The sequence below is a fragment of the Notamacropus eugenii genome, chromosome 7 (assembly GCF_028372415.1).
Source record: "Notamacropus eugenii isolate mMacEug1 chromosome 7, mMacEug1.pri_v2, whole genome shotgun sequence".
Taxonomy (NCBI): Eukaryota; Metazoa; Chordata; class Mammalia; order Diprotodontia; family Macropodidae; genus Notamacropus; species Notamacropus eugenii.
The window spans coordinates 162,167,888-162,456,245 of record NC_092878.1 but is presented as its reverse complement, the minus strand read 5'-3'; the positions used below and the strand labels follow the sequence as shown (position 1 = coordinate 162,456,245).

The 288,358-nt window shown below is 40.8% G+C and overlaps 1 protein-coding gene across 11 annotated transcripts; it reads left to right on the top strand.

The window, feature by feature from the left end:
• Positions 1-79,036: 79,036 nt before the first annotated feature.
• On the top strand, positions 79,037-285,581 carry BLTP1 (bridge-like lipid transfer protein family member 1). 11 transcript variants are annotated; one of them, XM_072625201.1, is made up of 88 exons: positions 79,037-79,238; positions 83,375-83,460; positions 106,942-107,061; positions 109,600-109,716; positions 111,814-111,892; positions 114,625-114,689; positions 118,230-118,416; positions 123,393-123,474; positions 123,895-124,088; positions 128,551-128,630; positions 129,480-129,630; positions 130,504-130,660; positions 131,152-131,230; positions 133,517-133,608; positions 135,261-135,378; positions 147,119-147,274; positions 147,546-147,643; positions 149,447-149,625; positions 149,741-149,847; positions 151,703-151,911; positions 154,144-154,371; positions 155,501-155,638; positions 159,828-160,004; positions 161,668-161,796; positions 163,346-163,465; positions 165,420-165,700; positions 168,188-168,438; positions 174,036-174,294; positions 174,552-175,386; positions 176,399-176,469; positions 177,134-177,307; positions 178,593-178,713; positions 182,050-182,196; positions 182,659-182,783; positions 183,239-183,438; positions 187,077-187,274; positions 188,290-188,501; positions 190,835-190,986; positions 193,195-193,345; positions 193,522-193,674; positions 195,125-195,365; positions 196,146-196,294; positions 199,031-199,250; positions 200,125-200,283; positions 201,555-201,730; positions 207,541-207,716; positions 211,679-212,385; positions 213,094-213,339; positions 214,636-214,729; positions 215,931-215,981; positions 217,618-217,824; positions 219,610-219,845; positions 222,845-223,089; positions 224,504-224,609; positions 227,988-228,085; positions 228,438-228,623; positions 230,738-230,906; positions 232,220-232,431; positions 232,842-233,040; positions 233,865-233,924; positions 239,693-239,919; positions 240,291-240,491; positions 240,682-240,812; positions 242,339-242,462; positions 246,678-246,787; positions 247,605-247,695; positions 248,427-248,489; positions 250,990-251,243; positions 253,918-254,133; positions 256,463-256,643; positions 256,937-257,033; positions 258,909-259,070; positions 263,470-263,609; positions 264,518-264,719; positions 266,164-266,364; positions 267,069-267,248; positions 267,870-268,007; positions 268,821-269,078; positions 272,240-272,390; positions 272,862-273,019; positions 273,426-273,618; positions 273,837-274,054; positions 275,426-275,677; positions 277,857-278,060; positions 278,819-279,013; positions 279,767-279,901; positions 283,201-283,366; positions 284,842-285,581. In XM_072625201.1, exons 3-88 carry the CDS (start codon positions 106,950-106,952, stop codon positions 285,056-285,058), a joined length of 15,186 nt encoding a protein of 5,061 aa, XP_072481302.1. In that variant the 5' UTR covers positions 79,037-79,238; positions 83,375-83,460; positions 106,942-106,949; the 3' UTR covers positions 285,059-285,581. The 11 variants fall into 11 exon arrangements, with proteins under 11 accessions (XP_072481302.1, XP_072481298.1, XP_072481304.1 ...); XM_072625197.1 differs by having other exon boundaries at positions 159,825-160,004; XM_072625203.1 differs by lacking the exon at positions 215,931-215,981 and having other exon boundaries at positions 159,825-160,004.
• The last annotated feature ends 2,777 nt before the right edge of the window (positions 285,582-288,358 follow it).

The following is a 288,358-nucleotide window of genomic DNA, read 5'->3' as shown; positions in this document are numbered from 1 at the left end:
CACTGAATAGATGTTCATTTAATGAATGAATGAATGAATGAGTTGCACAGATCCTCCCCCTCCCCCAAAAATGTCCATACACATTCTGTAAGCAGTTAGTTATTAACTGGAGTAGATAGTCCTATCCTAGGTAGAGACGTGGTTGTTCAGAACATAATGAAAGCCTGCATAAGACATTTTATTCTAATTTCTTTATTCTGGGGAGAAAGGCAAGGTTACCTGAAGATTCTGGGTTTTCCCAGTGAGAAGTGTCTATTTGATGTCAGTGGTAGCAACATGAGGAATCTCTAAATTGCATATGTTCTTTAGGCTCTGAATGGATGAGTGGATGACTGCTGAGCACATAGATGTTAGGATATCCACAGCTGCTCTCTCTCACCCTCCACTTCCCCATAAGGATTATGGTGGCATGAGTCCATGAAGGATTCAATCACTTCATAACTGAAAGTACAAAATCTTAGTCAGGCACCACAGGGGTAGGAAAGAATGGCTAATTATGAAGGACTATAGTGATAAAAAGAAAAGAGAAATCTTGCTGGAGTGGTTTCTGCAAAGTCATCTGCCATGAAATCTGCTGTTCAGATCAGTGGATTTTTATGATATATGTATTTTTCTGTTGTTCAGGCTTGCAGCACTCCCATGGCCCATAACCCTCACCCATCCCCACCCCCCACACATACACACTTCCGAGCTCTTGGCACCATGATCAGAAATGACATATTTACTTAAGCCACTTAGATATGCAAACAACTAGCCCTACCTCAATTAGGGATCATGCTCATTCAGAACACAATAGAAATGGGCATACAAGAAAGCATGGTGTTTTCTCAAGACCTGGGTCTGAATCCTGACTCAGACCCTCTCTGTATGCCCTCTCTTACCTGTACCTTCATTTCCCCTTTTGTTATTCAGTTATGTCTGATTTTTGTGACTCTATGAACCATCATATGTCGATGGGTTTTCTTGGCAAATATACTGGAGTGGCTTACCATTTCCTTCATTTTCCCTATCTATTCAATTTAGGGGTTGGATCAGATCAAGGATTCCCAACCTTTTTTAGTCCCCATATCCCTGGAAAGAATCTTTTCTCTGAATCTGAGTGTAATCGAAAGGAATTACGGACTGGGCAGCACTTTCACTTTAGGTTCGGATCTTAAGATACAACGGCATGCATTCAAGCAAGCTTAATAGACAATTAAGTTTTATCCAACAATACTACAAATAGTGAAAGTTAGCAAGTGTATGCATATAATCTAATAGATAATAACTAAATCAGAATAGAAAAAAGAAAAGAAATTCTTCACCAACTAGGTGGAATTTCATCACCTAACATGGTGATGAAAGCTTCAAAAGGGGAGGGCAGTCTGTAGGGTCCTGGCTGGGAAAATCAGAAGTAGATGTCCCCACTTCTGAAGCAAAAGACCTTCAAAGATCCTTCTCCCACTCAGTCCCTTTATACTTGTAGCTCCAGGGAAAGGACCATAGAACAAAGAAGAAACTTGGCCAAAGTTACAGATGTCTATTTTGATGTATGCACTCAAGGACTGGCCAGATCCTTGAGGACATACACTTCCTCTGTTAAGGAGTTTTATCTTAAGATAAGGCTTTTCGCCCCAACTACATGGTTCATTATTTCTTCCAAAATTTATATCCTGCTTCCTTTGGCACTCCCGGTTACACATATCAACTTTAAGTTACATTCCTTATGTCAGGTCATGTGGCAGTCATGCAAGGGGCTGGGGAGAATCTTCTCAGTTTCCCCCACACTGAGGTTGACTGATCACAGAATCTTGGAACTAGAAGAGACCTCTAAGGCTCTAGGCCAGCAGCAGCTGGTGAACCAGACTATGCCCAGAGAGGAGGAGACATATTTAAGATGACTCCTCAAGTACCCCTGCCTTCTAGCTCATCACCTCCATGAAACCCACCTCATCATGTCCTATCCAAGACTTCTCAACCCCCCACAGAGTTTTTGATGTTGATTCTTCTTTCACAAAGAGAGGTGACATCCAATGATAGCATGAGGGTGATATCTTAACTTTCTCATGAGCTGGACTTAAATGAGGCAGAGCCACACAAAGTTGTCAGCCTCACTCTTTCCTTTAGAGTCATTGAAGCCCAGTGGCAAGACAAAAATCAAGGCGAATGGTGATGGCCATTGCAATGGATGACCTTGGTCTTTCTAAATTAAGGTCTTTGCCAGGCCTCAGTTTGTCTGAAGCAACACTAATTCAATAATTAAGGGCTAGGTAAGAATTGAAACAAAAAATAGACTAATTTACCATCACAAGAATATCAGTCTGGGAGAGGAAGACCCTGAATCTTCATACCTTAGACTTCACCAGCTCCACAAACTATTCAACTCTTATGCTAACAAACTGGGAAATTCTTCCCTCTGACCATAATTTTCCGTTTATCCCTCTCTCCCTCTGTTTTGCTCCTGACAAACCTATTAGGATCATAGATTTAGAGCTACACCTTGGAGGTCATCTGGTCCACTCTCCTTTTTTTACACATTTCTGCCTAATTTATTCCTCTAATATCCCTGACAACATTGGTCAGTCAATCTTTAACCAAAGACCTCTAGTTAGAGGGTATCTACTGCATCACAAAGCATCTAATTCTACTATTGGATAGTTTGAATTGTTAGAATTTATTTTCTTCTCTTATTTCAAGTCTCTCTACAAAATCCTAGTTCAGTTCTCTGAGGTCAAGCATAGCCTGCTCCTTTCATGGGGCAACTTTTCAGATACTTATGGACAGTGATGGTATTTTCTTGAAAATTCCTTTCTTTCTTTCTTTCCTCCTTTCTTTCTTTCTCTCTCTCTCTCACTCTCTCTCTCTCTATCTGTGTATTGGTTCAAATTTACAATAAAAAGAGAGAGGACTGATCCATTACAGGAGGAGCTGAGAGCTAGTGCCATGGGCCCAGCAAGGTGATTAGGTTGGGAGAAAAATCTCCATCACCGGTGGAAGGGAGGGGATGACCCACCAGAATTCCGGGATGTCTAGTCCCAGTTCCCTATTGGGAAAGGGAAAGGTGAAATGAGGAGCTTAGTTTTGGGAATGAAGTAATTAACATTTAGTAATTTTTTTAAAGTTTCCTTTAAAATTTTAAAAATTTCTATTGATATGAATCATATCACCTTCATACAATACCTTCATTTCCAAATATGTAACCCCTTCACTTGCCCGGTGAATCATCCCTTTTAACAAAGAATAAAAAGGACAATTTAGCAAAACTCAACCTCACATCAACCAAATCTGACAACTAGGGATGTGTTAGGGTCAATTCATACTGGCCCTTAAGAGCTGATTGTCAAATTTTCAGTATGAACAGTTACACCTCAGAATTTGGCAAACACTATATAACTCAGGGCTTAATTTATTGCTTTGTTAATTGTCTAGAGTAGACTTCAGTGATGGAAAACAATGTCACAGATTAAGCTTAAAACTGTGTTGTGTGTACCTTTTTTCTTCTGGAGAGACAGTTATTAAGCATTTACCAGCACACCGCTGAAATGACAACCTACACGATGTTTTGTCTCTGCAGTCCCTTGCCTCTGCAGCAGGAGGGATGGACATTTTTTCTCATCTCTTTTCCAAGGTCAAGTTTTATTACAATTACACAACATTTAGTTTGAGGAAAGTTTGGGGAGGGGGGGAAGGGGTTGTTACATCCATTTATTTGGCGGTCGCTGTGCATATTGTTTTCCTGGTTCTACTATTTCATTCTGCATCAATTCACATTAAGTCTTTCTTTTTAAAATTTATTTATCTTTAACATTCATTTTTAAAATGTTCAGTTCCTAATTCCCTTCCTCCTTCCTACTGCTCTTCCACTGAGAAGGCAAACAATGCTCCATCTAAATCCTTCCATGCTTCTCTGAATTTTCAGTTGTCATTCCTTCAGAGTAGTGCTAAGTCATTATATTGTATCCCTCCTCACAGAGATAATCAGGAACTGGAGGTCTGGGAAGTGGTCAGATCACTGGTGGATTTTGCTGGGAGATCTTCTGGTCCTCGTTGGATTTGGGGAGAGTGAGAAAGTTCCCCCCTTGTTGCGGAGGAAGGACTTCAGATTTGAAAGGGATGGGGAATGGTAGCTATGTGAGGATTAGTTGATGTGGGGACCAGGAAGAACCCTTAGATCCTTAGGTCAAACTCTTTCATTCCCTATTGACTGCAGTGCCTGCAGGCACTAGAGGCATCACGATGTGTAGAAAGAGTCTGGAGCCTGCTAGTGCCCATCGGACAGGAAAGCAATGGTTGATCACTGGTGAAACTGGCTTGGGATTCCTCCCAGAGAGGAGTAAATACCCAGTCACCTTATATCTCACTTCATCTGACTCCTGATATCACCCATCCCAAAAGAGAATAGGGTAAGCAGGGGGAGAAAGCCCATGCCTGGCTGCAAACAGGGCAGTCATTTTTCAGAATTATCTCTTTTAGAGTTTTTTTTTTTTTGCTTTTTCCTGTTCCTGGCATTTGAAACTATATTAAAATCATATCATTAATTAAAAACCATAATCAAATATAGTTATCTTTTATATTAAAGCCATATAGCAATCAAATCTTTACTAGTTCTATATACTCAAATACAAACAGAAAGATTATAAAGGGAAGATGGAAGCCCAGGGAGGAAGAATTCTGGTTTTTTGAGGGTTTGTAGATCTAATTTGGATTCTCACAGTGAGTACAAAACAGGCCAGGGGCTACTACTCGGGGCCAGTATTAGTATTCATCAAGGTTTGTAAAATACTCTATGAATATCATCTCATCTGATCCTCACGACAGCCCTGGAAGGTAGACGCTATTATTATCCTCATCTTAGAGATTCCTTGCCCAGGGTCATACTGCTAGTGTCTAAGGCAGAATTTAATCTCAGGTCTTCCCGACTCCAAGGCTGACAGTATCCACTGTACCACTCTACTGCCTTGGACTCACATATTTAATAGAGATGAAAGTTTAAGAGAGAGAAAGAGAGAGACAGACAGACAGAAAGACAGAGACAGACAGAAAAAGACAGAGATAGAGGTGGAGAGCATACTGCTGAAACGGCAGAGCATCTGCTGGAAGAGATAGGAGGTAGTATGCGCTGGAAAAATTAAATCATCTTACCACCATCTCCTCTCAGAGTCATATGGAGACAGGCCAAAAATCCTGAACCCAAGATTCGCCTTACACCCCATACTATCAGCCCTGTTTCCAGCCCGGCCCTGACAGCCATCACCAAGAGGAGCCTATGGAGGAACCTATGGAACAATCCCTATGGAGAATGAGTCTGCCATCCTCCCAACGTCAACTATGTACCAACTGCCTCCACTGGACAGGTAAAGCCCACATGCACAAGGAATGTTCATGTCTCCCAGACCACTAAGCCTGGTCTCCACTGCCAGAGGATGGGAGAAGTGAAAAAATTCCAGGCATAGGCAACCAGTGAAAAGGCAGAGTTAAGAGATGGAGTCTCATGCAAGCAATAGCAAGGAGACCATTGTCAGTAGATTCTCAATGTGGAGGGGAGGAAGGTGAACAGGAAGGGACCAGCGTGGGAAGGGCTTTAAAAGCCAAACAGATTTTCTATTTACTCCTGGAGATAAGAGGGAGCCACAGGCTTCTCTAGCTTCTTTGGAAACTCAGGTCAAATCTCCCTCTTCCTCCAGCCACTAACACCTGCCTCTTGAGTTATCTTCCCATTTACCCTGCGTGTATCTTATATAAACAGCTGTCTGCACGTGTCTCCCTTGTTAGACCATGAACTCCTCAAGGGCAGGCACCAGATTTTTGCATTTCTTGGTATTCCCCAAACCTAGCATTTAGTAGGCACTTAATAATTGTTTGTTGGCTGATTATTTCCCAGGTTTCACTTGAGTAAGTATAGATCATCCAAAGAGAAATTTATGATAGATCTCTGGAGTAAAACCTGAAAGTTTACTGGAAGTAGTGAAGGTCTCTCCACAAAGGGTTAGCTGAGGCTAAGCATGCTCACAGAAGATGTTCATCTTTTCTCACTTGACCATGTCTCTAATTCCAGGGACTTTTTGTTTCATACAGTCATTAACTTAGCACGGAAGATTCCATTTGCAAAGGCTCAATGAGGCTTAGGACATAATCCTGTGTATTAAAACCTTTTAATGAGAGCACAGCATTAGCCGATCTATTCAGTGCCAAAAAGAATTAGTTGTGAGTATGTGATTTGTTTGTGGATTAGAATATCATTTGGCTGATCATTTTAGCAAATGAAACACTGTAGCACATCAATCTTTTCAAGGCAGATGGTGATGAAAGGTCATAAAATCATCTTACAGCCACATTAGTGCTGAAAAACAGCGTAATATTGGTGAAAGAGCAGTTGAGAGTCAGAGGACCTCGGCTCCAGACAGGATGATATGGGTTCAGATCCTTCCTCAGATGCTTATTGGATGTGTGACCTAGGGCAAGTCAATTAACTTCTCTAGGAATCAGTTTTGTTGGACTCTGACTTCTAATATTCCTTCCAACCTTAAATCTATTATCCCATGAATCATTATTAAACTATTATTATTAAAATAAAATATTACTTTAATATTAAATTTAAATTATATTACTATTAAAATTTATTAGCTGTGTGACTTTGGGCAAGTCACTGTATGATTCTGATGTCAGTGCCAGGCTTAGGTGCCAGGAACCTTCCTTTCTGGGTCCTCATTAGCTGTGACTGTAGCACCTGCAGGGGCATCCTTGGTTGTGTTCCAGGGAGGTGTCTGAGGGCACTGGGTTACAAGTGCCACTATTCCCAAGTGTCTTGGGTTCCGGACCTAGGCTGTCCCCACTGGGATCTCCAGGGAGAGGGTGGCCAAGGTGTTGGTAGTGCTTTATCTTGCCTGACACATGCTCCCTCCAGTCCTTCTCTCACAGTACCTTGCTGTTGCTTCAGCCTGCCCCATGTGTGGTCATTGGTTGACACTTAGTGGGGATGCCTGATCCCTTCACAGGAATTATTTCCTTTGATGTTGTCTGTAAGGGCTGTTCTGGAAGAGAGACCAATAAAACCTAATCGATAGCTCTCCTTGGGATTTCAACTAAGATCTATGAAAGTCTTAATAGGCCCCATTATTTCCAGTTTGGAAGCCCCTATGGCCGAGTGGAGAACATAACAAAATGAGAAGGGAGAGGTGCCAAATGGTGTTTTCTTGACTCTAGTAAAAGTGAGAGAAAGGGAAGGACAGACAGTGAGTGTGTTGTAGAGTGAATTGGGAAGAACCCTGGGGCAGGTTTTGGGAACAACCTGGCCTCTGATCCTGACAATATCTGACAACATGAGCTGTGTCCTTTTCAAGTCACAATTCCTTCTTTGGCAAAATGGAGACACTGCCATTTGTAACTAACTCACAGGGTTGAAAGATCTGCTCTTACTGAGGACAGGGCATTGGAATATTTGGACTGCCTGAGGGAAAGACCTGTCTCATATTTGTATGTGTGTCCCTAATGGGTGTCTGGCACATAGTAGGTACTTAAACAATGGTTATTTAATGAGCTTGAAGGTCACACTGACAAAGAATCATTTGAGTTCAAATTTCTTGTCTTCTCATCATTCCTATTTCAGATGCAGCAGGAAAAAGTACTGTAGAAAGGGGAATAGGGAGAAGAGGAAGGAAGGAGAGACAGAGAGAGAGACACAGAGACAGAGAGAGAGAGAGATAGAGAGAGAGAGAGAGAGAGAGAGAGAGAGAGAGAGAGAGAGAGAGAGAGAGAGAGAGAGAGAGAATTGGGATGAGAAGTATAAGTCATCAAGGAGAAAAGAAACTAGACAGAAACCTTCCCTATGGGTTGTTTCTCCATTACAATGTGAGCTGTCAGAGAACAGGAACTGCCGGACTCTTCTATTTGTATCCCCAGGGTTTTGCACACAGTGAGTATTTAATTAGTGTTTTTCCCCTTCCTTCCTTCCCTCATTCCTCCCTCCCTCCCTCCCTCCCTCCCTTCCTTCCTTCCTTCCTTCCTTCCTTCCTTCCTTCCTTCCTTCCTTCCTTCCTTCCTTCCTTCCTTCCTTCCTTCCTTTATTCCTTCAGAGTCAGTCTGGTATTTTTCCTCTTTCCTTGTATTCCCAGCTCTTAACACACAGTGCATGGAACACCAAGGTGCTTAATAAATCATTGTTAACGCTTGACTTCCTTACCCCAAACACTCCATTTTATCCACTGCAGCCACCTAAACAAGGCGGTAACACCTCCTAATCCCTGTGTGCTTTGTCACCATCTTTCTCTGCCCAAATTCAGGGAAGTAACATGATTAGTTCAGCAAACAAATTAGCCTCTACTTTGAGCTTTAAATAGATAAATTCTGGACAGTGGGGGATGCTAAAGGCTCTAGTAGGAGACCATGGTAAGCAAAGAGGAAGGGATTTCTATCTCCTCCTCCCAGTGCATTAGGCCGTGGTGTCTAGAAGCAACTTGCCCAGAGGGAGATACCCTGTATGGAAGAAATTGCAAGTCACCTGTGGAGGAGCCCCTTGTAAGAGGAAAGAGGGAATTTTTTCTGCTCTCCTCCTTCCTTAACCATTCAACTTTGAAGGGGAATTTGCTGCTCCATCAGTGGGGAACAGCCTCCAGCAGGGGGCAGAGACTCACACTCCAGATAGACACAGATACAGTGAGAGAGTCACCTACAAGAGGAGACAGATTCAAGAGTGTGACCACTGGCAGCAGAGAAGAGTCAGACCCAAGGGCTAGGTTCAGGCCTTTTGTTGGATCACCAAAGTATATCCTGGCTGGCCCTGTCTCCCTACTGTGACTCTGACATGGGCTTCCAGGGCCTTGGATGCTAGTGGATGAGTGCATGAGGACTGGCCAGCCCTGTCTCCTTATGCAAAAAGCTACAGAAACTGGCATTGCCCACTGTACTTCCAACAGGCCAGTCACAAGATCCTGCTGGCTGTAGATAATAGTAAGGGTGTAGATAATAGTAAGGGTGTGTCGGCTTCCTCTTCCCCTACAGGCTCCTGACAAGAATCGTGTGTATGTATTCTTGGGTAAGATGGAGTGACTTTCTGCTTTCTCTCTCTCTTTGGTTTCCTTGGTCAGTTTTCCTTTTGGTGCCTTTTTAGAACTCTGCTGCCATGTTTGTTGGTGAGTTGGGCCCCTCCTGGATCTTCCAGGAACCATCTTCCACAGTCTTTTTTGTCAAAGAAAAGAAGGAAATTCTCTATAAGAAGTTGAAATGTGATCATGTGAAGAGGAAATGCTGCATGAAGCAAATGTTCAATCAAAGGAATCCATCGTCCCCTGTTTCACATGAAGAGGTGACCCTTCTCCTACCCAGGTTAATCACTCTGCATTCACTCTTGATCAGATCCCTTACCATCTTCTCCAGCAGACCTCACCCTCTATCATACACACTCTCATTAATCTTCAGTGTCTTATCTACTGGAAGCTTCCCTACTGCCTACAAATATGCCCATGTCTCTCATTAAAAAAACACCCTCACCTAAGCTAATTATCCCCATCTATCTCTTCTCTTTCATGACTAAACTCCTTGAGTTTACATCTACAATGGCTTTTTCCATAATAAACCATCTTTAGCCTGACTTCTGACCTCATCATTGGATTGAAACTGCTCTCTCCAAAAATACCAATGACCCCGTTATTTGTCAAATTGTATGGCTTTTTATCATTCTTCATGGTTCCTGACTGGCACTTTTGAACACTCCCTTCTCCTGGATCACCTCTTTAGGTTTCTTAACACTCTTCACCTTCCATTTGCCCGATAGGTGTTTCTCAGTTTCTTTTGCTTTCTCTTACTTCAGGTCACACCCATCAACCATAGGTGTCCCCCGAGAATCTCTTCTGAGCCCTCTTAGCTTCTCTGAAATGATCCTACTTGGTGATCTCATCAGTTCCCAAGGATTTCATTATTCTGTCTATAAATATGATTCTGAGATCTATTTGCTCTGCCCTAACCACTCTCCTGACCTTCAGTCTCACGTTTCCAGTTGGCTATTGAACATCCCAAACTCAAATCCAAAACTGTACACATTATCTTTACCCAAGCCCTCTCTTCTTTCTAATTTTCCTTTTATAATCAAGGGCACCATCTTCTTTCCAGTCATCCTTGACTTCTCATTCTCCATCTCATGCCCCCATATCCAATCTGTTTTCAAATCTTATCATTCTATCTTTGTAACATCTCTTGTGTATGCCCCTTTCTTTCCTCTTACCCTGCAATCACTCTGTGCAGGCCCTCACCACCTCATACCTGGACTATTGCAATAGCCCACTAGTCGATCTCTTTGTCTCAAGTCTCTCCCTACTCTAATCCATCCTCCATTTGACCACCAAAGTGATCTTCCTAAACCAACCATGTTACCCCCATGCCCAACAAATTTCAGTAGGTCCCTGTTGTCTGTAGTAGCAAATATAAAATCCTCTGTATTTCATAGTTCTTCGTAATCTGGGCCCTTTCTGCCTTTCCAGTCTTCTTCTGCTTTGCTCCCATCATTGTACTCTATGGTCCAGTGACAATGACCTCTTTTCCTGTTCTTCACATACGATTCTCCAAACATTTTCTCTGGTTCTCCCCCATTTCTGGAATTCCCTCCCTCCTTATCTCAATCTTCTGCCTTTCCAGGCTTCCTTCAAGATTTAGCTGAAGTCCCACCTTCTGCACTCCCACACATGGTCTCCCCACACTTAAGTGCCTTCCCTCTAAGTTTAGCTCATGTTACACAGTTGTTTGAATGTTCTCTCTCCAATTAGAATGTGAACTCCTTGAGGATAGGCTCTGGGCTCATGTTTTTGCTTTTCTTTGTATCCCTAACTACTTAGCACAGTACCTGGTGCATAGTAAGTTCTTAATAAATACTTGTTGGCTGACTGAGTTGCAGGATGACTGAATGATAAGCACCTGAAGCAAGAAAAAGAGTCCAAATAAAAGACTAAGCCTGAGCATGTTAACTATTGGGGATGACCGTGTTCTTTATACTAAAGGGCTAGACAGCCTAGGTCTGAAAATCTCCTACTGGGGAGACAAAAACCTCAGTAACCAAGACTCTGAAGGAACAAGAAAAGAGGAAACTTTTTTTTCTTACTGGTTCCCAGACAAAGGTTTCCTCTAAAAGTGCTGAGAAGAGGTTTATGGACTAAAAGAACATGGCGGCACCCACTCTTCCCTTGAAGATCAGATAACCAAGGATTTCAGCTGAGGCTACTAATGAGTTTCACAGCAGATCAGTGTCCAGAAGAGCCATTCAGTGGAGACTACAAGACCAGTGAGAAGGAAGCCCAGTGGGAGCAACACTAGGTTATGTGTAGAAGACATTAGCAACACTGCAGTGTCAAAGCCTTGAATTTTCCACCCGCAAAGGTGTCTTGGTCATGCATGCTCCCTATGTGTGCACCCTGGCTGAACATACTCTATTTATGTGCCCCTTCACACGTACAGTCCAGCCACCAAGTGTTCTCTACTTGTGTCCTCTTTCCACCGATGCCATGTGTTTTTGTGGGAGAGTTCACCATAGGAGGAAATGTTTTTGTTGCTACTATGCCATTTACCTGTGATTTACTATGAACTAATTGTGTCCTCTGACTGTTTATTAAATGCTAACACATTGGCTGGGGCTCATGAGCTATGATTTTAGGGGATAAAGACCCACACAGTGACCCACACACTGGGGTCACTATTCATAGTGGACCTACCTTGTGAATTGGAATGGGGGGGAGGTGATCCCAGGTGTTATACTTAAGAAAGAAGTCTAATGTTTGTTTCCTGTGCCTACCACCTGTGTTAGTCAGTAGTAGTGATCACTAGTAATTATTCAAAATAGTTTTATTTGCCTGAGGTGAGCAAAACCCACAACAAAGCCAAGCCAGGTCAGAGTTTTGCATTAGATAATCCAGCTCACAACTGGCTGATTTTCCTTTAGTAATCAGAATGACAAGAATTCTTCCACTAATATTTGACATTATCTATAAATAGCTGTACAGCTCCCCAAGTCATCTGCTTTTGCATTCTGTGGTATCTGGTAACTGCTGAGGAAGAAAGGAATGACTTTCCTCTAGTGCTGATGAGAGGACATAATCTTGAATTCGTGGTCTTGGTATCACAACGTATAGAAATGAATCTATGAATTCTCACCATTAAAAAAATGGAGATGTGCCTTACTACCTCTGGGCATCTGGCCACTCACTCTTACATCCAGTATTCTCTCTCTTGCAAATGCAAATCCCAGAGGATTGATCGGTAAAGTACATTAGCTTATCATAACTTTCTGAGCCTGCTGCCTCACTTCTGAATACTGAAGTCTGTTCTCCTCCACATACTTAGCTAGATTTGTCAAATAGGCACATCTGTTGGAATAATACCACTCAGTGATGGACGTAATTGCCCACTGGTACATTATCATACCTAAAGGTACTGTAACCCGTAATGAGTGGCTCCACTCCAAAGCGTGGCTTTATTGTTTTTCTAATTTGCTATTGCTTTGGTTTGTCCAGATAATTAATAATAATAATAGCTAACATTAATATGTCACTTGAAGGTTTAGAAAATGCTTTGTATATGCTATATTATTTGATCTTCACAACTCTACGAAGTAGGAGCTATTATTGTTCCTATTGTACAGATGAGGAAACTGAGGCTGAGAGAGATTACCCAGGGTCACAAAGCAAGTGTCTGACTCCAGGAATCTACCCATGATGCTGCCTTCCAGTGCCCTGTGCTTAGGTGTCATAGAGATAGAAACACAGAGATAAAAACACAGGTTAAGTGGCTCACCCAGAGTCACACGCTAGTAAGTGCAGGAGGCCAATGTCCCTAGTTTTTATTTTATTATGTTTCTGGTTTACAGTCTGTTGGTGACTGAGAGTAAAGACACTTGAATTCATAAATCTTATTCTATTGAGTAACTGATGTCAGCCCTTAGGCCTTTAGCCTCTGGCTCATAACTCACTCCAACGTTCATGACTTCCCTTGATTATTAGCAGACTGGAGGAATTTCCTATGAAGATTTCGGTGTGCTCAGATTCCATGTTTTCTCCTGCTCTTTATTATCTGCTTTTCCAAGGATCTCTTAATCAATATAATGTTTATTTAGAGCAGAGATTCTTAACAGTGTTTGGTGCAACTATTCTGTAGAGCAATTTAGAACCTTACCCCAAAGACTATAAAACTGTGCATACCCTTGGACCCAATAATGCTGCCACTAAGTCCGTACCCTAACGAGATCCGCTGCCTCACCAAAAAAGGATAAAGGACCTACTTGTACAAAAATATTTATATCAGCTCTTTTTGTGGTGGCAAAGAATTGGAAACTGAAGGGATGCCCATCAGTGGGGAATGGCTAAATAAATTGTGGTATATGATGTAATGGAATACTGTTGGGCTATAAGAAATGACAAGCAAGATGCTTTCAGAAAAACTTGGAAAGAATTACATGAACTGATGCAAAGTGAAGTGAGCCAGTGCCCACAGTAACAGCGATATTGTATGGTGATCAACTGTGAAAGACTTACTTATTGTCAGCAATACTGTGATCCAAGACTATTCCAAAGGACTCATGATAAAAGATGCTTTCTACCTCTGGAGAAAGAACTGATGGAGTCTGAATGCAGATTGAAGCGTACTTTTTAAAAATCTTTATTATTCTTCTTGGGGTTGGGTTTCTTTTCGTCTTTGTTTTCTTTCACAGTATGACTAATATGGAAATGTGTTTGCATGACTGCACATATATAACCTATAACAAATTGCTTGCCTCCTCAATGAGGAGGGAGAGGAGGGAGTGATGGAGAGAATTTGGAACTCAAAATTTTTAAAAATGAATGTTAAAAATTGCGTTTACATGTAAGTGGGGAAAAAATAATTTTTTTAAAAAACAGCATTTGCTGACATGGACCTCTGTCAATCTGACGAAGCCTTACATGTCCCTTCTCAGAATCACACTTAGCTGCTTACGTTAAGATTTGAAGGAAATGCTCAGTTTCAGGTAGAGAGTAATGAAAATAAAGATGTCATTTTGCCCATCCAAGTTCATGATCCCCCGAAATCTTGGAAGGTCTCTGGATACCAGGCTAAGGAGTTGTGTCTTAGACTTCAGGAGAGATACATTTCTATCAGTTTCTATCCATTTTGAACAAAAGTACTAATCTGAGGTGTAGTTGCCCCCTGCCCAGAAGGGCTTCTAAGGGTTTTTGGCTTTTGCTTCTCCAAAGGGAATTTTTAATTACTTGTACTTTTTGTATTTGGTTTCTGCTCAGTGGGATGCAAAGTAAAAAAACACACTGGATTTAGGGAAGGAGAGAAGGAAGGAAGGAGGGAAGGAAAGGGGGAAGGAAGGAAGGAAGGTGGGAAGGAGAGAAGGGGAAAGTAGGAAGGAAAGGAAGGAGGGAGGAAACAGGCATTTAACAATTACTTATGTGGTAAGCACTGTGCTAAGTGCTTTACAAATATTATGTCGTTTGATCCTCAGGACAACAATGGGAGGTTTACAGTTGAGGAAACTGAGGCAGACAGAGGTTAAGTGACTTGCCCAGGATCACACAGCTAGTGAGCGGCTGAGACAGAATTTGGATTCAGGTCTTCCTGACTCTAGCTCCATTGCTCCAGTCATCGCACCCCCTCTAAAGCTGCGACAGAGTTGTTAATGACTTCCCCAGGTCACACAGCTAGTGTCTCTGGCCACATTTGAACTCAGATCCTCCTGAGCCAGCCCCAGAACTCTATCCACTGCCTCCAGCTAGTAGACTCTGATTCAAAGTCTAAGGACCTGGGTTCAAATTCCTGTTCTGCCTCATTCTCTGTGTGACCCTGGGCAAATTATTTAACCTCTGTCTGCCTCATTTTCCTCTTCTATAAAATCTGGGGGAAGGACCAGACGACCTCTGAGGTCCTTTTTGGGTCTAACTCATTTTTGTAGGCTGGGTTTGCTTTTCATCTGATTTCTCCTTCCCTTTCTTCTCCCGTTAGTTGTTTTCCATTTTGCCATTTGCTTTGGTTCTTGTTTGTTTGTTTACTTGTTTTAATTTTTGATCACAGATTAAGGCCTGGAAAAGACTTTCCGTATTTTACAGAGACAGAGTAACTTGCCAAAAGTCACTTAGGTAGCATAGAAACCCATCCAGAATTTTCGCCCTAGTCTTGACTCCAAACCCAATTCCCTTTTCACTTGCCGCCTGAGAAACAGTGGGATAGTGGGGAAAGGAGGGGAACCATTTGAGGGAAGATGGGATAGTAGAGGAAGACATCTCAGGGATATGAGATGAGGATGGAAGAAGAGAGAGCTCTCAATGAGTAGCTTCAGTTTTTCAGGGAAGTATGAGGTCAGAATCCTCACATTAGCTTATGGTACATTGATATTTCTTAGGATCAGACCTATAATTTCCTTGATATGGAGAATTTCTGATGAGGAAACTCCTTCTATGGATGTAGGTTGGCATATGTTCTGTAACTAATAGCCTTGGAGAGTTGCCTGGGCACTGAGTGGTCAACTAGCTTATCCAGGGTCAGAAGTGGCACTTGGAGTCCGATATCCCTTACCCTGAAGCCACTTCTCTCTATATTATGGCAGGTTATCTCTCAAACATTCCATATGCCTCACAAAGGCTAGATTATAAACCAGATTATTTAGCCAATAACTTCAAACATCTCTGGGGCCCAAAGCTCTCCAGTTTTTGAAATATAAGTCTCATTCATTCTCCCATGGAGAAGAGTAGATAAGGAAAGTCAAAGAAGCTAATTCCAGGGGGCAAGTTTTTTTCTACCTATGTAATTGTACTCCTGACCTTTCCAATAAGTATACCAGCAGATCCAAATTCTCAAAGGGTCTTTGAGACTCATATAATTTTTCAACAGGAAAAAAGATAACAGAATACTAGAGACACATTTAGTCAGTTTCATTTTTGTGACATTATGTCAATCTCCAAAGAATTAAAGTTCAAGATTACCCAAAGGATAGTGCAGGGGAATTTGGGGAGCATGAACAGGCTGCCCTGGACTTGGAGTCAGGAGACCTACGTTCAAATTCCACCTCAGACACTTAATAGCTATACGATCCTGGGCAAGTCACTTATCCACATCTGTAAAATGAGAAGATTGGATTTGGTAGACTTTAAGGTCTGAGCCTACCATCCTATGAAATGAAGAATTATTCAGGAGAAGTAGCATAAAAGGTGTCCTCAGGAAGATATATGGTCAGAAATAAAAAAGAGAGGGGTAAATCATATAGTGAGAATGAAGGATAACTGCTAGATAGCCACAAAATATCAAGAAAACAGGAGACAAATCCCCAGCACTAGTGGGCAAGTAGTGGAAGATCTATAGTTTGACATGGACAAAAGTTACACAGAAATGAATGGAAGGGAAGAAGGAGGGAAGGAAGGAAGGTAGGAAGGAAGGAAGGAAGGAAGGAAGGAAGCAAGGAAGGAGGGAAGGAAGGAAAGAGAGGGAGGAAAGAAGGAAGACGTATCCATAATTTGTTTAAAATACACAGAAGAAAAATGTTTAGAAGGAGGAACAAACAAAGAGGGAAATTTTGTAATAAAGTTAGGAGAAAGAATGTGTTAAGGGGAATGAGGAATATAAGTTCTGTTTGGATGTATTGAATTTGAGATATCTATGAACATCCAGAAGGAATGTCCAGCAGATTCTTAGGAATACAGAACTCAAGAGAGAGACAAGGGTTGTATGTAATGACCGAAAATGAATCGCTAGCTGAAATTATTTAACCCATTAGAGCTGATTGTGATGACCAAGAATGAGAGTATATAAAGAGAAAACCCAGAAATGGTATTTTGAGAGGGGAAAAAATGAAAAAGAAATAAATAGCTCAGAACAGAAGGTGGAAAACCTTACTCAAGTAGAGGACTCTTTGTAAAAAAGAAGAGATGAAAACAACACAATTCCATAGGACAATAAAATAATAGAATAAAATTGGAAGATTGAAAAATAGAAAGTATGATGTATCTACTATGAAAACCAACAACCCTGGAAGAAAGATCAAGGAGAAGTCATTTGAGAATCACCAGATTCCCTGACAACTATGGCCAGACAAGAAACTCGAATCTACAGTTCAAAAAATTATGGTGCGATGGTGATGGGAGCAGGAGAGGCTGGCCGTTGGGTGTCCCATCTTTGAACATGTATAGTCTTTTGCTGCTGTCCTTCCTTCTGTGGAGGTTGAGCAAGGCTTCTTCTGGGCAAGTTAATGGACACTCCTCCATAGGTGTTCTACGGCTGTATTCTGTCTGTTTACTCTAGGGTGAGGAAAGGCTTCTGATTAGCTAGTGAGCTAGAACTGAGACTCCCATGAGGCAGCTCAACCTTTTCTTCTTGAACTTCATTTCAGCGAGGCAGAAGAAATGTTGTGGACTTCTGGAGGTGGCGGGAGAAGAACTTGGAAACTTTTTCACTGAGAGGCACTGTGAAGCTGGGGAATGCTTGGCCTTCCGTACAAGCTTGTGACCTCCTGTTTGGATCTTCTTTCTCAGGTGCAGTGCTTTGTGAGATCTCCAAAGGTCAGAAGTTTATACCAGAGTTTCATGAAGCAAGCTACTAGCACAGGTTCAAGGATTCAAGTTGCCAGTGATTTGACCCAACATAACTTTAACATGTATAGCAGAAAAAGACAGTGACTTTTCTATCTGCTGTTTTACATTCAGAAGTGAATTTGGGGGAGCAAATACTTTGCAGCAATTGATCTAAGTTTGATCCCATTTATCTCCAGTGACCAAGGTGGTGGAGGCAGAGTATTATTCCCCAGATGAAAAAGATGTGTTTCAACTTTTCTTCTTGATGTACCTTCTCAGTAAATACACCTTTACAAAAGTTGATTGCCAGTAACTAGTTAAATGATACTGAAAGTACTGGTCATTGTGTACTGAGGTAGAGACTTTAATACCCTTCTCTCCTTTTTGGTAATAATAGCTAGAATTTATAAAGTGCTTTAAGGTTTGCAAAATGCTTTACATATGTTATCTCATTTGATCTTTGCAACAATCTGGGTTGTAGGTATGATTATTATTCCTATTTTTACAGAAGAGGTAACTGAGGCAGACTACCTCCTCTCCCCAAGGGCTCCACGATACACAAAAAGCTTAAGAACATTTGTTCTGGACTATGACCTCTCTGCAAAGAGGTAAGAAGCATGTTTCATTATTAGTCATGACTGGTTAATGCATTGATCAGAATTCTTAAATCTTTCAGTTATTTTCCTTTACAGAGTTGTACTCATTGTACAAATTGTTCTCCTGTTCACTTTGCATGAATTTGTATTGGCCCACGTGGCCAGCCCAGGGAGTATTCATTCACCCAGAGTTCCCTCAGACACTCCTGGAGACCGCAAGGACTTAATGGCTCATCACTTTGACCTTGGAGGAACGATCACCTTTCTAGCCACTTATGCCCAACTGGTAGCCCGGTGTTTAAAAGATTTAGTGATAAGTCACTATGTCCTTAGAGGCTTTGAAGATTTACCGAGTACCTCTAAGAAAATGTTCCTTGGAGTCTATTATAGGTGAATTTAGGCTCGTTACATAAGTCCTCTCAGGTTTCTCTGAATTTTTCCTTTTCATCATTAATTATAACCCAATGATTCTCCATTATGTAACATAACATAATGTGTCTTGTCACTCAAATTGACAAACAACCACTGTTTCCATTTTTGCCACAACAAAAAGTGCTGCTATGAATATTTTTATAAATATGGGTTCTTTCCCTCTTTTGTTGAGCTCTTTAGGGTATAATACATGTAGTATTATTACTGGGTCAAAGTGTTCGCATAGTTGAGTGATCTTTGGGGTGCAGTCTCAAATATTTTCTAGTATAGTTGGGGCACCTTATAGGTCCACCTCATAATATATCCCACAGCTCCTGCAACAATTTTTGTTATCCCTTTTTGTGATCTTTGCCAATTTTATGGGTATTTAATTGAAACCCAGAGTTGTTTTAATTTGCTTTTGTCTTATTATTAGGGCTTTGGAACATTTTAATATGGATTTTAATAGTTTGTCTTTCTGCTCAGATAACTTGCCTTTCTTTTTTGAGAAAGACTTGTTCATATCCTTTGAACATTTATCTACTGAGGTGTGGCTTTTGTTCTTATGTATCTGTGTCAAGATATATTTGTATCTTGGATGTCAGACTTTTATTGGAGATATTTGCTCCAAAGATTTTTTCCCCTCAATTCATTCCCTCCTTCCTAATTCTAACAGTTTTGATTTTTGTTTGTGCAAGAATTTTTCAATTCTACGTAATCTAAATTGTCCACTTTATCTCTTGCGATTCTTTTGGCCCCTCATTTGGTCAAAAACTCTTCCCTCAGCATAGTTGTTCTCTATTTGTTCTTCTAATTTCTTCATGTCATAACCTTATCTATCTAGGTTACATATTCATTTGGAACTTATTGTGAAATATGATATAAGATTCTGCTCTAAGCCTGTTTCCTGCCATGCTGCTTTCTAGTTCTGCTAGCAGTTTTGGTGAGATTACAAGTGCTCAACTCAATAGTTTGAGATTTGGGGTTTATCAAACACGATGCTATTGGGTTTGATTACAACAGGGTTTAGCTCATGTTTGCTTTTCCCTTCTTGGTGGATAACATAGAGCACAGACAACATTCCCTATCTAGTTCCAATCTGATACATAGAAGCTTGTTGAGCCTACTGTTGGTGTTGAGGAGCTAGGGGTCTGGTGCTGTGTGGTGACAAGGAGTCTTCTGATTGGCTTACGATCCAGAAATAGTGATGTCTCAGGAGTCACAGAGCTGACATTAAATACAAAAGAATCAATAAATAATATTTTAGCTTCTTTACTGTTACTTGATGCTTCTTTTCCATGGCAGATTTCAAGTGAGGAGGTCTGCTGTGAGTCCTAGTTTCAGAAGAGAGGTTGTCCAGATTCTTCTACACACACACACACACGCACGCATGCACGCACACACATACACAGAGATGGAGAGAGACAGGGAGAGAGACAGAGAGAGAGACAGAGAGAGAGACAGAGAGAGACAGAGAGAGAAAGCCATCATTTTCCCCCTCTCTTTTCTTTGCTTTCTTCAACCCTGAAAAACAAAACCACATTCAGACCTTGTGCTTTGTCTCATTCAATTCCTTCTGTGACATTTGAAGACATTAGGATTCCCAAGGGATAGTTGGATCTTTTCTTTGTAAGCCCTTCATTATCCTTTAGCCCCTACAAATCCTTTCTTGGTTTCAAATCTGCTATATTTGCATTTCAAAGTTTCCATTCAACTCTGTTCTTTTCATCATGATTGACAGAAGCTCTCCAAATGTATTCTATTAAAGGTTGTTTTCATATATATATATGCAAGAACATACTCAACTTTGCAAGGCATTATTTTTTATTACAAGCCTTACCATTTGTCTTTTGGAATATTGTGTTCCAAGACATCCTTTCTTTTATTATATGCATAGCTAAGTCTATGATCTTGTCTGTGGTCCCTGATCTCTTGCTTTTTGACTGTTGTGGATTTTGGCCATGACAATCCTGTGTTTTGTAATTAAGTATGGGGGTGTCTTTTAAGAGATGATCAGCCATTTCTTTCTGTTTCCACTTTCCCTCCTTGTGCTAGAAGAGCCAAGAAGTTTTCTTTTATAATTTCTTCAAATGTGGTGTCCAGAAGATTTTTGATCATAGTTTTCAGGGAGTCAGATGTTTGATGCTTCATAGATTATGTCTCCTAAATTTTTGTCCGGGTCAGTTGTTTTCCATATTAAATACATTGCACTTTTTTTCTATTTTTTTTACAATCTTTTAATTGTATTCTAATATTTAGTGTCTCATGGAGTCATTGAGTTTCCTTTGCTCCATTTTTGTCAAGAGGTCCACTACTTGAGTGATGATTTCTGTCTACTTTTCTTAGTTATTTCTTCTCCTTTCATTTCCTCCATCCCAATTTTCAATTATAATATCCATTTATATACATTATTTTATTCCTTCTACTCCCTCTTGTAATCCCTGTTGCAGAGACATTTATTTCTTTCAAAGATCTGCTTGTAGTTGTTGTGGGACTAATCCCTTCGTCTGAGTTCATCCTTTTGGATTCTCTTGTTTCTAGCGATTCTTCATTGTTTCCATGTTTTCTTCTGTTTACTCATTTTTAAAGTCTTAGTCTTTGGATTAGAATTTTGTGGTTAAGCAGTCTCTGACACTCTGGATTGGGTTGGTCCCACCCTTCTCTCATTTGGATGCTAATTGTGCTGCTGAGATACATGGTGTAAGACGTCGTGTTATGTCTCAGTTCTTGGCTTCTGTCTTAGTCTCCTGGTTGTCCACTGCAATTTCTCAGCTAAACTGGTCTCTATCTTCTTCTCCCAGTTGAGAATTAGTACTCTTCTGTGACCTTGATAGGGACAAGGAGGATGTTGAAGGTCATGCTGGCATCCGTCCCTTTGCATGTCCCCACTTGGGCAGTGCCAGGTACTGAGCTGGCCCTATCTCATGCAGTGACTCTGAGGAGTATACCACCTGTCCCTATCCCCTTTGGGAGGGTTATCTCGCACTTCTATTTTGAAAGGTTAGAGTGAGGATCTGGCTTCAAATCCTCAATTATTAGAGCTCATGGTGGTTTTTAACTCACTTGTTCAAAGCACGGACTGGATTCAGGTCTATTTGTGGGAGCTTGAGCCAGTTTTCTACTATGGTTTCTCTCTCTTACTTCACTGACTTGTGTGTATACAAGAAGTCTTGTTGATTTTCCTGGTGTCTTTCCTCTCTCTGCCTCCAATGGTCTTTTTATGCAACTTAAATGGGATTGAATACTTTATTTGTTTTTCCAATCAATAAACACTTTATTAATATAACATAATAATTACATTATTAACATAATTTATTAATCAATTAACATTCATTAAGCACCAATTATATGTCAAGTACTGTGTCAAGCACCAGTGATAAAAAGAAAAGCAAAAGATAATCCCTGTTCTCAAGGAACTCGCAGTCTAATGGGGGAAGGACACAGTTTAATGAAGAGTTTTGGCTTTCTTCATCATTGGTCTTTCTGGGGTCCTTTTCAGAGTTTACTGAGATTTATGTGGGAGAGCTAGCCACCTCTATAGTCTTTCACACCATTATCTTAATCAGAAATTGGAACCCATCACTGGGGATCCTCACCACTTCCTCCTTCTAGATGAAATTAGGTCCAGAATTGTAGTTCCTCCTATTTCTTGTTGGTTCCACTTTTTGTAGGGTAAAATTGCTGTTAAGAACATCCAATAAGAGTGGAGCCAAGATGGTGGAGTAGAAAGATCCATATACTCTAGTGCTGCCCCCACTGCCCACAAAATACCTGTAAAAAATGACTCTCAACAAATTCAAGAGCAGCAAAAGCCACAGAACAGCAGAGTGAAAGAGGTTTCCAGCCAAGAGTAACCTGGAAGGCCGACAGGAGAGGTCTATCTCATGGGATGCTGAGCAGAGCACAGCCCAGTCCTGGCCACACAGCACTGGGAGGAACAGGATGGGAGCAGGCTTCCAGGGCAGAATTCCCAGCAGGGAGGATCCCAGATCCCTCAACCCACAAGCAACAAAGAAAGCTCCAAAGATCAGTGTGGGAGGATGTTCCCAGCAGGGCAAGAGGGAGACTGGGATCCCCCAGCACTAGCCCTAAGTGGCAGCAGTAGCAGGAGGTGTGTAGCTATGCTGGACCAGGAAGCAGACTGGGTCCATTGTCCAGGCAGCTCAGCTTAAAGACTCTGGGGGAACTGAGCAGCTGATCTGAACCTCAGCCATCAGTGGCAGCCCCACTCCTGGTGGGTGGAGGGATTATACACACACACACACACACACACACAGTACAGGTTGAGTTGAATCAGAAGAGATGATATCTGTAAAAAAATAATAAAATAAAAATTAAGGGGTGAGGGAGGAAAATACTGGGAGGAGAAAGGGAGAAATGGATTGGGGCAGGCTATAACTCATAAAAAAGATTTTAAAAATCCTGTTCAATGGAGGAGAAAAGGGAGAAGATGAAAGGGGAAAAGTGAAACTTACTCTCTTCACACATGGCTGAAGGAGGGAATAACATGCTCACTAAATTTGGTATGAAAATCTATCTTATACTACAGGAAAGTAGGGGAGGAGGTGACAAGTGGGGTGAGGGGGATGATAGCAGGGAGGGCAAATGGGAGAAGGGAGTAACTGGAAGTAAACACTTTTGGGGAGGGACTAGGTCAAATGAGAGAATAAAAAAGGAGGGGACAGGGTAGGATGGAGGGCAATATAGTTAGGACTACACAACACGATTATTATGGAAGTCTTTTGCAAAACAACACATATGTAGCCAGTATTGAATTGTTTGTCTTCTCAGTTGGGAAGGGGGGGAGGGAGAGAGGGAGGGAGGGAGGGAGAGAAGCTGGAATTCAAAACATTAGAAACGAATGTTGAGAATTATTACTGCATATAACTGGGAAATAAAAAAACACAGGTAATGGGGTACAGAAATTTATCTTGTCCCACAAGAAAAGAGAGAAGATGGGGATAAGGGAAGGGTGGGGTATGATAGAAGGGAGGGTACATTGAGGAAAGAGGTATTAGAATGCAAGGTATTATGGGAAGGGGGAGGGGAGAGATGGGGAGAAAAATTGGAACTCAAAATTTTGTGGAAATGAACGTCAGAATCTAAAAATAAATAAATAAAAATTTTAAAAAGAGAACATCCAATAGACTAAGAATTGCTCTGTTCTTGGCATGGAGAGTGCTTGAGCTGATGTCTGGATACATCTTCTCACTGAAAATTTATAACTGGTGGGCTCTCTTGAGTTTGTTCAAGCTGGCTCCAACACAATCCTGCCTTTAGCCCTGACCTCGGGATTTCTTCTCATAAGTAAATATCTTCAATACACAATGCTATGTGCTTCCCTATTTTTTGTCATCCTGCTTCTTTTGAACACCCTCCCCTCATGTTTCAGTCCTGGGTCCCATCCTACCAAGTGAGGTCACATTCTCCTCCTTGCATTAGTATTTCTGCTTCTTTCTTGTTAACTATATTTTGTGCATCTGGAGTTTGCAAATGACATCAACAGGAACAGTCACATTGTGAGCTTAGCCAAACACAAATTTTTGTACCTTTTATGGCCATTATCTACATATTATGATAAGTTTATAATGCTGATTACAAAGTAGTGATGAAAGAAGAGGAACTACCTTCTGCAAAGAAAGATTGTCCAGACTATATTAAGTACCAATAATAAACTGAAAGAAAGGACAAAATTAACTTGGGCTGGAAATATTATTTCAATTTTCATTTTAAAGCTCCCTAGAGAAAAGTTGAAAATCTCCCTTGGTAACTCATTGCAGTCACTAAAAACTCTCAGTGAGAGGAAGTTTTCATCATATATTGAATATAAGTTTCTCAAGCTGCATAGTAATTGATTACACTGGTCTCTGTAGAGATTTAGATAGCCAGCATTCCCTTTGAAAGGACTATTCATCTGCTAACCTTACAATCAAAAGCTAAACTAAGTAAGGACTTTTAAAAATAAGAAATTTAATTTCAAAGAGGTATCTCATGTTCAGTTAATTTTAGATAGAGTTGGTATTATTAGCCAAGTTGGGTAAATTGTGAATTGACTTTCTCTCCCTCTCTCCTGCCCTCACACTCACAATGATGACCTCTTCAATCCATAAGCTCCTAATACCATCCACATGAGTGTACAAAGAAGCGTAGAACTGGAGATAAAGCAGATGGTTTCCTACCATCTGAAGCTTTACAATGCCCATTGGGGGAAAACGAGGAAATTGAGTTGTCAGGTTTTTGCATCCTACTTGTCTTTCAATTCAAGCTCCAATTAACCATTCTAAACATACAGGAATGATTCCTTAAAGATCTTTAAAGACTTCCCAAGATCAACACACCTCCTCACGTTTCCATAACCTCCTTATGAACTTACAAAGTCCTCAATGAGTCCATCATAATTACCAACCAGGCAGCTTTGTGAAATTAATTGCCCAAGGCCCAAGCAAATTGTTGGCAGCAAACTCACCTCCTCCCCACCCAACTTTTTCTGAAATTGTCAAGTAGAACAAGATTGCTCTGGCTCATTCTCCCACAATCAGACAGGGTACATCTTCCCCTTTGGTAAAAGGTGCCAAGGAGTTAAGAGTTTCTCTTCTCTACTGCCATTGGCTTGACCTTCCGCCAAATTGTGTTCCACCTTCCATTTTTAGCCAACACTGACTAGCGCCCAGTTCCATTTAACCAGTTACATGAACTAATCTGCACAAAGGATTTTCTTCAAAGATATAGCAAAAACCAAGATACATATACTTCCCACAATTTCCTATAACATCTCAGAGGCACACTCTATCCTTTTCTACCTCAGTCTCTAGGAAGAGTGGACTCACTCTTAACAATGGCTCTACATAACATTGGTCCCACCAAGCTCATATCAACTGTATCATGACTGCTGGATGAGTTCTCCTCTTAGCTACCACTGGGATGGGTCCCAAAGGTCATTCCCAAAGTCATTCCTTGCTCCTCAAGGCATTAATGCTGAGTCAAACTCAGGCTTTGAAAAGCCTGGACATCAGAACACCACCATAACCTTACAAATTTGAAATCTCTAAACCAGACCTGCGCAACCTGTGGCACACTAAAATATCTCAGGCAGCCCATGAAACATGCAGAGGAAAGCATCCTCTACATTTCTCATGGGCTGCCCCCAAAATCCTTTGGCATTCCTGCCAGCTGTAAGGAGCTTATGGGCCACAGGTGGTGCAGGCCTGCTCTCAACCCTTCACCTGAAATGAAAGAGCAAATGCTGAGACAGACAGAGAAGTCAGGTCTGTATTCACAGGGACATGCCTGGCATCGTCTCTCATCAGATGTCACCTTCAAAGCAGACAAACCAAGAGCAAAGCAGTCAAAACGAAAATAGGCAAGGCTGACTCAGGTCTTTTTCAAATGCCTCTGAAACCAATTAAATATCCTCCCATTCACCCTGGGTTTAGCTAGCAAGAACCAGTTACACGATGTCTAAATATAGCCCAATACCTCTCCGAGGTAATTTCATCACAAAGCACCATTCCTCTCGGAGAATCATGCTACCCAGCTTCTCTCACGTCCAGGATTTGCATCGGCCAAGCACACTAATGGGCTCTCCATGTGTATCAATCCCCCATTAATCAGGAATTCTTAATATTGTCAGTAGCCTCACCCCATACTGTATGGGTTGTTCATTAAGACTAAACTGCCATGGTGAAAAACTAGAGACCAAGTGGGTGTCCATGAACGGTGGAATGAATGGATAGAAGGTGGTATGCAAATTGAATGAAAAAATAGTACATGGTATCTTTATATGAGGAATGAATACAAGCAATGAACATGAGGAATGCAGAGGGGCAAGGGCTTGAATGAAGTGATACAGGGTGAAAAAAGCAGAACCAGGAGAAAAATATTTTTAAATGGCTTTAATCATGTAAATGAAGAAAAAGTCAGCTTGTATGGAAATTTTCAGGATGTTTATGTAGCTTTAGAGTCTTTTAAATGTTCGTAGATTAGAGGGAAGAGAAAATTAGAGATCACTTCGTTCAAAGTCAACATGGATAAATTGTTGGAGTTGGCTTCTGGAAGATTTGAGTTCCAATTCTGCCTCTAACACTAGCTATGTGACCTTGAGAAAGTTCTTTAATCTCTTTCAGATTCAGAGTTTGTTTTTCCATTTATAAAATGAAAAAAAGCATTCCTGCAGTACCTAATAATGATAGCAAGAATTTCTATAGTGCCTTAAGGTTTATAAAGTACTTTCATTTGTTATCTCATTTGATCATTGCAAGAAGCTTGAGAGGTAGGTGCCATTATTATCCCCATGTAACAGATGAGAAAACTGAGACTGAGAGAAGGGCAAGTGAATCCCCCACAGTCACAAGGGTAGTGTTTCAGGTAGGATTCAAAATTAGGAGTTGCTGACTGCAAGTCCAGTACTCTATTCACTGCTCCATCTAACTGCTTCTGTCCACTATGCCATCAAGTACCTCACTGGGTTGCTGTTTGGAGGCTCAAATGAGACAAATCTAAAACACTTAGCAAAAAAAATAATACGGAAATGCCAGTTGTCATTATTACCAGTAAGGAAAAGCAAACAAATGAAAGAACTTGTTCAAAGTGACCCAAAAAGGCGAGGTGGATTCAAATTAGGAGTGTCTGACTCCATGTCCAATCCTCCATGGAGCCATGAGGGGAAAATGGATGCAGACTGAGGAATAACACTTTAATGATGAAGGTCTTGAAAGGTGGAGTGTCACTGAGAATCCATACACTGAGTCACAGAGTTAGTAGGCATTTCATGCCACTTTACCCTTCCCCAATATTTAGATAACAACATTTGCAAAAAACCCATTTAATTAACAAGTATAGATGTCCAAAGACAGCTGAAATAAATGGTTCCCCAAACCAGTAAGGCATGGAACTCAAATGCAAAACAAAGCAAGCACAGATTAGCTGTCCCCAAATGCTTTTTGGTGGTAGTTGAGGTCATAAATGCCAAGTTTTCTATGGGGCTTTTCCCCTGTGATATTATCTTTAAGCAGTTAAAAGGGCCTATGAGACTTTTATGTAATTCTAAATATATTCAGAATTCATAAATAAAACTTTTCTAAAAATAGCTTCAGCTCCCAAAAAAAGTACAGGAGAAAAGAATTCTCAGTATCTTAATAATAGACCTTGAAACTAGCTAGTACCAAGAATTTCTTTCTTAAGGAGTTCATTCCCTGAATCACAGTCTCCCATGACCTCAATCCCTTGGCCTCAAAGCTGGGGACTTCAGTATTTATCCTAATATACCCTCAAATACACCTGGCATATAATTTGTCCACTTCTTTTTCAGATCCCATCATTTAAACCCTAGAAATCATCATTACCCCAAATTCTGCTCCATTGTTGATCTGCTTAGGTCTCTCTGATCTCAAAAAAAATCCTCTAATTTGATGCTAATTATCCCTTCATTGTATATTTACTCTCAATTTCACTCTCAATTTTCACTCCATCATGATCCACTGGTTTCTCCTTTTGCAATTTGGTTTCTGATTGCACTGTTTACCCAAAATTTATATGCTTTCTAGAGCAGCTTGGTGGCCCCCATCCTGAAGTCAGGAAGACTCATCTTCCAGAGTTCAAATCTGGTCTCAGACACACTAGCTGTGTGACCCAGGGCAAGCCACTTCACCCTGTTTGCCTCAGTTTCCTCATCTTAAAATGAGCTGGAGAAGAAAATGGGCAACCACTGTAGTATCTCTGCCAAGAAAACCCCAAGTGGGGTCATGCAGAGTTGGACATGACTGAACATTGAACAAATTCTCTCTCAACTGGTAAATCCAACGGTCTTGTCTCAATTCTCATCCTACTTTCCCTCCCTTCAGGTTTTGACAATGTTGGCACCACCACCACCCCTTGTTCTCTTCTTTCTAGACGTTCATAACACTATTATTTCCAGGTCATATTTCAGCTTGTCTGACTACTCCTCAGTCTTTTTTTTGAATCCATCATTCACCTCTATATGTAGGTGACCCATTCAGCTCTGTTCAGGCTTTTCTGTTCTCTATGTATAAACCCTCTTTTTAAAATCTTATCAGCCCCCATCTGTTGAATGACTATCTCTACATAGTTGACTTCAAATCTATGCATCCAGCCCTAATTCTGATCCTGAATTACAGTTCTTCATTGCCAGATGACTACTGGATATTTCCAGTTGGAGAGCCCATTGGGAACTCAAACTCCTCATTCCTCCAATGCTAAAATGCAAGTACTATGCTTCCCATGAAGCCTTTTCTGATACCCTACTCCCACCCCCATCACTCATTACTAATCATATTGCATTGAACTACTTTGCATTTACATGTATTTGTTTTCTCCGTATTTATTCTGTATGCATTTACATGTGAAATTGCTGTTTCCTCCATTAGAATGACTTAATAGCTAGCATTTATAGGTACCTCTGGGAGCTATTACAGTTTCTAGTTCCATAACAAGCCATCAAGCAAAGGGCAATAAAAGAAGTCACAAGAATTTTTTAGTTTCCCAATGCATATAAAAGTTATGCTTATGTTATACTGTAGTCTATTAAGTGTGCAGTAGGTTTAAGTCTTAAGAAAAGTATACATACCTTAATTAAAATATACCTTATTATTATAACCTGGGAAAACTTCTGTCTCCCTGGGTCATGAGGGGGTGTGGATTTCATCACACAACATGCCAGGAGAGCCGTCAGTGCCTGCTACCAGGCAGCACCAGGCCTTGGGGGCATCTGAATCTGTGTGGTGACTTCCTGAGCTCTCAGCCCACAGTTGGTAAGGGGGTTGCACCACTAGTCAGAAAGAGATTACAGGGCTGGCGCTGAGGCCAGGACTCCATTGCCTTGCCCATATGAAGATCTGAGTTGTAGTCCCAGGGCAAGGAGGAGAACCAGTACACTAAAGGTCCTAGATGCAGGGGACCAGGGATCTTGGTCACACTTTCAGGACAGAAAACAATGCTTGTGATTGCTCATAGACCACAGCACAGGTCAGAAGAGCTGTGACCATACTTCTCCTTAAATCGTACCACCTCAGAGGAACTGAAAACTTACAGGCCCCCAGTACTGGCTCTAAAAACAATAGGACAAAAAACTTGAAGCTTGGGAGGGTGCTCCTTCCCCCTCAGGAGCAGAGTCCAACTTTAACATAAAGTTAAAAGTCAAGAACTAGGCTGGGGAAACGACCATAGAAAGTTACTACGGTGACAAGAAAGATCAAAACACAAACTCAGAAGAGGACAATAACGTCAAAATGACTACATGCAAAGTCTCAAAGAAAAATGTGAATTGGTCTCAGGTCCAAAAAGTATTCAATTAGTACTTTCTACTACAAGTAGAAGTACTCAAAACAGATTTTAAAAATCAGATGAGAGAGAGGGAAAATTGGGAAAAGAAATGAAGTGATGCGAGAAAATCAACATTTTGGTAAAGGAAGAACAAAAAATACTGAAGGAAATAACACCTTAAAAAAATAGGGGAAAAAATGGCAAAAAACCCAAAAAACAAACAAGAAAAGAGGCACCAAAATCCCGGGAAGAGAACTCATTAAAAAGCAGAATTGATCAAATGGAAAAGGAGGTACAAAATCTCACTGGAGAAAAAAAAATCCTTAAAGCTTAGAATTGGGCAAATAGAAGCTAATAACTCTATGAGATATCAAGAAACAATCAAACAAAACAAAAGGAATAAAAAATAGAAGAAAATGTGAAATATCTCACTAAAAAAACTGACCTAAAAACAGATCTAGGAGAAATAATTTAAACATTACTGAAAACCATGATCTAAAAAAAGAACCTAGATACAATATTTCAAGAAATTAGGAAAACTGTCCTGATATCCCAGAACAAGAGGGTGAAATATAAGTTGAAAAAATCCACCAATCACCTCCTGAAAGAAATTCCAAAATGAAAAACTCCCAGGAATGTTATAGCCAAATTCTAGAACTCCCAGGTCAAGGAGAAAACATTGTAAGTAGCCAGAAAGAGACAATTAAAATATCATGGAGCCACATAAAAGGGGGTTTCTTTGATTACAATGATTAGATACTATCCTTGGTTAAATGCTTTTCGTTCTTAGCAAATCCACCAGAGTGCCTTTGGCACATCACTTCATATTTACAATTCTGGAATGTTCTCTGCTGTTCTGGGGAGGATCAAGTTCTTTCAAGTGCCTTCCAAGTGTACTTTGTACTAATGATAATCAACAGTGTATATATGGTCCAATTCTTTATAGGCCTACTAAATGCCATTAAAGAGTGCCTAACAGTCCATCAAATAGAGTTCCTAAATAATTTACAATTTAATTGTCTTTAGGGAAGGTTCAGGTCTACAATAGCCAGGGTGTGGAGGGTACAGTCAATCTTAAATACAAAGTTAGGAAGATTCAACAAGCAAATGAAGTTTTATAAATCTTATTATCTAGTACTGCCTGCTTTGTACTTATAAATGATTTTCCCAAACCAATCAACTAGCAAAAGAAATTAAAACTGAACTACAAGTCAAGTCAATATTAATTAAGCACTTTCTGTGTGCCAGGCACTGTGCTAAATACTGAAGATACAAATAAAGTTAAAAACAAACAATCTCTACTCTAATGGAGCTCCTGGTCTAATGAGAAAGACATGTAAGCAGCTATGTAAAAATAAGAAATAGATAATCTCAAGAAATAACTAACAAAAGTGAAATATAGAGAAAAAGCAAAGGGAAATATTAAGTTTTCCCTTTCAGTGAGAAACTCTGGTCCTAAAGGAACTTCTAGAATATGTGGTGCTCTTCCAACAGGATTAGGGACCTGAGGTTGCCTGGAAGTCAGCATCTCACCTAAGGGTGAGAAACCAAATGTTCTGCTTTGGAATTCCTTCACAGGTCCCTGTAGCCCAGAGAGTAATGAATATATTTTCACCAACAGATGTCACACCAATGCACAGAGCAGTCTAGATAGAGGTCTCTCAAGAAAATCTCTCCAGAGGCCCCTGCAATACATAAGAGAGTCCACTTTCCTCTAGTAGATCCCTACTTATGCAAACAGCATTCCAATTAGGGGGATCAAAATCACCTAGCAACAGGACAAGAAGATTTAGTTCAGAAAGAAAGCAAACAAATTCAGATGAGACCTGAACATAACTCTCAAAGGAAATTAAACACTTGGAGTCCTTTAGAATTAACCTGAGAACTCTGGGTGCTCGAATGCTTGGTTGGGTGACCTTCGATGGACAAGTTCAAATGCAGGAACTTCATTTTGCTAAATCAAAATGATTTCCTTGGTGCAGATTCTGATTGAGTGTGTATCCCTTATTAAGGCTAAGTAAATCTTCTTTTGTGAACTAGTGAATGACTCTTAATTCCTCCTCATATCAAGACAGAACTACTAAGGAACTTGCTTGAGTCAGGTTTGTCTTACAACAATCCCCTAAAAGTGGTTATCTAGTCCCTCCAGGGATGGGGAATCCAATACTTCCCCAGAGATTCAAATGAAATAAATCTCCCCACTACCTCCATACACCTCAAGCATGATTTGAGGTTCCTGCCTTTTTTTTGGATCCTGGGAAAGACTGTCTCTTCCACTCCTAGAGATCACTTGTTTCAGAAGATGGAACAGGGAATTTAGGTAATTGGATCTATAGACCCTGGTGACACTTACTGGCTGCCTTCCCCTTTTTCCTCTCCATCAATTGACTAGAGGGCTGACTGGGGTTCACCTTTCCTGGACCAGCAATAAATTCCCAAAAGTTCTATGGTTTGGTCATTCATATTAATTAAAGAGGTTTTTGCATTCATTTATTACTGTTCAAGGTGAAGCCCCTTTAAGGTTAGAAGTACAGCCATGAATCACTGTAAGCTCCCAGACACTAGGTGTAATTACAGTTTTTATGTACTCAATTTTGTATTCACATTCCAGGAAAATCGTATTCATCTGGCTCTTTTTATTGATCACTGTGCATTGACATTGCTTTCAAAGAGAAAACGGAAATAGTAAAGATACATTATTAGTGGATGGGTGCTGACTGAGTCAGTCCATTCGGACATAGCTCTTAGGCAGGTCCTGTAGATGGGCAATGAACTGCGGTTGGAATTAAATCAGAGCAAGAGATAGGACTGGCTCTTAGCCCTCCTTCACTCAAATCAAAGTCAACTACAAGTCATGTCATCATTTCCCTGATGTCATGGTCCTCTTCGAAAACAAAGGACAAACACACCAACAACAAAGTGCTTCCAGGTTCTCCCTGGCCCAGAGCCCACTGGAAACAACAACACAAGCTTAGAAATGCTAGAATCATGGAACACCACAAACTCATTTGGGGAATTAGGTTTGTACCAGACCATGAAGGGACCTAAAGCACAATGGAAATGTACATGATATGCTTCACAATCGCCACATCTCAGAGTTAGGAAGGAGCCTCAGCCACCATCTAATCCAACCTGCACCTGGCAAAGAATATGTACTACAGTATTTTTGGGAAATGGATGAATGAATGGATAGATGGGTGGATGAATGAATAAAAAAGTATTTATTAAGCATTTTGTGTGCCATGCTGTGCTCAGTGCTAGGGATACAAATAAAAATGTATGACAGTATCTACTCTAATGGATCTCATATCCTATTCTACAACATACCTCATGAATAAATGATGAATGAATGAAAACGCTTTTATTTAACGCTATTATGTACAAAGCACTGTGCTAAGTGCTGGGGATACAAGACCCCCCTAGATAGTCCTTGGTCTCAAGTAGCTCATGTTCTTATGGAGCAACCTTTGATTAATGAGCTTTGATTAAAATCCCATTCCATTTTGGGACAGCTTTCATTGTTAGCATCTCTCTCCTCAAGAGTCTCTTGCTTTGGCCTTCTTTGGAAGGTGTTTCCCATTGGTATAAAATTTGCCTTTTTATAGTTTCTATTCATTGCACCTCCTTGTTGCTGTCCTTTAGAGTCATAATCACCCTTTTAAATATGTGAAATACACCTTTTGTGTTGCCTTCATCCCCTGAAGTATATTCTACAGATTAAAAAACCTAGTTCTTTCAACAAATTCTCATTGGCATGAAGTAAAAATTGCTTACTGTCCTTATTATCATCATTAATTCATTCAATAAAATTCATTAGGTGCTACTTCTGCTTTTGTCTCCTCTGGACACGTTTTAGCTTATCAGTCTTTTATAAAATATGGCACCCAGAACTGACTCCAGATGAAATCTGATAATGGCACAGTTAGTGACACTAACACTTCCTTATTACTGAATACTACACCTCTCTTACTTGTATCTAAGGCAACATTGGCTTTCTCAGCTGCCGTTTCAAACTGTTCATTCATCTTGAGTTTATAGATCACTAAAAACCCCATGCATTACTCAGATAAATTTCTGTCTAGGCACACAATTCCTCATCTGGAGCTTATAAAATTGAATGTTTTTAACCCAAGTATAAACAGTTACCTGTATTGTCATTAAATTTCAGCTTTTAAATATGTCCCTGTGTTCTAGCTCAGGAGTCAGCAAACTATGGCCCACGGGCCAAATTGAAGTTAACTATCTGCCTTTGTGCTGCCTGGAGCTAAGAATGTTTTTAAATTTTTAGATACGGTCCGTAGGCTGTAGTTTGCCAATATCTATTCTAGCAAGTGAAGATCTTGTTAAATGTTGACTCCCATGTAGCTTATTGGGTATTCTCGGTCTGGTACCATCGAGTTTGATGTCTGTGAAAGGAGGTTTGCCTAGATTACATCTGAGGTCCTGGCCCTAGGTCTGTGATTCTGTGATCTACAGATTGGATAGCATATCATATATGGCATTCCTTTGTCTGAGTGAATGAGCAAAGATGTTAACCAGCCCAGGACCGAGCCCAGATGATTGGAGCTCTGCACTGGAGACCTCTTTCCACGTTGACATCAAACAAATTAACGACTACTCTTTTATTCTACCATTAAAGCAGTTCCAAATCAAACTATTGTCTAGCTCATATCTCTCCCTATTTTTTAAAAATTAATTAATTTTATTAATTTTCAGTGTTCTACAATCACTATCATATAACCTAGATTATTATTTTTCCCTCCCTCCCCCCTACTTCCTCCCTCCCTTCCTGAGATGGCATACAATTTTGTATAGGATCTACACATACATTTCCTATAAAATACAATTTGACTATAGTCATGCTGTATCGAAGAATTAAAATGAGTGGGAGACATCATCTAACAAACCAAAACGCAACACACACACACACACACACACACACACACACAAATGATCTGTTACATTCTGCAATTGAATTCCATAGTTCTTTCTCTGGTTGTGGAAGGTACTTTGCCTTAGAAGACCATTGGGAATTTTTTTAAGTCCTTGCATTGCTATGAAGTTCTAAGTCTACCAGAAAAAGCTCTCGCACACTGTGGTCATTGCTGTGCACAAAGTTCTCCTGGTTCTGCTCCTTTCACTCAGCATCAGATCATATAAGTCCTTCCAGGCCTCTCTGAAGTCTTCCTGTTCATCATTTCTTGTGGCACAATAGTACTCCATTACATTCATATACCATAATTTATTCAGTCATTCCCCAATGGATGGGCATCCCCTTGATTTCCAGTTTTTGGCCACCACAAAGAGTGCTGCTATAAATATTTTTGTACATGTGGGACCCTTTCCCACTTTTATAATCTCTTGGGGATGTAGTCCTAGAAGCGCTATTGCTGGGTCAAAAGGTATGCACATTTTTGTAGGCCTTTGGGCATAGTTCCAAATTGCTCTCCAGAATGATTGGATCAGCTCATAGCTCCACCAACAATGAATTAGTATTCCAACTCTCCCACATGCTCACCAACATTTATCATCTTCCTGTTCTGTCATGGTTGCCAGTCTGATAAGTGTGATGTGGAACCTCAGAGTTGTTTTGATTTGCATCTCTCTAATCAAAAGTGATTTAGAGCATTTTTTCATATGACTATAGATAGCTTTAATTTCTTCTTCTGAAACTTGCCTGTTCATATCCTTTGACCATTTATCAATTGGGGACATATATTCCACAATAATAGTAAGAAGACTTCAGTAAATGCTTTGCTAAAATTGAGGCAAATTATATAGACTGCATTCCCTTGATCTGTTATCAGTGATGACTTCTGTACCAAGAGGGAGTGAAAGACCTCATCAACAGCATGCATGATGGTAAAAGAAAATAGGTTGGTCATGTAGCAAAACAAAGGCTAACAGGTAGACATCTCAAGTGCTTCATTAGGAGCCAGGAACTATGAAGAATTCTAGACGAGGACCTCCAGGACCTTGGAGAGCTCCTCTGAGGGGCTTCATAGAAGGACATGGAGAAAAGCTGCCCAGGATGAGGTGTGGATGGGTTTACCTCTGCCCCATTAGAGGAAGTGCCCACACCGATAAAGTCATGGAACCACTGAAATATCAATAATAAGCCTGTAGAGCACAGGTAGAAAGGAGTATGGTGCCTGTCACTCCTTTATCATGCTAGAAGATTGGTCTCATTTTGGTATGATTTACACAAAAATTTTACATAGTCTTTAAGCTTCTATAGTTTGCAAAATAGCTCCAGTCTACAGATTTAATACTATTGTATCAATCAACCACATTGTGCAATAAAAAGAGCACCAGGCTAAGACTGCAGAGACCTGACTCTCCTGCTCATAGTGATCTTGAGAATTTGTATGGTCTCTTTGATTCTTAGTTTCCACAACATGAGAAAGTGGCCAGATGTTCTCTAAGATGTGCTTCAATATAAAGATGCTACCCTTCTAAGATTCTGCACAGTTATTATCTCCTCATGTTTTGAGCCCAGAAAGCTTCCAGATGGCTACAACAAAGGGCAAAAACCATTCTATTTCGAGCCAAGGGTCCTCAGCTTGGAGCCTGACTCTGCCTCTTTCTATCTGCCTGACACTGGAGAAGTTTTTGTATCTTTCAAGCTTCAATTTCATTGACTATAAAGTGTGTATAACTGTTTCATCTTTCTTATGGAGTTGCTGGAGGAAAGAACTTTGTAAACTTTAAAAAATAATAGAAATGGAAATAAGAATTCATAGTTGCCTGACCTTGGACAGATGTTGCCTCATCTGTAAAGTGAGAATAGTATCTGCCTCATCTTTTTCACAAGGTTCTTGTGTGGACCAAATGAGATCACTAGTATTTGTGCTAAAAAAAAAAAAGCACTAGAAAAGTTGTAAAATTATATACAAATGTAAAGGGTGATCCTTCAGAGTAAGAAGAGCAGTGGAGTGATAGTTCAGCTCCACTCTGCTATACTTAGGCCACATCTGAAGGACTGGGTTGTTTTCTGGGCACCATGCTTTCGAGCTGGAGTGCATCCAGGGGAGGACAAATGGGATGATGAGTTCTTTGGAAGCTGTTGTAAGAGGAAGAGCTGAAGGAATTCAAGAATTCGGGCTATTGTTTGGTGGTTGTTGTCCTTCATTCTATAAGAGGACTAAAATGACATTACTATGTTGGGGTCAAGGCACCATGTGTCTGACTATGGCTGATCATCCCAATACGAGCTTAGAAGGGTCTACTACAGGTCAAGCATAAATAGTCCATATGAACATTTTGAGTGGAGATGTCTCTAAATTTGTATATCTCACGTTTCTTTTGAGCTACTGCAACTTTGCTTTGCTCATAGAGCACAGTGCTTTCTTTGATTTGAGTACAGTGTGCTGGGTAGACAGGCAGTGTCTCCCATGTCTCACAATCAATTCCAAAGTTTCTGGGGAAAAGAAGAGATGAGTGTATGGAACAATGTTTGTAGATCCTCAAAGTGCTATTGTGTGCAGGTTTCTTCTGTGGAATTTTGTAATGCAGAACTAGAACCAAAGAAGGAGATTTTGTTCAGCATAAAGAAGAATTTCTTAATCTAATCAAGAAGGATTTATTATATATTTACTTTAGGAACAAACAGATTTCATTTCACAAAGAAATAGTAAAGTCTGACAACAGGTACATGGTTAAATTTGTTGAATATAACTAGAAGTGGTTTGTCTTTGAACAAAGCCCATGAAACAGCGAAGATCCAAGAATTAGAGGTGCTCTTTGGGTAATACTCACATGACTTCCATTCACAATATGTTGGCAAAGAAGCAGACTAGAAGTGATTGGAAGGTATGGATTTGTTTATAGAAAGAACTGTCTGTGACAGCAATTCAGAATCAGGTCATTGCCCCCAGAAATTTCAGAAAGATTATCTGTAAGAAGCCTGGACTTAATAGTCAATGTGAATTATGCAAATGAAGTGGAGGAAACTGTGTGATAGAATTGAAGCAGGATGCAAAAATCTTTCAATGACTCACCAGAAGATGAGCTGACATCCCTATATTCATTCAACTACAGAAAGCAGTCATTTTATCTGCCTTGGCATGAAATATGAAGGAATACTAGCAGGATAGGGAGAGCTTCCAACCATTTTTATCTGAATCCTATCAGAAAAGAGCAGCAGAATGAGGTAGCTGTGGTGATAACAACATAGGGTTTGGACATCACTAACATATCCAAACCAAAATAGAAAGAAAAAGATTGAGAGAAGTCTTCGGGATAAACTCATCATGGATTTTCCTGAAATTGCAAACAAAACCAAACAATCTTTATGTCCAACAGTTGGGAACTAGATGAAATGAACCTTGTCATTCATTAGCCAAGGAATGGAATAGCATTGCCTCATAAGAAATGACAAATAGGAATACGACCAGATATATAGGATAACTTCCTTTCATAGTGATGCAAGTATGGAGCAAAAAAAATAGTCACAATAATATTGTACACACTGATTGTAATAAAAATACCAATAGCAGCAAACTCCGATATTGTACACAGCAGGAAAAATAGGGAGGGGACACTAAAGCAATAAGGATATTATTTTGTTGAAGTTTATATCTATATCTATCTATCATCTATCTATCTATCTATCTATCTATCTATCTATCTATCTATCTATCTATCTCTCTATCTCTGTATATATTATATGGGTCTTTTTCTTCCTCTCAGTCTCTCAACAGCTGTCATAATTTTCTCTCAACAGACTGATGTACTTTTGGAATTTATGGCTTGAGGATCAATACAATTTAAGAACTGGAAGGAGCATTAGAGAATATTTATTCAACCCTACCTACATTCACCTGCCACCCTATGGATGAGGAAACTGAATCTCAGAATCATAGGTCACCTGTTTAAGGTCACACAGGCATTAAGAACCAGATCTAACATGCAAAGTCCTATCTTTTGCTTCCAAGTCACTATGCTTTCACTAGGTCTTGTTTTATTTGGGATTTGGGGGCAATATTTGTTTTAATGCTGGCTACTAAGTTCATAACTTTATTTCTTTACTACTTTAAGAAGACAAAAGAAAAGGAGTCGGTTTCGAGTTAATATTTATTAGTTTACTATGTGTCAGGTAATGTTGGGAGCTATGCTCTAGTACAGGCTAAGATTGTCTCTCCTCTGGAAGAAGACAAACGAAAAGCTCAGCTGAGTGATGTAAGATGTACTCGATACCAATCAGATGGTTCAGGAAAAAGAACCTTGGATTTGAAATAGAATCCAGGTTCAAATTCCAATGTCTCCACCAAATTTAGGCACGTTGCTTAACCTCTCTACCTCAGTTTCCTCATATGTAGCATGTAAGATTGGGTTGTATTTCCCAGTGTCACATCTGGTGCAATTGATCACCCAGAATCTGAAGATTTGGATAAACAATTCTTTTAATAAAAGCATATTCAGTAACTCCCACCCCAGATGAAAGTGATCTAAAAGGGATTAAAAACAGTAGACTATCATTCTATTAGCTAGATGGAACAGTGAATAAAGTGCTAGACCTGGAGTCTTCAGACACTTACTAGGTTTGTGGCTATGGGCAAATCACTTCACTTCTCAGCCTTAGTTTCCTCCTCTGTAGAATGTTGACAGTAATAGCACTTACCTCCCAGGGTTGTTGTGAGGATTCAATGAGCTGCAGTTTCCTAAGTAGCTTTGCAAACATAAAGTCTATATAATTGCTAGCTTACGTTTTATAGCCCCCTTCCTCAAAGGGGCCACAGTTGGGTCCCAGATCAACATATCTGTGAGCAAAATTAACCCAAACTACCCTAACTCTGCCCCACAGGAGCATCTGTTGTGGAGCGGGGGAGGCTACCTCAGGTTATCCCACTTCCACTAATATCGTGCCCCAGAAGAGGCGCTAAGGTCCCTTTCAGCTCTAAATCTATGACCCATGCTTTCTGGCCTACTTTTTCACAGTTCCATCAATGTTTACTCTCCTGCCCCCTAGAAGTGTGTCTCTCATAGAACTTGTGCAGGAAAGTTCAGGGCTCTTGACCCCACAGCTTATGGCTTTCTATGGCCCCACAGCTGGTCCTTCTCAACTGCCACCATGAGCCAGTGCTGCAGTGGTGTGTTTGTGTTCAAAGCACAGAAACAGGCAGAAAGATCTGAAATCCAAATTCACATCCTCTAATTAAATAACCTTGATAATGAACCCTGTTAATCACATGGAGTGCAAAGACAGATACAACCCACACACATCCAGCTGTAAATTGACTGGAAGTGGTAATTGGGAGGAAGAAAGTGTGAAACTCCCAACATGCCTCAAAGGTTAGGAGTCCTTAAGAAAGATAGAGATGTATCAGATGAGTCTCATTCTGTGAACCCTATCATATATGACTTTTGAAAAAGAAATATACCATCTTCCACACCAAGGGCCCACTACCTGACAGAGAACCAACTTAAGTCTGCAACATGTCTCCACCTTTGGGTGTTGGTTATACCCTAACATTTTAGGAAACTAAAAGAACATTTTTTAATTAAAAAGTGAAAAACGCATTCATATATTACTCTGATAAATGAGAGGTGTCTGAAAGTCTTGCAGTGGAACCATATGTCCATATGTCACTACCCATAACTGGACAAGGGGAGTCAAAATGGAAAGTCTGTTCTTAAGCAAAGAGGTAAATTTCTTGATTTTTGTCCCCTCTTGCCAACACCAGAATTATAAAGGAGTCCCCCTCTCATCAATTAATGAACATTTATTAAACATTTAGGTTGTGTCAAGCCCAGTGCTAGGCAGTGAGGATATAAACAGAAAAGTGAAATAATTCCAGCTTTCAAGAAGCTTACATTTGTAGGGGGGCGTTGGGGTGGTGTTGGGGTGGTGATATATTTACAAGTTAGGGGTTCCATTGCTCATACAAAAGTTGACTGAAATATTTCAGGTTATAGGCAAGAGAAGGTGATCCCCCAGGAGTTCAAGGATGCCTCCATTGTCCATCTCTATAAAAGCAAAGGAAATAGATTGTCCTGCGACAATCACAGGGGGATCTCTCTCTTAGTCACTGCTGGCAAGATTCTTGCTAGAGTCCTCCTTAATAGGATGATCCTTCACCTGAAAGATGGTCATCTACCTGAGAGCCAGTGTGGCTTCAGAAAGGGCAGAGGAACAGTCAATATGGTGTTTGCTGCCCAAAACTCCAGGAGAAATGCCAGGAACAGAGCAGAGGTCTATACGCAGATCTGACCAAGGCTTTTGATGCTGTTAGTCATGAGGGTTTACAGAAAATTATATCAAAATTTGGTTGCCCAGAGAAGTTCATCAGTTACTGTACGTCAATTTTATGATGGCATGTTTGTCTGGGTTCTGGATAGTGGACAATGCTCTTGTGCCTTCCCAGTCACCAATGGAGGAAAACAAGGCTGTGTGCTTGCTCCCATAGGCAAGTTCTACTTAATTTTTTCATTGCATGTCTCCCTCTGGATGAACTGTAACAGCTTTACATGGTAGAAAACCAAGAGCATGACCTACTTTCTCCAGGGTTCAAAGTATTTCTGTGAGTCTCTATCCCTAAAACTATATAACTCATGAGCCCCCACAAGTGAGCTTCCCTTTAATAGTCATCCAGTAGATACAATTAACTCATAGTAAGAACAGTAGTTATAAAACAATTACCCCATAAATCTGAAATGTAGCCTCCCATAAATATACGCAGTGTTGATGGGATAAATACAAACTCAGAGTATACTAGTAGTAAGATACACAAGTAGGAAACATCTCTAGTACTGCAATTCTCTTCTCACAGTGTTCTCACCCTGCCCCACCCCCCACCCCAGTGGGTAGACTCTTTACTGAGTAAAAGACTGAGCTAGGCTCTTTGGTTTCCTTCCCCTCCACAGCTCAATTCTTGACTGTTAGAAGTAGCAATCTCTTGAATCCACATTCAGACGTCCTGCTCCTTAACGTTCCTTCCCACCCTCCAATTCTGCCTTTGTGTTTTTCTTTCTGCTTTATTATGGATATAGTGCATCCTATGGGGCAAATAGCTCTGTTGAAAGGCAAAGAACTCTCCCTCCCCGTACTACCCTGTGATGGAGGAAGGGAAAAACCCAGCATTTCTTAAGCACCTGCTGCATGTAGGAATTGTACAAAGTATCTTACAAATATAGTCTCATTTGATCCTCATAACAATCCTAGGAGGCAGGTCCTATCATAATCCCCATTTTACAGTTGAGGAAACTGAGGTAGAAGAGGTTAAGTGATTTGTCCAGAGTCACCTAGCTAGTAAATATCTGAGGTTAGATTTGAACTCATGTTTTTCTGACTCTAGGCCCGGCATTCTCCCTTTTTCAAATGCACTTGACTCCCACAACTGTCTCACCTCATTCTAGAACTTGGTAGATTTAGCTTTATAAAGACCTCAAAGGATGTGGTCAGTCCTGCCAGTCAGTGGCGAACTCGCTTACCAATTCAGAGAAGTTTTTAACAGTTTGAAAAAGGGTTTTATACTTCATGAACATATTAATAATTACCTCTGTATCTGTCCTTTGGAAGTGGGTGGCCAAATTCCCCTACTATACATTTGTTCCCTCTTTAATAGTCATCATCTGTAATTTAAGGTACTAAAAAATCTCCTGAGCCCTGTGTGCTTTGTAAATCACAATTACTCATATGCACCATATATTCTATTTATTTGTTATTCTCCAAGACAGTATTCCATGCACTATTTTCATGCCTTTGCCCCAGTTGTACTATACACTAGGAACGAATTCCCTCTCATTCTCGTCTCTTATAACACCTACCTTCCTTCAAAGCTCCATTTAAACACAGCCTCTTGAATAAGACCCTCCTTTTAGTCCCTCTTCAATACCCCATGCGTCCCAATCCCCATATCTACCAAGTTCTGAATTTCTTTAAAATCAGTCCAGGTGGCCCACATCCTATATCTAATATGGGATTGAAAGTTTTGAAGTGATTTGTTCCCTCTTTGGGAAATCAGAAGCAAACAATAATATCTACTTTTGATAATTGCTGCTGCCTTCAATGATAGCTACTTATATGCTGTGTAATTTCCCAATATCTATGGAATATTCTTATCTGCCAGAGAAAACTATAAATGCTGCCTAAGGAACAATTTCATCATTTTGACTTACAAAACAATGCTCAAATGGTTTGAAGGTGAAAAACAAAAGAGAAGTCAGTGATTTGGTGGCTGCTGAGGCAGCGAGCATGTCCAGTTTCAGCCTTGATCAAAACCATGACCTTTTTTCTCCCTACCAAAAACAAAATTTGGTTGTGTTCTTGTTATGTTGACTGTTCTCTCCTTTTCTCTTTTAATTAGGCCTGGTTTTGTTTTTGCTTTGTCTGAGATCAGGATTGCTACACTGTGTTGTTTTACTTCTACTGAAGCATGATATATTTTGCTTCTCTGTGTGTATCTCTCTGTTTCAAATGTCCTTCTTATAAACATTATGGTTTTTAATCCATTCTACTCTTTGCTTCTGGGAAAGTTCATCCCATTCACATTCACAGCTATGAGTACTGTGTCTTTCTCCCTATCCTATTCCCCCTTCTCCCGTTTATGCTTCTCTCTTTCCTTTTTCTCCTTTCCCTCCTCATAAGTGTTTTGCTTCTGACCACAGCCTCCTTCAGTCTTCCTTCCCTTCTATCACTCCTCTTCCTTTTCTTTCCCCTTCCCCTCCTACTTTCTATAGGGTGTGTATTTGTTCTTCATTGCCAAAGAAGACCATGCCATCAGAGAAATAATATGACTTGCACCTGACTTTGTTTTAAGTGAGGGAGGGTTGTGCAGGTCACCAGCCTCACTTCTCCTCCAGAGGCATCTGAATCCAGTGACCAGATATTCATCAGGATTACTGGAGACAACCCAGGATGAGGCATTTGGGGTTAAGTGACTTGCCCAAGGTCACACAGCTAGTGAGTGTCAAGTGTCTAAGGTGAGATTTGAACTCAGATCCTCCTGACTTCTGCACTGGTACTCTATCCACTATACCACCTAGCTGCCTTTCTATAGGGTAGGATAGATTTCTATAGCCCAGTGAGGGTGTATGTTATTCCCTCTTTGAGCCAAATCCAATGAGAGTAAGGTTCAAACAACGCTCACCTCCCTGTCTTCTTTCCCTCTACTGTAATAGGTCTTTGTGCCTCATCATGTGATATAGTTTACCCTTTTCTGTTCCCTCTTTTCCTCTTCTCCCAGTAAAATCCTTTTTTGCATCTCTTATTTTTTATCATCACCTCAAAGTCAACTTATACTCATACCCTTTGTCTATGTATACTCTTTCTAAGCGTAATAAAGATACAGTTATCAAGAGTTACAAGTATCATCATCCCATATAGGGATGTGAACAGTTTAACCTTATTGAATAACATGGTTTTTTTTTTCTTTCCTGTTTACCTTTTTATCACTCTCTAGAGTCTTATATTTGAAGATCAAATTTTCTGTTGAGTTCTGATCTTTTCATCAGGAAGATTTGGAAGTCTCTCATTTCATTGAATGTCCATCTCCTACCCTGAAAGATTATGTTCCGTTTTACTGGGTAGTTGATCTTTGGTTGTAATCCAAGCTCCTTTGCCTTCCACAATATAATATTTCAAGCCCTCCAATCCTTTAATGTAGAAGCTGCCAGGTCCTGCATAAACTTGACTGTGATTCCTTGATATTTAAATTATTTCTTTCTGGTTGCTTGCAGCATTTTCTTCTTAATCTGATAATTCTGGAATTTGGCTGCAACATTCTTTGGCATTTTCATTTTGGGATCTCTTTCAGGAAGTGATTGGTGGATTCTTTCAATAACTATTTTACCCTCTGGTTCTAGGACCTCAGGGCAGATTTCCTTGATAATTTCTTGAAAGATGCTATCCAGGCTCTTTTTTCATATCATAGCTTTCAGGTAGAACAGTAATTCTTAAATTATTTCTCTTGTATCTATTTTCCAGGCCAGTTGTTTTTCCAATGAGGTATTTTACATTTTCTTCTATTTTTTCATTCTTTTGATTTTGTTGGACTGATTCTTGATGTTTCATAGAGTCATTAGCTTCCACTTGTCCAGCGCTAATTTTTAACAAATTGTTTTCTTCAGTTATCTTTTATACCTCCTTTTCCATTTGGCCAATTCTGCTTTTTAAGGAGCTCTTCTCCTCAGTGAATTTTTGTACCTCCCTTTTCAGTTAGCCAATTCTACTTTTTAAGGAGTTCTTCTCTTCAGTAGATTTTTGTACCTTCTTTTCCATTCGACCATTGTATTGTTTAGTGTTAACTGTTCTCTCAAAGGCCTAGCCACCAGTGCTAACAGTAAGGTTAGTAAATGCCAGGGACTGTTTAAGAGGTTCAGATACAATGGTATACACTATGCAAATTCTATAGTGAATATATAATTATATTCTAGACCCAAATGCCCCTTGCTGGCCATCACACCTCGATGTGTATTGTCTCCTTCCACTATAATGTAAGCTCTCTAAGGGCAGGGATTTTTTGTCCTTTGATATTTGTATCCTTAGAGTTTAGTTAGGCTGAATTCTTTTGAACAAATCTAGATCTCATCTAGGCTCATTTAGAATTCATTTGGGGGCTCTCTGCAGAGTCACTCTGTACAAACTCAGATGATTTCCCCAATGTATGATCTCACTACCTACCTCTACTCCAGAATACTCGCTCTCTCATCCCTTCTGAGATTTTAAATATACTTACCTAATCTCTTCATCAATTTTCTCTGCCTTCAGCCTATCCACTCTTCAATCCATCCTTCATCCTGTTCCTTGGTGTTATCTCAATGCACTGTCATGATTATGTCATTCCTTTACTCAAAAGCTTGTCCATAACTCCCCACTGTTCAATGAATATAATGTAACCTCCTAATTCTAGAATTAGAGGTTCTCCACAATCTGTCTCTAAGCTCCTTGCCCAGTCTGGTTCCACTCTACTCCTCTTACTTAGTATGTTTCATGTTATAGCCAAATAGGACAGCTCTTTATTCCTTTTTGCTATTCTGCCCTCTCTTATTTCTATGAATTTTCTTAATATTATCATCAGTCTTGTAGAAGGTCTTTCCTTTTTTTAAGGGTCAAATCAGATGCCATCTTCTCCATGAGGGTTTTATTGATTCTGTCTCCTCTCCCTCTTCACTTCTTCAAATGAACTCCTTTCCTTAAATTTTTAAAAAATTAAATCTTTTTTTTTAAAAAAAAACACAGTTATTTTCTCTCCCTCCTGTTTCCCTCTCCCTGATAAAAAAAGAAAAAAGAAAAACAAAATCCTTGTAACAAGTATGCGTGGTCAGGAAAATAAATTCTCACATTGGCCATGCCCAAAAACTCATGTGTCATTCTGCATGTTGAGTTCATCACTTGTCTCTATCAGGAGTTAGGAAGCCTCCTCATTCAGTTCCCTGGAATTGTGGTTAGTCATTGCATTGATCAGAATTCTTCAGACTTTCATATTTACTCATTTTTACAGGATTATTGTTATCATATATATTAGTCTTCTGGTTTCCACACACTTCACTCTGTATCAATTCACGTAAGTCTTCCAACTGGAATGGAACATGTCCACAGTGCCTCAGACACTGTCTCCACATGAAGCATAAACATTAGAGATATGATTCTAGAAGAAGTGGGATGCCACATTAGGGGAAAAAACCTTGGAGCAAGCATAGGCATTCCTTAACTGCTTCTATTGGCTGGTCACAGCTTGACTGGCTGTGGAGGTGTTCAAAAATGCCCATGAGCTTCAACTAGTGTCTCTTTGTCTCAGTGCTCTTAGGGGATCTATTAAGGGAATCAACTTTATGAATTTAAAAGGTCCCAGAGGATCCTCAGCATCCTGCCTTTCCAGAGCTCAGGTTTGCATTCATATCTTGAGGAACAAGGATGGACCTTCAAGAGTGACCTTTGGGACCACAGGCCAGCAGTAGCTAAGACAAGAAGTTGTTGAGCATCGATGCTGCTTCTGGTACCATGTAGGTATGGAGCTAAGTTGCATCTACCAAGACCATGATGGTAGGAGAGTGCTCACAAAGTACTGGGGGAGGAAATATTTGCATTTTGTGGTTTCTGTATCTTTGAAGTAAATATACCCAATGTTTAGGGTATAAATGGACCTGGAGTGCTACTTCAAGGCCCCTAACAAAAGAGGAAGGAGGGGATGTAGTCAGTGAGGACTTGAGCCAATGTCAGTAGAAAAGAGACCTCCATAAATCCTCACAGTACCCTGGATCCCTGAGGGGTGAAATGGTTTGTCTAACCCTGAGAGAGTGGGGCCAGAGCATATATATATCAGGTTTCTTTGAAATTTTATATATAACACTTAGTCTCTAATTCTATTCGACATACATTAACTAATCACTCATCACATTCCCAGGCAGCTAGGTAGCATAGTGGATAGAGAATTGGGCTTGGAACCAGAAACTCATCTTCATGAGTTCAAATCTGGCCTCAAACACTTACTAGCCTCTTGATCCTGGGCAAGTCATTAACACTGTTTCTCTGTTTCCTCCAGTAAAATGAGTCGGAGAAGGAAATAGCAAACCACTCTAGCATCTCTGTCAAAAACAAAACCAAACCCAGATGGGATCCTGAAAAATCAGACACAATTGAACAGCAAAAAAAAATGCCATAATATATGGCTGGTACTAGTATGGACCCTCAAGCAGATGACATTTTATCAGAGCATTCAACATGAACATAGATAACTGAAGAAGTCATTTGAGAAGGAAAGAAGTGCTAACAAGCAGGAAAATCAGGGAAAACTGCAAAGAGGAGATGGCTAAACCTGGAAGGAAGATAAGAAGAGGAGAAGAAGGTGATCTTTACATGGATCTTATTCTTCCTTGGGTCACAGTTATTTGTGGAATTGTCCTTTCTCCCATCAGACCACAAGCTCCTTAAGAACAAGGTCTGTGTACGTCTCTGGATGTACCTTGCATCTACCTCAGGGCGTTAGGGGCTAACCCTTTAGGATTAGCATGGCAGAGTATAAAGAACACTTGAGCTGGCACTGGGAAACCTGGGTTCCAATTTCACCTGAGACATCATAACCTTCTCGACACCATGCCACCTCTACTGGGACTATCGCCTTCCCCTTATACTCAGAAGGAACATGGAATCCGGTCCTGCTCTCCTAGCTCTGAGTTTGCTTTTTGCTGTCTTTCTGGAGCCCAGGCCTCTCCCTCTCCCAGTCTCCTGTCTCATTTTAGTAATAATAATAGTACTTTTATAATTTATATAAGGCAGATCTTCTTGCCATCAAGTTCAGCATTCTATATGCTTTGCTATCAAGTGTTTTAAAGGTAGGGACTGTCCTACTGCTTAGCACAGTCACTGGCACACAGTAAATGCTTAATAAATGCTTGATTTATCTAGCTAACCAGCAATCTAAGTAGCTGTGCAATCATGAGTAAGACATTTAACCTCTCCTAGCCAGTTTCCCCATCTGTAAAATGGGAATTTAAAAAATCATCATGCTACTGATAAAAGTATTTTGAAAACCTTAAATTGCTATGTGACTTAATTATTTTAATTCTCTACTAGGTTAGGTCCATGTGCCAGGCCAGCTGGCCTGGCAGCATTTAATCCTTGTGTCAATGGGTGGCAGGTTTTCAATCATTAGCTTAGCTGTACCCAAAGCCTAAGCCCACAGAACCATGAAAACTCCCACAGATAATCCCTGTTGGACTTGGCTGTGTATATAGGTGAGAAACCCACAGAGCACCAGAAGTGGAGCGGGAGTGCTTTACGGCAGGTCAAAGAGGGGCAGAAACAGATGCCAGGGAACATAACTTGTTTTCAAGTAATAGCCGCTTACCCCCAAACCCAGGGGTGCTTAGGTAACTTCAGAGCCAGATCAGTCCTACATAAAACAGGCATTATTTATGGGACTGGTCCGATGGAATGGAGCTCCTCCTCAGAGGCCAGCTCCAAACCCCTGGGCCCCCCAAACCAACAAGGACAGACACAGGCTGGACACCATGGCCTCCTTCTCTCCCAAGTTCTGTCAGGCTGGGGAGCAAGCCCACATTTTCTAGTTTTCTGCTTTTATTTTGTTCAAAGAAGACATACAGTCCTACCAAGAAAATAATCATATGTGAGAATCTAAGTCTCCTCCAGCCATGAAAGAACCAAGGACATGTGGAAAAGCTATGCCCAAGGGAAAACATTCCTGTTGGGTTCCCAAAGGCAGAAAAGTCTTTGAGGTTACTCCTCAACCTGTTGCTCATAGAGAAACATAACTTTTTGCTGGAGGTTCCAGCCTAGGAGAAAGAGCAGTGCCTCAGGAGTCAGAGGACCTGGGTGTTATTATCTCTGTGAGCCCTCGTCAAGTAATTTCATTACTTGGGCCTCACTGTCCTTGACTGTCGTTAGGACCAGCTCTATGTCTGTACCCTGCTAGGTCAGGATAAATGTTGGAACAAAATGAGACCCTCACGAGTCTTTGAACAGTCAATAAAAGGTTTACTTTACCCTAAGGGGCAGGTAGGTGGTGCAGTGGCACCAGTGCAGGAGTCAGAAGGACCTCAGTTCAAATCTCACCTCAGACACTTGACACTCACTAGCTGTGTGACCTTGGGCAAGTCACTTAATCCCAATTGCCTCATCCTGGGTCATCTCCAGTGGTCCTGATGAACATCTGCTTACTGAATTCAGATGGCTCTGGAGGAGAAGTGAGGCTGGAGAAGTGAGACCTGCACAGCCCTCCCTCATTCAAAACAAAGTCAAGTGCAAATCATGTCATTATTTCTCTGATGGCATGGTCTTCTTCAGCAATGAAGGATGAACACACACACACACTTTATCCTAACAAAGCAGGATACACAAGAGAAATCCAGTGAGACCTAACTTCTCCAGATGTGGCTTCTCTTGTTCTCTGGAATATCATCTGGTCATCAGGGCAGGATAGGATGACTCAAGTGGTCTTCAGAAATCTACCAAGTCAGAGGGATCCCAATTCTATGTGAGGGGGACTTTTTATACCCTTTGGTAGGTGACCAGGAACTTTCATCAAGGTTCTAACAAGTCCCAGGGACAGTTTTGTTGCATTTTTAGGGAAAACTGATCCCCATTTCTGGGGAAGAGGGAGCCCTGATCCTGTCACATCTGTGCAATGAGTCCATTACACTGGATGACCTCTGAAGCCTCCTCCAGCTGTAACCTATGGCCTATGACCTTTAAGTGTTCCATGCCCCATGAGAGAGATTTCTTCTGCCTGCAGAGGAGCAGTGATTCACCTAAGTGGCCTTTTCCATGTCTAATAATGATGCCTATGGCTGTCGCATTCTGCTCCACCCACTTTTATCCAGTCTCTTGGCAACATGGTATGGTAGGAGATTCACTGGATGTAAGGTCAGAGGACCAGGGTCCAAATCCTAGCTCTGCTTCTGTGACCCTATCTGGGCCTCAGTTTGCTCATCTGTAAAATGATGGAGGACAGACAAGATAGATTTACAGAACCACTCCCTCTTTTAACAGATGAGAAAGAGCTAGAGAGGTGAAGTGATTTTAAGTTACCTTCAGATGCAAAATTCTTACCTCTTGATCTGATAATAGAATTTGATATATTAAACCTATCATACCCAATGCGCTTGAAACCAAGAAAAACACTGGATACTCAGATTCCTTCCCTTCTCCTACTCTGCAGGTTGCCTCTGTCTATAGCTACAGTCTCATTTCGAGTGGATTTAGTTCTTTGCTTGACCTGCGGGCAGAGTCCTTTCTTTGGGTGGGATCCATGTTGAGAAGGGGGAGCTGACAAAAATAGCAGAAAAGCAGCAGTTCTGCACCTAGTCTGTCTCCCAGGAAAAGAAAGGGGGAAAGAGTTGTTCTAGGAAGCCAGAGGAAAAGGGAATCAGACAGGAGAAGACAGCCAGGCCAAAGAGTCACCATCAGAAGGCAGGAGGGATAATGGAAGGAATGAGATGGGGAAAAGAAATTGGCAACAACAAAGAGTCCGGAAGTAGGAATTTTCAAAGTACAGGAGGCAGGAAGTCTTAGTTCAAGTGGACAAAAATAGCTACCTTGGAAAAAAAATCAGAAAATTGACTGGAAAATTCTCTGTAGGGAAAAATGACCACTCAAAAGAGACCTTTTATATTATCAAACTTGATAAAGGATCTGACCCAAGGCAATCAAACAAGGCCATTATATACAAAGAATTCTACTAGGCAGTGGGGATACAAAAACAAAAGAAGCAGTTCCTGTCTTTAAGGAACTTATACTCTAGGGGGGAAAGTTACATACACACAGGGAACAAAGAAATATATGTATATATATATACACACACTCATATATAGATAGAAAGATAAGATGGATGGATAGGTAGATAGATAAAATTTTCAGTAAGAGAGGGGTAAAAATTCACATTATCAGGAAGGGCTTCTCACAGGTAGTGACATATGAGCAAGACCTACACTGAACTATGGCATACAAATTAATGGGAAGAAAATTAAGGTGTGAAGAAGAGTCTTCTTGAGACTGGGAGGAGGACAATCTCTTTCTTTTCATTGTAGATCTTCCTGGGGAAAGCTCTTTTCCTAAGCCACTTTCTACAACTCCCTTGCTCCAGATCTGTTCTGCCAACACACTTCTTCCAAAGACCTTATCATCCAGCTAGGGTTTATCTATGTCCTGAAAACTTTATAGTTCACCTCTTATTTGAACTATTTCAAGACACCCTCCCCCCCTCAATTAATCTCACTGTTTCCAGGCTTCCTCTCTCTTCAATTTATTCTTTACACAACTGCCAAACTGATATTCTGAACATACAGAATTTACCATGTCGTTCCTCTCCTCAGAAATCATGATTGGCTCCTCTAGGGTAAAATACAAATCCTTGGCCTGGCATTTAAAGGTTTCCACAACCTGGATCCTACCCAAGGTGTGCTGGAGCAGGAGGGGGAAGCCAATTATTAAAATTTCAGTATGAGCGTTTACACCTCAGCAACCGACAAACATTTCAAATCAAGGCTTAATTTAGTTTTTGTTAGTTGCCTAGACTTTAAAAAGTGTTAATAATGCAGATTAAACTTAAAACTTAACATTTTCCACCAACCCTTTGTTAAACATTTACCAGTAAACTACTGCTCTTACCTATCATTCAGTTTTATGTCCTATTATTCTCCTTAACAGACTCTGCATTCTAGTCAAACTGGTTTTTTTCCACATCATTCTCTTTCGATAACATTTCATTCCATTCCCCTTCTATGTCTTTGCATAGATGCTCCTTTGCATCTAGAAGCTTATCCTGCTCACCTCCATTTCTTCAAATATCTCATTTCCTTCAAAGCAGGACAATGTACCCTATGCGGGGTCTGACTGGGTCTGTGCTATGTGCTACCTTAATTACTGACAACACTAACCTTCATCCTCTTCTAATTATTCTTTTCCTTATTAATTCTGTATCTGGCTTCTAGGCCAATAAAGGGACATGTTCTGATATGTCCTCATAAATTAATAGAAATTAATAATTTCTGCCATCAAGTAATAAGTTAACTCTGAGCCCCCACTTAGTTTATAAATTAATTGGAGAAATGCTTTTTTCCCATAAACTTCATTTGTTTCTCTCTCAATATCAAACTGAAGTCCCAGAGTCTTAGTCAAATCAGCGTTCCGAGCCATACAATTTATTAGCAATCTAAACAAAACAATACAACATTTTTTTTAAGAGGAGAGTGGATTTCACAAGTTGTCTTTTAAGACCCAGAAACCAAAGCTATCATTCCTTTAATGAGAGAAATTTATCCCCAAAGAAGTTAAGTGATTTATCCAAGATCACCCAGGAGGATGATGATAAAGTTAAGATCAAAAATCGCCGGCCTCTCAGTTCTGAGTACTTTCTACCATACCAATGTCAAGAGGAATAAGAAGTCATCACGAGAGCAAGTTTTCTGGTTGCCTTAATCAATTCACAGCTCTTAATAATTCATAATCAAGACAGAGAGTCACTGTCCTATATTGTCTCTATTAGGACTAAGGAAACTTCCAACTTTCCTTGGAAGTTACCAGTGTTTTAAAACCAAGTATATAAAATCTCATGACGATTATATTTTATTCAACAATTAATGCTTTCATTAAATTGTATTTATGTAAAGATCCTTTCCTAAGTGACGCAGGCATAGGTTGAACTTGGATGATCCCCAGGCTTGGGGACAGTCAGGGACATCTTAATTAAACCATTAAAATGAAAAGGATAGAAGAAAATAGGAAGAGAGAAATTCTAATTGTACAAGTAAGATTTCACAGTGCACGTTGAAGTTATAAGTAACTGAGGCCAAAGAGGTTCAGTGGTTTACTGACTATAATCTGGCTGGGCCTCGATGGCACGGGATGATCAGATTACGCTTTAGTCAAGGAAGGTCTGGTTGTGCACTGTTAATTCCACAAATGAATTTGTTGTTGTCCAGTTGTTGTAGCTGTGTCTGACTCCTCCTGACTGTTTGGAGTTTTCTTGGCCAAGATACTAGAGCCAAGATACTTACAGATGAGGAAACTAAGACAAACAGGGTGAAGTGACTTGTCCAGGGTCATACAGCTAGCAATTGTCTGAAGCCACATTAGAACTCAGGTCTTCCTCAGTCTAGGCCCAGCCCTCTATCCACCAAGCCAACTTAGGTAATCCACACTAATTTCCCTGGATTCCTCCAAGTCCCAACTAAACCTCCATATTCTACAGAAATCCTTCCCCAAACTTCTCTTAATTCCAGTGTCTTCTCTCTGTTAATTATTTTGTATTTGTCCTCTCTATAGTTAGCCTGTAGGTATTTGTTTGCTTGGTTTCCTCCTATTACCTTGCAATCTCCTTCAAGACAGGGACTGACTTTTGCATTTTTTTGGTATCCCCAGCAGCCCCGTGCCTTGCAAGTAATAGGCATTTAATACTTATTAATTCACTGATGCTTTCACAGCTTCCTGTGACACTTGGGGCGTGATAGTACTGTAAGCAGCCCGCATCAGCTAGAGTACTGGCTTCCTTAAATCCAAAGGAAGGCAATGTGTCATGACATTTATCAACCAACAAGAGAATGTAGCACATAACATGTCCACTAGGTGGCACTCTATTCCAGCCCCGCTAGGAGGTCTCAGCTGAGCCCCTCTGGCACATGTGCAGGAAAGTGCTTTCTACCCTCCTGATTCCTAACAGGCTTGGTCACCTGTTACAGTGGTAGGATTCAGAAGTTAGCTGGGGGATAAAAAGGAAAAATTGCTTTAAAATATAAGAAAATGGATGGTCTACACCCACTCTACCTCCACGTCTCACGCTGTTGAATGATCATCACTTTCATAAAGCACAGGTGTCCACTCATTATATTGTGCCATGGTTTATCATTGCAAAAATGCAAGAAAAGCTAAGTGCTTCTCCAAGTGCTTGCCACCCAACGCTCTCTCATTTCCCCGCCCGCTTTCCCTTTCTGGGGGCTAGAGATAGACATTCCTGAAACATTTTGTTTTCCTGCCGTGAATCATGGAAAAGTTGAAGGAAAGACTGAGTGTCTGGGAGCATATCACAGGATCAGCTCTGTGAATAAATCAGGCCCAGGGTGAGAGGAGAGGCAGGCAGCTGCCTGTACTGAAGGCAGCTCAGGCCTTGGGACCTTCCCTGAGCTGATCCCTGATGGCCCCCTCTCTGGGTCTAGAGAAGGGTCAACTCCTTTCCCTTCCTCTCGGGTCCCTGCCTTCTGCTCCAGAGTCTAGATAGAGAGATAGATCACAGTGGCCCCCAGTCCCTGCACAGGAAGCTCTCTCAAAGGCCTGCCTTTTCCATCTTTATCTCCAACAGCAGCAGCAGCAGCAGCAGCAGCAGCAACTTGTAGGCTGGTCTCATTGCAGTCTGTATACTCATCCGCAGGCCATTGTCTCAAGGGGAAAAAAAATAGGCAAATCCAACATCTTCACCATTTCCCTACTTCCAGTCACAAGGTTTCTTGTCTCAAAACAAGCCGGCAGCCCCTATCATAAGCCTTCTGAAGTGGTCTGTCAAAGTTGTTTTCTTATGCATTAGATGGGGGTTTGGGAGAGTAGGAAAGGGGCATGGGAAGGATGGGGCTGGCATGCAGAGTGTGATGGTGCCCAGGGAGGAGAGCTTCAACTTTAGCTGCCGAAAGACTCAAAATCACAGAGATTCTTTAGTGGAGCCATAGGGCAGCTGATTGTCATAGTAGCAGTGGGGATGTTGATTTGTTTACATATCCCAAGCAAGACGTGGACAGGGAGGGGTGGTACATGCATGGTGGCAAGGTGCGCATGGTGATTGCCTGGTCCTACCTGAAGGTCAAGGCAGAGATCTGTGGGATCCCAGGCCCTGACTAGTGTTAGAGGGAGGCTGAGTGTTCCTGGTTGTCATCCTCCAATTCTCAGCAAGATCAGCTCTGTCTTAGATCTTGCTTGAGTATCGAATAGATTATCTTCCACAGTCTGTGAACTGGTCCAATCATTCTGAAAAATGTTTGAAATTATGCACATCTAGCACAGTTCCTCGAGGCATTATTCAGCTGACAACACCTGTCTTTTATCTAGTCATTGGTATTTTCTAGATTTCCCCTAATGTCTCCATAGGAGAAGTAGCTGACCCAGTTCTCACTCAATCCTCAATGCCCCCACCTGAATGTCCTGACAAATGCTGATAATTATAGAACTCATTATAGTTAGAGAACAAAGTTCTACGTGGTTTCCCTAGCAAGGAGGGAAGTTAAAAAAATAACCAATTCATAATATGAATTGTGTATAGAACAGGTCACATAGAAAAACAATGACAACCGTGCGTTAACAAAATGATTTACACAGAAATCAGTACCTTGATTTATTTCTACTGGCATAATCACCTGGGAAGCTAGTATTCCAGCTTCGTTGGGACATGAAAGTTCTTGCAGGACTACTAATTAGCAATGATAACACCGTAAAAACAAACAACTTTAAAAGCCTTAAGAACTTGGATCAATGATTAACCATGATTCCAAAGGATTGATGCTGAAACATACTGCTCACCTCCTTACAGAGAGATGATGGACCTCAGGGCACAGAAGGAGACACGTACTATTTGGACGTTGCCAACATGGAATTTTCTTTTTCATTTGACCGTGCATTTGTTATCAGGATTTTGTTTCCCGCACTCACTCCCCCCACCCCAGTGTTGGGATGAGGAGGAAGAAAAGAAAATTGATTTATGTTCATTGAAAAAAATCAAATTTAATAAAAAAGAAATTTAAAACTAAAAGCCACATTATGTCATTTAGTTGGCACTGTCCAAGCAGTGTAGCTTGGTCTTTCCTCTGACTCTCTCTCCAATGCTAACTCTCCCCAAGGTGCCAACTGATTCGTGGCAGCTTAGCTAGTCTCTTCTCTTCAGTTCATGGGGAAAAGGCCAGGACCTGACCTTGCAATGATCATAAGGTCATTGCTAAAGGAAAGAAACACAGAAGAAAGGTAAAGCTAGCCAGAGACCCTGGGACAAGCAAAACAGGTGTAGTTCACGTGGCAAACATGGCTCAGAAAGCCGTGATGTTGGGAGAGAGAAGAACCAGACTCTATCCCTAGCTGAAATCACATCTTGTCACCTGGAAGACTTATCTAGAAGGCCATCAACTACAAACTGCCTCTTCTTTCACCATGTGTAGAACTGCATCATTGTGCTTCCTGGTCAGCAACCAGGCAGGGGATTCTCACTGATTATTCACCCTTGGTCACAAATTGCCCCGCCCCTCCTTCCTCTCACCACATGGTCCACTGGAAGCAGGAGGAAGATATTTGTCCATGCTCACAGTAAAGGGGTAGGATAAGAGAAGGACCTCATTACACTAAAAACAGTGACTGTAATATCCACGCCTTTTGACCCTAAGATCCTAACACTACGTGTATATGTCAAGAAGATGAGTGTTTTTTAAAAAAAGGTCCTATATACACAAAAATACTTATTACAGCATTTTCTGTGGTAACAAAAACCTAGAAACAAAGGTGCTGATGCAATCCATTCTAAAAAATGATGACCGAAGAATACAGAGAACTTTGGTACAAACTGATGCAAAGTGAGGTCAGCAGAACCAGGAAAACATCATACACAATGACTGCAACAACGTAAATGGGAAGAACCAGAACCAAAATAACCCAAACTGAATGCTGTTAAGTGATGATGACCACGCCTGGCCCCAAAGAAAAGACAGAAGGTATACCTCCCATCTTTGAGGAGGTGGGAGATGAAGATTGTTGAATATTGCAGATAATGTCAGATAATGAAGGGTAATTGGTTTTCTTGAACTATTTTTTTCCTTTTCTTCCTCCCTTCCTTCCTTCCTTCCTTCCTTCCTTCCTTCCTTCCTTCCTTCCTTCCTTCCTTCCTTCCTTCCTTCCTTCCTTCCTTCCTTCTTTCCTTCCTTCATAATAAGCAATATCCCTCTGACTGCAGAAGAGGAAAAGAGCGGTTCAGTGGAGAGAGTGTCAGCCCTGTAGTCAGGAGGGTCTGATTTCAAATCTGGCTAGCTTGTGTGACCCTGGATAAGTCACTGAGTTCTGTTTGCCACAGTTTCCTCATCCATAAAAATGAGCTGGAAAAGGCAAACCACACCAGTATCTTTGCCAAGAAAACCCCAAAGGGAGTCACAGAGAGTTGGACATGCAAAATGACTAAGCAACAACAACAGATGACATCTAAGAAAAGATAGCAAGAAGATAAAATTAAAAGAAAGAATTTGTCTCCTAGGTTGACTTGGGGGTCCTTTGGCCCTGAACTAGTGCATGCTCAGTAGAGGAGGAATGAAAGAAGGGTAGGGGGTGATCTCCTGGTCTGAGGTCAGTGGAGTTCTGTCTTACCACCCCTACCACCCACCTCACTGATTGTTGCAAGGATTGAATAATAACATGGACAAAGGGCTTTGCAAACCTTAAAGCCTTATATAAGCCTCAGCTGTCTCTCATTTCAATAAGCCTTTATATTCAGTCCCTACTATACATAATTTAAGGTGCTGCAGGCACGGTAAAGACAAAGATGAAAGAAGCACCGTGCCCGTCACCGATCTTGTCATCACCTCATCTTTTTCAATGGATTTCCCATAGAAATGGTCCTGGGACAAAATGATATGCAGTTATTCTCTTACGTTCAATATTCTACAGACTATTTATTGTGCAAGTGGGTTAACATGACTGATTTTTATAACTGAGAAATGAAAGTATTACACAGGCTTATGGAAAGCACCATCAGGACAACTGCAGTAGTGAGCCAGATGACAAGGATGACGTTATGTACTTCATCGTGTTATCACCTGGTTTTGATTTCTTCTACTAAGTTTCTGGAAATTTCTTTGGCTTGACTGTGCATATTTGTTATAAGGGCTTTGTTTTTCTTCTTTTTCAGCGGGGGAAGTGAGGTGGGAGGAGACAAAACAAATACTTCATAATTATAGAAATAAAATTTAGTTTAAATATTGTATGCCCTAAAAAATTATCTGTACCACTCCATATTTTATTATACTTTGCATCGTTTCTACCAGTTTCTTCCTTAAGCTGTATCAAATAATAAATCTGGGTTCCTTAAGGATAATCTTTTTGTATTTTCTGGTGGAAATGTCCTGGATCCCTGTCAGAAACCTGATCATTTTTTCAAACAAATTCATGTGGATGTTGCCCATGGAGTCTTTTGATTTCGCATTTGAAGTGCAGTCATCTGGAGGAAAACCAATAATAGCTACGTTCAACAAATGCTTATCTGGCCTCAGGAACTTATTACTAGCTATGTGAGCAAGTCACTTCCGCCTGTGCCTCAGTTTCCCCATCTGTAAAATCAGCTGGAGAAGGAAATGACAAACCACTCCAGTATCTTTGCCAAGAAAACCTCAAATGGGGTCACGAAGAGAAAGACACAACCGAAACAAACTGCTCTCTTCCTTTCAGAAGAATTTTTTTAAAGTTGCTTGTCATGTGCTCTGACAGCTTCTATCAGTTCTGTTCCTCTTTTTCTTAACCAGGAACTGTTCATCTTGTTGTAGGTTGGTTTTGGGGGGGGGGGGTTGTTTTTTGGAGCAATGAGTCTTATGTTTCAGTTACTACTGAATGACTGTTTGGACACTTTCTAAATCCATTTCTGTCCATTTTATTTTCCAAGAATGTTCGTTCAACCTCATCTTTCATAGGTATTAATTAATGTGTTCTTCCTGTTGATCCTTACTTTTTAGGAAGCCAGCCAGTAAACCTCTCAACATACTCAACCATTCTCCTTGTGCCTTTCTCAGAGCATATTAAGTATTTGTAAGTATTGCTTTCATCTGCTGCTTCAATCTGACCTGTGGGTTCAAACTCAAAACCATCAGTCTCAACTTTTTCTTAGGATCCATTAAGAATTTTGTGTTTGTCAAGTCCAGACAGTATGTAGCAGTGGATAAAACACAACTGTTAGTATTAATGGTCTTGCATTTGAATCCCAGCTCTGATATATTCTACATAGATCACTTTGGATAACTCAATTAACTTTCCGGGAAGTCCATCCCTTTATCTATAAAATCAGATTTCTCTCTTTTACAGAAGGATCTCGAAGGTTCCTTTAAGTTCTAGATCTATGATCCAAATGAAGTTTTGACATCATTGGAGAACATTTCCAACATGGTGATTCTCTTTATTCTCATTTTTTTCAATGAACGTTTTCCAAATAGAAATGGTCCTGGGACAATTCTGCTTTTTTATAGTTAATGTTCTATAGACTATTGCACAAATAACTGCTTTTTGTAGTGGAATAAAAGGATTAGGATATAAGTTCATCATTTCAGTAAGATTGCCAAAAGTATCCTTGGTACAGTTAGAACAGAAGACTGGACAATAAGGGTAGCATTTACCATATTCCATTTCCATTTCTCTTCTGCTGAGTTTCTATATTTTATTATTTTCTCTAATTTAATTATAAAATATGTTTTATGGAAATACAAGTATTCTATATTGAGTAAGATTTTCATTCCATGCAACTTGGAAATTAGTATTTCTAAATCAGTATGGCACATCTACTAAAAATATTGCAATCCCTTCTGTAATTTCTGATGGTGATGATCTGGCCCTGAATTGCCATCATAAATCCCTCAGTTTCCATAAACAAATCCTCATGACTTAGCCAGTTATTAGATGTTTCTATATTGATACTCTACTGAATGAGTTCATGAGGATGTCAACCATGAAGGGCTTTGTGGTTCCATAGGTGGATCTTGGTTGTTTCCTAGGCTCTACCCAAAGGTCAACTACTTTTGTTTACATTTGGCATATCCAAGGTCTACTCCCCAGTTTTGATTAGAAGCTAGAGTTTGTCATCTCCCTGGAGATAACTGTTTTGTCATTCATTTCTGTACTGTTCTTCCCCCAGGAACAGCTAGGTGGTACAGTGGATAGAGCACCAGTACAGGAGTCAAGAGGACCTGAGTTCAAATCTCACCTCAGATACTTGACACTCACTAGCTGTGTGATCTTGGGCAAGTCACTTAACCCCAATTGCCTCATCCTGGGTCATCTCCAGTCATCTTGATGAATATCTGGTCACTGGATTCAGATGGCTGGTGACCTGCGCAGCCCACCCTCACTCAAAGTCAAGTGCAAGTCATGTCATTATTTCTCTGATGGCATGGTCTTCTTTGGCAACGAAGGATGAACACACACACACACACACACACACACACACACACACACAAGTTCTTCTCCCAGCCCAAGCTAAGTGTTCTTCATCCTCCTTCTTTCGGGGTTCTCTCATTTCAGACTCCTCTGCTTCTCAAGTCTTTGTAATAGAATTTCAAGTGATGATGAATTGCTCTGTCCTTGGCACATCTTTCACTCCACATAATGCCTTAATCTTTTGACTTTTGCTTCCAATGCCAATTAATGGAAACTAGAATCTCTGAGATTTTTCCACTTTATGCATTCTACATCCCTTCTTGTCATTTTTAATTAGGTGATCTAACATTCACATTTTCTACTGCACTCACACACTAGATGTTGATAGGGTTTTTGAAGACTTCCAGTTGTTCTCTACAAACACTTCAGTCATGCTGTTATTTGACAGCTATCCTTGGTGTTATTAGCAAAAACTAAGCTTAAAATATTACTAAACAATTAAATTAATGAATTAAAGTTATTAGCAAAAATGTCTTCCTTCTTCAGATTCTTACCATGACAGCAACTGCAGCATAGACTATTGCGTACAGGTACTGAAATGTGTTTACATTTCTTGGCAGATATTATGGGGCATAGGAACTGAATTCATTCATAATGATTTTAGCAGATGGCAGCTGCTTTTTGTTTTAAAAAAATTCTTTGTTTTAGTATAATTGATCTGCTGGTTAGAGTCATGCTACCAAACTCAAATAGGACTTTTCCGAATTCCAGTTTAAATATACCCATCTTCTTTTTCAAGATCCTTTGCTACTTCATTGTTGTTTAGTCATCTTTGGTTATTAGACATAATTTCTGGAGTTTATATCAAGTAAAGAATTTCAATGACTTCAGGGTGTTTTATTTTTCTCTCTTCAGATTGTGGTAGCTCCTCAATTTTGCCTTAGTTTTCTTATCTGTAAAATGGGGATAATAATACCTGTAGCAACTACTACTGCAGGTTTGCATTGAGGCAATCTCTTTATAAATCTTGCAAAAGCACTAAAATGTGGACTGTTATCATTGTATCTGGTGAATCACAAAGGGAAGACCCAAAAGAAGGGGAAACAGTGAGAACTAGAAGCAAAGCCCCACAGGGAGCTCACAGCATAAAATGTTTTTAACTGTGGGAAGCCAAAGCATCAGTTCCTGATGTGATATACATAGTGTACCCAGCATGTAGCCTGCTAGAGGGGAAAAGAAAAACAACACTGGTGGAAAAAAACCGGAAAACGACACAACTCTTAAAATGGATTTAGCTGCCATGTGTGTAAAGGGTGTAACTACACTAGGGTGTGTTCTTTTGCTGAAAGGACTCCTACAATCAAACTGTGATTCACAAAGGACAATATTGGCCAAGGTTTCTTCAGCTTCCTCTCCCCAGAAATGCCCTCTTAAAAGCAACTGGAAGAGACCATTCTTCGATGATTCCCAAGGATTCAGGGATTTTGTTAGCAATAGCAGCCATGGCTGTGTATTAGAGGAAGACTTTGGAATATGTATAATCAATGCTGTGAAAGTGTACAAGGCAGACAGCAGTTAGCACAACCACTAACAGTACTCAGTTTATCACCCTGTGTAAAGGGCTGATTAATAAATACTGGAGCCTAATGACGCATCAAAATTCACAATAGATCATTTTTGATGGCAGTAATGGGAGTCAAGGTTAAATTCATTTTGTGTATGATTTTTAACAAAATAAAAACCAATAAAATGATTGTAAATGAAACTACTTCCATCTTTTATGTTTTGGAAAAAAACAATTTATATTAATGTTAAGAATTTAGCAAAAGTAACACAAATGTTTTGTTCATTTCCATTTCTCCTTTTTAACTTTTTTCTTCCCTATATTTTTTTCAGATTTGTTGCAGTTATTAATAGTGTTTATAAAATTCTTCTGATTCTGTTTTCTTCCTATGTCTCCCCACATTTCTTCATATTCTTCACCCTTATAATTACTAACAGTGCAATGAGAAGCAGCTTAGCATGGCAAATAGGGAGCTAGTCTCAAGACCAGGAAGATTTCTCTTCAGTTCTCACCTCTGCTCCATACTGGCTCTGAGACCCTTGGTAAGTCATTTGACCCCTCAGCACCGTAGGCAACTCTCTAATATTCTATGTTGCATAAAAAATACCAAACTGCATTGGAAGAGGGAGTCCTTCACCTGGGAGTTCCCAATACTAATGAATTCACAGATTCAGTTGTTATTCTTACAATGCAATAATATTCAATTACTTCCAATGAAATTCTGCTTTCATATGTAATAGGGGAGATGATCAAGGTATTCCTGATTAGGAAGTTTTCCCAACCCTCCAGCTGATGAAATTACAGAAGATAAAAGGTAGATACCAGAGAAAATATATTAATGGACCAAACAGGTGCAAAGACAAAAAGACTTGTCTATATTCATTACCTTTCCATTAGGTGTGAAAAGTCTCCATCTAAGATGATGGAATTAGAGGACAACTAGTCAGTGAATGGACAAAGATTGGCCACACACCTGGTGACTCTTCAAAAAACTGAGATACTCTAAGACAGGGATTCTTAGCCTTTTTGAGTCATGGACACCTTTGTTCCTCTGGTGAAGCCTTTTGGACCGCCTTTTTCAGAATAATGTTTCAAAATGCATGAAACAAAATACGAAAGATCAGAATGGAAACCACAAAAGAAAACAACTATATTGAAATAGTTGTAATAATTTTTTTTAAACTCCACAAGTTCATGGACTCCACATTAAGGATCTCATCTCTAAAAAATCAATTAGTCAAGATGGAAAACTGTGGCGTATGACCTCAGGAAGCAGAGAAGAGAGCCAGTTATAAAGTAATTCATCCCTTGAGAAGGAATAGCCCTTTGCCTCTTGGCAATTTACGAATTTCTTTTTCCTCCCTCTCCCTCATTGGTCATGGCCTCTTACAACAGAGCTGCTCATCCAGCTGGGAGTTGGACCAGTAACGAAAATAGGTGATAGTCTTGAGGAGTATGACATGTATGAGTTCAGAAGAGAGCTAACCCTGATCACTGTGAGTAGAGCTACAAAAAAGGAACAGGGCTAGGGAATCAGCTGAGTGACCTGCCCAACAGAGATATCCAGCAGGAACAGCATGAAGACACCACAAGAGGAAAAGGAAATTGGGGCTCTAGAGCTCAGGAGTGTTGACTTAGTCAATCATGTGTTCCCTAAGTATGTGCTTCTCTACCAGTGTACTCTAAATGTGTGCCAGTGTTTTCCAATAATAATAGTGTTTGTGTGTGTATGTATGTATGTACACAGAGACACATTCATATATGGCATACATACATACAACACTTTAAGGTGTCCAACATGCCTTAAAGATGTTATTTCATTTAATCATCACAATTACCATGGGAAAAGGTACTAGAATTATATATTAAATTTTACACATGTAGCAGACAGGGTCTAAGTGACTTTCCAAGGGTCCCACAACTAATGAGTGACTGAGACAAGATTTTAAGTCATCTCCCTGACTGTGGGTCCAGTCATTTATCCACTGACACTAGGTGAAATAGTGAGAGATGAAACCCCAGCTTCATGGGTGGAGTACCTTAGATCTAGTGTTCTTATGATGGCATTTTAGTAAATAACTACCGTGGGAGCTAAATGCATCTGGGGGCTGACAATTAACAGCATACTGATAGGAGTTCATAAACTATAACATTCAACATACAGATTAATAGAATACTTAAACCTAAGGGTAGTAGCCTTCCTTGGAACCCAACTTATGAAGATAGGTTGTAGTATAGTCACAAAGGAGACAAAACACATACACCACCATTTGTTTAACTATTCCCCAACCATCAAATACATGAACTATTTCCCTCCAAACAATGCTTCTGTGAATACTTTTGTTAAGATAGGACCTTTTCTTGCCAATTATATGCACTTTTATAATACTCTGGTCGTTTCATATAGTGTTCCGTTGTCTGCTCTCTCCTCTCCATCTGTTTATATAGGCTTTACCATGCTTCTCCCAATGCCTCCATTTAGAGTTTATTGTGGTATATGGTATAAGAAGTTGGTCTAAACCTGCTTTCTGCCTGTTTGCAATTATCTCAGCGGTTTTGTCAGACAGGGAAAAATTCATCTAGAAGTTCACGTTTTTGTGTTTGTTCAACCCTAGACTTTTCCATTCTGTTGCTTCTGGGACATGCTTTTCTAATCTATTCTAATGATCTTTTCAATACTGGAGTTTCTATACTCTTCTGAGAAGTGATACACATAGAAATGCTGATGATTTTTTTGCATTTATCAATTTTGATAAAATAATGATTAATTTTTTTGTTGAGTCTTTTGGGTTGTGTAAATAAACCACTACATAATCTTCAATAAGATAGTTTCACCTCTTCTTTGCTTAAACTTCTTTGTCTTCCATTGTGATGTGGATTGCTTATTTAAAATTATATTGAATAGCAACGATGAGCATGGCCAATCTTATTCTTAGTGAGAAAGCTTCTAGTTCTCAATTAGGAGAAATGGGCTAGCTTTTTAAATGCTTTTATGATCTTAAGAAGAATCTCTTCACATACTTTTTAGGTTGTTTTATAGAAATGTCTTATTTATTAAAAATATTTTCTGTATCTGATATAATAAATTTTATGATCTCTAGTTATGTATACTCTGATTTAGTATACTGGTTATTTTCCTAATATTGGATTATTCCTTCATTCTGGATATAAATCCTAATTGACCTTTAATGTATTTTCTGTATTCTATTTACTAATATTTTACATAGTATTTGGTATTTTTGCATAAATGTTCATTGATAATGTTGGCACATGGGGATGTTGACCCATAGGTCTGTCGTGTCCTTCCCTGGCTGAGAATCAGGACCACATCCAGTTCACTGAGAGAGTAAGTAAAGACTTTCTCTGTTTATGAAAACTATTTAAGGAGTATAAGAAATACTTGGGTTTTGAATGTTTAATGTATTGCCAATGTTCCTGAACCTGGTATCTTTTTACTTATTCATTTCTTCTTCTCTCTCTTTCTTTCTCTATATATAATGTATATATATATATATATATATATATATATAATATTCATCCATTTCTTTTATATTCTCAGTGTTGATGGCATATAAAGATGTATAATAGTCTCCGATGGTTTCCTTTATTAGCTCTTTCATTCTTTACTTCCTTTAGATTTTGATAATTTTATTATCTTCTTTCCTCTTTTTTATTAAATTTACTAATGGTTTTTCAATTTTATTATTCTGCAAAAACCCTACATCTTTGTTTTACTTATTAATTCAATTCTTTTCTTAACTTATGTAGTAATGTCTCCTTTGATTCAGATAGAATGTTTTTTCTGCTTTTGTTGTTATTCCTTTCTTCCCTTTTCAAGGTTAAATGACAAATTTAAACCACAGACTCATCAGAGGATCATAAGTGCAGAGCTTGAAGGAATCTTGGAGTTGGTTGAATTCAACTCTCGTTTTCCCCCTGAGGAAACTGAGGCCCAAACTTCAGGTGACACCAGTAGCAGTAGCAGAGCCAGGATTTAAACCCAAGTTCTCTGAAGATATATTCACTTTTCTCTCCACTGCACTTCAACGTGCTGTTTTTCTTGCTTATATAAGAAGGTATCAAGGCATATACAGTTACAGCTGAAACTGTTTTTCCATAGATTTCAATATACTGTGTTTATGTTATCATTCTTCTTCATATAATTCGACATGATTTCTTTTTGTAAAATTAAGTTATTTTATTGGTTTTCAGTGTTCTACAATCACTTCCATATAGCTTAGATTTTTCCCCCTCCCTCCCCCTCCTTCCCCCTACCTCCCCACTCCATCCCTGAGACAGCATACAATTTTATATAAGTTCTACACATACATTCCTGTTAAATACATTTACACCTTAGTCATGTTGCATAGAAGAATTAAAATGTATGGGAGAAATAAGAAAACAAAACAAAACATAATGCAAAAGAAAATGGTCTGCTTCATTCTGCGATCAAATTCCATAGTTCTTTCTCTGGATGTGGAAGGCATTTTGCCTCAAGAGTCCATTGGGAATTTTTTAAGTCCTTGCATTGCAATGAAGTTCTAAGTCTACGAGAAAAATTCTTCACACCCTGTGGTGGTTACTATGTACAGAGTTCTCCTAATTCTGCTCCTTTCACTCAGCATCAGTTCATATAAGTCCTTCCAAGCTTCCCTGAAGTCTTCCTGTTCATCATTTCTTATAGCACGATAGTATTCCATTACATTCATACACCACAATTTATTCAGTCAGTCCCCAATTGATGGACATCCCCTTGATTTCCAGTTTTTGGCCACCACAAAGAGAGCTGCTATGCATATTTTTGTACATGTGGGATCCTTTCTCATTTTTATGATCTCTTGGGGATTCAGTCCTAGAAGTGGTATTGCTGGGTCAAAGGGTACGCACATTTTTGTAACCCTTTGGGTATAGTTCCAAATTGCTCTCCAGAATGGTTGGATCAGCTGACAGCTCCACCAACAATGAATTAGTGTTCTAACTCTCCCACATCTTCTCCAACATTTATCATCTTCCTGTTTTGTCATGTTAGCCAATCTGATAGGTGTGATGCGGTACCTCAGAGTTGTTTTGGTTTGCATCTCTCTAATCAATAGTGATTTAGAGCATTTTTTCATATGATTATAGATAGCTTTAATTTCTTCCTCTGAAAACTGCCTGTTCATATCCTTTGACCATTTATCAATTGGGCAATGACTTGTATTCTTGTACATTTGACTCCGTTCTCTATATATTTTAGAAATGAGGCCTTTATCACAGACATTAGTTGCAAAAATTCGTTGCCAGTTTTCTGCTTCCCTCCTAATCTTGGTTGCATTGGGTTTGTTTTGCAAAAAGTTTTCAATTTAATGTAATCAAAATTATCCGTTTTGCACTTCATAATATTTTCTATCTCTTCTTTAGTCAAAAATTTCTCCTTTCTCCATAAATCTGATAAATACACTATTCCTTGCTCCACTTATTTGTTTATAGTATCAATCTTTATACCTAGATCGTGTACCCATTTGGACTTTATTCTTGTGTATGGTGTCAGACATTGGTCTATGCCCAGTTTCTGCTGCACTGTTATCCAGTTTTCCCAGCAATTGTTGTTGAACAGTGAGTTCTTATCCCAGAAACTGGGGCCCTTGGGTTTATCAAACAGTAGACTGCTAAGTTCATTGACTACTGTGTCTTGAGTACCTAATCTATTCCACTGGTCTACTCCTCTGCTTCTTAGCCAGTACCAAGTGGTTTTGATAACTGCTGCTTTATAATACAATTTGAGATTCAGTAGGGCTAGGCCACCTTCCCTAGCATTTCTTTTCATTAGTTCCCTTGATATTCTGGACCTTTTATTCTTCCAGATGAATTTTGATATTATTTTCTCTAGCTCTAGAAAATAATTATCTGATAGTTTGATTGGTATGGCACTAAATAAGTAAATTAATTTAGGTAGAATTGTTATTTTTATTATATTAGCTCGGCCTACCCATGAGCAACCGATGTTTTTCCGATTACTTAGATCTGCCTTTATTTGTGTGAAAAGTGTTTTGTAATTGTGTTCATATAGTCCCTAGGTTTGATTTAGCAAATAGACTCCCAGCTATTTTATAGAGCCTACCTTAGCTTTAAATGGGATTTCTCTTTCTATCTCTTGCTGCTGGGCTTTGTTAATAATATATAGAAATGCAGATGACTTTTGTGGGTTTATTTTGTAAACTGCAATTTTGCCAAAGTTGTTTATTATTTCAAAAAGTTTTTACTTGATTCTCTGGGATTCTCTAAGTATATCATCATGATTTCTATAGTTGATTCTTTAATCTGATAAATATTCAACTTGTCTCACTCCAATGCTTCATTGTAGCATGGAAGTGACCCTGGACTTCTGAAGCTTCTACCTGTGGAACTCAAGCTCCGAAAGATTCTACCATTGGTGAAAGGCTCCATGGATAACAATAATATGACTGAATATGATTTCTGATGACCAGACCTATTAAGTACAAAAAAGACTTGCTGCCAACAAGCAGGCCACTGGATAAGGAATTCTTTGGTACGGCAAAGTATAAAAGAAAGTAAAATGCAAAATGGACTTCTGTCTTGTACAATGGCATTGGCAAAGTGGGAGAAAAGGGGGTAGAGGATTTTTTTTAAAGCCACAGTTTTTTACATCATCAATAAATCTCAATTTGACAAATGCCTTTCTAAATAGGCAGATTTAGGGTTAATCCTAACCCTAATGGGTAGACGTTTGGCCTTGAAGGCAGGAAGAACAGGGTTGAAGTCCCACATCTGATACATACTGGTTCAAATTAATCCTCAAGGCATGTTTCTTCTATCTGCCTAATTGAATTCTTAGCTTTTTCATATGTAGGCATTTTCTTACACATAGAATACCTCCGTTTTTTACAGATAAGGAAAGACTCAGAGAGGCTGAGTAACTTAACCACGGTTACATACACAGTAAGCACTCAGTCAGAGGCAGGACTGAACCAGGTCTTTCCTTATTGCACACCCAGAGCTATTTTCCCCAACATGTCCTCTTAAAGTACATTTATAAGACTGTATATTATACGAGGAAGAGGCCTCAGCAGCCATCAGTTCCAATGCCCTCATTTTACCCAGAAGCCAATTAAGACCTAGGGACATTTAGTGACTCTTTATGGTCACGCTGGTAGCAAGCATCAGGCATGGTGGGACTGAGCCTAGGGCTTTTTGTTTAGTGGAAGGAAGTTAAAAAACAAGAGGCTGCATGGATAGAAATGTTGTTATGAAAGATGCCAATTTCCCCCTGACAATCAATATATAAATTGAAGATTTTAATACCATTATCACAAATTTGACCATGCTAGCCCTTTCATGGGGACAATTGGTCAATTGATTTAATATCCACTCCTCCTTACTGGCTCTGCTCTTAAATATTCAGACTTCTTTTCCCACCATTCCCACCTGGAAGATTTCCCCAGACCCTTTCTCTGGTTAGTTCCTCTGGGAATTTGCATTTTGGAAACTTGCATTTTATGCCCAAATTAGCCATGTCCTTTCTCCTTTATTCCTCTCCCAGCTCTGCGTCTGCCTCTCTGGACTTCCTAACTTGCCATTTTATGTGTTGTCTTGACCCCTTGAGGACAGGGGCTGCTTTTCTTTTTGCTTATACATTTAGCCCAGCACTTGGCACATCGTAAATGCTTAATAAATTTTCATTGACTTCCATTGGATTATGAACTACAAGACCCTGATTTTTTTTCCATCTCTTAGTTTCTAACATATATTCTAACATGAATTAGAGTTCATTATCAATGAATACATGCTTGCTGAAGTGAAATGAAATGCATGAGTAGGTTCATCTATCAGCCATGGTTGCATTTTTTATGCCAATGACCAAACACTGGTGTTTATGTGGGCACTTGTAAAAATAAAGGTCAACTTTACTTCATTACTGTGATAAAAATATTTATACTTAACTTTTTCTATCTGAATTGTGTCACTGAGAATGACTGTTGGGGGTCTTTCTAAATGATTCATTGGGAACTTAGCTCTAACTAGCAACAAAATCATTCAAACAAATTTGACAGATGAATTTAATACATACAGTGTATAAAAAATAATGTGGAATAAAGCATTTATTGAGCCCTTACTATGTGCTAAAAGCTGGAGATACAAACAGACAAGTAGAACAGTCCCTGCTCTCATGGAACCCACATTCTAATGAGGGAATACACATATAAAGGTTTCAGCTGCAGTTCAGATGGTAAATGTTCCATTGTCCTTAGGGGGAAATGGCAAAGCAGAGGTTAACGCTTTTTTCTTAAGAGGCAGCTAGAGGTAGGTAGGCAGCACAGTAGACAGAGCACTGGCCCTGGAGTCAGAAAGACCTGAATTTAAATCCTGCCTCAGACACTTGCTAGCTGTATGACCCTGGGTAAGTCCCTTAAGCACTGGTGGCCTCAGTTTCATTATCTGTCAAACGGTGATAATCACGGCCTTTACCCCCCAGAGTTGTTGTAAGGATTAAATGAGATATCTGCAAACCTTAAAGAGCTACATAAATCCTAACTATTATTAATATATGCAATGTCCAGAGAAGACTGTCTTCCAGTTAGAAAGACCCAGGTTTCAGTCCTCCTTCAAATATGTAGTGACTGTGTCTTTCCCCATCCTGTTAAGCTGGACTAGTCATAGAGAACCGGAAAAGCTTTGAACTTGCCTTCTGTAGAGCCTTCTTCACAGAAGCTCCATATTTACTGTCTATCTTTTGTCTGAAATGGTCTTCTAGAGGCTTTGTGTTGTTTTGTTCCCACCGTACACTCCCCCAGTTGGCAAGCAGGACTTTCAGGTTGCTCTGGGTTGTATCAAATGGATGATAAGGGAGAGAAGGCGGTGCTCAAGAGCCCTTTTGCTTTTCACACTCTGGTAGTAGTAGGAGTATTGGAAGAGGAAATGGTTTTGTCTGAGTACACACGATTAAGCACTTCGTCGGAGAGGGGTTCAAGTATTTTCTTATCTGCAAGACAAGGCTTGGACAGCATCATGATTCAGCCCCCCCACTGTAAGAAAATACAAAGGATAATATGCCTTTCTTTAGCCATATCCACTGTCAAGTGGAGTGGATATTTAAATCTCACACACTGATTGATGGGGAAATGTTTATTTAACAATTCCTTTCCATTTGTTTTTCTCTGTTCCATTTATCAGCAAGAAGGGAAATAATTATATGGGGAATATCCTCTCCCTGCTTATCTTGAATCTGAAAGTTATAACTGAAATGCTCATGAGAATTAGAACTGCTGTTGACAAATTTTATTATTTCCTATACTATGGAATATCTCAGTAGTAAAAGGAAATGAAAAAATTCAAACTTGTAATTATGGATTTTTGCTGTTAATATTAGGTATTCTTAACCTGGGATTCATGAACTTAAAAATTTGTGTTTTAATAACTGTATTTTAATTTAATTGGTGGATAGAGCACTGGAATTAGGAATATCTGAGTTCAAATTCACCTTCAGAAACTAACTGTTCATCTGTTATGTTCATCTCTTTCTGCTTCAGTTTCCTCATCTGTAAAATGGAGATAATAATAGCCCCTAACTCCCAGGGTTGTTGTGAAGATCCAAATGAGACTGTGTATAAGGCACTTTGCAAACCTTAAAGCATTTATATAAATTCTAATTGTTGCAATTATTATCTTATTTTATGTATTTAAAAATATAATCAGAAAAGAGGTCTCTAGGCTTCACCAAATAGTTAAGGGGGTCCATTGCACACCAGCAGTGTGTGAGTGAACCTTGAGTTCCATCTCATCTCTGTCATATACTGGTATACCCAACACAAGCTCCTTGATCTCTGACTATACACAGAAGAGGACATGCTGACCTGCACTGGCACAGACAGTTTTCTTATCTGGAAGTTCCCTATGCCAATAAAATGAGTGCAATTCCTATTCCCAATCACAAAAGAGCCTACGTAAGTTCTTCCTAGTGAGGCCAGTTACTTACTGAGAAGGGCATGCACAACTTGGGCTCAAAGTTGATTAGATGACTAGTTTATTGCACATGGAAAATGGTCTGGACCTTCACATATAAAATGGGTATCGCATTGATCATCTTTTCAGTCAGTATGAGAGGGGTTAGAGCGAAGGAGAGAATTTAGAACTCAAAATTTTTTTTTTAAAAAAAAAGGTTGTTAAAAATAAAGAATGACCAGAACATATTTTTGAGAAGAGAGAACCACACACTGGTCACATCAATGAATCACTAGCACCTACTTCTCAGAGTTGTTATGAAGGTCAAGTGAGGTCATGTGTAAGGTCCTTAGCAAATCTTAAAGCATTTTATAAACTCTAGATATTGTGATTATTATCTTATTTTATGTATTTATTATCAAACTAAAAAAATGGTCCAAACTTGAAGTCAGAGGATCGGGGTTAAAATTGGGCTGATATGTAATCTTGGACAAGTCACTCCTGCTTCCCAGGACTCAGTTTCCTCCTCTGTAAAGTGAGCAGGCTGGACTAGGGGACTGATAAGGTCCCTTCAAACTCCAGATATATAACCTCGCCTGTAAGCAGCATCCATTCAGTTGAAAATGGGCATAGACAGACATAACACATTTTTAAAAAGGAAAACTCCCTATAAATGAATGTAAATCAGTTCTGCAGAGCCAGGACAGCATGTCCTGAGTTCCAGGTGGGCACAGAGGGAAGGCAGAGTAGACAGATGGCCAGACTGGAGCAGAGGTGGCTGAGCAGGTGGCTTCCCTCTGAGACAGCATAATGGGAAAGTGCAGGACCAAAGACATGAGTTCATGTCCTCTCTCCATCACTGGGCAGTTGAGTGACCCTCAAGAAGTCACCCAATCTCTGTAAAATGGATGTTAGCTTTAGCTTTTTCACAGGTGTCATGAATTCAAAAAGGAAAATACATGTGAAAGCACTTTATGATCATAAAGCACGTTCTAAGTGTAATGAGCATGACCCACATTTTGTCCTTTCCTTAGGCTCAATACACTCGTCCTCTCATGAAGCTGATCTGACTTCCACGGGCTATTCATGGGGTGCTCACATTCGTTTCAATCATTTGTTGCCTTATATATTTGCTTAACTGCTTCATATATCTTGTTCCCTAAGTCCAAGGCTGTCCATAGACTTCTTTGGTGTTGCTTGATCCCCAATGCCAAAGCAAGAACTCAATAAGTATTTGTGAAAGTAAAATCAAGGAGGCATGTGTGACGTAGTTGGGTGGGGTGGGGTAGCAGGGAGAAGGCACTGACTTTGGACCCAGATAATCAGAGTTCAGAGGCCAGATCTGCCTAGCTTGTTAGCTGTGTGGTCACTTCCTCACTTTGGACCTCAGTTCCATCATCTGTGAAACAAAGATGTTGGGATGTCAAATCCTATGATGCCAAGGAGAATGGAACATTGAGTATTGGAGCCTGGCTCTAATGCCAGCATTCTCTTAGGTTAGGTTTGATGATAAGATCCAGTGAGGCACTCATACGTCATTGAACATGTAATAAAGAGGTTTGCTTTGCCTTAACACAGCAAGAATGTACAACATGAATATAGTGGCATTTAGTTTCCCTGGACACAGTTTCCCTTTGTCTCCATCAGGAAAGGTCTCTGGCCAGTAGGTCATCAGGGTATGGTGAATCATGCGTTTATAGACAATGAACTGAGAGGTCTATATTCTATGTCACTCGGGCTTTTTTTGGATAGAGCACTGGGCTTGGAATCAGAAAGACTCATCTTCATGAGTTCAAATCTGGCCTCAGACACCTACTAGCTGTGCGATCCTAGGCAAGTCATTTAACCCTGTTTGCTTCAGTTTTCTCATCTGTAAAATGAGCTGGAGAAGGAAATGACAAACCACTCCAGTATCTTTGCCAAGAATCCCCCACCCCATCCCCACTATGGAGACATGAATCATCACATGCAACTGAACAGCAATGGAATTTATTGATGTCAAACTCCAATAGAACAGAAACAGATCCCTGTGGGTCACATCTTGACTTAAAAAACACAAACACTGCTTGTTACATTTTTATTTATTTTGCTAAATTTTTCCAAATTACATTTTAATCTGGTTCAGGCTACATTTGGGAGTTTTGTGGGCTGGTTGTGATCCATGAGCCATGAGTGTGATACCTCTGCCCTAGGTGACCAGGAAGCTGGGGCCAATCAGGTCCCAGAATCTTACTCCTGTGCTTACTCCATATTTGTTGGGGTGTGGAGAAGCTAAGGCCAATGAGGCCTTGAGGGTTGCTTTATCTTCTTTTAGGTAAAGCCTCCCCATATTGTGGGTGGGAGGGGAAAAACTCCTTCCAGGGAAATATGAGTCCTATCCCATCCCATCCCTTTGTGGCAAGGTCCTAAGGGTCTTCTAGTGAAACTTGCACCATTCAGCTGCTTATAGGGCTTTTACCAGATAATCCTCGTGGCACAGGTAGGAGTAAGGGGAAAGGGCAGACAGAATCAAACAAAGCAAAAAAGTGGAAGAAAACAAAACCCAGAAATTCTGAGTCTTTCTCCTTGCCCACCCCACCCCTCCTTTGGAAGGATAGTCTCAAGTCTTTTACAGGAAAGTCTTTCTGGCAAGGACAATACTAAAGGAAAATGCTCTTTGGGAGGCAGAACACAGACTTCTAATCCGGCAGAAGTCCTGGGCTGGGAATTCCGAGGTGGAAGAGAAGGAGTACATTCCAAGCATGGGGGAGAGTCAGTGCAAACACAAAGGTGAGGAGAAATATAATGCTATGAGTGATTAACAGTAAGAAGACAAGTCTAGATTGTAGAGGATGTGAAGGGCAATAATGTGTGGTGGGAGCCAGGCTGTGAGATGCTTCATATGCCAAAAGAATGAGAAGAGAGAAGGAAATGCAATCTCCTTGACACAGGCGCTCATTCCAACTTTTTCATTCTATCAATGCCCTAGGTCTACCACCATGATAAAAGACTTCTCAATCTTCTATCCTTCCATAGGCACCACTGAAGCACCTCTTTTGCCTTACTCTTACTTTATGACCAGTCCACTGACTTTTCCAATGATACATTTTCTGGATAATCATTTAAAAGAATTTTTCAGTTCAGTCTTATCTAGACATTTTTACCAATTTGATTTAAAATTTCAAACAAATCCTCCCAGCTATTTTCCCAGTTCATCACTTTCATTATACCTGGAGATACATAATCTTCTAATATGCTTCAATTGTTCAGTAGATCTGTGTTTTCATCTGTGGGGGTTTTCAGGATTGGTGCAGACTGAACATCATACACACTTTCACACTTGGTACAATTCTTGTTCGTATTTTTCTCACAGATGCTCCCCACCAAGAAGGTAGTCAATGTACTGGAAGCCTTCCCATGAGATTTTAAACATTCTGTTAATGACCTTGCTGCCTTCTGTTATGGCTCCATTGTTTCTGAGTCCTCTGAATTTTAATCCTTTAAAGATTGAACTATTTCATAATTGGCACTGATATAGGATCACTAGAAGCATAGTTCACTACACATTGATACTTCAACAAATCTGTGGTGGGTTTGTTTTGGATACTATTTCCAATGGTGCAAATTTAATTCAATTTAACAAGTATTTATGAAACAATATCCGTGCAGTGTACTGAGTATTGGGAACACAAAACTAAAAAAGAAAGAAATAGTCTCTGTCCTTAAGCAGTTATATTCTACCAGAGATGATATTCTATTACAGGTCTCAACCCTCTATGCTTTCTTATCCTATGAGATTTTGTTCATGTTCTCCCATAAATTCTCCAGAGGGTGTCTTTAATAGGAGTGCATTTTCCAGACCCTTGAATTCACTTGTCAACTCATCTTGGAAGCCCTAAAATCCTCAGTATTGGAAATCTCAGTAGGAAGTATTTACAAGCCATCACTCACTGCCTTCTGATTTTAGTCCTCCCATTGGCGCATTCTTCCCAGAAACTCCATTTGGGAAAGGGTCCCTCATTCCCCAGGCTTAGCCAGCACACCTCAGCTGCCTCCTGACTGTGCCTGTGCATCCTTTCTCCCATTGGTTCACTTCCCAGAACCTCCAGTTTGGGAGTGGCCCCCAGCTCCCCATTTATGTGTTCTCCTTCCCCCTTAGACTAGAATCTCGATGAGGGCAGGGCTGAGCTTTCCTTTGGCTTTAATTTATACTGCTCACCCTTAGTGATATACTGCCTGTCACCTACTAAGTACTTAATAGATGCTTGTGGACTAATTAACCAGATTTTTTTCTCCTAACCCTCATTATCTCTCCCAAGTCAATCACTGAAGGGGTGGTTTCAGCTGTCCTCTCTTCTCTCTAAGATAATAATCTGAAGGGGAGATTATACCAATCCCACATAAGGGACTGCTGTATCATTTGGAAGCCCAAAGATTGCTTAATCTTACCATGAAACAAATAAAGATATTTATTTGTTAGCTAATCAAAAATGCATACTTAAAATGTAATATAAGCCTTTATTAATCCACAATGCTATCCACATGGATGCATATTATATATAAATAATTATACATATAGGAATCCATAAATATAATTTATACCTATATATACATATGTAATATAGTTTTACTTTGGCTAAGAATTGTTTTTTTTCCTTCTTTTCCCATAGAAAACCATTAAATGCCCTTTATCCCAATTCAATCTGTCCATTATACCAGGGGTTTTCCTTTGGATCTCTTGATATTGTATGATAGAATGCTGGGGCAGCTAGGTGGTGCAGTGGATAGAACACCAGTGCAGAAGTCAGAAGGACCTGAGTTCAAATCTCACCTCAGACACTTGACATTCACTAGCTGTGTGACCTTGGGAAAGTCACTTAACCCAAAATGCCTCATCCTGGGTCATCTCCAGTCATCCTGATGACTATCTGGTCACTGGATTCAGATGGCTCTGGAGGAGAAGTGAGGCTGGTGACCTGCACAGCCCTCCCTCACTCAAAAAAAACCCAAAAAACCAAAATCAAGTGCAAGTCATGTCATCATAACTCTGATGGCATGGTCTTTTTCGGCAATGAAGGACAAACATACATGATAGAATGATGTTCATAAGATTACTGTAGTAGCACAGGGCTTACCAGGCCAGTTGAGTACCTTAGGTTCTATATTGGAATGAAATGAAAACACTCACAGAAGATCTGACAATTAACAAAAGGAAATTCACTTGGCTATAGCAATAGAAGAATATTCAGCAAGGACATATAACAAGGGTGCCATATTGATTCAACTAAATTCTGTTGCTGTGTCTCTGTACCTTTCATAGCAGTCCAAAGTTGGTTTTTGTACTCAGGCAACCAGGAAGTCTTGTCGACAGTCCGGGTGTTTGTTCCCTGAGCCAATTAAATCTTAATGTCAGTTACTTTTCTAGGAAAAACTAGTTCAACCTGCCTGGACTATGACATTAGGATATTGGTTCACTACAGTGCTCCATTGGTCATCCTTTAGTTTCATTACCATGCCTCCTTTCCCATGCCTACATTACTCTAATATTCTGGATTCCACATCTCCTTGCATTTCTTCATTGATTTATTACAGTTTACTCATGCCCACTGTGAACCTACTGGGGCTAATTATTATTGCTAACTAGGTGCTAAGTGCAGCTCTTTCTACCTACTGCAGGAGGATGAATGCCAAAATTGATTGTTGTTCAGTTCTTTTTCGACTCTTCCTAACCCCATTTGGGATTTTCTTGGCAAAGATATTGGGGTGATTTGCAATTTCCTTCTCCAGCCCATTTTATAGATGAGGAAATTGAGGCAAACAGGGTTCAGTGACTTGCCCAGGGTCACACAGCTACTAAGACTTTGAAGCCAGATATGAACTCAGGAAGATGAGACTTCCTGACTTCAGTCCTGACATTCTATCCACTGCACCAGAGTGCCATCAGTGACCATTAAATATTGATACTCCAGTTACGATTCTAGAAGAACTTGGGGACTAATTTTTTGTTATATGAAAATCCAATAGAAAAAATTATTTTGAATTTGATATAAAACAAACAAGGGGGAGGAACTAAAGTTAAATATAGCTAAAATTATTTGAAGGTCAAATAGTTAAGAGAGTGCTTGGTTTTTCCTAGTATATCATAAGACAAATATAACTTCTTTTTTAAGGGAAGTTTTTTAGCTCTGTTCAGATTTTGCTGGCTTGGACTCTGGAGTTACAGGTTTCCTGAAATGGCTTGGCTTGTTTTGTACTCATGCACATTGAGCAACTCCCTGCTAGGATGACATCAAACACCTCAGTCACCCCAAGCAAAAGTGGTTGGACTGGATCTTCTCCTGGGAAATACTGGATAGTGATGAGAGAGGCTAGAAAGCGTGACACTTCCTCTGGTGGATGGCAGATGATTTTCTAATCTTGGGGTCAGGTTAGTGCACCCAGCAAGAAGTCAGCAGACTCTCCATATAGACCCGACATCTGGAATTAGGAAAGTACAATCCACTACACAGTCGGGGATAGCTTCTTAAACTTCTGGCAGATCTCTGGGTCTCAGCAGACATGAAGGGGGGTCATCAGCCTCCGGACTGGACGCTCCTAAAGGAATCTTGGCAGAGCAGCTCTCTGCGCCTTGGCTTCTCCGGTGAGCGTGGTCTCTCCGGGGCAGCGCCAGGGCCAGCGGGCACTGCCCCTCTGGGCTTCTCCTTGTGCCCCGCACCTCCCTCGGTCCGCGGGGCTGCTCGGAGCGCCCTGGTCGCTCCTTCCCGGAGGTCTTTGTTCAGGACTCTGCCATCCCACCTGCGGCCCTCGTGGCTTCGCCCTTCCCTTCTCCGGCTCCTCTGGCAGACGACGCCCTGATGCCAGCCCGGGTCTCGCAGCCAGGAGGTGTGCGAGCACACTTGGACCCGGGTCCTGCTGCCTCCGGGCCCAGACCCGTCGCCCCCTTTCTTGTCCTTGCTCGTCGGTATGGGGAGGGGCTGGAGCTCGTGCTCTCCAGCTTCTGGGAGGGTGTGGCGAGGGTGCGCCAGCGCTAGGGCGGAGGACGCTCACGGCCGGCTCAGCCTCCCTCGGCTCACCCAGACAGCGCGGCCCCGCCCCCGACAAGACCCCGCCCCCTCTTGGGCGGCTCCCGCCCCTAACCCCGCCCCTCTGCGCGCGCAGGCCCCGCCTCCTCCCTGACGCAAGCTCCGCCCCCGGCCAGCGCGCCGTGGAGGGGCGGGGCTTGCCTCTGCCGCGGCCGCGTCAACGACTGCGTCGCGAGGCTGGCCCCGCCCCTCCGTCCACCTCCACCGGGCTGCCGTGGTCGCCGTCATCCTGGCCTCCTCCGCCCGCCCCCGCGCTGTCAGCGGCGGCCCCGGGCGGGACCGGGAGGGGCCGACGGGGCTGGGGCCGCGCCGTGCCGGGACCGAGGCGGCGGCGGGCACACGCATACCCAGGTGAGGGGGCCGGGCCGGGCTTGGTCAGCGAGCCCACGGACAGCCCACGCGCGCCGGGCCGCGCCGGGCCGAGCCGGGCCAGCCGGGCCGAGCCGGGCCAGCCGGGCCAGCAGGGCCAGCCGGGCCGGGGGGAGGTGTGGGGGGGTGCCCGAGCGTCGGGGCCGCAGTCGGGAGGCGTCTCCGGGGCAGCGCGGGGGCGGGGGCGCGGAGATGGGGGAGCGTGCGCGCGGCCTTACCTCGCGCTCGTGCGCGTGCGGGGAGGGGGCGCCTCCGCTCCGGGCCTGGTGCGCGTGCGCGCGGGCAGGGCTGGGCCCCGCTGGGGCCCTGGCACCCCGCTGTGCGGAAGCCGGCCCCGCGGGCCCTTCCCGAGCGCCTCACGAATGAATGGGGGCAGGGAACGACATTTATTGAGCGCCTCCTGTGGCCACACCGGGCACACAGCAGGCGGCTCATTATGGCAGCACCTGTGGCCAGGTGCCCGCGCCTCGGCTTCCCCCTCTGTAAAATGGGGGCGATAACTCTTAGAGTGCCGTGAGAATGCAGCTGTGATCGTGATTAATGTTGCGTCCTTGGGGAGGCAGGGAACGGACCCCTCCTTCCTGGGGGCGGGGGTCCCTCTGCCCACCCCCCAGGGTAGGGGCGGGGACCCTCTGCTCACCCCCGGGGTGGGGGCGGGGACCCTCTGCCTACCCCCGGGGTGGGGGCGGGGTTCTTCTGGCCACCCCCGGGTGGGGGCGGGGACCCTCTGCGCCCCCCCCCCCCCCCCCCGTGTGGGGGCGGGGACCCTCTGCTCACCCCCGGGGTGGGGGCGGGGACTCTCTGCCCACCCCGAGGGCCTGGGGGCGCCTCCGGATCCACGTGGGGCAGGTAGCAGGCGTCGCCCTTGCACCTGCTGCCTTTTCCTAAAAATAAGCCCCTGGTGATGACTGATGTTCTTGCATCCCTGCGTCCCCCCAGAGCATCCCACGGAGCTTAAAAACCTTTTATTAATTCTGTTTATTTTCGGGGTTCTATAGTCACCACCCTGTAACTTAGATTTCTTTTCCCTCCATCCCCAAGACGGCATACAATTTTGTATAGGTTCTACACATACATTCCTATTAAATTTATTTTCACCATAGTCATGCTGTGTAGAAGAATTGAAATGAATGGGAGAAACCATCTAACAAACCCAAACGTAACACAGAAGAAAACGATCTGCCACATTCTGCCATTGAATTCCATAGTTCTGGATGTGGAATGAAGACCATTGGAGATGTTTTTAAGTCCTTGCATTGCTATGAAGATCCAAGTCTACCAGATAAAACTCTCCCACACTGTGGTCGTTGCTGTGTACAAGGTTCTCTTGCTCCTTTCACTCAGCATCAGATCATATAGGTCCTTCCAGGCCTCTCTGAAGTCTTCTTGTTCATCATTTCTTATGGCACAATAGTACTCCATTACATTCATATACCATAATTTATTCAGCCATTCCCCAATTGATGGGCATCCCCTTGATTTGCAGTTCTTGGCCACCACAAAGAGAGCTGCTATAAATAATTTTGTATTGTGGATCATTTTCCCATTTTTATGATCTCTTGGGGATACATCCCTGGAAGTAATATTGCTGGGTTAAAGGGTATGCACATTTTTGTTGCTCTTTGGGCATAGTTCCAAATTGCTCTCCAGAATGGTTGGATCAGCTCACAGCTCCACCAACAACAAATCAGTGTTCCAACTCTCCCACATCCTCTCCAACATTTATCATCTTCCTGTTCTGTCATGTTTGCCAATCTGATAGGTGTGATGTGGTACCTCAGGGTTGTTTTGATTTGCATCTCTCTAATCAATAGTAATTTAGAGGATTTTTTTATATGACTATAGATAGCTTTAATTTCTTCCTCTGAAAACTGCCTGTTCATATCCTTTGATCACTTATCAATTGGGGAATGACTTGTATTTTTGTACATTTGATTCAGTTCTCTATATATTTTAGAAATGAGGCTTTTGTCACAGATACTAGCTGCAAAAATTCTTTCCCAGTTTTCTGCATCTCTCCGAATCTTGGATATGTTGGGTTTGGTTGTGCAAAAACTTTCCAGTTTAATGTAATCAAAATTATCCATTTTGCATTTCATAATGCTTTCTATCTCTTCTTTAGTCAAAAATTCTTCCCTTTTCCATAAATCTGATAAATACACTATTCCTTGCTCCACTAATTTGTCCATAGTATCAATCTTTATACCTAGATCATGCACCCATTTGGACTTTATTCTTGTGTATGGTGTCAGGCATTGGTCTATGCCTAGTTTCCGCCACACTGTTATCCAGTTTTCCCAGCAATTTTTGTCAAACAGTGAGTTCTTGTCCCAGAAGCTGGGGTGCAGAGAGCATTTTTTAAGACTGAAAAAGAAAAGAGGACAAAATCCGTGTAACTGATCAATACATGGACAGTCTGAGAGGTACCTGGTGCCCCTGCCGGACCTCCAGAGGCAGAGGCAGAGGGCGGGACCTCTCCTCCCACCTGTTCCTGGAGCCAGGCCTGGCCTCTGCCAGTTGGCAGCTTTCACTTTGATTTCTGGTGTAGCCTCATTGTCTCTCTCTGCTCCGTCTTTGTCATAGTCATCGCTTGGGTAATCCTGCCCCAGCCCTTGGGCATCTGCTCTGCTTCCATTTCTCTGCTGCTGTGCTGTCTTAGGCAGCCCCCTGGGGATGGGCAGATTGGGAGAAGTGCCCTGGTAGTCAAGATTGAGATTAGCTAAGAAAACAAGTTCACATTATCTTTGCTGTATTGCATTTTTATTTATTTTGTTAAACATTCCCTAATTCCCTTTACATTTAGTTCTCCCCCTCACTTGGGAGTTTTGCTTTGCTTTGCTGCACCTCTGATCTATTTCACCCCCCCCTTTGCTCATTGGAGGGAAGAGGATAAGCTTTTATGCAACACCCACAGTGTGCCAGGCACTGTGTCAACTGCTCAGATGCATGCTATCTCATTTGTTCTTCACAACAACTCTTTGAGGTTGGGGCTGTTAGTATCACCATTTTACAGATGAGGAAACTGAGGGACACTGAAGTTAAGTAACATGCTTAGGGTCACACAGCTATGAAGTGTATGAGACTGGGTTTAAATTCAGGTCTTCCTGACTCCAGGCTCAGGCCCAGGATTTGAACCCATGTTGTCTGCCTCTGTATTGAGTGTTTTTCCTCTGTACCACATTGGGGCTCTAAGTTACCAGTGTTTTCACCAACCAGATCACTCGCAGAAAGTACCCCATGTTGTTGACAGTCTTTTACTTGGGATGAACACAAGATGTTTTGCTTGATGTGATGGTAAAATCCCCAGGATCTTTTCAAGAACCTTTTTTTTGAAATTGTACCCTAACCCTCCTTTTTGATGTGCTTTAGATTCTGATATCTCTTGTAGGGGGAGGTGATGTGATTGTCCTAAAAGGTCAACATTTGGTTTTTCAGGGAAGTTGAATGAGTATTTCCTTCTGGAGAATAGTGGAAGTTTTTGGGCTTGTTTTGACTGTGATCTGGCAGCACTGTGGCATTTGCTTAGCAGGTGACTGAAATCCTTGTAAATTTCCTCTGGAGAGGAAACATGACACTTTGGGTTGAGCTGCTTCCACATTACATAAGGCAGTCTAGATGCAAAGTTGCCTTAACGTAGGGGTTCACAGATTCCTTTGGTGGTCTGAAACCTGTAGACCCCTTCTCAGATTCATGTTTTCAAATGCGTAAAATAAAATACATAGACCTGCCAAAGAAGCCAGTTGTTTTGAAGTAGTTATTAGGTATGTACACATACGTATCTATATATCTTTTTTTTTAATTTGTTAGAGTCAGAATAGCTTCAACATGTAATGCCAGAGTACAAATAAAAGAATGTAAGTGAAGATAAACGCAAGTATTCTTGTTTCCAAGCCCCTTGAATAGTCAGAGTTGAGAAAGTCTAGTGGTAGCGTAGAGGGGAATTTCCAGTTTGGAGACCAGTTGGAAAGGCAATCTGATGGTAAAATGGAGCATATATACATGATTTCCCACCATCCCCTCAGTTCTTCTTGATTCAAGCTTACTTCATTTGAAAATAAAGAAGATTTCAAAGTAATAAGATCTTATGTGACTGGTTAAAATTCAGTTCTCCTTTTCAGGCCGGTAAGGATGACACTTGTAAAAATGACCTGAGAAGAAAAGGAGAAGGAAGAGGTTAGAACACGCTGACTTGGAAACAACTTGGGTAAATTTTTTTTTTTTAAATACTCTTTCATCTCATTCTCTGTTAAAGTTCTCATGAAGGAAGTGGACCAACCCTGTGAACTTGTAACTTCCTCAGGCTTTGCAGTCCTTCTTGAAATAGCTCTAGTTGTTAGCTGAAGATAAAATGAAGACCTCAGACGTTGTTTTGCTCAATCCTTGACTCGATGACATTTGACCCGCTTTTGAAATCTAATTGCCTTGTTTGGCCTATGTAGGGATCAGGATAAAATGGTCAAGAGATGAAGCAGGCTGGGGTGGGGGGGGGGTGGGGTGTGGATCACGTGCGGCCCACCCTTGGACTAGTCTGCTGTTAATGCTATGTCCTCTTACCAACCGGTGTCTAGTCTTTCCTGCTTCCCCTTCACTCTGTTCTCTTCTAAATCTCTCATCTATGATTTTTAAAAAGTCGAATCACGGGCTTTGACCTTTGTACAATAATAATAGCCATCAATAATGACAACACTGTAAATTGTAAAGATAATTTTGAAAGACCTGGGAACTCTGTTCAATGCAGCGTCCAACTTCAATTCCAGAGGATGGAGTGAGGAGAAAGCAGGAAAGATATGTGTAGGATGGGAGAAGGAGAGAGCGTCAGCAACAAACATCAGACCAGTTCACTTGGTCTTTCAGCTATTTCATTCTTAGCCATATACAGGCTTTCAACAAAGCAATTAGTGTGCTTAAATTAGTGCTCTTAAATTTTATAAATTTGGGTTTGGGTAAACTCCCAAGTATTTGGCAGAGACTTTTTTTTCTTTTTTTTCCGCTATATGTTTTTATTTTTTTGAATATTTCCCATTTACATGTAAAAAAATATAACTCATTTAAAAAAATTTTTTGGTTCTAAACTCTCTCCCTCCTGCGTGTCCCTCCCCCATCCTTGAGAAGGCAAGCAATTTGGTGTCTTTAATACGTGTGAAGTCATGCAAAACATTTCCATATTACCCATAGAGATTAAACAAAAAGAAAGTATAAAAGCCTGCTTCAGTCAGTATTCAGAGTTCATCAGTTCTCTTTCTGGAAGTGGATAGCATTTTTCATCATGGGTCCTTTGATTTGGTGAATTGTCTTCAAAAATATGGGAAGTAGTGTCAAAGATGCCTGTTAAGAAGGAGTTCAGTGCCAGCAGCATTGGCAGATGTAGAAGGCTGAGGACAGTTTTTCTCAAAAGTGAACTTTTAGTCATTAGTTTTAAATCTTACATGTATGGTAGTTGTAATGTTTCATCAAAGCTATGTGTATTTCTCAAATACCACTTAAGAAATATTTGAATTTTTAATTTAAGAAGTCATGATTGTGAATACTTGTTTTTAAAGTATATTTCAAACTATTTTAGTTAATCAAGGAAGCTATTGTAATAATATTCTTATATGGGAGAAAATGAAATAAAATTAATATAAGGGCATTTGTAAACTTTAATATGTGATATTTAAGGGAAGGTGATGAAATATTTTGCAGGGCAAATGAGCTGAAATGTCTCAATCCTCTTGTACACTTAAAATACAAATGAAAAAGGTTGAGAGAGAATAAGGAGTATCATCTTATTAACAGAAAGAAAAATAAAAAACTGGAGCATGGTGAGCATTTTTTAATTGTTTAATGTTAGAAGAGAAGAATAGAAATTAGAAGTGAACTGATCTAAATACTAGGTTACCTCTAAAAATTAATCATCTATGAATGTAATTAGAATTTCCTGAACATCAGATACTTGAATGATGAACACGGAGTCATGCTGCGCACCAAGTACTACACTAAGCATGGGACACATGCAAAATATACGTTAGTTCTTGTCCTGGAGAGGCTCTTGTTCTTTTTTTTTTTTTTTTAATTAATTTTTCTCTTCAATCCACCTTTTCTCCTTCTTGGTTACTCTCTCCCCTCTTCCCTTGAGGAAGAAAGAAGAAAAACAGTCCTTATTATAGACATGTGTGGTCAGACAAAACCAACTCCTGCATGGGCTCATCCAAGAAAAAAATCTATCTCCACTGCCCTCTGAGGCCTTCACCGGGCTAGCATGTTTCATCATGAGTCCTCTGGAATTGTGGTTGGTTACTGCATCGAGCAGAGCTCCTAAGACTTTAAAAACTGTCTTTACAATTTGCAATATTGTTATGGTTAGCTATTATTGTAAAAATTGTTCAAAGGACTTACATTCTAATGGTAGGAAAAACACTCGTAGAGGTGTGGCGGCCTTGGAGGGCACTTTGGTCCAGAGTGTGGCTGGGTTGGGGGTTGGGCTTCTAGGGCCATGAATCAGCATTGTCAGGAGCAGTGGCCAAGTTGCTAGGACCAGTGTTTATGGTTCGAGAGTCAAAGAAGGGAGGGGGTGCACTCTCCCTTTGTGGGAATTATGGGAAGGAGGCTCTGTCCTGGGCCCTCTTCTCTTCTCCCCTGCACTGTTCTGCTTGGTGATATCATTAATTCCCGTGGATCAAGTTTTCATCCTATAGCTTTTTGTCTAGCCCCCAGCTCTCTCTGGATTTTAAGTCTTCCATCTCCAGCTGCCTCCTGAATGTCTCTAACTGGGTGCCCCATAGATAGCTTATACTCATCGTGCTCCAAGCTGAGCTCCTTTTCTTTACCCCTAAGTCCTCCTTTCTTCCTTAGCTTTCTTATTACTGTTAGGGGCACTGCCTTCTTCCCAGGCACCCAGGCTTATTCTTAACTTCTTCCTATGACCCCTCACTTTCTCATTCCCCACATCCCATAAGTTTTCAGGTGCCATAATTTCTACCTTTGAAAACATCTCTCAAATACACCCTCTTCTCTCCTCCAGTGCTGCCCCCTGCCTGGTGCAGTCCTCATCCCCTCCTGCCTGGACTGTTGTAAGAGCTGCTGCTCGGTGTGCCTGCCTTGGGGCTCTCCTTGCTCCTCGAACCCCCTGATCATCAGATGACTGAGTGACCATCCTGAAGCTAAGGCCTGACCACATCACCTCCCTGGTCAGGAAGCCTCAATGTCTCTCTGTTAACTCAAATCCTCTGTTTGTCATTTAAAGCTAGTTTTCAGGCTTCTTTTACCTAACTCGCTTTCCTCCATTCCCCCAAATACTCTACAGTCTAGTGACACCAGCCTCCTGGCTGTTCCTGGCACATAAAGTTCTATCTCCCACTTGTGGGCATTTTCCTGGCTGTCCTCCTCACCCTAAATGCTCTCCTTCCTCATCTCTGCCTCCTGGCTTCCCTGGATTCCTTTAAGTCTCAACTAAAGTCCCACCTTCTGCAAGAGGCCTTTCCCAGTCCTTAATCCAAATGACTTTCCTCTGAGACCATTCCCAGTTTATCTTGTGTGTGTCTCTCTGTGTATATGTTCATCTTACTTGTACATATTTGTTTGCATGCTATCTCCTCCATTAAAAACTGTGTGCTCCATGATGGTAGGACCTTTTTTTGGTGGTGGTGTTGGTGGTACTTTATTTGTATCTTCCCAGTGCTTAGCACAGTACCTGGTGCATGGTAGGTGTTAATTTGTTGACTTGACTTGGCCAGAGAAGAGGAGTTAAAGATCATGGTCAGGGGTTTCAGGCCCAGAATGGTGTTCCGTGCCATCCCTACCATAGACTAGAGGAACGTCTTCTCTGGAGTCTGTTCATCTGATTGCTGACTACCTGTCCCAGAAGACTATTTCACTTTTTTAAAGACCTTCATTGATGTTTGCTTAGTCCCTTCAGAAGCAGTAGGCTCTCGTTGTCCTTATTTTGAATCAAAATTGCTTCCTCTGTAAATTCCACCTGTTGGTTCTAGTTCTGCCCTCTTGAGCCAAGCAGACTAGGTGAATTTCTTTTTGAAGGGGGGATTGGATTGAAAAAATTATTAGCTTTTCTTTTTTTAATATGAATTTTCTATTCTCCTTTTATTTCCAGAAATTTTTTTATTATTGCAAACATGAAAGTTGGCAACAAACATGAATGTTTCCCCATGCAGTTAAGGGTAAAGAGGACTAGTTATAAAAGTTATTTTTCACTATTAGCTTTTTGAAGTATTATTTCAGCTTTAACCTGCAGTGTTGTTAGTTGCAGCATTCCAGTGTTTATCTGTATCTCTTTCTGGTCTGCAGTGATTCATTGGCACTCTTTTCTTTTCTTCCTTTTTAATAGCATTGTCATTATTTACTTTGTGCTTCGCTTCTCCTCCGTTTCTCCCTTGCACACCCCACACATATCCAGTCTGTTGTCAGCTCTTGTGTGCATCTCCTTAGCTTCTCTGACACAGACCTGTGGTCCTTTGGTGGCCCTGGCTCCCGTCATGACTGAGCTCACAATCAGGATAGGGCTCCTTTCCTTGGAGATTCCCACCCATCTACTCTTTAGATTTTGTTTGCACCTAGTCACTTAGGTGAGGACCAAGACAGTATGCCTTAACTTGTCTTGTATCCCTAGAATCCAGAGCAGCACCTGGCATATGGTAAGAGCTTAATAAATGCTTGTTGACCAATTTAGAAGGTAAAGGCTGACAAGACAGACTCAGACATGGCTCTTTCTGAAAATGCATGTCTCCGTTTGCACCTCTGGTCCATCACCTCTGCCTTTTGTGGTTGTTAGTGTTCAGCCAATGAGATCACATGAGAGAACTCATGGAGGGCTCTGTCTAAATCATGGCTATTAGTAGCTGCTATTATTAAGTCTTTCACAGTTGTTTTCCTTTGCAAAGCTAAAGTCATTCGACAAACCAAGTATTTATTAGGCAGTGTATAAATTGTTCGGCTTCTGCTCATTTCGTTCTTCATCCATTCATACAAGCCCTCCCAGGTTTCTCAGAATCTGCCCTGTTGCTATTTCTTTTGGCACAATAATATTCCATTATGCTCAGATGCCCTCATTGGTTCGACCATTTTCCCTATCCTGGGCACTTCTTTTTGTTTCCCATTCTTTGCTGTCACAGAAAGTGCTACTGTGGTCTTGTAAACATGAATCTTTTGTTTCTGACTTTGATAAACTCTTTGAAGGGGAGTTGTGGTTTTGCTAGATCAGAGGGTATGCACGTTTAGTGACTTTCTGGGTGTAGTTAGAAATTGTTTTTCACAATGGTTGAACCATTTCAGCTTCACCAACAGTGTATTAGTGTGCTCTTTCCCCAACCCTTCCATTCATTGTCATTTTCCTATTTTTGTCATCTTTGCCAGTTTGATGAGTGTGAAGTGGAGGCAGAAAGTTGTTTTCTTTTGCTTTTGTCTTATTATTGATGTGGAACATTTTTGCATATGTCTTTACTGCTTCACTCTGTTCTTTTGATATCTACCTGTTCATATGCTTTAACCGTTTATTCACTAGGGAATGATGCTTGATTTTATATATATGTATTAATACTCTGTGTATCTTCTTGTATCACTTCTTTATCAGAGAAATTTGCTGCAAATATTTTTTCTTTTGTTAACTGTTTTCCTCCATTGATTTATTTGTCAAAAGCTTTCCAATTTTATTGCAATCCAAGTTGTCCAATTTTTCTCCTGTCTTCTCTCTTGCTTGTTCAGTAAAGAACTCTTCTTGTATCTGTGGTAGTGAGATTTATCGCTTTCCTTCCTCCCAGTTTGTTGGTGATATGACCTCTTGGTCCTGGGTCCACTTGGAGTTTATTGTGGCTATAATGTGAGATTCTGGTCTAAACCAGAGATTCTCAACTTTGAGTCCATGAACTTAAAGGATCTCTGGTTAGATTTCAGGAGACCTGGGAATGGAAGGAAAAAATTTACTTCTTTATTTTCACTAAAAATTTGTATTTCTTTTATTTTTTTAAAAGATATCCTGAGAAGGGATCTACAGTGTTCACCAGATTGCTAAAGAGGTCCAGAACACAACAACAGTTAAGGGCCTTTGGTCTAAATCTAATTTTGACCAGGCTCCCACTTTTCCAAGAGATTTTGTTTGTTTTTTGCCAAATAGTCCTGATTCTGAGTTTTGCTTCTAATCTCTTCACTGATCAACTTTTTTTTTTTTTAAGTGGTAGCAGGTAGTTTTGATGGTTAATGCTTTGTAATATAGTTTGGATTCATCTGCTTGCCCAATTTTTTTTTTCATGATTTCCCTTGAGATTCTTGGCCTTAACTTTTTCACCAGATGAATTTTGTAATTTTTTTGTTGTTCTATAAAGTAACCAAAGGTAGCTTGATTGGTATGGCATTGAATATATAAATTAAGTAGTAGAACCTTTTTTTAATATAGGCTGTTGGCATGGCCCAGCCATAAGCAATTAATTTTTACATATAGTACTGTTCCTGGAGTCAGGAATACCTGAGTTCAAATTCTGCTTCAGACACTTATTAGCTGTGTGATCCTAGGTGTACTTTAACTTTAGTCTGCCTCAGTTTCCTCAGCTGTAAAATGATAATCCTAATGGTAATCATAGCAGCCACATCCCAGAGTTGTGAGGATCAAGTGGGATAATAGTTATAAAATGCTTATATAGTATCTGATTCATAGTAGGTGGTTAATAAATTAATTTATCCATCCTTCCTTCAGTTTGGTAAAGAGTAGTTCTTATGCTTGTCTTGGTTCTATGTCTAGTTTTCTAGATATTTAATACATTCTGTCATTATTTTGAATAGAATTTCTTTTTTCTTTATTTTACTGTTGGTTTTTGTTCAGAATGTAGAGAAATGACAATATAATAATATTATTACAAATAAATAAAATAAATTATAAATAAAATAGTGATTTTGAGAGGAAGAGAACAAGCATTTATATACTTCCTACTGTGTGCCAGACCCTGTGTAATGTGTTTTACAAATATTGTCTCTTTGTGGGGGGGGGACTCATTTTTGAAAAGTTACTTTAATTAAATGATTGTTTCATTTTATTCTTAAGTTGCATCTCTTATAAGTTGAGAATTATTGAAGTAAACTGAAGTAAGAAGGGATGAGAGAAGATTGGAAGACCTGTCATCCTTTGGTGAAATTAATCCGCAAAGCATACTGTACCATACAGATACATTGGAAATAGCTTTGTTCTACAGAGCCCTTCTTTGTAATGGTATTTTTAAAATGCTGATTATTTTCTGAACACTTGCCTTAATGGAATTTCTGGATGCCTTAATGACCTAGAACTCGAGATTTGTTAAGGCACATCTATTTTTGTTTTAATAGAAAGTGCAGCTGATTTGTCATCCCCAAACCTGGTCTGTTTTGCCAAGGATTGTGACGACATCGCTCCCCCCAGACTCTCCATCTCCTGACTGAATGTGACCTGGCTCTCCCCTACATTAGCAGCTCACTATCACCCCTCCTTGCCTCCCTGGCTCCCCTCAAATCTCAGCTAAAGTCCTCTCTTCTGTGAGGAGCCACTGCCTCTACTTTACCTCTCTGTCTTTTGTGCACATGGTTGTTTGCATGTTGAGTCCTTTAGAATGCTGGGCACATGTTGTAGGTGCTTAATAAATGCTTGCTGATTTGATTAAGCCGTGAAAGATCCAGATTAGGATCCAGAGAGGCATGATGGTTCATTCAGAATCATGGACCTTTCATGGCAGAGCTGGGAGTATGATGCAGTCTAGGAGATCCTACTTGATTAAGAACTCTTTGAGATACCTTTGTTCAGATTTTTAAAAAGCAGCAACCACTACTGTTTTGTGAATTTACACTCTGAAATAGATGTTAATGTATTTATAATTTAAGAATATGTATGAAGGTACAAATTATTAGGGGCTATCCCTATTATGTTTTGAAAGTTCAAAATTAATGTTATACATATTTTGAGTTGGTCCCAGATGAAAATTTCAGAGAGATTAATCTACTTTATTAGGTCATCTCTTTGACTGTCGTTTGGCTTTTCTCCTGGGCAGTGGTTGACATCTTTTTATCTTTTTTTAGTAGATGGAGTTTAAAAATCTTTGTTACATGCCCCAGAGATTTCCCTTCCTCCCCAGGCAAGGTGTGCAATCATTTAATGTGCAGTGACCAGATTTTCTAGAAAACCTCATTTGGTTATGCTGCTTTAGCCTTTCCTTTTTAAATAAGCCATGTTGAAGTTGGTTTTTCTTTCTCCTTCCTTATGATTTCTAGTTGTTTTCATGAGTAGCAGTCAGATCCTGGTGCTTTAGCCAAAAGATAAATTTTATTTTCTAATCTTATCATTCGATTTAACTACCTCAGTGCTTTGCAAGTAAATCCTAGGTGTTCCATAGGATTTGTATATTAATCATTTTGCAGCTACTTGAAATAAAACTTGATTGAAGATTGGCTAATTTTTCTATTATAAGTTCTATAACCCCACCACATTTATTACCATTACAGTTATGGGCTCTATGTGATGAAACCATTTCTGTCTTGCAAAACAAAGCTGTAGTATTCAAAACTATTTGGTATTGACTAGGTAAGCAATGATTGTCGTAACCTTTTGTTTGATAAATTGATGTTACTGACAGCTGGAATAAAGTCTACCTATCTGGTTAAAGCTGCTGGGAAAACCCTGAATGAGAAATGAGGCCCACACCAGCACCTTTCTCTTACACCATGTACCACAATAAATTTCAGGTTGATTAATGATCTAAATAGAAAAGACAACATCGTACAAGTGTGAGAGGTGACAGAAGAAGAAAGTGGCCCAAGGGGTATCCTGCCTAGTTCTCTCTGTGGGAGGGATAGAGGTAAGCTGTCAATCAGTTGGCGTTTATTAAGTGCTGTGTGCCAGTCACTGGTTTAAATGCAGGGATACACATACAAAGAAGGACTTCAGATCACCCCAGTCATGGATTTGAGTCTGCTTTTGACAGATAGTTCTCTGTAACAGATTCCATTGCTGCCTGTGTCATGGGTACCACCCTCTGTTCCCAGTTGGCTCTTCTCTGTGGAAATGAAATCGCTGCTTATTCGTTGAGCTTGTAACTTACACGGTCACACTAGCGAAGCTGAGTTACGTTCCCACTCTGCTTGTTGTTTCTTGTCTCGTTTTTCAAAAATTTTTTAAACATTTTAATTTAAAGTTTTGAGTCCCAGATTCTTTCCCTTTTCCCTCCTCGCTGTCCCCGATTCAGTAAGCAGTGATGTAGAGGTTATACGTGCGCAGTTATGTAAAGCGCATTGAGGCTTAGCCATTTTGTACACGAAGACTCAAAGAAAAGAAAAATGAAGGTGAGCAAAGAACAGCCAGCTTCAGTCTGCATTCAGTCAGTATCAGTTCTCTCTCTGGAGGTGGCTAGTCGGCTTCGGGATTGTCTTGGATCATCGTGTTGCTGAGAAGAGCTAGGTCGTTCACAATTCTTCATCAAACAAACAGTTTGGCTGTTACTATGTACTTGTGCTATGTACCAGATTCTCCTGGTTCTGTTCATTTTACTACACATCAGTGCGTGGAAGTCGTTCCAGATTTTTCAGAAATCATCCTGCTAGTCATTTCTTAAAGCACAATAACATTCCATTACAATCCTATACCACGGCTTATTTAGCCATTCTCCAACTGATGGGCCTCCCTTTGATTTCCAATTCTTAGCTACCACAGAAAAGAGCTGCTATGAATATTTTTGTACAAATACATCTTTTTCCCTGTTTGAGGGGGGTGTCTTTGGGATGTTGACCCTCATGCTCACTGTTTCTTAACCTCAAATATCTCAACATCCCTCTGCATGTACACCCAAATCTAGAGATTTCAAGGAGTGCTAGAATCAGCTTTTATTGCTATAACTTGATCAGGCAGTAGAATGTATTTAAGCCCAGGAGGTCAGGGACTGTCTTATCTTAAATTTTTTTTTTTTAAAGAAACCTGTATCCTCAGGGCCTGGCATATGGGGGTTAAATGCTTATTGATTGATTATTTTTAGACCACCTTTTTTTCCAGCATAGAGCACATAAACATTAAAAGTTGTAAAGTCTTATTCGCATCTATAAAACAATGCTAATATATTAAAATCTCATTTTATTTCATTTTTAAAGTTTCAATAACAGTAGTAACCAGAAATAAGCTTTATCTACAGTTCTGGCCTTTTCTAAGATGCAAACTCCCTCACATCTGCTAAGAATACATCTTCATTTGTGTGTCCGTTGGCACCTCAAACTCAGCATGTCCAAAATTGTTCTTCCTTATGATTTCATCGCTATCTGTGGCTGGCATAAACCTTTCCTCCAGTCTCATATTAGAAACTTCAGTGTTTAACCATTTTTTCACCTCTTTTCTCCTTCTCCAATTTGTTGCCAGTTTAATTAAATTCAGCAATCATTTGTTAAAGGCCCAGTGTGTAGAAGGAAGTGTACTTGGGATAGGGAGTGACAAATACAAAACTGAAATTCTTGCCCTTAAGGAGCTGCCATTTTTAGGGGGCTATGCAATCTGTCTATAGTTAAGTAAATGCACGATGATTTGAGGAGGAAGACTACTAATTCAATTAGGCAGCCAGTGTGTGTGCCAAACACTTTGCTAGATAATCCTGCTCTACAGGAGTTTATATTCTCAATGGAGAGACAAGAAATACATGTGAAAATATACAAGAATAAATACAAAATAAATACATGGTAGTTTGGGGGGAGGATACATGCCTTTGGGTGAACCAGGAAAGTCTTTTATATAGAAAGTGGCATTTGAGCAGTGTCTTGAAGGAAAAGAGGGATTCTGCAAGTGGGAGGTGAGGAGCAAATGTTCTCTACCTGCACTTCTTAAACTGTGAATGGCTACCCTATATGGGTTTGTTATCCACAGTTTAAGAAGTGCTGAAAGGGTCACGAGTGGAAAAAGTTTGAGAAGCCCTGGTCTAGACATGGTGGACGGCCATTGCAGAAGCACTAGGTGAAGACCTGAGAGGAGGCCAGTCTAGCTACACATAAAGAGAGGAAGGGGAATGTCATAGGATGAGGCAAGAACGTTAGGTTGGAGCTGGGGTGTGAGGATCTGGAGATGCCCCTCACAAGAGTCTCTGTTCTGTCCTACAGGCAGTAGTGTCGGAGCTTGCTGGACAGCTCCTCAGTTTCCAATTTGGGGCAACCACAAAAAGAAACTAGAAGTCCTTTTGTCAATATCGATCTTTTTTTCCCCCTCTTTCCTTTGATTTCTTTGGGGCATAAAACTGGTAGTAGTAATACAGCTGAGTCAAAAAGTCCTAGTTCAGTAACTTTGAGGGCATGGTTCCACATTGTTTTCCAGAGTGATCGGACCATTTCACCGCTCCAACAATTTGTCATTTTCCCTTTTGTCATTTTTGCCAGTTTAATGGCAAAGAAACCCATCGTTTTTGGTGGGTTTGAAGTGGAACTTTAAGGTTGCTTTAATTTGTATTTTTCTAATTATTTATAGCATTTTTTCATGACTTTTGTTAAATTTCTTTTGTCCATTTATCTATTGGGATACCATTCACAATGTAATTATTTGGTTTGTGTCCTTATATTTGCCCTTTTATATCAGCATACCATTGCATGTCGTATGTACCAATATACACAGAAATCAGAATTCTTTAGAAGCTGTAGTGGCAGAAATAATCCTGGTCAGTGACGCTTTGGTGAGCCAGCCATAAAGAGGGAGATACATGGTCACCGAGGGTATTTGCTCATGTGATGGAGATCCAGTGCAGAGCCTATATTGAGGAGGGATCACCTGTGTGTAGTGGGCTCTTCCAGAATGCTCTTGTTTTGGGATGACATTGTGTTCTTTGCACCAAGCCCCAAAGATGTTCACAGCCTCTTAGAAAAGATTTGTACTTACTCAAAAGGATTTGGTATGTCTCTCCACACAGAAAAGAATCAAATGGATCAAGAATGTCAGCGTACATTTGAATGGGCCCCCTCTAGTGTCTGTCTGTCAGTCTGTAAATCTGAGAACATAATAAATGGAAGGGAACTGAGCTCAGGAGTTGGAAAGGAGACAGCAGACTGACTTGTTTTCAGGAAGTTGCAGAGCTCATTTATTGTCCCCAAGCTTCTCATGAAAGCAGCATCCCATCTTTTCAATACGAGCATTTTACTGATTCTGCTGCATGGCAGCAAGATGTGGACACCACTGCCTCCTAATAGCTAAAGTCATCTGTCACAAAGAGACCCATAGAGAACTGTGTGGTGGTGTGAGGAGTGAGGATCTGTGGATAAGAATAGGAGTGAGGTCACTGTCGAAGGATTGTGTGACAGGACAAGAAGATGGATTGGTCTTGTGGCAAAGGGCATGCCAGCTGGACAGTCAGAGTAGTCAGAGTATTTCACTGTTACCCTTGCAGTGATGGAAGAAATTGAGGAAGGGTTAGCAGGTTTTATCTCCCTAGTAGAATGTCCACTTGAGTGCAAAGAATGCATTGTTTTTGTATGAACCTGGGTGACTGGAACGACTGTGTTGCGTTTGATAGAAATTGGGGAATTAAGAAGAGGAGAAGCTTTGGAGAAAGTTGAGTTCTGTTTTGGACACTTTGATGTTTCTGTAGGACATCCTGTTGGACATGTTTGGTGATGTGGGACTGGATCTCAGGAGAGAGGCTGAGGCTGGAGTTGTCTGCATAGGGGTGATGGTTGAATCCCGGGAGATAGATGAGATGACTGAGAGAGTATGGAGAGAAAGAAGACAAGAGGACCTAGGACAGAAATCGTAAGATGGTGACCTGACAGAAGGGACTGAGAAGTGGGGGCAGGATGAGGAGGAAAACAATCCAAATGGAGCATCTTGAAGAAAACCTTGGCAGGAGAGAGGGTCGTGGTGAAGGATGAGGATATCTTTATGAATCCTTCAAAGTTCGTTGTCCATCTGGGAGAGAGAGAAAACCCAGATTGTAGGGTTTGAGAATTGAATGGAGGTGGAAAGTGGAGGAAAAGGATGTTGACAGCTGGTGCTTTGTTGTCCGTCTGGCTCAATCTCTGTCTCCTGCTCAGCTTGGGGCCCGGCTTGTTCATTTACACTGTCTGGGGTAATTGACATTTTTCATTTGCGTTATGGGTCAAGCTCTTTTCAGTGATTCTCCATTTCTTCCAGGAAATGGTGCCATATTCCAAGGCTCGATGCAACCCAGAGGAGACTCTGGAGGACCTCACCATTCTGTGCTAGAGCTCTTAGATATCTCTTTTAGTGGCAAACATATATCTTCCTGTTTTGTGCCTTATGTCTTTTGTTCTATCTTTCAAGGAATCTTGAATAGCTTTCCTGTTTAGATATAAGGCATCTTATTGGAAGAGAGCCTTGATGTAGGTACTTTGTTCTACTAAATCGAATGCTTTTTCAGAATCAACAAAGAAGCACAGTGGGGTCTTGTTTTCTTTACATCTCTGTCATTTGTGCAGTAGTAAAGATGTGATCCATTGTTCCCAGCTGCTTGCGAAGGCCTCCTTGTTCCCTCTTACGTTGTTTGTAAAAGCTTCCTTGTTTTCTATTACTGAAGACAACCTTACTTTGTATAATGAGAGCACATAAAGATTCTGTATATGTGGCAAGTATTTATTTAAGTTGATAGTGATGTTCTTGGTTGCCTTTTTTCAGTTTTATTTTCAAAAATGTATGTTGGTTATTACCTGGTAAAATACTTAGGCGTTGATTTATTGATGGATTATTTATTGGTTTGGCATTTTAAGAATTTAGTTTTTCAGTTTCTGTGTAATTCTGTGCAGTCCTTTAATAATAGAATGTTAGACTTGGAAGACAATTGCTTGGCTTGATCAAATCCCTCGTTTTCTGGATGAGGAAGGTGTTGTCCAGAGGCAGCGATGTGCATGGTCGTGCCACACCAGAGGCCAGGTTTGCTTGAGTCTCAGTCTAATGCTCTTATTCCATGCCCTTTTTGAAAAACAGGTTTTTAGTGGCATCTTCTGCTTGTACTTTGCCTGCATGCCCCCTGCATTTCCTCTGCCTCTGCCTCTCCCAGTCATTCCTTATAACAAAAAATGGTTTTTAAAGGGGATTGAGGAGAAAAAAGTCAGCAAAACCCATTAGTATATTAAATTCCTCTGGTATCATCTTTAGCACTCCACGCCCATGCGCCTCCACATGCACATGGGGGCTGCGGAAAGCATCTTTTTGGGGGGCAAACTAACTCTTAATTTCATGGCGTTCAATTTCAGTTTGTGGTTGTTCTGTTTACCTTGTTGTAGTCATTGTTGTAGTCATTTTATAGATTGTTTTCCTGACTATCTATCTTCTTTTGCATCCATTCATGGAAATCTCTTCGTGCTTCCCTGTATTCATCATGTTCATTTTTTTCTTACAGAGCCATAATTTTCCATCACATTCTTGTACCACAGTTTGTTTATTCCCTAATTGATGGAAGTGGCTTCTGCTTTGTTTGCAGTTTTGCAGCCACAGAAAATGCTGTTCTAAGTAATTTAGTGTATGTGGAGCCGTTATTTCTGTCCTTGACTTTTACTGGAGTATATAGCAGTGAAATCTCTGGTCAGAAGAGTACGGACATCTTGGCCACTTGCTGTCTAGGCTGGTGCCTGTTTGTAGCTTTGTCAGAAACGTGTCTAAATATGCCTGTCTTCCCACAGCCCCTCCAGCACTGACTGCTGTCTGTTGCTTTCTTGCCAATTGGCAGAGCCTGAGGTAAAACTTCAGTTTTGATTTGCATTTCGGAGCATTCTCTCAAATGGTCCTTAATAACTTGTATTTTTTCTTTTGAGAACTCTTTGTTCAAACCCTTTGACAGCATCTTTACGCTGGGTCTTGGCTCTGGGTCTTAAATATTGTTTGCTAGTTGTGCCTGTTCAGTCTCAGACCCTTATCAAAGACATCTGATACATTTTCTTCACAGTTGATTATTTTTTTCCTTATCCTAGATGCATCAATTTTGTTGGTAGAAACTTTTCAATTTAATATAATCAAAATTATGTATTTATTCTTCTGTAATTGCCTTATTTGATTAAGAATTCTTCCTGTCCCTGTTGATGTGAAGGGGATGACCTTCAGATACCACATCGTATATCAATTTTGAATTGATTGTGAAGTTAGAGGTTAATCTAAGCCTGACTTCTTTCAGGCTGCTTTCTGGTTTTCTCAGCAGCTTGTATCACACAAGGAGTTCTCCCTTAGATAATTCATGTTTGGGGTTAATTGAACACTGAGTTACTGAGCTCGCTTTTTTTTATTCTTCCTTGTCTTCACAGTTTCATTGACCTTCTTTACTCGTTTTTAGCCAGTACACTTAGTTTTCATGATTGCTGCTTTAAAACATCATTTGAGGTCTGGAAGTACTATTTCCCTTTCCTTCCTACCATATTTTTTAATTATTTCCCTTGATAATCTAAATATTTGGTCTAGCTTTGTAAAGAATCCTTTGGATTTTTGATTGGTAAAGCATTAACTCTATAAATTAACTTCAGTAGTATTGATGTTTTTTTTAATTGGCAGGGCCCAGTGATAAACACTGAATGTTTCTCCAGCTATTGAAGTTAGTCAGTCAATAGCAAGCTTTTATTAAATGCTTACTATGTGCCAGGCACTGTGCTAAAAACCGGGGATATAAGGAAAGGCAAAAAACAAAAAGAAACCAAAAAACCAAAACAAACCCAGTTTCTGCTCTTGGAGTTCACAGTCTAATGGTAGGGACAGTAGCTACATAGAAACAAAATACAATTTATGAGAAATTGGACATAATCAGCCAAGGTAAGTCATTAGAATTTAGGGGAGCTTGGGAAAAGCTTCTTGTACAATGTCTGATTTTAGGTGATACCAGATCACAGAATACGTAGGTGGGGAGGATGGTATAGGAAAGCTGGAAAGGTAGGAGGAAATCAGGTTTTGAAGGACTTAGAATGCAGAACCGAAGATTTTCCATTTCCACTGGAGTTTACTGAATAGAGAACTAGCCTAGTCAGACCTGTGCTGGCAGGCTACTGCTGTTCAGGTTTGAGAGGCAGAAGTAGGGGATGAGAGCAGCAGGAAGAAGGGCCGCTGAGCTCCTGTAACACAGTCCCATAAAGATCTGGAAAATATGTTCAACGGACTCTTGATTGGGAAATCCAAGGGGTAAAAATCCTAGTGAGTTCATTTTTCAGCCCAGGTCAGTCAGCATAGGGAGAAAGAGAGGTCTAGGGGCTGGTCAGGAGCACACTGTGCCAGACACCAAACATTATATTGCACAGGGACTGAAAGAGGACCAGATTGTACATCAAGGGAATCCCCAGGGCCATGAGGCAGGAAGAGGTCTTGGGGGTCCCTGAACTAAGGCAGCAGCCAGGTTGCAGCAGAGGGTGCTATCTGGCAGCCCTATTACTCACTCCAGAGTTCCAGATTACAGGATCAGAGCATACCAAGCAGGGCACCTGTGCGTAGGCGGGGCAGAGAGCAGTGAGCCCAGTTGTAGTGCCGTGTACCGAGGAACAAAAGCACATAGCACCTGTGTGACTCTGGTGTTATAGCCTCCAGTTCAGGCTGAAGCTTGCAGTGGAACCATGATAGGAATCCCATACCAAACGAGAGCTTGTGGTTTGGTTCTCTGAATCAACAGAGCTTCCCAGGTGACTAGTAGTGGCTAAGTCTAGCAACAGCTGACTGAAACATACAACCAAGGTCAGAATGACCTGAACTTAGGTTAGGAACTTGTAGAGCATGGACTGCAGGGCAGGCAGCAGGCTTTGTCCATATCATACAACTTTGGGAACCTGAACCCTGAAAGCTTGCAGGTCCCCCATCCTGAGCTGATCCTGAGATCCTGGAATAGCACAAAGCTCAGCCCAGGCAGAGTGCAGCCCTGACTTAAAGTCTAGATTCAAGAAGCAGGCTGGAAGAATGAGCAAATGAACCAAAAGAATCCCATTTTAAAGAGCTGTCATGGCAACTGGGATACAAAGCAGGGTAAAAAACAAAATGAAAAAACATAAACCCGGAAGAAGAGCATGATTCCAAAGTATCTATAAGCAAAGCCATAAAGGAAAATGCAGTTTGGGTCCAGGCCTAACCAGAATTCCCAGAAGAGATATGAAGCAAGAGTTTAAAAAAAAAACAACAACCTTAAAAACCAAAAAATGGGACAAGAAATGAGAGCCATGAAAGGAAGCTGTGGCAAGAGAGCTGACCCAGGAAGATAACTCTGAAATAGAATTGAGCAAATAGAAGCCAATGACTCCATGAGACATCAGAATTTTAAAAGTCAGTTTAAAAAGTCAAAAGCTTAAAAATAGAAGAAAATGTAAAATATCTCATAGCAAAAAATAATTGACCTGGAAACCATAAAGGGAAGATAATTTAAGAATCATTGTATTATGAGACCTTATGACTAACCGAGGAGCCTAGACATCATCTTTCAAGAAATTATGAGAGAAAACTGCTGTAAAAATGGAAAGAAGCTCTTAAATGAAAATTACCAATAATATTGTAGCCCAAATTCAGATCTTCTTGATAGTATAGCCTGAATTCAGAGCTCCCAGACCAAAGCAAAAATCCTACAAGTACCCAGAAAGAATCAGGATCACACAAGATTTAGTAGCAGTGGAGAGCTTGAATAATATGCTCCTACAAAAGGCAAAAAGATGTAGGTTCACAACCAAGAGGGATTTATCCAACAAAACACTATAATCCTGCAGGGGAAAAAATGGAAATATGAAATATATGAAAGAGAAGACTTCTAAGCATTACTGATGAAAAAGCTAGAGCTAAGTAGGAAATTTGACATGAACACAGGAGCCAAGAGAAGTATAAAATGCATAAAAATACATACATGAAGAAATGATAGATGTGGGCCCCTCAGAACTTTATCATCATTAGGTATCATAAAGGTAATCTAATTAGAGAGAGGACTTGGGAATAATTCTCTTATGTTTCGATAATCTTTTTTTTTCTTTTTTTAAATGATTTGTTTTCAGTTTTCTACAATCACTTGCATATATCTTAGATTATTTTCCTCTCTCCCTCCCCCTTCCATGATGGCATGCAATCTTATATAGGTTCTACACTTATATTCTTATTAAATACATTTTCACCTCATGTTGCCTAGATGAATTAAAATGAATGAGAGAAACCATGAAAACAAGACAAAACATAACACAAGAGAAAATGGTCTGCTTCATTCTGCGACCTAGTTCCATAGTTCTTTCTGTGGATGGGGAAGGCATTTTGCCTCAAGAGTCCATTGGGAATTTTTGAGGTCCTTGCATTGCTGTGAAGGGCTAAGTGTACCAGAAAAATTCCTTGCATACTGTGGTTGTTGCTGTGTACAAGGTTCTCCTGCTCCTTTCACTCAGCATCAGTTCATGTAAGTCCTTCTAGGCCTCTCTAAAGTCTTCCTGTTCATCATTTCTTATAGCACAACAGTATTCCATTACAGTCATATACTACAGCTTGTTCAGCCATTCCTCAGTTGATGGGCGTTCCCTTGATTTCCAGTTCTTGGGCACCACAAAGAGAGCTGCTATAAATATTTTTGTACGTGTGGGACCCTTTCCCATTTCTGTGGTCTCTTTAGGATTTTTTGATAATCTTAAAAGAAGAATGGAAAGGGAGGAGTAAGGAAGAGAGTATTCTCTGTGATAAAATTATCTCACATAAACATAGTACAAGTAGAAGTCTATATAACGAGGAGGGCTGGAGAGAGTCTCATCTGAACCTCATTCTTGTCTGAACTGGTCAAAGGAGGGAAGAATACATAGGCACACAGTTGAGTACAGAATAGATTTGGCTCAACAGGAACACAGGAGGGAAAGGGGGATAAAGTCTCTGCATATATGGGACAACATCTAAATTCTTAAAGGAAAAATAAAATGAGTAACAGGGAGAAAGAGTAAAACTGTAATAATGGGGAATCTTACTTGACCGCTTCAGACTTAGATCAGTCTAACAACAACAGAAAAGTAAACAAAAAAGAAACTAAGGATCTGAATAGAATTCACAAAGTTAGATACATAGACCTTTAGAGAATATTGAATGGTAATCAAAAGAAGTACCTCTGTTTCTCAACTCTGCATGTCACTTTTACAAAAATTGACCATATATCAGGGCTTTTAAAATCCCACAAATGCAGAAAAGCAGAGCTATAAATGTACCTTTTACTGATCATGATATAATAAAAATTTATTCAATAAAGGGTCTTTGAAGGAAAGATTAAAAATTAATTGAAAACTAAATCATAAAGAATGGGTGGGTCAAAATCATGAAAATAGTAATTTCACTAAAAATAAGGACAATGATAAGACAACATGCCAGGATTTGGGACGCAGCCAAAGTGCTACTTTGGAGAAGTTCTGTCTCTAAATGTTGCCATCAGTAAAAAAGAGAAAGCAGATTTATTGGATGTGCATTAAAAACAACAAAAGCTAGAAAAGGTTGCCAAATGCGATTGTGCTGTAAGAAATGATGAAAGGGATCACTTCAGAAAAATCTAGGAAAACTTGCATGAATTGAGGCAAAGCGAAGTGAGCAAAACAAGGAGAGCATTTTATAGCAACAGCAACATTGAGACAATTGTGAAAACGTTAGGAATTCTGGTGAGCAAACTAAGCACAGTTGCAGAAGACTCATGATGAAACATGGTGCTCAACTGCAGATGGAAGGCTGATGGAATGAGTGCAGTCATTTTTGGATGTGGCTAATATGGGAATTTTCCTTTTGCTTGACTATACGTATTTGCAACGTAAATCTTGTTTTTTCAGTAAATGGAAGAGGGAGAGAAAGAACATTTGTACTGGGAAATAACAGAATTGCATTTTAAAAAGTAAAAAAATGAAATTGTATTTTAAAAAATAGCCCAGGCTTGAAGTGATAAGACCCTGCTCCAGGATGGTGGCAGTGTTAGAGGAGAGAAGGGTGCTGTGGATGTGAGAGTTGTTTTCAAGGGTAGAGATGACAGGATGTGACAACTGATTGGATATTGGAAGTGAAAGAGGTTGAGAACATGACACGTAGGTTGTAAACTGGGATGAGGGAAGGGCCCTAGAAAGCGATAGAAAATTTAGAAGGAAGAGTGTTTTTTGGGGGGAAAGATGATGATTCAGTTTTGGACATGTTGAGTTTAAGATGTCAGTTGGGCATTTGAGATACCACAAAATTAGAGGTTAGGGCTGGATAAGTAGATCTGAGAATCATCTGCATAGAGATGATAATCAATTCCATAGGTTCTAATGGGATCTCCAGGCAAAATATGATATCACTTGCTTGTCATCACCATGATACATCAGACTGCAACAGAGTTCTGTCCTTTATAAGCATTTGAAAATGCCACTAGCAGTTAACCCACTCACTCAGACTTTTAATCACCCACAGGTACAGACCTGAAACAAAGTGAGAAAAGAAACAAAGACTTCTGGCTTGAATTAAGCAAAAAGCTGCAGCATGGGAGGTGCCCCCACCAAGAGACCCCTGACTTCAGAGCAGATGGTAGCAATCTCTCCCTTAGAGGGTAAAACAAGAAAGCTCAGTTGGTAGTCATTGTACATCACATAGACCCCAGTGACCTAGTGGTCGTCCTACCTGCCTTGAGCTGAAAAATGAGGTTCCTTATTATGTTGTCAAAGGTAATAATTATCAAAAGTAAAGCTAGACTGGTTCATATAGTTCATAGAAAGACCTGCTTAAGTTTGTCTTCATCAGAACCAATTATAATGACAGATAGGATGAATACATCATCACCGGGATGACAGCATTGTGCGTCAGAAATCTGAGACTTGTATTGCCAAGCTGGAAAGGGTAGAAGCTAAGCAGTTTGCTACCAGACTGAGCTAGATATATAGGGGCAGAAGAAGAGGCCCAAGCAGAGAATGCTATGATTACTGGTTGTGACCTAAATGAAGAGGATTCTGTAAAGGAGGCTGAGGAATGGGAGAGGAGATGGTAGCAAAGACAGTGTCAGGCTGCAGAGTCAAGTGTGATGAGGACTGAACCATGTGATGGCTGAGGGGCCGCTCAAGTTGTTCTTCATTTCTTTGAGGAGCATTTTGTAATTGAATCTTTACAAGTTTTGAGTGTGCTTGTAGATTGATTCCCAGGTACTTTTTTTAGTAATGAATTTTTATTTATTTTCAACGAAAATTTTCTTTCTAGTATTTCCTTCTAGATTTTGTTATTATTACATAGATACGATGTTGTTTTCTGGGTTTATTTTGTAGCCTGCAACTTTACTGTAGCTATTCATTGTTTCAGTTATTTTATTTTGTGATTTCTTAGACTTTTCTAATTAAATCATCTTGTCATCAGCAAATAGGAATAAATTTGACTCCTCTTTACCTTTTACCTTTAACTTATTTTCCTTATTGCTATTGGTGGCATTTCTAGAACTATGTAAAAAGAAACCATCAGTGGAAAAGTTATACACCTGAAGTATAATTAACCCTAATAGCAGAGAGGATTAACAAACTGAAAATGGCTTTTAAAAATGATAAAGCCAGCAAATAAATGCCAAATAGATGCAGAAGAGGTCATCTGGAAAACAAGAGAGATAGAGAAATCAAAAACCAAAAAGACTAGAAAACTTATAAACAAACCTATAAACAATTTATAAATCTCCAGGTAATTAGGTTTAAAAAAAAGAGGTCAGAAAATCAACAAAATGAGGTGAACTCATAGCAAAAGTAGAAGAAATAAAAAGAATTACCAGAACATCTTGTATTAAGTATATGTCAACAAAACTTGGAACAGGAAAGAAATGGAAATTTACCTTGAAAATATACAATATTCCACCTAACAGAACACTAAATAAAAATCTTAATCTGACCTCAATAAAGGAAATAAAAATACCTGTAAAGGAACTACCAAAGGAAGGAAGGGAACATGGCCAGATGTATTTACAAGAGAGTTTTATCAACTTTTAAAGAACAACTAACACCTGTAGTATGCAAATTCTCAGAAATTGAGGAAGTACTCATGTGGGATCGAGTTTTGATAACTAAGCTAGGGAAGGGTAAAACAGTGATTGAGAACTTTAAGCCAAAATCATTAAGGAGTAATGATTCAAAAATTTTAAATAAAATCTTGACAAAAGAATATGGTAGTCAATTTTTAAAAAATGATTTATTATGACCAAGTTGGATTTGTACCAGTGATGTGAGGATGTTTTATTTTGAGAAAATAACCAACCTAATCATGTTAAAAACAACATCCCAAACTATATATGATTATCCAAATAAATGCAGAAAAGAGCCTTTGACAAAGCACAACAGTCATTGATGCTAAAAACTCTTTTAAGTATAGGAACTTATCAAGCTTTTTCTGTGTACAAAACACTGTGCTAGGAGCCAGAAAGGTACAAGATTTAATTAAGATGGCAAACTTGCCCTGATAGGACTTGTATCGAACGAGGTACATAAGGTCCCAACAAAGATAAGATAATAATACAAGATAACTACACTAGAGAATTGTAAAATAGAAGTGCTCTGGTGGTTCAAAGGGGAATGCCATTACTTAGAGGGTTTGGAATGGGAACGTGGCCAGATGAGCTAGAGAGGGTGACATTTGAGTTGGCCTTTAAAAGGTGGGTGGGAATTCAGCAAGTAAAGGAAGGGTAGGGAGGGGGAGAACATTTCAGGCATGACAAACGTGGGAAGCCTAAGTGTAATAGCATGAAAACCTGTTTGGGTGGCAGGGGGTTAGTCATTTTAGTGAGAGGCTGGAGTGTATGAAGGAGAGTAGTAATAGATTAGGCTAGAATAATGGTAGGGTGCCAGGCAGAGGAGTTAAGAATCAGGGATTAGCTTTTAATAAGCTGTTACTATTAGAGTAACATTCATACAGTGCTTTATAAAGTACCACCATTAGATCATCACAACAGTCCTGTCAGGTAGATAGTATAATTGTTATTATTTCTGTTTTATAGGTTAAAGATGTTCTAAGGCTCAGAGACATTCAGTAACTTGTCCAAGGTCACAGATGTAGCATCTGATGGAGCCAAGACTCCCCCCAGAATTCGGACACCAAGGCCAGTGTTTTTCCCACCACGTTAATCTTCCTCTCAAAGATACTAAAAACAAGTATTTTGAATTCTGTATCTTGATCCACCACTAGTTTAACTAGCTAATCCATGTCAAGTCCGTTTGTCTCAGATTACATCAGAATCCCTTTTTGCCCAAAGATCTCAAAGCACCCTTTAAATTTCTCCCCAAACAATCGTTCCTATTTGGCAGCTATTCTTTTGGACTTAATTTAATTTTATTACTAATTAACAAAACTGGGTGATTTATTTTATTAGCTATTTTGGTTCACCTAGCATAGTACTTTACTTGTAGTAGCCTTAGTAGCTTAATAAATGTTTTTTGAATTGCTTTTAGTAGGATTAAAAACACTTGGCTTTATGAAGCATCCTGTGACAATTTCTTAATGCTGCTGATCACGCTGTCATCTAACTTGTCATCCTGCTTTGTGGCTTTGTAAGAGAGTCGTCTTAATGACTGAACAGAACATGTTTTGTGGAAGTTGACACAGCATTTGCCTAAGGCTATATTTAAATTAAGATTGTGTTTGTGGGTTTAGCAGTAGTAATACTGCCTGTGTATAGACAGTCTACTTTCTTTTCTTTCATTTAGAACCTTTATAATATTCACATAGTATTCATGAAGAAAAACAAAATGTGATCAAATATAATTGTCTGTTTTTTTCTTCCATGACTTCACTGACAGCTTTAGTCATTGTGTTACTAAACTGTAAAACTTTGAAATCCTTTAGCCCTATAGATGCTGATTCTCACCATGGATCAAAGGAAAAATGATAGCTTTGTCCCAAGTATCACCCAGTTGGAAGATTTTCTAACAGAGCATAACTCCAATGTAGTATGGCTTCTTGTTGGTGAGTGAAACTTGTTCTGTTTTCCATGTTTTCGGTGCGTTGTTAAATGCAGGGAACACATATGCTCAGGTGTTGTCATTTTTCTCTTAGCTAAATCATTGCTTGAGGAAACGTACTTTAATTCTTTTTTCATTATGCCTCTTCTGAGCAGACTAGCTGACTCCAGGAGTGCTCACGGGTGGTTCTGAGAGAGGGGGTGGAAGAGACTCTGCCAGGTCCTGTCTTACTGCCCCCATTAAACTGTGAGGGTAGACTGATAATACCAGAAAGTTACCCAAGTTTTTCTTTGCAATCAGCACTTAAATCCACAAATACAATTCATGGAAGACCAATGAGTAGTTCTTCATGACTGTTTCTTTAGAGCAAGAAACGAATATGGCAAAATATCTGAGCGACTTTTAATTTGGGAAAAATTTAAATTAGATTTGGATTTGGGGCTAAAAACATTGAAGTGGAACCTTCTAGATTAGTGACTAGAATAGCTGGCATTTAAATAGTATTTTCCCTGACTCAGGACCTGGCTAGGTCAAAAATTGATACTGGGTGTCTATAGATACAGTAATGTGCTTCCCTCTGATGATGTATAATATGCTACTCACTGTCCCCATAAGGCATTCATACAACGTTTATGTACAATAGATGCGTGTAGTTAGTATGACACTGCAGGTTATCATACTTACCAGTGTATCTGTCATGATCATCCCATATTGGTTCTGTAAAAGCATAATCTTAGGCTGTACAGTGTCAGAGGAGCTGTAAATATTCTTAATGCAATACCATTTAATAGACTGATAATCAGATCAGTATCACCATTGCTATGGTGAGACAGTCTACCACCCTTTGGCTCTAATCATAATCCCTATGAATCCACTCCTCTCCCTCATACTTCAGTCAGTCAGTCAGTAAACATTAAGCACCTATTATGTGCTAGGCACTGTGGATATAAATACAAATTAAAACAGACATCCCCTTCCCTCAGGGAGCTTCGAGTCTAACGGAGTAAAGACAGTATAAAAATGGAGGCTTAAAAGGTGGAGGTAAGGGTAAGGCAGGGGTGTGAGGGGAAATGGGGAGAAAAACCCTCCAGGAACAGGGGCAGAGGGGACTGAGGACATAGGAACATCAGACAGACTCAATCTCACAGGAGAATGAGATTTTCCTTGATGCAGAAGTTGAAAGAAGTGTAAAAGCAGCTTGGCCTGTGGGAAATGGGGAGAAAAATCCTCATCAGTCAGTCAGTAAATGTTTAAAAAGTACCTCCTGTCTGGCAGGCACTATACAAAGAAAGTCAATAAAAAATGGTCTCTGACCTCAAGGAGCTCATAATCTAATAACATAAATAATAATGATAGTAAAATTATCATCATAATCATGTAAAATTTTACATTAAGATGTAAAAACCATCCTTAGCTTGTGAGCCATAAAAAAAAAATGGCAGGAAAGTTTGGCCCACACATCATCATTCGCTGACCCTGGCGTGCACATGCATGTGTGTATGTGCGTGCGTGCATGTGCACGTATGTGTGTGTTCATGCTTTGTTGCCAAAGACCATGCCATCAGAGAAATAATGACATGACTTGCACTTGACTTTGTTTCGAGTGAGGGAGGGCTGCGCAGGTCACCAGCCTCGCTTCTCCTTCAGAGCCATCTGAATCCAGTGACCAGATATTCATCAGGATGACTGGAGATGGCCCAGGATGAGGCAATTGGGGTTACGTGACTTACCCAAGGTCACACAACTAGTGAGTGTCAAGTGTCTGAGGTGAGATCTGAACTCAGGTCCTCCTGACTCCTGCACTGGTGCTCTATCCACTGCACCACTTAGCTGCCCTCACCCTGGCCTAGATGGCTGCTGAAATCCCTCTCCAGTGATAAAATTCTGTGATGTTGTGCTTCAAGACGTCACAAATAAGAGTATGAACTATATTTTCATGGAAGGAGTAGTCACATTAGAACCCCACTTTCACTGCCTTGTTCTATGACATTTCATTAAAAGTAGGTTATTAGCTAATTACAAAACTTGGAGTACAAGGCAACCTATATTTAATATAGGTAAGTTTTTAATTAGGCTGAAGTTGCTCTTGTTTCTGGCCATTTGGTGGTACAGCCTGTTGATTAAATATCATGAGAAGTTTCTTTTTTTGTTTAATGGTGGCAGCCTACTTAGGAGAAACTGTTTGGGATTGATGCAGGGATCTCGGTGTGTGGCTGCACAGAGGTAACCAGGGCAGAAGCAGCTGGGCAAGAAAAGGAAAGTGAGGCTGTGAGAGAAGACATTGCCCAAGGCTGCTCTCAGCCTTTTGTTTTTCCTGAGTAATCTTTGAAGGAAAGGGAAAGAAAAATAGAAGCCAGAGTCACCACGTGGTTCAGATGTCCCAGTTATTAAATTACATGCAAAAGATGACCACAGCAAAATTAATTGAATTGCTATTCTTTTAAATAGCTTCTTTTTTTTAATTAACTCTTTAATTGCCATGTACAGTTGAAGGTAATTTAAACCAAAACACATGAAAATCTTGTGCATTTTTTCTTCACAGCTACAATTTTGTCCTGTGGATGGATTATATATCTCACTTATTACAATTCCCGGAATGTTGGACTTATTTTAACATTAGTTCTCAACAGATGGTACAAGAATGGCTACATCCACATTGGTAAGTCCTTGAATTGTCGTCTACTTCTGTGACTCTTGGCAAGTCAGTTACTTCCCATGGCCCCCCTTTTCTCATCTGTAGAGTGAAGGGCTTGGCCTTGGCTGCCCCATCTCACTTTAAATCTTTGATTCCTCAGTCTGTTCCTTCTACTCTTTCCCCAACTCAAAGTATATTTGATAAAACCATACTTCTTTCTGTTTGTTTTGAAATTATACTTACTTTTCATAGGGGTCGGACTACTTCCTTGGACTTATTCATACACAGCACACTTTTTAGTGGTAGTCATCCATCCCTCAGCTTCTAGATAATTCACTGGGGTAGAGCCACTTAAGGTTCATCCCTCCTCCTGTTATTATGATTTGTTGTCCTTGAGAGAATGATAGAGAAGCAGGCAGTGGGACCGCTAGACAGTGGCAGGCTAAGACCATGAGCAAATAGCATCTAGTAGAAGAGATTAGGGTGGATGTTTGTTTTCAAATTGAGAGAATCTCTGGATGATTGTGGAAGTGGTCCGAGTAGGTCTTCAGGATGTAAGGATTGAAAGCCTGCTCTCTGGGCACTGATTAACAAAGGAAAAGGTGCTCATTCTGTGGCTAATACAACTAAAAAACTTCCAAATTGTGTTTTAGAACAGAGAAGCCAGGACTGAGTCTAGGTTTGGTGAGAGAATAAAGAGCCCCTATAGAGAATCAGCAGAAACATAATCTGGCAGAGCTGTTTTCTTGAAAATTTAAATCTTTTGTCCTTTGGAAAAACTTTTTTTTAAATTGCTCTTCTAGATCTAGAAATTAAAGTGGTCATGATTGAGTCAATTTTTTATTTTTTAAAAATACTTTTAGTTCATACATTTTATTATAAAGATTTTCTGTTTTAATGACAACTTCAGAAAAATTAAATCTCTCTATACTATATTCACTGTGTAGTAAAAATTATTTTAATCCAGTGTTTAAAGTTTTTATGGGAGGAGGGGGTGGTTCTTAACCGCCCTGTTTTTTCCTAGTTAAAATCTTGGGTCACCTTTTCTTTTCGGTGTAACTCAAAGCCCTAATCTGGTGCCTCTGGTCTCAGAGTGCATGCCGGTGGAGCTCAGGTTCTCAGCAGCGGCTGCCATGCTGGAAAGGTTTGTGTAGGTCTGAATCAGCCTCGTTAGGAAAGATTGCTCAGCAGGTCGGTGCCTGTTGAATGAAGGCCCCTCTCCCAGACCAGATCTAAGCTGGTGCTCTGAATACTTACCCAAAGAAATCATGGATGGATGAGGCATGAAAGTTAGTGACGGTCTCTGTCTTAAGGGAAAAAAATGGAGAAGCATATCCTCAGTCCTAAATGATTGACTCAGTGAGCCTCACTAAGGTTTTGCTAATTCTGCATTTGAAATAATTCTAGTCTCCACTGTAATTTCCTGTGCATAATTTGTATAGAAAATAAAGATGATGATGATTATGAGCAGCAGTTGGAAGTGATGAGAAGCAGTCCGAGGGAGCAACACGTCCTCACCATCATTTAAATAGACATGAGTGCGCAGCGTTGTGCTGTAACTGGGAAGGGCACTGTTATCTGGGTGATACAGCTCGAGAGCACGAAAGGACATTAGGAATCATCTTGTCCGACTCTGCATCTACATTACAGATGTAGAAACTGAGGTTCCGGGGTTTGACGTGACATACATGGCCCCAGTCATTCATGGAGTTAATGGGAGAGCAGATCGGAGCCTGCTTTGGGCCCGTTACTCCCCCTTTGGTGTGCCTTCTTCTTTCCATCCACTTAAGCAGGTTTGGTTTTCAAGGATTTTTATGAAAGGACATTCTTAACTAGTTTAAATTTTAATTTCTATACATGCTTAAGAAAGTAATAGATCTGAATCTCTTTGAAAACATGAAATAATTTGTCTTTACAGTAATTCGGATTTGCATTTCCAGTTCATCTAAATTGGTGAAATTTTTGCTGTTTTAAAACTTTAGTAAAATAGGAAAGGAGATGAAGTAATATAGAAAATAAAGAATTTATTTTGAAAGCTTTTAATGTCTTTTTTGGGGGGGAATCGTAATGAAGTTACATCCAAAAGATGACTTTTTAAGTTGGCCTTTTTCCTTCCAACAGGTTCATTTTCTTTCTCTGTCCTTTCTGGAAAAGTGATGGTTCGAGAAATCTATTACATCACAGAGGATATGTCTGTTAGGTGAGAACCTTTCTTTTGAGGCAAAAATAAAGGTTTTTAGCTTTGAATGATGACTTAACATAAGTCCCTAGCTGATGCTTTTGTTTCCTTGTTCCATTGTTGTATTAATAATCATATCTCATTGGACAAACTGAATTGGATCATCGTATTCTTGACTAACTCTCTGAGACTTCAATATCCAGATCTTTCACTCTTTAGTAAGTAGAGCTGCAGCTTGGAGGGTTATTAACTCTCTGTCAACAAAAGTAATTTTAATGTAAGAAGTAAAATGTTATTGATATATTTCTGAAAATAACAATTAATACATATTTAGGGAATCTCTCTTCTTTTTAAAAGCTTAGACTCACAGCATCCCCCTTGGAGAAACTATTGCGGAGTTTGGTTAGTCCCCACCATAGCAGGACAAGAATGCTCCAGAGCATTCCTAAACTGTTCCCTTTAACCTCCTGAAGCAGTCCATTTTGCTCTGGACAGCTCTGAGAGTCAGAAAACACCATGTCTTCTGTTCTCCAGCAACTTTCAAAACATGGACATTCAACAATCTCATTGACCTTCTCCTGTGAAATCCCCATTCTGTTTCAGAAAAACCCAATAAAAACTCTCCTTTGTTTTACACTTCTTATCCTCCTGCTTCCATTTTCTTGTAATGACAGAAACCTGTCTGTTCCTGGGTGACCCTGCATTCCAAACCATGCTTTAAAGGCCGTCACCTTCCTCCATCCCCTTGACTCAGTGGGCCCAGAGGAGTGAGCGAGCTTCTGGGGCTTCATGCTTACTCCCAGGGCCTCTCTCTTTTGAGGGTCACTGGTCTAGCTGCCTCAGGCTGCTTAAAGAGCAAAGACCAAAGTGAGATAGCAAGACCTGTACATAATATGAATACACATAATATGTGTATTCAGCACTTCCTTTATACCAGACAGTGGAGATTAGAAATACATTGAATGAAGCAATCCCTGCCTGCCAAGAGCTTATGTTCCAAGGACCGATACATGGTAATTTTTGGAGAAGGGCTCTGAAGTCTCAGGGATCAGGAAAGCTTTCATCTGATAACACTTAAACTGAGCTTTGAAGTAAATTAGAAATTCTAAGCTAGGGAGGTGAGGAGAATGTGCATTCCAGGCATGGGGTATAGCCAGGACAAAGGCCTAATGACTGGAAATAGAGTGTTGTATGTGGGAGACCAACTTGGTGGACCCGAGTGAACTGAAGGGAAATAATTAACGTGTAGTGACACTAGAAAGGTAGACCACAGCCAGATGGTGAAGACTTTCAAATGCCGAACAAAGGAGTTTATATTTCATCCTAGACATAATGGGCACTGCATCCCTGCCTGCCTTTCCTAATATTAAGTGCACCCTCCATTCCCTTGAGGACTTGGGGGAGGGGTGTGTCAGGCATGCTTCTTGTAAGTCCTTGCTGCCTCCTCTGGGTCAGGGAGCAGTCTTCAGGGGAGTGCTGGAGTTTACTGCGTCGTGGCCCCAGACACCTTTGACCACTCAGCTGGTAGAGGTACTTTGGGAGCTCTTGCAAGGGGCCAGGTGGGGAGAGGCAAGGGCCCCAGGGCAAGAGATGTGGTACACCAGCCCGAAGCCCAGAGATGAAGGAAGGGTCTTTACTTCTGTGGGCTCTGAACACTCTCTTCACAACAACCCAACCCTAAGGAACAAGGAGAATCTTGGAACATCTCCTGGTGCCTAGAGAGGTGATACAACTTTGTGAGGGTCACATGACAAGCATGACGCCAGGGTTGGGTCCAACCAGAAGCTTGTTTGGGAGTTGTAAGGCATTTTCTTCAACCGTATTTTCATTCTGATTAGGTTCTCAGTCAGTGGGGCGAAATATTCTATTGAACCTATGATGTGTTTTAATTATGGTATTAATTAATTAGACTGTAGAATATAGCCACCATGTGTACCAGTGTTTCTTTGGAATCTTTCAGACTTGCCATTTGGTATCCTAGGAACATATTATGTCTCTTTTCACACTGTTATGCCATTGTAGCTTTAGTAATAGGATCACAGGTTCTTCCTTCCCTTCCAGGCGTTGGACGTGGGGCCACTTGCACATGGAAGGGTCTCTGGTAGAGATGAGGTGCTTGGTGAGGGTGGAAATGAAGGCTTTGGAGGATTAGAAGCAGGGGTTTGGCCTTCTAGTATATGAATTAAGGGCAAAGGAGGTAGCAAGATGAGAAAGGGTCTGGGGGTTGTAGGGAATGAGTTTGTCATCTCTCCTTTCTCTTTTCACCTCTCTTTCCCCTCAGAATGCCTCCCTCCCCCCATTCCTTCTTCCTCACCTCTAATTGTCTGCTCTAAATGCCAAGGCTGCAGGAGCAGAAGCCACAGGCATTAGTAAGACAAGAATGTCCCATCCTTTTCCCTGCCTTTCAGCCTCCTTCTCCTGTAACATTTGCCAAACCCCTGTTCCCAATCTCTAGGACGGAGTGAGGAGCAGGGCTGACACATGGGGTGGTGAGGCTGGCCATGATTGGAGGAAGAGCGGGGCTAATTGAACAAGGGATGGCAGGACCTGCAGGTGGGTAGGTGTAGTGGCGAGGAGGAGGGACCTCCCAGTGGTGGATTGTATGTAAGGGCCTTATGTAGTTTAGAGGTGTCTCAGGTCAGTGTTGCCTGTTGGCACAGTTAATTGTGGGTTATATTGAGGTAGGCAGCTTCCCAAATGTTTGTATGTCTATAAACATCTGTATTTATATATTTGTCACTTATCTTATTTAGAATTCAAGATGGATTTATCATTTTTCGGTGGTGGAAAATGTATAACCCCAAGCAGAAGCAACATGGTGAGTCTTATCATGGCTTTCTAACTCCTCAATTCTATTCCATGGCATATTTTGAATTATCAGATTTTATTTTTTATTGAAGTATTTCAAATTGGGTTATGGATAGCAATGTTAATTCAAAAAACAGATGCAGGGCATTTTGAGTAAATTAATGTACATTCTTCACTGTTTTTAAGAGCTCTCTAATGAAGCATTTAAGCAGAAATGTAATGTGCCTTGCTTTTTCTTTCCATTATAAAACCACATACAATAATTTTTTCTCCTTTTTTGAGAATATATACATATATTTCTATGTTTACTGACTAGCTGAGCATTAAGAAAATTGAGAAGGTCCATGAGAAGTGAAGGAGCCTCGCGGGACAGTCAGAATGCTTGGCGATTAGCCTGGCAGGGCCGCCAGTGACTGGAGTAGACCCCTTGCAGGGGACTTCTGGGTAACACAGGCCTGGGATACACTTCAGGGAGGAGAACTCCCACTGATCCATTTGAATATAATTATCATAAAATTGCAAAGAATGTTAACATTAATGTATGTTTTTAAGATCACATTTACATTGCATGTTTTTTCAAAACAAGAAGTTTATTTTAGTTAAGGGGAATGAGCATTTATATAGTCCCTACTGTGTGCCAGGTGCTGCACTAAAGCTAAACGCTTTACAAATGTTGTCTCTTGATCCTCACAACATCCCTGGGTGGTAGATGCTGCTGTCATCCTCAGTTTTACATTTAAGGCAACTCAGGCAGACAGGCTAATAACTTGGCCAGGGTTACACAACTAGGAAGTTCATGAGCCTGGATCTGAGAATCTAATGACATCACTTGTTTGCTTTATGGAAATTGAGTTCCTGAAAAAGTAGATTGGGATATACTGTAGACAATAATGCAAGTTGCTGCCCTTCTACTCTCCAGATTCCCAAGCAGGAGGGTAATACAGCTATAAGCAACTCTCTAAGACTGGATTAACCCTGAGCTTGACACCCTTCTCCCGCCTTCTCTTCTTCTCATTTTCCTTCCTAGCATTCAGAGGAATGAATGGTAACTGCTTCTCACATCTTAAACCCTTTGTAATATGGCCTCTCCCTACCACCACCAAAGTCGTGGAGAGAGGCCCCTTTCAGACCCTCCCAGCCTCCTGCTCCCACCAGCCTCCTGCTCTGGCCTTCCTGCTTCCAGTCTCTTTTTGCTCCACCCAGTTGCCAGAGAGATTTCTGAGTCATGTCTAACCACGAGTCCTGATGCTTATGAAGCTGCATGGATTTCCTATTCCTCTCTGATCAGATGGAAGATCCCCTCCTGTGCCTGTGGGACCTGGCTGCCTCCACCTTCCTCAGCTTAATGCCAGTCATTCCCCTGCCCATGCTGTTGGGATCCTCCCACGCAGTATTCCATCTCTGGGCTGCCCCTGTGCTTGGACTGCTCTCCCTCCTGACCGCTGCCTCTTAGATCCCTCACCTTGTTCTCTGCTTTGGAGCAGGACTGCCTCCTGTGTGGTCTTTGCTGCCTCCTGCAGATCACCCACCGTCCCAGACGTGTCCTTATCTGCCCTTCTCCCATCTCCTCACCTGTGATTCCACTCTCTGGACCGTATCTCCAGGACTCTGCTCCCCCTTCAGTCCCTGCCTTTGCCCTCCCTCCCAGACACCCTCGTCTGACAAAACAGATCGAATCAGACACAGCGTATGGAGCCTGGGCTGGAGCCGGGTGCCCTGAGCTCAGATCCAACCCTGACACTAGTTCTGTGACAGTGCCGTCTGCCTTGGATGGGAGGGCGATGGCACCAATCTCCTGGTGTTATTGTGAAGACCAAGTGATATAACAGCTGCAGTAGAGTGACAAACGCTGTCAAATCTAAAGTGGGCGTTGAGTCAAAGACCTGCAAGTTCTTTTCCCCTCTTTGATTTTTATTTGTTGTCAATTACAGTTTATTGACTGGACAAAATAACATTTTTCTTTTTATTTCACTACTTGGCATTTGGCCTCAGACACGTACTAGCTGTGTGACCCTGGGCAAGTCAGTCGCCCTGTGTGCCTCAGTTTCCTCCCCATAAAATGAGCTAGAGAAGGAAATAGCAGACCACTCTGGCATTTTTGCCAAGAGAACCCCCAAAAGGGTTTGTGAAGGGTCGGACTGAAAGTGACCAAGTAACAGAAATGGCCTGTTGTCTTCCATAACAGCTCGAGAAGATTTTGAATGATTTGGTCAGAAACTGATAGACTCTTAAGGGGGGATATCATAATAAATACCTCTACGATTTTTATTTCATTCGCTATGGTGACAAACAGGGCAGCGCATAATAGTTTCTAAATGAACATATCTTTAGTGTCATTGGATGTCAGTGAATTCTGACAGTTGGATAGAAGTTATAGAGATAAGGCACAAAAGAAAGTAAACCTACTTATGTAAAACAAGGTGAGCACATTTCAGAAAGCACTAATATTCAGAAAAAACCAACCATGTTTGTTTATGTATACATGATTTTCCTTTTTTAAAACGTGTAGCTCTTCAACTTATAAAACTATTGTACCTTCCATTGAAAAAAAGGAAAAAAGCATGACCCCTTGCTCTAAATGTGGGGAGTCAAGCAAAACAAATCTCCAATAGGTCATGCCCCCAAATCTCTATCTCATTTCTGCATCCTGAATCTTTGACGCTGTGTGTGTGTGTGTGTGTGTGTGTGTGTGTGTGTGTGTGTAGTGAAAAGAGGTTAATCCTGATATAATGCAGCTACAAGGTTGGGAATGCAGACCACTTTGTTTTAGTGTATGAATCTCCTACTTAATGTGCTTTAATAAGAAAGAAGTCTGTCTTTGGTTAATGTTGTTATTTTGCAAATTCAGTAAATGCAGCTTATTGTTTTTGTTTTAATATAAATTCATGAACTGTTAGGTCATTCAGTAACTAGACCAGGGAAAATGCACTTAAAATATTTAATAGTTTTGCATGCCAGTATTTCATGATGATACCTATTTTCTTTCCTGCTGACTTTTTAGAAACGTTTTTGCAAATGTGAATAAATCTTTTTTCTCTTTAAGTTATAAGTACTGGGTTTGAGTCCTAGCTCTACAGACTGGTCAAGGGGCATGGGCAAGTCACTCAACTCCTTGAGCATCAATTTTATTTTCTCATCTTTAAAATGGGGATAATGCTTACACAGTCCCCCTTACAGGGTTATGAGGGAAATGCTGTGTAAACCCTAAAACACAAGAGAAATGTGGGTTATTATTGTGTAAGAGTGTGGATGTGCAGTTTTTGTTTAATTCATCTCTTTGTCTGGACCTCTAATTTCATTGAATTCCTTGTGAGGAAGCTCCTTTTACTAATGCATATTGAGAACTTTTAGAATTTATAGTCTTAGAGAGTCTCGGGTGGGTAAGTGGTTAAGTTCTATGTTCTTACAACTTGTATGTCAGATGGGGGATTTGAACTCAGGGCTTTTGAATCTGAGGCCAGTTTTCCTTTGAACCCAAGTGTTAAATAAAATATAAAAAAGGCATTTAACTGAAAAGTTTAATTCAAATACATTTTTGTGCTCCTTATAGATCCAAAGGCAGAGACTAGATTGTACATAACAGTGAATGACTTTGAATTTCATGTCTACAATCGTTCTGATCTTTACGGACAACTTCAAGAATTGTTTGGTTTGGAGCCAACCATAATTCCATCCAAAAAAGACAGCGAAAGAGTGCTGGAGAATGGGAGAGAGAGGACAAGGTCCAACATTGAAAGGTTCGAGGCCATACATTAAATTTTATTAATCTCCAATGCCTTTATCACAGAATTTCATTGAGTTTTCATTTTATTTGTTTCTATTTAATTTATACTTTGTGTTTTAAATTGCCTCTAGATAATGTGGTCTGAAACTAAGTTATATATAGATTGAATATAATGTCACGTTGGCTTAAGTAAAGCCACAATGTGAGTTATCAAGTTTCTTGTAAATTTGTTCTTAGCATGAAGTTTTTCTTTACATTTTAACCTTTAATTTTTCTCTTTTCCTTTTTCTCTTTTCGCCCCTCCCTGCAATTCTTTGTGATTCTACATGAAGTTTGAGTGAATTTCTAAGGGTTTAAAGCTGTCCTGTAATTGTTGAACTATTGTTCAGGGCATAGTTGAGCTGTTGTGGTTAGTGCATTGATTGAAGGCCTGTGCGTTAAATAGGTACTTCTTGATTGATTGATAAATGACATGAATTGTTAGACATGAATGCTACGGACCTGAAAGTTTGGTTAAAGGAGGCAAACAGGTGAGATGATAGGTAAATTCGCATTATTTATTTGTTTAAAGCTAGCCAAGCTAGTGAACTTGTACGTACAAGGAAGCATCCAAGTTATGCTTCTGTGTGATGAGTTCTGACTAACTGATAAAGGAATTACCAAACTTAAATATGTTTTTGAACAAATCCCAGCTCGGCATGTCTGTGTCACTCAAATTTATGATCTCCATATGTGTTTAACCATATTATGAGAAGGGAAATTTCTTAATTGAATAGGTGGGAAATACAGTAAGATAAGAGTGTTGACAAAGTGTCAATTGAAATTACGAGCCAGGATATCTGTGCTTACTTTACCATTAACGTGCCATGGCATAGTATGTGTCCACAAATAAAAATAAAATATTAACTAAAAATATTAAGATACAGAAAAAGTTCTATTATTCAAGATAGTGTCTCGGGTTAAGGGTCTCATGCTTAATGGCAGGAGGAAAAGTGCTTTTAAGTTAGCCCATCTGGCCTTGTTAACATAGGAAGAGATATCCTCTGAGTTTACTCAGAGAGCAAAGAAAGAGCTGTTAGGTCCAGGCTCTTCTGCAGGTTGATTAGTTCAGGCCCTTGCCCTTATTGAGGTTATTAAATGATTATCAATACATAGCATGATTTTAAAGAGAAAGAATTATTGATAGTTACTGCTTAGTTTATTTAGAGCCTGGCATCTTCTCTCAAGTTTTAGGGAACTGTCTCAAGAAAGTATTTATATTTTTTGCATTCCAGAGTGAAGTCTTGTATTTTGCAATACCTTGGACTATCTTTGACATATAGGATTTAGAATGGAAGGATCTTAGTGGTCATCTCGTTCAAACTCTTCATTTTCAGATGAGGGAACTGAAACCCAATTTCCCCAAATTTAATTGTTAGTATATTAAAAAAATATTAAATTATTAGTTACTTTAACATGTATACTACACATAGAGTTGGTTGGCTTAATAGATAATCTATAATGGATATGGCACCCAGCAAAATGCAGATAGCTCAGGAAAGTGCCATTAATCTTTTTCTGGCACCATTCAATGATAAATAATCTCTTTTTATTCTTAATTTATGTATTTTATTTTATTCTTATTTACATATCTTTTTTAAAAAGTGTTTTTATTGATATTTTCTGTTTCTTACATCAGCGTTGTTATCCTAAGTATGACCCTCCGTACCGTTCTCAGAGTGCCGTTCCCATATCACAAATAGCATTTTTTCTTTTTTGAGAGTCCAGATGTCATGTGTAACACTGCCAACCTCCCATCTCTACAGAGTGAGGGGTGCGAGGGGTGCTCTCGTATCTCTGCATTCAGGTCTTTATAATTTTGTTACGTTGGCTGTATTTGTTGGAGGCGGTTGTTGTTGACATTGACGGTGCTCTAGTCATTGTGGATGTTGTTTTCTTGGCTCCTCTGACTTGACTCTGCATCAGTTTATGTAGATCTTTTCATGCTTCTCTGTCTTCATCACATTTGTCATTTTTTATAGCCTAATAATATTCTTTTATATCCATGAACTACAACTTGTTTAGCCCTTCTTTAAATTGGTGGGTATCTACTTTGTATCCAGTGCTTAGCTCTCACAAATATTTTGAAGTATATGCAGACTTTCTTCTTATCAGTTTTGCTTCCTTGGGGGTATAAGCCCAGTAACACAGTCTCTGGTTCAAAGGATATAGATGTATTAGTCACTTTATTTGCGTAATTCCAAATTGCTTCCCAATATGGTTGTACTAGTTTCACAGCTCTGCTAGCAATGTATTAGTGTGCCTATCTTTCCATAACCTCTCCAAATATTACTATTTTTTTTGTCAGCCTAGCAAGTCTGCAGGGTCTGCAGTGAAATCTCAGGGTTGTTTTGATCTGCACAGCTTGTAATGTTGGTTATTTGGAGCATTCCTTAATGCATCTGTGTATACTTTGCAATCCTTCTTTTGAAAACTGTCCATATCCTTTTATTTTTTATCTATTAGGGAATGGCTAATAGTCATATATATTTATTAATTGTTTATATAGCTTAGAAACCAAACTTTTATCAGAGAAATTTGATGTAAAGATTTTTTTTTTCCCGTTTGATCATTTCCCTTCTTGTCCTAGGCACATTAATATTGTCTTTGCAGAAGCTTTTAAGTTTCAGATAATCAAAGTTATCTATTTTGTCTTTGGTAGTTGCCTCTGCCTCTTGTTTGGTTAAGAATATATCTACCTATAGTTTTGAGAGGAACATGATCTCCCATTTTTCTGTAGTAGGATCTTTCGTGTTACGGTCATATGTCTATTTAGAATAGATTGTGAATGATAGATATTATAATGGTAACTTGGAGTCACTCCTAGATTTTAAAGTCATTATAATCATCAATATCAACTTTAGGGGTACTGCTTTAGGACTTGACATTGTGTAAGCCTTGAGAATGCTATGGGGTCCATGACATTGCCCTCTGCTCAGAATCTTAAAATGTGGTTGGGGTTGCTGAATGATTGGTACTGGAAGTGAGACAAGTAAAGACTATAAAAGTTCATGGTAATAAGAGAGCTCTTGGAATTGGAGAAGATTTCGTAGAGGAGCTAGGTTGGTAGAGATGGAAATAGATGGGAAGAGGTAGATACAATAAATGTTAGGGAGGAAAAGTAAAAACCTAGGTCACCAACTGGATGGATATCTGGAAAGGTAAAAAATGAGAGTGATAAGGTATAATTTACAAAAATAGGGAAGTCTAGGTGTGAGTCAATTTTGGTGAAAGAGAGCCCAAGTGCTGTAGGTTTAAGAGTCATTTGTGTAAAAGCAATAGTTGAGTGAATGATAACTTTTAGGAAAAGTTATAGAGGTCTCAAGGGTGAGACCTTATAGGACGCTCACATTTTGGGGGCGAGTGAAAGAAATAAGACCAATGGAGGATTCAGGAAGTAGGACAGGATGGTGAAGCTAAGGGAGAGATTTCAAGAAGGTAGAGGGTAGGAGAGGGTCTGGAGAGGCAGAGGAGAGCCAGAGTTAGGGAAAGGCCATTGGCTTTGGCAGGTAGGAGGGCTTCTTGGTGACCTTAAGGAGAATGGTTTTGGTAGGTAGAAGCCATATTACACAGGGTTTAAGATGTGAGTAGGTACTTGAAATATTATTTTGGCATTGAAAGGAAAAAGAGAAGTTTCAGGTAATAATTTTTTAATTTTAGGAAGCACTTTTCCTAAGCAGAAGGGAAAAAACTATTGTGAAGGGAAAGATTAAATGTGTAGTAGAGGGGAATCCCTGAAGGAAGGTCAAAGTACTGCTTGAGAAATTCCCCTTGGAAGTTAGCAGAGAAAGTTTTCCTCTGGAAAAGAAGAGGGAGGATGGAGGATAAATGTAAGAATATTGTTTAATGAAGGGAACTTTGTATGTACAGAGAAGAACTGAGATAGAAAATTACTAACTGCCCATGTTTTGTTGTGTGGTATGTACAGTAGTTCAGTAATTTCATTGATAGGACCCGTTTATCTCTCAACCTTTCTTGTATGCATATAAGAGTATGTATAAGTACACACATAAATGTTAAAAAAAGAATCCAAAGCACTTCCTACATTTAAATTTATGTACAAGGGCTTGCCGTAATGAAAATAATAGTAGTTATTTCCTAACTTCTCCAAAGAATCTCTTGATTGAATTGTAGAAATAAAACAAGGTGGGTTTATGCTGAAGGCTTAATATTTTGAGTTTTAATATTTAAAGTTCTCCTATCTGAAGAGTCAAAGCTTGTTCATTTGAACATCAGTATCATTATTGAGATTACTGAGAGTTTACATGTAAGGAATATCTGTCCTGCATTTAATCTTGACATTTGACCTTCACTGAATTCTAGATTTTGCTTTTAAAAACATCATGTGGGTGCCGTACGCTTTTATTTCTCCTCTCCCATTTTGTTTTCGTTGTATTGGAGAAAACCTATCTTAGCATGAGGTGCTTCTGTGGCTTAATGAGCGGTATAGCTCATTGATGACTCTGAGCTGTGCTTTAGGATACCAGTTTTTCTTGTTGATCATTTGCATTAGGTAATTTGTGTCTTTATCATTCTTTACTTAATAATTTGGGCACTCTTATTACAGACTCTTCTGTAGTAATGAGTGTAATGGTAGGTTTAATGAGCAGTATTTGTTTCCTTGATGCATACATACATTTGCCTGAATTTTTCTTCTGAAAAATTGGAAAGAATAAATTAAATCACTGTATTTCTTCCCTTTTTCTTTCTTTTGGTCAGAGGAGAGGAGAAAATAGAGGTGCGTAGCTATTTACTTCAGCCTTATTTTGTTTCCTATTGCTTTCTTATAGCTAGGTTTGTTTGTGAAAACGTAACTGGTTTCCAAAGAGTACCCAAGTTTGTCTGAGTACCTTTGTGACTAAAATGTGAAACTGGAATACTTTTTATTCAGTCTCTCTCCATTTTTCCTCAAAAGCTATTTTGACTTAGTCTCATGTTTTTCCTTCTCAGAGTTAAAGTAAGAACAGAATCTCAAGATCCCTCATCCTCCTGGAGGTCTCTTATTCCAGTCATAAAGGTCAACGTGAGCACAGTAAGCAAAGTATAATATGAAGCACGTGTTAATGACACAGGATTGTTGTTTGTGGTGTTTTCAGGCACAGTTTTCACTTAGAAAATTACAGTAATTTCATTAAGTGGTAAAGTGTGAAAGTGAGTTCTAAAATAGCTGTCTATTTTCAGCACAAATTTATCAGCTCTTACTGATCGGATGTTCCCAAGTATTTAAGGGACTGTAATTTAATACTTCAGCATCACTGTCTGACAAAGAGGATCATTAAAGTTTGTTTTACATTCCAGAATAATTTCCTTAGATAACAAAATAAAAACTGCTTAGTAGTTTGGTTTTCAGAGTGGATTGTTTTGGACAAATCTGAGGAAATAAGATGGGTAGTTCATTGCCAGATCAGACTTTGAACATTAATGTGAAGCCTTTTTTGGTCCATCTCTTTAGGGTCGTTTGGCATTTGGGAACCATTACCAACCACAGACTCTCTGTATTAACTTCGATGATGCTTTCTTAACGTACACTACAAAGCCACCATCTAGCCACCTTGACCAGTTTATGCACATCGTGAAGGGAAAACTGGAAAACGTTAGAGTCATGCTTGTTCCCAGTCCCCGATATGTTGGTCTTCAAAATGACGAGTAAGAGTCTTTTTAATACTTCGTTGGTATTTTTGCCCTAGCGTAGGCTACCATCTTTCTGAGGCTAGGAGTTCTTCTTTTGTTGGACAAGTGACCATTGTGTTATCTTAAAAACCAGAACAGCACTGCTCTGCCTTGCTGGGTTGTTGTGCATGGCCCCATTGTGCTCCTGGGCCCTGGCTTGGGACTCTGAAGCTGTTTTTGGTCTAAGCAAATGGAGAGGTTCCCTTTGTACACCTTTCCACTATATGCCTACTCCTTGCCAGGTTCCCTGCAGCTCCTCATTATATCTCATCTGAGCTGTGGTAGTAGAGTGTGGATGAGTGTCGTTGCCTCCCTTGCCAAGTCAATATTCACTACTTGTTGAACTGTCTTCCTGATAGTATACATGACTCAAATACCTTCAGCCATTTACCATTGCTGATGGCCTGGCATCAGTTGACTTTCATTGCTGTATTTTACCAAGAAGGACAAAATAGGAAAAATGGTGATGGAAGAAGAAAAAGTAGAGGCAGATTTCAGTTCACTTTGAGGAAAAACTTTCTAGCTGAGCCATCCAGAAACTGGACGAGCTGCCTCAGGAGGCAGAAAGTGACCTGCCACTGGAGGATTTCCAGCAGAGAGCAGATGATCTTCTTTTGGCGAAGTGCAGTGTCTCTCCAAAAATAATTCCTGCTTAAGAATGAGTAGGACTTGATTTATTCCAGGGCCTGTTGCAACTCTGTTAACATGAATCTGTTTCAGAGACAGTATATTTTGGTCCATCCTGTTCTTTACTACCTCCATACATTTGCACATGCCATGCCTCATTTTTCTGCCTTTTGAAATCATCACCTTTTAAAGTCTAGAAGTCCAGCATAAATTCTTTTTCTTAGATGAAGCATTTCCTAATCCTTGCTACTAGAAGTAATCTAACCCTCCTTGAATCTGTCTTGCTGTGAGACCGATCACAGACTCACTTGTAAATGGAATTTGCAAAACTTCAGAACTTTGCAGAACTCTGTGATGGTTGAGTCTGACTGTGACCCAAATGGTTCCTGTCTGTCACACACTGGACAAGTAACTTTTCAGGGGGGGCATCTGCTGAGTCCAGGGGCCAGTCTGCTCTGTCTGTTTCCTTAATTTACTCTTTCCAGCATCCACTTATCATGCTTAATTCTGCCCTCAAGAGCCAAATGGGCATTCCTAGGCCACCTTCCATGTCATTAACCTCTAAGCATCCAGCAGAGCCATTGTGTCTTCCTAAATTTTTTCTTCTACAGGCCAAATATCCTATGTTACTTTGCCTTGGACTTTAGTCCCATCACCATTCTGTGTTCTCTGCTCAAAGCCTCCCACCTTATCAGTTACCTTCCTGTAAACTGGTACTGAAAGCAGAATATAGGATTGCAGCTGAGGTCTGGCCAGGTCAGGGGGCACTACGCTATCAGCCCCTTCTCTCTGGAGTCTGTGCCTCTCTTTGGGCAAGCCCAAGATTGCACATGCTCTCTTAGCTGCTTGTTATATCCCAGCATATTGTTGGCTCACTGAGGTTATGGTTCACTATCATCCCAGATCTCTTTCAGACAAATGTTTAACTAACCAGGTCTCTGCTGTCTTGTTTTCATAAAGCCAGTTTTTAAAATTCAAGTGGAAAGAATTTATTTTTGTAGTTATTAAATTTACCTTATTCAATTTATTCCAGTGTTACAGCTTGTCAGGCTCTTGTTGGATCCTAACTCTGTCATTTAGAGTGTTAGCTTTTCTTCCTAGCTTTGTCTCATCTGCAGATTTGATAAATATACTGTCTGTACATTTATCCAAATTATCTATAAAAATAGCTCTTGATTCGTTGATTGACTTTTAACTGGTATAGGGCCAAGCACTGATCCTTGGGATCAATCACAGTGATTACTATATAAATCCAGCCGTTCCACTGGTTTTAATTCCAGCTAATGGTGTTGTCCACTAGGCCACATCTAAAACTTTTTAAAAACTTAGGAATGTTGCATTTTGTTTATTAGCACTTTACATGATTGCTTTTAGCATTTTCTACCCAATTCCATTCTGAGATCTCTTCAGCTTTTCCACACAAGTAGCTTGAGATATTTTGTCAGATCCTTTGCTAAAATCTAGTGTACAAATCCAGGGCAACCAGGTGGCATTGCAGTGGGTAGAGCACTAGGCTTAGAATCAGGAGGATTCATCTTCCTGAGTTCAAATATGGTCTAGCTGTATGACCCTGGGCAAGTCACTTCACCCTGTTTGCCTCAGTTTCCTCATCTGTAAAAAGAGCTGGAGAAGGAAATGACAAACCACTCTAGTATCTTTGTCAAGAAAACCCCAAATGGGGTCACAGAGAATCAGACCTGACTGAAATGACTGAACAACAACAAAAGCACATAAATGTAGGCATTCTTCTTATCTACTAATTTAGAAACTTTTATCAAAAAACAAAATTAACTTAGTCTTAGTATTCTTTCAGAAGCCTGCTGGTTCTTTATGATCTTTCTTTTTTAGAAGTTCACTCATTATCTATTCCAGAATTTACTTGGAAGAAATTAGAGTTGTCAAACTCAGTGGCCTATAATTTGTTAAATCTCTTTTCATTTCTTGCAAAATTGGGGCATTTCCTGTTTTTTGGTCCCGTGGCACCTCCTTTGTTCTTCAGTATCTTTTCATCTGTCACTGGCAGAGACTCATTTTTTCCATGACTTAGGAATGTAGTTCCTTCTGGACCAGATCCCTTGAATTTATCAAGAATCTATAGAGATGCTCACTTACTGTCTCTTTACTTAGCTTGGTTAGATGTTTTGTCCTTTACAGGTCAACATTTATTTTCCTTGTCAGAGAAGTCAAAAGCAGAATAAAACTTGAGCCGCTCTGCCCATTTCTGTCATTGCCTTTGTGACCTTCAGCCAATCTGGGGGTCTCTGTCATCTCAACTGTAGAGCAGTGGGGAGAGACTCGAGGCCCTCTGAGGCCCCTTTCAGCCCTAGTCTGATCCCATGGTCTTTCTCTGTTACCAGATAGCATTGTTCCATCTGCCTCCAGCAGTGGCTCCATCTTCGATCTCCCCTGATAGCTGAAAAGAAAGCAGACCTCCTTTTGGTCTCATCCTTAGCATTCCTTATTCAGCCTGTCCTGAACGTTTAGCTCTCCTGATGCCATTCTTGTAGCATCATATCGTACTTTTATATTCATTATTTTTACCTTTCCGTGCTCCCATCTCCTGTGTACACCTTTTAAAAATGTAAGCTGAGTGATTGGTTGCTCATGTCTCTGTGATTCCACCATGGTCTCTTTAGATAATTTCGTGACACACACCCCACACCCTCACATTGGAACTCACTGTGTTCTGAGGTGGTCTGTTTCTTCTCAGTGGAATCAATGTAATCTTCCTACTCCTGCTTGTGTCATCGTTAGCCTCAAATCTGGGAAGTGGCAGGGGACAAGGCCATTTGTGGGAAATCCAATGGCTAGTTCACTTCATCTGTGTATTAGGAACTGCCATGTTGGTTCATAAATCGATTGTCCTGGCCTCCCAAACCCACAGGTGGCCAGATAGGACACAGTTTAGATGTTGAAAAAGTTGAGTAGTGGGCTGTACTCTTTAATTCTCTTTAATAATTGATCTTTTTAGTTAAAATTTTCAGTATCGTTTTTTATTGCTAGTACCATTGTGGAATTATTTATTGCAATGAGAAATTTTTTTTCCCATAAATTATTTTTTAAGGAGTGTATCTTTTTTTTGAATTAATTTATTTGTTTTCGGTTTTCTACAATCACTTCCATAAGTCTTGAATTTTCTCTCTCTTCCACTTACCTCCCCAAGATAGCATGCAATCTTATATGGGTTCTACACATGTATTCTTATTAAATACATTTTCACATTAGTCATGTTGCATAGAAGAATTAAAATGAATGGGAGAAACCATGAGAAAAACCAAAACAAAACATAACACAAGGGAAAATAGTCTGCTTCATTCTGCATTTCAGTTCCATAGTTCTTTCTCTGGATGTGGATGGCATTTTACCTGGAGTCCTTTGGGAATGTTTTTGGTCCTTGCCTTGCTGTGAAGGGCTAAGTCTACCAGAAACAGTCCTTGCTCAACGTGGCGGTTACTGTGTATAATGTTCTCCTGGTTTTGCTCATTTCACTCAACATCAGTTCGTAGAAGTCTTTCCACGTTTTTCTGAAGCCCTATTCATCATTTCTTATAGCACAGTAGTATTCCATTACATTCATATACCACAGCTTGTTCAGCCATTACCCAATCGATGGGCATTCCCTCGATTTCCAGTTGCTGGCCACCACAAAGAGAGCTGTTATAAATATTTTTGTATATGTGGGATTAAGGAGTATATCTTGCAGCACTTGAAATATCTTTTTGAATTGTTCTCACTTGAAAGTTAACAAAAAATTAGTGCTTTTCTTTTACAAAGGTTTACTTGTTTTGTACTTTTCCTTCCCTTTTTTTAGGCCCCCAAGATTAATGGGAGAAGGTTTTGTTGTGATGCAATCCAATGATGTTGACATTTACTACTATATGGATGAACCAGGTAGATTGTTACATGTGAAAAATGAGAAAGATTGGGAAAAGGGGATGCTTCGGGAGGGGTGTCTGATGGTTTGTTATGTTCTAGGGAATTCCTGCTGATAAGCTCCAGTGCAGGCCATTGTATTGGGCGGTACTGCCACTATAGTGCAGATGAGACTGGAGTCCTAGAGAGTCACGCCTAGTCTTAGAGCTGAAGTGATTTGTGCAGTCTGAGAGTCCGTGTGTATTAGAAGCAAAACTTCAGTGCGTGCACGTCGACCCCCCTCTGGCCCTGGTTGTCTGCACTGTGCTAGTCTCCTGTAGAAGAATTTTGCATCCACTTTAGGAGTTTTACCTGTATTGCTATTTATCTTTTGCAGAAATTTTTTTAAAGTCTGTTTTTCTTTTAGAATTTCAAAATCTGTAACCAATTCAATAAAACTTGTTAGACACCTGTAGACTAGCCCCTTGTGGTTTGATTAAATGTCTTCTCATTGGCAGATTAGAAAAGACAAGACAAAAATTTCTTTCAGATGTGCCACTTTCTAACGAGTACCCCAAAATATCTTGACACTTCAGTTTGGTGGAAGTGAGTGTTCATAGATGGTGAAGTTTTTCAGCACTGCCCAGGCATCAGTTTTAGAAAAATCTGCTTTTTGCTGGTCTTGAGCCTCGGAAAGGCTTGAAAGTTTAGTGGTCAGTTCCCATTACAAAAGAGTCATTTTTATTTCTCTGTTCTTAATATTTTGATTCAAGATAAAGGATGTTAGGCCAAGCACTATATGTTTACAATTTCTAAATACTTAGCTATGGGGAAAAACTTTGATGACTATTCTAAGTAACTTCTTTTTTATTGCATTCTGCAACATAGGCCTGGTCCCAGAAGAAACTGAGGAAACTATCGAGGGAGAAATGAGCAGTGAGAATAGTAAATTGCAAGATTTGCCTCCATGTTGGGGATTGGATATAGTTTGTGGTAAAGGAACGGATTTCAATTATGGACCCTGGGCTGACCGACAGAGGTACTTGAGCCAGACTTTGCCAATATACCATTCTGTTTGTGTCAGCAAAAATCTGCCCCTTGCAGATTTTGGTGGCCCCCTTCGCCTTTTTGGACTCCCCACATTTCCTTCCCCTTTTCTCTTTTGTCTTCCTTGGTGGGATGTCAAGTCCTTGAAGACAAAGACTGTCTTTGCCTCCCCAGTACCTGGGACAGCGTCAGTGCTTGAAGAGCTCTGCTTGACTTGAGCCCCTAAGTCCATGTAGGGAGTCAAACCCGGGCTGATGGAGACTGAACTGCGTCTACTGAGAGTTGTAGGCCCAGAGCTCCAGTTTCCCAGCCCTAGGTTCAGTGTCATTTTGTTTAAAGGTATTAAGAGTACCTTCCATAGATTTTCTCCGTTAACCAGAATTTGGCACACGTCCTCTTTTGTGCTTTCCAGCAAATAAACAGTTGGTATAAAATGGCATCCTCGCTTTCTCTGAGCCCCTTCAGTGGTTTGTTTCTCCAACCCTAAATGCTTTGGACAAGTCTTCATTTAGAATGCAGCTTGAAAATAAGTAGAGTACAACACAGCATGTTAACATGCTCTAAGTGAAAAACTGGCTGCCTTTGCCTCTTTGGGTCTGCCTGTGCTCAGCTTCCCCATGCCGACCTGCCTCACGTTATAGCACATCCAGCGTGCCCTGTGTAAGTGTGAACATTTGAAAGAAAGATTCCTTGGTGCTGATGGGAAGGACTCGTGTGACATAATGGGGACAACGTGAATGCTTCTGTCGGATGTCTGATAGGTTAATGGGTTAGGAACCATCTTGAGAAATCAAGGGATCTGGCAGATTTTACCCTGTGGTCAGTTTCTTTTGAGTAATGATTTATTGTTCCTTTTATTTTATAGGGACTGTTTATGGAAGTTTTTTTTCCCACCTGATTACCAAGTTATGAAAATTTCTGAAATTGCTCAGCCAGGGAAACCGAGGCAGATCCTTGCTTTTGAGCTGCGGATGAATATCATTGCAGATGCCACGATTGACTTGTTGTTCACAAAAAATAGGGTAAATGATGGAATGATATCTAGCAATATTCATGTTGTACGAGAAATTGTTTTGTAAAATGTTTCATTATGTTTACCAGTAGTATTTGGCCGTGTCAGAACAACCCATTTTCATTTGTGCAGTTGCGGTTGTTTCATAATAGGAGATTGCATGTTTTTCCTTCTCCACATGTTTAGTGAAACAGCAGTTGCCTGAAAGAGATGAAACAGTTTGGAATAAGGATTTCTCATCTATTCCTCCAGTTACCATCTTTTACATGTGACTTCTATGTTTAGGGTTTTGTCTTCACCTGACCTTTTCCAGAATTTCTCATGGGTCCGTTGTGAATTTGCATTGTTCCAACTTGCATTTTTGGCATCTTGGAACAGGTTTTTATTTTAACTTGCCTTTTTATTCCTATATCTACTTTCTTGTGTGTTATTGAACTTTGAAAAACTTGAGACTTTGTTATAAATAATGTTTTATTCTCCCTGCCCCCTTTTTTTTGATAGGAAACAAATGCTGTACATGTAAATGTGGGAGCTGGGTCATATTTAGAAATCAACATCCCTATGATAGTTGGGGAAAACGGTAAGCTAAGATTTTATTCTTATCTTCAAATTAGTATGTAAGCGGTAGAGTAATTTTTGCTGTTGAGGGTTCATCAAAGAAATCTTCATTGTGTGCGTTTAAAATATTTTCATATTAGCATCAATAGTTGTAAGTGTTTTGACACTGTTATTTTAACATGATTATTTTGGCCCTGTTCATCACCTCCTTTTGGATACTTGATCTTTCCTCGATTTTTGAGACCTTACCTTGTCTTATCTGAATGTCCTTTTTTCAGTTTTTTTTAGCTGGACTATTATCCTAACTGTGGGTTTTTCCCAAGTCTCTGTCCTGGCCCCTTTTCTCTTTTCTATAACTTCCTGATGATTTCATCACCCTCCCTATATAGATTCAATTATTATCTCTATGCAGATGATCCCCAGATCTCTCTGTCCAGCCCAGTGTGTCTCCTGGCTTCCAGCCCTGCACATCTCCACTTGGATATCCTGTAAGAATTCCTGAATCTGCATGGAGCCTGACCCTCCTCTAAACTTCCTATTTACATTGAGAGTCACTGAAGTTCACAGCCTCTGCTCTTCATTCATTCTTTACTTTCCCATACATAATCAGTTGTCATGATGGTCTGGTTTTTCCTCTTCAGCAGTAGCTCTCCCTACTGACTTTTCCTTTCTAGACCATGACTTCTCACCTGATGATTGCATCAGCCTCCTCCCTGCATTGACTTCTAGACTTGGCTCTCTCTGGTCCAGACTTGGTTGAACTGCCCAAATCATGTTCTTCCAACGTGGGGGTTTTGTTAGTGGTTCCCTGCTCAGGGATCTACTGCAGTTTCTTTTTGCCTTTGGGCTTAATTACAGATTCCTCCTCTTGGTGTTTAACCTCTTCCATCCGTTGACTCTCGGCCTACCTTTCCAGGCTCGTGGTCCTTGTGGTCCACGACTTCTCACAGATTCCAGGTTCCTCCCAGACTGGCCTTCTAGGTCTTACTTGATCTTCTTGGACAGCCCCTAGTTGTCCCTCCATGCCCTGAACACATCTCTTCCTTATCGCTTTGTGCCACAAGGAATCTTCTGAATCTCAGTGTTAGAAGTGACAGCTAAGTGTCTTATCTGTGTATGAGATGTCGTACCCTCACAGTGGCGTGTAGACTCCTTGAGGTTTGGCAGCACTGTTTTTTATGGTTGTCCCTCTTCCCAGTGCCTAACACATGGCCTTCCACCTGCTGAAGGCTTTCTGTGCATGCCTAGCAGGGCTGTATTAGGCTTTAAACCCTTGGTAAGCCTACTGAGGAGCTGTAAACAGTGTTTGCTTATGTATGAACAAGCATAAGAATTCCTAAGCAGTATTGTATTTCACTTATAATTCACTTTATACATATTAAAATGTAAAGCCATATGACCCTTGTCAGTAAGGTGTACACTTGAGGAAGCCCAACTTTCAGGCCATCAGAGCACCATTTTAACATGGTATTGTTATATCCTAAGCAGTGTCTACATTGGCTTTAATTCTGTCTGAATTAATATTATCTCCTGGTTTTTATATATTTGAAGTCTCTATTAGCTGGTACCTATTAAATATTTTCTCTTATTAAAGTTAGGTGACTTTCGGTCTCTTTGCTTCATTTTATTGCATTTATATTGAGAAAAATATTAATGAAATTCAGCACTGTTGTGATGAAAATGGAGTCCCATGCTCTCACTTTTTGTATTGCAAGCCAGTCTTTTGAATCTAGCACAATACAGTGGCAGCTTGTATTTTGAAGTTGGATTTCTTTGAAGTGGTCCTGACTTCCAGGGCCTTTAACACTGGTTAAGTCATATACATAGGGTAAAGTGATTAGGACAGCTAAATTCACATGTAAGGTGATGAGTTCTTTTTTTGGTCAGGTTGAGTTTAAGATGCCTCCAGGAGAGTTAATTTGAGGTACCTAAGAGGTAGTTGTTGATGTGTGAGTAGAGCCCAGGAGAGAGATTAGGACTTTATATATGTATCTGGGGATAGATTTGCAGAGAGATAATAGTTGAATTCATAGGAGATGATGAGATAGATCACCAAGTGAGATGGCATAAAGGGGCAAAAGAAGAGGTTCATGAAGAGATTCTTAGGGGACACCCAGGTGGGGCCTATGACTTGGATGAAGATACAGCAGAGATGAGCAGCAGACTGTTAATCTGCCCTGGTTACAGACTTGGGTTGTTCTCAAGATTTAATATCTAATATTTAATATCCCCAGGTTGATGCTTTAGTATGATAAGCTAAAATAGGGACAACTTGAATTCTTGGTAATTATTGTCTTCCATCTAATAGGTTATACCCCTGCAATTAAAGGACAACTTTTACACGTTGATGCTACCAGCAGTATGCAATACCGGACCCTTTTAGAAGCAGAAATGTTAGCAGTAAGTCCTTAGTACACGATACTGTGCATGCATGTGTGATATACAGAATTTGCTTTAGGGCTGGGGTTCTAAGCATGTGTCTTGGACCCCTTGGACCGTTTGATGAAGCTTATGGTCCCCTTTCCTTCACAGAATAATGTATTTAAATGCATAAAATAAAATGCATAGGATTATAGAGGAAACCATTTTATATTGAAATACAGTTATCAAAATGTTTTTTAGATTACAATTAAGAATCTGATTGAGATTATCTTGAAGAAGTCAGAGCAAGAAGGCAGTAATCCTCCATTAAGGGATTACTATTTGCTGGGCTCTGTGCTAAGCACTCAGCATAGAAATACAAGCCACAAAGAAAGATAGTTCCTTCCTCTGAGGGGCTTACATTCTAATGGGGATAATACATAAAAAGGAGGTGAAAAGTTGGGGGAGGTGAGGTGAAAGGAGAAATCATACCAAAGTTTGGAGGGTCAGAAGCACAAAAGGGAGAGGCACGAAACTTGGCCAGACTGGGCCTGGGCCTGGTCCTAACATGGAATCCTTGAGTGTGCCAGTGGAAGCCAGCTTGTGAGAGGCATGCTTCAGAGTCTTCATGGGAAAGCTGGCTTGGATGGGGAGAAAGGGCTTTAAGAATTCCTATTAATTCCAGATCTAAGGAGTGTTACTGGGGGCTGGTACCTGTGCATGAACCCCTAGACCTGGCCGTTATCCTCTTCAGTAGAAGAAATGGAATCCTTGTGCACTGGTTCAGTCACAAGCACACAACTGTTTCTCATTGGGATAGAACTTAGATAGTCACCTGAAGGCCATTAATGCTGATTTTTTGCTTACCAGGATTTAAGTTGCTACTTTATGTGACCAGACCAAACTCTGATGTGATGATGAAATGATCTTTTTTTTACTTGTTTTTTTGTAGTTTAAAAAATGAATAGTGTTGTGGGGGGATTTTTGTTTGCTTCGTAAAAATCCTTGTGAGACACTTAATGCAAATAGATTCTAGAAGAAATACCACTACATAGATAAAATACTACTTACACAGAACAAGATATTGTCATGTAAAGGTACTAAGAATTTTGTGGTGCTCAGCTGTGTGTCATGATCAAATGATGTCTAGAGGTGGGCATATTATAAATACATCGTGTAGCCATGATTGGCAGCCCGTGTGGACAGCTAGTGCCATGAGAGAGCAGACCCTCACCCTCTGGGGAGGCAGCCTTTTGTCTTTGCGCGGCTGCCATTCTTTGACAGTTAGCTTAGAGTGCTGTGAGGCTGCCGTGGCAACGTCAAGTGGGATCGCAAGTGTCGCTGCTCTGCCTTCTTCCATCCTGGTGGGGAGTGAGGTCTCTGAAGGAGGCTGCGAGCCTTCTCTGCCACTCCAGATGACCTCCCTTTGTACTTGGTCTCCAAGTTTGGGGAGTGCACTAGGACTCAGCATTAGGAATGAATAATTAGGATCAGTAAGCTCCCTAAATAAAGCAGCAAGTTTGGACCTTCAGCCACAGGAAGTCCGAGAAGGTGCCTAAAATCCTAGAGGTGCCTTCTGCTCAACTCAGCAGGAAAATAAGTCTTAATGACTCACCATTATACATGATTGACTCTTCATTTCTGATGCTGTTAACACATTGTCACATTTTAAGCTCTTACTTGGTTCACAGTTCCATGTCAACGCCAGCTATCCCCGAATATGGAATATGCCCCAGACCTGGCAGTGCGAGCTGGAAGTGTATAAAGCAACTTATCACTTCATCTTCGCCCAGAAAAACTTCTTTACAGGTAATTTATTTGTCTCAGAATCCAATATAAATAAATAAACATGATTGCATTTGGCAGGTTTTGTTCATCGTAGTTTATTTGCTTTTGCTTTTATGTGTTCTGGCCCCAAAGAGAAAAGTCTTTTAAAGATCCTTCTCTTCCCTAACCCAAGAAAAAGAAAGAAGGTTTAAAATCAAGGGACAGCTTCACTTTGCTTGGTACTTTGTTTCAATAGGAGAAGTAATCTGTGCTGTCTCCAGTGTGGAGATAGCAATAAGAGTCCCCAGTTTCCAGTGGTATTCTGTATCATTCAGTAAACATTTACTAAGGGCCTCCTGTGTGCTGGAAATACAGATGCATAAAAAGAAAAATAGTCCCTGTCTTCAAAAGAGCTAAAATCTAATGGGAGAAGATAACACACAAACTTACCAACATGGGGGCATGGTGGGTAAGTCAGAGAAGTCCCCAAATAGTGCTGCCAGGTGAGAAATGAGGATTTGTCTAACCTGGGCTCCCTCCTTAAGTGGAGGTTTTGGAGCCCATGATTCCCCATTCCAGTCAGAGGGACAGAGGGTGCCAAAGGGTTAGAGTCCCAAAACTGATGGGATCTTGCAAGATAGTGGCAATTTCCCCCAATAATAAGCTTCCTAGAGCCTGGTAGAGAAGGCGGGGTGCTGTCAGTTGAGAGGGAAAGAGAAGTGCCAGCATCCAAGGGGCGGGTAAAGCTTGGATATTCCATCTCATTTGTGTAGTTCACTAGGAGTCTTTATTAATTTAATCCAATTTATTATAGAATGTGACCCCCAAGGTTAAATGTCAGAAAATGAAACACAATCTAAATTGAAGCAAAAGATTTGTATTATCTGTTTTTAAACTTGATTGTCTGAGTCCATTTTCCATTCCTTTCACTTAAATAATTGAGTTGATGCTTTTTGGGAAAAAAATATTTTATTTTTCCAAGGTATATTATAAAGGTTTCATAGTTCATGAATATAGTACCATTGAGTGCTTAAAAAACATAAAATGAGAATATTTCTTTTATTCTATATTGTTAGAGAAGCAAAACATTTTTTCATTTCCAGTAATACTTTTTAGAATGCATAATGTACAAGCTTAGAATTATAGTGAAACTTAAGAACACTTTGAACTTAGTAATTCACCTCAGTTTGTTATGAATAATGATTTTTTTTAGGCCAAAGGAAGCCCAAATCTTACAAGCTGTTTTGTCCTGTTTATATGGTTTCTTGGGGCTAGTCTAGATTCACTCTTCATCCATTTGTGTGCCAGTTGTGTGGCTTCCATCCATTTGTGTGGCTTTTTTTCTATCATATGTTAAACAGTTTCTGAACTAAATTTAGGCTAGGAATCTTAGGAAAACTATCAGTCCTAATGGTATCACTGATCCTAGGTCATTAGACTTTGTAGGATTGTGAATAGCTTAAATCCAGTTTCTTTTTGGGAGCTGAGGGGTGCCAGATGATTAAGATATGTCAAAGTGGGAGGAGTCATTAATAAGGTTAAAAGAATGAGTCCTAAGAAAGGTGTGTACAGGTAGAGGTGAAAGTTTACTGGAGCATTAAGGTTGTTTTTTTTAAATTTATTTACTTATTTTAAGTTTTCAACATTCATTTCCACAAAATTTTGGGTTCCAAATTTTCTTCCCATCTCTCCCCTCCCCCCACCCCAAAACGCCAAGCATTCTGATTGCCCCTATCACCGATCTGCCCTCCCTTCTAACATCCCTCCCTTCCCTTATCCCCATCTTCTCTTTTGTCCTGTAGGGCAGGATAAATTTCTATACCCCATTACCTGTATTTCTTTCTTTTTTTTTTTTTTTAAGATTATATATTTTATTTGTAAAAAAGTGTTTAGCCCAGAGCCCAGTACATACTAGGAGCTTAATAAATGCTTTTGAAACACTTTAAAAAATTTAAGAGACATAATTTCTGGGTAATTGGTCATTAATGGTCTCAAATGTCGCAGGCAGTCATGGAGTCAGCCTCATGACTTACACACTCTTTGAAAGCAGAGTGTTCCTGAGGGTGGCAGAGAACAATTAGTGAGAGTCAGACTTCACAAAGAAAAGTGAGCTCGTTCCAGTGAGGGGCTAAAGGTGACATCATGCTGCTCTTGGCCAGAGAAACTCTCCCTATACTCAGACCATCACCACCACCACCCCCAGCCCTGGCCAATCTAGACAAAGGATCTGTATCCCCAACCCAAGACTGAGCTCGTTGGGTAGAGTAGCAGTACCCAGGAGGAAGAGAATGTTAATCCAATCTTCCATCAGCCCTGTCCTTGAGAGATTGGGCAAGGAAATAGGACACGGGGGAAAAGCTGGGGTCTCTCCAATTTTAAAAATGGGTTATTGAGATGAGGGAGAAATAATAATTTCTCTCACTTATCCTCTCCCCTCTCCCTCTGAAGTAAAGTGATAGATAGCTTCATATCTATCTATATAGTAAAATTATAATCAGTGCAATGTATAACAAAACAGGATGATCTAGAATCAGATATGCTCTAGAAAGTCTGGAGATTACCTGTATTTCTTGTTTCCCAGTTGTATGCAAGAACAGTACTCAACAGTTGTTCCTAAAACTTTGAGTTCCAACTTCTCTCCCTTCCTCCCTCCCCACCCATCGCCATTGGGAAGGCAAACAATTCAATATAGGCCACATATGTGTAGTTTTGCAAATGACTTCCGTAATAGACATGTTGTATAAGACTAACTATATTTCCCTCCATCCTATTCTGCCCCCCATTTCTTCTTTTCTCTCTTTTGACCTTGTCCCTCCCCAAGAGTGTTGACTTCTAATTGCTTCCTTCTCCCATTACCCTCTCTTCCATCATCCTCCCCACCCTGCTTATCCCCTTCTACCCCACTTTCCTGTATTGCAAGATAGGTTTTCATACCAAAATGAGTATGCATTTTATTCCTTCCTTTAGTTGAATGTGATGAGAGTAAACTTTATGTTTTTTCTCTCACCTCCCCCCTTTTTCCCTCCACTGAAAAGTCTTTAACTTGCCTCTTTTATGAGAGATTATTTGCCCCATTCCATTTCTCCCTTTCTCCACCCAATATATTCCTCTCTCACCCCTTAATTTCATTTTTTTAGATATGATCCCATCCTATTCAACTCACCCTGTGCTCTCTGTCTCTCTCTCTCTATATATATATATGTGGGTGTGTGTGTGGGTGTGTGTGTGGGTAATCCCACCAACTACCCAGATACTGAAAAAAGTTTCAAGAGTTACAAATATTGTCTTTCCCTGAAGGAATGTAAATAGTTCAACTTTAGTAAATTCCTTTTGATTTCTCTTTCCTGTTGACCTTTTCATGCTTCTGTTGATTCTTGTGTTTGAAAGTCATGTTTTCTTTTCAACTCTGGTCTTTTCATCAAGAATGCTTGAAAGTCCTCTGTTTCATTGAAAGACCATTTTTCCCCTGAAGTATTATTATACTCAGTTTTGCTGGGTAGGTGATTTTTGGTTTTAGTCCTTGTTCCTTTGATTTCTGGAATATCATATTCCATGCCCTTCTATCCCTTAATGTAGAAGCTGCTAGATCTTGTGTTATCCTGATTGTATTTCCACAGTATTCAAATTGTTTCTTTCTAGCTGCTTGCAATATTTTCTCCTTTACCTGGGAACTCTGGAATTTGGCCACAATGTTCCTGGGAGTTTCTCTTTTTGGATCTCTTTCAGGAGGTGATCGGTGGATTCTTTCAATATTTATTTTGCCCCCTGGTTCTAGAATATCAGGGCAGTTTTCCTTGATAATTTCATGAAAGATGATGTCTAGGCTCTTTTTTTGGTCATGGCTTTCAGGTAGTCCCTTAATTTTTAAATTGTCTCTCCTGGATCCATTTTCCATGTCAGTTGTTTTTCCAATGAGATATTTCACATTATCTTCCATTTTTTCATTCTTTTGGTTTTGTTTTGTGATTTCTTGGTTTCTCATAAAGTCATTAGCCTCCATCTGTTCCATTCTAATTTTTAAAGAACTATTTTCTTCAGTGAGCTTTTGGATCTCCTTTTCCATTTGGTTAATTCTGCTTTTTAAAGCATTCTTCTCCTCATTGGCTTTTTAACCTCTTTTTGCAATTGAGTTAGCCTGTTTTTCAAGGTGTTATTTTCTTTAGCATTTTTTGGATCTCCTTTAGCAAGCTGTTGACTCACTTTTCATGATTTTCTTGCATCTCTCTCATTTCTCTTCCCAATTTTTCCTCCACCTCTCTAACTTGATTTTCAAAATCCTTTTTGAGCTCTTCCATGGCCTGAGCCCATTGAATATTTATTTTGGATGTTTGGGATACAGAAGCCTTGACTTTTATGTCTTTCCCTGATGGTAAGCATTGTTATTCCTCATCTGAAAGGATGGGAGAAGATATCTGTTCACAAAGAAAGTAACCTTCTATATTTTTTCCCTTTTTTTGGGCATTTTCCCAAACAGTTACTTGAGTTTTTGGTCCTTTGTCAAGAGTAGGGTATACTCTGGGGATCTGTAAGATCTCATTTCCTCCAAGGTGACACAATCTAGTGTGTACAGTGGTCTGGAAGCAACCAGAAACTTTTGTGTCTAGAATCTTTGAGTAATAGAGTTTCCTCTCCACAGCCACTTGGCCTCTAGTTCTACCAAGCCGTCACTGAGGGCTGAGATTCAGATAAGCTGCTCAGTTCCCCCAGGAGCATCATGTGGGGTAGGAGCATTAGGGCTGCCACACAGGGCTAAGGTAAGGATCAGCTGCTCACACCCCCCAGGGGCTTTGAGATCCAACAATGGATGCAGGCTGCTGCGGGAGCCACTTCCCAATGCAGCCTCTACCGCTGCTGCCTGAGGCCGGAGCTTACGAGAAGACCCTGCTCCCTTCTCAGTCAGCTGAAAAAAATCCTCTCACTGACATTTGGCAGCTATGAGTTGAGGGATCTGTAAACTGCTGCTACTGCTGCTGGGGATTCCGCCCCCAAGGCCTGCTTCCATCCTCCTCCTGACACTGTGCCATGCGGCCAAGGCTGGGCTGGCCTCGCCTCCACTCTGCATCTGGTGCGACAGACCTTTCCCATCAGCCTTTCAGGTCACCCTGGGCTGGAAATCTCCTCCACTTCATTGTTCTGTGGCTTCTGCTGCACTAGAATTTGTTGAGTGTCTTTCTTCACAGGTATTTTATGGGCTGTAAGGGAAGAGCTAGTGTACATGCATCTTTCTACTCCGCCATCTTGGCTCCATCCCCCTGTCCCAATCAGCATTAGGGTTTTAGTTGTTGAGAAGATAAATGGATGGTCATCTCAAGATAATATAAAATATATGAATTGTATTTGATTTTAGGTTAAGAAGTAAAATATCAAACCTTTATAATCTCAGATTTGAAATTTACAGTTTTTCATTTGAGGGAAAAGGTGTTTGTCGGGAAAATAGTAACTGTTATGACTTGTTAATGCTCTCCATATGGTAGGTTGAATTAGCAAAAAAATATTACAGTTCATCCTTAGATTTTGATTTTAAATCGTCACCCTACTGTAAAAATACAGCAGAGTTCATGCCTGGACACCTCACTGAATGAATGGTGTGTATTCCCAAAAGGGTGCTACTTTTTAGAACTTGAACTTGGGAAATGAGAGTTGGAGTAGAGTGACTGATGATTGAATAATCCATTGTTGTAATTTTTTATTAAGAAGAGTGTTGGTTGATGTAACTGGAAAGAAATTGTCACTTTAGGACAGTTAATTGTCATTAAGCAGACTTCCATTAATCAGCTTGGAAGCAACTGGGAAATAGCAGTACTGCTTAATCTCTTAACAGCTGAGCTAAATTCATCCCACATTGTGCTCTGTTTGATTTCACTGATTTCCCTCAAGTGTTCTGGAGGTTGGGAGAGGAGTATTATTAAGAGCAGGGAGGTGCAGAAACCCTCCCTTGTCCCACTAGGACTGTCCTCAAGGACAGGGGAGGTTGTGTGGACTAGTGCTGCGACCCCTGGTGTGAAAGTGTTGGTTCCTTTTGTGCTGGTAACTAATATCTTTTTACAGTTACTTAACCTTCATAAACTTGAATATGGTTAGTTGTTTTTCATGTTTATTAATCTTCAACCCTTCATCCTCACTGCTGGATTACCAAGTCTTTTAGGTTTTTTTCCTATTAGATTTCTTGTTTCCAAGTACGTAAATCATTTCCAAGAGCTTTGTTCTGGAAACTCCAGATTCATATTTGAAGTTGAGGTTCAGATGGAATTCCGTTATTTCAATGGGAAATCAACTGCTTTACCATCATTGGGTGATTGCTTTTAGGTGCCGGTTTTTATGTGACTTTAAACAGTACAGTGACCATTGTGATGATGGCATTCTGTTGATTCCATCTTTTATCTTGAAGAGTTGTTATACAATTATGTGACTTGTATTTGTGGAATATTATTCCCATCTCTGACTGTTCTTCTGTACTGTAATGGATTGTTAAGTGGCAGCCTATGTGGGGATGCAAAAACAGAAACCACACTTCCCTGGAAGAGCTGCAGTCTAGTATAGGCACAGAAAGATGTCTGTGCAGAAGTATATAAAAAAGAGATAGAAGGTAATTTCGGAGGGATTACACTTGCAGCAGGGGTGAAGGAACATCAGAAAATGCTTCATATGGAAGATGGTACAAGATGAGTCTTGGAGGAAACAAGGCAGGTAAGGAGAGAGAGTACATTATGGGAGTACGAATGGCCAGTGTAAAGACACAGATGGGAAGGTAGAGTGCTATATATGAGGAGCAGTAAGAATGTGGCTGCGAAGGGAAATAGGAGCCAGCTTATGAAACATTTTAAGTGATAAAAATAATGTACAGTTTGTCCTACAAGTAATTAGAATTTATTAAACAGGAGAATGACATGGCAGGTACTTTAGGAATATCACCTTTGTAACTGTCTGAAGAATTGTCGTAATGATCATCATGGTGATGATGACTACCATTTAGATAGGGTACTTTTAGTTTTGCAAAGTCCTGTACAAATAGTATTTCATTTGATCCTTAGAACAACCCTGGGAAGTAAGTGTTATTGTGATCCTGATTTGACAGATGAGGAAACTGATACAAACAGGCTAAGTGACTTGCCAGAGTTGCACAGCTGTTAAGTGTCTTGTACAGGATTTAAACTCAGGTCTTCTCGATTCCATGGCCAGCCCTCTATCCTCTTTGCCACCAAGCTGGCAAAAACAAGGATGGACTTGATGGAAGATTCTTGAGGCAGAGAGACTATTTATGAGGCTTTTGCAATATTGCAGGCAGGATATGATGCGGGTCTTATCTAGATTGGTGGCTGTAGGGGTAGAGGGAAGGAGGTGGATGAAGAGATATTTTGGAGGATGAAAAGAAATACTAAGATTTGGCAGTTGATTTGAATGTCAGGGAAAATGAGAGGTAGAGGATGACACAGATTGTAAACCTGAGAGCTTAGAAGGATGGTGGTTTCCTTGATAGAAATAGGGAAGTTTCTGAGAAGGAGTAGATTTTTTGGGGAAAATAATGACTTCTGTTTTGGATATGTTGAGTTTAATAAGTCTACAGGACAAGGGGAGGGAGACACCAACATGGCAGAGTGAAATGAACATTTTTGCCCGGTTCTCACAACATACCCCTTTAAAGAACGTTAAAAATCATGTCAAACTAAGTTCTGGGCAGCATAACCAACAAAACATTATACAGTTAGGAATTTTTCCAGCCTAGGGCAACTTAGGAGGACAGAAAGAGTTCTACAGTCAGTGGAGTATGTGGGAAGCATGATGAAACAGAAGCGATGCCTGTCGTGGGCCTTGGTGGTGGCAGCAGCAGTGGCAGTACCAGGAGTGAGCAGTACACAGGGATGGTAAAGGGTCTGAACACCGGATCAGGAAGGGATTCAAGAGCAACACCTGTGCTAGTACTAGACCCATGACCAGGTGCCATTTTGAAGCCCTGTTATTGTCTGGGTCACAGTTCCAGAGCAGTGAGCAGCAGTTGGGATTGTGAGAGAGGAAGCACCTTTCCTGACCTAGTGGAGAAAGTTTCAGGACATAACAGATCAGGCCAAACACCTCACCCAGAGGTGAGCAGAGCCCAACTCTTTACATAAAGTCCAAAGTAAAGAAATAGCCTGGAAAAAGTGAGGAAGCAGCAGCATAAAAAGAACCTTACCATAGAAAGCTACTATGGTGACAAGGAAGTTCAAGTCAGACTTAGAAAACAACAATGAAAGCATCCACAAGCAAAGCTTTGAAGAAAAGATGTAAACTGGGCAGAATCCCAACAAGATTTCTTAGAGTAGGGGGGTGGGGCCAGGATGGCAGAGTAGAAGCACGTACTTGCACGTGCTGTCCCCTCAAAACCCCTAAAATGCCTGTAAAAATGACAAAGCAAATTCCAGAGGTCAGAGGAGATAGGATTAAAACCAACAATCACCTACTCAACAAAACCGAGTATAATACTTCGGGGGAAAAAATGGTATTTCAATGAAATAGAGGACTTCCAAGCATTTTTGTTGAGAAGACCAGAGCTAAATAGAAAATTTGACTTTCAAATGCAAGAATCAAGAGAAACATAAAAAGGTAAACAGAAAAGAGAAGCCTTAAGGAACTCATCAAAGTTGAACTGTTTACATTTGTACATGGAAAGATGTTATTTGTAACTCATGAGACCTTTTTCAGTATTAGGGTAGTTAGAGGGAGTGTGTGTGTGTGTGTGTGTGTGTGTGTGTGTGTGTGTGTGTGTGTGTGTGTGTGTGTGTGTGTTTAGATAGACCAACAGACAGATGGATAGATATAGATACAGATATATATATAGGTGTGTGTAGGTATGTATGTATATATTATATATATGTAGGTATGTATATGTGCATAGAGGGCACAGGGTGAGCTGAATATGAAGGAAGAACCTAATAAATAAAATTTACTGTTAAGTGGAATGTACTAGGAGTAAGAGATTGGGAGAGGTAGCATGTAGCAAATCATCTCGCATAAAAGTGGCAAAAAAGCTTTTACAATGGAGGGGAAGAGGGGCCAGATGAAAGGAAATAAGTGAGCCTTACTCTCATGGGATTTGGCTTAAGGAGGGAATAACATACACTCAGTTGGATAGGGAAATCTATTTTACCCTGCAGGAAGGGAGGGGGGAAGGAAGTAGGGCAGGGGAGATAATTGAAGGGACAGCAAATTGGGAAAGGGGACAGTCAGAAGCAAACACTATTGTGGGAGGACAGGTCAAGGGAGGGAATGGAATAATGGAGGGCAGGACAGAGGGAAATGTGGTTAGTCTTTTACAACATAATGATTATGGAAGTGCTTTGCATTTTTACACACGTGTGACCTATATTGAATTGCTTGTTTTTTCAGTGAGGGTAGGTGGGAAGAGAGGGAGAGAATATGAAACTCAAAGCTTAAGTAATGAATGTCAAAAATTGTTTTAGCGTGCAACTGGAAAATAAGATATACAGTCAGTGGGGTATAGAAATCTATTTTGCCCTACGTGAAAATAGACGGGGGGGATGGAAGAGGGAAAAGAATAGAAGGGAGGACAGATTGAAGGAAGGGCTGGGTGGAGTGCATGTTGTCCTGGGGTGGGGTGGGGAGAGATGGGGAGAAAATTTGAATTCAAATTCTTGTGAAGGTGAATGTTGAGAACTGAAAAATAAACAAATTATATATTAAAAAATTTTTTTAAAAAAGCAATTTTAGTTGATTGACAAAGTTAGAAGCCAGATTGCAGATTTATAAGAGTAAGGGAAGAAATAGAGGAAAGTGTGTAAACATCTTTTTATAGTAGTTTGAGAAAGGAGATGGGGCCGTCACTTTAGGGGATTGTTGAATCTAGTAGAGGCTTATTAAGATTCACAGAAAGCTGGATAACTTTGTAGCCAACAAGGAAGGAACCAGTAGATTAGGAGAGAAGGAAGACTGGGGATTTGGGGATGATTGTTTGGACAGTGCTGAAGAGATAGGATCAGAAGTATATATGGAGGGGTTGGTTGGCTTGGATGGAAAGATGGACTATGTCTTTAGAATCTGGAATAAAGAATTTCTAGAACAAAGGATGTCATCCCCGGCTTCTTCAATATAAAAAGGGAAGAAGAGGACATTTACAGCCAGTAGCCTCTTTTCTCAGTATGGTGTGAGGGAGGGAGGAAGGTCTACACTGTGAGGGTTCTGTAAGGGGTTGGTGTGGGAGGGCAAGAGAAGTTTGTCAGTCACTGCAAGGAGTGGATAGAGAATTGGGAAGGAGTAAAAAGGTTGCCTTATTGAAGGGGTCAATGTGAGTGCTTCTTCCAGAGGGTCAGATGGGAGTCCTTCTACGCTTCTTCGTCCTGTGGAGGCTCCTGGCCATACCTGGTAAATCCTCTGTACAGGCTTTGTTTCATGTTCTCAGCATTATATTGTGCCCGCTCATTCATACTTTTATATTTCTGGTTTATTCATAAAATGATGTGGCCACAGTAATTTGTTTCATAAAGCTTTCTAGTAGATGCTCTTGGTATGGGTGGTTTTTTTCCCCCTCTTCTATGTTCAAATAATGACCAGAAATTGTAGATTAGACAGTTGTAGTTTAGGTAGCTTGAGGGAATACCTAGTATTTCTTAACAGCTATTCTTTCAACAATTGTTTGATTTTGAATTATATTAAATGAGTCCAAAGGGACTCCAGATTGACCCAAAGATAGATTCTTAATAACGTAAGAAGTCTCAGGAGTAAAATATTCAGTGTTTAGGCAGAAGTGATGACCTGTTCAGGGAATAAGTAACTAGTTTAGAATTAACATGATGAAAGAATCAAAAAAAAGAATAATGTAACAGTAAGAGAATGATCTCGCTACAACTGATTAGTAATTTATAGGTCATTGTGCTTTAGTTATAAATTAAATTCTAATTGTATCATTTAGAATTAAATTTAAATATGTCTACAATACCTTTTTAGTTACTTTAACGACAGTAATCAAGGGAAACACTTACTCTGATGTTTAAGATTTTTGGTTGTTTCTGTATACAGAGGTAAGGGAAATTGCATTTTTTGTTTTGAAGAAAAGTAAATAACAGAAGTGTTCACAGAAGTCGGCTTACAAAGTACCTTCCTCTCAGCATGTGTTGTTAGCAGTCTGCCTGTAGCACAGGAGGACACTGAAGCTCACGGTCCATGGCGTGCTGTGACAGGCACAGAACGTCTTGAGTCACCATTCCAGTGCGCTTTCTCCTACTGTTCCAAAGTCACTTGGTAATCACATGACCGTTTGCTTTCTTGTGATAGGCTGTTGTGGCTTTTTTGAATGATTGTAGTCTGATTACGGCACAGCCCTTTTTACCCTTCTCAAGCCAGGTTAGGTTACGCTGCGTTTTTAATTGCCTGAGTAACTGTTACGTGGACTCTTTGGTCATGCATGGACTTACCTTATAGATGTTGCAGCTGGATCTTAGAAAAGAACGTTTGGAACGGGAGGTGAGGCTGTGTAACCTCTGTAGTAAAGGCGTCATACTCCAGAGTCAATGGCATTCCCTCTTTCCCTGACCAATAACAAAACCCCCTATTTTATTTTATTTTTTTGATTTTGTTTTAAACCCCCTATTTTAAAAAGAGTAATTGGAAAATGTGCTCTGGATGTGAGGAGGCTTGTTTCAAAGGTATGTGGAAACATGTAGACAGTATGTTGATTATCTAAATATGTCAGACTGAAGACTCGTCATTGTTGGAAAATTCATTTATTTGTGTGAATCTTATTTTTTGGTCTGAATCTCAAATAACGTTTCCGTTTTAAAAATCGTTCCAGATTTAATTCAGGACTGGTCGAGTGATAGTGCCCCTGATATTTTTTCATTTGTTCCATATACGTGGAATTTTAAAGTGATGTTTCATCAATTTGAAATGATTTGGGCAGCGAATCAGCATAATTGGATTGACTGTTCAACCAAGCAACAAGAAAATGGTGAGAATTTTTAAAAGTAGAATTTAAGTACTTTTTCCATTAAAAACAATATTGCAAGGAAAATTTGTCTTGATCTTTCTTTCATGGGTACTAGAATTAATTTTTTTTTTCATTTTCTAGTATGACTGATAAAACTGTCTAAAAATGTTTTAGTTTTTGTTGGATTAGAGTATTTTTTAAATTTAATTTTATTTGGGCATTTGTATTGGGAAAACTTTTTAATTGACCCATATTAAACTAAATTTTTAAAAGAAATTCTCTTCTTTTGTAGTTTATCTGGCAGCCTGTGGCGAAACATTAAATCTTGATTTTTCTTTGCCTTTTACTGACTTTGTTCCTACTACATGCAATACAAGATTCACCTTAAGGGTATGTATTATTAATTACATAATTTACAGCAAAATTTTTACTAGGTTATCTAATTGAAACAAATGTTAGCCTGATTTTCAAATATTTGCCTTCCTGTTGTCCAGCCTCACCTGGCATAGGGCTTCAGGGATGTGTGCCAGTGCATCTTGGAGTCAGAAAAACTGAGTTTGAGCTGCAGCTCTGACACTTCGGAGTTTCAGCTTTCTTCCCTATAACATGGGAAATTAAACTTTCTACACTGACTTGGTAAACTTTGAAGTGCTTTAGGAAAGTGAGTTGCTATTATTTTAATTTAATCAAGGTAGCAGTTTGCAGCTTTGTACTGGCCTTGTATTTATCATTTGTGGTAGTTCAGCATTATCTTCTGCCTCTTAGTAAACTGCTTAGTACATGTGAGGTCTTCTGAACTCCAAATTCCTTGTTGGCAAAGTGGTCATGTTAGATCATGGGTGGGAATTACAGGGGGGATCAAGGAAGATTTCGTGTCAAATGGGAAGTTAAAGCAGAGTTTTAAGGAAACAGGTGCTTCTGGGAGATTGAGGTGGAAGTGCCTTCTTGGTGCGTGGGGCAGCCAGTTCAAAGGCTCCAAGTTGGGCTGTGGAGGATCCTGTATAGAGGTCAGAAAGAGTGTAGTGTGTAGGAAGGGGCTTAGTGTGGGCTAAGGTTGGGACTAGGATGTGGACTTTCAGGACTTTAAGAGCTTCTGTTTGATCCTCGAGGCAGTAGAGAGCCAGAGGAGTTTACTGACAGAGGCAGTGCCCTTGTCAGATTTGTCCTTTTGGAAAAATCACTTTGGTGGCTTGGAGATGGTGCAGTGTTGAGTCCAGGAGACGATTAGAAGGTTCTCATGTTAGTTCAGGAAAAAGGTGGAAAGAGACCAAGGGTATCAATTATATGAGTAGAGAGAGGAAGACAGAGGTAAGAGAGATTGTGGAGGGAGAAATGACAAGATTTAGCAAAGGATTGGATGTGATTGGATAAGGAACAGTGAGGAGTCAGGAACGCTTCCAATTTTGCAAACCAGCGTGACTAGAAGAATGGCAGTGCTTTCAGCAGAAATGAGGAAGCCGTATTTCTAAAGGCTGAGAAAGGCACGAGAGGAGGAAACTGGGAAGCAGCACATATGCTGAAGCATCTTTTTTAGGAGTTTGGCTGTGGAAGTTGGTGGATATTTCAGACCGTAGGAAGTTCAGGTGACGGGTGGTGGGTTTGGGGACAAGGAAATGAGTTCCATGTCAGACATTGTGAGTTTTGAGTTGCCTCTGGGGTATGCACTGACATTAGGCAGCTGCGGGAGTGTAACTAGACGTCAGGATAGAGACTAGGGCTGGACATTATAGATGTTAGATTTACTGACCTGAAGCTATGTGTTATTTAGATCCATAAGTACTGATGAGATCACCAAATGAGACAGTGTGAAGAGGGAGTAGACTAGGGCCCAGGCCAGAGCCTTTGGGGTCTACCTATAGTTAAAAGGCATGATATGGATGATGAATCAACAAAATTAGCCAAAAAAGGAGTCAGACATGTAGGAGAGAGCCAAGACAAAATTACGTCACTAAAACTTAGGAGGCTTTGAAATGGACAGAAAAGGAGAAGAGGATTCTCTTCAAGTAAATCTGTTTAATGTTAGCCTATTTTATGAGCTTTAAAATTGAGGTGTGTAAAGATCTTGGAGAATTATTTTTATGGTTTTTCTTATATGTAGGGAAGTTTTTGAATTATGACATTTTTGTATTAATTTCATATTTCATTATGGCAGATTGACTTTTTCTGGTGACTAATTTTAAAATGTTAATTTAGGGAGAAGATGTCGATCTTCATTTGTTTCTACCAGATTGCCACCCTAGTAAATACTCATTATTCTTATTGGTGAAAAATTGTCACCCGAACAAAATGACTTCCGATTCTTGTATCCCTCCTGAGTGTCAGAGTGCCCAGAAAACAGTGAAACCCAAATGGCGAAACATCACCCAAGAAAAGTGAGTCTGTGAGAACGTTTTAGTCGTGCCTCCGTCCCCTGCGGAGGCGAGGCCGGTGGGCTGAGAAGCACATGCACCTGAATGAAGCAGAAATCCATTTCTCTCACTTGAACAGGGCTGGCTGGGTTGAATGCTGGACTGTCCCGAGCGTGGTGCTCACCATTGACTACACCTGGCATCCCATTTACCCCCAGAAGGCAGACGAGCAGTTGAAGCAGTCGTGTAAGTGTTTTTGTGCTGTGTCTTAAGCCTTTGGGTGCTGTTGGTTCTTTCCTCAGAAGTCAGAGAATAATACAAGACAGTATCGGGCCCTCATCAGGCACTTATTGAACTCTTACTCCATCCCTGCACTTGATGCTGGGCGTACAAAAACAAAAGGGAAAGAGATAGTACATGCCCTTTATCTGGAGACAACTTGCATATCAAGTGACTTCAAGGTAGATTTGGAGGCATATTGGGGCATCAAGAAAAGCTTCATGAATTACACAGCTTGGGAGCAGGGCTTTGAAGGAAACAAGGCTTTCTGGGGTACAAGTGAGACAGCAGTGCGATCCACAGGGGACACAGCCAGTGCAGAGCTTTGGAATGAGAACCAGCAAGAAGGTCGGTGGCCACATGCTAGTGTGCAGGAAAGGAGGAGTGTGATAGTTCATGAGGTTGGGAAGGTACGTTGAGGCCAGGAAATGAAGGACTGTAAAAGCTACTCAGAAGAGCTTCTGTTTGATCCTGTAGGCAGTAGGAAGCCATAGAGGGTTTTGTTAAATAGAGTAGGAGAGTGACTCTGTCAGATCTGGACTTGGGCAGCTTTGTGCAGGATGGAATTGGAGTGGGACCAGGGTTGAGGTGGGGAAGCATCTGTATTGTGATATTATTGGCAAGAGTTGATTAGGGCCTGTCTGCGAATAGAAAGAAAGAGGGGGCTGGTTTGGATAGAAGTAGAATTGCAGAGTCAGGGACAGGAAGGAGTTGAGATAACTCCAGGATTGCAAACATGGATAACTGGAAGGATTGTGGTACCCTCTACAGAAAAAGCAGTAGGGGGAGTGTGGGTGGGTTTGGGGGAGAAGTAGAATGAACTCTGTTTTGGACATAATTGAGTTTTGAGCTGTCTGTAGGCTGGAAATGTCCCCTAAGTATGTGGAGATGTGGAACTGGAGTCTACGTTTGGGAATTATCTGGGTCGAGCTGCTAAGATCATCAGCGAGAGAATGGGAGAGAGAAGAGGACAGAGCCTTGTCTGTACAGCTCTAATTCAGGCCCTAATGTGAACATGAGCCAAGAAAAAATGTGCTCTTGTGGCTTAAAACAAGTCTGAAATCTTGGCAAAGGATTTTGATGCAAATATAAAGTGTATTTACATTTTTTATATATATGGTATATGTGAGTGTATATATTTATCCCATTGGGAGAACTTGTTCACAGTCTTGTAGAGGTTTGTAACTTTCTTAGAGAGGCTAGGTCTAAGAATTTTAATGGAATATGGATTGGAGAGTATTAGTTATTCCTGTTCCATACAGACTTACCTTTATTTAGCTCATGTCACAGGCAGGGTGCCCTTACTTACGTGTACACTCTGAACCTCTCATCCCATCAGATTCTTGTGGGTTCCCTTTACATGTAAAATATCTGCTATAGTGACATAAAACAGTCCTTTCAGTTCCGAAATTTATTCCCACAATTTTACCTTGAAATAGTTTGGTTAGGGTAAATTTAAGTTATTAATTTGTTTGTTGTGACCAAGTCAGAAATCCTTGACTTTGACATGCATGGTAACGTTAATAACGTGTTTGAATAGCCCATGGAAAGGGATTCCTTAACATTAATTACCCATGATTTGTAGACAGGTAATTTTCCCTCACTTTTTAAACTTGAGTAATATCTTTGAGTACCTTCTGAATAGTCGATTCAGATATTGCAGTACGCTCCTTCAGTTACTCTTTTTACTGTTTGCTGTCTCCAGAAATGTCTCTGGATTTCGTTGCTACCTTAGTTACAAAAGGACTTATTTTCAGTGATTGTTTTGATGAAGTCAGCTGTATTTTTCATTGTCCACATTATTTTTTTATTTTTTCTGAAGTGTCAGAAATGGAAGAAACCATGTTATCTGTCCTAAGACCGTCTCAGAAAGCATCAGAGAGAATCGTTTCTTCTCCCACAACCTCTTCCCGTCCTCCTGTTGACCCATCAGAGCTGCCACCCGATAAACTTCACGTAGAAATGGAGCTGTCTCCAGATTCTCAGATCACCCTCTATGGACCTCTGTTGAATGCCTTTCTGTCTGTGAAGGTATGATTGAAGGAAGATGTACTTTCACAGTACTGGGGGAAATATTTAAAATGGGATCAGAAGTTGAAAGCAGTTGCTCTCCATTTCATGACCACTTACAAATTGTTAGCTTAGGGTTTTTTTTCAATAATTTATAGAATGTTTCGACAAGACTTGTAAGTAGATTTAATGAAAATGTTTTATTGCAAAGGTTGTTGCCTTTTAGTTTTCAGTCTTTGAGACACCAAGCCAGCAGATCCTTATTAATCTTACTCAGAGTGGTGGGGAGATGTTTTAATAGGGACCAAGTGAACCTGTTGCCAAACCATGAATCCCTTTGCTCTAAAAAGTCATTTTAGCACAAGTTTTTTTGATTGCAGAGAACCAAGGATGCTTCCTAAGAGCCGGACTTTTAATTGGACATGTTTAGTGTTCAGACTGGTCAGGGAGTAAGAACTTTTCATTCTCGCTTCTCAGGGACTTCAGTTAGTGCTGGTTTCTTGTTTGACCTTTTGTTGATGGTCTCTTTTCCCTCTGTGGGCACAGCATTGTGTCGAGAGCCGTGAATAGGGCACAGTAGAGAGGTAAAAACGCATGAATATTATCCTGTTACTAGGCAGTTAGTTGTCATTAATGGGGGAATAATGCACATCTCTTTGGGATAGATTTCATCCATGTAGGAAATTATCTCCAGCTATGCAGACGGACTGCTTTTGGGCTCCTTAGAGTCTTAGGGTGCAGCTTGGAGCACTGGGTGCTTAGCCACTTTGCCCCACATGTGTCAGCGACAGAGCTTGAGAACAGGTCTCCTGGGCTTGGAGGCCAGCTTTCAGTCTATCACACATTGCTTGCCTCTCCAGTATCTTGAGGAACTCAGCAGTTCAGAGACCTCAGGTGAACCAAAGCTTATAGGCTGTCTGCCATAAAAATGGTAAGTAGTAAATGAAAACATTTTTAGTCTCGATAAGGCAATGATGCTTAGGACTAGTTTGGAGATTTATTTTGATGCGTGACCAGCACACAGATTAGAATTAGCATAAATAACAAGATAATTTTCATCTTCCTGTTGCATTTGGTAGGTGGTATGTTTGTGTGTGTGAATTCTTATTCCTTAGAGCAGGAGTGGGGAACCTGTGGCCTTTAGGCCAGATGTGGCCTAAGAGCTTATCTTTCCTCATAGAATTCTATATTCTGTGAATTTGCTATGAAAGAAATTACTCTAGGACGTAGAAGATTGGGTCCTTCAGTGCTTGAGCTTTCTTGATGATGTGTAGAAAAAGCTCGCCTGATTCTTTCTGTTTCCTAACCACTGGTTTCAAAGGAAATTTCTACTGTAATTCCACATTTTACTGGCAAACTTGTTTATTTAAGGAGCTCTAATTTTGAAAGGACATTTTGTTTGGAAATTTAAGGAGAAAGTAGTGAATAAATTACTTACAGTACTTGTTGATTTTGAACAGTTATTTTTAAAGATATTTAATTGACACATAAAAAGACTAAAAATGTCCTTTTTGGTGTTGGCCATTCCCAGTTTCCATAGGAGTTTGGCACAAGTTATTTTTGTGTTAGATAATTTAGTAGAAATTGGTTGAGTAGGAAAAATGAATATTATGGACTTGTGATCCTGTACAGCTATAACAGAGAATGTCTCAAAAAAGTATTTTGGAATACTTTGTATTTAATTTTGCAGTTTGAAATTTAAAGAGTACTTTTGGTCAAATAATTTCAAAACATATTTTTTTCACACTAATTATTTATTATGAGGTCCTGTAAAATATATTAAAATTAGAAATTATATGGAATTTTGCCAATTATTTTTTAAAAATAAGTGCTCCTTTGGGTAGGAGAAAGCAGCAGTAGAACCGAAAAAAAATATTACCTAAAAGGTATGATTAAGAGAGTATCATTATGTATACACACACACACACACACACACACACACACACACACACGTTTATCACTTTCTCATCTTTTGAAAACCATGAGAATGAGCTTACATATACATTTAAGTTATCTGCTGCAAATACAAGGAAATAGGTTGGTTTTCTTTAATTATTTTTTATAGCATACCATTTCTTTATAGTCACTAGACTGAAAGGAGTAAAGAAAAGATCTTTTGGTATCTATTGTTTATTGGTTACAAATTTAAAAATGGACTCAGAACAAAAAACAGCTGTATTGTGATCGTGTCAGTTCTGTCCTTGGAACTGTTATGACAACCAGAGTTCTATTTGTCTTCTTCTATTTCCACAGGAGAATTACTTTGGAGAAGATGACATGTATATGGACTTTGAAGAAGTTATTTCCAGCCCTGTCTTATCACTCTCCACCTCGTCCAGCTCTGGCTGGACTGCTGTTGGAATGGAACATGACAAAAAAGACAATGAGACATCAGCCAAGCCAGTCCATCCCCTGACCTTGCGTCCTTGGGACATCACAGTGCTTGTGAACTTGTACAAGGTTCACGGGCGCCTTCCTGTTGTAAGTCACATGACATGGCACTATTTCCAAGGTATTCTCTGAATCAAGGCTTCTTCAACTTTTTCCACTCATTACCTCGTCCCCCCCAGATTCTTTATGTATCTCATAAAAAGTTTCCTTTTTGTAAACTGAGGGAATGATTTTTCTCTGTAGTGGGTGTGTTTGATTTTGGCGTATATTCATTACTTTACTGTATGCTAAGGATTGTGTGGGGCACAAAAGTAAGATAAATGAGACATGATCCCCATCCTTTAGGAACTTCATAGTCTGAATGGGGAAAATTATACAAATAAAGAGCTACTGCATAAGATATAGATTGATAAAAATCATCAAAGAATTAGAAATAAAATGCTGTGTAGGAGTTAAGAGGAAGGAAGCATTACTTCTGAAATATTAATAGTTTTTTGAATTTAGTAGGAGTTTTTTATGTATATTCCAGTATATCTACTTTATTTTGTCCTGGGAGGTTGTAGAACATTTCATCTCTGTATTTAGTGTATTTTAGATACTAAAATTTTCTTGCTCTTTGTTCATCTATAAAATGAAGGGGTTAGATTAGATGACCTGTAGCTCCAAATCCAATAATCCTAGATTTAATTTTAAACCCCGTACCAAGTTAAGTCATGAACAGTTTATTCATTCTCTTTAGGGATGTCTTGTAGGGCCTCTAGAGGCTGACTGGGGAATGGGATTTTGTCAGAATTTCTGTTCCATGACAGTTCACTTGACATAGGGGTATCTTAGGATTTGTAAGATTAGCTAAGGATTGGTTCAGGTTGTTCCAGGGTCTAGGGCTGGTCAGTGAGGCCTCAAGCACTCAGAGGCCAGGTGTGACTCACTCCATGGTGACTCAATGCAAGGAAACAAGGTGAGACTGTATATGGAAATATAATTCTGTGAGGTTAGCATTGCTCAATAAATTTAATTCCTTCTTGATTTGCAAAATAGTTATTGCAGAACTCAGGAAAACACAAATAAATTCCATTTTTATAGTATTTACAAAATAGTACTGTTTTTTTCTTTATTTGGCCACAGAAATAGCAATACTGTGTTTTTCAGGCACACGAATTTGTTTGCATTCCTGATCATGTGGCTGTGTTCTGACTATGGCATTTTATTTACCTTTCAGCATGGAAGTGCTGATGGTCCTGAATGTCCAACTGCTTTCTTGGAAAGATTATGTTTTGAAATGAAAAAAGGATTTAGAGAAACCATGCTGCAACTTGTTTTGTCCCCACTAAATGTATTTGTGAATGACAACTATCAGGTAATATGAAATGGGGGTAGGGACAGCCAAAAAAATCTATTGACTTACCAGTTAATATTCCTAGAATCTTTGTGATATGATAGGCTCAGTGTGTGGCTGTACTAATAATATGATCTCTCAATTGAATGCACTTAATCTATTGAATTTTAACTATTGAGAAGAGATGCATTTCTGCAAGAGAGGATGTGTTTGTAAATAATGATCTTTTTTAGTAATTTGCATACATATGATGTGTTAAAATTTAAGATGTGCTTTCCTTGCAATAGCTTTTTGAGGCAAATAGCATTTTGCCAATTTGTAAATGAGAAGACCGAGATGCCGAGAGAGAGTAACTTGGCTGTGGTCACAAAGGGGCTTAGAACTCAAGCGTCCCGTACAGGTCTCCAGTTCTGTTTCCACCAGACCATGTTACTTCTTTTTTCAGGGGTCATTTTCATTGTTGTTCCTGAATCCACTAAAATGATATTATTCTTTTTTTCTTTTCCTTCACTTTAAAGAGTTAGATGAATAACATTTTTCTGTCATTGAAAGTTATATCAGTTAACAGTATGAAATAATGCTTTACAAATTCTAATCCTAGAAGAAAGGCAGAACATTAATATATTAACCACTTTGGAATGATGACTGGAATTGGTCATCTTCAGATAGGCAGTTGCGCTAATTTTTGGATGAGTATATAGTTTGCTTAGAAGATACTTGTGTCGTTTTCTTCAAAGATTTATTTACTGCCTTTTGAGCCAGTTTTTGAATAACAACCAGCCTCATTAGATAGTCAGTATTGTCCATTCATTCATTTGCTGGTTAGATTCTATTTGAAGAACTGCCTTTACCCTAGGCTGCCTTTTTTTTGTTCAAAACACTATGTTGGGACACTCAGATGCCAACATTAGTTGGTGTGTTTTCTGGAAATCAAATTCATTTTAAGATCAGATGAAGTAAAACATAAGAAAAATTTTAATTCTAGAAAAATTATAGCTATGTCCATATACATAATATACATACACATAGGTTTTGGGTCATGTCTTAGAGATTGTCTGTAGCACTACTCCTTGGTTTATTTCTATGCTGTGAAAAATCAAGAGTTAACTATATGTTGGAAAAAGCAATTCTTCAAGAGAGATTAAGATAATCTTTGCTACATGACGCATAGATCATAACTAAATAACTCGATGAACCATTGTAGTTGCTTTACATGAGTAGACAGTGGGGAAACCACTATTATTGACAATAAAAGAAGCTTGGGGAAAGATGTGGGAAAGAGAAAATTCCTCTTGAAATACTGGAGTAGGTGAGAGAAAGATGCACCCAACTCATTGTAGCTATTAGGGGAGGCGTTTCCTCCTTTTTCCATCACTGGACCTGTGCTTGTCTGCTCTCATGGCCTCCACTTGTTTCACTCTTGACTCAGCCCTTGGCAGTCTGGCTCCTGATTTCACCACGACTCACACTATTCCCTGTAAAGTTACAAAGATTCTCTTAATTGCCAAATTTGGCAGTCTTTTCTCAGTCTCTTCTTTCTTTACCAGTCTTTTGATTACCTTTTTCTTCTCTAGATTCTGTCTTCCCTGCACTCTCATGACAGTGCCCTACCCTGGTTCTTCTCTGCACACCTAGCTGCTCCTCATTCTACTGGGCTGAAGAGCACATATCATGCCTCCGTGATATAAGTCCTTTGGGTACCCCCAAATGTCTGTCCTGGGCTTACTCCTCTCTCAGCTCTTTTTCCTGTGGTGACCTCATCTTCTTCAGTGGGTTTAATCATCCTACCTGTGCTGATAACAGCCAGCTCTAAACACCCAGCAATGATCTCTCCCCAGGCCTTTATTTTGGCATAACCAGTGGTCTCTTAGACATGCCAGATCGAATGTTCTAGAGACATCTCAAAAGAACTCATTCTCTTTCCACCCAGATTCACCCCTCTTTCAGAAGTCCTTATTTTATAAAAGGTACCGCCATTCTTCTAGTCCCTTGACTCTCCATTTTCTACTTCTGGGCCTGTGCACTGGCTACCACCATGCCTGGAGCACACTTCTTATCACTTTCACTTCAGAGAATGCTTGACTTTATTCAGGCTTGAAATCTTGTTGAAGTCTTTCCTGAGCCCCTCAGTTACTAACACTTTCCCTTTCAGACTGCCTTGTATTTAGCTATATTGCCTGTACTTGTGTTTTTTTCTCTTCATACTTTATATGTCCTTGTTTATTTGTTCATCCAAATGTACATTTCTGGTAGGTAGGGATTATTTCATCTGTTGTGTTTCTATCTCAAGCACCAACCTAGTTCTTGGCACATAGGCATACCCATCTTAATAAATGTATCACTGATTAGAAAACACTTTAATAGATCTAGAGGACAAAAACTCCTCAACCAAATCTCATCAGGCCTATCTATGGATATTTGCTTCCACTTTGGCTTATTCACTTAGTTGTAGTTAGTGCAGCTTCAGTAAAGAGGACCATAGAATCATTTATTTATTTAGATCTGGAAGAGACTATAGGGGCCACCTTAATCTAACGGGTTATTACTGTGCTCTAAAAAGGGTCAGAATGAAGAATTCAGGCCTTACATGAACTAATAGAGTTTGAGGTAAGCAGAGCCAAGAAAGTAATACCCACTACACAAGAACCACTGAGGAGGATTCTCTACCACCTCTAGAGGGCTAAACTACTGCATCTCTAAGGCAACACAGACAACTTGTGGACACCTCTAATATTTAAGGTTTTCCTGACTTCAGTGAGTCAGTATTTATTAAGCACCTAAGATACCCCTGGCCCTGTGCTTGGTGTTGGGAATGTGGTCCCTACCTGAATTTACAATCTACTGGGGAAAGACACCCCACAGAAGGAAGTTGAAAAGCAGAGGTGAAGGAGTTGAGTTGGCTTCTTTGGAATCAGAGAAAACAAGTGTAATCAGTTTTCCTCATCCTAGCCATTTAAGTACTTTCATGTTAGCTCTGGAATCTTCTCTTCTCCACACTGCATATCCCATTCCTTTCAGCCAGTGTTCATGTGGTTTTAAGGTGTTTCACTTATGTTTGAATTTCCTTAAATACATTCTATTGCAAGGGTCTTGTGCCTCATAAAGTGTTCATTCATTTTCCTTTATTTTGTCATATTCAGAGATATCTGGACTCATTTAGATGATTTAGAAAGTCTCTTCCCTTCTGTTCAGTTTAACTGCTTTTACTTAAGGTTCTTAACTCATTTTTTTTCCTCTTGTGATCTTTGATAATTTCTGCATTTTTTCCTTATGTTCCCCTATTGCTCTCTCCCTGACTCCTTCCCTTTTACATGAGATCCCCTGATGGCTCAACCTCAGAGCTCTGTTAGCCGCTTCACTTTTAACTGGCCATGGTCTCCACCCTCATGTGACTTCTAGAGGTACAGAAGTGGCCTTAGCTGATGCAAGTCCTTCCTTGTGGCCTGGTGAACCACCACTGCCTCAGTTCCTTCTGTTCTGTAGATCTCTGGCTGAGCATGCTTTCAGTGCAAGGAAACCATGCCTTCCGAGGCAGAGCAAGCTTCTCTCCTGTACCTCCACCTCCAAATTGTGTGGATGTTGGAGGGGTGCAGGGGAGTTGAGCTCTCTTAACTTGTTGCCACAGAACAGTGGATGAGGGCTGGCCTGGGGGTGCTGCTGGCAGAAACTTAGCAACAACGGAGAGCTTTTTGAGTGGATCTCAGAGCACAAGTCCATGAGTCCATTTTTGTAGCATTGCCTAGGGGTGGAAAGAGCTGTTGAATAAATAGGTCAGGGATTAGGGATTAGATTTCTCTCCTTTTAATTTAACAAATTGTTACCTCAGAAACTGTTGGTGTTTTAACCAGTGAAAACAATTGCAATTAATTTACTTCTTGGGCATAATTGTTTTTTGAGGGGCGAGGGGTTTGAGAGGTCATGAAAATTAGAGAAAATATCTAGTCCTCATTGGTCATATGATGTGTAAGCCTGGATGTGTATTTGGAAGTGGAAGGGATATAAAAACAAAAGATTACATTTTCATTGGTGTTTTTGTTGGTTCCTGTTGGTTGGTTGATGGGTGCTCATGGGTTCTCTTCTAATCACTTCTTTCAAGGTCAGGGTCATTCCAGAAAGTACAGTTTCATTGCATATCTCTTTTGATAGTTTTCAATTATAATGATATACAGTCTTTTAGTGCTCATTGTAATCTCACTGTTGTTATCAGCAGCGACCTCCTGTGGATGAAGTGCTTAGAGAGGGCCACATCAGCTTGTCCGGTCTGCAGCTCCGAGCACATGCCATGTTTTCAGCAGAAGGTCTCCCTCTGGGAAGTGATTCCTTAGAATATGCATGGCTAATCGACATCCAGGCTGGGTGTCTAACAGCTAAGGTTACAGCACCGCAGGTATGTATTCAGTGTGGTCTTCATATTAACTAGTCCAGTCTTTTCTTTTGTTGAAGGCACTACTTAAAATGGCTGGAATAATGGGAAAGAGCCTGCTGTTGTCCAGTTGTTAAAAATATTGATTCCCTGGTATTGATTTTCTGTAGCTGTTGATAAGTGGCTGGATTACCCCCTAAGTCCCTTTTATAGAAGCTAGAACCAGTTTAGAACTTGATTAACAGATGGCCAAACAGAGAAAGACTTCCCTTTTTGAGATACAACTGGCCCATAAGGGATGTGATATATTGTTCTATTTGATGCCATCAGGAATCTGAAACTTCCTTTGTTACGAAATTCTTGACATCAGCCTGACATGTAAAGCTGAGGTGATAGAGATTATATCTGAATACATACTAAAGAATCGGAAACATCACTTCACACGATAATTCTGGTGCTTTTCCCATAATGGACACACAGCATGGATCTCTCTGACAGCTGGACATCCTGGCTGGATGTGCCTGTGGGGTGCAAAGCCAGAGATCAGGGTCTGTCAGCTCTAAAAGGTTAGGGAGCAAGTTGAGGGGAAGGGGCAGTTTTAAGTCATACAAAAGCTATGATCCACAGCACTCCATGGACCACCTATACAACTCTTCTTTAAAAAATTCTTTAAAAAATGTAGGCTAGGCTAGGCAGCTAGCTTCCTGTCTTAGAGGAAAGTATCCCAGAACAGGCTGCAGAACACAACACCTGTTTGAGGACAGTCCGGTCCTTGTTTATTTTTCTTCTGTGAGCATTTTAAAGGAGTGAAATACTTGTGAGGTAGTAGTGATTTTTGTCATTCTATCATATAATTGTAGCATTAAAGATAAAGGGTGGAGAGATGACAGAGGATCATGGCTCCAGAGTGGGAAGGGATGTTAGCAACCATTTGGTCCAGTGGCCCCATCTTATAGGTGAGGAAACTGAGGCCCACAGAGGTTAAGGGGCTCAGGTATACTGTGGAAAAGCCAAGAAATGCATGTGGAACCTGAGACTCACAGTCTAGCATTCTTTGCAGTCCACAGTCACTCGATGATCTGTGAGTACCTTTTTAGCTCTGATACATTTTGTGGTCCTGGTCCTTCAGGACCAGTGCACTTCCAGGTAGGTCACATTGCCTTCAAGTATGTATGGGTAGCAAGCCAACATTATTCACAACTGCTCATAGATCACTGAGCAAAATAAAGGAATTCATATTAGTTTAATTAGGCTTCTGTTAAATTATAAAACCATTTTCTCTTCATTATTGTCTTACTTAAATATGGTAGTTAGGTATTGTGTGAAGATAGGAAACCATAGCTTGGCCTGTTAGGAGATACAGACTGCTGTGTGCTTTGGAGCTCAAAGAATTCAGTTACCAAAAAGGAAAGTTTTGGCGTGAAAAGAAATTATTGCTTTAGAAATTGCTGAAGTGAATTGGTTTAAAATTAAGATACTTTTCATTTTTTTTACATCACTTTGTCACTCATAAATGAAAAGCTGAAGAAGCAACACAAATGATGCCAAAAGGTGAAAATAATTGTTGACTGATGGCAAGTAGCTCATCTGGTGGCGAGGAAATAGCGCTTTCTCTTGTTATTTCAAGCTATGCTCACCTTTTTAGTTATCTAACTGTGCTGTCAATCTGTCACTGTTTGCCCTATAGCTGGCTTGTCTATTGGAATGGGGACAGACGTTTGTTTTTCATGTGGTGTGTCGAGAGTTTGAGCTGGAAAGACCAAAATCTGTAATATTATGTCAGCATGGAATCGATCGTCGCTTCTGTGAATCAAAGGTATTTCATTAATTATACTGGTCATGCTGTGAATACGTAGGCTTCTTAAATGGGGCTAACTTTAAGCTGAATGTCCTTTTCAAAGAAGGTAGACTCTAAATTCTGACCTTTTTCTCTGTTATTTTTTAATCTGGAAAAATTTCTGTTGGCCTAATATTATTGTTTCTAAATGCTGAGAATATAAAATATAAAATGAAATATTCAAAAGTCTTAGAGCAAATTTATAAAGCATGAATAGCATGCTTTACATGGGTATGGTATTTTTTGACCTTTCACCTGTGTAGCTCATTGTTAGGTCCTTACGATGACCTTGTAGGGCAGATTATTCCTATTTGATGGATGAAACAGAGGCAAAGATAAATTAAACATAATTTAATTTTCCCTATAAAAATAGCTATTCTCCTATTAATGAAATAAAAATAATTTATATTGCATGTAGTTCATATGCAAATATAAATATATAAATATCTACATCTGCATTTTTCATATATATATGTATACACTTATGTAATGAATAAATGAATGAAGAATTGGAATAAACAGCCTACAAAGTCACTTCCCTTTCTGTGTGTATATATATATCTATGTTTGTGTGTGTGTATCTCTTTTGTTAATTTTTTCCTTGTAAAAACACATTTTTCCCCTAAGCATCATTAAAACTCTTCCATTCCAATCATGAGATAAACTTTCTTGGGTTCACTGTTGCCAACTCTTACTTAGTCACATTAATGGGATGTTTCACTCAGATAAAGAAAAGTTTTACTCTCCTGCCCAAATACCCCTTTCCATATTCAAAGATGATTCATATTCTTATTTCTAGGGCAGAAATGTAAAGCCCTGGCCTCCCAGATTAAAACATTGTGAAATATTTGACAAAATACATACAAGACAACATAGATGATGTTGATTTGTGGTTTTCTAAGTCAGTGTATGGCTACAGGGCTGATGCCCCTGCTGTAGAGAAGCTAAGTGACATATGAGGAAGTGCTGGGGGTGAGGGCAGAGCAGAACAGTGAAGAGACAAGTAGGTAGGAAGAAAACTTTTTATATTGTGATTTTCTGTTGTTCCATTGCCTAGCAATAGAAACCATTAGGAAAGCTCCAAGGAGCCATGTGCTTGCTTCAGAGATAAGAAGGGGAGAGAGAAACTACTTCCAGGCAAGGAGAGATCCTGTGACTGAAAGAATGGGTATGGATAGCAGAGAGGCTTATAGAAAGACCTGTCCTGGCTCTGCGATGTAGAACCAACCTTGGGCAAACCACATCCCTTCTTGGGGGCTCATTTTCTTTATTTGTAAAATGAAGGAATTGGACTAGTAGTAGGCACATAGCAGACACTTAATCAGTGTTTATTGAATTGACCAGATGGGGTTTAAGACCCTTTCTGGTTCTAAATCCTATGATCCTGCACAAATCCTGAATTACAGTAATGAGCCTTAATAATTTTCTAAATGAAATGTTACACATTCAGCCACTTAAGTTTTCTCTTAAGTAAGGAAACCCTTTTGTATGTAAAACACTGACTGTCGGTAACCTTTTGTCACTCTAGATGAGCTGTGTTCCCGGACCTTGTTCAACCTCCGACGACTTGAAGTACACTATGACCCGCTTAGCGGTAGACGGTGCAGACCTTTATGTGGTGGAGCACGGCTGTGCCACAAACATACGGGTAATTGCCTTTGTCTTACGGCTCCAGTTGTTTAGTTACAGATCGAGGGGCCTGCTCATTTCTGGAAATGGAGAAATGAGCCAATTCCTGCATGTTTTCAGTACTGGCAGTACACTGTCTGTGTCTGATGGTTCTTTAGGACACCACTGGCTTTTCCAAGGTGGCTTTTTGAAAGTCGTGTTTTCAGATACTCCTCTTCCCCTCCCTCAATCTGTAGTGTCTCTTGTGCCCCACAGGATTCCTCCCTGTTCCCTTCTGCCCCATTTTGTTTTCTTTCCCATGTCTTATACTCCTTTCCTTGTCGCTTGATTATATTTGACGCCACGTATTTTTGTTTTTCTTTTGGTTTTATTGCTTCTCTTGTCCCTGTTTTCCAGATCGTAGTCTTCTTGTTTTGCTTGTTCTTTTGTCCTATTTTTTGCATTACTTTCTTTGCTCTGTCCCCAACTTTATTATGAGACCTCTTCTTCTTCTACCTTTCTTCCCTTTCTTTTTTTTTCATACTCTTCTTCCTCTCTCCCCCCTTTTAAGTCCTTACTTTCCTTAGGAATTGTAGGAGCGATATTTCAAGTAACTGCATGAGTGGTGAATGATGGTCAGGTGGACGTCTGTCAGAACATAACCTTTGGGCTTGTAATCAGCGCTGTCTTCCTAACATGCAATAGATCCCATTAAATATCACTGCACAATTTTTTTTTAATGCTTTAAAATTTTTATCTAAGAAAGGTGATTTGAGGATATGAGAGGCAAAAGAGGTCAGAAGCTCAGAATAAAGTTGGGCAGGGGAGGGAGAATTCCAAAAATAGGTGAAAAGAAAATGAAGGGAGCACTGATCACAAAAAGAAAATGGTAAATAAGGACAAAGGAAGCAGCTGAACCAGAATGAAGAAGTGTAAGGTAACAAGAAACAAGATACAAGGAAAAAGACTTAGAGAATGAGAAGAGGAAACAGGGTAAAATAGGCAGTAAAAGGCCCACCACTGGATCACCGATTATTTATCTGTGTCCAGCTTTGGATAACATAAGCACAGTAAGGCAGGGGCCATACCTTCTGCACCTTCGTTCACTAACCCAGTCAGTCCAACACATTGATTCAGAAATGGTCGTTGAGGTTATGGTTGAGTAAGCATGACCTTGTGGCAAGAGGGCCAGATTTGGAGTCTGAGGACCTCACCTCCAGTCTTGGCTCTTCTTCCACTTCTGGCCTGTATGAGCCTTGGGCAAGTCCATTTGCTTATCTGTAAAATAGAGGACCTCTCACTTTCCTCCCAGCTTGTAAACTGACCTACTCTGCTGTGGATCTTTAGTTAAAGGAGGTACCATGAGAGTAGGATGGGGAGTAGCAGCAGACATTGTTCAAGCAGTGGGGGAGTGTGTTTGAAGGAGGAGGCTCTGTTTGGGATTATTGCACATTCTCTTCCATGTTTGATAAGTAGATATGAATGATACCATTCAAATGGACTTAGCAAAGCTGAGTCTACTGCCCAAGCATTTCAAGGCCATCACTTCTCTTGCTGTAGCCACACAATACAATTCCTAGGTTTCATCCCATAATTCATACAGTTTAATAGTCAAGCTTCTGATCTGTCATGTATACAAGTGGATTCACCAAAAATATTATTATGCTTTCCACATCTGTGGCTGTGACTTTCAAACACTTTCTTTGGAGTGCAAGCCTTGATAATCTGACAATGGACAGAGCAGTTTGGAGTTAAAAAGTAAAATCTCTGTGTCTGGTAAGCCTAGAGAGACATTGGTTTGCCATTTGATGTACTGGTTCATCTTTGCTAGTAAAAACACATGCTTTAGAATGAATTTCTTAGAGTATATGGAGAATTTTGTTCCTTCAGGTGAACTGAGAAATTTAGATCCTTTTTTAAATAAACCCACTATTTTTTAATTTGTTCTATGATTTTTAAAATTATTTCATTTTCTTTTCCATTGCGTTCTTTAGATGGGTGCCATCCGAGTGGCCAACTGTAATCTCCATAATCAGTCAGTGGGGGAAGGGATAAGCGCTGCAATCCAAGATTTCCAAGTGAGACAGTACATCGAACAGTTGAGTAACTGCAGAATTGGCCTTCAGCCTGCACTGCTGCGGAGGGCTTACTGGCTGGAGGCGGGGTCTGTCAGCGTCGGGCTCGTCACCGTAGACATTGCGCTAGCTGCCGATCACCATTCCAAGCATGAGGTGCAAAGACATTTCTTAGAAACTCATGACAGGAGAACCAGGAGGTGAGTAGAAATATTGGGAAGAGGACAGTGCCCGTAACAGTGCCTGCTGTTTACAATTCACCTGGGTACAATGGTGGGGGTCTTCTGTTTTGTTTCTGCAGTTATTTCTTTGCTCATCACTACTGTAGCAAGCATTAGCCATGCAATAGAATGCCTCTGGCCAGTTGGAGCCAGTTGTTAATGAAGCGATATTAATAAGTGTGATCACAGGCAGCCCAGTTTGCTTCTCATCCTTTTCCACCATTGGAAAAATCAGCTGCAAGTGTGTGCTCTACCTAGAACAGATCATACGATAATTTATTTTTTAAAATTTAATACTATTTTATTTTTCCCAATTATGCATAAAGACAATTTTCAGCATACATTTTTTGAAAGATTTTGAGTTCCAAATTTTTCTCCTGCTTCTCAAGACAGTAAGCGGTCTGATATAGGCAGTGCACATGCAGTCATGTAAAACACATTTCCCCATTAGTCATGTTGTGAGAAAAGAAACAGAACAAAAGGGAAAAAACCAAGAAAGAGTGAAAATAGTCTTCTGTGTTCTGTATTCAGACTCCACTGCGCTTTCTGTACATGTGGACGGCATTTTCCATCGTGAGTCTTGGAGCTATGTTGCTGAGAAGAGCTAAGTCAGCCATAGCTGATCATTGCTATCAGTTATCGTGCTGTCGTTTAGATCCACAGAAGACAGTGTAAGATAGCGAAACTTGAGTGACCTTGAGGGACTGAATCTTTGTCCACAGGGGGTGGTTTGAGATCAGTAATGTCTCCTTAGGCCATCTAAAGTCTTTCAGATAAGTGGGCGTCTCTGAGCAGGACTGTGGACTGACTTTAAAGCATAGGCTGGAGAAGCCTGGATGTGGTAATGAATAATAAACTGATTTTTACTTGTTGCTCCTCTGATACTGTTTGAGCATTTTGAAGAATGCTGTGAATTATGGTGTTCATTCTGATTGTTAGACATCCTTATATTTTGTGCTCTTAAGTTTTTTAAAGTGAATTTCATTTTTGATGCTAATCTGTCAACTGCCATCTATTATGCCAGGCACTGCACTAAATAACAGGGAACACACATACATAAAGTGTAACAGTCCTTACTCTAAAGGAGTTTGTGTTCTATCAGGTTCGTAATTAAATATGTATGGAAAAAACATAAAAGAATGGGTCCAAAATAAGCTCCAAGTAGCAAAATGAAGGTAATTAGCTGAGGGAAAGGGATGAAAAGTAGAGGGAATGGGGGAAGGAGGGGCGTGTTAGGGAAGGCTTCATGGTGTTTGAGAGTCTGAAACAGAGATTAGGAGCAAGTATCCTCCAAGAATGGGAGACAACCATTGCCCCAAAGGCCCCAAGATAGGAAATGGGGCAGGGAGAAGGCCATCTTGTCTGGATCCCAGTGTGTGCAGGAAGGAATTAGGTACAACAAAGCTCAAATTACAGCTAGGGGACAACTTGTTAGGGGGTTTAGGAGACAGTCAGGAGTTTTTGTTTCAGCCTAGAGTCAAGAGAGAGTCACTAGAATTTACTGTATAGGGAGATGTGTGACATACTCTACCTGTACAAAGGTAGATTATAGGAAGGGAGAGAGAGTGAGGAATTGAGGATGGCCCTTAGGTTGTGAGCGTGCGGGCCTGGGAGAATGGTGGGGCCCTTGGCAGTAGCAGGGAGGTTTGGAAGCAGGGGGGCTGTGGAAGAGGGGGCGGAGATTTTGAGCTCAGTTATGGCTCTGTTCCGGTAAAGGTGTCCTTTGGATATCCAGGTTGAGAGATCCAATAGGCATTTGGTGATACACATCTGGCATTTAGGTTCTCCTATCTAGCCTTGGCAGGGCTAGATATGGAGATATGGAGAATCATCAGCATAGAGATGATAATTGACTCCATGGGAACTGACGAGTTCACCCTGTCCAGATCCTTGGGGAAGACCACCTATAGAAGGCATGACCTGGAGAAGACCCCACAAAGGAGGCTGCGAAGAAGCCTCACGGTCCAGGCCAAGAGGTTGCTGGAGAGATGAGGAGGGGAGAAGGCAAAGAGTTCAGTGTATAGAGTAAGGAGTGCTGGAAATGGAGTTGGAAGACACAGCTTCTTGTTCTGCTTCCTCCTCTTTCTAGACTTCTTTCTTACCCTGTTCTGAGCCTCAGGTTTAGATGTGTAAAACAGGATTGCCTGTTACCTACCACTCAAGCCTTTTGGGAGCCTGTTAAGTAGTGACACAGAACAATAGGTAGCATTTACATATAGGTGTCAGGTTTGCAAAGTATTGTATGTAGATGTACTCACTGAGTCCTCACTCAGTGACCCTCTAGCATCAATGCGTTTATTCCTCAATTTAGAAATGAGACAAATGGGGCTCAGACATAGGAAGTGACTTGCCCCGGGTCACCCATCATCCTCCCTGAGATTGGAACCTGGCATCACACAGAAAGGTTGACAATGAGTATTTTACAATTGTAGGTGAATGTTCTTGGGATTTGTCTTTACTCCCCAGGCTGTGGTTTTTGTGGCCAGATGACGGAGTAAAGAGTAAAAGGACTCGGAACAAGTGTGGCTGTTTAGGGGGCTGCAGGTTCTTTGGGGGCGTGTCCACTGGCCTGGACTTCTTCAAGCTGGAAGAGCTCACTCCCTCCAGCAGTTCGGCCTTTTCTAGCACAAGTGCAGAGTCTGACAGGTGTTACGGGCAGTCCCTCCTGCAGCCTGGAGAATGGATCGTCACCAAAGAAATACCCAAAATTGTGGATGGTAAGAGCATGGATTGTTCTGTCATGTGTAGTATTGATGTGATCTGCAAGTGTGTCTCCTAGGAGCCAAGAGGGAAATGTTATTATCCAAACCCCCTTACTGTTCAAGTTCAGTACATCACTTCATTCTGCTGGGAAGAGGACAGAGAAACAGTAAAGTCAAGAGTAAAGCCTGACACAGTAAGGCAAAAACCAGCTTGTCATGCTTGGCCATTTTGCATTTTGCAGAGACAGGCATGCTGTACTTTTTTGACACAATCTCTTTGATCAAACCACACAGTGATTTTCAGGCACAACTTTGGAGTATTTTTGATTTAATGTAAAAACAACTTTCATGGCTTCCGTGGGGGAGTGGGGGGGAGATAAAATCCACCATGATGGTTTTTTACATCATTTCTTTGAAAATGAATTTCAATGTACATTGCCCCACATCGTCACAACCTTGGTGGTTCAGTTTTACGTTGCCAAATGAATTTGAACCATTGACCCCAGAAACGTTTGATCAGAATTGTCTGCAGTGGAAATTTGGGCCTCTTAGAAGAGAGTCCCTGCTTTCCTTGGCAATTTAGGATCGCCCACTGTAAGGACCACCTATCACTTCCACTTCCTCTAGGCAGGGAAATACATTGCAAGCCATGAAACTGTACAGGTGTTGGCAGTTATACTTATTGGTCATGCTAATAACAGCGGTGACTATTATGGTGGATCTAAATGCCTTTCCTATGAAGATCTTCAGGAGGAGCAGAGAATTGGAATCTTATTTAATTTTCTTAGATTTGTGCTATTATACAGAAGAATACATTTAATAAACATTGTCTAGTTGTTTTGGACATATTCTCTTCTCTTTCCACAGAGTTTTCTAATGTCAAGGCTGGCTTAAGAGAAGAAATTGAGTATTTCTAATAGGCTTATGTGAAAACAAGCTTTTAGCTAACCTTTTTACCCAGTGTTAAAATTGTTCAGTATGTACCTTAAGGAGCTTGCATTTCTGTTGAAGGGAAGCAATTTGAATAAAGAGAAGTAAATGTACCATATATACAAGGACTTCTCCTAGGGCAGGGTATGGGTCATGAACTGCTTGGGGGCATTAGGATGGACCTGACAGAAGGGAGGAAAGAAGGCATGCTGGGGGGGCCTGGCATGGGGAGAAAGTGGCACACAGGTACACAGGTGGCCAAGGAGAGTAGGCAGTGGTACCTGCTGATGCCGTAAAGGGAACACAAAAGGACCCATGTGGAAGGTTTGGAGAATGGACACGAGTCAGGGACGGTCAGGATAACCACTCACTGTAGTTGGTTGTTTGGCTAGGATGAGGAAATAGTCCCACAAAAGCAGTCACAGAACCCGACACCAAATTGGCTCACCTAAAGCTAAAGAAAGGGGCAGAATTGGTCCCCCTTCCAGCTTCCGTAGATACTGCACACCTGATGGGGAGGGGGTGTTCTTCTGAAGAGTTAGTGACATCTTAACTAAAGCCATTTCTTATCTGTACCTCTGTTGAGAAGAGCTTGCTCTTAGAAAAGACTTCATGTCCTGAGTGCTTCGTAAATCCAAGTGACTTGCTACAAAGGCAGTGGAGTTCATTTTTCCCTTTGACTTTTCTGAGCTTTATATTCAGTAAATTCAGGCCACTCTAAGGAGCCTTCAGTTCTTCTCTGTATTCATGGCTCTCTGTCTGGACCTTGGCATTGTGTGGGATTCTTGTTCATGTCCTTTAAGTTCTCCATAGATAAGAATATGCTGGAGGCCTTCCTGTAAGTCACAGACCCTTAGTCTTTTTTGTTTTATGGGTCGCTAGAGTAGTCTCAGAATAGTGTGTTTAAAAGCACAGGATTACGAAGGAAACTAATTATATGGAAAAAAGGATGTAATCTTTTTTCCTTATGTAAGTTCATGGGCTCTCTGAAGTCTATCGGTGGGGTCCTTGGAGGTCTTTAAATCCCAAGTTAGTAATTCTCCTCTAGAAGGTGTCCGAGGGTACCAGTACACTACCTGTCTGTCTGAAGCCCCACTCTCTTGCTCTGTCACTAGCCCATATTTTCCAAGTATACATTTCTGGAATGTTACCTTTTATGCCACTTTTGATACACAAATCATCACTGGTAAAATCATGCAGCCCATTTATACCCACCATCTGTTCTTCCTTTGCCCTCTGGTCACCTATAATTCTGATTCTTTGGCAGGTAGGTGATGCAGTGGATACAGCACCAGTGCAGGAGTCAGGAGGACCTGAGTTCAAATCTCACCTCAGACACTTGACACTCACTAGCTGTGTGACCTTGGGCAAGTCACTTAACCCCAATTGCCTCATCCTGAGTCATCTCCAGTCATCTTGATGAATATCTGGTCACTGGATCCAGATGGCTCTGGAGGAGAAATGAGGCTGGTGACCTGCACCACCCTGCCTCACTCAAAACAAAGTCAAGTGCAAGTCATATCACCATTTCTCTGATGGCATGGTCTTCTTTGGCAATGAAGGATGAACATACATAATTCTGATTCTGTAGGGGTTATCTTGTTTCAAGGTTTGCAGCCATATAACATTGCTAGAAATGTATTGATGATAGATAAGATTTTTCTTTCATAACGCCTTTTGGGATCATTGAATGTGAGGCATAATTTCCAAATTTAGTCTGTTCTACTGTTCACTTCTGGCCTCGGCTGGTTTTCCATCTGCGCTTAATGCCCAAATTCATGTACGGATAAACTCAACTCAGTGTATTTTCCATTTGACTCTGTGAGGTTGTTTGGACAATGGACATTCTTCATTTTTGATTTTTCCTGTAGATTGTTGGGCTGAAACTGATTGTTTTTGAGTGATTGTGGATGTCCTTCAGGAGGCTCTGTGATATTCTGGGGCATAAGGTGGGCAGCATGTTTGCATCCACAGCAGAAGCATCTGGGGGGTCTTCAGTGTCAATAAGGAATCCCATGACTCACACGATAAGTACTTGAAAGCACCCACCCCCAAAGAAGCTTTTATGATATCAGTGTATGCATAGGGAATTGAAAAACAACATTCACAGCTGCTTTCCGTATCATGTTTCTAACCCAGGGTATGCCCCACAGCTCTGTAAGGGGACCTCTTTGCTCCCTCTGTTGGCTCTCTTGGTGATCTCATCACCACCTGGAGGTTCAGTTCTCTCTCTTCACATGATTTTGTGATTTGCTTGTTGAGCTCAGATCTCTCAGGACCCTGTCTCACACCTGTAGTTGCCTCTTAGCCATCTTGAACCACGTGGCCCTTAGTCATCTGAGACTCTTCCTTCCAATCCCTTCCTCCTTCTGAAGTTCCCTCAGCTCGCGGCCAAGGTGCCAAAATCATCTCCTCACTCTTTGCCCATTAGTCCAGTCTTGCCCAGTCCCATCATGCCCACCTTCACACTGTCAACTCCTCTTCTGTGTCACTGCTGCCACCCTTGTGCAGGACCTTGGCCTGCACACCTGGACTGTTGCAAGCATGCTTCAGGTCTCTCCCCACTCTGGTCCATACTCCACTTGGTTGCCTATAATCAAGGTCTGACCATGTCACTCCAGTGACTCCCTTCTGCCTCCAATATCACTTAAAGAATCATCCAGCCTATCAAGCCATTCTTCCTGCCTGGTCCCTTCCTGCCCTCCCCCCTCTACACTCTAGGCTGCAGCTGTACTGGCCACCCTGTGTCCACATGACTCTTCTCCATCCCCTTCTCCTGACTGTGCCTTTTCCCTGGCTATCTTCCATGCCTGGGATGGCCTCCTTCCTCAGATCCGTCTCTTAGCGTCCTTCAAGACTCAGCCAGAAGACATTTCCATCCTCTGCCTGACCCCCTCCCTTCCTGCCAGGCTAGTACGTTCCCATGAGGGCTCCTCCAGTAGAGTGGGCACACCCGGACCCCAGCACATTACACTTGTACCTTCTTTGTATCGCTAGGACTTAGCACCTGCCATAGATATCCCAGACACGTAGTAGGTGCTTAATTAATGCTTGTTGATTTGTCTACATGCTTTTTTATAATAAAAACTCAGGACAGTGGGAGCTTGTATTCTCACTTAGTCGTATGACTCTGAAGGCAGCCCGACTGCAGAAGATCTCTCGTAACAGCCTTGCTTGCCTGCTCAAATATTTTTCAGGAAGACTCTCGCCATGTGGACAGGCATTCTCATGAAGGATTTGTGCACACAAAGACTAGAGGCATGAGGAGGATGTCTTTTATAGACTCTTGATGGTCCTTTCCATTGGTTTTCCTAAGTAATAACTCCATCGGGGCTTTGTCAGTGTTGCTTACCCTCCCCTCTGTCAGCTCCTTTGATAAGTGATCACTCCATGCTCTGCTCTCTTGTAGCGCCTGATTGGTCTGTGACAGCCACTCTTCCCCTCCTTGTCCTTCGAGTGGCCATTTCCTTTTCCTCCTGTAAGCACTGAAGAGTCTATAAGTGGAAAGCATTCAGATAGATTAGCTCGTTGGCAGTGCTGGGAGGCGGCCTTTTCCTGTTACTGTTCTTTCTGTTTCATTTGTAAATGCTCTTAGCAGTCGCAGCCAGCAAGCATTTATTAAGCACCAGCTGTATGGGAAGCCCTTTACAAGATACTGAAAGTACAGCTATAAAAGGGAGGTAACGCTGGCGTAGTTAGAGGCTTCAGTAAATAGGGCCCAGCTTAATTGAGTCTCACGTCAGGGAAATAAATCAGTCACCAGCCACTTTCTATCTGGTCAAGGGTAATCATTTCATCTTTACTGTATTGTTTACTGCTTGCCATGTACAGCACTTCTGACTTTTCTCCTTCAAGGAAATCGTCATGCTGTCAAGAGGTGGAGAGTCTGAGCATTGTAATGAGCAGGCTTTGGGTGTCGTCTTTCATTTCTTAACCCTAGATAATATTTCTCCAACACATATTTACTGCCATCCCCTTGCCTATCTTTAAATTGAAGTCTCAGAGTATTAATATGTGCATGTATATGTTGACTGCTTTCACTTAAATGGTCGTTTCCAGGAGCAGCTAGATGGCAGGGTACATAGAGCCTTGGAGTCAGGAAAATCTGAGTTCAAATCCAACCTCAGGCACTTATTAGGTGTGCGACTCTCGCCAAGTTACTTACCCATTTCCTGCCTCACTTTCCTCATCTGTAAAATGGAGATCAAGACTAGCATCTCCCTCCTCTAGCTGTTGGGAGAATCCAATGAGATAATATTTGTAAAGTGCTTAATACAGTGCTGGGCACATAGTAAGCACTGTCTAAATGTTAGCCATCATCATCATCTTTATTACCAAATAATAATAAAATCTGAATTAGGAAAAAATGGGTTCGTACAGCTGTCACCAGCACAGTAGAGCGTCTGGTTTCCTTCTGTGACACATTCTGCTCCATACCCTTCTACCTCTTCTAGCCTCCCTCTGGTTTCCACGTTTTACAGTGAGATAGCTTTGTACTTGGTAGTTCTCCACAATTGCCCAAAAACCTCCTGGCTCCTTATAGTTCTCCTTCTAACACTGGTGGGGAGCAGTCAGTCAGCAAGTATTTGTGAAAGGCAGGAACCAGGATTTTGTGGTTTGACTTTTAAGATATTAAGATTATTAATATTGTCCTTTCAAAAGACTAATCTTTTTATGTTCAGGTAAAATAAATGGCACCAAAAGGAAAGACTGGGAAAACAAGTCTGTAGGGATCGAAGTGGAGAGAAAGGCTCCCTCCCTGAGCCTTCAAGTGCCTTTGCGCTCCCATAGCTCATCCTCTTCCTCTGAGGAGAACAGCAGTTCCAGTGCAGCCCAGCCCTTGTTAGCTGGGGACAAAGAGAGTCCTTCTTCTGGTGCAGAAGAGCCCATGGTTCAGAAGGATGCATTGCTTACTTCCAAAAGAGAAGATGGCCAAGGAAGGTGAGGGTTTTTCTAATAACGAATTCCTTTTGTAGCTCATTAATGCATCAACGAATGGAAACAGGCCTTTTAAAATATAACTGTCATCCAAGTTAGAGCAGGTCTTACCCGAGAAACAGCCTTCTTTGATGTGACAGCCCTTTCATGTGAGGGCATTTACTTTATTTGAGAAATGGATAATAGAAAATGACTAACAGCTTTTGCAAAGCCACATCTGGATTCCATAGTTCTAATTGCAGCTTTGTTTTCTGTCTTAGTGTTCCTACAGAAGTTTCAGGAAATAGTCCTGTTTCTCCAAATACTCAGGACAAGTCCGGAGTTCAGTCTCCCCTCAGGTCACCCTTAAAACGACAAGCATCTGTGTGTTCCACCCGCCTTGGGAGCACCAAGAGCCTGACTGCGGCTTTCTATGGCGACAAACAGCCTGTGACGGTTGGAGTTCAGTTCAGTAGCGATGTCTCCCGAAGTGATGAGAACGTGCTGGATTCCCCCAAACAGAGAAGGAGCTTTGGCTCCTTCCCATACACGCCGTCAGCAGACTCGAATTCATTCCATCAGTACCGCTCCATGGATTCCAGCATGTCCATGGCTGACAGTGAAGCCTATTTTTCTGCTGCTGAAGAATTTGAACCAATAAGCAGTGATGAAGGCCCAGGAACGTATCCTGGGCGGAAAAAAAAGAAAAAACAGGCACAGCAAATTGACTATAGCAGGGGCTCCATTTACCACAGTGTTGAAGGACCCCTCTCAGGCCATGGAGAAAGCATTCAGGACACACAGACTCTGCCAATCAAAACACATCCTTCGCAGGCTTCCTTTGTTTCAGCCCTTGGAGGGGATGATGAGCTTGGAGAACACCTGTATGTAACAGAAGGCGAGAAAACCGAGAGGGAGCAGATCACTTCTCAGCAGCCTGTCATGAGCTGTTACCAGACTTACCTTACTCAATTCCAGGTGATTAATTGGTTAGTTAAACACCCCACAAACAAAAGAACTTCCAAATCCTCCTTGCACCGGCCATTGGATCTGGATACACCAACCAGTGAAGAAAGCTCATCCTCTTTTGAACACCTGTCTATCCCAACTTTCAAGGTATGCCATGGGATAGACATTTTATTGGGGGAAGGAGGGTGGCAGTAACTTTATTTTTTTATTGAATATCTGAACATCAGAATATCTGTAGACAGTGGTACAATTTAAACATACGGTTGTGGAGAAGCAAAAGATGTTAAGACATGTCTTTTTGAGACAAGAGAACTCACCAGAGTGGGGGCAGTGTCAGAGGAGAGAAGGGGACAAACCACTCTGGTATCTTTGCCAAGGAAACCCCAAATGAGGTCACAGAGAATCGGACCTGACTGCTGAAATGACTCAACAACAAGAAGCTGGGGCAAAATTAAATTACTTGTCCAGGGTCACATGGACCCCGGGAGTCCAAGGTGGAACTTGGCCCGGGGTCTTCTGGCATCCTCAGCCAGTTCTCTTTCCAGTATCTTTCACTGTTTCCCTGTGTGTAGATTTTTGAGCTCAAAGGGTCCTTCGTTGCCATTTAGTCTGGCCAGTGGGAGGAAGGAAATTGAGCAGCATTGAGGTTCTTTGACTTGCCCCACACAAGAACTAGTAGGGACATGCTGGAGCCACTTTGTGAGAGCCACCTGGAACATTTACATGTTGGGCAGCGGCCGATGCTACAGCTCAGAGCTCACTGTATTCTTTTGCTGATTGTTTAGAGCCAGCTTCATGTCCTAACTCTCTGCTCCAAATCTAGCATGTGCTCTACTACAGCATTCTGTTTTAAGATACCATGAAGAGTTTTTAATATTCACTTAAGTATAAAACATGAAAAAAGATGCATTTGCCGGACAAAGATAACATAAAGCATTTATGTAGCATATGTGTCGTCTTTATGTTATCTGCTAGTTAGACTTTTCCTTGGGATCATTTTTCTGTAGCTGCAAGGGACCTCAGAGGCAATAGAGTCTAGTCTTCTGTTACAGCATATTTTTCTCCACTTCCATGACTCATAGAGAACGAACATGAAGTCATAGAGACTTCAAGAAAGATTTCATGATGAACTTTTCAGGATTGTTTTGTACTGTTCTAGGTCATCAAACAAGGCCTCACAGCTAATTCTTTACTAGACAGAGGCATGCAGCTCACAGGCACAACTTCAAAGTGAGTAAACATGATCTCGTCTCCTTTTAACATAAAACTTGGTTTTATTCATAAAATTTGTCTTTCTGAGTTCAGTTCTATCTACTTAATTAAAGAGCACAAGGAGATGCTCAAGCAGCAGTGTTGGAATCACCAGCCTCTTTTATTTACACCTTTTCTTCAACTAAAGCTAAAAGCCTTAATAGCAGAATTTTTATTGCACACATTGTGAGACAGTAGTGTTAGTAAACAGTTATATAGCTCTTTAAGGTTTGCGTGCATCATCTTATTTGATGATTTATGATTTGAAGGAAAGTTTTATGTCGGACAGTTTAGCATTGTGAGTTTAGTGTTTGACGGTAGTAAAATAAGGTGTTAATAGTACCTTGGAAGGCTTCCTATCTAGTGTAATTTTGCTTCTTACTCTTCATGTTCAATATGCCAACCATTTGTAATTGATTCTGTAACCTGTTCATGAAAAGCATCCAGTCATTCTGATGTCTACTTAATTGCTTGAGCTAACTAACTTAGGTGAATTTGAGACTCGCAAGTTCATACTGTGTCTTTCTATAGATTTTTAGAATCTGTAAAACATTGCTCTTCTGAAAATTGCTGTCTGAATGACTCTAGATCCTGCTTCAGAATTTGAAAGAAGTTAAGTGTTTACTCGGTTTGAATTCCACAGTACACCATATACCCCCTTGGAAAAGAAAGTCCTGGAAAACACAGATGATGAAACATTAACAGAAGAGTGGACCTTGGATCAGCCCGTCTCTCAGACCAGGACCACGGCCATCATAGAAGTGAAGGGGACTGTAGATGTTGTCTTGACTCCCCTGGTAGCTGAAGCTGTAGACAGGTATTTTCTTTTAAAGTACATCACGTCAGTGATCAGATGATCATTCTGTAAGTGAACATTTATAATGATCTTTTTAAATGACCTAAATAACAGAATCATAGCATGCATAGGAAATTCAGATTCCACAAAGATTTGCCTAGCGGCTACCATGTGCAAGTTGCTGAGACTACAGTGCAGAAAAAGCTTAGTTCTTCCGCTCCAAGACCTTCCTGTCTACTGGAACAGCTCTAACCTAGACACAGATAAGGATGATGCAAAGTAGAATGTGATGAGGGCAAAAGAGAAATTCAGACAAAGGTTGTGAAAACTAGAGGAGTGAAGGAAAGGGTAGGGATATATTCTGGTTGGGATCTGCAGTTATCCCTTCCACATCATGACTTTCCATGTTGTGGTTTCAATATGTCACATATTGGCATAAGAAATTAAATGGAAATTTTGGGGGGAGTTTTGTAGAAGTCCCAGGTGACATACAGAGGCCAGTAGACAACACAGAAAGTTCAGAAACTCAGAAGTGCATAAAAGACATACACATGTACACACACACACGTACACACATATACATATATATATCATATTGTATAATACCAACCTATTTTATCTTTTAATACCATGATAATTCAGACTTCTTTTCTGGTATATAAGGAGAGACAGAAAATTTTATCTGGATTTTCCAGATCATGGGGACTCTATGTTCCTAACCGCGCAATGTGGAAGGGATAACTGTATTTATTTAGTTTCCACAGACTTCCAAAAATGAATTACAAAATGTAGCTCACATATTCCTAAACCTTGTTTTCATGGTGTATCTACTGTAGTCATTCCTGTGCTACACATTGTGTCCATCTTCCTAGGGAAAACAGATAAGAAAATTGTGTGTGTGTGTGTGTGTGTGCGTGTGTGTGCGTGTGTGTATACACACACACATATATATATACACACATATATATATTCGCATACATATATATAAAATATATATATATTATATATATAAAATTAAAGCACATGCAGTTAAGAAAATTATATACATAATTTGTGGATAACAGTAAAAATGAGAAGGGGAAGAGACTAGGGAATTCTACGAGTGGTGTAAGTGGGAAGGAGACAACTTGACCGTGAGTTCTTGTGGAAACAAGAACCGTGTCTGATTATGAGTCCTGTGTTTCAGAATCGTTGCACGTGCTCTCTTAATGGTTCTCTCCTGCATTGGCTTCACTTCCTCAGATCACAGGGTTCTGTAAGCTTTGTGTTGGTCTCTGACTCCACATGTCTGTTTTCCTTCCCACAGATATATTGAAGCGATGGTTCACTGGGCCAGTACCCGGCACCCAGCTTCAATTGTGGATCATCTTCATGCCAAGGTCCTGAGAGAAGCCGTACAGAACAGCAAGACAACCTTTTCTGAAAATGTAAGATTGTCTCTCTCCTAGTCAGTCAGTCAGCAAACATTAAACAAGCATCTACTGTGTCCCAAGCCTTGGGCTAAGCACTGAGGACACAAAGAAAGGTGAAAGATAGCGCCTGCCCTGAAGGAGCTTACAGCATAATGGGAAGACAACAGGAAAACAGCTGTGCACAGCTGAAGTGTCAGTAGGAGATGATTGACAGGAGGAGGGGATCAGACAGTGAGACTAGAGCAGGGGCTTGAAGAAAACCCAGGAGGTCAGTGGGTGAGGAGGGAGGGCATCTGACACCCGGGGACAGCCAGGGAAGAGACTTGGAGTCAAGAATAACAAGGAGGCCTGTGTGACTTTACCGGGGATTTAGTTTGAGGGAAGGATATTCCAGAAATGGAAATATATTCAGACAGTAATATTGCCATGATATTATTTAATTTGGTGTTTGTGCAACTTTCCTGTTATCTGGTATAAAATTGTTTTACCCTGTACTCCTTATAAAAGAAGACATGCATAATTAGTATTGAGGATTGATAGAGGTGACCAAACATATTTAAAACCATCAAGCTATAATTCCAAGTCCTTCCTCAAAACCATGCACTTCTGGGAGCAGTCCTCTGCTCTTCCCTAGCCCCTTTTATTTAAAAAAGATCACAAGTCCCTACCTAGAGAACAGGTGCCTTAATTTTTGTGACAAGTCAAGTTTGGTGGGGGTAGGGTGGGGTTTAATTACTTGAATCTAACATGAAATAGTTTGACTTATCTTTTAGAAGAAAATATGTGATTTCCTTAGTGGTTCCAGCCATGTGATCCATAGTATAACACTGAAGCTAGAGACTAGATTTCTATAGAGATCCTTATTCTAGATCTGTGGTTCATTTCCAGGATTTCATAATCTAGTTGGAGTGAGAACCTTTGTAGATAGTGCAGTCGTACTGGGGAACAGAGAGGGGGAGAGTTTCCTTTAGCTGGAATCACCTTAAGATGCTTTCTGCATGGTTCCTATTTTGTCGCCTCCAGATCATAGGATGATAGAGTCAGAGTGGATGGGATCCTAGACTGACTCCAAGGGACAGTCATGGCAAGTGGGCGGCACAGCTTCATGTCATGCCCCCTGACTTTCTAACAAGGCCAAGTCACTTCACCTAGACCACAATGTCTCTAATCCAGACAGTAGGAATGATAGAGTGCTGAAATGAGCTTTTGTGTGGTCTAGAAATGAGTGCTGTGATTAGGGGAGAAGGGATTGGCCAGATGGTGTAGTACCAGTGCAATATTCACAGCGCCTACGGCAGCCATGAACATCCAGATGCAACTCCGAATCACAAAATACAATAGACTCTCCACGTGGAAGACAGAAATAAAACCTTTATTCAGACACCAGAAAGCCAAATCAGTCTATACACAATAACAATGCAGAGGGCAACACCAGCCCCAAGCCTCCCCCTGGCTAGGCTTCCTACAAACCAGCTCCATGAAACAGATCACAAGCAAGCTCCCTCACTTACACTCTCCAGCTGCCTGCTTCCTTCCTAGCTCTGACTGCTCTCTGACCAGTTTTGTCTCAGCCTCTGCTCTAAATCCATGTCTTCCTATTTCACCCTTCCTGCTCCCCCTCTCCTGCTCCCTGTGACTTACTCATGTGACTCAAGCTTCCATGTGACCCTGGCAGGTCACATGGGCCTATTAATGAATGGGAAAGATCTTCCCATTTAAATTACCGTTATAGATGGGTTAGAGTTTTGTGACCTTAAAAAGGGGTGGGACTGTTGGTTAGTAGTGTGTTTGCAGGCACAACACTGTAACCTTCCGTGAGCTTTGTTTTTTTTGTACAATCAATATAGAGTGATGATACTGTATGAGAGGCAGGGTGCAGAGTAGAGGGGCAGGGACGGAAGCATGAGTGGGAGCCCAGAGGACCTGTCTCTGTCCCTGGTAATCTAGTCAGTTCTCTAAGATTGGAAAAGGTGCTGACCTGCATTGGGAGAAAGAGCGTCCTTATTCCACTTATTAGCACACTGCTGGTATATAGTAGGTACCTAAATGCCAGTTGATTGACTGAAAACCCTCTACATCAGTGAACCGCAGGTCCATTCTCTATCCTTATTCCTAACTCAAGTGCAGAGCTGTCCCCCATACCTTTGTCTCAGAATCCACCTCTCGTTCTCTTTCATGGTTCAGCTCAAGTTTCATCTTCTTCAGGAGACCTTTGATTCACTTGTGTAGCTCTGCTCCTCGCACAGCTCTCCAGATCTGTACATTATAGGTGGTTTGGATCTGCCTTGGTGGATCTGCTGGAGCTGCAATTCCAGTGTGTTTCTGCAAAAGAGAGATAATAATAGCACCTACCTTGTAGAGCTTTTTGAAGTGAAGTCACACATGGGAAGCACTTGACAAATTTTAAAGTACTGTGTAAATGGTAGTTCTTGTTCTGAATTATCATCATTGTTACTATTTTGATCTTTGATCATAAAAAACATGATAGATAAATGAGACAGCAAGTGGGCCACTCAGGTGGGCCGTTGTTACTGTTCCAAACAAAGAGGAAGAAGGCCTCTAGCACTTGGAGTGAATCATCTGTGGGGTCTTAGGTCTTAATCGTTCCAAGTGCACGGGGATATGCGATAATTTCAGTGAGTCATTCAGTTAAAGAACATTTATTAAGTGCATGTTCCTATTGTTCAGTCATGTCCAATTCTTCTTGACCCCATTTGAGGTTTTCTTGGCAAAGATACTTGCCACTTGGCAAAGATAAGTTTGCCATTTTTTTTCTCCATCTCATTTCACAGTTGAGGCAAACAGGGTTAAGGGACTTGCCCAGAGTCACACAGCCAGGAAGTGTTTGAGAGTAAATTTGAACTTGGGGCTTTCAGACTCCAGACCCAGTGTTCTATGCACGGTACCAGCTAGCTGCCCATTAAATGCCAGAATGTACCAAATACTTTGTTTCATGTGCTTCATAAAGTGAATTTTCAGAAAGATTATTGGACCTTCTCCAGAGTTAAGTCTGTTTTCCTAGAGGTAGTATAATTATAATCCTAAAAGTTGTTTGTGTGTCCATCCATCCATCCATCCGTCTGTCTGCCCTCTACGTATATGACAGTTACATAACCATTGAGCTCCTTGCTCTTCAGATCACTTGATTAGTTTCCCATCCAACAGACCAAACTTGAACATTAAGGCTCTGGATCTACGGCACCAGCTAGAGATTCTGAGCCTCGGAAGCTGAGTTGCTTGGGTGTTGAGCTTAAATGAACTTGCAGACATGCTTAAAAAGAGGAGATGTTGATAATCCTGTTAACAATGTGCATATTGGTAAAAGAGTCATCACCATTTCCTTCTTTTCAGTTGTCCTCCAAGCAGGATATCAGAGGAACAAAAACTGAGCACCCAACCACAGGACATGTCAACCAGGGGCAAGCACAGACAAATCTTGTGTCCAAGCAAGATAACGTAACCATCAAAGGTCTTCAGGCCAATGTCAGCGTACCCAAGGTAATCATTTCAGCGGCATTTGAGGGAGAATCTTCTGAAGAAGAAATTCAGTATTTTATCTACTCAGTTTCCCAAACTGTTGCAGCTGATGGATGATTGGATTTCTTTTACTTAATGCTAAATTTTACACAACTCATTAAGGGCACGGTGGGAATGTAAAATCAGACTAAAATGGCTCTGGCATCATAATGGCATTGTCTAGCCAAATGCTTGGATCAAGGCTTCTAACATTTTTAATTGGATCGTATGATTATTTTACTTTTGAAATATTGCATTTTCATGTTTGTTACTTAGCACTACACCAGATACACAAACTATTAATCTTATACACTTGGAAGTTTAAGGATAAATGTTGGGTTTTTGTCAGAAATTTAAAAAAATTATAATAATATTTTAGTTAATTTTACTTCAGTTAATTCAACTGATGTTACTAACATTTCTTTGAAACATTTGATATTTTAGGTAAACTTATGTTTATTGCAAGCATCAGTAGAAGAATCTCCTACAGCTTCTGGGAGAAGTGTGACTCATGTTTCCCTGGTGGCGTTGTGTTTTGATAGAATTGCTACACAAGTTCGTATGAACAGGTATGAAGAATGTTTTCTTTCTTCAACAGAAGTGTCCTATTTTCATCCTGCAGTTTAATTTGATAAAATGAACCTTTAAAAAATGAAAAAGAATAAATGATCTCTCATATTCCTGGAAAATAAAATTCATGTTTCACAATATCTAGCACAGCGCCAGGGAATTCCTGAGAGCATGTAAGAGTAAATTAATTGTTAGGGCAAGGAGCCAGAAGTCTATTTTCTTTATGAACAAAACATAAAAATTGGTTAGTTATATTAGTTATATTCAATATATATATATTCATATTATATTCATATATTCAAAAGTTACTGAGTTTTTTTAAATTTAGAAATTGTTGATCACAATCAATCTTAGTTTTAATATAATCTAGAAATGTCCTCTTCAGCCTTAGGGAGAGTGATGATTGAATGGTTCACACGTTTACAGTAAAACTGCTTTTACTTCTCTTGGTAAGAGGTGTGGTTGAAGAGACACCAAGCAGTACAGAACCAGGCAAGACGTCAAACTGGGAAAGATACGTCCAAGCCAGCAAAATGCAGCCTCAGTCTTCTGGCTCCCTGCGATCGAATGCTGGAGCAGAAAAAGGCAAAGAAATTGCTGCCAAGCTCAACATCCATAGAGTACATGGGCAGCTTCGGGGCCTTGATACAACAGGTAGGACTATGGCACCAAATCATTTTTCTTTGACTTGAAAAATTATCTTTAGAAAAAGTGTTCTGGCTGTGCAGTCCTGGACCAATCCCGGAACCTCTTGGGGTTCCAGGCTGCTCTCCAAGACTATAAGTTACAGGTCAGTGACTGATTGGCCTTAGTAGAGAGAATGTCCCATTTGGGATTTCCCCAGTCTGAATGGAATCACAGCTTTGGTCAGAAGACAGAGGTAGTTTTGTTTCCCGTGTACAGTGTGACTACTTGAATCAGTTCACAGGAGAGAGTCCTGGGTTTAATATATTTAACTCTATGTTGTTTATATTCCAGTAAGATTCAAAAAAGGACTAGAAACAAGACTTGGTTTACTTACCTCTTGCATGTCTCTTGATATTAAGTATTCGCTCTCTCTAGAACAGGCAAGCGCATAAAGTTGACCATTTATGTTTTCTGTTCCCTCATGTTGAACACATTGGAGTCATAGTCAAAGTATAGAAGTAGCCACAGGTTTCTGAAGAGGAGCAGAGGTCACAGGAGAAGCTGCTGGTGATCTTTCCTTAGGAAGTTAAGTGCATTTGAGGATTTTTGAAGGCCTCTGCCCTTCTTCAGGAGGTGGCCTAATGCCAAGAAATAGCAGAGAATTTAGGAGTCAGTTGTTGACCGGGCTCTAAACCCCAGTTTACTTCTCAGTAAAAGAGAGAGCAATGCTTATGTAGTCTAATTCCAGAATTTTTTTGAAAATGAAGTGAGAATATGCATGTATAGCCAATCCTAATGATAGAACTCCGTGTATGAACTTTAGGTCTTGCTACCGTCTTGTCTGTGGAGCGAGGACTGGTTGTAGAGTGTGGAGGGGAAGGGGTATCCAGGTAGGCTGGAAAGACAGGTTGGAGCCGGGGGGGAAGAGCTTTAAAAGACAAACAAAGGCACTGGTATCTGATCCCAGAGGTCATAGGAAAACACTGGACTTGAGTGAAGAGGGGGATGACATGGGTACATCTGTATATTTGATGTGCCTTGGAAAGAAGGGTTATCTCTTGGTCAGAGACTTCGGGAAGGAGACAAAGAATGGCCTGAGTTTTCTCTGAAACTTCAGAGGTATGAAATCAGATAAGAGAGGGAGAAGGGAGCATAGGGGGTTTTAGGAAGGGAGAAAACACTCAGAAGAGTTTTTGTAGGGAGTGAAACAGCAGCATCCTTATGGAGGCAAACAAAGGCGTCCTTGTTGCAGGGAGGCACCAGTGAGGCTAGATGGCACGGAGATAACACGGAGGCAGATGATGGCAGTCATCCAAGGCTGAGGTTTGGCAAGAGAAAAAGCAGTGGCATGACCAGGGGGAGGGATTCCAAAGCAGAGGCCAGTGTAGGACTGAGGAGGACATCAGATCCTGCCATGCTTACTGTTGTTTAATGGAGCAAGACCTCCCATACATGCATTGAGTTCTTTCATGAGTCCTTAATGGTTACAGAGAGATCTTTTTAATGAACCATCAAGCAAGACATGAAACAGGGACCCAGAGATGTTTACCATTCTGTCCGTTCATTGAAGAGCCCACATGGTAGGAGACTGTTGTCCTGGCATCTCTAGAGGGAAGCCAGCTATTGATTCTTCAGAGACTGATCTTTTGGTCTTGGTCTGAGTGCACATGCAAGACTGAACTCGGAAAATAACTAAGCAGTTTCGCTCTGGAATAAAGGTCTGAGAAGGAGACCCAGAGGTCTCCTGAGCTCACTAGGAGGACAGGAAAGAAGTAGAAGCAAAGCTTCCAGGTCCTCTGTTTCCTTCCCACTGCGTGGGACGGACCCTTTGTGGCTGCCTGGTCCTTTCTTTACTTTCCATTCTCCGCCTACACTGATCGCCTCCACACCCTCTGCAGTTCCATCATATTGGTGTGCTTACTGTCCCTTATGCACAGCAGTCCATTTCTGTACATTGCCTGTTGCCCCATGCCTAGAATGATCTCTCCCCATTTCCTTGCCTTGGCATCTTTTGCTTTCTTGAATATTTGGCTCAAACTCTGTCTTCTTCAGGAACCCTTTCCTGAATCTTCAGCTGCAGGTACATTGGGAAGGTATGTGTCTCCTACATTCTGTATTTCAATCTCCTAGCTGTCTTCTGGCCCATGTGGGGACTCCCCGGGGCTTCCCTCTTGTGGCCACTCTCTTGCCTCTGCTGGCTCCTGGTCCCTTCAGCAGAGTGTGCACCAGCTGTCCAGGCAGAACACCTCCCTGCCTCTGCCAGCTTTGGGCCCACCTCCCCAATGGTTCCTTTTCTTCCTGATCAGTCTGGCCATCACTTGGGGGTAGTTCTAACCTAGGTAGAAAGGCTTCTTCCTGTTTCTCTCTTGTATCCTTAATTAGTCTTTCTGGGGCCCTTTTTGAGATGTTCACTGGGATCAATGTGAAGGATCAGGCTTTCTCCGTGACCTTTTATGTCACTGTCTTAGCCAGAACTCCTTTCAGAGCCTTCTTTTTAAAAAATAATCTTCTTGCTCTCTTTTGTTTTTGCATCACTTGAATTTCCCCCTGTACCAACAACACATCAAAAAAAATGTGAAAATAGAAGCAGTATTCGCATCTGGGACCCTCCCACCTGTCTCTGCAAAAGAGCTGGGGAGGGGTGGAGAGGCTTCTTCTCCCTTGTCCTCTTTGGGACCAGGCTTCTTTGTAATTTCTGTTTGTATTGTGGTCGGTGTTTCCATCGATGTTGCTGTCGTCATGGTGTACGTTGTTTCCTGTCTCTGCCGACTTCCCTGCCTCGGTGCCTGTGGGTGTTTCCATGCCTCTCCATCATTTCTTACAGCGCAGTAAGATGCCATCTTCACGTGGTCTGATGGGTTTAGCCTTTCCCAGCTGATGGACATGTGCTGCTCATTCCAGATACATTCATTTTGTTCATGGGGAAGTTACTTCAGTTTCACGCAGGAATCCAGATGATGCACTTTGTCTTTGGTGATGGTCTCTGTGCTTTGTGTGGGGTCTGCAGCATATAGTTTTCTCCTCCTGCTGATTTGCTTTTGGGTGCCATGGAAAGTGCTGCTGATGGAAAAAAAAAATTCTAAATGATTTGTGCCTGAATTACCTTTAAAAATTTTCTACATTGTAACAAGGCAGAGCCCTAATCATCTCCAGGGTACTTAGAGGCAGATCACTTCTCAGAAGGATCGCTATTTATGTACATCATTTACTATGTGGAGATTTTCTGGTCTAGCCCAAGAGTATTTTTTTTCTTTTTTTCACAAGTGAGAAAGTTGAGTGGTAAATGGATTTTGTTTTGTCTACATGGTGATGAGTAAGTGGAGTGTTCATGGTGGATGTTTCCCGGGGTAAAATTAGAACTGTCTTTGTTTTTTTTCCCATCAGTTTTTATTCTAGATTTTTAGGATAGTCTTCCTTCCAGAGCTGAATTCAGTCAAATGACCTCTGAAGAGTTACATCCTATTTCTCAAACCTTTCCCTTAAAAAAAAAGTAAACAAAAGGTATATATTAACTAAAGAATATTTGGGGATTTTAAAAGGTTATGTGCTGACAGAATACACATTGCTTTTTTTTATAGTTTCACTCTGTCCATAGTTAAACTCGTTCATAACAACTTACAGCACCTATGACAGAGCTGTTGTCCTTTACCTTCTTTTGGAAATAGATAATGGGACCTGTGCCATCACGGCTATTCCTTTTGAGAAGTCAAAGGTTTTATTTACTCTTGAAGAACTGGATGAATTTGCTTTTGTGGATGAGACTGACCATCAAGCCATTCCCGATGTCACTCGAGTGGGTCCTAGCCAAGAAAAGTGGGGCTGGATCATGTTTGAGTGTGGCCTGGAAAACTTGACCATCAAAGGTGAGCGTCACATGGGCAGGCGGAAATGTTACTGCAAAACTCAAGAAGAGCTTTGGAACGGAGGCGTCATCCCCTCCTAAGGGTGACAGCTGGAGCACAGCCACAGCCAGACCGCTGTGAAGCATCCATCGCGTGCCACCGCACCTGAGTCCCAGAGGAGTGCTTGGTATCCCCCAGGCACTCGCTCATACACTTCTGTTTGGTGGGGGTGGAGAGCCAGAGCCAGGAGGGGCTTTTCATGGAGAAAGTGGAGTTGGAGCTGAGATTTTGGGGGAACAAGGTGGAGGGTTTGGGGCACAAAACAGAAACTTGTGCCATCAAGGGAGCTTGCATTGTGTCAGGGGAAATGACAAAGAGCCCCCTAGCAGGGGTTGGCTCACTGTAACCTGAGGGCCAGATCCAGCTGCCACCTGCTTCTTATAGCCAAGAAGGACTGTTGGACTTCCAAATAAAGGTTTATCGTATTGCAGGCAGAATTGGGCACAGGGCCATAGTTTTCTGGCCCTTGATCTATAGGTTCACTCAGTCTACGTAGAATAAATACAAGGCACTTTGGGGAAGGTGGACGTGAGCAGCCATGAGCACGGGCCAGGAAAGGCCTCCTGCTGGAGCTGGCTCTGGAGCTGATTTTTAGAAGGAACCAGGGATTCTAAAGGAGATGAAGAGGGAGTGCATTGAAGGCTGGGGGTTTCCCTGAGAGAAGGCATAAAGGCTACAGGATGCGAGTGTGAGGGGAGTGTATCTGTGTGTGTGTGTGTGTGTGTGTGTTTAAAAAGAGCAAAGTTTAATCTTCATGAAACTTTCAGTTTTAGTTATATAATAATAATATTGTGAATAGAAGCTCTGATTTCTTCAGATAGTAGCAGCTCCTACAGATTTTTATGTAAACGTCTTTTTTTGTAGAGAAAGTGATTGAACAATTCCCTTTATTCAGGACTTTATGTAAATGCTTCATAGACTAGCATTCAGACATTTTTCTGTTCCTGGTTTGATAAATGAATGTCTGTCTTTGTAGGAGGAAGACAGTCTGGTGCCGTTTTGTATAATGCTATTGGAATTATGGGTAAATCTAATGCCACCGAGAGGGGTGGACTGCTGACATCCAATAATTCTTCTGATTCCCCAACTGGCAGTGGTTACAACACTGACGTATCAGATGATAATCTTCCTTGTGACCGAATAAGCCCCTCCTCAGATATAAATGGAAATTCTATTTCAGATGAACAGGTTGGTGACTCAGCAGAATTCTGGAGCACAGTTGCTCGCTTTACTTGAAAAGTTTATCATATCTAATGAAACTGTTGATGTCAATGTTTTTTGAAGAAATGTTCATATGTCTACTTCATGGGTGATACTGTGGCTTTTCAGACTTTGAATTTCCCTCATCTTAAATGTGGTAAGCACTCAGTTACTGAACAAAGGGGCTGAGATGAGAAGCCAAGGGCAATTAAGCTTTTTTAATAGTGGAGTTAAAGGCTTTTGTGGGATTTAGATTTCATGAAATCTAGTCTCAAGTGATGTCATTTAAGTTCTGAATCTGTTTTAGTCAAATTTGAGTCGTTAAAGTGATGCTAAAATAAGCTGCAGGCCATGCATCTTTTTTTTTCCTGCATAGAATTGAAGTATTTGGTTACTAAACATTCAGTTCACAAAAACAAGCAAACACATGCAAGATGAGGACTCGAGTTGTCCCCCCATGCTTTCATGTGTCACGGTGAGCATTTCAGCAAAGTCAGACCGAACAATCAGATACCCTCTGTGTCTTTTTTAATGAAGGACTTTTAAAACAATTCTGATTTTTAGTTCTTTATTGGTAGGCTTTGATGCATTATTACATTCATTATCTGTAGTTCCCAACATATTATTCCTTGCCCCCTTTTGAAAACTGTTCCTTATAATAAAGAATGGAAAAGGAGGGGAAAAAATAAAATTCAGCAAAACCAACCTGTAGAGAAATTTGGATCGTGCGTGTGCTGCCCAGTGCCCAGTGCCTGATGTGCACGGAAGAGGAGGGAGTGGGAGGGAAGGAGGAGGCCTCTTTCTCTTCCCTTGGCCAAGCTTGGTCGTTACTATTTGGCAGCTTTCAGTTTGGATTGTTTCGTGGTTGTTATCATTTATATTGTTACAGTTTTGTATTGCACGGTTCATTTGGTGAATTGTGTAGTTTCTTTTTATTTCATTTTGCATTCATTCCTAGAAATCTTTCCATACTAATATGTATTCAAATTGATTTCTCCTTTTAGGCCAACAGTATTTACTTACATTTTGTTTAGTCACTTCCCAATGATGGGCATCTACTTTTTTTTTTAATTCATTTATTTATTTTTCGTTTTTACCAGCTTCTACAAGCTTTTGAGTTTTAAATTTTGTCCCCCTTCTTCCCTTCCCCCTTCCCTAAGAATGTGTGCTGTCTGATATGGGCTCTACATATACATTCATATTAAACATATTTTCACATTAGTCATGTTGTAAAGAAGAATTATAACCAATGGAAAGAAATATGAGAAAGAAGAAAACAAAATAAAAAAGGGAGAGTGCAGGTAGTCTGCTTTGATCTTCATTCAGACTCCATGGTTCTTTCTCTGGATGTGGGTAGAGGGCTTCTACTTTTGAAGAAACATTTATCAGTAACTGAACAAACAAAAAGTACAGCTTCTCCATGTCCCCTTTTAAGTCCATCCAAAGTTCTGTTACCTTTGGCATTCTTTAAGAGTATGTACACATGTGCACATGCACTCACGCGTATGCACACAGAGATATGTACACATACACAGTCACGGACGCACATACTCATACACACATGCACATATATACATGCTCACATACACACAGGGGCACACACATGCACAGACACACGAATTCACTAAATCCCTCATTGTGGCAGTGATTTAATCTATTTGATTGATTAAAATACGTTCCCCCTTTTTCTTCTCATCTTAAAAATGATATTAAAAGTCTTTAGTAAAGTGCTACAGTTATTTCATTTTATAATGTTTTTGAGAAATAGGTTTTTTACCCATCTTTTATTCATTGAGTCATATATCTGGGTTCTTTGTTCTGTTCCATAATTATCCACGTGACCTTGGGTAAATGACTTCACCCTTCTGGGAACCTTTGTCTTCAGAACCTGAAGGTAGAGAACATGGAGAAGAGCTCTTGCAGGATCCTACATGGAGGAAAAGATCTCTTCTGCTTCCACGTTTTGAAGAATTTAACTACCCAAATGAACAAAATATCCCTGGTAGAACCTGTGGAACTTTGAACCACAAGTTAGGACTTTGAGAAGTCTTGGTTATAGATAATGTTTTATTGTCACAGCTAAGAAAGAATATTTTGCTGGGAAGGAGAGAGCCCCGTGCTTTGGTCCTTGTGCCATCACTCAGTGACTTGGGAGTCCTTTAACTTCCTTAGGCTTCACTTGACTCATTGGTAAAATAGGCATGAAAATAATGCCTCAGATACCCGAGACAGAGGAGAGCCTGAGTGATTTCTGAAGGGCCTACAGAATTTTAATAGTAGCTAATGTCTGTTGGTTTATGTCTTTTTATGTGTGTGTGTAGGATGAAGGAGTTGAATCAGATGATTTAAAAAAAGATCTTCCTCTCATGCCTCCCCCACCTGATTCTTGCAGCATGAAGTTGACTATCAAAGAAATTTGGTTTAGTTTTGCTGCTCCAACCAATGTGAGATCACCTGCACACACCTTCTCTCGGTGAGGCTCTAAAAAATTCAGGGCATTTGATGTTTGAGTTCTCTTTTGTCCTTTGTAGAATACTTCTTCCATTTTACTTGTTTCTTGAAATGTATCTTCTTGCGATAATCTGGGCACCTCCTCGTGATGTGGAGGTGACCTTGGATTTCAGAAGGTGGTATGTGCCAACAGAGTTCAGGTCCTGACAGGTCCTACCCAGTGTGAAAAGTTTTTCAGGTTGTGGACGCAGGGACAAACTGTTCAAAGGTCACCTTAGCAAAGGTCAAAAGACTGATTGTCCAGTTGGCCACAGGGGAATGAAATGGTTTTTTCCTACCACCACAAGTCTCAGAAACCATCCACTAAGTTATTGATCTCCACTAAGGAAACCACCATCCACTGAAGTATGGGAAGAAAGTGTTAGAACTTGAATCTATATTGTTTTTCTGAAAAAATAAGAAAAAATGGAGCTTTGTTAATATTTAATATAAGGATTGACATGGCTTCTCTCACTTGGTCTGAATTTAAGTAATCAGGGTCTACTGCAGTACCAAAGTCTTATGAAAGACTCATACAGCCCTAGCTCTAGAACAAGATGAATCCTGCAGCCCTAGATCTAGAACAAGACCTTGGGGAATCTAGCACAACCCGCCCGTTTTAGGAAATTTGTATAACTATTAGTTTTAATTGAGCAAAAATATTTCTGTGCCACTCATAAAATAAAACTATATGAAAATGATTTTATCTTCCATCTCATTTTTAATTTCTACTTTTGTATTTTAATAAGCACACTACATAATAGTTCAGTAGTAAATGCATATAACATATAAATAAAAAGACATGTTTTGGTAGTGCATGCCCCAAACTTGCTACTGATGGGAATGCACAATTGAAACTATTTTGAGACCACTGTGCTAAAGCATGGAGAAGGTTTTAAGTTGTGTCATTTAAATGCCTAAATGAATATCAAGGAACCTTGACGTGTACTCCACTGTGAGTCTTGAGAGAATTTTCATGGTAGAAAAAAGCACCAGGGCTCCTAGAATCACCTGCAACTAGGTTTCTTAACCGTCAGATCTGTTTCTCTCTCTGTATAATGAGTATCAAACTACCTTCTTGACTGTAGTATTGAGGGTTAGTAATTTCAGTTATATTTATGTGACATAAGGATTTTGGAGTTATTGTAAAAAGTATTTTGAGAGTTTCATTAACATCTGTATTGCTATAACTTTTTGTAGACATTTATAAAAATGTGCTTTAAACAGCTGAATTCCTGTTCCATGGATATCACTAACTGAAACACGTTTGATTGTCCAAAATTATTTCTTTCAAAGTTCCTTCTGTCTGGTGAGAGTGAGGTTGTGAAACAAGACAATGTATTCTTTTGATGAAATCACCTTTGCCATTAATGCGTAGAGATTTGCTTAATTGTGTATACATTCAGCTTTTGTAATTTATTTTTAAATAATGGACTCTGCATTTTTTAACCATTGTAAACATGTTCTCTTAGCCTGATTGTGTATCAGTCAACTAGCATTGCTTAAGCTCCTGTTGTATGCCAGGTGTGGTGCCAGGGGCTGGGAAAATAAAAGATAGAATTGAAACAGATGCTGTCCTCAGACAGTGTATGTGTAGAGGGAGACACCAGATAGACTGGACCTCTGCCCTTAGCAAAGGGGAATGGGAGAGTCTTCTTAGATCTCTTCTTTGGTTCTTTATCATTTTGCAACTTTCCTACGTATCTGAAGTGTGGCCCCTCCTCTCTATTTTACCCTGAATCCTCCTCTTCTTCAAAGCTCAATCTGGCTGCCACATCCTGCAAGGGATCTTAGAAACCTTCAAGTTCAGCCTTCTCATTTTATACACAAGGAAAATGAGGCCCAGAGAGGTTACATAGCTAGTGGGTATTTGAAGTGAGACTTGAACCCAGGTCTTCCTTCCTACATGCCCAGCACCTTATTCACTCTACCTTGAAGCCTTCTTCCTGTGGGAAGAGAATGAGCCCCCCTTTCATTTCTCAAATTTCCTTATATTATGCTCTTGGTTTTTATCTTTATGTCCCCAGCATGGTCATATTTTTACATTTGCCTTATAAAGGAAATGTCCATTAAGACACTTTGTAAGCGGTGTGGTAGGTCGTTCAGCTCAATCACATCACTTCTGTTCTCCTACGAGGATAAGTCATTGAAATGTAAATCCAGTCTGATGAGTCTTGTTTCTTGTGACTAGGCAGCTGAACCTTTTGAGCACGGCTACTCCTGCTGTAGGTGCTTGGCTTGTTCCCATTGATCAACTCAAGTCATCTTTAAACAAATTAGAAACTGAAGGAACCTTAAGAATTTGTGCTGTGATGGGGTGTATAATGACAGAAGCCTTGGAGGTATATACATGCTGATTTTTTTTAACAGTGAAAAATGTAAAGCCCATTTTATTTCACTTACATTTTACCAGTAATACATTAGCCCACATCATATTTCATTACCAATAAATTCCTAAGTATAGAAGGATCTCTAATTGTATCCACATGCATTTTCTAATATTTACCATTTGTTTCAGAATAAAAGTATGCACTTTCCTCTACGAAGCAAATACAACAGACTTACTAAACTTGCTCGTTTTCTCCAAGAAAACCCTTCATGTTTGCTTTGCAATATCCTGCACCACTACCTCCACCAGGCAAACTACTCCATCATTGATGACGCTACAATGGTGAGTTACTAGAACAAGAACTAGCTTCCAGCTGGGGAAACCTTCATCCTCTTGAGGGCCTTTGAACCTCAGGAAAATAAATTAAGTCCCAAAGACCAACATTCAACTTAGATTTGGCGTCCACATTTTAAATTTCAAAATTGTGCGTACAGAATGTTCTTTAATGGATACTACTTTATTAGTTTAAAAGATACTGCATTTCCACATTCTGTCCAGTCCCGGGGGGCTGGAGTAGAAAAAGAAAGCAGGGATGACAGAAAAGCATATGTGAATAGAAGTAGAATAAAAAGGGCTGGAAAAGGCTCAGTAGATTTAGGGTATCGCTGTGAGGTAAGTTTTGTGTTTGCCAGCTGTTCCTTTAGACTCTCTCCAAAGGGCTGGGCCTCCCTCAGGACAGCCTCCTGTTGGAGGTTTGACATGCGAACACAAAGCGTCCTATCCCTAGCTTATTCAGCAGCCAACACCACGCCAGGAGCCCCTGAGGGAAGCAGCTTCCAGGCTGACACTTTGCTCTGCTCTCCAAGCCTCTGAGGCAAGGCCAGGGCTCCCCCATGATGGTCTTGTACCAGATGATTAGGAAGTGAGGTTGCAGCCAAAGCCAGGCACATCTGCCTTCTAACACAAGCCTTACTCAGCCTGCTCCCCCCTGACCACCACGGCATCACAACAGACGACAGTATCAGTGGCCTCGAGGTTGGTCCACTTTCCATGGTTCTTTACTTGTATTGGTGAAGTTGTTAGAAGTTCTCAGTGGGTTGGTTCCGGTGAGGTGGGGCTGGAGTCTGCAGTGCAGTGACATCATCCAGAGTAAACTGTTGTGATTGAAATAATTCCACATTGATATGGCCCAGTGAGGTCTTGGACACAGATGGCCAGACTGGCCAGTTTTTTAAGCACAGGCCTCTTGTTTGACTGAAGGAGTAGTTAAATAGATAAACACAAGTGAAATTGGTCATTATTTCTACAAGGGCATTTTTGAAGAAAATCAATTCTAACAATACATAGAGCAAAGGATTTTTTTTTTTATTTTAAATTGGAAATCTGTTCTATTGACTTCCCAAACCTCAGTATTAAATTTTGCTGCAAATACTTGTAATCCTCCAGAAAATTTGGTCGTTTATTTGCATTCTACTTGACCACAGAACATCCATCATTTTTCTGGAAGTGTCACATTTCCCTCACATGTTTAAAACAAAACTGGAATACTTCCAAGGGCTCTGAAGTTATGACAATGGTGGTTACTTGACCTTTGTATGATGGGATGCTTCCCCTTGCTCTCTCATTCATTACTTGAATTTCCCAGGTCATTTTGAATAGTACTAAGTCAGGAATAGAAGGGCTGCTTCCACCCAAACTTCATTTATCCTTTTACACATTCATTTACCCCAAGCTGGTCCATCATTTCCACTTTGCTTTTGGAAGGCTGTTTTAAACTATCTTATTGTTTCAGAGTGATGGACTGCCTGCCTTAGTAACTTTAAAAAAAGGTCTCGTTGCACTTGCGAGGCAATGGATGAAATTCATTGTAGTCACGCCGGCTTTTAAAGGTGTCAGCTTACACAGGCCAGCTCAGGCCTTGAAACCCCAGGCTGTGGTGAGCCATGACCATGAGGATGGACTAGGACTGGACAGTGCTGGTGGTCTTCAGAGTGATACCAGTGCCGATGGTGCCGAATTTGAATTCGATGCAGGTAATTTTGTAATCTGAGTTTTTGCCTTATGAAGAATAATTACTCTTTATGGGATATTTTCTCACAATATTGAGGAAACTAATATTGGTTGCTTTTGAAACTAAATTAAAATATGGATGGAGAACAAAATTTAACGTGTAGTCCAGAGGTCCCCAACCTTTCTTAGTGATGGATCTATATTTTCCTTAAAATTTAATATTACAGCAGAGGGAGAGTAATGATACAATCACAGATGGTGCTGAGTTAAGAGTTGGTGGCAGCGACCCACATGCTATTGGTACAGCCATTTAGATTAATTTTTACTTATGATTCTGCTATATTAACTAATTAGAAATAAATTAGAAAAGAGAAGCTAAATGACTCTTCTAATAAATATGAATGAGAGTGAAGATGAATGACTTAATTTAATGCTGATTGTGTAGTGCACCACTTCATCATTTCCCTGTTGAGGAAGCTTTAAAAATTATTATTTAACTACCCTCAAAAACATAGCCTGATGCATGTGAAAATATGATGCTTCTTCAACATCAGTACATGTTTCTTAGGTTCATGATTTGTATATGGATTCAAAAACTTGAATAAAAGATATTCCTTTCCTGATATTGATATAGTTACATTAGTGGAGAATGAAGTGATTTTGAAAAGGAAAGTTAGCATTTAACACGGATCATTTGCCATAGGAACATGGAAATCTGCATACAGTTGTCCCTGTCTGTACCTGGATTTGTGGTCAAAGGCAGATCAATTTATAATTAATTCATTGATTTTTCATTGTTCCAGCTACTGTCAGTGAACACACAATGCTTCTGGAGGGAACAGCCAGCCGGCCTCCCCAAGGTGGCGTTTCTTCAGGGCCTGTAAGTGGAGCTGAGATTATGAGGAAATTGTCAAAGACGCACACCCACAGTGACTCTGCTTTAAAAATAAAGGTATGGTACAGCAGCTTGGGGGTTTTGAGAGACTTTTTTGGTCTTATTTTTCTTCACCATGTGCATTGAAATAAAGAGATCATGATTTTTAAAAACAATTTGGCATTTCCTAATACATTTTGTTAGGCCAGATAATTTTGAATTTTGAATTTAATGTCAGTTGAAATTATAAGCATATTCTTCTGAATACATGTAAGCATTATCAAATAATGGTGCTCAGTGCTCAAGGCTGGGCAGCAAGTACCAAATGGTAATACAAAATTTAATTTGCACTTCTGAGGCTATATCAATCAAACTACCAAAAGAATAGTTTATAAAACTTGATAAAATAATAATAGTAACATCCATTTAAATAATTTTTTGGTGGTGGTTACTTCCATCTACATTGTTGTAATGACTCTGCTGCTTCACTTTTCATCAGTTCATGTAACTCTTCCCATGATCCTCCACGTTCATGTTCATTATTTCTTCTATCGAAGTTGTGTCCATGTACCACAGTTTATTTGGTCATTCCCCAGCTGGTTGGCATCTGCTTGGTTTCTAGCTCTTTGTTGCTAAGAAAAGCATTGGTATAAATATTTCGGTATACGAAGAACCTTTTTGTTTTTGACTTCACTCAAATATATGTTTAAGAGTGGCATCTCGGGGTCAAAGGGTATGAGCATTTTAGCCACTCTTGTCCTTTTCAGAATAATTGCACTAATTCATAGCTCCACTAACAGCCTTAGTACGCTCATCTTTGCCCCTGCAACAGTGACCATTCCCTTCCTTTGTCATCTTTTGCTGAGTGTGAATTAAAAGCTCAAAGTTTTGATTTCCATTTCTTTTGGCATGTTCTTGCATGTGGTTGTTGATAGTTTACAGTTTTTCTGTTGAGGATTGTTTATTTATTACTTTGACCATCAATTGGGAAGTAAAATCTCTACCTTTCATTAAGTATCTTCAGAAGACTCTGGGAGTCGGGAAGCATTGTAAGCCTGGGTTACCTGTATGAGTAGGAATCTACTCCTTCTGTATAGAACTTCACTTGACTCCCCATGGGCTACCTAAAGTAACTTGGTCAGTGCCCTTTGACATCACTAGGGGAAGCCTCTTGGAACATCTGTTGCAGCCCTTTATAACAGCAAAAATCTGGAATCTGTCTTTCCACTGAGTAGTGTGAATATGTTCTTTCTTTATTTTCTGTTTGGGTTGACTTTGTTCAGCACTTTTGGTTTTATAAAGGAACAAACAGTATAATGAATGAAAAAGTAGTTATTAAACACCCCCTTTGTGATAAGTACCATAGATAGAAATAGAAAAGGAGGAGACTCCCTTCTGCCAGGGTGTTCCCATGGGAGAGGCAGCATACAGAGAAAGTTTCAGCTGCAGGTCTAATGGAAAATGCCAGTGGTCCTTAGGGATGCAGGATCCCTTGACTTGTTCTCTGGGGCCAGTTCAATTCATAAAGTCTCGTCAGTTTCTGATATTGAAGCATTTGATAGTGCCCAAGGACTTGGGCCTCCAGAAGGCTGTTCTGGCCCTTAGTTACTGGGGCTGTGGAGGAGGCAGGGACCATAGTACCTCCAGAGGCAGTTGCCAGGTCTTGTCTCTACAAGCATCTTTTTTTCATAAATGATGAGTGATGGCCAGTGTGCAGGCAGGACCAGTGGGCCGGGGGGTGCATCTATTCCTGGGGCTCTTGGCCTCATTTTCCTCTAGGTGACAGTGTTCTTGGTGATGGTGCAGAAGGCACTCTCCACAACGTTCATTGTCAATGATACTGCACAGTGTGTTTAAAATCTTCACTTCAGTATGTTTAAAATGGCTTCTTTCTTCAAGTGTTTTAGTAGGGACGAGGTTGATAGGGCTGGCTTTCCTTGTTTTGCTTCCTTACATTAAGACATGCAAGTTACCACAGTGCAGTGACAAAATGACGAGACTCAGCAGCCTGTAGTGTCGACAGCATGTGTGCCCCTTGGCAAATGACTTCGCTTCTCTGGACATCTGGTGTGTGCCCTCGAAGAAGTCAGTGTAAACCATGCAAGTGACCAGCTGATGGCTCTTGTCATCTCTAATCATTCTTAGTAGTGCTCTTATCAATGGAAAAGGGCTAGGATCTGAGTTTGAGTTCTGGTGCAGACCTTGGGTGCCCCTGGGCACATTACTGATAAATGAATTTGAATGATCAGGCATTTCTTAAGGGCCAGCCTCTCTGTTCAGCATGAAGCCTCTCTTGGTTCTAATAATAGGATTCTTGTGAGGATTGAGTGTGAGAATAAGTGGAAGGGTAGTTAGGATACCTTAAAATGCTCTCACATTGGGAGCTGTTAATGTGCAAAAATTAGCTGAGAGGGTGTCATGACTGTCAGCCACTAAGGTCACCAGCCAGAGTGACCAGCGTTAAGCCGGCTCCTCAACAACCCAGCAGCAGTAGCTAGTCTGTGCTACTGAGAGAGAGGAGGGGAAAAAGGCGTCCAGGCCAGGGAAGATGGGTGAGGGAGAAAATCCAGAAATGGAAATGGTGACTGAGAATCCCATTTGTGCTGCCTAGGGAAGACTGAACTGAAACATTAGAAGCAACCATCGATTGTTCTTTGGTGGCTGTTTTAATTATTTCTCTTTTCTGTTGTTGGTGGATCTAATTCAAGCCTACTTTTTATGCGTTTATTGAAGTTATGGGCCAGATGAAGATGGCTGCCAAGGTCCCTTATAACTCTCAAATTCCATAATTCTTTCTGTGTGTTTCTTCTTCAGGGTATACATCCATACCATTCTCTGAGCTACACCAGCGGAGACACAGCCACTGATTCACCAGTGCATGTGGGTCGTTCCGGGATGCCTGTCAAAGAAAGTCCAAGAAAGGAGAGTCTGCTCAGCTATTTGACTGGGAGTTTTCCAAGCTTGCATAATCTCCTGGAAGGGACTCCTCAGAGAAGTGCTGCAACGGTTAAAAGTAGTTCTCTGACAAGAACAGGTATTCCTTCAGGTTAATTAAGCAAGCGTTGATTGACAACCACTGTATTCAAGGTAGTCTGCTAGGCACTTGAGATACAGAGAGAAAGAAGGAGAGTCTCTATACCCAAGGAGTTTATATTCTTGGTTTGATAATGAGAAGATTGCTCTTAAAGAAAAGTGTGAATTTGGGGTTTTTTTCTTAAGTGAAACTAGTGTTTATAGGGTAAATAATATTTTTTTCCCTAAGTCAATCAATATTTATTTATTTTTTAAGCATTTTATTTATTTTTAGTTTACAACATTCAGTTCCACAAGCTTTTGAGTTCCAGATTTTCTCCCCCTCCCACCTCCCCAAGATGGCATGTAATCTGATATAGGCTCCATATATACATTCACATTAAACATATTTTCACTTTAGTCATGTTGCAAAGAATAAATTCTCTTTTTAGTGGAGGCTTCAGTTGCATAAGTAACTTACTACAACTAAGTTCTAAGTTTTTGTAGAGAAGGTACTATCTTGTCTATTTTTTGCTTCTCCCTTAGTACTATATAGTCCATGGGGGTTCAGTAATTGGTGGTTCATATCACCCTGTCCCACTGATCTTCTTACCCTCTGTGCTCAGTGCCATCTCTCCTTGGCATCATTGGCATTAATGATCCTTGTCATAAGATGGATTTCTTTCTGAATCAACTAAAATTTCATTTCGTACCTCTTCCCATTATGATAAAAATAAACGTTTGTGTCATAACATCAGTATTAGGCAGTGTGGTTTTATAAGAAAGACTGCAAAATACTTCTCAACCACTGAGGAATAGTTTCCTAATAAGCACTGTCTGGCACTTGGCAGATAACACGATTAAAAATACTGTACTGCAGAAAATTGTTTTCACAGGAAACACGGTAGCCACAGACATGTTGTCTGAACATCCTTTGCTCTCCGAGCCTTCCTCCGTCAGCTTCTATAACTGGATGTCAAATGCAGTGGGCAATCGAGGAAGTGTGGCACAGGAATCTCCTGCCCCAAAGTCAGGACACAGCAGTCTTCCAACAGGTATTGTGGAATTGAGCTTTTCCTCATGTACTTGGAATTTTTTTACTTTTCTTATTTTCATGGAGTTCTGCTTTTGAAATATGACAGATATGAAATTCTGTGAAATGTTTGCCTGTTCACAAACTAGTTAAGAATTTGTGGGCTTTGCAGCACATTAAATTTTGTAGAAATTGATGTCAGCAGTTTGTGAAATATGTATTACTGCATTAAATAAAAGGATTTATATCAAACTGTGTAGCTTTGGGAAGGGAAATTTGCCCAAATATATAGCCCTACGTAAATGAAGTTGTTTAAGACAAGATTGTAGTATGTGTTTGAAGATTAGTTTCAAAACAGAAAAGAGAAAAAGGAAAAATGCAAGACAAAATTACGGTATTTTATACATAGAGTGTGAATCTTTTTTTTATATTGAGATTTCTCTGAGGCATAATATTCAGAAGCAGCATTCATTCATTCAAGAAATATGTAATGAGTCCTTGTGGACTTATCAGTCCTTATGGAGCCTGTAATTAAGAAGGAAAGGACATTTCCTTCCATAGATAGTGAGGATTTTTTTTACTTAAAACTCACTCTCTGGTCATTGGGGGAAAAAATCAGTTATTAACAGCTTTGAGGGTGCCCATCTGTGAATAATGGTTTGTGCCAGGAGCAAAATATAACGTTAGGTTCTTTAACCAGACTCTCCCCTTTGTGTGATGTAACAGCATCATAAATATTGTTATCTAAACATTATTTAGTAGACTCAAAAAAATTACATGATTTGCCTGACATTGTACAGGGAAGAACTAGATCAAGGGGAACGTAAGCCTTGATTTCCCTATTCCAGATCCCATGTCCATTGTACAGAACCACAAATGGGGGTGTGTCGCTTCATCTCTACTGTCTCTGCCTTTGATAGACTGTCACCCAGATCCAGAATGAATTTCCTCCTTACCTCTGCTTCCTTCAAGAGGCTTCTTCTAATTTCCCCAAATCGTAGGACCTTCCCCCATCCCAGAAAACATGCATAATCATGTTGTATTTATACTGTCTTTATCCTCTATGTGCTTACCTCTGACCATGTTGGATCCTCCCTCACACAATGTAAGCATCTAGCATTTTTGCTTTGTAATACCCAGTACCTGGCATATCATGGACATGTAATAGGTGCTTATTGATTGGATGATTATCACACATGTGTGTGTAACTATAAATATATGTCTATATATCTACATAGATATGGATGTCTATATCTATAGACACACAGAGACACCCATTGTTATTATTTGTAGGTGTTGCCCCCAACCTTCCTACAATACCCTCCGCTTCAGATTTCAATACAGTTTTGTCAAGTGACCAGAATACCTTGGATGGAACCCATTCTCAGCACAGCACAAGTCAAGATGATGTTGCAGGGGTAGAAGAAGCTAACCAGGGATTTCCTGCTGTCCAGCTCGCAGATGCCCAGGTGAGTGGTACTTGTTGTGGCTGTACCTGATGAAGGCTTTTCCTGAGCTCTAGTCATTGTTAGCCAACTTCTAGACAGCTGCTATCTTCAGGTGTCCACCACCTTGGGATATGGGGACAAAAGTTGTCCAGGTAAAGCCAAATAAATAAAAGTTCTAAAAAAGCTTTTAAAATGTTTTATTATTGTGCATTAAAAACCAACTATACCATGATGCTGTTGGATCAGCTGCCTATTTCTAACTGTACTGACATATTTTAGGCTGAATGCTGCCTATATATGGATTACAGATACTGAAAATCCTAAAGCAGAAGTCTCTCTGGACATTCTCTCACTTGAGGACCTCATCACTTGCCTTGGGTTTAATAATAATTTCTGCAGATGAGTCTCACATCTTTGTCTCCATTTTTAATGTTTCTCCTGAGTTCCATTTCCATGTTTCCAGCTGCTTATTGGCTCTTTCAAGCTAGATGTCCCATGGGCATTTCACATGCAACTTGTTTAAAGCAGGATTCGTTACATTTTCCCCCAAAAGTATTCCTTTTCTAAAATTCTCAATTTCTGTTGAGAGCAGCACCATCTTTCCACCTTGTTGTCTTTGCTGACTGCTCACTCTTCCTTACCTAGCATATTTAGTCAGTTGCCAAATCTTGTCTTCTCTAGCTCCATAACATTTCTTGCACTCCTCACCTCCTTTCCTCTACTCACATGGCCACTGTATGGATGAAGTTAGGTGCTCATTTCTTCTCTTTTGGACAACTGTTAATGGCCATCTCCAGCATAGCCACCAAAGTAATTTTCCTAAAGCTCAGGTCTGACCTGACTCCCCATTCACAAATTCAGATCTCCTTGCTATCTCTAGGATTACATACAAGTGTGTCTGTTTACCTTTAAAGCACTTCACAACCTGCCTTTCTAGTACCAAAGTATATGATATCCCCATCTTAGCTAGAGTTGAAGTGGCAAGGCACTTTAAGGGACAGAATAAATAGCACCTCTGCCACCCTACCCATGCAAACCACCAATGAGCACAGCCTCTATTGCAGCCTCTATCTGCAGCCACCATTGTGGGCATAAAGAGAACAGAAGAAAACCTCAAGTCAGCTCTGCTCCTCCCCGCCCTGCGCCCCTCCACCCCCACCCCTCACTCCCACAGGATGTAACAGAAGGATAGCCAGAAGTCTGAAGGTACTGGGGAGGGCCCCACAGAGAATCCAGCATCACCTCTAGTAAGTTTGCCTGAAGCACGAGGCCACTGCTGGTATTAGAGCTTGAAGCTAGCAAGACATCACCCCCAGCCTGCTATAGCAGAGCTACCTGCAGTTCCTGGGCACACACTGAGAGGCCTGAAGCCAACATGATCTGGGGCCTGTCAGGGTCACAGCAGGGGAAAGAGCCCACTCCTGACGGGGCGGTATGCAAAGGAGACAGGGACAGACCAATGCCAGGATCCACACTTCAGGAAACTGGCATAGAAATCAGCAACTGAGACAGAGAATGGGCAGCAGAGTCTGATGGGCCCACACAAGAGGACTGGTGGATACTGTGGGCTAAGATAGAAGCATTAACTGTGGAAGCCCAAGCCCCTGGATTCAGATCCCCTCTCTGTTACTACTTGTGTGACCTCAATCAAGTCCCATGACCTCCTTGAATCCCAGTTTCCTTGTCTCTAAAATAAGGAGATTGAGCCTGATTGCCTCTCAGATCCCTTTATCCATCTCTACAGTTATGACCTTATCAAACCAAGAAGCAAACTCAGGAGAAATGAATAACCACAGAAAGTACAAGGAAAGCCTCCAAGGCCAAAAATAAGTATCTTTTATGAGTTATAGCCTGCCCCGTTCCATTTCTTCCTTTCTCTTCCTGGAATTTTCCTCCTTCACCCCTTAATTTTTATTTTATTTTATTTTGTGTGTGTGTGTGGATATCATCTCTTCTGATATAATACACCCTGTAGTGTGTGTGTGTGTGTGTGTGTGTGTGTGTGTGTGTGTGTGTGTGTGTGTGTGTGTGTGTGTGTGTGTGTGTGTGTGTGTGTGTGTGTGTGTGTGTGTGTGTGTGTGTGTGTGTGTGTGTACAATCTCCCCAAATACTGAGAAAGATTTCAGGAGTTAAAAATATTTTCTTTCCATGTAGTAATGTAAACAGTTCAGCTTTAGAGAATCTTTTATGATTTTGCTTTCCAGTTTACTTTTTCATGCTTCTCTTGATTCTTGTCTTGGGAAGTCAAATTTTTCTATACAGATCTGGTCTTTTCCTCAACATGAATTATTGAAAGTCGTCTATATCATTGAATGACCATTTCTTTCCTTGAAGTATTATACTCAGATTTGCTGGGTAGGTGATTCTTGGTTTCAATCCCAGTTCCTTTGACTTCTGCAATATCCCATTCCAAGCCCTTCAATCCCTTAATGTTGAAGCTGCCAGATCCTGTGTTATCCTGATTGTGTTTCCACAGTACTCAAATTGTTTCTTTCTAGCTGCTTGCAGTATTTTCTCCTTGATCTGGGAACTCTGAAATTTGGCTACAATACTCCTAGGAGTTTCCCTGTTTGAATCTCTTTCAGGAGGTGATTGGTGAATTCTTTCAATATTTCTTTTGCCCTCTGGTTCTAGAATATCAGGACAGTTTTCCTTGATAATTTCATGGAAGATAATGTCTAGGCTCTTTTTTTTGATCATGGCTTTCAGGTAGTCCCATAATTTTTTTTTTTGTATTTAAATTTATTTATTTAATTTTTAACATTCATTTCCACAGAATTTTGGGTTCCAAATTTTCTCCCCATTTCTCCCCTCCCCCCACCCCAAAACACCAAGCATTCTAATTACCCCTATCATCAATCTGTCCTCCCTTCTAACATTCCTCCCTTCCCTTATCCCCATCTTCTCTTTTGTCCTGTAGGGCAAGATAAATTTATGTACCCCATTACCTGTGTTTCTTATTTCCTAGTTGCAAGAACAATACTCAACAGTTGTTCTGTCCCTCCCTCCCCGCCCATTCCCTTTGGAATTCAATATAGGCCATATCTGTGTAGTTTTGCAAATGACTTCCATAATAGTCGTGTTGTGTGAGACTAACTATATTTCCCTCCATCCCATCCTGCCCTCCATTTCTTCTATTCTCTCTTTTGATCCTATCCCTCCCCAAGAGTGCTCCCTCCTCCCACTGCCCTCCCTTCCATTATCCCCTCCACCCTGCTTCTCCCCTTTCCCCCCACTATCCTGTATTGTAAGATAGGTTTTCATACCAAAATGAGTGTGCATTTTATTCCTTCCTTTAGTCGAATATGATGAGAGTTAAGCTTCATGTTTTTTCTCTCACCTCCCTTCTTTTTCCCTCCACTAAAAAGTCTTTTGCTTGCCTCTTTTATGAGAGATAATTTGCCCCATTCCATTTCTCCCTTTCTCCTCTCAACATATTTCTCTCTCACTGCTTAATTTCATTATTTTAAGATATGATCCCATCCTATTCAATTCACCCTGTGCTCTCTGTCTCTGTCTCTGTCTCTGTGTGTGTGTGTGTAATCTCACCAACTACCCAGATATTGAAAAAAGTTTCAAGAGTTACAAATATTGTCTTTCCATGTAGGAATGTAAACAGTTCAACTTTAGTAAGACCCTTGTGATTTCTCTTTCCTGTTCACCTTTTCATGCTTCTCTTGATTCTTGTGTTTGAAGGTCAGATTTTCATTTCAGCTCTGGTCTTTTCATCAAGAATGCTTGAAAATCCTCTATTTAATTGAAAGACCATTTTTTCCCCTGAAGTATTATACTTGGTTTTGCTGGGTAGGTGATTCTTGGTTTTAGTCCTAGTTCCTTTGACTTCTGGAATATCCTATTCCATGCCCTTCGATCCCTTAACGTAGAAGCTGCTAGATCTTGTGTTATCCTGATTGTATTTCCACAATACTTGAATTGTTTCTTTCTAGCTGCTTGCAGTATTTTCTCCTTGATCTGGGAACTCTGAAATTTGGCCACAATACTCCTAGGAGTTTCCCTGTTCAGGTTTCTTTCAGGAGGTGATCAGTGAATTCTTTCAGTATTTATTTTGCCCTCTAATTCTAGAACATCAGGGCAGTTTTCCTTGATAATTTCATGGAAGATAATGTCTAGGCTCTTTTTTTGATCATGGCTTTCATGTAGTCCCATAATTTTTAAATTATTTCTCCTGGATTTATTTTCCAGGTCAGTTGTTTTTCCAATGAGATGTTTCACATTGTCTTCTATTTTTTCAAATTTTTGGTTTTGTTTACTAACTGCTTGGTTTAACTCAAAGTCATTCATTTCCCTGCACTCAGTTCTCTCTTTCAGCAAATTATTTTGTTCAGTGAGCTTTTGAACCTTCTCCTCCATTTGGCTAATTCTACTTTTTAAAACCTCCTTCTCCTCATTGGCTTTTTGGACCTCTTTTTCCAATTGAGTTAGCCTCTTTTTAAGGCTGTTATTTTCCTCAGCACTTTTTTGGTTCTCCTTTAGTAAGCTGCTAACTTGTTTTGTAAGGTCTTCTATTGCCTGAGCCCAGTTTGAGTTCCCTTTGGAGGCCCTGAAGGCAGGGGCCTTGACTTCCTCTGACAGTAAGCCTTGTTCTTCCTCATCCAAAAGGAGTGGGGGAGACACCTGTTCCCCAAGAAAGTAACCTTCTATGGTCTTACTTTTTCCTTTTTTTGGGCATTTTCCCAGCCAGTGACTTGACTTCTGAGTTTCCTCTCCACACCCATCTCACCTCCAGTTCCACCTGGCCAGCACTGGGGGCTGAGATTTAGATGAGCTGCTCCAAAGCCTCAGGGGCTTTAGGCGGGGGCAGGGCTGCTATTCAGTGTGAGATTAAGATCAGCTGCTCAGGAGGGGACAGGGCCACCACACAGGGCTTAGTTCCTTCAGGGGGTTTACCATGAGACCTTCCACAGTGGATGCGGGCTACTGCCTGCTTTGGGAGCCCCATCCACTGCTGCCTCTACTGCTGCCTCTTGAGGAGACCTGAGTTATGGGGATACCCTGCTCCCTTCTTGGCCAGCAGAAAAGACCCTCTCACTAACCTTTGGCACCTGTGGATTGAGAGATCCGCGCTGCCGCTGGAGATTCTGTCCCTGAAGCCTGCTCGGATCTGCTCCTTTCGATGCCACATGGCCAAGGCAGGACTGGGCTCTGCTCTGTGTCCAGTGAGTGACAGACCTTTCCAATACGTCTTTCAGGTCTCTCTGGGATAGAAATCTCTTCCACTCTGTTGTTCTGTGGCTTCTGCTGCTCTAGAATTTGTTGAGAGTTCTTCTTTACAGGTATTTTATAGGATGTGGGGTAAGAGCTAAGCGTACATGTGTCTTTCTATTCCGCCATCTTGGCTCCTCCCCCCAAAAATAGGTATCTTGACCACAAGGACAAGTAACTGGAGAAATGCAGACGTAAGTGAAAACTGCATTGAAATAAGATCCCTGAAGGGAAAGAACCGTAAGCAAGATAAATAGCTTAGAACAGAAGGTCGAGGCCTCATCCAAGTAGGGGCATCCCAAACACTGGGCTGGGGCAGAGCAAAGGTGGAAATGGAGAGAAGAGGAGAAGGCGTGCGCTGCCCTGGAAACACAGGTGAAGAACACTTTATTGGTATTTATGTATGGGTAGGAAGTGAACCTGCAAGAAGCCTTAGGAAAGAGAATGGAAGCCACAGGGTTTCAATATGGGGTTTTGTTTTGTAACAGCTGTATTTAACCGTCTGACAAACATGCTGAGTGGAATCCCCAAAAGTGAGAATGTTGATGAATTTGTTAGCGAGGACAGAGTCAGGCACAAAGTTAACAACAGTATTTTGTATGTTGTAGGTTGTCTTCAGACCACTTCTGAGCCATATAGGGATTCAGTCCCAGGATGCGATGCCACTCTGCTACCGAATGTACTTTGGAGAACATCTTTCCTTCTCGGGGACGTTAGATTGCCTCCGAGCAGATATTGTGGATTCAGATACAGCCAAGGAAAGAAGAGGCAAACGAGCCAGACGGTGTGTTTTTGTTTTTTTAATATTTTTTCTCCAAGCCAATAAGGTAGAAATTAGTTTCCTATTTTTAGATTTTCATTAGGATACATTACTTATCTTGATAGAAAAATCTACCCTCCTCCGTTCAGCAGGTCTAACTGAGGTCCACATTTGATCACATAATGAAACAACTACATTTTATTCTTATAAGGTATTAAGAAGAGGCATGTTTTTCTGACACAGTAAGGTTTGATACTTAATGTACCCATAATACATATTATTGCTAATGCTGGGGTACATGTACGTGTTTTATTGTCCTGGTTAGTCATGGAAGGGTCTGCTTTTAAAGCATTCTGGCAGTGGCCTTTGTTGGTGTGCAGTTGTTTTGCAGTCATTTCCAACTCTCAGTGACTCCATTTGGAGTTTTCTTAGCAAGGATACTGGAGTAATTGGTCATTTCTTTCTCCAGCTCATTTTACAGTTGAGGAGCTAAAGCAGACAGAGTTAAGTGACTTGCCCAAGGTCAAACAACTAGTAAATGTCTGAGGCTAGATTTGAATTGGTGAAAACAAGTCTTCCTGACTTCAGGCCCCGCACTGTGGGCACTATGGCGCTACCGAGATATCCCAGCAGTGGCCTACCAAAATCAGAATAGGCCTAAGTAGAACAATGCCAGTGCAGAAACCTAAGAGCTAACCTCAGTGGCCACCATAGTTAGATGGTTTTTGTTATTGTCTATGAGAATCTGCACTCATGTTACAAGGGCTGGACTTTCCCTTGCCCCCACCCCAATAATCCACCCCAGATATTTTGCTTAGGGGGCTTATCTCCCACCCACAGCCTCTGCCATGTCTACTTTTCTGTCATGGTGGCTTAAAATGGAATGATCGTTTATCTCAATGATAGTCAAGTAAAAATACTTTGATCCCAGGAAAGTATTTGATCTGCAGAGTCTGAATCAACTTTTTGATTGGGATTTGCCTTTTTATGTAGATTTGCATATTTTCATTAAGAGGAATAACCCTGTTTTGTGTCCTATGGTACCATCTGCCTAACATGTAGGATACTAGAAACATAGAATATTAGGACTGGAAGGGGGCTTGCTGCAGATGAGGAAACTGAGTCCCAGGAAGGCCAAGTAGTTTTCCAAAGCAACAAAATGAGGGTTTCAGTCCCGTGCGCTTCCCCTTAGACTGTGGCATAGCAAGATAGAAATTACATCTGATTTATTCTAGATATAAAAGACTGGCATCAGACTGGTGGAGGAGCTTGGAAAACGTAGTTTTTACTTTGTTGTGGTAAAGGAAGAGGCCAGGAGCGAGAAGGAGAGGGGGTAAATTTGTGATTTCATTGATAATAGGAAATCTTGGGTGAGGAAACCCCCCGCTCTGTGTATAACTCAGTGCTCTGTCTGTGTTGAAGCAGACCATTCCCCTTCCCACCTCTACTTCCCCTTGAAAAATGTTAAGAAAATATTTTTCCCAGTGTGCTAGTCTAAAGCCTGTGGGTTAGTCTTAATGAGAAAATTTATCATTCATTCTTTAAGTATCCATTCAGACATTGTCCTGAACTGAATCCTTTCACCCCTTATCAGAGGCCTGACCACTTTCTTTGAAGAATCTGGGAGAAATTCTCTTATCTCTTTTGACCCCCAGGCAAAGGGTCCCAAAGCCCACCATAAGAGGCTAGTCCTCTCTTTCCCCGTGCTTTGACTGAATTAGGTTAATAACCAAACTAATAGAGGAAGATCTCTGCTTACTTCAATTATTGCAGATTTCTCTTGTGTGAACCTTTGAACAACTAGCAAGGAGAGTCCTTAAGAGTAAAGGTTTGAACAATTTTGGGAATATGCATCTCTAGGCTTAACCAGAAGTTAAGCCAGGAGCATTCTGTTTGGAGGCAGACTGCCACTCCATCTGGACTGGGCCGCATAGGCTCATGTCCGGGAATGCTCAGCACTGGCAGTCCAGAGTGACTCTGGGAGAAGCATCCAAGAGCCTCCAGCTTGAAATTTTCTCCCTCTAAGCCAAAAAATGCTAAGATTAAAATAATTTTAATTAATAAAATTGCTTTTGTCATACTTCTGCCTAAAACACAGAGTAGAAAATTTCCTTCCACATGTGCACGTCTGGTCTTGAGAGATGACCAAAGCTCTCAAAAGTGCTATAACTAGTGCCCAGTCACACAGACACAGAACTTGAACCCTGGTCTTTGTGGCTGTGGAGGAAGCTCTCTAACTTTGTGGCTGTGGAGGAAGTGTAGCATGTGTCCAGGTGTGCATCTTTCTAGTGCACACGCATGTGTGCATGTGTAGATTTTACTATTATTTGGCGTAATGAATGTGAAAACATTGTTAGGGAAAATCTGTTGGTGCCTGATCTTGGGTAGCCCTGCCTGCCCATAGTTGCTGGCATAAGCTAAGAAATAATTCATTCATTGTATTTCATTTTAAATCAGCAACATGATAAAAATGCTTCTTAAAATTTTCTTTGAGAAAAAAATCAAGCAAGATGCTTGTCCATTCAACTGATTATGATGCAGGATAGAAAAACAAACCAAAAGTTGATTCAGATGCTTGGGATGGGAGACAGTGCAAAGGTGCACCCAAGCTGTGGGCTGGGGCACTGAGGCCATGTGCTCCTAATGGGATTCAGGACTGTGAGGTAGTTGCCAAAAGTGGCAGAGAGGAACAGGAGAATGAAGGCCCAGGGAGCCCTCTGTTCGAGGCCTGTGTATGTTGTCACCTTTGTGGCTCACCCTAGTCTGGTGTGGGGCAGGGCCTGCAAGAAGAACCATTCAGTGACAGAGAGCACAGATCAGAGATGGAGATGGGAAGGGGTTTACCAAAAGTCACCCCCATCATGAGGGGAGCAAAGGGCTCAAGGAGGAGAGCTGAATTCATCTGTTGACTCCAGGCCTAGTACTTTATCTGAAAATAAAACAAAACAAAGAAACCTTTCTACCAGTAGTGGACTAGCCACTGACTTCAAGAAGGTCACTCAGCCTCCTATGTTTCCATTTCCCTATTTATTGTAGTAATAATCTCACCTTTTTATAGTTACGTATGTCAAGACACTTGATTTCATTGATGGAGTGAACTCCGTACGTGGAAAGCTCCCTTCACTGATGCAGGGACAGCTTCTCAGTCCTAAGGTCCTAAGAATTGAAGTGAGAAACTGAGGGACTAGTCTGTGCGCAGTCACACAGCTTATGTGTGTCAGAGTCAGGAGCTGAACCCATAGCTTTCAGTCTCCAAAGCCAGTCCTCTATCTGTTGGGTCAAGTTGGTCCCCAGTAAGAAGAAAAGAATTTTGTTTAACACTTTAAAGCTTACAGAGCACTTGGCATCCACTAGTGCTACTTGCCATCTTAAGGATGTTGTGACTTTAAAAGCAGTCATAGGTGTGAAAACACTTAGGAAAATGAGAACATATGATCTAGCTTCCCAGAATGGATTATGACCCACCAAATTATCTTCCTCTGCATTCCAGAGGGATGAAGAAAACAATTTTCCACCTATTTCAAGTAAGTTATTTTCTTAAATAATAAATTCATTTTGAAATATACTGTGACTGAAAGAGGTGGAGTAGGTCCAAAAGTGACAACTGTGATGGACTGGAGGCACTGATTTTAATTGCCCAAAGGGGAGGAAATATATCTCCCACCATATTTGATAGGTTTAATAAGGAATATCACTTCACCAAGCAAAAATAATGACAAACTCACACCTAGAACTAGTAATTCACCTATTCCCCAGCTTGCATTGCCTCATGTGGAGAATTTGGTTGTGAATTGATAAAAATTGAGCTCCTTTGTATTGCTTGCCTTCTCAAATGGGTAGGGGAATGAGGACTGGAGCAAGGGAGAGGATCTGGAACTCAAAATTTAAAAATGAACAGTAAAATAAATACACAATTGAATGAATGAATGGATAGGCAAACAAACCAACCTTACTTGGAATTTTTAACTCTTTCCCTTAATTTTCAGGCAAGGACATGTCAACCTTCCTCCACTTGAATTCAAACCAGCATTAATGTTGGAAACCTTCAGTATCAGTGCTGTTGTAATGGAGAAATCAACATGTACACCTCAGAACTCAGCCAATGCTTTTTCATTTCATGACCTCAACAAACGTTATTTCAACACCTTTCACTGTAATTTTACCATTTCTTGTCAGTCAATAAGCCAGCATGTAGACATGGCTTTGGTTCGTCTAATTCACCAGTTCAGTACTATGATAGATGACATAAAAGCCACTCAGACAGATATCAAACTTAATAGATACACGGCAGGCTCTGCATCCCCCACGCCTACCTTCAAAACCCACAAACATCGGGACTTCCGCTCCTCTGACTTCAGCCGGAGCTCCCGAGGGAGCCTGAATGGTGGAGGGAGAGTCAGCAACACCAAGAACAAACGAGCCAGCAACGAGAACAACAAGAAGGAGGCTCGAAACAAGAACTCTTTAGGGCGGTCTGAGAGAAGAACCTCCAAAGTGTCAAGGAAGGGTTCCAAGGAGGTGGTTGATCACATGACTATCCACATGGATGACTCTGACTCCATCACAGTGTCTGAACAGAGTGAACCCTCAGCAGAGTGCTGGCAAAATATGTACAAGCTGCTTAACTTCTATTCACTCATCTCTGACCCAACAGGGATATTGGAGAAATCTTCAGAAACTTTTGGTCCAGCTGGTAAGACACCATTTTTAGATTTGCAGGTTAAATGTTCTGCTTCTATTTGCATCAGGACTTACCTGAAGTTTACAAACAAGGTCTTTGAGATGCACAGAAATAAGGGGTCTCGGGAGAGGAGGCCATAATGAAACTGAGCTCTTGGGTCCTCTACCATTAGCGGTTTTCATCTCCTTTTGACCATGTCTCTCTTGCATTAGTGTTGAAAACAATTGGTAAATCCTGAGGGCTGTGCATTTTGGAGTTGTGTTGTGCTCAGCTCCACTCCTGAAATTTATATTGTTGGTGGGGCAGGCTCAGTCTTTGCAGAATACAAGATAAATTAACATTCAAGAACTATCTATTATGTTTTTCCTAAATTCTTAACAACTACAGATTTTTCAGATGGAATTAATCAGAAAGCTTTCTGTTAATGCACACATTTTGCAATCTAAGAATGGATATTTTTGTTTCAGCATCTGTATACATTATAGTGCTAATGATACATTATACATACATTGCAATACTAGTAATGAATTTCACCGGTTTGGGTGAGATTTAAGAATTGCAAATTAAAATTAGATTCATCTTTCAAACCAGAAAAACCTCATTTTTAGGAAGTATCTTCATGTGAGCCTGAGAAGTTACAAAAAAGGATGTTTCCAATACCCCTTGTCTTGTTCCTGTTTTCCATTGCTTAACTTTGGATATGTCAATTTGCCCACATAGGAGTTCGGAGCCCTACAGAGCCTCCATGTAAAGTTGTGTTTGAGAATGAACAGGACAGTAACAGCTTAACCAAAACACAGAGGAAGCGAAGCCTGGTCACTTCGGAACCTCAGAATGTCACTCTGATAGTTTTTGGCATTGGCATGGTGAACCGTACACACCTTGAGGCAGACATTGGTGGACTCACGATGGAATCAGAGTTGAAAAGGATTCATGGCAGTTTTACCCTTAAGGAAAAAATGAAAGGTGAGATTTTTTTAATATTATAATGCAACTTTACCCATAAAATTGTTTTCATTCCATGGTTCCAAAATTTCTGCTTTGTAATTTCTTCTCTCAGGGCTCTGTCAGCAGGTGGGAAATCATGTTGGTCTGGCATGTTTTGGGATCACTTAGTGAAAGGACTTCATAGGACACATGTAAATATAACGTGTCCTGCTCAGAGACCCTTGTCCTTGTATGTGATTTCTGGCTGACATCCAGCAGCTCTGTAACTGTACTCTCTGGGCCTGACTTTCTTCATCTGTAAAATGGGGATAATGATGATTAGGTGTTCTCCTTCATGGGGTTTCTGTGGAACTGGCACCTTGTTATCCTAAATGTTTTAGACACATTTAGATACAAGCTTTGGTCGCTATGAGCAGTGATGCCCCAGGAAATAGAGCATTTTAAATGAAAACAGATGGAGATCACATTGTAACGGCGGCATGTGGTAGTGAGGTTTTTTTAATTAAACTGACATTTCCTAAATTGACCAACAGCTTATAGAATTTCAGGAGTATGTCAATGAAAAGCTACTTCACAAGGGCTGTCTTTTTAAACTTATTGGTTTTTTATGAGGCATTTGGTAAAGATGGGACATGAAGTCTGAGCCCTAAAGCCACAGCACCACCTCTTACCTGGGGATTTAGAGCAGAGGTGTCAAATCCTTCAAACACAATTTTAATATAATTGGAAAATGTGTAACAAAATAAGTAAAAATACCACCCAACATAGGTAATGAGAATTTGTGGTTTTCTAAGGCAGTGTAGCCACTGGCCAGGGTTTGATTCTATTTGAGTTTGACAGCACTGATTTCAAGGCCTGGAATCTCAGAGAATGGACATTGCATGTCCTACTTGGTATTAGCCACGAAGCTTGCGAAGAGAAGACTGGTTTACGTTGTTCCAGGTCTTTATCGTTTATATAGTGCATCGTTTACAGCAGCTTGGTGAGGGAGTTTGCTGCAAGGATTATTTCCCCCCCCTTTTACTCAGGAGAAAACTTAGGCAGAGAGTAACGTAAATTGTCCAGGTCACAGACCTAGCCGATCGGACAGAACCCAAATCTTCTGAAGGTGAGACCAGCAGTTTTTCTCCTCTACCATGATCTGTAGGCAATGTAATCCATGAAATGGCTACAGTGTAATGCCAGTGTATTGTACTTATAAAAACTATTGTGAATGAAGTCAGTGTACAAACTGAACTTTGAAGCACAATTAACACTTTGTTTTGCGTACTGTGCAAAAGTTAATTCCAGTCATTTTCCTCCTTGTTTTTAAAGATGTTTTACATCAAAAGATGACTGAGACTTGTGCCACTGCTCATATTGGTGGGGTTAATATTGTGCTGCTTGAGGGGATTACACCAAATATACAGTAAGTAGCAGAGTTTTTTCTTTATTCTTCTTACCATTATGTGGTTTTTTAGAAAAAAAATTAACATTCAAGTACTATATATTTCCTGTTTCCTCTCATTCAGATTTTACATGCCCTATTAAGTTACTAAATTGTTGAAAAGTTTTGGAAAATGTGATTGTTTTAGGCAAGATTTCTTTCCTTCACAAAAAGAAACAACACTAGAATTTGGTGCCATTTCTATCAGATTCCAAGAAGCATCATTGCCATAAGAAGACTTCTCAGCCCCCATCTTATGACCCACTAACTTCAGAAGGCAGTGCCAGCAAGAACACAAGAATGGCGACATTCTTTTGGAGCAGAATCTGACCTAGGTTTATGTAGAATTGTCAATAATTTTTAAAATAAGTTTTTTTTTTCAGTTTATCATAGAGGCCAAGATTAACACACTAAGAATTAAGAGCTGTAACATTAGGGTGGGGTAATAGTGACCTGAATTATAAATAAGTAAGGGCTTATGTGTGAATATATCCCTAAAAAAGCCATTGTCTATGAAGAAGGAAAAATAAGTAAACGTGCCATGTGATTAGATGACTTACGTACCCTCAGTAAGGATCATCACTGTCACAATTGTTGTGTCTAGTCAGGCACCATCAAGACACCCAGTCATGCTTCCTAAAATAGGAGAGAGATCATGGGCTGCTGTTGAATGTGCCCTTCTCCCAGATGCCAGCGTTTCAAGTCATTGTCTTTTTGCTGTAGATTCAGCTTTTTGCCACGTAGTATAGTGAAACAGCAACAAGAAGCTGGTCCCATGTGCTTGGGTGGGGAGGCAGTGTGAAGGCTGTCTGCATGGCCTCTGTGCCCTGCGCACAGCTGTGACTCAGGGGCCATGCGTCCACACCTCCGTTTGGCTATAGCCAAAGAAGGTGCCTTCAAGGGATTTTATTGGAAAAATCTGAGTGAGTGTTCTTGAGTCCCTAAGGCCATCAGCATCTCTCTTTTATACTGGACCTTGCTTCTCTTCGGACCTTGTGCGTCTGATCTCATGTGAAGGAGAAGGGAACAAGAACTTCATATCAAAACTTCTTGGAAAGCTAGATTAATGTGGTTATGTTACAAAGAGTTTTTCAGATTACTTGGCATGCTGTAACTAATATTTGCATGAACGTTCTTTATTTGCTTTCTTTTTCTCTTCTTTTCCTTCCATCTTCATCTGTAGACTGGAAGATTTCCCTACATCTCCTACAAGCACGGCCAAACAAGAATTTCTGTATGTCATTCTGCTTACTTGGCTTTCAGTTGATGTGAGAGTATGTGATTTAGAGATAGAATGTATTATTCCTGTTGCTTTGTTACTGCTTTATTACTTTAATAGAGCTTCTCTTACATTGTATGCTTTCATTACTATATCTATACGTACCTTCCTTATGAATCAGTGCTAATTTATCCTTGGGGAATGATCAGTCCTTATAGGACTGTGGTCATGTGGAATCGATGGTTCCCTGATTTGTTAATGGTTCATATGTGTCTCACCTTAAAGGATGTTATCTCAAGCTTAGAACAGAAGATACAAAGTTTTCTTTTATTATAGTCAATAGTTCTTTATCATAATTGCAAGTAGAATTATTAAAGCACTAATACCTAAGAGGTGATATTCTCTTTAAATTTTTTCTTTCTTTTAAAATTAACTAGAGTAGAACTTCTAATGTTGGTGCCAGGAGGACAGAACTTGTGGTTATTCTGTCCTCAAACCATATTACATTTTACTTATGTTTTGAGGGATTTGATTTTTATCTGAATCTGTTTAATAATGAGTCATCCTGTAAATTTAAGATATTTGTTGTACAATAATCTTTAAAAATTTTAACCGGTTAGTTTAGCATTAATAATTAAACATACTTTATATGCATTTTATTCCTTGATTTTAAAAGACTTGATATTACAATATGATATCGAACTTATTTAAAAGTCTTTTTCAGAATGTAGCCCTGGACATAGGTAATTGGAACTGGAAATAGAGTAAACCTAAGTCCTTTGGTGTACAGATGGTATAAATAGGCCGTATGGCAGACAGTTAGTGAAAGTGAACTGGTTCAGGAGCAGGACAGTGCTAGGGATCAAGAGGGAAAATGAAGTAGAGGGAAGTAGGCTTAGGTCTTAAAATGTGAGTGTTAGCTGGCCCTATATTTCTTCCTAGTAACTCCTAGATAGATGTCTTTTTTCCCCTCATGATCATTCGGATCCTTTCCGCCTTAGTAACGGAGAGCCCTGTCATTATCTGTTTGACTTTTATAGTACTACTGTCATTTTCTTCCTATTCATTGTAGAAGTGATAGAAGCTAAAAAGAAGTTTCAGAATTTTAAAAAAAATTTCTTCTTTTCTGTCATTTCTTATTTATTTTTCCCCAGTGTTCTGTTTCTTGGTTTGTTTAATGCTTTTAGTACAGTTCAACATAGTTTCTCGTTTCATAACACCATTGGGGGATCTTTTTTTGTTCTTAAATGTTAATTTAGTGCATGTGAGTTTACTGTGTGTTTGTCCAGTAGTTAGAGATGACAGGAGTTAGAAAATGAAAGATCCATATGAGGTTTAATGTCTGTATGCTTTTTGAATATCCATGTTTTCTTGCACATATATGTTCGTGTTCATACCCTCTTAGAAATCCCAGACACATTATTAAAATTGCAATACATTTTTTTTGCTTACCATGAATTGAGTAGATTTCTTTACTTTAAAAGCACACATTGCTTCCATGTTGTATCCCATGTATGTTTGCAAAGTCTGAAGGCACATATAGTTTCTTAAAGTCTAATTTGCATGCTCCACACGTGCTCATATTGTGTACTTCACTTTTCAGAGGTAGTGGAAAATATCTTCCAGCAGTATATTTCTTCTCTCTTGCTAGAACTGTAGTGAAGTGCAGCATTGCCAAGTCCCAAGCCCTCTACAGTGCACAGAGAGGGTTGAAGACCAACAATGCTGCTGTATTCAAGGTGGGAGCAATCAGCATCAACATTCCCCAGCACCCAGCTACCTTGCACAGCATGATGGTCCGCAGCTCACACCAGCTTTCCAAGCAGATCTCAGATCTCATCCGACAGCCATCGGCAGCGTAAGTCCTTTCTTCATCGGTGGGGTGTTGTGTCCCTCTTCAAGGCCATGGAAATGTAAGCTAAGAAAGGTGGGTCATGAGGAAACAGATTTTTTCTGACCAACTTTGGAGAAAGGATGCAGATCAGAATAGCATCCTCAGATTTGAAATTAGTATCTTGGCTTCAGTGGAGTAACATCCCCTGTCCTACAGAAGTGTGACCCTGGAGAGTAGCAGGCTTTATGAAAGGTCATTTAGGTGTTAATACCAGTGTTTTAGAACTGTATGTATCCCAAAGATCTATTAAATGTAAATACAATAAAAAAAATTAGCCACCTCTGCATGATCAGATCTGTTTGAAGACAGAGATTGATTGTCCCGAGGGACCAGGTCAGATAGTAGTATACTGTGACCTTCTCTTTGCCATCCATCTCTCTCCAGAAAGACAGCACTGTTTGCTCAAGTCATCATTCTTAACCTTGAGCGTCTGGCACCAATGTCAGGATGATAATATATTTTAGAGTTGGAAGAAACCTTAGACGTCCTCTAGTCTAACTACCTCACCGTATAGATGAGGAAACTGAGGCCCAGAGTGGTTAAGTGACTCATTCATCTAAAACCACACAGGTGTTCAGTAGTAGAACTAGGATTTCCATGTAAATCAAAGCATGTAGAAATACAAAACACAATTTAGGTTTTTTTTTTCCATTGCCATGGGGTATCTTTCATTTGTTTCTTAGGGTTTTAGAGCCCTTCTGTTAGATATTTTTTAAGCCCTAGAGCTCAGACTTCTCGGAGTGCTCCTAGCCATGTATTGGGGGGAGGAGTGATGAGCATGTGGCTCTTGGAGTCAGCAGTCCCAGGTTTCCCAGGATTTCCTCCAGCTCTGTGTGTTACGATCTTACAAGGAGAGAGCACAGATACCCACTACATTTCCTTTTATCGTGGTATTTTAAAGAACCCCTCAGAGTGTCTCAAGGATTTCTGAATGACTGAGGACAGAACTTGAAAGATAGCTTTAAAGAAGCTTTGCCATATTTTAAAGTAAAATGAGATATAAAGGTGTGAAATAAAAAACCTTGATTCCCTGACTTTTTGTAATCTAAGGCAGATGTTGGGGAGCAGAATGATGAGGAATAGATGTGAGGGTCATGGTGTCTTGAATGAAGTAGCTCTAACTGTCTCCAAAAGCATTTATTGGGGTGATGTTCCTTATGGGAGGCCAGAGAGCCCAGAGGGTCCTACTCCCTGTGGAAGACCTGGAGGAGGGGGAAAAGCATGGCTCCGGTATGCCTGGAACGTCAGGTGATCCAGAGCGTCTTTATAGATGCATTTAGATAAGCAGGGGGAACAGGAAAGGGGAAGGGAGGAGCTGTTCTGGAATGTCCAGTAGTCCCAGGTGCTTTGTGAATGCATGCACATAAGCCCACAGTTGTGATCTTAACAGAATATGTATCTTGTTGAAAACTTAAATAAATTTAAATTTAAAAAAAAAGAATATATCTTCTTTTGGGTGGAATGACTGATCTGTGATTTCATTAGTGTAAGGGACTTTGGGGTGAGGGAAAATCCTTCCCCCAGGACTGATCAGTGACTTTTCTGCAACTACAAGTCTTTGAGGGTGCTGGGCTTTCTGAGTGGTCAAGTCACTTACCCAGAGTCACAAAGCCGAGTTTTGAACCCAGGGCTTCCTGACTCCTTAAGTGCATCTAGATATCTCCGTTTATTACATGTCTGCTATTGAGAACTCATTTTTAAAGTAAAAATTGAAACTTCTTACCATGATTCTTTTTATTAAACCAACAGCCCACAGTCTACGAAAGAAGATATTGCGACCCCCTTGCCTTCTGAAAAAACTCCAAGTGTTAACCAGACTCCTATTGAAACCAATGAATTTCCACAGCTACCTGAAGGCTTGGAAAAGAAGCCTATTGTTCTTAAGTTCAGTGCCATGTTGGATGGAATAGCAATTGGAGCAGCGCTCTTACCGTCTCTAAAAGCGGAGTATAAGATGGGAAGGATGAGGAGTCATGGGATGACAGGTGCGGAGATGCCTCTGCATTTCTGGTCCATTTCAAGGCCTCCCTCCAGCCAGTGGCTGACCGTGTCATCTTAGGGTGGAGATGGTTTGGGTCTTGTTATTTGCAGATGGACTCAGAGGATCTTAGGCCAAGACCCACAGGCTGGCCGTAGCAGCTTGGGGTGCTTGTGGTGTACCAATCACTCTATATCACAAAGTGCCACAGAAGCAGGACATATACTTCCTGGGCCTGAGAAAGTTGAGATTTTGCTGGGAAGCTAGAGGCTCTAAACCATGAGCACCGTATGCGATTTCATTGTCAGGCTTTCATAGATTTAATTCACATAACAGTATTTGGGATAATAAAAGGTTAAATGATTTTATGTGCTAGCTCCCCCAAGAAAGAACTTCAGTAAATGAACCCAGATTATTGAGGTTTTTGTAAAGGCCATATTTTTTTTCAAACCCTTTTCACAGTTCTTAAATTGTTTGAAGCACTAACTCAGTGGAGGCTGAGAAAAAGAATAGTTGGAGGAGATGAGACGTGGGAGAGAAAACTTTATTCTTCACACTCATTTAGCTTCTGGCTTCCTGTCTAGCTCTTTGTTTTAACTTCTTTCAAAAAAATCTGAGTTGACATCTAAAGCCTGCGGAGTGGTGATCTTACTTTCTCTCCACAGAGGCTCTTTAATTGGGATAACGTAATTGATTGCCCTACTGCTTAAAAAAAAAGTTTGGTACATTTAAATTACTTTATTAAGTATGGTTAATTTGATTTAACTCAATTCCCTGCACATTCATTAGGTCCTGTGGGAATTTCTGAGGGTGGAAAGACAAAACCAAACCAGCCTTGCCCTAGAGGAAACTCGTGTTGTGTGAGAGAGAACAGCCTGCTGACACACAGTGTGCATACAAGTGTGTAGACTCTGCGTAGTGAATACAGGATAATTTGGAGGTGGGGGAAAGTGCTGTAGCCTAGTAGGGTTGGGGGTGTGTCTTCTAGTCATTAAAGATGTATTTTTCCTCCTGTAGGATCAGGCTTAATTTACCTTACTAAAGTATTTTTCATTTGAAGCCTTGACCTTTTGCCTTCTGGAATGTCCCATTCCAAGCCTCTTTATAGAGGCGGCTGCTAAACCTTGCACGGTCCTGACTGTGGCTCCTTATCACTTTGATTTTTTCTGGGCGCTTGCAGTACTTTTTTCTTTCCCCTTGATTTTGGCTAAAGTGCTCATGGGATTTTCCTTTGGGGAGGATCTTTCAGGAGGTGATTGGCAAATTCTTTCTGTTTTTACTTTGTCCTCTGATTCTGAGGGATCTGGAGAGGGTTTTTTTGTGATTTTTTTTTGAGATGTGATGTCTCGGCCCTTTTTTACATTTTTCTGTCACTGCTTAAATGATCTCTTCTCAATCTGTTTTCCAGGCCCCTTGTTTTTTCTATGAAGTACCTTACCTTCTTCTTCAGTCTCTTTACTTTGTTTTAATATTTCTTGTTGTCTCATAGAGTTGTTTTCTTCTGTTTGTTCCATTATTATTTTCAAGGAGTTTTTTTACATAGGTAAAGTTTTGTGTCTGTTAAACCAAGCTTATTAATTTTCTTTCCAGTTCTGCCATAGCTTCCATTTCTTTCCAGTCTTCTCCCTCCCCTCCTACCCAACACTCAATTCTTTTCCGGTCACAAACTACAATTCTCATTTCATTTATAAAAATTATTTTAGCTCCTTTAGAAAAAACAAAACTCTTCATCTTTTCCTAGACTTCTACTTCAATTTGTGCCTAAAGCTATGTTCTGTGATGTTCTTTGTGGCTTTACTTGTGGATATTTTAGAGCCGTTCTCTTCTTTTGGGTTTATGTTGTAAGTATCTCTGACGTCGTGGTAGCTTTTGATGGTAGGGTTCTTCCAATCTACCTCCTAACTTCAGACTAGATGTTAGGGCTATCTATCCTCTTTGCACTTCTGGAGAGCCAGGCTTGATCCTCTTATGTATTTGGATTCTGTTGCTTTTTCTTCCTTAGGTATTAAATGTTGTGTTCTTCCAGGGAACATCTTGAACTGGGAAGCTACAGGGTTTCAGTGTGTCCAGAGCAGTCTGCTTCAGGGTGAAATGTGAACCCCACCTCCTGATTTGAGTTCTGTTAAGTTCCTGATTTTGGTCTCTGTCTGAGGAAAACAACTGTGGGCTTGCTCTTGGTTTGAGCTTTAGTAGATGACTGCTAGACTCAGCCTTGGTCAGCTCACTGAAAAGCTCTGCAGGTTCAAGTTGACAGAACTGTAGGCCCATCGGTCTGGGCTCCTTGCCCTTGTTAAGACTGCAGGCTTCAAATTGGGCTGAATCTGGCATCCCAGTGCCCTTCCAGAGTTAGATCCCATTTGCTTTTCCCTTAGTGCCCAGGTTGGTACAGTTCTCCTTACCTGTACGCTGTACATTGGTGCAGGTGCATTCCACTGTCCCCACTGAGTAGTGATAGAAATGCCACTTGGCTCTTAGTCCTTCTCACTGTGTAGGGGCAGGCCCCCTACTCTGCACCTGTTATGGGAGAAAACTGGAGAGGATTCTCTCTCTTTAAATTAGTCTTTTTGAGGAGAGTTAGTAGGGAGCACAGACAAGCAGGGCAGCTCTGAAAATAACTTGGATTTGTTGTGTCCTTGGAGGGAGAAGCAAGTTATACATGATGGGGATTTGTGGCAGCATGTGCAGTCCTCTGGTTCAGTTTTGCTTTGTACGTAGTAATATAATTATATTATATAAAACCATCTCATATGGTTAAGTTCAGAATTTGTGTAGAAGGGGGAGAGTTATATCCTGAAATGCATGTGATATAAAAACAGAAAGCTTTGGTAAAAACCGAACATAAAAGTAGCATACCTATTTCTCGCCATTTTTATTTATCAAATAATTACTGAGTTCATTACAAAGAAGTTCTTTTTTCAGTCGAACAAAATCTCCTAATGATTTTATTAGCTATAAATTATGTTTCACAGTATTGATACTATTTCTTTTTTTCCTCTTTGTTTTCAGGTGCACAAACAAGATTTACATTTGAGCTGCCAAATCACCGATTACGCTTTACTTCAAAAGTGTCAGCCACAGATATGTCCACTATTCCTCCCTCTGCCAGTCTTAACCTTCCTCCTGTCACCATGTCTGGGAAATATATAATGGAAGAACATGACACCTATTCAGATCAAGTATGGAGTCTAGACGAGCTTCCCTCTAAACAAGGTTACTATTTACAGGGAAACTACTTGCGTTGTGTGGCAGAGGTAATGCTTTTACTTTATTTCTAAAATTGAAGTTTAATAAAAAATTCTAAAATTTCTAAATTCATTATCTTAAATTATTGTACATATTAAGTGCATGTTATAGGGTTTGCATGTGTCTAAATATATGTGGATATATGTAGGTATTTACTTACATCTTATTTTTATATTTTGCACATTCAAAATTCACAAATTTGGACTAATTGGGAAAAAACCTAATTAGTAGAATTCTGCTGTTAGCAGTTATTTTTAGAGAAGTATAGTTTTACTGGTTTCAAGTAGATGTTATAATATTAATTATAGCTGATAAAATAATTAGGAGGTTTTGCATGATTGAAAAAGAACTTAATTTGTAATGAACTCAGTAATTATTGATAAGCATATGTGTAGTATTTAACTGGCTCTAAAATAGTCTTTTGTCAAGCAAACTAAATAATTCCATTCTGGTTTTCCAAAAATGGCTGGAAATAGGTACACAACTTTTATATTTGGTTTTATTGGAGCCTTTTGTTTTCATATCATATTCATTTCAGAATATAAGTCCCCCACCCTCTTCTACACACTCACACACACACACACACACACACACACACACACACACACCACACACACCACACGTACACCCCCCCCCCACACACACACACACACCACACACACACACACCCCATGAACCTCTTGACAACAACTAGCGATAGTTTCTAGGAAACATGTTTGTACCTGCTCTCTCAGTGGACATGTTTCAGTACTTGCTGGGTGCCACAAAGCACTGGGTGTACTAAGACAAAAAAAGCTAAAGATTGTCTGCTCCCAGAAATCCTTCACTTGGGAGGAGTTATGGGGATGGGATGAGATGAGATATGTACTTATCTGCTCATGTAATATGGGCACAAATAAATAATGCAGGGAAGTTTTGAAGTAATTGGCCTGTTGGCACAGAGGCCAGGAGGAAGGCAGATTGTTGAATAGCCTTAGCACCCAGGAAAAGCCTTCTAATTAGTTTAGTCATACTTTGTTAAAGGCTAAAGATTTTATGAACCGTTTCCTCTTTCATTCATTCTCTTTGTGTTTGATAGTCAGTTTGTGAATATGTATTTTTTAAAATAAGTATGTCATATAGCCATAGTAAAAGTATGAACCTAGTTACTCTCACAAGATTCATCATTTTTATGAATAAACACTTGTCACCTTGAGAAAAGCATCTGAACATTATGCAAACCACTAAAAATGTTGTTAGCACCTCTGAAGATTATTTTTCACTTTTTTGCAGGATTACAAATTACCTTTTCAAGTAACATATATGCAATTAATTTTACTTTTAATGTAACATTGTATGGGATGTGTGTTATGTAAAAGATGTATTAAAATCTGATATAATCACAATGGTTTAAAATTAATGTTGTTTAAATTTGTTGTACAGGTTGGTTCATTTGAGCATAATCTTACAACTGATCTTCTAAACCATTTGGTATTTGTGCAGAAGGTTTTTATGAAGGAAGTTAATGAAGTTATACAGAAAGTTTCTGGTAAGAAGAGCTGACATTTTGAATGTAAAATCTAGTTGTTTTTTTTTTTGTTCCAACCTCAAAAAGGATCATTGCCTTGAAGACTGAATATATAATTTTCTTTTATCTATCCAACAAATATCGATTGAGCCAGTTACATACACAAGATTAGATACACACATTCAGATTGGAGATGCTGCTGGGGAGGGAGAACACATCAGTAGAATGCTTTCTTCTATGCTAGAGATTCTGGTTCTGACTTTCCCCGACTTCTTCAGCTTTTGTTTTTCTGCATATCTAAGAGGCCACTGAAATGTCAATAAAGTTCAGAGAGCTGTGGGCTGTGAAACATGTGACTATAAAGGAGTGACACCTCACCTGCATAGCCTGTGAGACATTATTGCTTTCTTGTCCTGCCTGTATTCTTTAGTCAGATAAGAAGGCTTGCCTAATATTGACCAGGAGATGGCAGTCAGGAAAATAAACGATGCCCAGAAAATTGCTTTGTTGACCTAGGTCATTTTAGGGTCATTCTAGGAACCAGAGTTTTGGTGATGGCTTCTCTGCCTTTTAACTTCATACTATAGCTAGTGGGCTACATGTTAAACTAACCCCATTATTACAGATTTGTGTTCTTTCTGCCTCCCCAGCTAGCTCTCTTGAGCCTCTTGATTTTTACCTCTAGCATAATTAGGTATTAAATATCCTGTTTAATGATTTAGTGGGATATATGAAGTCATGATTAAGCTTTGATTACAGTATTCCTCATAGACGAGAGCCTTCAAGGGACTTAGAATACTCCTATAAGATATTGTCTGTGGGCAAGTGCTTTAATAATTAGAATTAAATATATACTCCAACTCACATGTAAAGTGTACCCTTGCAACAGGGGTGGAATTGTGTTGATGGAAGATGAGTGCATACCCAGAGGATCTCCTACCATGGACAGAACCTTGCAGCAGGCCAGATTTCCTTAATTCTGCAGGATGGAAAGCTTTCTAGCGTTGTTGAGCATGACTCAGAAACATCAAACAGTTGGGAAGTCATGTCCATGAGAATGTGAAGAACCTACTTGAGTTATAGAATTCCCGTAATCGAGTGATAAAAATAGACTTTTGTTGGTAGGCCTGAAGTTTTCTGCAGAAAATTGGCTAAAGTTCCTTGTAACTGCTAGCTCCAGATTTTGCCCTGACTAGCTTGCTGTGTCGTTAACATCAAAATATAATCTGTTTCATGGAAACCAGTCAAAACATTTCAAGTTTATAAATTTGCATTGTTTCAAACACAATGTATATCTTGAAGGCTGATTTACTTATAATGTCATATCAGATGTATTTTTAAAAATGTTACTATATCTCATTAGGTAAGAAATTAAAATTTTAGTAAAGAAACTAGTGTTGTTTATGTTGGCCTGTCATCATAAACTGAAAAGATGCTATCGTGGTTTGAAGCAACATTTTTCATTGCTGGTAATCCTCATGGAGATCAGCAGGAATGTGTTGAGTCTTTGCAGAGTGAGTGAGGTAAGACAGATCAGTGTAAAATCTAGTGCTGGTGAGAGGATGCCTGACCCCTGGCATGCACTCAGGATTAGCTGAAATGTGGGCAGTGGGGACCTGCAGCCACTCACTGTGGAGAAGAGATACTCCCTTCCTCTGGTTCCCCTGCTGCCTCCTTTTCTTCCCCAGTCTTCTAAGATGTTTTCAGGCCCTTTTGTCACCTCTTTGTTTCATGCCTTCTTCGTTCTGATGTTCCTTCATGCCATAGTCAGCCATGAGCCAGTCTCTATTTCTGTGGGGCTGGTGTCAGAAAGGCAGAACAAGCATCTGCTTTACTGCCACAGGGGTTTTTGAGGAGTAGAATGTTGTGACCTTTGTGAGGTATGGGGTCATGGGCTGTGGATGGAAGGCTTGGCAAGCCCTGCTTCCAGCATGAGTCTCCTGCTGCCATCCCCTGAGTCCTGAGGCAGGGACAGTGGTGTACACTTGAGGAAAACTCTTGAGAGTAATATTTTCTGTAACTAAAAATGTAGTGGAATGTGTCTCTTAAGTGATGTTTTGATTTGAGATGTTAAGATACTCCGGAGACAGAAGGTCTAGAGCTGGACAGGTCCCTTAACTCCATAGAGTCCAACCCCTTCGTTTTACACAAGGACACTGAGGCCCGGGGAGTCTGGGGGACCTGCCCAGCATGCCCCAGGAAATGGCAAAGCTGTGATTGGAACTTGGGTGCGTGAGGTTGTCTAAACGGCACCAGACATGCATGTCCCACACATACACTCACGTGAGGATGCCATCACCATAGATGGAGGACACTTTAACAAGCAGATTCTGTTATTTTACACATGTTCAAAGTGTGGTCTGTAAAACCAGCAAGGCCGCAGCATTTGTAAGGACACTGGGTCTTGGCTGCTCTCTACTGATGACCTCTTTTGTGATTCTCTATGTTTGTGTGTCCTCATCATTCATTATGTGTGTATGTGTATGTTTACCTGCCTCCCCCCCTTCTCCTTTCTCAGATTTGAAAACTAGGGCGGGGAGGGGTTTAGTACTCGGAACTTTATATTTCTTGCTCTTAGTTTCCAACCAAGTGAGTAAAATTTATATTTCTCTTTTTCAGACCAAGTAAAATTTTTTATATATGCATCCACCATGTTTTTTTCCTTCAAGTCAATATCACTTGATAGGGAAAAGCTTTCTGATCTCTAACATACAATATCCCCACATAAAGTAATAGCATATCTTAAAAATATCAGATGTACATAATGTATTTGAAAAGTCATACCATTCATAGAAAGTTTTCTTCTCAGAGGGTAAAGAAATGAATTCAGACATGCTACTGGATTGTTACAACATCCTGTAAATTCATAGTCGGGTTTGATTTAGGTTGTCAGATCCTATCTTGTGGCATTCAACTGCAAATGGTAAAGGAATACAAAAACTACATATATTTATTTTTATTTTCCTATACAGGACAAGTTTTTCTTGCTCTGCCCCTATCAGTGTCTTATTTTTCCTGCCATTTTTTTCTTTCTGTATTTATTTGCTGTTTATATTAGCACTGACATATATGCATATATACATGTATATGTGAATCATTTCTACACAAATAGTATTTTTATGTAAGAGTGCTAAATCTGAACTTTCTTCTGAACTCAGTTCTTAATTACTTTAATAATCTTTATTTTTAAAAAGAAATTAATACATGAAAAATTATTGCATTCTTCTTGAAGATTTAGGTTGATCTCTAAATTAAAGAAAGCTTCCATTTATATATGACACAGTGAAAAATAATTTGTCTGAGGAAGGATAAGAAGATGAACAAGTTAAATGGAATTTGAGTTGAATAGTTGAATTGAAAAACCTGCAAGCCCTCATTCGGTTACTTAATGTCTTATAGGTGGGGAGCAGCCTATCCCTCTCTGGAATGAGCATGACGGTACAGCAGATGGAGATAAGCCCAAAATTCTCCTCTATTCCTTGAATCTGCAGTTTAAGGTAACATAAGAAATATGTTTAATTTACCAGATCTCTGTTTCTCAGATAGGAAGGTATGAATTGAATTTAAAGAAAAAGTCTTTAGTTTGAAACATTCAAGTGGAAATTATTTGTGTTGGCTTACTTTCTTTAATTTTATCTCAAATTCATTAAATGAAATATATATGTAGAATTTTGAATTCTATCCTGAAATCTCCTATTTGTTCAGATTCAGAAAGCATAAGGAATTCTTTGGGGCTTCTCAGATAGCGCTTGGCTGGCTTTAGAGTGGAATCCTTTCCTCTGATAAATGTTGAGAGATCGCTCGTTGGTCGGTGCTATAAAGGAGTCCGTCTTTTTCACCTTCTCTCAGGGCATTCAGGTAACAGCGACAACTCCATCCATGCGTGCTGTGAGGTTTGAAACTGGATTGATTGAACTGGAGCTCTCGAACCGACTCCAGACCAAAACCTTGCCAGGAGGCAGCAGCTATCTGAAGCTGTTTGGAAAATGCCAAGTTGACTTAAATCTGGCTTTAGGACAAATTGTCAAACATCAGGTAAGTTCAGGTTGGTGTCCTCTCTATGATGCTGGCCTCTTTTTATTGTCTTTGCAAAAATACTTTACTGATTTTTTAGTTCTTTAGATTTCCCATTGTAAATCTCAATGGTGGTACCAGTGCTCCCATGCTTCTCCTGGACAGTCCTGTCTTCCTCTTTTTTTTTTCTTTTTTTTTTTTTTATAAGAAAGGTTTTATTAATGTAGAATAAGCACAATGAAGTAGAAATACATGGGATACAGATTCAGGAAATCTGGGTTCCAGCAAATTCTGGTACAGAAACTTATACTGTCTAAGACCTGGAAATGACCCGGGAGATCTATGTCAGCCCCTTCATTCTGTATAAAAGAAAATTAAGTCCCTGAATAATTAAGTGATTTGCCCAAAGTCACCCAGGTAAGAAGCAGAGGTAGAATATCCTATAACTCAATTCACCCATCCCCACAGAAAGGGGGAGAAGGGAGGCAATAGTCATTTATTAAGCACCTATTGTATGCTAAAGCATTATGCTTGGGACTTTACAAATGTTATCTCATTTGATCCTCACAATAATCTTGTGATGTAGGGACTATTAGTATCCACATCTTACAGCTGAGGAAACGGTAGTAGAGAGAAGCTACATGAGGATTGAATCTTATTTTCTTCTTCCATACTTTAAAAAAATGGGTAATAGAAAATGAAAGGACTGCTTTTGGCCATTCACTGGTATGGAACACTCTCAGAGCAGAAGTCTGTTCTGCTAAGAGAGATCAGCTGCTGATCATTACATTACATTAGCCCACAGAGCACTTAGAAGCTAAATGGCTTACCCAAATCACAAAGCCAGTGTCTGCCAAAAGCCTGATTTTCACTGCTATCTTCTTAACTCAGTGCCACACTCTCTCTCTCGTCCAGCATAATTCAAAGGATATTTTTGGGGGGGGGGGGAATGTAATAATTAGAATGTCTTGACCCTAGGGGCTGTGAATATGTGCTTTTTCCGGGGCCAGTCTCAAATCTGGACTCATTCTGGTGGTCTAGATTGAGTTCTGTGCTGGGGGTGTCTTATCGTCTAGAGACAATGAGTAGGAGCCTTTCTTTTGTACCTTGTGTTGTACTTAAATCACCTTCTTTTCATGTGGTTGTACCCACCATGTATTTTTTAGAAGAATAAATCCTCCTTGTGTTCAGAACCTGTGTGTTGTCAATCCCGTGATGCCTTCACAATGCTGCCTTCCTCCTCTTCTTCAGTAATTACTTATCCTCTGGCCAGTGTCTTCTTCACTGGAACCTTCATCAGTACCTTCTGGTGTTCTCTTTAAAAACAGCAGCAGCAGCCAGTAAGCAGAGCTGCCTGACAGCTTTGATGGGGCTTTGCACACTCAGGCGCCTGTTCTCTGGGGGCTTCTACTTTAGTAAGCGTTGCCACATGTTTGTGACCATTGTGTTCGTTTTTTAGTCATGACCCAGCTGTCGGGATGTCTTTTGCTCAGTCGAGAAGCACTGATTAAACGCCTCTTGTGTGTTCCAGGCTGAACCCCTGGGCCCTAGGGAGAGAGGGAGGACTGCGTCTGTATGTTTATTGATATGAGAGCCTCCCTCTGCCCATGCATCTTGTCTGCACCGTAGGGCTGCCTCAAGCAGTGAGAGATGAGGCGACCGGACTGTGGGAGTTGAGGCTCATGTGTCAGAGGTGGGCCCAGCCTCTGAGGACCTTATGGAATGATTTTCTCAATAGTGTTCGCTGATGGCAGAGGTGACATAGTGGGCAAAGTCACAGCCAGCCCCGGACACTGCTCCTCTGTTTGCCTCAGTTTGTCTGCCTGTAAGATGGGGGTAATGATTGTGCCTGCCCTCCAGGGTTGTTGTCAGGATCATTGGAGAGTGCTGAGCCTAGCACCTGGTGACGAGGGAGAGCCACGTCAGCGTTTGCTGTTGTTGTTACGGAGGTTTATTTCTCTTACAGCCGTGTGGTGCGGAATTTCAGAGGAGCTTTGACAGTTATGAAATTTTAAAAGATTTTTAGTTTCAGTGTTCAGTTTATATCTTTTAGTGGATTATACCCTAATGTTGTTAAAGATGTCAGAACAATTGTCCTCTGACTTGGATTTGTTTTGTCTTAAAATGCGTTTTAGGTTTATGAAGAAGCTGGCTCTGACTTTCATCAGGTTGCCTATTTTAAAACCAGAATTGGGCTAAGAAATGCCCTCCGAGAAGAAATCAGCGCTTCTTCAGACAGGGAAGCTGTGCTCATTACTTTGAATAGACCAATTGTTTATGCTCAGCCTGTGGCCTTCGACAGAGGTACTATGACTTCCTTTCTTATTCTAATTGAATTTTTTTATTTTCAAAATTCTGTCAGCATTCTAAGAAATGTTTCCATTTTGCTCTATCGGCTCTGATGTACCTGGGGTCTGAAATGTAAGTATGCCCAAATTTCCTTACATGTTCTCTATGCTATTTTTTGCTCCTCTGCTTTTTGTAGAGGTACCTACTGTATTCTCCCTCCTTCCTGCTGCCCCCAGCTCTGTGTCCTCCTTCAGACTTGCTACAGGAGGCATTTCTTGTTGCTCCAGTGATAAACACTGTGTTCTGGTAATTCCTATGTCTGTACTCTGAATTTACTCATTTGTGTGTTTTCTCTGTCCATTCAGTACAATGAATCAACAATCCGTAAGCATTCTTTTTTGTCAAGTTAGCAAACATTTAAACAGAACACTGTTGTAAACACCAGGGATGGAGAGAGAGCCAAGAAGCACTGAGAGAGCTTAGTGTGATAGAGGAGACATTGTGGAGCAACAAAAGAGGATTTGACATTTGATCCTAGAGGTGATAGGGAACCACTGGAGACTCTTGCATATGAGAGTGATATGGTCAGACCTGCCTTTAGGAATGTTAGTTTAGTAGCTGAGTGGAGGCTAGCCGGGAGAAACAGAGGCTGGCAGACCTACCCCCAGGCTGTCACACTAGTGCCCATGTGAGGTGGTGAGGTCCTGCATCAGGGTGGGATCAGTGTCTGATGAGAGGAGGGCACACGTATCAGAGATGTTACAAAGGTGGAATCACCAGGACTTGGCCAGTGATTAGATGGGGAAATGAGAGAACAAGGAATCATGGATGATTTCTAGGTTGTGAGCTGGATGACTGAAAAGGGTCAAGATGGTGTTCCCTTCCCCAGGAATGGTTAGAAGAGGAAAGGGCTTGGGGGAGAGGGAGGGACATGAGAGGGAAGGAGAGAATAAGCTCTGTTTTGGACACATTGACTTCCAGATGCCATTGGGACGTCCAGTATCTAATGGGCAGTTGGAAGTGAGAGGCTGGAGGTTAGGAGAGAGGTTAGAGTTGGGTCACAAAAATCTAGGTAATAGCAGAATCCATAGGGAGTTGCTGAGCTCACCTAACAAAGGGCACCTTCCTTAGCCCGATCTTTGGGGAGCACCCATGGTAAATGGGCATGACTTAGGGCGTGTTTGCCCTGTGTCAGGCCCTGTGCTTTGTGCTGGGGCTGCAAAAGAAAATGGAAACCACCCCTGCCTGCCAAGACCTACTCACTCAATGAAGAAAATGAACACACTGATGCTGTCTGTTTTGTAATGTTCTTCCTTCCTTTTCAACAGCTGTGCTGTTTTGGCTCAATTACAAGGCTGCCTATGACAACTGGAACGAGCAGCGCATGGCTCTGCACAAGGACATTCACATGGCCACCAAGGAGGTGGTCGACATGCTGCCAGGCATCCAGCAGACGTCCGCTCAGGCTTTCGGGACGCTTTTCCTCCAGCTTACTGTTAACGATTTGGGAATCTGTCTGCCCATCACCAACACTGCCCAGGTACAAAGTCCCATAAGACCCAGAGTTCATTGGAGGAGTGTTACGGTGAACTTTGCTGTACTGTTAGGTCAGCTCCACACACCAGTGTAGAGGCCCAGCTCTAAAGCAGGTGAAATCAAGCTTTGAATACAACTTGACCATCGAGCCTTTTGAAACTGTGGAATAGCTTCTTGAAGTCTGAGAAAATTAGATAGAATAAATGAATTTATTTCAAGTGACTTAATTTTAAAACATAGTGACTTCCCAATTTAAAGCTACTTTGAAGTTAATATTCTTGTGCTTAGGCCTTTGTAAAGTTTATTTCTTTCAGTCTCTCAGGAGCAGAAATAAAAATAGTGCTCCCTTCTTGCCATGAGGGCTGAATTTGTAAGTCATCTTTCTTTCCTCTTTTGCGTCCTCTTATTTTGCAGTCCAATCACACTGGTGACCTCGATACTGGTTCTGCTTTGGTATTGACCATCGAGAGTACTCTCATCACTGCCTGTTCATCAGAGTCCCTTGTTAGTAAAGGTCACTTCAAAAATTTCTGTATCCGATTTGCTGATGGCTTTGAGACAACGTGGGATGACTGGAAGCCAGAAATTCGTGGGGATCTTGTCATGAATGCCTGTAAGTTCCTTACTTTTCAGAAGGGGTTTGAACTTGAAGAAAATGAGTCCCTCATGTGAAAACCAGATAGTCAGGGAGATAGAGATGTTAGCATTCTCTGCTGAAAAGAAGCTCTTGACCATATTGGGAGAGGTTTTTAAGACTTTTAAAATGCAAATTAAGCATGTGGAATTGCATATGAGGACACCATATATTCCTAAGAATGGTATTCATACCTCTTCCTTGATTATCCTGTAACAGTTGAAAAAAAAAATCTATGATTAATTAGCATTTAGAAGGTTGAGCACTCATCAGGCAGTCATATGGACACTGAGTCTGTTGCCCTGCTTAATTTTACTTTAGATTTGAACACAGACCTTCCCAATTTGTGATTTCAGTGGCCTCTTATCTTGAGTATGACTTGGAGGGATTCTCATATTTCTACAGTATTTCCCAGGATGAGGAGAGTGAGAATGAAATTCTTGAAATCAGAATTTTGTAAGTGCTAAAAGAAACCATAAAGATCACCCAGTTAAACACCTTCATTTTTACACTTTAGAAAAATGAAACCCAGAAAGGAGAAGTGATTTGCATGAGGCTGCCCAGCACCCACTTGTCAGGGCTCTTATAGAGATCAAATGAGGTCGTACCTGTCAGTGCTGAGCAGACCTTAACACACTAAATGAATGCTAAGTGTCGGTGTCGTTATTATTTATAGATAGTGGTTTGTTTGGGTTTTAGACAGTCGTCTTTCTAGTGAGAGTCTAAACAAAACATGTTACCACAAGGTTAGTCTTGGTGTCAAAAAGGCTCATGTAATGTGGTTTTGTTTTTTCAATCTGTAGGTGTGGTGCCTGATGGGACTTATGAGGTCTGCTCCAGGACCACTGGGCAGGCAGCAGCTGGTAAGGTCACATATTTTTTGTCACGCACACTGTTTGTAGAATTTTGTCTACATCTCATCTTCATGCTTAATTAGTTTAACTCACGTTACTGATGTTGTTTTTTCAACTTGACTGTTCTGTTATAACATGAATATCTTTCCAGATTTTACTTCCTTCAGTAAATACTTACTGAGAACCTAGTCCAGTTCTGGATCAAGTGCTGGAGATTAAAAAAATGAATAAACTTATTCCCTGTTCTCAGACAGTTTACAACCAAATAAGGGAACTGAAACACAGACAAATCCAATAATAGAAGATCATAGTGACAAATGCCAAATAGAAAATTTTCTGGGAGTTTACAGGGAGGAAGAATGACTGACTGGGGATACCAGGGAAGGCTTCATGGAAGAGGTGGCATCTGTGCTGTGCTCCCAAGGATAATTCAGATTATTGTATAGGAAGAGAGAGGTAACAGGAGAAAGATGGAAATGAGAATGCAGAACACATGGTGAATGATCAGGAAGTAATCTGATTGTTTGTACACACGCACAATACATACACCTACACATGTGTACATGTAAATACATGTGTGTATGTATGCATCTGTGAATCTGCATGTGTACATATACACACAGTTACTTATTTTGCTGCTTAATGTCTTCATTCATAAGTGTGTATATTGTTGTTTTAGTTCTGCTTTCTTCCTGTTGCTTCTACTTCTTAAAACTTTTCTCATTTCTTTGAATTCATCATGTCTTATTAGGTTAAAAATATTTCCATTACATTCATATAACTATAATTTTTTAGCCATCTGTGAATTATTGGGCACTGACTGCGCGTTTCATTATTGCCCATCGTGCTGTTAGAAATATTAGTATACCAGTAGGCTTTTATTTCTTTCAATGTTCTTAAGAAAGAAATCTAAAAGTGGAATCATTAGGTCAAAAGTCTAAACATTTTTATAACTCTTATGCCTAATTCCATATTGCTTTCCAGAAATTCACAACTCAACCAGTAGCTTATTAGCATGATAAATTTTCTACCAGCTTACTCACCCTGAATTTTATAACCTTCTAAACATTTTTGCCAATTGAATGTGGCAGTGTATTGAATAGTATTAATTTATAATTCTGTCATCACCAGCACTGTTGAATACTTTTTCAACTAGCCATTTGATAGTTGTCGTTTTCTTCTTAGCAGAACTGTCTGCGCATATTCTTTGATCACTTGCCTGTGGGAGAATGGCTCCTCTTCAAATTTATTTCAAATTCCTAAAGATTTTATTTCAGCCTTTTATCAAAAATGTTTCGTACAAAGATTATTTCTCAGTGTATATCTTCTTTGTTATTCTGGATGCCTTGCTTTTAGGTAATCTGACCTATTCTGGCTTGTTTCTTGATTACCAAAAAACAAAAATTTTTTATTTGGTAAAGGAAAATGCTGCCATAAAGACTTTCTTCTTACAAGGAGTCTTTTGTCATCTCTAATATCATAATTGATCAAGTCCTTGAGAGAGAAACCAAAAGATAAAACCTTGCTTAACAAAACTCTCATTATTAACATTAGAGAGGCATGAAGCTGGGAGATGTAAGCTCACCATAGATTCCACCCTACAGTCCAAGTTAAGAGAGATGCCCTTTGACTAGAGAGGTCTTCCACATAATCATGGTTGGCAGATGTCATTGTTCTGGTGGCATCAGCCCCCAGCATCACAGAGCCTCCATAACCTTGCAAAAGATTTTGTTCTGACCAGGCATACTACTGAAAAAACTAGGTGGGTGGAGAGTATCTGCTGATGTGACAGTTGTCTGAGAGGCTAGAAGTATCTACACGAGATGATTAAAAACAGTCAACTCATTGGGACTGGAGGTGAGGAGGAGGAGAGGGGATTGGATTATCTTCAGAAATAGATTACTCCCAAAACAAAGGACCATTTCTCCCCGCAATATTCCTTTAGAGATAGTGTGTGGCTATGCACCACTGAACATGAGTATCACACGGGGCAGCTAGGAGGCGCCATGGTGCTAGACCTGTCTCAAGAAGACTCATCTTCCCAAGTTCACATCTGGCCTCAGACACTTACTAGCTGGGACATCCTGGGCAACTTCACCCCGTTTACTTCAGTTTCCTCATTTGTACAAGGAGCTGGAAAAGAAAATGAGAAACTACTCCAGTGTTCTTTGCCACAAAAACCCCAGATGAGGTCATGAGGAGTTGGACATGGCTGAAATGACTGAACACCAACAAAATTTCTCCCACTATCCTTTTACTTCCTTGATGACCAAGACATTTAAGAAATAATATTTTTAAGGAAGAAAAAAAATCATCAGAACCAATCAATACATGAAAAAGATCTGAGAGCAGATACAACCTACCACACCTTTGGACTTCTGTAAAGTAATGACATGGAGCTGCCTTTTATCTTTGGGGCCTTGCTTGTTCTGTGTAATTTTATAATATTCACTTAATTATTATGGTGGCTCTTTCCATATCCGTTGTTAGCTGTTATGTATGCTGTTTTATTTTCTTGGTTCACTTCACCGTGTGTCGGATCATGGAAGTCTTTCCATGCTCTTTGTCTTTTTATTTGTCACGCTCATTGTTTCTCACAGCTGCATTCGTGTACCACAGTTTGTTTGGCCATTTCCCACCTGAAGGCTGTCACCGCAAGTGCTGCCGTAAATGCTTTGGTGTATATAAGGACTCTCTTCTCTTCAAGGGCCTCCATGAAATAAGCCAAGCGGTAGACTCTATGGTCAGACAGTATGAACATTCACTTTGTTTTCATGCTGTTTTCCAAGATGATTATACTGGTTGACAGCTTGGCCATCCATGCGCTAGTGTGCCTATATTCACCTAACTCATCCAGCATTGACTGTTTCTGGGGTTTTTTCTCATTTTGCCAGAGCCATGAGGTGAAAACCTGGGTTATCTTAATTTGCATTTCATATTAACAATTTGGATAATTCTTTCAGATGGTTATTATGGTTTGCACTTCTTTAGAGAATGTTTATTCGTGGTTTTTGACCACTGATCTATTGAGTCACTTTACTTAACTGAGAAAAAAGAAAAGAGGGGAACAATCAGATAAACTAGACAAGAGTAGGAAGAAAAAGTAATTAATTAGTAATACTCCAAAACAAAGGGGAAAGAACGGGCTGGAAGGGCGACTGAGAGTGAGGGAAAGGGAGCCTCTGGGAATTAGGATTGCTTTAAAGTAAATTACGGAAAAATAACTGAAAAAAAAAGGTACCGTCTTTCAAGAGGAAGAAGGATGACAAAAAAGCCCTAATTCAGGAAGGGAAATCATTAGTAGAAACAAATGGAGGAAAATAACAACCCAACTCATAATTTTAATGTGAATGGATTAAACAAATAAAAAATTTAAGAAGTAGCAACGAAAAAGGCATACATGAAATAAAAAAATCAAGGCAATCTAAAAAAGCGGCCATCTCAATCATTATCAGATAAGACAAAAGGAAAAATTCACAACGTAAGAAGAGGTAAATGAGGAAACTGGATTATGCTGGATGGAACCATGGACGACAAAGGAGTGTTAGCATTAAATGTATGTGTTCTGAATGCTTTTGCATCTAAATTCATAAAGGAAAAAATAACAATTACAAGAAGACATAGATAGTAGTGTAATAATAGCAGGAGACTTGAATGCCCCTCTCTCAGTTCTGGACAAATCCAAAAAAGATAAAAGGGAAATTATTGAATTGAACATATTTCTAGAGAAACTGGGGCATCTTCTAAATTGGACTGCTAAAGAGTGTCCATATATCTCAGCACCACATAGTAGGGCACAAAGATATTACGAATCAGTATAAAAAGACAGAAATATTAAACATCCTTTTTACAGACCATCACGCAGTAAAAATAGTCATGAGTTAAGAGAGTACAGACAGAAGACAAACATAAATGGAGACTTGCCAATGAAAGCCTATTGAGTAGATCAAAGAATAAATCATAGATGCGATTAATAATTTTGTCAAAGAAAATGATAAAGCAACATCCCCAAATTTCTTAGATTCAGCTCAAGCAATCCTTAGAGCAAAAATAATACATTAAGAAAATAGAAAAAAGAGGATTAATGAACTGAACATGCATTTAAAAGAATTAGGAAGCCAACAAACAACAAATCTAAAGGTAGGCACAAAAGAGGAGCGAGAAATACATAAACTGGAAACCGGGACTAGAAATGATCAAGAAAACTAAGAGCTGGTTCTTTGAAAAGACTAATCATGTTAGTAAATTAATATTTAGCCAGCTTGATTAAAAAGAAGGCCTCAAAGCAACCAAAGCAAATGAAGGGGGAATCGTTACAAAAGCAGAAGAAATTTTTTAAATTATTAAAAACTACTACGCATAGTTAATAAGTGAAGTAAATGAAAGCACACTACAAAGAGAAATACCTTCAAAAATTTCAAAGCTCTAAGCTAACAGAAGGCCATATGAAAGAGTGTAATAAGTAGAAACTGCCATAAAAGAATTAGCAAAAGAAAATCCCCCTGAAAATTATCTTAAAGAATATTAAAGCCAGAGGTAGTGTCATCCCTGTAAGGACATGCAGGTGTAAGCACACACCTGAACTCCCTGCCAGCAGGAAAAAGGAGGCTGGTCAGTCCAGCTTGACACAGTCAGTGCAGGACTGAAGAGAGGGGTGTGAATCTGAACTGTGACTTTGCAGCCATTGACCCAGGTTGTTTGTCATTGTGTGTGTGTGTGTGCTCTTTGCTAATTTAAATCCCCCCCTTTATTTATCTTAGTTTTTTATTTCTTTTGGTGAAATTATTATCTACATTCAGTTATCCTATGATAAGCACCTCTGATTGGGGGGCTTTTTCTCATGTTATTTTTTTCTTGGGTCTTATTTCTCAGACTCCTTAGTATATATTTAGTCTTCATTCCTGGAATCTTTTTATAGCTCATTCATCTCCTTAATCTTTTTCTCTAAGGTGATTTTTCTTGGTTGTGCTCTTGTTTTATTTGACACACTTGTTTGCTGTTTGAGAGCTGACTTCCCTTTGGACTTTGCATCTCCTGTTTGTCCTACCTCTGAACAGTCTGGAGCTGCTGACGTCTATGATGATGAGAGCGAAAAGACAGTTTGCAGCTAGATTTTGAACTGACTTTAGTCATTCTAAGGAAAGAGAAAATGTGATATTTGTGAACCTTTTTGCAAACCTTAAGGAGCTATGTAAACAGTAGCTAAATCTAGTAAGCAATGTGGTATCGAGGTTTCATAAAGCAGAAAGTGCTTTGAGAAAATTCACCAGTTGAGCATCACTGATGTGAACAAGGGAGTGGAGTCAGGGAATCCACTGGGATTGGTCCAGGTTTGAGGTGATGACAACCGGAACCAGGGAGAACCATAGTACAATTGTGTGACTCTTGAGAGGGTGTGCAGAGTCGGCCTCAGAGCCAGGAAGATCTGGTTTGAACTCCAGCCTGTCTCTCTAACCCCTCCATGCTCTAGGCAACTATGACTATTTTTTGCCAAAAATGTGTCAACTTGCCATTGGCAGATGATGTCAGAGAGATACAAAAGTACTTACACTGGGGACTGTTTGCATGTGAAACTTTAAGACAGTCCAAATTTGCATGGGTCGTTTTCAAAGACAACACAGAATGCAGGACATAATGTTGATTTTTCCCAGTCAGTATGGCCAGTAAACTCCGATGTGGTGCATATCTATCGTGTCTTTTTTTTTTTATCCATCCTGTTATTATTTGTATGTATGTTGATATAACCTGAGAAAACTGCATCTCCCCTCTTTGAACAGAAAGTAGCAGTGCTGGGACCTGGACACTCAATGTGTTGTGGAAAATGTGTGGAATTGACGTCCACATGGATCCTAACATTGGGAAGAGGCTGAATGCTCTAGGGAACACCCTGACCACCTTGACGGGAGAGGAGGACGTGGACGATATTGCTGACCTCAGCTCAGTGAATATTGCCGATCTGTCGGATGAAGATGAAACGGACACAATGTCCCCCACTGTGCATGCTGTAAGTCACTGCCGTGGGTTCTGGGCCTTGTGCCAAGAACGGTGCCGACTCCGTGTCATTGGCTGTGACACACTCAGTGCCACAGAGGTCCTGAGCTCCAAGGGCATTTGAGTTGTCTTTTTACTTAGGCTTTCTGCTTCCTGAGGACCCTGAACCTCCTGGTGCTTTAACAAGCAGCTGAAAACCCGGAGTCAAAAATTAAGTTTATGTCTGTAGTATGAAGTTATTAGCATCCGTTAGCTAAATCAAAAAAATCATTGTTTTCATTCTGATTTTAACCAAATGAATTTTAGAACAGTTACTGTTGTACGTGAAATTGCTTCTGTTTTCAGGAAAAAAAGAAGAAACTAATTGTGCTGTTCATCATTTAGAATTCAGATGGAAGCTCAGGATGTGGAGATGGCGACAAACTGACCTTTGGGCAGCGACTTGTAAATCACCTGCTGGGGCTGACACCCCAGAATCATCATTCTTCTGTTCCTGCAGAATATCTGCTTGGATCAGAGAGGGGTGCTGCCTCTCAGTCCAGCAAGACGCATAGGAAAGCATGCAGGGCTCACTCATGGGGGCATGTAGGTGGTAATTAAAGAGAGTCCGGGTAAACATGATCAGACACAGATCACAAATGAATCTCTAATCCGCTTCCTCAGCAGATTCCCCTGATTTTGGCATGCTTTTTGATTTGAGTGGTAATTTTGTGTTAGTCTAGATACACTTTTTTGTAATGGGTGAGATGTTCCAAACGTGTGTTTGATTTCTCAGGAAGTTATAGATTATCGAAGGCAAGGAGCCTCTTGTACCCAACCAGGAGAACTAAGAGGGAGGAAAATCATGAAACGCATTGTGGACATCAGAGAACTGAACGAACAGGCCAAAGTAATTGATGATCTCAAGTACGTGTGTCTGGTTGGCATTGTTTTAATTGATTGTTCCTGATTCTGGTAGGAGTAGACTCAATCTCTCTGACATGGAAAGAACTTTAAACACGCAATTGCTAATTCCCTTTCTTTTCCAAATGAAGAAATCAGTGAAGGTGCCAAGAGGTTAAGAGACTTGCCCAGAATAACACTATGGTAAATTAAGATCCAGGGATTAGAACACAGGTTTCTGATTCTTCCACCAGATTACTTAGTTGAAGACATGACCTCTCTCTCTTTTTTCCCCAATATGTTTTTTTTTTTACTTCATTAAATGTTTCTCAATTGTATGTAAAAAAATTTTAACATTCAGTATTTTTTAATTTTGGGTTCTAAATTCCCTCCACCTCTCCCCTCTTCTTGAGAAGGCAAGCAGTTTGATATAGATTATACATGTGAAATCATGCAAAATATATTTCCATGTTAGCCCTGTTGCAAAAGAAAGCACATACAAAAACAAAGAAAGAAAAATAAAGAAAATAAAAAGTATGCTTTGGTTTGCATTCAGACTCCTTCAGTTCTTTCTCTGGAGGTGAATAGCATTTTTCATCATAAGTCCATCGGAATTGTCTTGGGTCATTGCTGAAGATAGTTAAATCATTCACAGTTCATCGTTGTATAATGTTACTGTTACTGTGTGCAAAGTTCTCCTGGTCCTGCTCACTTCACTTGGCATCAGTTCATAGAAATCTTTCCAGGCTTTTCTGCAACTGTTCTGCTTAGCATTGCTTATAGCACAACAGTATTCCGTTACATTCATATCATAGTTTGTTTAGCCGTTCCCCCCCTTTGATGGGCATTCTCTTGATTTTCAATTCTTTCTCACAGTAATGATTAGCAATTATGTTAAAGTTTACAGAGCTTTGTGTTTGTGTATAAACATACACGTTGCATAAACTTACAGATGCATACATACATGCGTATATATGAGGTCAGAGCTATTATCGTTCCCATTTTCTAGGTGAAGAAACTGAAATATCGGGAGGCTAACTGACTTAGTCAGATTTGAGCTCAGGACTCCCTTACTTCCAGTCTAGCACTTTATGTAGATACATACCTCTTGTCACTATTATCATTTAAATTTGTTGAACGTGACTTTTGCATTTCCCATTATCATACAGTTTTCTTGTAAGATAAAATTCTCAAGCCCTTATGACAACAGTTGCCCAAGAATGGGGTACAAAAAAAATGAGCATAATTTCTTATACTTCTAATGCCTATTTAATGGGGTCCTGTGTTGGGACTCTCAGTCTTTCAGGAACAGAGAGAAATTATCACTCAGGGAAAAACATACACTTTGTGCAGATGAAGGTACCATTCATCTCCATGCCCTAGAAATATATTAACTGCCTGCCAACTTAAAGACTGTTCAGAAAACTTCATTTCACTTTAATTTGCTAAATCCTTATCAAAAGGTGAAAGTGAAAAGCATCCCCTCCTTTTTGTAAGAGCTTTACGAATATTAAAAATATTTATTGCACTGGGTTTTGTTTTTTTTTCAGAAAACTGGGTGCAAGTGAAGGAACTATAAACCAAGAAATTCAGCGATACCAGCAGTTAGAGTCTGTTGCAGTGAATGATATTCGTAGAGATGTCCGCAAAAAGTTGCGAAGGTCAAGCATGCGGGTGAGTAAATGTTTAAAACTTTTAAATATGTTAAAGAAACCAGCGATTTTATAAATAGGTGCATTACAAACTGTATAATTTCTGGTTCTGGAAAGATAGGTTTTTTTCAAGTCACAGACAGGAAGATAAGTGTTTCTGTGGTACCTTGGTCCTGTAATCTCACCCAGGTGATATTCTTCTCCCCCCACCCACCCCCGTTGCCTTTCTCATCCATAATCTCCCACAGGTCCACCATAGGATCCACCCAACTTGGCGGCATCCTTTCTCTAGCCTCTTTTCTGGCTTTGGGTGGATACCAGGTTGATGTGCAGCCTTGTCTTTCTGTTGTCTTTCCTTCCTCTTACGTTAGCTACCCATCTATTCCTCTAAAGATACATTTTCCTCAGTGATGCCCCACCAGCCACATCTTCACAAGCTTTCATTGGCTGCCTCTATCTCTCCACTGCTCTTTGGGCCATCCACAGTTTTGATTCATCAGAGATTTAGATGTTCCAAGGTTCATTTCTAGGAAGAGATGGTTTTGTGTCAAGATGGGGATCAGGGTCATCCCAAACTCTGGGCAGTCTCAGATGCAGTTGAACCTACCCTCCACTTCTTAGTACAACCTAAAACAGCAGTGTCTCACATAGAGGTACTCATTTAATTCACAGCCGTTTCAGCTACAGAGTACAGTCTGAATTATTCATGTAGCTTTTGCTGTGCGCGTTCATTAAGCTCCTACTGTGCCAAGCTCCATCATGGGCCCTGGTGATACAAAGATAAAAAATGAAACCATCTGTGCTCTGAAGGAGCTTACATTTAGTCAGGCAGACCGTGTGTAGGTAATAGAAATACATGCTGAAAAACTTAAAATAAACACACGGTGATTATGGGGATCAGGAAAATCTTTGTGTAGAATGTTGTGTTAGAGTTACCTGTCAGAGACAGTGAAGGACTCTGAGGAAGAGGGGGAAAGGACTGCATTTGGGATGTGTGGGGAGAGTCAGGACAAAGGTATGAAAACAGGAAGGGGGGTGATGTGCAGACTCCCTGGAAAGGTCATTTGGCACCACAATGTGAAAGGCATTCAAAGCCAAGCAGGAGTTTCTGTTTTGTCCTAGAGGCAGTAGGGTACTACTGGAAGTATGGAGGAGGAGGATGGAGGATGATGGAGGACGGAGAATGGAGGAGGAGGGTGGAGGATGGAGGAAGAGGAAGATGAAGGAGAGGGGCATGGTCGTATCTGAGCTCAAGGAATTGATTGTGGCTGCTGTGTTGAGGAGGGTTAGATCACAAATGTCTTTGATGCAGAGAGACCACTGAGGAGTCCCTTGCAGTAGCCCGGGAGGAAGATGATGATGATGGCCTTCACTAAAGCCATAGCTCTCTCTGTTAGTAGAGAGGAGGGGTCAGAAATGAGAGGTGTGGTTCAGGTGACTTTGGCAGAATTTAGTAATTGGCTAGATTTGTAGATGAGGGAGAATGAGGAATCCAGAGTAACAAAGCTTAATCTGAGCTACTGGGTGACCTTGAGAGAAAGGGAAGTTCAGTAGAGAGATCTTTGGGAGCTCAGGATTGAGACTGACGCAGACTGATAGGTCGGGGAGTTGTAGCATCAGAATAAATTAAACCCATGTGAGCTGATGAGGTCACCAAGAAAAGACTACAGATTTACTCTGGCTTATCTCAGCTCGGTCCTCACTCCATCAAGGCCATAACAGCCAATACAAATGCTCCCCCCTCATTGTCCCACACCCCTCGTTCTCCCCAACCTCTCAAATGGAGGTCTTCACCTCTTACTCCACTGAAAAAAATGAGCCCCTTTGCCAAGAGCTCTTTGTTCTTCCTTTTTTGTCCCCAGTCCGTCGAGCACCATCTACCACTATGTGGTCCTTTACACCAGCCTCGGAGGATGACATCAAGGCCAGCCCTTGTTCACGTATCCCTGACCCTCACCCCGCTCCCCCCCCCCCCCATCTTTTTTTTAGCAGATAGCTAAATCTGAGCTCCCAAAGATGAGTGACTAATACTTGCTGGACATTTTCAACTATGTGTTCCAAAAACAACTCCAACTCAACATGTTCAAAACTGAACTAAATGATCTTTCACCCAAACATCTCTCTACTCAACTTCCCTTTCTCTCAGGGTTACGCAGTAGCCCAGATTTCCCACCCTCATCCTCATGTTTCGTTATCTCCTATCTTATTGAGTACTTCCCTGTTGCCTACAAGCAGAGCCATGTCTCCTGCAGCCTTCAAAGATCTTCACTCCATCCTCTCATCCTACCATCTGATTCTTCCTTCTCAGTTCAACTTGAAAAAGCTGTCAATACCCTGTGCCTCTGTTTCCTCTCCTTTCTCTTCTAACCCCTCCACCATCTGCCTTCCAATCTCATCTTTCAACTGGAACACCTCTTTCCAAAGTGACCAGTTAAGTTCCAGATCTAATGACGTCTTCTTAGCCTTCATCCATGGACAAGGTTGACACCTCCTCTTCCTCTTCCCAGCCCTTTGCTGGTTTTTTGTACTCTGTCTTGCTCTTGTGATGATTAAAAAAGTTGAAGAGACATAGTTTCTAGGTAATTTAATCATTTTATTAATAAGGCCAGGAGATTGTTAATAAAAGGATAGTCACTGGGCCTGTCTTAGACCAGAGACTCCTACTGGTGGTGCGGTCATCATTTCTATGCTCTTACTAGAGGAGTTTGCTCCTGAAGGATGCCTAATCACTTCTAATTGGTTAATCAGATGGGAGGTGGGCTATCATGGGGTGCATGTCTGAGGTCACTCAAATCTTGGTGGTAGGGAAAACCAACATTTTCTCAGGCCCTGTCTGACCAAACACTCATTATCTTAAACTTAGAATTTCTTTTGCTGTCTGATTAGATCTGGGACTGGGCAAAAATCTGTAAGAGAGATTTCTCAACGCTGGTTGATTTCTGGATGAGGAAGTAGAAAAGAGAAAATTTTGGTCTTAATGCAATAATTAGTTATTAAATCTAACAGAGAAATATTCATTTCTCCCCCACTTCTCTGGCTGTCTTATTACATCTTCATGTCACGCCCACTGACTTCAGTTCAGTTCTGAACAGAGCATGGTTCTGTCCATATCCCACTGGGTGATCTTACCAGCATCCATGGAGTTCATTATTATCCCTCCACTGATGACTCTCACGTAGATTTTTCTGGCCCTTGTTTCTTTCCTGAGCTACCTATAGTCCCACATCCCCACCTGCCTCTTGTGCATCTTGTCTGAAATGTTCAGACATCATCCTTTCTCCTCACCTGTCCCTTCTTCTGAACTTCCCCGTCATGGCAGAGTAGGATGCCCCGTCCTTCTGTCTACCCATGTTCCCAGTCTTGTCACTCTTCCCAAGTTTTGTCCCTTCTAAGCCCGATGCATTTCTTGCAGTCCTACTACCCTACGAGTGCCACCCTAGTTGAGCCTGAGGTCAGTGAGTGACCTCTGTCCTGGATTTTGGCAATCACCTTACATGTGTTCTCCCTGCCTCAAGTCTCTCTCCACTGCCAGTCCAGAGTCAGAGTCCTTTTACCACTCAAAGCTGTAGTTTTTGAGCCCCCACTGCAGTGTTTCCAGTTTAATTAAGTCACCCAAGGTGACACCATTAACTTTTTATAAATTATTAACAGACACTATTAATAGACAAATAGGTACTATTAATTCTTAATCAGAAGACTTTACTGAAGAGAAAGCAAAATAAGAACAATTCCAACCTAGCATTGCTCCCCTCCCCCAAACCCGAGAATTCATAGCTCATCACGGAGATTAAAAATGAGAGGAGGGCCGCTTTGAATTCACTTACCCTCTTACGCATTTTTTTCCTTCTCCTCTACCCTGTACCCTAGGCCTACTGGTGGTATATTGTCATACTATTCAGCTTTGCTGATTATATTTGGGAATTGTCCTGTATTGTATTCCCATCAACTTTTCACTTGTTCGTTTCTTACTCCTAAACAACTGAACCTTACCTCTCTATGAGCGGAGAACATGATTCCTGGAGTGTTTCTGTGATAACAGAATTCTACTTCTTGGCATACACTGGAATCATGTAGTCTTCGCTGACCATCTTTTTTTTGTAATTTTTAAAATTCACAATAATGTATTACAGTGTCTTTAATTTATCACTGATTAATATTGAAAATATTGAATAAGTAGAATTTCATTCTTTGCGAATGAAAAAATTTAAGTAGTGCCATTTTTTCTCCCTTTTGTCAGGCTGCTTCCCTGAAGGACAAGTGGGGTCTAGGCTATAAACCCAGTTACAGCCGGTCAAAGAGTATTGCTGCTTCTGGAAGACCACCTCTTAAAAGGACAGAAAGAGCAAGGTAAGGGGTTGAAATATGGAAGGATCTCCAGTAATAGATTATCTAATGTGAACTATGCCCTCCATTCCCCTCTTAAAACTTCTTGGTTGTGCTCTCAGAAGGAAGGAAAAGCATCATTTTTTTCAGATGGATAGCAAGATATTTGATTAGACAAATGATAGTACTGGGGTGTGTCGCCAAATTTTAAAATGAAATTTATAGTGTTATGTATCAAATGCAACAGGAGGCACCAAAACGTCTAGTTCAAAAGTAATTTGTGTTTTGTTTATTGAGAGATATCTGAGAAAACTTAGGTGTAGCTTTAGTCTTCATGCCTGTCTACACAGATAGACACAGTTATTGGTATATTATATATTAATCTATCAGAAAGAAAACTTGTACATTCCTGAAGTGAAGTGGTTAGATAAGCATCATCCTTTCTGAAGTGAAGCAAGTAGGGGTGGTTTTTGGTCTGGCTCTGCAAAGTAACAAGGTTCAGCATGGTTTAAAGAGCACTATAGCTTTTATGATTTGGTTTCTAATGCTTACTCCATCTCTAATTATTATTATGACCATGGGGAAGACAATTAATATTCCTGGGTCCTTGTATCCTGTCTGTAAAAGGAAGTCATTGGACTAAGTGATCATAAAAGTCCCTTCCAGATCAAACTTTCTCCAAGTGCCCATTGATTCTTGCTGAAGTGATAATAGCCAAATGAAATTAGTGAATGAAGCCAATTTGGAGGCCTAGAATGGTGATGCAGTTACGTGTTTACTTAGCAAATTTCAAATAGAAATGATAGTAGTTAATGTTTCTCTCTTTTATATTTGCTTACAGTTCTCGATTGGGAGAAAATGAGGAGCTCCCAGAAATCCGTGTTGATGCAGCATCTCCTGGACCCAGAGTAACTTTCAACATCCAGGACCCAGTAAGAGAAATCTTAGATATTACCTGTTAGAGCTCAGAACAATTTGATAACTTTTGATAATTTCAGTGACAATTTAAAAACAATTACAGGTCATTTTAAGAGGCACCCAAAAGAGTGTAGGCCAGAGATTCTCAGACTTTTTAAAATTCGCACAAATCAGCTTGGACAAATATGATAAATATTCTGCAGTCTGTATACCTTACCTATTTCCATGTGTTAACTCCAGAAAACAATACACTAAAATTATCGAGACAATTGTATTTGCTTATAGCAGAGTGAAGTTTGGTTCCTATGAAATACCACAATTTCTTAAATAAAATTTGTCGGATTCTAAACTAATACTATGTGATATTGGCTAACAGACCACGAATGGTCCTTAGGAGACCAGTCTGTGTTAACTACTAGCTAGCAAAAGGTTTTTTTTTCAGCTGATTAGGTTTTCTTTGAGGTAAATAACCACTTCAGGTGATGATAACTTTTTGCATGATTGCATTTGTATTATCTGTGTTGGTATAGGTTAGTAAGTATGTGTGACTTTTAGAATATAGATCGAGATGAAGAGGGAAGAGTTATTTGGGGTCAACATGAATGTTGCCCAAGTGACCATCCAGTGCATGTAAGAATTGAGGTTAGGACCTTTGTTTCACTCTGATCACCTTGCATTTTATGAAGTAATTATTGTTTTCATTTTGTGAGTTTTGTTAATTTTTTTCTTTGTCATTTTAATTAAGTTCAATAATACAGTTTGGGGAAATGCACAACAATCCCGATGTCCAGGGGAAGTGTATTTTAAGGTACTGGTAAAAGAACACAAATTATGCTATAAAGCTAATGAACTTTCCATGAAATCTGTTTTCAAATTATCTTCTTCTTATTTCAGACTAAACTCAGATAAAAAAAAAAAACTTTACAAAGAATTTTTAAATTCCTGTAATAATTTCATGTAAACATGACACCATATATAATCTATATAAGACACACACATAGGAAAGTACTTAACAGCTTTTAAAAACTTTTAATGTTAATTTAATATTTTTAATATTAAACATTCCTCCTTTTAATTTTTATAATTTCCAAATCAAGGACTTGAACAAATACAAATTTTGAACCAAAAAACGGGAGTAAGCTATACCAGTTTGCTGAATCCCTTACTAGACCCAGTTATCGTCATCATCACTGTGACCATCACTAACTCCTTCAACCCAAGGTGGAAAAAAAAATCCATCTATAACTTAGTGGATAAGCCCTTAGGAGTTACCGGAGAGGTTAAGTGACTTGCCCAGTGTGTTATGTAGCTGCAATAGCTATAATAATAAATAAACATTTATATAACCCTCACTGTGGGTGCCAGGCATTGTGCTAAGAGCTTTACCATGATTACATCACCTGGTCTTCACAATGGCCCTGGGAAGTAGGGGGTATTATTATTTTCATTTTACAGATGAGGAAACTGAGGCAGGCAGAGGTTAGATGCCTTGCCCAGGGTCACAGAGGCTGGAATGGAACCTCCAGGTCCTGTGCTTTGTCCATGCCGCCACTGTGCTGCCACGGTCAAACTGGAACCCAGTGCTTCCTGTCTGTAAACTCAGAGCATTATCCACTGCCATGCTGCCTTTTATACCAATAATAAATGTCCTAATACCAAATATATCTTTAAAATAGACAGTGGGTCCTCACCTTCGTCCAACGTGTTGAATAAATCTGCTGGAAGATAAATGTACAGCCTGATAACTCTTTTTTAATTATAAAAGGCAGTACCTACTTAGTAGTCCATAGAATGTTTAAACATAAGAGCAAGACCTAGATGGCTAGTTGTAATGTAACCACTTCTATGAACTCCATCCATCCGTCAGCCATAAGAGATTATTAACAGATGTAAAAGAATAGTAACAGGAGGAAGTCTTGTCCGAGAAAAGTTTTTAATTGAGCTCCATCAAATAAGATGAGAACAGAATGAGTGATGGTATTGAAGTACATGGCATCACCATCACCTGATCGGCTTCTAGAGTTGACCGAAGGGTGTGAGTGAGTGACCCCACTCTTAGTGAGTTTGAAACGTTCTCTTAGAGAGTAAAGTCAGGTCACAGGACTGGTTATTAGCAGGAGAAATAAAACAGTGTGTTTAAAAATTATTATCATTTAGATCCAGAAGAGACCTTTAGCTGTTATGTTGTCCAATTTAAATGGTATGCTTGGATTATTTTATACATATTTACGTACACACATTTGTATGTGCATCATATATAATATGTAGTATCTATACATATATGAGGTTATGTATTACAGATATAGGGTATCCCAGAGATCTTAGTTTGGTTTTAAGATTTAGCAGTTACGTATACATACATACATGTACATACTTATGTATATAAAAGCCTCACATTTAAAAATAATTTATTCAAACCATAAATTTTAAACTCAAATGAGCCACAGGAATTTGTTATGTCTGAATAGAAGTACTGGTTCAAGATTTTGCTTTTAAGTACAAGTATTCCCCATTTGAAGGATGTAACATGCAGATATCTGAACTTGAAAACAGTGAATTTAATGGTGATTTGTATCACAAAAGCTTCCACAGAGTTCTTTTAAAAAGTGAGCTTTCAAGTGAATATAAAACATGATTTCTGTTCAGGAGCCATAGCTCTCCTAAAGTGAGGTACACCTGCATCTGAGAATGGTTTGAAATTACAATTATGCCAGTCTACCATTTAATCAGTAATAACTTTAAATGTCATGGAGCATTTTAGATTTCTAATAGAGGTGAACATTTTTAAGTCTTATAAGTATTAAATCACACCATTACTTGATTGCTTCATTTCAAATACTGATTTCATATTTATCCAAAAACATTTAATATTACTATCCTAAGATTACTAAAAATTCCACAGTAACACTGCATGCTCTTCTTTCCCTAATTCACCCTTGTGTCTTTCTGATTCACAAGTGATTAATATACTCTCACTGTGGCTTCTGCATGTCTAACTTTTGCTGTATTTTAAAAATTATTGTTTTCCATTTGTCATTTATGTTGCCCTAAGGCAGATTTTCAGTCCATTTATTTGAGAACACAGTGATAGTGTAGCATTACATTGTCTTCCCTTTTTAAAAATGTATACAACGTCCCAGTTTTAAGCTTTAATAAATATTAAAGATGATAGCTGTTAAATTGAGACACACATGCATGTATATAAATACTCACTGGGTTTTTTCTGATCAAATTTAGGAAGTTTAACTTGCAGAGATTTGTCATTGAGAAGTGAGATTCATTTTAATAATTTGCCTTTTTACCATCAGTTTCCTGAGGAAACAGAATTGGACCTTTTGTCTGTAACCATCGATGGGCCAACACAGTATTCATCTACCAGCGAAGGATCATGCTCGGTGTTCAGTTCACCGAAAACCCCCGTGATCTTCTCACAAGGCATTCCTTTCCAAAATGAAGAGGGGAGGCGGGATGACAGTCTGTCTTCTTCCAGCGAAGATTCCGAAAAGGAGGAAAAGGAAGATGACCGTGACAGGGAAAGGTTTTACATTTACAGGAAACCCTCGTAAGTAGTTCCATTTATTTTTCCAATAAATGCTGTTTCTAGCTTCAGGGAAATGGCCCTAAAAGTGCGTGTGAAAATGTGAACGGGAGGAGTGGCATAGTTTAATAGTTTTTTGTGGATTGATTTTGTTGACTGCCTGTAACTTTGTGAAAGCTGTTAATTATATCAGTTTGTCTTCTAATTTCTTAAGGTTTTCTAAGTAAAGCATCATCTCATCAGCATGTGGATTTGCTCTTGTCTCCTCTTTAGGCCTTTGTTTCCTTTGCCTCACTGCTATTTCTGTTACTGTAACTAGGACAGGTAACAGCAGGGAGAGGAGGCATCCTTTCTTTACTGTCCCGTTTTTAATGGGAAAGTGTCGAGAGTTTTCCCATTACATGTAACACCAACTTTTGGTTTTAGAAACTTTTTACTGTATTTAAAAATATATATATCCTTCTTTGCCCATCCTTTGTAGGGTTTTTAGCGTAAACGAATGTCATTCTTTATCAAAGACTTTCCCTACTACATCTTTTGCTGTAAAAGTGGTTTTAGATTTTCTTTTCTAATAGGATTAGTCAAGATAATGGTTTTCTTAATATTCACATTTTTTGCCTCCTTAGCACAAATCCGACTTGGTCATACCAAATCACTGTTTGGGTTTTTTAAAAAAAATTGCTGTTACCGCTTTGCCAGAATTTTATTATGAATTTTATAATCTAGTCAGTAATGATAATGGCCTATAGTTCTCTTTCTCTGCTTTATCCTTCCTTTGTTTAAAAATTAAAAATATATTTGCCTTATGAGTGTAATAGAACACTCAGTTTTGAGAATGATTGAGTACAAGTATTAATAATTTGTAAATAATTATATATAGGTATTAATTATTCTTTAAAGGTTCTGCTATAAAAATCCATCCGGACCAGGGTTTGTTTGTTTTTTGCTAGATCCTTTACAGTTAGTTCATTTGTCTTTTCTGAGATTGAATTATTATTTTTAATTTATTTTGTGTTTTTCAGGCATTTTACATTTTTGTACATAAGTGATAGCTCTTGATAATTTTCAGTGTGCATAGCCAATTTCACCCTTTCCAACCAGAAGGAAAACAGGAAATAGGATTATTTTCAGTGGCACTGGCACAAGTTATCCCCAAGAAGTATAGATGTAGCTTCCTTTTCCCTCTGTTGTACATATCTAGACGATATTTTATCATTTTAGTTTTTATATAAACCATGAGAAAGGCTAATTTTCTTTTCTTCACTCCGTACACTTTGACCTGTCTTAGTTTCTCATCTTCCCTTTAGAAAGTGGTCCTCACCAATCCATCACAGAACCTGTGGCCACCTAGTCCTAGAACACCAGAAGTCAGATGTAACCAAAGAGCATCATTAAGCACACAATGTCCAGACATTGGGCTCAATGCTCACGGTACATGTAGAATGAACAAATAACCCCTCGTCCAAAGGAGCTGACATTCTAATGGAGGGATGGTTTGGGAAGGCAGGCAGGTACCAGGACAGATGTCATGTAGCAGAAGCTGCTTGGGACTAGACATTTCCTAGGAGGGGGTGCACTCCAAGCACCGAGGGCAGCTGCTGCAAAGCCACAGGAGATGGGATGGGGTGGCATCTGTACAGACTAGAGGGAGGCTCAGTTTGGCTGGATCTCAGAATATGTATGGGTGGGGGAGGGGGCACAGGTCATGGACCAAGAGGCTAAAAGGATAGGTAGGGATCAGTAAGGAAAGGGCTTTAAATGTTAAGGAGAGAAGTTTTCATGTTTCCATAGCAGCTAAAGGGTTTACAAAGTGCGTCAGACCTGCCCTTAAAGAAAACCACTTTGGCAACATTGTGGATAGGCATAGGGAGAGACCTGAGCCAGGGAAGCCGATTAAGAACCTGTGGCAGTAGTATCTTTGAAGGGCGATGAGGCCACAGGCTTCCTGCCCCTGACCAAACCAACAACAAGATCTGGCAGCTGATCTGCCCTTTGGGGTGAGGAAACATGGGATGATGCCAAGGTGACCAACCTGAGACAACAGAAGGATGGTGCTGCCTTCTGCAGAAATAGGAACGTTGGGAAGAGGAAAGATGTCTCTGGGACGTCCCGTTGGAAATGTCCAATAGGTGACTTCTCTGCCACCTGCTGTGTAGAGATCACTAAACCCATTGGTAAGGGGAGTAGAAAAGCGGGCAGAAGGACAGGAGTCCTTGGACTTTCTAGAAATGTGGCACCAGCGCCGAGCATTGTAACTATGTGAGCTCTGATGTGACGAGGGCTTTCCTACCTAGAGTCCTGAGACCTCCTTGCTGAATGATATTCTCATCCCCTTAAAGTCCCAGATCTTTTTCACAAGAACTGCTATCTAATCATACCGCCTCCTAAATTATATTTGTGAAGTTAATTATTTGGACTCCAAATCAGAATTTCTATATTTATTTTTATTAAATTTCGCCGTACTATGCACTCTGAAATATTATACTATTTGGGCTATTACTTTCTATGTATAGGAATCTTAGAACAGTCCTATTGCTCATTGTGGTTCAGCGAATTTTAGTTTGTATGAATTTGTAAAATAACGTGTAGGAAAATGTTAACACTATGTTACTGTAATATGTTCAAATACAGGTCTTTAGAAAAATTTTATAACATTTAGTTTAATGAGTAAAGGTAATGCGTGAATATTGTTTTGTAGCCACACATCCCGTAAAAAGGCCACAGGCTTTGCTGCTGTGCATCAGCTCTTCACTGAACGTTGGCCAACAGCCCCTGTCAACAGAAATCTGAGTGGCACAACCACAGAGAGAAATATTGACTTTGAACTTGATATTCGAGTTGAAATTGATAGTGGAAAATGTGTCCTGCATCCAACAACCCTTCTGCAAGAACATGATGACATGAGCTTGAGAAGGTGAGGGGCCAGGGGGCGGAGGAGAGCGTTTGATCTTTCTTCACTGCCCTCGTATTTAATCAAATGAAGGGGTTTACCCAAATTTAAGTTGAATGTTTTAAACACAGATTAAGTGTAACTGGTTCTTATCATTCAAATGTCTCTACAGTGGTGGCAACTTGAATTCATATAGCAATTTAAATGGGTGCTATGAGTAGTCCTCTCATTGGTGATGTTAGTATGTCCATACTTGTGGAAATAATGTGGACGAATGCAGTCAGCTTGTTTTGTTTGTTATTACTTGTTACAGTGGACCGCATGATGTTGCAGATGAGAGTGCTAACCTGAGCGTCTTGGCATTTGGCAGTTCAGTTATGGTCTTGAATCTGGTTCAGGAAGGCTGAAGAAAAGACTCAGGTTTGGCAGCTAAGATATTGTTGAAAGGGCAATGACCATTGAGTGATGGGGTCAGAAGCCAGATCCCAAAGGCTCAAGGAGTGAGTGAGAGGAAAAGAAGCAAGGGATCAGTGGAGACAACCCTTTTCCTAGAAATGTGACTGAATGATAGGAAAGAGCTTGACAAAGCGTTGTTAAAGATGGTGGAAATGTTGGTGTGTTTCTAAGCAAGACGGAAAGAATCAATTATGGAAGAGGAGGAGGGCCTGGCCAGGAGGAATGACATGACATCATCATTAGGTGGCTTCCTGTAGCAGCATGGGAGTAGAGAGAAAGTAATCCAGACTGGGGTTTGACAGGGTGGGTAAGAGGAGGACAGGGGCCAAGGGAGTCAGAAGTGGAAAGCATCGAACAGTGTAACATTAAACTGGTCACTACTCCAGGTGTAGACTGTGAAGGGAGGAGAGTACAGTTAGGTCAGGAGTTTGGACCTGGAAGATTACCATGACAGGCAGTCATGGGGAGCTAAAGCAGCCAAGAGAGATGGAGTGATAGAAGATTATCATTCGCCAAGGAATTCCACCCTTGTTAATAATGGAAGTGGAATGCTGGTGGGTTATCACCAGCTTGGGAGTGTGATTGTCCCACTGTGTGCCTGAGGTATGAAGGGAGGGAAAAGAATGGAGCTGAATAGATGAACTGAAAGGCCGGTGGATCTGAGGGAAGGTCAGTGTGTGCATTGAAGCCCGAGAGTGTAAGGGCAGGCATCGGAACAGGCAGAAACACTGAGCCGGACACTGAACCCCTTCTGAAAGGAGGGAGTGTTCCCCAGGAGCTCCAAGATGGCTGTCATCAGGTCCTGGATTGAAGGACGTAGCTTGATGTGGTGAGCCTTAGAAAAGAAGTTACCAAGTGATGATGGTGGAGGGAAAGTGTGGCAGTCACACTGTCATGCCAGTTTCTGCAGGACTGAGGGTAGGGGGCAGTGTAACCAGTTCTGGAAAGCATGGCCAACAAAGTGGTGTCTTCTAAGGAAAGTCAGGCCTTCTTGAGGGCCATGGGATGGAGAGAGCACAAGAATCAGTCAGTCAATCAAGAAATATTTATTCAGTACCTACTCTGTGTCAGGCTCAATGCTGGGGACATGAAGGAAGACCAGAGGCCATGCCTGCTCAGGGAGCTCGCAGTCTAATGAAGGGGAGACAGCAGAGCAAACAAGAAAGAGCCGGGATAAACTGGAGACCTGATAGAGAGCAGGCGCTAGAATTTAGGGAGCTTCCTGGGGAAAACGAGATTTTAGCTGAGGCATGAAGGAAGCAAAGAGGGAGAGCATTCCAGGCATGAGGGACAGCCAGACATTTAAAATGCCCAGAGTCAGGAAACAGTGTCCTGGGTGAGGCACAGCAAGAAGGCTGTGAGGTGAAGGGGAGTTTGTTAATGATCGAATGGAGATTCTGAAGCGGGGGAGAAGGGCTTGAGGTGTGCCAGGGGAGAGAACAGGGAGGTGGTAGCCACAAGGAAGGGATGTGAATTTTACTTACCTAGTCTGTGATTCTGTGTCACAGCTATGGACAGGGTGAGAGACTGGGGTTTGCTTTGGACGGTGGCTCCCACAGAAGGACAGTCACTCTCTGGGTCATCGACTTTGAGGGCCCATTGGCCAGATGACTGATGGATGGCTGTTAGTCTCCACAGTTTTCTCACAGTAATTTAAGCTTCCACCATGGGTCCAGTTCCCATGATGCCTTGGCATACCAAGCCAAAGATGCTGATGAAATGTTCCTTTTCAAAAGTCCTAACAATTGAATAAAATTAGAGTTGACTTATTTTCACTTTAGAGTGTAGTTGTAGCCTAAATTTTTCCTGTTCTTCAAAAATAAATGTTAATGAACTGATTGCTTCACATAAAAAGCATCGTAATTTTCTATCAATAACAACGTATTTCTGTCCGCAGAAGTTATGACCGGAGTTCCAGAAGCTTAGATCAAGAATCCCCCTCAAAAAAGAAGAAATTTCAAACAAATTATGCTTCTACAACTCATTTAATGACCGGCAAAAAAGTGCCGTCGTCTCTGCAGACCAAATCCAGTGACCTGGAGACAACAGTCTTTTACATCCCCGGAGTTGATGTGAAGGTGAACACATGTCTGATAACGATGTTTGCCCTCTTCCCTCCCCCAACATGGACTGTTTGTATCATTATGCCTTAATGTTTTGGCTTATTCTGTTTTTATCTCTTTTTGCTTGTGTATCTCAAAGTATAAAACTATTAACATTTTGATTAGTGAAATTTTAATTTTTAAAAGATTAAGGTACTATGAAGATTTTACTATAAAGAAAATTATTTCATAAATTAGGCCCTAAGTTTTTAATTAGGCCCTCGTTTCTGCCTTACTTGACTTTTAAAACTTACTTGTTTTCAACACAGCTACATTACAACTCCAAGACCCTAAAGACTGAGTCACCAAATGCTTCCAGGGGATCTTCTTTGCCAAGAACCCTTTCCAAAGAGTCCAAGCTGTATGGTATGAGAGATAGTGGCCTGCCTACTCCTCCTCCTCCTCCTCCTCCTCCTCCTCCTTCTCTTTTACCTAGCACTTTCCAGAGCAGGACTAACACCTTACTTCCTCCCCAACCCCCACCGCTTCCCTCAGGTACTAAAGAAGAATGTACTGTCTCTGTTCATCTTGTTTGCCATCTCCTGCTTGCTCTAGTGTTTTCTTCTTGCAAAAGTGGATGCTAAATGTTTCCCAGCTTACAAGTGCTAATTCTTATAAATCATATTCAGGATTATAAGCACAGTATTCCTTTGGCCTTTCTTCAGATTGGTGTGCTGTTAGCATAACGCCAGTCTGAATGATAGACAGGAGCAGTCAGGACTGAGTGTCATCTGTTTCATTCACTGCATGTCTGTCTTTGAATGATTGATGGAATCAGGGGAAGTTGTCCTTTAAGTCACCTTCGATTTTGTAAAGAAGATCTATGGTAAACCGACCTGACTATGTGTGAGGAATTTGAGAATGGGATGAGTGGACCTTTCCCTATTTGGGCCATTTTTGTTGTCTGGAAATCAGATTCTGATTTCAAAATAGATAGATGATTGGGAAGAGGACTGACCATGCCTTCAATAAGAGATGAGGGTGAGAAAAATTTAAACAGCTTACATTTCTATAGCACTTTACACAAACAAAACAGCATCACGTACACAAATGATGGTGGCCTGTGTAGGGGCTGAAAGACACCTGCTCAGCTAAATTCTGCATGTTGGGAAATAGTGGAAAGTTGGGCAGACTAAATCAGGCAGAGAAATTCAGACATTATGTGATCCAGGCAGGCAGCAAGTATGTTTGACATCCTTCCTGTGTGAAGATGTTGGAGATGATAAACGTTTAACTCATGATCTCCGCTGACCGTCTGGTGGTTGGTGAGACGGAGATCACTTGTAATATTTTGTATAAGGGAATCATAGAGGAGCACATGTCAGCTTTTAAGTGAAGGAGCAGCTTAAAGAGCCATCTTTGAACAGAAAGGTGACCTGACTTGTACACCTGCTGAGTCTGAGGAAGCAGAAGTGGAGGGGTCTTCTGGCCAATAGAAAAAATCACCCTGACCTTCAAGCAAGGAATCGGCCCTGGAGGACTGAGTTAGGATCCATCATTGTTGAGACTGCAGTCATGGGAGTGAAGAGAATATTGTAGAAAGGGTAGAGTGAGAAGCTAGGAGGCCGATGGCCAGAAAGGGAACCTGAGAATGCGCCAGGCCATCGGTTACTGGCTAGCGATGGATATGAAGACAGAAGTGAAGGAGCTCACACGATGTGGAGGGAGACAGTACAGCCTTGGTTCAAGCATCTCCTCCTTCCTTGTTTGTTGGCATGTTTGTCTTGCATGCTCGGGGAGGGGTTATATGTGAAATTGGCACAAGGGAAAAGGGACAGATCAGGTGACTTTGAGATAGTACTTCCCTCTCCCTTAGTTGTTTGGACACATTTTCTAGATTTAGCTCCAGATACCTAAAAAGGCATGTTAAGGACACACTGCTTATAATCTTCCTTTGCCGTTTACTTATTTACTGTGATCAGTCATAATTTACTTCATCTTCTAAGGTAGAAAAAGGAATTAAAGTTGGGAATTAAACGAAAATACGCAAGCTAGAGCAAGTAGGAAGAACCACTGTGTTAGAATTGTTGATAATCCTTGCACCTAGCATCATCTTGTCATTTCTTCCAACCTGCTGACCGCTTTGTTGTGTTACTCATGAGTAAGAGTGGTCCTTAATTATCAGATGGTTCACTGTGTCTTGTCATTGTGACTTCTGTAGCAGCGAAATCTGTGTTTTTACTTTAAGGGAGTGATTTCTCAAGTGTCACTTAAATAGTGTAACACTTACAAATGTTTCAGCCAAAGGAAAAGGAAGCGGCGGAGTAAAAACAGCAAAATTATATGCCTGGGTTGCCCTTCAGTCGCTACCAGAAGAAATGGTGATTAGTCCCTGTCTGTTAGATTTTCTGGAAAAGGCCCTCGAAACCATCCCTATCACACCAATTGAGAGAAATTATACTGGTAAGCCACTTTTTTCTTTCTTTTATATCTCTGTAGGGACACATTTACCTCTTCTTTTTTTCCCTTAATTACTCTGATAATATCTAGTGTCATATACCTGTAAGAGATTAAGTAGATGTTATCCAGCCCAACCCTTCATTTTGGAGATAAGGAAATTGGAGTTTTAAAGAGGAAGTAATATGCAACTACTCTAGCATGACTTCTTGGGAGCTCAAGGTTTCAGAGACTAAATGAGGAGATGTGGGAGCTAGGCACAGATTTTGAGGATTGAAGAAGGAAGAGGAAGGCTAAGGGGGACCTTGAAGCACAGTCTGGGTTTGGGATCAGGAGAATCCAGGGTTCCCATGCTACCCTTAGTATCACCATAGGTGTGTGAGCATCAGTTTCCCCATCTGTAAGATAACAGTAATAGTTACTTACCTCACAAGATAGCCAAGTGAAAAAATGACAATCATCAGAACCTGCTACGCGCTAGGCTAGGAGCTTGGCATATAAAATACCAAAAAAAAATAAACCAGAGTTGGAGAAGAGAAGTCACCTTAGTGGGCACCTAGTCCAGCCAAACCCCGGCAGCAGTTACCACACAGTGTACTGTGTCTTGAATCTCATCTGTTGAGATCTTTTTGGATCCTGTCATTCAGTGTCCTGATTATCTCTTCCAGCTTTGCAGCATCCACAAATTCGATGAACATGCAAGTCATTGCATGAGTGATCCGTCATTGGTTGCAATGTCGGACAGCCCCAGCACAAGCGTAGGTAACTAGGGTTCCCCACCAGGGATGACCTGCCGCGTTGGCATTGAACCATGAATGACTCCCGTCCAGTCAGCCAGCCATCCAGGCCTCAGCCCACCAGGTTCTGTTACCACTTCATCTGTGTCTCTGCACCTTTTCCACAAGACTAGTACAACTACACCGTTGGCTAAGACCTAGGCAAATCCTATCCACATTAGTAAATATCAGGGGAGGAAAGGAGGCGAGTCTGCCATGACCTGTGTTTGCTGAGGCTGCCCAGCTGCCCCCAGTCACTTCTTTCAGCGTGCATTCCAGGCATCACAGACGACTTCCTCAGCCTACAGGGAGCACACTGTGTCAAGCCCTCCTCAGATCTTGGTCAGCCCACCATATGGCGCACACGTCTGCTGTTCTCATTGCTTCTCTTTTTGAAGGTATCCAGAGAGCAAAGGTCCTGGGACAAGTTACTCTCCAGATACTGTTCTTTGACCTTTTGCATGGGTTGATAAAATGACTGCTCATTGGACTTGAATGTGTTCAGGGAGGAAGAAGGGGAGCGCACGTTTATTAAGTGCCTGCTGTGTGCCAGGCACTGCACTCAGGGCTTCACAAATATGATCTCATTTGATTCTCACAACCGTCTTGGGAGGGAGGTGCTGTTATCTCCATTTTACAGATGAGGGAATTGAGGTAGGCAGAGGTCAGGTGACTTGCCTGGGGTCGCATAGCTACTAGGTGTCAGAGGCCTGATTTGAACTCGGGTCTTCCTGAGTCTGGGGCCAGCGTTTTGTCCACTTTCCTACTGAATTCCCTCTGGACCAGTGTCCCTAAGGAGGTCTGACAAAGGCAGAATACAGTGAGACTCTCACCTTTCTACTCCTGAAAACTGTGCCCCTGGACTTACTGCTTCGTGGTGGGCTTGCAGTTCACTTACACCCCACCGAACATTTTCGGAACAGCTACAGTCTGACCCTGCCTTGTCCACTTACGCTTGCAGAGTCCGGGGGCTTTGTATCCAAGTGCATTTTCTCTATTTAGTTTCATCCTATTAGATCCAGCTTATTGAGATCCCTTTGGATCCCTCCCAGGTGGGTGGCAGCTGCAGGTGCGGTAAACATGCCGTGTGCAGGTCACTGATCAAATTTTAGGAAGCACCTGGCTCTGCATACAGACCTGGGGCACCTTGAAATTGAATTTTTAACTACTCCACTTAGACGCCAGCCTTTCAAACAGTTCTGAATCCGTTGGATTGCGCTACTCTGTGTAATCTATATCCTCTCCATCTTCACAAGAATAGTGGGAGATAACTTGATCCAAAGCTTTGCTAAAATCTAGGCCTTCTCCTCATCTACTCTTTTAAGCAGTTTTGTTTAAAAGGAAAAGGGAATTTAGCCTGGCATAATCTGTGCTTGCTCCAGCAGCCATGCTAGCTCCTAGACATCCCTGCTTCTCGTCCTGGAGATGTACAACTGTCATTTTAATTAGCATTTCTAGAATTGCCCCAGGAATTGAAAGCAAACGCATTGGCCTAGAGTTGGCAGGCTCTTTTCTTCCTTTTTTTGAAAATTGGCCCTTCTTCATTCTTGATGACCTTTCTAATATCCTGTAGAGTGGTTTACCAGTCACATCTACTAGTTCTTTGAGGCCCCAAGGATGGAAGGCTTCTGGGCCATGTGGCTCCCGTTCATTAAGGGTGACGTGGCACTCTCTTACCAGATCCTTACATACTGAGAGGATCTGTCCCCTGAGAATCAGTACTGTCCTTTCATTTCCAGGGGAAAACTCGTTCTCCTTGGCAGAGAAAACAAACCCAGTGAATGCTGCTTTCTCTCAGTTGTCAAGTATCATCATCCCATCCGATCCAAACAAAGTCTCTGAGTCTCCTTTTTCTCTGCATAAGTGCAGCTGAACAAACCTTTTTGGTTGTCTTCAGTTCATTTGAGTTTTAGCATTGCAACCCTGTTGTTCCAGGACATGCTCGATACTCATCTTGCATTACTTGGCTTTGCTTCCATCTTCTATCCCTTTCTTTGTTTCATCTAACTTGTTGAGTCCCTCTGTGTTCCCATGGGTCTGCTTAGGTAAACCCCATTTTACTTCCTCCTTGGAATTGTTTCCCTTTGTGTCTTCCAGTTTTCACTCTTGAGCGTCTTAGGCTGACTACCCCTGAACCATTTTCATTTATACCATCCTTTCTCCTGAACTCTTAGGATCAGTCGCTAGGATGCGTGTCAAATGACATTCAGTTTTCTTTATTTCTATTAACAAACTCTAGGTTGGAGTCATCAGAGTTCTTCCCTACTAGGGAGAATCAGATCTGCAACAGAACTTAGCTTTGTTGGTCCTGAGGAAATGCAGAGAGCATTCCAGCAGGTGTCCGGGACATCGGCCTCCCCACGGTCACCACAGCGTGCCTCTCAGCCATGCTCGGGAGCTGTTTCCCAGACTCCCCATTTCTTTGCTCTTTTTCCGCTGACAAAATCACATCTGTTTCTTGTTCCTAACAACTTCACTCAGAGGAGGGGTTGTGAGGCTCAGATGGATAATGGAGGGGAAATCCTCGCAAATCAGAAAATTCTCTATAAATGCCACTTGTTACTCTTATTATCAGCCTCCAGTCTGGCAGTGGCGTCATTCCCTCCACCTTCTGCCCCACTCTGCTTGAGTTCAGGCAGTGTTGATAGAGCAGTAGTTACAGGCCTGTGCTGGCAGAGGCTTACCAGCTGGGCTGGAGGGCTGGATGCATGCACGATCACTTTGTAGCTTGCTATGGATTATTAACACTTTATCAAGCCTAAACAGTGAATGAAACAAACTGATCTGCAGTGATTGCCAATTTCTGAGGACTGAATGCTTACACTAAAACAGGTGGGGACTTGAGGACCTAGAAGGCCACATGTGGCCTCAAGGCTGTAGGTTTCCCACCCCCATACTAAAAATTTAACAATGCACTCTGAAAAGCTGGCTCCAGCATACCCCTGCTTTCACCCAAATGTTCTCTGTCATACTTCCCTGTCTAGTTCCTGGATTCCCTCACTTGAGTATACTGTCAATACACAAAGCTATCCCAGATCCTTTCTGCCTCCTGTGATATTCCCACCTATGGCTATGGTCCAGTCATGCCTTTCATCCCACCAAGTCTCAGTGAGTAGTCCCTACGAGGTCAGATGTGCTCCCTTGTGTTAGGACCCTGAGTTCCTCTTGTGTGCAGCTTAGTGTTTGGATATATGTTTAGACTTACTGGAGGCCATGGGGCTGGTCTTATTGGCTCCTTGCATCACTTACATCTTCTGTGAAATTCTAGATATCTCCACTGCTCTCCTTCCTTCTTAATAACTGCTGATGTCTGAGTAGCATGGGGGATATCCAAAAGGCAGATTTCTTTCATCCTCATCCTTCTGATTTGATTTGTAAGATGCCACAGACTATTTTTCTGAATTTTGTCAGTTTTTGTGAGATCTGTTCAATCTTTGCTCAGGGATCAGTCTACCTTATGTTGACGTGGCCCAAGGGCACATCACTCTGGCTGCCACTGCAGGCCTGATGGCCAAACCCTGGATTGGACTTGGGGGAGGGAGCAGTGACTGTTCTTATTGCCATTAAGTGCCCAAACCTGGTGTAACTTTATAAAGACACATGTTAAATGGTTGGTTGTGTTTTCCCAGCTGTTAGCTCGCAAGATGAGGACATGGGGCACTTTGAGATGCCAGACCCAATGGAAGAGTCGACAACATCGTTGGTGTCATCTTCGACCTCCTCCTACTCCTCCTTCCCTGTCGATGTCGTTGTCTACGTCCGCGTTCAGGTCATTTTATCATTGGTCTGCTAGCGTTGGATCTTTTAACTTTAAAAATAATTCTTACCTAAATCTGAAAAGGTCTCAGTTTGTTAATCTCTCCTAAAGATTACAGTTTCCTAACTTTAGTTAGTGAGGCTTCCCTTTAAAAAACATTGTCACACTTCCTCCAGCACTTCTCATAATAAGTCCTAGCTCCCACAGGAAGAGGACTTGGGAGGGCAGGAGGTGCTATCACACTGAAAGACCAGGGCAGACTAGCCTACCCAAGAGCTGCCATAAACACTTGCATATAAAATGCAGATAAAGGCATCGGCATTGGTCAGGTCTGGGGGGAGGACGAGCCGAGCCGGAAGTCCTTGAGAATCTTGACTGCCTTGGTCTTGAGGGTTGAGCAGTACCCGGACCTCTGTCACTAATCCTATAATGGGCCTCCTTCCTTTCCAGCCTCCCTGCATGGTTTTGTAATGATTATAATTGGCCGCTCAGTCTCAGAGTACCGAGTTGCCCTTGCTATGGAGCATGTTTGTTCCTGTATCTGAACTTTACATTTCACCCTCCACTCGTCTCTGGTCCTCCTCATTCCAAGACACCTATTACTTTCTAGGAAAACATATCATTGATGGGGGCCATGGAGTTATGGAAGACATTAGTCATTGACACAGTGTATTTGCCTAGAAATTTGATAGACTGGAGAAATGAATTTTTTTCATTTATAGATTTGATTCTCAATGATCTGTGTATACATTAAGCAAAAAAGTAGTTATAAACATCTCCAAAGACAATTTAGTACATCGTATCAGTTTGTCACCTGAATGTTTTAATAAATGTCATTCAATTACCTTTATGGGCAGTTGATTTTCTTTTGAAAGAAGATTACGTATTTGTTCATCCTTTTTTTGTGTTACCTTTTTTAGCCTTCTCAGATCAAATTCAGCTGTTTACCAGTATCAAGGGTAGAATGTATGCTAAAGCTGCCTTCCCTGGACTTGGTTTTCTCCTCAAACCGAGGAGAATTGGAGACTTTGGGTACCACTTGTCCTACAGACACTGCGTCCCCTAGTGGTCACCCTACTCCAAGTGGATCAAAGACCTTCACCAACAAAACAGGGATGCCAGGTAAAGGGGGTGATGCCATCAGAGACTTTTCCCTCAAGTTAGGGAAGTCAGGGAGTGGTAAAATAAGGCTGATGCTTGGACAGAACTCAGATTTAACTTGGCTGTGGAGTGCTTGCACCCAGCACTAATATTAGTTTCCTGCCCAAATAGAAATAATGCAGGAAAGCATTATTCATGCTTACTCTTGGCTCAAACGTGGAAATTGCTTCTTTCCCAAAAAATAGATAACTATTTGCCATATAGGCCTCATAGCACAATGGACAGCCTGCTAAGTGGGGTGTTAAGAGATGACCCCCCAGGCTGTTAGCGCTTTCCCTACTGAGATCACCTGCTGTCACCTCCGCATTTCTCTTGTATGTACTTGGTTATTCCCTTGTCTCCCTCATTAGAATATCTGTTTCTTGAGAGCAGGGACTGTGGTTTGGATGGTCATTTACTACAAGAGGAGGCCTTTTAAGGAGACAGGAGAAAGAAAGAGAAAAAGATTAACTAAAGAAATGACTAAAGAAGAGAAGGATTTTTGACACTGGGGTTCCTCCACAATTTTAGGCACTTCAGATGAATTTCAGTTCATATTTTGTCGCCCCCTTTCCAGAAGTTTGCTTTAAAGCTCTGTTTCTATCCAAACAGTGAAAAGGAAAGATTGTTCCAAGGTGACTTAAGACTTCACCATGCTGCTTGCTCCTAAGGGCCTGGCACAGCTAATGTTCTGCTCCCTTTTAACTCATTTAGGTCTTTTTTTTTTTTCATTATCCTAACTTACATGCATTTGATTGGTGAATGCTTTGGGGTGAGTCATCCTGAGAGACCTTCCAGACAAAGGGGAGCAGATATTTACCTAAACACGCAGACAGCTTACAGCCTCTGGATTGTCTTGGGAGGCATCAGATTAAAGGGGGATGTGATGTGGTGAGGTGACATTGTATGTGTTAGGTCCAGTTCTGGCTGCCATGTTGTAGAAAGGCTGTTGCTATGTGGGGTGGAGGATGTGAGGAGAGGAAGCAGTTAGGTAGAGAGGGCCTCACTATGCTGAATGACCTGCAGACCAAAGGAACTGGGGATGGTTGGCCTAGAGGAGAGCTATGGGAGGGAGTGGATGACTGAGCTCTTCAGTATGGAAGGAAGGAGTCATTTAGTTCCATAAAGTAGACAGGAGATGTATAACGAGGCACATACCTTGACACACAGGTAAGTCCGTGTTTGGGGGATTAGCAGAGGATCAGAAAGACAAAATTAAAAGATAAAAGCCTTTTAAAATGTAGCCAACTCCTTGGGATTAAATCACGTGATACTTGAATACTTTGTGATTTTTAACTTTTTATCTGTTTACTCCAAGTGAGGTGATCCATTTGTTTTTGTGTGATTATTTTAATTGTAGCAATAGATTTTAAAAATAACTTTTCCCCTAGTTTGTAATTTCCACATTTTCTTCTCTTGACTTGAGGTTCCTCTGGCCTTGGTAGCCCTCTCGGCAGAAGCCGCCATAGCAGTAGTCAGTCTGACTTGACCAGTGCCAGCAGCAGTTCATCCGGGCTGAGTTTCACTGCCTGCATGTCGGACTTTTCCCTTTACGTGTTTCACCCCTACGGAGCAGGCAAACAGAAAACTGCTGTCACTGGCCTCACCTCTGGATCTGGGGGCCTAGGTATGTGTGCATGTGCGTGTGTGTGCATGTGTATGCATTCTTGTCTTTGGGAATTTCATAGCACCTTCTCTGGCTGCACCTTTTCAGGAATTACGGAAGCTAAGGTCATAAACCCATGACCCATGGCTGTCCCTGTGCTAGATAGGTATTTCTTTTCTTTACAGGCTTTTCTTATTATGGCAGTCTTGCTTGATAAACAAAGACCAAAGGAACCTGGACATATTTATGCTTTTTTTGCAAATACATAAACAGTTGTCGCTTTTAAGAAGTTTTAACATAGGCAGTATAACCACCTCTTTGAAAACCAGATGTGGAATATGTTAGATTTTTCTAAATGAAACTCCCTTGGGATCAGCTCCCGGTCCCACTGAGGAAACCACTGACTTCACCTGTCAGTTCCCTTGAAAGTTCTTCCCTCTCTGGCTCAACTCCTCCCGTTGCTGTAGAGGGTCCCTGAGAGTCCAGAAGCTCCTCCTATTTAATGGACGCTCTGGTATTGGCTTTTTATCCATGTTATATCACACACAAAGTGTGAGTCATGAAGAAGAGTGAGCGTATTCCTTTACTTCAGACTTACATAATGTGTGTGCCAAAAAGCTACCAAGTACAACTGTTGTGGTACGGAAGTGTTCTTTGGAGTAAAAATGTCCAAACTGCTAGCGTTTTTCAGTGTGTGGTTTTTGTCTTTCTCTTGTGGGGACCAGGGAATGTAGATGAAGAGCCTACCTCAGTCACTGGTCGCAAAGATTCCCTCAGCATAAACCTGGAATTTGTGAAAGTGAGCTTGTCCCGAATACGACGTTCTGGAGGCACCTCATTTTTTGAAAGTCAGTCTTCGAGCAAGTCTACAAACAAAATGGACACTACATTAATAAACATATCTGGTATTTTATCCCATTCTCATATTAAAATATCATTTGTTTTCCAGAGTGAACTAAGTAGGTTGCCAGCATTGAGTATTGTTGAGGTTTTGATGGTAATTTGATTTTTTTAAAGAATGATGAACCTCCAGCCACACACATAGTGTACCACTAATTATTGGTGCTAGAGTTTTACTTGTGTGTGACGCTATTATAATGTGGGAAACTCTGTATCAGCTCAAGACCTAAGCTTTTCCCAGTATCAGATCAGCTGAATCATAAATTGACAAAGATCCTAAATCAGTCAAAAGAGAAACTTGTCAGCTGTGTGCTCCAAAGGAGAGGCCCTCCGGGTTGTCCTTGACTTTGTGCTAGCTCCTTTAAGCAAGTCAGACTCTTAAAAATTAATTAATGAAAGGTTATCCTTTTGCTCTGATTTTGTAATTTGTGAATTACAAATTACGGATTGTGAAGGAAAAAAAATATATCAGCAGTTAGTCACAGCAGAACAACTAGTACATTCCAGGAATCGTTCATAGCCACCGATTGGTGCTAGTTCTGGTACAGTTGCTTATGTCCTGTGAAAATAGAGTGAAGGTGTTCAGAATGAGCTACATATTCTAATGTGTGCTTTGTATGTCTCAGCGGTGTGTGACATCGGCTCCGCTTCCTTCAAATACGACATGCGCAGACTGAGCGAGATTCTGGCCTTCCCAAGAGCCTGGTACAGGAGAAGTATTGCCCGCCGCCTTTTTCTTGGTGACCAAACTATAAATTTGCCAGGTAGGTCACTTACTTAAATTTTTAATTACATTCAGGTTATTGAGAGAGGCTACAGAGCACATTGTGTATCAGGCAGGAAAACTCCCGTTCAGGTCCACCTCAGACATGCACTGACACAGGGGGCCTGAGAGCTAGAGATGTCCAACTCCAGGCCCTGGGATAGCTGGCATGGAGGAAAATGTCCTGGGGAAATGTCTAGCAAGATAAATTAAAATGCAGTGCAACACAGATGATGTCAGTTTGTGGTTTTCTGCCCACACACATCCATTTCTGTTTGAGTTTGACATCACTAGCTCTCTAAAAATGAGCTGCATTGGTAAAGAAAGATTCCTTAGTGGGGTTCCAGTGCAATCATGAACCTAGGATCTCTCCCCCCAAAAAATTTATTTTAATCAAATCAAATTAAATTCTGATTTTCTATCAGTGTTCTTGATGAATCTAGAAATGCACTTTCTTCTTACACTTTAGATAAAACATGAGAAGAATACCCAGAAAGCTTCTCTGCCCATCCTTTACATTCCTTTTGTTCCCAGTAATTTAATACCATTTTCTTGAGTTGGAACAAAGATTATGGAAGTTTGTAGAGAAGTCTTATTCCATTGGAAATAAAGTGGTAGGAGGAATTTGGAGTATGGGTGGGTAACTAGGTGGTGGTGGTGGTGGTGGTAGTAGTTCAGTTGTTTTGGGCGTGTCAAACTCTTTGTGACCCTGTTTGGGATTTTCTTGGGTAGCTCTGGTTGGGTGATAATCCCCTCAGCAGTTTATAGCAGACTTTGCTGTCTCCTCCATGGCATTTCCACCTTCTCTGCTTAGCATCTGGTCCTGGGACACCAGATTCCATTGAAGGAGTGAGTCAGCACCTTTCTCCAGAATCTTCCCGCAAAGCTTACTGCAGGACCTGGGAGCAGCCCAGCCAGGCGGCCTCCTTCACCCATGTGGCCCAGTCACCTACAATGTTCAATGACCACATGGCAAACAGCAGCATGACCCCAGGAGCAGCTGCTCAGAATCTGAAATCTCCTGCCTCTATGCGCTCCAGGAGTGTGTCTGACTCATCAGTTCCCCAGAGAGGTAAGTGGAAGCCAAAGGTGACTGATTGGTATGCATACCCTTGGCTCCCCACCTTTGGGACAAGATTCCAAGTCTTTCACCTCACATCTGAGGCATTTGTCTCCTCCTTCACCAGTGTGTGCAGGCACACTTAGCTACTCACTGTGTCCCAGAACAGGCCTCAGCCTCACACTGGTGGCCATATCACTGGAGAGAGCCGTGACAGTCATCTACTTTCATGGTCCAGGGTCTTCACACAAGGCTTGGTGTTGCTGAGCTGTCTTTCCATCTCCCTCAGCCCCCAGCAGCTGTTACATGCATCTGTCTTCACCCCCCATACCCCCCCACACGCATATGATCTAATACTCCATTTTGGGGAAAAGACTGAAGCCATCCAACAGGACCTCCCTCACTTGCCTCCACTATTCACAGTCCTCCCCGTCTCCTAGGAATGAGTGTCTGGGGGCCCTTCTCTCCATTTCCCTCCCATGCCCTCCATGACCAGCACCTTCAGTCTTCTCTTTTCCATCACCCCTTCCTGTTTGCCTGGAACCTTTAAAACACCCTCCCCTTCCTTTAACTCTTCTGGCCCATCTGGCTGACATCTCATCTCTGCACTTGCCCTCCCTGTTTAGATTATTGCAAGCATCTTCATATCCCCCACACCCTCTTTCTCCTATGCCCCTGGTGATCTGGCTTTTCTTCCCCCTTTTCTACTGAAACTTCTTTTTCAGAGGCCATTCAGATCCCATGACCTTTGTTCAGTCTTTCTGCTTCTTGACCTCTCTCTGGGAAATGTGATGGGGCCAACCATTTCATCTTCCTGTGTCTCCTAGATACCGCCCACTGCCCTGGCTCACCATTCTAGTGGCACTTCTTGCTGCAACTGTCACCACCACATCTGGGTCACTCCATCCCTTGCCCCCTCCAGGCACCCAGCTCTAGGCAATATTTCTCCTGCTCTTCCTCCTGAATTCTCTGTTTCTGTCATAGGCACTGCCCTTCGTCCATCCATCACCCCATGCTATCTTTGACTGTCTTCTCCATTCATACCCAGCAGTTACTAGGCCCTGTCTTCCTCACTCCCTTCCTTTCTGTCTCCACTTCATCCTCCTACCTGGATTAAGTGCCCAATTGAACTGGATCTAGTTCAATTTCTGGCTTCGTTTCTTTCCCCTCTGGTTTCTCCTCCATACCACTGTGAGGCATCTAGGAAGATGGGTATTCTCCTTGGCTAAAAATCCATCAGGAAAAACTGTAGGTGTACCCCAGGGTTGGCTGTGTGTAAAGGAGATCCTCCTCTCAGCTCTCCTAGAGTAAGTGATCCCTGTCAACTCTGAGATATGGTTTTGACCCTGGTTCTTTATGCCTAGATGTCTCACTGCCTAAAAACTAACATAGGCTAGGGAGTGGCAGGTGGGCACGCTTGAAATCTGAACTCAGACTCCTACCCTGTGTGACCAGGAGTTAGTCACGGATCTGAGAACAGTGGGAAAAGACGGGGTTAGGTATCCCTGTGGTGAGCCATGCTCAGACCTAGGCTGCTCCTCCCCTTCAGTGCTTTCTCCCAGTAGGACTAAGAATATCTGTAAACCGGGCTTGTATAGATTATTTACACACACACGCACACACACACGCACACGCACAAACAACTCAAGTCACTTAACATCTCATTTCCTGACACATATGTATGAGTGAATGAGGCAGGATTAACAAGGAAGCAGAAGTCTTTCTGGCTGCCCTTCTCAGAAGGTCTACAGAGGCTTATACCCTGTACCAAGTGAGCGAGCCAGGCGGAGGGCTGGCATCTTATCTATCCTGGCACAGTAAAGCTTCATCCTAACAGTTAGTATAATGGAAAATACTGGATTTAAAAATCTGAGGATTTGGGTTCAAAATTAGACCTCCTTTTTACAAATTACTTCTGTGCCTCAGTTTCCTAATTCAGCTCAGTTCAAGAAACATTTTTGCTAAGCATGTGCTGTACAGGAGGCCCTATGCTAGAGAATCAGGTGACTGTGACAAAGCAGACTAGTCCCTGCTCGTAATGAGTTTATTTCTACTAGATGAATGGGAAGGGAGTCATGTGCTTATGCCCAGATAAGTTAATGTAAGTCTATAATATGTGCTATATGTATATATATACACACATGTAAAACAGGCATGTTAACATAAGTATAATACATATTTAACTCTAAATGTAAGTAACTTGAGAAGTTAGCAGTAAGACAGCTGGGAGAGCCAGAGAGCCTTCCTCCTAGGAAACCACATTTGAACAAAGCTAAGGTGAGGAGGGGGCACACTCACTGCCCATTCCTCTGCCAAGATGAGAGCCTGGCCTGAGGCACAGGGAGGCCAGAGGTGGGTTGCCTAGTTGGGAGTGCAGCCAGTGAAATAAAGGCCTGTACTCTTTTTGTCTCCAAGCAGAGTAAGACCAGAAATGGGCAAGCTGTGTGCTGAGCACCCCAAGGGGGCCCACATTCCTCCCCGTGTGGCCACTCTGGCCATATAATGCAGGACCATGGCAGCTTCCGTCACTGTCTCTTAGCTGGGCTCCATGAAGCCTCTCAGACTTGCACTGAGTCCTTGAATAATTGACAAGGACTGGAACAGCGTCCTGGTAGGGTGAGCTTACAGATAGGGTCTTACCAGGAAGTGTCTGGGAGAACTATTTACTACCTTCATTACCACTCACTCAGGTGGTAGAGTCAGGCATTAACATGAACAGATCACTCTTCATTTTTAAAATACTTTTAAAAATCATAGGGGCAGCTAGGTGGTGCAGTGGATAGAGCACCAGTGCAGGAGTCAGGAAGACCTGAGTTCAAATCTCGCCTCAGACACTTGACACTCACTAGCAAGTCACTTAACCCCAATTGCCTCATCCTGAGTCATCTCCAGTCATCCTGATGAATATCTGGTCACTGGACCCAGATGGCTCTGGAGGAGAAGTGAGGCTGGTGACCCTCAAAACAAAGTTCAAGTCATGTCATTTCTCTGATGGCCTGGTCTTCTTCGGCAACGAAGGACGCGCACACACACTTGTAAAAATCATATGGAAAACTGTTTTATGGGTTTTTTTTAGCTCTGATTATTATAGCCAGGTCATTTGTATTAGGTTTCACTTTGAACGAATCTCAATGTCTTTTTGATCAAAATGTCTTCAACTTTTTTATTTTTAGATTCACTCTCAAGAACATCTACTCCTTTCAATAAGTCCAACAAAGCAGCCAGCCAGCAAGGCGCCCCCTGGGAAACCCTGGTTGTGTTTGCCATCAACCTCAAACAGCTGAACGTTCAGATGAACATGAGCAACGTCATGGGGAACACGACGTAAGAGTGGCCATTAGGGGGCACCAGAGCGCACTGGGCTTGAAACCAGGAAGGCTTATCTTCCCTAGTTCAAATCTGGCCTCAGACACTTCCTAGCTGTGTGATCCTGGGCGTGTCACTTAACCTGTTTACCTCAGTTTCCTCATCTGTCAAATGAGCTGGAGAAGGAAATGGCAAACCAGTCTGGTATCTCTGCCAAGGAAGCTCAGTGGCTGCTGGGGTCCAGTGTAATTCTCTAGTTCTTCCATTCTGTGAATATTATAAAGAGAGTAGGAGAGCCTCTGTCTGGGTAGCAGAAAAGCTTTCTTTTATTGCTATAGTATCATAGCCTGTCACTTTTAGCCTTTTTTTTAATAGACTGTGGCACAGTGTCCTTGGCAAAGTTAACCAGTTTTAAGTCTCCATTTTCCTAATTTGAGACATTGAAATCCATCCATCTCAATTAGGTCCCATTTATTTTTTTTTCTCCAGATGGACCACCAGTGGTTTGAAAAGTCAGGGTCGTCTGTCAGTAGGAAGTAATAGAGACCGAGAGATCAGCATGTCTGTTGGCCTAGGCAGATCCCAGTTGGATTCAAAGGGTGGCGTGGTTGGTGGTACCATAGACGTCAACACTTTGGAGATGGTTGGTAAGTTCAGTAACTAAACTGGTATTTATGTTATTCTTAGGTCTTTGAAGCCTGTTCATTTAAGATTTCCTTCAGCTCAGTGCCCTCCTCCCTCCTCACCTCTCCCTCCTCCAGTCTGTCTTCCTTCCAAATGTGGCTCAGGTGCTCCCTGCCTCAGAAAACCCTTCCTGACTTTTCCCTGCCCCTCCCCACCCCCAACTGCTACTGTCCTTCCCTCTAATGACCTTGTATTTATTCTCTTTGTATTAATACATCCATCCATATGCACTTACCTCCCTTGGTATTATTCTCTTAAGAGGTAAAAATGTCTATTAGTTTGACTTTAAAAAGTTAAAAATGTTTTATTCTAATTATTTCTTTAAAACCAACAACTTCTTTGAAAAGTGACTAAATGTGTCTCTTTCAGCTCATATTTCTGAACATCCAAATCAACAACCAAGTCACAAAATACAAATTACTCTGGGTTCAACTGAAGCTCGTGTGGATTACATGGGGTCGAGCATCCTCATGGGCATCTTCAGTAATGCAGACCTCAAGCTGCAGGATGAGTGGAAAGTGAATCTATATAATACACTGGATTCAAGCATGTCAGATAAGAGGTATTGTAACACAGGCCTTTCTTTGAATACCTTACATCTTTAGTCTGCGTTCTTATATATTTTCAAAAACTCACTTCAAAAAACCCGAAGCCTAGTTTTTTAGGCTAGGTATTTTATATGGCATAGTTAATTTAAAATAGAGGAAAAAAAGAATGGAAAAATTGTGATGTGACCTAACTATTACCATATTTATTCAAATATTCTCTTTTATGATTTAGTGAAATTTTTGTCCATGGAGATTTAAAATGGGATATTTTCCAAGTAATGATTTCCAGATCAACCACTCCAGACTTGATAAAAATAGGAATGAAACTCCAGGAGTTCTTCACCCAGCAGTTTGACACAAGCAAACGGGCTCTCTCTACCTGGGGACCAGTTCCTTACCTTCCCCCGAAGGCAACAGCCAGCCATCTAGAGAAGAATTCACAAGAACTGCGTAAGAATCGCGAGGACTCATCCTCATGTACTGTGTTTTCTCTTAGACCTGTTAGTCACACCCTGGAGAGAAGACTACTTTAGGCTGTATTCATTAAATATTTCCTCAGTCATAAATTTTTAAAAAGCTCTCTCCTAAAGAAAATGTCATTTTTATTCATTAAGGAAGTACAGAGTTAGCCCCGTATGCCTGTGTAGATAAGATTTTACATTCCACCTGAGCAAGAAATTTGAAAGGAATCAGCTAACTGGTGTATTGTTAAAAAGAGACCCAAAATCAGATGCTTTCGTAATGACTCCCACTAGCTCTGGATCAGCTGCAGCTCAGTCTTAACATTTTTAAAACAGCCTCGTTACTTCTGTCATGTTTTCTACAACATGTTGTAATACTTGAGAAGCAGCTGGTGGCTCAGTGATAGAGAGCTGGCCTGGGGTCAGGAAGATCTGAGTTCAGATTCGGCTTCAGACACTTACCGGCTGTAGGACCCTGGGCAAGTCATTTACCTACTGTTTGCCTCAGTTTCCTCATCTGAAAAACAAGGATGACCATGGCACTTAGCCCCAGGGCTGCCGTGAAGATCAAATGGGATAATAGTTCTAAAAGTCCTATGTGAGTGCTAGCCCTTGCTGTTACTATTTTCATGATCATCATCACTCTTTGATCCTTCAGTGGATTGGTGGTGTCATCCTTCTGCCTGTTCTTTCTACTTGTCCCAGTCACACAGCCGTCCCGTGTTATTTTTTCCCTATTCTTCCACATATGCTCCATCCAGAGGGGCTCAGTGCTCCAGTGCAGCCCTTGAGCATCTGTGACCCCTTGGGCCTGCCATTTGTCAGCCCACCCACTTGTTGTGTGCTTGTCACTGCTGGTGATGTGGGTGTAGGTCTCCTTAGATCCATGATTGTTCTTTGGGGCACCCTTCGGAGTCATGATGCTTCATGATTCCCAGCCATATCTCACAGTGGGACAATATTGACCTCAAAAGAATGAATTTGCAGTGGTGAACAGCTGAGAGTTATTGAAAGTACCATGCCATGAAATGAAAATACCCAGTGGCAACCCAGCCTCCTGCAGTGCTATCAGAACTGGGTGCCCATCTCATAGGCAATTCAAAGATGGCGTCCACATCAACCCTTCTCAGAGCCCTCTTCTCCCTTTGCTTGCATGCATTTCCTTGACTTCACGTGCTGGCATCTTTTTCCCTAAACACCCCCAGGCAGTGGAGGATGGCATTCAAGCTCATTATATCATTTGTTGTCTCATGTACCCCATCCCGTTCAGGGTCAGCCAAACACCAAACAGCAAGGTTGCTACTGTTGGTGCTCAGAGGAGAGGGCGCTTCGGTATTAATGGCCTGCCATTCTCTTGCAGTGTTGGACGCTGCTCATCACCGCCACTGGCCTGGAGTTTTGAAGGTTGTCTCGGGATGCCACATATCCTTGTTTCAGATCCCATTACCAGAAGATGGGATGCAGTTTGGAGGCTCCATGAGCCTCCACGGAAATCACATGACACTCGCTTGTTTCCATGGGCCTAATTTCCGCTCAAAATCCTGGGCTCTTTTTCATTTAGAAGAACCAAACATTGCATTTTGGACAGAAGCACAGAAGATCTGGGAGGATGGTAAGCATTAGTATCGATTCTTGTGTGTCTTCTGAAGTTACAAAAACAGAGTAATTGTTCTTTGTCTTGGACTGTTCTTACAATACTTCAGACCACATCTCGCTGAAGTGATACCTCTGTCGTCTTGTCCCTGATCACGGGCAAACCAAATGCTGGAGGTCAGTTTAAAGAGCATGCACACGTTTAATGGGCCTCTTTCTGACCAACCATATGAAGAAATCCCAGAAGCTGAAGTTCCTATTGCCATGGTTAGCCCTGCAGGGCCCTCACTTCTGTGGTTCTTTTCTGAATCAGCTTTTGCCAAGGTTTATCATAAGCAAATACTTTGTCCCATTGTGATTCCCAGTTGTGGCATGGGGCCTCCAGCACAGTGCACTGGGAAGGTGGGAGGCCATGTAGGTTCCGCTGAAGGAGGAACGATCAGAAGGATGGGAGAGCCTGACCAGGGGAAAGATTTGGAGCTAGAGGTGCAAGGGTTCAGAGTTCTAGTTCTGAGGCATCCCTGTTCTTTTGGATGGCTGAGAAAGAAGTGAGATCGAGGTGATGAAAGCTAGGAAGGATGATGACATGGAGGGCCAGGATGTTCCAGGGAACATCTCGATTAATGGTAAAGTCTCAAGTGTGAGAGGGTAGAGGTGGTAGGAGAGAAAAACTGCCCACCAGGTCCTGAATCTTTAACAAAAGGAAAACAGCTGTCTAGGCAGGATTATGGAGAATGGACATCCTAGTGGCTGCCTGTCACCTAAAAGATCAAATAGTAAATCCTCCTCTTCTTTGCCCCTTTGCTCCTTTGTACTCTCCTTCCCACCACCTGCTATGACTCAGTGATCCAGTGACTCGGGCCTTCTTGCAATTCCTCACACAAGGCCCTTCATCTCTCAGCTCCAGGCATTTTCTCTGCCCATGCCCCATGGCTGGAAGGCTCTCCCTCCTCTGCTCTGCTGCTGGCTTCCTCCTAGCCCCAGCTAAAATCCCACCTATTCAGGAGCCTCTCCCCACCCTTGCAGGGCTCCTGCCTCCCTGTTATCTTCTCCTTTTGACTGTGAGTTCCTAGAGGTTAGGGACTGTTTCTGCCTTTTTTTGTATCCTCAGCACAGGGCATGGCACACAGTAGGGGCTTTGATAAATGTTTGTTGCCTTGACAACTTGCTCAGGGCCAAGGTTGGGATATAGTGGTAGTGAGGAGCAAAGACCCTCCAGCCCCAAGGCATCAGGGGCTCAGTATGTAGCAGCCACCAGAACTGGTCACAGCTACAGGGCTTTCATGAGGACAGGGAAGAGGCAGGTGTAGGGGAAGACAGGCCTTGGGATGAGTGAGTGTGAAGAGCAGGGCAGGGCTCAGAGGACCGGCGAAAAGGATTTCCACCTCCATAAATGGTGACCTTGAATCCCAGAGACAAGGGGGAGCAAGAGGGGGCGGTTTACAGGTTATTGAACAGGAAGTGTCAGGTGAGCAGACCAGAGGAACAGAGAATTGATAATTTGGAAGGAGGTGTTGTGTGAAGGAGCTCCCTCATCCTGGGCCATGACTGGCTAGATGCAGCCCCATCATGCTCTGGCCCCTCAGCATTACTGTCTTTGGGGCAGGAATGGTGGCCACAAGCACCATCTGGGGCTGTGACTGGCCTTCTGTGGTTTCATAGAAAGACAAGGAGTAGGCAAGTCTGGGGCCGTGATGGTAGTAGCAGGGCCTCCCTCTGGCTCAGGAGCTCCTACCTTCTCAGACCTTGGCAGAATCAGGGATCAGATGGATCCTCTTGATCTGTCTATACAGGAAGGAACAGGCAGCTAAGAGCACCTTTGGGAAATACAGACCTCCAGTCTCCGTGAGGGGCCAAGATTCAGATCTTGTCCTCTCCCCTCCCCATATTTAGACTTAAAAGGGAGCAGGTATCAGGAATTCGGTTCCTGCTGACTCCTTAGCATCATTGGTTAGTACGCACAAGGACTGAGTGCTTTGCCAATAGTCATTGCCCTGAGCCAGTGACAGGGGGAGGAGACCTCTAGTCCTCTGATCTTAGTCCCTGAGTGAGGCCTACCCACCTCTGGCTATTGCAGTAATTTCTGAATGTGTTTACCTGGTTAGAAAAAACAGAAAAGTTAAATAAAAATAGATACAGATTTACATAGTAGTAAAAATGTCATCTTTAATACGTTTTTCTTTTCCCCTTTGGGTCAGGTTCAAGTGATCATTCGACATACGTTGTCCAGACGTTGGATTTCCATCTAGGTCACAACACCATGGTCACCAAACCTTGTGGTGCGTTAGAGAGTCCTATGGCAACAATAACCAAGATCACAAGACGGCGCCATGAAAATCCCCCCCATGGAGTGGCCAGCGTGAAAGAGTGGTTCAATTATGTCACGGCCACCAGGAACGAAGGTTAGTCACTCAGGGCAGCTTCTCGCTGGGACCCAGCTTATTGTGTCTCAGAGTGCAAACATTGGTAAGAGGAAACATCATTGTTTTTTCAATTTTAAAAACTCATTTTGCTTTGATATGCTTGACAGTCCAGTTACATAGCATTTGAAGATTCATTAAAAAAGCTCCCTAACGTCTCACAAGGTGGGCTGTGCAAGTGTTGTTTCCTTCTTGCCCAGAGGGAAGCTGAGGCTTAGAGAGGTTATGGGGTTTGCTCGTGGTCAGTGGGAAGAGGATAGAGGCAGGCATTCCTACTGGCAGCAGCAGGGACAACCTGATCCATCCATTACGGTATAAAAACCCCAGAACATGCAGGACGGCCCCTGAGGCTTGGGTTGGGCAAAGTTGCCCAGAGTTCTAAGGAGACTTCGGAGATGCTTCCCTAAGCTGAAGCTGTCATTTCACAATCTAATAAGCTCTAAGATGCAGCTTTAATATTGTGAGGTTCTCTCTTTGGAAGTTAGAGAAATGTAGTTGGAAAAATGGATGGAGTGACCTAGGGTCATTTTGTCAGCTTCACATTGGTGCTGATCTAGGCCTCATCGCACAGTGCTGTCACTCTAATCTGTTTTTAGAGTTTTTCTAAAAGTCATTCATTTAATTTTTCTAATTTGAGCAAGCTCATCTGTCTTCACTACGTTACATTCCAGAAGGCTCATTGAAGTTTGGCTCTTCACATGAATATTGATTAAATACCATTTTTCCTTTTACCCATATAGAGTTAAACCTGCTTCGAAACGTTGATGCTAACAACACAGAGAGCAGTACGACTGTAAAGAGTTCAAGTTTGTTGAGTGGATTCAGGGGAGGCTCTAGTTACAACCATGAGACAGAGACCATCTTTGCCCTGCCACGAATGCAGCTGGACTTCAAATCCATTCACGTCCAGGAGCCGCAGGAGCCTTCCTTGCAGGGTGGGTGCCTTTCTGCTGGCATGGAATCATTCATCTGCAATAATTAGGGTGCTGCTTTTAGGAGAACACAGCCAGTCCTGGGCCTGCTAGTCCAGAGGCAAGGAATGCCATCCTCATTCAGTCATATTGATTAACTGTCCTTTTGATAAGATGGATTTTTCTGTTGAAAAAACGTATTTATCTGGTCAGATATTGAGCATTCACTTAACAAATATTGTCAAGGGTTGAGAGCCACAGTGTTTTCAGTGACTATTTCAGAATTTATAATTATTGTTAAACAATTTTTATCCCTTAAAATCCTGTTTTCTACCAGAATTAAGCTACTATCAAGCAAATAGGACATGTCTTAAGGAAGCTACGTGCCACTCTCCTGGTGTACTTTGTGTTGAGCACAGAGTTGTAGTGATTTTTACAATTAAAAGTTGGATTTTAGGGAAACTCAAACGAGTTTTATTTTCATATTCAGTTAGATGTAAAAATAGAGGTAGTTTATATTTGCATGTGTATACTCGTACATGTAGGTATATTAGGTATGTGTGTGTATACACACACACACATACAGAGATGTATATAGATGTGTATCACTATAATGATCAGGATAATAAATACTGACACTAATTCTCATAAGCTAAATGTAAAATTAATTACTTCTGTATGTATGTATGTACATGTACATGTGTCTTACTCTGGGAAAGATAAGGAACTCTATTAAATTAAAATTGTTTCACTAAAAAATTTTTTTCTGATTTCCAGACACCAACATCAAGCCCAAAGTGGAATGCAGTGTGGTAACAGAATTCACTGACCACATTTGTGTGACTATGGATGCTGAGCTAATTATGTTTCTTCATGACTTAGTGTCAGCTTACCTTAAAGAAAAAGAAAAAGGTAGGCAGAGTATTCGCTTTTGAACATTCAGTGAAAATGTTTTTATGACATATGTGTCATTTTAGAACATGAGCTCCTTGAGGGTAGGGATCGTTTCATCATTTCATTGTATTTGACTCTTCAGGGGCTGGCACTTGGTAGGCGTTAAAAAAAAAAACCAAACACTTGTTGATTGAGATATCAGGGAAGCAAAAACATAAAACGATCTTACAGTGTGAATAGGAATTAAAAGAAAGAGGCCACATGTAAGTGTGTACACAATACAAGTCTGCCCTTTTCAGGTCACATCTGGAGTAGTAGGTTCAGTTCTGAGTTTGAGCTGTAGGAAGAACTTGAGGTCACACTGGATGGGGAGACCAGCTGGAGGAACTGGTAGTGTCTGTCCTGGAGAAAAGCAGACATAGAGGGGGCATGATGACTGACTGTAGGATTTGGTGCACAGCCTTGTGTGGAGGCTCAGATTTGTTCTGCTTGGCCCTTGGAGAGGGCCAAGAAGCAGAACCAGGAACTATAGGGAGAAGTTTCATCAAGGCAGAATTCAGCTTGACGTAAAGACAAATTTCTTCCTGATTAGAGATATCCAAGAGTAGAAGCGGCATTTCTGGTGGTAGTAAGTAAGGTCTCCCTTTCAGAGAACCTCCACGGCTCTCTGGATTTCCACTTGTTGGGAATTAGATGAAATACGGAGGAGCTGAGCTAGGAGACGACTGGTGCCCTCTTCCTGATCTTAACTTCTGTCACTGATGCGTTCTAAGCCACATTGAGACTAGAACTGATGAACTCTGCTGAGCTGAGAGTGAGCATCTGGAAAAGAGAGAAGGACAAGGGATTGAGGAGGAAGTAGAAGGAGAACATTGGGCGGATACTCAGAGGGGGCCAGGGAAGGAAAGAGTTGGAAAGGTTCAGGCGTGGGACCTTGAAAAAGCAAAATGTTGTAACACAACACAACAAAACTTCGAGCTGAGACCTAGGGGCAGTGTGAGAGGCCTAACCAGAGCATTCCCAGGGGTCCACATGGTCACAGTGACTGGTCCTCTGGAAGGGCGCTCTGCAGTAAAATGGACAGACAATTTAGAACTATGGCCAAAGGGCCGGAAAAGTACGCATGCCCTTTGGTCCATCAGTGTGACTGCTGGGGCTGATCCCAAAGAGATGAGACAAGGGAGGACAACTATACGTACAGAAATGTGGTCTTTTTTGTGGTGGAAAAGAATTGGCAAGTGAGGTGATGTCCGTCAGTTGGGAATGGCTGAACAAGTTGTGTGTGATTATGAAGGACAACACAAAGTGAAGTGAACAGAACCCAGGAGAATGTTGTACACAAGTGATAGCACTGTTGTACAGTGATCAGCTGTGAATGACTCAGCTGTTTATTCCCAGCAATACAAAGATCCAAGACAGTTCTAAAGGACCTGTGATGAAAAATGCCATCCACCCCCAGAGAAAGAACTGATAGAAACTGAATGAAGATCAAACCATATTTTTTCACTTTATTTCTCTTGGGTTCTTTCTGTTTCCTTTCATAACATGACTAATATGGAAATATATTGTGCGTGACTGCATATATATAACCTTTATATAATTGCTTACTTTCTCAATGATGGGGGGGATTGTAGGAGAAAACTGGGAACTCAGAATGAAAAATGAAGGTTAAAAATTGCTTTTACATGTAATTGGGACAAAATAAAATACCAAAATTTTTCTAAAAATCTTTAAAGAAAAAAAGAAGAATCCACCTCCTCATATTTCTCGAGCTACTGGGTAAGAGCATTTCTTTTACTGTTTTTCCAAATCTAACAAAAATGTAGCCAGAAATTCATGGGTAGAAAGATTTTTTTTCAATTTCAGACGAAAGGATTGTGACTTGAAGATCCGCCTGACATAAATATTCAAGTTTTATTTACTGTGAATTAGAAAAACAGTGCTTTCTATAGCTGTATTTTCCAGGGCATGAAAAAAGACCATCACTAAAGGACAGATTCTCTATTTGTCGTGTCATCCTTTCACAAATATTTTTCTGACAAATTTGACTTGGGGAAGAAGTCTGCTGGAAGGCAGCTGAGCTCAGGACACATTTGAAGGCTGGCATGTAACGGTGTGGACTTGGTCTTTCATCACCGCGCAAGCTCCTTGGGCTAGAAAGGAGGACTTGGAGACACCTCTGAGACTGAGCTAGCCTTGGGAGGAAGTGATGGAGCCCCAGGACAGGCTTCTGACACATTCACAATGTGTAGAAATCCTTCTCAACCATATGCAAGCCATGCTTAAATTTCACCTTTTCAGTCGTTTTCTCTTTTAGTTTTATTTTATAATTTTCTCACCCAGTCTTGAAAAACTTTCAGATTCTTGTTTGACTTTTAGAGTGACAGTGGACTTTACTAAACCTATTTGTGGATTTAATATTTCTTTGTTATTGTCTCTACCAGTTCACAGTAACCAGTGCTTAAAATCGATTTTGCCCTAGGTGTTTTTAGGAGGGAGTTTTACTTTTCATAAAATGACAATATAGTCTAAGAACTAAATGAATAGAATGCTCAAGAAAACATCAGGTATAAATGAATACTTCCCTTGAGTATATACAGTGAATCTACCTCCAGGCATTCTGTCCTGCTGTTAACCTGTTATCTTATCAGCATCCTACGACGTGACTTTGGGGCCGGGTGCTTATGAAACTGTCCTATGTAAATGTCATTCCCTTGGAGAGGATCATTTTGAAAGTTTGGCTTAGACAACAGTCAAACAAATTCTTCTGATATTCTTTACGTGAAGTTCTAAGAGCACTATTTTTTATAGAACTATTTCATTTGTAAAGATGTTACCCAGAAAGGAATTGTGGTGCCTTCTTCCTAATTGGTGTTGGAGGAAAAAGACCTTGAGGGCCTTTGCCTCCCTCTGTAGGGTAATGGACTTCACGTCAGCCCTCCCTCACTCAGATCCAAGTCAACTGCAAACCCTACCATCTTGGTGTCATGGTCCTCTTCGAGAATGAGAGACAAAACACAGCAACCACTTCCCTTGTAACTTTGAAAACGATGGTAGAGTGAGTCTTTAGCCAGTTCTTAAAAGAAGCACAGATCGGAATGTAGATAAGATCAAGGGTAAATAAGTATTTAAGGCATTAGTAGGTGGCTGTTACCTTGTCCGTCAAAATGACCTGAATTTGTAGGGGTTGGTCTTTTGTTTTCTCATCTTTTGATCCCCCTTTGACTTGAAAAAATGTGCATAATTTCCTCATTCCAACTCCTGTTTACATCAAATGACTTTCTGAGATTCACAGATTACCTTCTTTTTTACTCCAGCTATTTTCCCACCTCGACTGTTGTCCACTCGACCAGGACAGAGAAGTCCAGTCATCATTCATGACGACACTTCCTCTGAGAAGGATAGAGAAGAAAGCATCACGTACACAACTGTAGACTGGAGAGATTTTATGTGCAACACCTGGCATCTGGAACCTACGTTACGGTGGGTCGTCCTTTGTAGTCCAGTGACCCTGGAGTGCTGGGCCAGCGTTGTTCAGAGTGGCTTATTGCAGAAACAGTATTTGTGGAGTGTAGCTTGTTCAGCGGCACTTATCTGTCTGAAGCCACTGCTTGTTGAGGGGGGTTTTTAACGTGTGGCCTCTTGGGTGTCAAAGCAGCATGGTCCAGTACAAATGACTCTGGGGAACCTGGGTTCAAATTCTGGCTTTGCTCCTTTCCACACGTGTGACCTTGGACAAGTCTGCACCACTCTGGGCCTGAATTTGGTCATCTTTTAAAATTAGGGAATTGGGTCCTGTGATTCTCAACCTAGGACTGGATTGTAAACACCACATGGCCTTTCTTGGCTCTCCAGAGTCCAAGTGAAGTGTGCTTTATTCTATGTGTTCCCACCACCCCGAGCTAAAAGAAAACATACAACTTTTTATAAAGGCCAAGTGTCATCGCACCAAGAATAGTGTAGCAAAATGACCAAATGTCTTATATGTAATGACTTCTGTGGAGACAAGAGCTAGTAACTGCTTTGGCAGGAGGAGGTTTTCATTCAGCAAATCAGCAAAATACCCTTACTCTGGGCAGGGCGAAATTGGAGTCCTTTCTGTAGAATTGTTTGAAAGTTTTAAAATATTTAAGTCATTTGGATGATGCTGGAAACTCTTTAGGAAAATCTGTTTTGTAAACGCAAGTAGGCGTAAAGAAAAATGCCGTGAGACTTCTTTAGATTACACATAAAATAAAGATACAAATAATGTAATTTTCCATTTAGTTGTCATTGGGCCCAAAGGTCTGGAACTTGGAATATTAGGAGGAGTCGTAATAAAGGAAGGCATTTCTTTCCTCAGCTTTTAACATGCTTCATCTCACAGGATGCTCACAGCAGTAACAACCCTGTGGATTTAGAGCTAAAAGGTCCTTAGAGATTGTCTAGTTTCTTTCTTCTGTTTATACAGATAAGGAAACTGAGGCACTAAAAATGGAAGTGACTTGCCCAAGAGCCTGAAGCAGCAAAGTCAGGATTTGAACCCAGCGCTTCTGTCTCCAAACCCATTGTCCTCTCCACCATGCCTGCTGTTTCTAAAATCTTTCAAGGGATTCTTTAAAACTAAACAGATTTTTTTTTATTGCTCTTTGAGACATTCCAGTTAGTATGTGCCCCAGAACTAAAACAGCTTTTAGCAAAACCTGTCAGTGAATTAGCAAAAAGGGAAAATGTGCCTCTTATTTGAACTTTCTTGAGAACCTGTAGAGATGCATTTCATCTCATTTGGCTTCAAACACATGCAGCTTTTATGTACTCTGAGCCAAGTAGATAGAAGACTGTGGCCCAGGTAGCTCATCATGTTACGTGGTTACTAATTTGTGCGTGCTAGTTTGTGTGAGTAGAAAGATGGCTTTGAACCTGTATTCAAGATTCTAATTCTGTGGGAGGCTTCACTCCAAACTTTTTTTCTTTTTAAGGTTAATTTCCTGGACTGGAAGAAAAATTGACCCAGTAGGTGTTGATTATATACTTCAAAAGTTGGGCTTTCATCATGCTAGAACCACTATTCCTAAATGGCTTCAGAGAGGAGTCATGGACCCTCTGGATAAAGTTCTCTCAGTCCTCATCAAAAAGCTCGGTACCTCACTGCAAGATGAGAAAGAAAGGAAAGGAAAAGACAAGGAAGAACACTGAAGCGTAACTGCCTGTGAACAAGCTAGAACTTTGTGTCCGTTAAGTTTACTACACTGAAGGGTTTTGTTGTATAGTAAAATTATTTTCTGTATAATTAAAGATTATTTTAAAGGGGTTTTGGCTGCTATGTTCAGTTTGTGAGTTTATCTGTTTATTGTGGTAGCACCACCATTCTGTATACAGTGAAGTATTGCATGATGATGTAAATTTTGTGAAAAAAATAGATTGAATATGTAAATCTTTTGGTAAACATTTATAATTGTATTATGTGCAATATGATTCCTGCATCCTTAAAATATTTTCAGATTAACTGTGAATTTTTGTGACTAATTAGCAGTAACTTTTTTTTCAAATCTTGCTGATAATTTGACTTTCTTTTTGGTTGGTGATGGCTTTTATCCCCCTTGGTAATGTGTAGACTTGTATAAATTTCAGTATGTATATAGTTTAAGAAACTGTGATCTGATTGCATAGCATTAAAATGTTGTTTGTTACAGTTGTAATAAAAAGCCATGATAACTTATTGCCAGTGTGTGATTGTCTCAGTCTTCATATCTGTATCTTTGTTTTCTTTTGTAGCTTGTTTTTTCTCCATCTTGACCCTTAAGGAACATGTTTTCCTAATTCTTTATGCCCCAGATAATCAGTTCAGCTTCTAAACTCAGCCATAAAGTCACTTGTAGCTACTAAATGTAGCACTGTCTGCTGTATTTTCTGCCTTTCCCCTTCATTGACTACGTACTCCAGGAAAACAGAACCACTCTGCCCTCCCCTCTTCCCAGTGCGACTTCTCTCATTGTGGCTTTACTCCGCCATCCCTCGTGCCTCCAATAGGCTCCTTCCTTCATTCCTCATCAGAGGGGATGACTTGAGACTAGATAAATATATGTGCCAATGGATATCTTCAGCAGGGCTATTGCCTTCATGGTGCTGGAAGCCTCCTTTGCGTTCTCTTCATATCATACAGATAGCAGGGAAGGATGCAGGCTGTTTGTTCAGCCAGTATCCCTCACTCTTGCCATGCAACCAGCACATTGATTTCTCTAGCTGTAAATTCCCCGATGACATCCTTTACATTACTTACTTCTGCATAATTTCTCACTAGTAATATGTTCCAGCCAGCTCACATGTACCCCATGTACCTACTTGTATATAGCCATATAACATCAGCGGAAAAATACTAGTGTTATAGAGCACAGCCTCATTTCAAGGAGAGGTTTGGGCTTCTGAAATGTCCCAAAAGCAGTCCAACCCACTTTCCTTTTCACCTCTCATCCCAGCACATTGTCTCTTTTCAATATCTATCTCTGCATGCTGATCAATGAGTGTGATCCCCTCAAAAACACGTAAACTTAAAATATAAAACCAAGATAATGTAATATAATAATAAGTAGAGGAAAGTATTCTGTTTTGAGTGAAGAAGTGAAATCTCTACTAAGAGAAATGAAAATTAAAAACAACTCTGTGGTTTTACCCTCAAACCTATCAGATTGGCAAGGATGACCAAAAAGGAAAATGGCAGTTGTTGGAAGGCATGCTAATGGGCATTGCTGATGGGACTGTGAATTGGTTTAACCATTCCATAAGACAATTTGGAACAGTACTCAAGAGGTTACCCAAAATTGCATATACTCTGGCACAGCGATACCACTGCTGGGTACAGCATAGACCCCTAAGAGACAAAGAGAGAGGGGAAATAATATGTTTGTTTGTTTGTTTAAAATGACAGCACTTTTGTGCTAATTGGATATAAGGTGATTACTCATCAGTTGGGGAAGGGATGAATGGATTATGGGATGTGAAGGTAATGTAATATTACCATACTACAAGAAATGATGAAAAAAGCATTAATTCGCTGATATAAAGTCAACAGAACCAGAAGAACAATTTTGTCCAGTGACTATAATAAAGGAAAACTTTCTCCATGCAATGACCAATCTCAATGTCAGAAGTTGGATGATGACTCAAGCTTCCCACTTGGCAAAGAGATAATTAACTGGAGATTCAGAAGAAAGAGCACGTCTTCAGACTGAGCCGATGTGTGCATTCATTTTGCTGGATTTTGCTTATTTGTTAGAAAGGAGAGCTTATGGGGGAAGGGAGTTGAGACTTTGTGGACAGATGGCACAAAGAGAAAAACATCAGGAATACATTAAAAACACAAGAAGAGAAGGGAAGTCTGCAGTAGACAGATGAGCAGGGTGATTTCGTTAGCGCCATGTTACATTTGATAAACATTTTTTAAAGCCACACACACAAGAAAGAATAAGGTGGAGGGAGAATGGGTAATCCTAAAGTAATACATATTTAGGAAAGGAGAAAAAGCAGAGAAGCTGAATTTTTATAAATGTTTCATCGATTCATTTAGTTGTCTTTTTTTAACACCACAATCACTTCCCAATAACCATCACACATTACCCATAGAATCTTTTATGAAAAATAAAAAGTCAAATATTTTGAAAATTTTATCAGAATTCTAGTAGAAATTTGGGAAAGCTGGTTAGCATTTGTGTGCAAAGACACAAATTTGTTGTTCAGTCACTTCGGTTGTGTCCAACTCTTTGTTACCATATTTGGCACTTTCTTGGCAAGATACTGAAGTGGTTGATTATTTCCTTCTTCAGTTCATGTTACAGATGAGAAAATTGAGGCAAATAGGGGAAGTGACTTGCCTAGAGTCACACAGCTAATAAGTGTCTGAGTCCAAATTTGAACTCAGGAAGATCAGTCACTGACTGCAGACCTGGCACTCTATCTATTGTGCCATCTTTCTGCCCTAGGGGATCCTAGTGCTGTAATAGTGATATTACTAGTGCTAGTGGAATAAGGTAGAACATAATTTGCATATGTACCTGGTTATATACATGGCATCTCCCCTGATAAGGTATGACGAGACCGTTCATTTTTGTCTTGTATCCCCAGTACCTAGCATAGTGTCTAGTATAGGGTAGACAGTTAATCCATACTTGTGGGTTAACTTGTTGATGTCTTGCTCGTAAAAACCAGATTGTGATAGAGGAACAAGTCAGCAAGTGTTTTATTAAACACCTGCTATATGTACCAGGCTCTGTGCTATACAACCTCATGATATTGTATGATGATCTACTGTGAATAACTTAGCTACTCTCAGCTATACAGTGATTCAAGACAATTCTGAAGGACTTATGATAAAAGGTACTGTACATCTCCAGAGAAAGAACTGGTGGAGCCTGAATACAGACTGAAAATACTTTTTCTTTATTTTTCTTAGACTTTTTTTTTTCTGTGTTGCTTTTCTTTAGATGAAAATGCGTTTTGCAT

Bases quoted from the DNA above. Each gene is read 5' to 3' on its own strand.
- BLTP1 (XM_072625197.1), top strand. From the start codon at position 106,950: ATGCTGATTCTCACCATGGATCAAAGGAAAAATGATAGCTTTGTCCCA. The intron at 267,249-267,869 runs GTATTTTATCCC...TGTATGTCTCAG, and splicing joins TACATTAATAAACATATCTG to CGGTGTGTGACATCGGCTCC. The intron at 272,391-272,861 runs GTAAGAGTGGCC...TTTTTTCTCCAG, and splicing joins AACGTCATGGGGAACACGAC to ATGGACCACCAGTGGTTTGA.